The sequence below is a fragment of the Dicentrarchus labrax genome, unplaced genomic scaffold, assembly GCF_905237075.1.
Source record: "Dicentrarchus labrax unplaced genomic scaffold, dlabrax2021, whole genome shotgun sequence".
NCBI lineage: Eukaryota > Metazoa > Chordata > Actinopteri > Moronidae > Dicentrarchus > Dicentrarchus labrax.
In genome coordinates, this window is record NW_026136704.1 from 13,209,257 (window position 1) to 13,453,049 (window position 243,793).

The window sequence follows — 243,793 nt, forward strand, 5'->3', positions numbered from 1 at the left end:
TACATTAGGTAATGTTAGATTAGTTGATGGTTTCAGGGCAATTGTGTCACTGGGGACCAGGTTGTGTTCAAGTACAATTAGCAAACACTGCAACAGGGCAAAGGAGCATAAAAACTCAAGTCCACTGGTCAGCATCCACTTTCATCCGGTGGAGAGGAAGCGGTGGAAAAGTGGATGTCTCATCTCAGCCGCATCAGGAATGTGCATGTCCATGAAAATCTACTCCTCCAACCCCCTTCTACTAACAAAAACACATACACCACTATTATGACAATAATAATTATTCAATAGCAATTATGTTGTTTAATTTGAATCCTTTAATAAACTTTCAGCTTTATTTGTTATTCTCCCCTCCCTTTGAGCAACAAAGGACAAATACAAGCTGGATAAGGTGCTAGTGTGTTCTCAGTGATGTGAGGAGTCTGATTCTGTGATTTTCACAAAAAATGTGGCCCTCTCAAACTTAGGGATGCTCGGCAGATAAATTGTATAGCAATCATGTTGTCAATACACACATATATAATATAATATATAATAATATTCCTATTTTACATATGACTTGATGTGTATCTGCTGCCTTTTTCATTTGCTGGTGCCTGTATCTAAAACTTCCAGACACTGGTAGCACTAATGTTAGTTTCTAGCCCTTTACAAACTATTTTGGAGTAATCCCATACAAATCCTCCTCATTTCAGGCGTAACTTGGCTGCACTGCCTGTTAATGAAAAGCCTGTGCGTACCCAAGTGAGAACTGTCGTTCCAAATTAAATTTCCCAAGGGCAAGGGAACATGTTGTGTCCATGGTGAAGACCAAATATACTACTGGTAAGTTAAAAAAAACAGTTGAGACCATATGAATTACACTTGTCTAACCCCAAAATCCTTTTCCTAATCAGCTGCTTTCTGCCAACATGTCAGTCACCATCTCCACGTTACTACTGTGGCCTTTACTCAATATTTTGTTATTCTGGTAATAAATAGTCGAATACTTTTCCCTTGTGTGTTTCACAGAGTGAGCAGTGTCGTCACATAAACAAACACTACCCAGATGCATATATTTCTGTTGAGAAAAAAGCTCTCTATTCCTTTTTCCTGTCTTGTTTTCTTGTTCGGTCTTGTTGGTATTCCAGATATGACACCAGTGTTTTCTCCACATGCAGTCTTCTTCCAGCACGTCACCTGTCTCTGTGTTCCTGTGACATACTCCTGGCTCAGCCCATCCTAGCAAATGTATTAAAGGCTATTGAATGAATGAATAATTGTATACAGATGTCCAGAACATAACAATATATCCAGTACCGGTCAAAAGTTTGGACACAATTTAAAGGAGAAAGTGTGTCCAAACCTTTGACTGGTAAGTACAGTACCAGTACTAATCCAAATGGGAGGTTTAAAGCCAGTGTACAACCCATCTTCATCAGGGAACTCCTGATAAATACAGAGCACAACACAACAAGGTATGACAACCCGGTTGTGCTTTCCCAGGTATCCCTAGCACCAGGTAAAAAAAAAAACGTCTCTGAAGTTTAAAGTTGAAAGGCCTTCTTGATTTTATTTATTGAAAAAATTTGCAATAAGGCCTATATCTCAGCATTTCCTTCATTTATGTAAAGAAAACTAAATGATGTTGATTGTTAATGACTGTTATTTTTAAAGTTGAAAAACATTTTATAAGGGCATGGTGAAGACCTGAACACAAGCTTTATACGCAGACCCTTCACTGTCTGATAAACAGCCTTGACATGCAGTAGAAAAGGATGCCGTTAAAACAACCTCTCTCTAACCAAGACAGAGAACTGTATAAAAAGTTCCTAAAAATACCAGGAAACATGTGTCTGATCCAATATTCCCAGGAAATAATTGCTCAAAATTCATTCAATTTGCACATTTTTCACAAACTTCCTGCAGTTACTGCTTTTCACTATTTGGGCTAATACGATGTTTATCAGTTGTTTGGTTCTGTTATTTTTGTGCATTGAATATAATATGAAATATCCATAAAATATGTCCCTTAGTCAGGGGTTGTTTACTCAATGATAGAGAAGGGGTCCCTTAAAGAAGGAGGTTGGGAATCACGGCTTTATATGATGGCTACAGCAGGGATTTCATCCAGTTTGGGATGTAAATGTAATATATGTTTTTCTGTCCTAAAACAAGTGGTTTAAAGGGAAAAGAGGAGTTTTTCCACTGTAACACAGCTAGTTTGTGATTGTGAACTAAACCTCCCAAATCTGTGATTGTATGTGTTGGCAAAATACAAGCCAGGCTTTTTGTTTGATATCTACAAAAAAGGAGCAAATTGTGTGAACTCAATAAATGTTATCTGGTATAATTTACTGTAATCCCCAAATTAAACTAAAACCGCAAAGGGTGAGTCACCAGTTCAGTGGTAATTAACATAACAAATTCAGATGTTTTGAAATGTTACAACAAATACGCCCACACTCTTCCCAATCCATGATATGAACATCTGTGGGTCCAACCAACCTACATCTTACCCCTGCACTCAGGCTTCATACTGTAGTAAAATAAGGCCGGTTTTGGCTGGAGTCTGGTGTTCAAGCCAAATTCAAACCATTTATGGAAAGTAATCCATTAGGCTTCTGACACCAAGTGTAAATACCTACAGTCAATACAACAATGAAAAAACTCCCTCTACATATATTTGTGTTCAGTGTTTAGATGGGACTGTGTTGTCAGCTAAACACGTGTCTTTCAGGCAGCAGGTCCTTATAGGGCCTGCATTGGAGACCTAAATAAATTCTGCACACCGCCTTAAAAAACTTTAAGGTGCAAGGTCTTAAGGATGTCCAGTGGATGATGGGTCACCAGCAAAATGAGGATCACATCACGTTTTTCCTATTTAAGGGAAGTCAGTCTATCAAGAAACTGTAGGATTAAATCTCATCTCAAAATAATTACCCTGACAGGTGCTGCATCCTGGGACACAGCACTGTCAAGTAGCTGGTGGGTGTATTTGGAGATGCCTGAGATAAAAACAACTTTGGGGACCTCATTTGTTGGGTATCACTTTTCTCATGTTACTTCACTCATCTCAAAGACACTTGAAGAAGTCTGATTTTGGGTGCTGTGGGTGAGCGATCCACGGGCAGGAAGGCAGATGTTTTATTCAGTAGGTAAGCGATAAGAGGGGGGAAGTGTGATTATGATAGCGATCGGCCATGCATCGATACTCGAGCCTCCGGGCAACGTGACACCGTGCAGCGCATCGATCGGGCCCGGTAACCGGAGCCGCCGCCGCAGTTTGTTTTCAAGCAGAGCCGCGGTCCGGGTGTCAGAGCCGACAGGCCAGGTGGAGGGAGAGAAGAGGGCGAGGAGGATGAGGAGGAGGAGGAGGAGAGGGTATCAGCTCCGTGAAAACACACAAACAAAGCCTTCACTCATCTCTCTTTAAGTGTGAATGACAGTAACTGCAAGGACACATTCAGTGACAGTCAAAACAAGAGGGATCGGGTGTACCGAGCTGCTGCATGTAGACCGGGCCTATTTACAAACAGGCCCTGCTGGAGTGTGCTCTGTAGCATAAAGGAACTTTTTTGTTGTTGTTGTTGAAATTAATCATTTATATAGAGTAACTTATTCGTAAATAATGGTTATTATTAGGCCTGAGTGCGGCCTAAACCAGGATTATAGGCTATGTGTCATGGGTTTAAATCTCTCCAGCACCATCCCACCCAACTAAGACATGTTGGACTAGCCTCCAAACATTATTGGTGTATAAAATATATATTAATTTAAAAACCAAATTTTTAGGAAATCCCTTTTTTTCTTTTAACTTTTAAAACATATTTTCTATAGATTTAATCTCCCTACATTATGACCTTGGTCCTCATCAGCAGAGGGGGTTTGTTCAGCTGCCATTGCACTGTAGATGTTCTAACATTATTCTGAGCTCCATTTGTCTGTGTTGGTGGTGAATACTCAGTCTCTTTGATTGTATAATTTCTTAAGTGTTTGACCTGAAAACTGTCGGCTTAACATTGTTTTAATATGAATGAATATGTTTGTAATGGAGGATGTAAACTCCTTTGATATCATGTGAACCCCCACATTCCCACACATATAGATGGACATGACCTTGGTGTCATAATGCCTTGTTTTGATGTTATATGTTTTCAGTTTTTGATGTTTCTAAAGTATCAGAACTGATTGATAATTTGATTGTGATATTTCTTATGAATATGTCTGAAATGAGTTTCTTGAGGAAAGTTTCTGTATTTTCTGTGACAAATTGCACTGAAATTGCAATTTTCACAGCTGATACTTTAATAGAAAATAAATTTAATTTACATTCTTTTTATTTTATGTTTCATTGTTAATCCTAGGGTGACTATGTTGTAGTTTTACACGTAACACAATTTACTTTGAAGAACTCTTTTCAGCTCAGTGCTGTGTGACATTCATCTGCGATACACTGCGGCCATGTTGCCATCTAGTGGACTAAAAAAGGAATGAACCTACTTTTCCAACACAGATCATGCATTAGCTTGACTGACAAACCACTTTAATTTAATCCTACACCGTGTCCTCAAAAACTGAAACACATTCACTGGATCCTGAAAGCATCATCTAATCTGAAACACATTAAGAAATATTTGATATGACATGCAAGTGATTTGTTTGGGCCCTTTTTTTTAAATTTATCACAGAGATCTGTCTGTCACATAGGCAGACATGCTTTTCATGTAAGTAGCACAATGCTCAGATATTAAAGGTCCAGTGTGTAACATTTAGGAGGATCTATTGGCGGAAAGCTAATATGCATAACTATGTTTTCATTTAATCACCTGAACATAGGAATCGTTGTGTTTTTATTACCTTAGATTGAGCTGTTTTTGTCTACAGACGATGCAGGTTGCCATCCGTGGGGGTTGCCATGTTGAATCACCATTTTTCTACAGTAGCCAACCAAACATTGACTGTAGTTAAGGCCTTTTTGTGTTTTTCACGAGGTTAGCAGCCACAGTTTCTCCTACACACTTCACAGCCCATTCTCAGTCTAATAGACTGTACTTGTATAGTGCCTGTCTAGTCTTCCAACAGAAGCTAACTAACATCCACATTCATACACCGATGCACAGCGCCAGGAGCAATTTGGGGGTTCAGTATCTTGCTCAAGGACACTTAAACATGGAGCGAGAGTAGCCGGGGGTTGAACCCCCAACATGATTAGTGGACGACCCACTAACCTCTTGAGCCACAGCCGCCCCCGATTGCATACTCCAGCAGAGTTCAGATAGTTGATATCTGCAACTTCACAGCTAGATGCCACTAAATCCTACACACTGGTGCTTTAAAATGAAAACATAAGTTTAAGTTCTGAATTCTCCACTTTAACGATAGTATCCTGCGATACTTTGTCAGTGTGTAATGCTCCCACTTTGTCCTATGAGGAGTTCAAGGCCTACATTTCAGGACATGTCACTTGGACTCTCTAAAATCCTACTGCTGCCCTTTGCTAAGCTGGCCTCCAGCCCAGACCTCTTAGTGAACAGTTGTGTCTCGCTCCCTTTTACAGATTTATACCCTCCTCCAGTCACATTCCTCCCCCGCCAAAAAGAGATGGAGAGAGAATTAAAATACTTGATGAACAGTGAACAACATTTATTATCTGTGTCCATTGTGTTTCTTTATAAAAGCACTACCAAATATTGGCTCATCTGGAATAGTTTAAACAGTTACTACTAATCCCCATCTGGCTAACTGTTGCCAACCTCAGGATCCAGACTGACACTTTGTTTCCCTGATTGAAGTTCAGTTGTATAATTTTCTTTATTCGTTGGCTATTCAACCAGCAGTGGAAGCTGAGGCTTTCAGTCGCTGCCTCGGGACTGGATGCTTCAACAAGTCCTGGACTCTCTGATGTAAGATGTAGTAGAAGTGCAATCTGTTTACATAATAGCCTCTCTCTACAAACTCACAGGGACAGAGAGATGCGTAGAGGTGTAATTCAGACCGCTTGACCAAGCATCCACTTTGTCCAAATCTCTGTGCTTCTTCAGCAACTTCCATTTTTCATTTTCTCCATCTCACACAAACATCTCTTATTTTGTTTAAACCTTCACCCCTAAATGCCTATTGTAGCCAATAATTTGCTCCCAGTCTCATGGCGTCCTCCTCGCTGTTGTCCAGCAGGTCTTCTGTCAGACTGCCAGCTGTGGACGGCGTTGACCTACTGACGTCAAGCTGTGGAAATAAAGCTGTGGTAAAGGGGAGGAGGAGCACAGGAGAAACCTAAAATTACAGCATGACTGTTTCTAATTCTTTACGGGCTACTTTCTGGGAACTGGACCAGCTTTTTGAGACTGGGCCAACACAAATCACACAGACACCTCCACACAAGCACAAGCTCACACACAGTCTGGTGTTAATATCTGAAAAACTGCACACTCAGCAATGGAAAGGGGGTCTACTTGATAGTTTGAGCCTCAGGAGACAGCAGAGTTCACTGGGGACACATGGCTAAAAAAAAAAAAAAAAAAAAGCCTACCAGACTAACAGTTGCTCAGAGCAGTTAGCTTGTATGTCTAAGTGTGTAGTGAGACGAAAAGCATATTGGCTTTCTGTGTGTTTACACATGCCATGCAGACGTAATGCATTCCTTTCTCATCTTGTCTTCCACTTCTGTCCCCATTAGGAAGGAGTGCTTTTAGTGTGTGCAATATCTCAGTGTTAAAAAACTGGGCCATGTGAGGCATCTGACTCCTTTCCCCCATCATTGTTAACAGAATTAGAAAGTATTACTTCAGCGTTTAACATAAGTTATATAAAGGATTTCTATAGTTCAGTGCTGTTGCTTCTTGTCCTATTATCTATTTTTTGAATCAGAGCTGTTATTTATTTTCGATATATTTTTAGTCCACAGGAATTACTCATGCAAAGCCCCAGAAAGTCTTTATGGAGTAACCTCAAAAGCCACAGTTACTAACCGAAACCTGAAGTTACCCAGACAGCCAGTAGGAGGTGGAGGGCCAGGGCGGGCCCCTTGCTTGGATGAGATGCTGCCTTCAAGTGCTATTGTAAATGTAAAAAACGAACCACCATAAAAAGAGTAGACAGTATATAAATACTGTTCCTAGAATGGTGAGCAAAGATGGGTGTTAGATCATGTGGCCTCTGTGACGCACAAATAGCATCAAATCATTTACAAAGTGACTATTGCTATAGATGCCATAATAAAAGACAAGTTTCCCAGAAACTGTTATTATCTCATCAAAGCAACCATAGAATTATCAAAGAAATGTCCACACCAAGATTATTGAGTTACTATAGTCTAAGTCAGTAATGTTGGTAGTACCTTAAAATCAAAGGACATCTCGCCTTTCAGGTTGTGATGCCTGAACACAAAAACTCCAATCCAACTATTTTAGTCTTACTTTACTTTAGTTTACATAGAGGGGCTTTATTGTATGACTGTTTCAAAGTCTGCCCTTTATGTGTGCTAAATTTACTTATTATTTACAGTAATAGGATACACATGTGGAACATGTGCCTAAAACACACTCAGAGGAAGAACCACTTGATGAGTAAATGCCTAATCTGGTCCTGATAATCAGGCTATGCTTACTAATGTCTCGACTACAATACAATTCAATTCAAAACCTTTATTTAAGTCGTGAGGTTTCCCTAATTTACATTGATGTCAAGAACAAGAGAAATATGCAAATCACGACGAAATACAAATGAAGAAAAAAAACAACTTGGTGTTTACATCATACTTGGCAGCTGATTATTATTATTATTGTTATTATTATTATTATTATTATTATTATTATTATTATTATCATATATCAGTGGTTACTTAAAAGTAGCAATCCCTCATTGGTAAACTATATTACAAGTATATAGTGGAAGTATTAGCAGCAAAATATACTTTAAGTATCAAGTAGGCTATCAGAGACAACAGTATTCAGAAAGCATGGCCCTTATCAGATCATTATAAATACATTAATTTTATTGTCTACTTTAAACACTGTTTTATAAGACAATCCTACATTTTGTATGAAAACTATTCAGCTGTCAAATAATGGAGTTAAAACATACAGTATGTCTCTGTAAAACATTGTGGAGTGGAAGTAGGTACAGTGCACAAATGTACCCTGTTTGTTACTTTCCACCACAAGCTGTCATATTTCTAATTTCAGCCTTCTACTGCTAGACATCTGAAATAAATCTCACACAGCAAAGTCAAGGAATCCCCACTCGCGTCTCCTAAAGTGGGACTTTTACGAGGCACACGTGAACGCACCGTGGGATTGTAGCCTTCTTTGAAGCTGGCGGGTTGGGCCAGACTCCAATGAATTTACAGAGCTACCGACCGACCGAGGGAGAGGAGAAAAGTCTGGCGCACACACACGGCTGTAATCTCCAGAAACACCGCGGTAAACCGACACAAAAGTGTGAAAAGGAGAAGTTGCGGTCCTGGTGTGGCTTCCGCTTCTTCTCGGCTCCTTCACCTCCTTTTCTAGCTCGTACAAACCAATGTGGGATAGATAGTGATTGGAGTTGACAACCCGCTCCACTACTGTATGTGCTCTCCTCCCTCCTCTCCCGCTCCACACAAACCAGGAAATCGTCGAGGTGTGCTTCTCTATTCCGTTAGTGGCTACCCCGTTTGCGGGTGTAGATGCGTGTTTTTTCGCCGATTTGTCTCGGTTTTTTATTTCACTAGTTTGACTTTTAAAGCCCGGGCACAGCTCTGAAGTCAGCCAAACTTGCCTACGAGGAGAGGAGCTCCACTCTGGCCGAACAATGAGGTGGGTAAAGCGGCTCAAATCCCTTCATCTTCATTGTGTTTCCAGGCTACATTTTGTGTTTCGGCCACTAGTTTCACAAAAGGCGACTGTTAAATCCTGACCCTATAATGTCTCTCTGGAGTCCGTCTGGTAGTTTAATCGCCCTAGCAATTGTTTCCAACATTTAAATCGCATTTCTCACTCAGAAATAACTCGAGCTTCTGCCTGTTTTTTTGGTGTAGTTTCAACTAACAGGGACACAGACATGATGACACCGTGGAGCAGGTTTTTCTGACCTTGGTTAGTGAATAACTTGTTTAAAAAAAATAATAATAATGGTTCAACATATTCGTGTTTAAATGGTCGGACTGAAAGCCCAGTCTTACCTGTTCAAGTATGACTTCATTTTGAGCAAAGTACTCACAAGTGGTGGGTTGTAGAGCAGGTCAGATGACAAAAAAAGAAACATAGTTTTGTATCTGTTTGAAACACTCTGGCTGCAGCAGTGCAGGATTAATGGCCCTAAATCATACCTCATAGGTGAACAACTGTGTGTTTATGAGCTCAGATGTCAGGGTAACTCACAGAGCATGTGAAAGGGATTCAGTGTGTTGCTCAAAGGCACTTCAGCGGGGTTGAATTGTGCTCCATACAGGGGGCTCCTTCAGCTGTACAATGACCACTTGGCCACCCTGCCGCCCCTAATGCATCTGCTGTTTATATCATGTCATGCATTCCACAGCTGCACATTAAACCTATCCCCTGTCTACTATTTTTCTCCCTCTGGGAGTACAGAGGTTTGGACCGGGAACTAAAATTGCTCTGTAGAAAGCTCATGTCGACAAATTCCACATCCTGTCTCAGCCTGTGCAGTTGGCAATTACATGCTTTGAAGCCACCGCTTCTAGCTGGGGCTTCTTCAGGCTGACATCTCACTTATTTTCCTCCACATTTAAACAAGAGTAGCACTTCGCTTAAGTCAAAGAACAACTTCTGTTTGAATACGCTTACATAGAAATTTAATTGTGGACCTGGAGGTACAGCAGTTTACTGTAGTGCGCTGCTGATAACCTGTGTGACTAGTTCTTTATCTCAAACCTATTGCGCTGCCCTTTCTGTAACTATATCTCAGCTCAGCACACGGGTTGGTCCTGCGTTTGTGTTTGTTTTGCACATATTTCTGCATAGTTACTTTGATTAGAGCAGGAACAGGAGGCACTTGAGCCGCCTGAAATCCTGCCACAGTCACAGTAATGCATTAAACATACCCTGTTAATGAGGCCATTAATTAAGTTAATGCAATAATCAGCAAAGATTACTGTGTTACAGCCAGGTCCAGTGTGTAACATTTAGAAGGATCTATTTGCAGAAGTGGAATATAATATTCATAGGTATATTGGTGTGTAATCCCCTGAAAATAAGTTCCTCCTATGGGCTGGGAAGGTGAGGGTGAAGAGAGGGAGTTGCAGTCTGTGACTTAACGGCAAGATGCCACTAAATCCTACACTCCCATCCTTTAACATACTTTACATAATACACATGCAGTTTAATGTGAATTTTATCCAGCCAAGCAAAGCAAATAATGGATCTTAGAAGCAATGGCATCTATTCTTCTGTCTGATATAACCGTAATTATACACGCAGTGTAAGAGTTATTGTCAGACAACACGTACACATCACAGTGACAACACACTGGCCATACATGGTACCCTATAAAATTATTACTCATCGTACAGTAAGATAAGGAAAGTGCTTTATTGTGGAATTGCTTAGCTGCAACCATAAACCACTGTAGCAACTCGACTGCAAAGACACACAATGTAAATATGAAAGTGTCTCTGAGCGGTTGATAGGTGACTTGATGGTTGTAGGTCTTTACTTTATCTGGGTACTGCTCCTGCTGGCCCTCCATTGTAGCCTAAACAGTTCATGTCATGTCACCTTGTATAATAGGTAAAGACTGGAATGCGGCTCCACTCATGTTCATTGTCATTCGTCGCTGTGGTATGTGAATGTTGACACAGAAGTTCAACAATTTGACCCAGTTTAGAGAATGGTTTGGCAATACATCCAAATTTTTAAGTTGCCTTTTGCTTTAGCAGTGAATAGAAACGTCTGAAACTCTTTTGTGAAATGTGGAGAAGATGCACATACGCCTTTTTGAATATTGGAATTGATCATGTTTACAAATGTCTCTCCCTGTTTGCCTCCCACACTTTCAGTCACGGTGAACGATGGCAGTGTTTAGAGCACCGTATCAGCATTTCAGACTTATCTTCTCCTTTGGTTAGGTGGTGCAGGAAGTGCTTCCATCTGCATAATGATTCACTGTTATTGTCAGAGGTGACTCCTGTCTCCCACTATTATGATTCACTGACTGGGTCTCCGTGACTAAAAGACTTGTCCTATCTGACACCAGCAGTATGGCTGCCTCGGGCTCAAGAATTAACACACGCTGACGTGAGCATACACACAGACAGGTGTAATTCGTCTGCTTAACGCGCTGTTTGCAATCTAACGAGTTGCCTGTGCTCAGTTTAGAAGCTCCACATGCCTGGAAGTGATGCCAAACTGGGCTCCTCCGCTTTCCTCCTTACACTCTTGCATGAGCTTATTATTGATCAGCCTTAAAAGCAGCGAAATGGCCTCCCCCTCAGTCTCCTTTGTGTCTCGGCTCCAGGTTTTTTTTCCTTCTCCTTTGGCAGTAAATGGAAAGGAATGCAGCTCTCTTTGCAGTTTTTCTGTCATGTCTTCTTCTTCTATCAGTTTTCAACTTCTTGACCTCATGTCCCAACAGACCAGTAGCAGTTATTTAAGACATTAAGCAATGTTGTTGCGTATATGTCCACATAAGGATAACAAGATGAAACTCATTGGTGTTGCGATAGCAGCGCATTCATGCCGTGGTGTTGTGTAATGTTCATGACATGTCTGAATTGTGATGAAGATTTTTCAGGTCTCCACTTGTTCTCCTAATTCCCCTGCTCAGTCATATTTTTTTCCTTTCTTTTCAAGGGAGATATCGGTGGCCGAGTATAAAGAGACTTCTAGCCTGTGAGCAATTAGTGCTATTCCCTAAAATCCAGTTTAAAATTCAAAATACTAAATACTTTGTGTACCCTGATGTTTTTGGTAGAGCTATATTATATTATGGGCTTTTTAGTGTGAACATAAGCAGTCTTATAAAATTTGTTTTTCAACCAAAGCCCTCACTAATATCCACACTTACCCCACGCCCCAGAAGCAATAACAATTTCAGTTAATTGGGGTGTGCTTGTGGGAATTCTTATCTATAACGGATTAAGAATAATGGCTTTATTTCATGCATCATAAAGAGTCGCATGTTGATACGCACTTCAAAAGAGCGCATCGGCGTACAGTTGGTGTGACAAAATGATCACAAAGCCCACATGCCTCGTCACTCCACACTCTCCATTATTAAAATGGTCTTTCCCTCTGAGTTTGTCTCCCATAACATCCAATCACTGCAACCCCCTCCCCTGAAACAATTTACCCCTCTTGGTCCTCCCACCTCTCATACTCATAAATAGGCCATTATGCTGGCCTGCCTCTTGGATTAGACGCTTTGCTACAGGAGTTGCTCAACATACAAAACCTGCTATTGTCTACTTGGTGACAAATCCAGTTTCCTCAGTGGTTGTGGCCGATGTTTTTATTCTTTAATTGCGCCTCTAGGCTGTTGTGTTCTCTCTGTATGGTATTACATCTTCTGTGATCATCTTATTGTAAACGTAACCTTTACCCTAACTAGCTTGTTGTTCATGTTACCATATGAAGTTGTTCACTGAGCTTGGTGTTTTGAGTCTTTTGTCCCAGTTTCGGAGGAAATTGCTCGCACTGAGTATTATGGACTCTTCTGTCATGGTATATGAAAATGTATATGTATAGATTTTTTGGAAACTAAAATAAGAACCCTTTCATGGATAAAATAACCAAATGGGATGCAGTCTGCTAATGGCTAATTCAGTAAATTAAATGCCTGAAAGTCTTGTTTTTTAATCAAATTGAAATGTTCCATAAATCCAGTATGGCTATAAAGTGGTCCACATTAATTGGTCTAATACAGAGATATTAAAGGGGTACTTACCTTGATCCAAATGTTATGGCCAACAAATTATCTCACGGTATATATTGTCATTACGCCCAACCATAATATCTAATTCAGGTCCTAATGTTAAGGCTATTGCTGATAAAGGTGAAAAACATCAAGTAAATATTTCTTTTTGGCGACTGACCATTGTCCAGATAAACAGTTAATCTGTCAGTCAATCTCAAGATTACTGAACTTGGAGTTATTGGCCTAATAGTCATTCTGAATCGCCATTCTGTTTCTTTTCCTTAATTGTGTTTGCTGATGTCTTCTTTGGAGGAGTTATATTTGTTTGCTTTTGCCCTAACCAATCAGGAGCAACTGGCATATCTCTCCGCTGAGGTCATTTTCTGTCATCAAGGAAGCTGTGGTAGCACTTATCTAAGAAATATGTTGATTTAAGAGTTGTGATATCATTTTTCTAGCGAGCTAAACATTAAGGAATATGACCTCACCTCACATTCTCCGTCCCAGCTAGAAAGCTCTGATGGGATAAACCAGTGGAAATGGCCTCAGTGGGCACAATAGCAGACATCAGTAGCTGAACAAATCAGGGGTGTTTTTTTGTTTGTTGGCGAAACCAGGATACAAACTCTTATTTTACATCTGGCCATCACTGTTGTGGAATCAAGCAGGAAAAACTGCTCCACATAGGCTGAATAAAGACAAACCCTGTGGTCCTTTCGCAGTAACCAAACATAGTGACCTCATCCCAGCTGATGGAGAGCCTGGGCCTAACAGCGTACAGTAGTGAAACCAAAGCTTGTTGTGGGCAGAAATGCTGTAGTGGTATATTGTATGGTCAGCACTGCTAATGGGCGCAATACATAGGGTTCATCAGGGGTCTGCTGCTTAATGGAGCTTAATGGATGCCAGTTAGTATAAAAACTGCCATATGCTGTCAGCCATCTTAAACATTGCTATCCTTCAGGTCCTCGGATCTTAACTTCACTTATCTGGGCTGATAGTGATTGCTGATACACAAAGGCTGTATTAGATAAAACAGTGTTGGACCAAACCCAGCAGATGATTTGGTTGGCAGCAGTTTCCTTGCACTATCATTAGGCACCACTTATAAAACAAACTCTGGGTAGTAAGGAAAGATAATGTGACCCCAGTAGATTTTGACCAGATATGGACTATGGACTATGGTTTATAACTAAACAGAAAAGGACAGGCTGAAGAGGAGAACCTGCTTTGTCCTCTTCAGTTAAAGACTGAACAATTTTCTGCATGGGTGACATTTTTGTGCATGAATAGTGATGCACATAATCTTGTTTACAGAAACGTTCTTTCTGCTGTCCTGGGTGTTGCAAGAAGCTCCCACTCTGTTCTTTCTGACAATTTAGTCCAAGCAGCAATCTGGTCTACTTGAATCGACACATTTAAGTTGGGAACTTTGATGTTGAGGTAGTCCAAAGAGGACTATCCTTTTGTTAAAGAGTCATCTGTTGAGATGGTTAATTCTCAACGCTCAGTCATGGGTGAATATTGGCCTGAATGTTGTTTTACAATGTTACATAGTTTCAGTCAGTGGCCAGTGTATAGATACGTCTATCTATTGTTTTTGCTTGTGTAGTGTAAAGATTTAGAGAGAATCAAGTAACAAGTCTCACTTATTGTCAGCAAAGAAAAAAAATTAAATTAAGTTTAAAAAAAACACAACATAAATGTCAATAATTCCCCATCATACGACTATGACCTGTTGATAATTCCTGCATAAGTGCAGCTTCCACTTGTTCATACAGGCAAGCACAACAGTCTAGCTTTTTAAACATTTTAATCTAATTTTAGGAAAACACTCCACCACATGCATAACGTCTGAGGTAAAAACGTTTACTTTTTTATGCAACCAGAACAGTGGAATCTGCATTTGTATTCATCACAGTCCCTGTAACATCCAACATTATAGAATTATTATAGAATAAGAATTTATACAATATCCCAACATGAAGTATCACAATACAATATTTTTCAATATTTTCTTATACCCCTAATTGTAACTATATTCTCTTCAACCGAGCATTATAACATATTCACAGCAGTGAACATATTATTATTGCTTTGGTCCAGTTCTGCAGTGAGAGGTTGCCTGAACGCTGTGGGAGAAGGATTGGCCTTCCGGTCTGTTTTTGTCTCGTTCCGTTCATCGACTTGTTAAATAATACGTTTTAAGTGTTTCCATAGACATTCCCGACTTCAGTTGAACAACGTCAGCATACACTATGATGCAATTTTTGTCCATTTTTGTTATAACTGACTAACTGGGAAACCATAATGCTCCATACAGTGGTTCTAAATGTCATGGTAGGATCCTCCAGCTCTGGTCTATCATTTGTGTTTGGATGGCAGCAATTCTACATGAGCTTGACTAACCTGGGTAACCGGGCTAAGCCGACTAGCATGCTACAGCTGACAACTACTGGTGTGCAACCAAAACTCTCCAGGTAAAACGCGCTATGTAAAATTTCTGTTCCCTGCATGCGAGTAGTCAACATGAGTAGACTATTTTTTTTTTATTTTTTAAGTATATTTTTTGGGGCTTTTATTGCCTTTATTATAGTGACAGCTGAAGACAGACAGGGAGAGGGGATGACACGCAGCAAAGGGCCGCAGGTAGGATTCAAACCCTGGGCCGCTGCAGTAAGGACTCAGCCTCGGTACATGGGTCGCCAGCTCTACCCACTGAGCTAACCGGGCGCCCATGAGTAGACTATTTTGACAGTGATGGTTTGGATCACAGGAACCGTACTGAACTAAAGAAGTCACATTCCGAACCAGAGATCCCGTCCAGAACGGTTTGGGATGAATACACGTACCGTCACACCCTTAGAAGGTGGGCTTTAACAAGAGGTAATATGTGGAAGGAGTGCAAGCTGGCCAAAAATGGGCAGGTCTAATGAGACTATTGTCCAAATAGCCGCTATCTGCAAGGTGCACTAATGTAAGGTCAAAGTCTACACACTCAGTCTCACTGAGAGGCAGGAAATGTGATTAGGTGTTGCCTTCTTGTTTTTCTCAACTTTCTCTTCTCTCAACTTTGGGCTCAGAGTTGAATTGAAGACATTTCTTCTCTAGTGAAAAAGGAAGAGTGTACAAGTCAGAGCGGCTGAAAAAGAGGGAGGGAGTTTGTTTGTGGATTGCTCCAGAGAAGCAGGCCTGCCTCCTCCTTTGCCCGAGTCGAGGAGGATGTGCTCCAACCTGTAAAAGGAATTGAGCTCGGTGAGGAGGACAGAGGTGAGATGGTTCCAAATATGGGCATTGGTTGTGCCAGTTCTGCCCCCCCACACACACACACACACACACACACACACACACACACTCTGCCTCAGAGGCAGGAAGGAATTCATCTCTGTTCTTGAAGTGGTCACACAACAAAATGAAAGTTCTCGGCCAAACGGCTGTTCAACTTTTCCACGATGCTCGATAAACGATGGCAGGCAAAAGATGAGTCAGCGCTCAAAGAATGCTGAGAGTTTTTAGCTGAAGATGCCTGACTTCATTCAGACAAAATTATTGAGGAGAGTTAGAGTCAGATAGCCTGGATGCCTGTTTTTGTATGGCTGACTCTTGGAAGCAGAAAGCAGTCGCCTGCAGCAAGTGTGTGTCTGTGTGTCTATGCTTTAGCAGCATGCTTGGACCTGTGTGAGAAGAAACAGGCATGAGGAAAAGGACAAAGGAAGACAGAGTTCAGTCAGCAGAGGAATAAGACAAAGGAGGGCTTGTTGACATTTTTCTTTTCCAGCCCTAACATAACCTTAGCCTCAAAGCTTTTTTTTAATTTGGTCTTTACTGTAGTGGATAGGACAACACAGGAAAACAACTTGCTAAAAAGTCTAAAATGTATTTAATTCAAACCTCTGAAAGGCTATTCCAAAATAACTTTTTCCAGAAATGATTTCCTCTTTTAGCTTAAACTTTTTAAACGTGTTGGATATTTCCTTTCTGTTTCTTTAATATATGACAACCTCCAGCAGAATCCTCCACAAAAAAAGATCCATCAAAGGGAAGTTTTAATCTCCAGTCTGGGCGTCGGGCTACATATTAACATTTATGGTACAACTAGGCTCTCACAACTCAACAGGAACTGCACTTATTTGCACCTACTGCTACAGTCATTGATCGTCACTGAATATTGACATGAGAGTTCCATGACATGTAAGTTGTTCAGTGAGGTTGATTTCAGAGTCATGTGGGCCCAGCTTAACATTGCTGACAGCCGTATACATGGCCCAAGGGTCCTTTTGAGGACAGTGTCCTGTCAGATGACAAGACCAGCGTCAACAGGCTATTGTGTGCGGGCTCCCCATGTGCTAGTCAGCATCAGAGGTCAAGTACTTTACCACCATCATGACCTCAGGCCAGTGTGTATAGTGAGGCAGCACAATACTAACAAGCTTTTTATTAGTGATATTTCCTCTAATGATCCACATTTGCTCATTTATCATTAAGTGAAAGATTTTCTTCCTGTGATACATATGTTCAGTCGTACAGTAGGTCATTGAACCTGCGATTATGCAGAAATAAGAGCACGTATTTTAAAGGAAAACGACTCAAAAGCGAATGTTCTGACGCAGCCCTGGTCTCAGAATATTACATTATAAAGTGGAGCATACTAACGCATGCTGTTTTCCCATGTCTCTTTGCAACTAACACTTCCTTTTCACACCTCTGTGTGTAGTTTTTGTGTCTGTGTGGAACATGACTTTCCCACGCGTGTCTCCTGTCAACTATCCAGTTTCACTCTTCACCTATGAATATAAAATATAAACAGGTTTAATTTAATAAAAAAGTCCAGAGGGAAAAAAATCTGCAAATAGGATGGAGTAATTATATATTTTTGGAGTAAACATTCAAAGAGTCAGAAGAATTCAAGGCATTTAATCTGCTGTTTTGTTTTTTTTCACCATGTCAATATTTATCATGTGTGACTCGTCTGAAATATGGTGTCTATTTTTATTAGGCTGTGAGGTGGAGGGAGGAAGTGGTTTGGTTACATACACACAGATGTTATTAAGTGACTTATTGTCATTCCCTGTCTGGTTTAAATGTGACTTTCTGTAGAGAAAGAAGGAAATAAGTAATGAGTCACTGTTCATCTAAGGTGTGACACAGCCACCTTTAGATTTATTAACTCCAGTGTGACACCTGTTCGCAACTTATGTTTCATATTTGGCTGTGAGTTATGTGTGAATCAATTCTCAAAGCTGTGAAAAAACATGTTTTCCGTTGATGAGACATGAAGCTGCATGGATATTATTGTTCGATTGCACTGGCTTGTCAGATGTCGTGCATGAGTCACACACGCAGGTTTCTGCCTTCTCTGCTGTCTGGTTACCATAGAGAAAGACACTTGTTCATGAAGGCAAGAATAACTCAAAAAGCCTGAACATCATTAAAAAATTATAGTTGGCTGTAGTTGTGAGGGCAAAAAAGCCTTTTCATATAGTGGTATTATGAACTCCTGGAGAAGGACAGTGAACCAGGAATGGATGCGGAGATAATGGCATTATTATCTAGACTACACAACTTCATTGTGTCTGGCTCAGGACTGATGTCTGTCTTTCATGTATGCCATTTTGCTTAGTAAGACTATCTCATTTTATCCATTTCACTCTACTTTTATATGTAAATATGAAGTGCAGTGTTATGTAACATACATCCCTGCATTAGTGCCACCCAGAGGCATCTCCAGACAGATCTTGTACTTGTTTTAGTCATTTGATTCAGAGAGAATGGTGAAGGGAAGTAGAGAAGAGTGGCAGAGGAGCGTGGTGGGAGGGTCAGGTAAATGAAGGAGGAGGAGGAGGAGGAGGAGGAATAGACAGCCACTGGGCTTGACTGTACTTGCCAGCACATTTGGGGAAAAGCTCTGAGAGCACAGCCTTATACAGACATTTCCAAGAGAGCATGTGCCCCGACCGTGCACTGCGGTTTCCTGTTAACCCCTTGCTGACCAAGAAACCACTCAGAGATGAGGAACTCTGGCTGTAATAACAATAAATGAAGACAGACAGGGTTCAGTGTTAAGTGTTTATTTCTAAGCATACGTGCAATTTGCACATCATCCTGGTGAAAATTTCCTGTGCTGAAGTCCTCTGTTGTATTAAGCAAGTCCTTTGCTGAAGGTGCCTTAAAGGTTGGTGGCTCAAATCCATGCCAGAGCATCAGCCAGTGACCTATTTGTGCTTAAGAGAAAACCTCTTAAGTCAACTGGTCAATTAGTTAGCTAAACTCCACAGCCAGCTTCAGTGTCCTCACGGTTGGACTGGTGGTCTTCGTCCAAGGAAGGACAGGAATAGATTGTTTATGGCCGCGCCTGTCATGGTTTATTCCAGTACTAAAACACAGTCCAGTCAAACCCCAGCAGTGAGTCTTCTGCAGCCTGCTATACCCAGCGGACCGGGTCAGCACATGGACACACGTGTTGGCATGTTGACAGGTGTTGAGGGTGTGTGCTTGTCCTTGTCTTAATGTGCATGTGCCACACACGCTTTTAGAGTCTCAGTGTCCGTAGTTTTATCAATAATGCAGCCGCTCACTCAGTCTCACTCCTGAGCCCTCGCTTTCTCTGCCATTAAATATGCATCCGTTTCCCAGTCCTATGTCTCTGTCCCCTCCCAGTTCCCATAAGCCCTCCCTGCCCCATACATTGACAAACACGCTTGATGCAGATGAGATCAGAGTGCGCTGCAGTATTTATCTGTCCGACCTGAGGTGGTTTTAACCTGCTACAAGTGAGCGATGGGCATTGAGTGCATACGGGCTTAACATTAACAGTGGCTTCTCTCCCTTGTAAAAATTCCTTAATACGCTGTTGTCAAAATAGTTATGACTTTCTACATGCATCGTTTGTTCTCTTCCATTTAAGTTCAAATATTTAAATTACATATCCAAGATATTATGGTAACAGTCCACAGGGATGTGTGCTGTCACAGATACTTTGAGAGTGAAAATAATCCGTTTTAAAATATATTTGACTGTTTTTTTTATTATTTATTGCACACCCTGAGCATTAGCCGATACAGATATTTGAGAGTTACAAACATAATAGCAAATTATATATCTGCCTCAAAACATAACATAAATAATCATGTTAAGTAAGGACCCCTTCAGGCTGTTTTTTAAAATAATTTTGACAAATTTATGTACTTAAGACATTCTACAGCTGAAAAATAAGCTTGCCATTGCTATTTGGCACACTGTACTAAATTATTTCAAACATATCTGTTATGCTTTTTAAAATTATTATTATGTTCACCTAGCTAAAACTAATACAGTCTAATACACTGGTTCTCAAGCTATGGCATGTGTACCATTGGTGGTACGCAAGCTGCCTCTAGTGGTACATGGAGGAATCTGATATTTATTTAAATATTTTATAAGAAATGTAATGAGTTAATGTAAAAATTTTTAGCAGTTAAGCCAAAATTGGGCGTAAATCAGCCTGACTTCCTTATTTGGCATAGAGACCTCTTTGTTTGGCACATGGCAGCATACAGTATCGGTGTCAGATAATTCAGATTCTGCAAAATCCTGAGGTCCCTTTTATCAACAAGTTTCATCCCAGATCTCACCGCTATCTGTATTTACACATTTTTGCTTATATTAGAAGCTCTTCCTCACTTAGCACTTCTAGTCTGTCCAAACATTGTCCAAGTTTAGATCCTGCCTCATTACAAGCCCCTCGGGTGATGGGTTTTCTGCCTGAAAGTATTTAAGAGGAATGTGCTAAGCTTCACTATTTAAAAAAAATAAAATAAATAAATATATATACTTTTTTGCCAAAATATTAAAATAAAAGTAAAGTTCTGAAAAAATCTCTCTAGCTGCTGTACAGGTTGCCAAAGCATAGAGGAAAGAACGTTACTGTGAAAAACTGGACCAACATTCACCGGGGGGCACACTTATTATAAGACGTGTGCCAAACAACACAATCACAGGAAGGCCTTTTGAAGTTGATATAATACACTTTTCTAAGATTGACAGCAAACTCAAAGCTATCTGGTGTGTTGTGAAATTGTAAACCACTCCCATGTGTTACACAGTTAATGCTAAAAGTTACTCACTGTTTCTACCAGGAGTGCTCAAACACTTAATACTTTAAACTGTATAGGGATATTTGTAGGCCTAGAAATGTGTAGTAGTTCCTGGTTGGAGCAGAGCGAGCATCACAGAATTCTTTGCTCATTACTCTCTCCTTTCTTTTCATGTAGCTTTGATACTGTAGCTGTCAGGAGTGAAGCAAACATATAATTTCCAGTTAACATGGACTGAATTTTAATGTTATCTACACGTGTGTGTGTGTGTGTGTGTGTGTGTGTGTGTGTGTGTGTGTGTGGACATTGATTATTCAGGCTGAGGCCGTCCTTATTAGGCAGTGTTGGCAGCAGGAAGTGGGTTGTGGCTTTGGTGCTGTGTCACAGGAAGTAGCAGATTGTATCAGGGGTGGGACAGATGGAGGGAGAGGTGGAAGAGATGGATTAAGGGACTATAGGGAGAACATAGGGGGCAAATAAGGAGAGGAGGGGGAAGAATCAGCCACCTTTGTTCCTCTGTGTCTGCGCTCCTTTCTATTAACTGTACTCTCTGTTATTTTATACTTCCTCCAATTTGTCCATACCCGTATTGTACGGTCCATATTTGTTGTGGTATAAAATTGCAGTACTCTTTTCTACAATGAACGATTTCTTTATCGGGAGATATCAGTGTCCGAAATGCAAACGCATATGCAAACACATGTACACACACACGCAGCCTCTACTGCTACCTCAACTTGCATATGTGCGGGCATTCTCGAATGTGTTGTAACTTGTGTGTATTCGGCCTGCGTGGAACTATAAATAAATGTTTTGTCACTGAGCTCACACCACATGTTTTCTCTCAAAGTGTGTGGAGGTGGAGGTTGATGCAGAGCAGGTGGAAGATTCCAGAGCCTCGTCTCTTTGGCGACTCTCGGCACAGTTTCCTGTCTTTGTCAGCCTCCATTGTTGTCTCGCCTCCCATCTTGTTTGGCATCGAACTAATGTCTTTTTCTCCTCTCACTCAAATCAACACTTTGCTGCATTCCTTCTCTTAGTCTTTCACTTCTTAGTATCCTCAGCTCTACTGGTAGCACAGATGCTTCACACTTCAATAACACAATCATGATTTTAGCTGCAATGATTTGATGAATTAATCTGCAACCCTTTATGGACTAATCAGTGTTAGTTTCTCCAGTGAGAGGACTTGCTGTTTTATATCATTGTAAATTGAATATCATTGGGTTTTGGACTCTTAGTCAGACAAAACAACATTTGAAGATGTCAACTGTGGGAAATGTGATGGGGAATTTTTCCCATCAATACCAGAATGTATGTACAAATGTGCTGTGTTTAGATGTCTGTCTTTTGTTAATGTTGTGTATGCATGAGATTATGTACAGAGTGTGGCAACAATTTCCCTGGAAAGGACAATAAAGAATATATATATTTATCTATTTTTTTTACTGTTTTCTGACATTTTATAGAGCAATCGATTAATCAAGAACATGGCTTGCCGATAAATCAATAATGAAAATAATCCTTAGCTGTGGCCCTAATTGTGATACCTGATATTCGTGCCAAGAGAGATCCTATTCTTGGATCAATATCAAACTTGCCAGACCACTATTTCAATTTCACAAACTCCACTGTCAGCATGTTACAAATTATACAGTATGACCCATTAGCCGGATGTTTATTTCATAGCACACTTTCAGAAGCACTGTATTGTGACTCTCATCTGTTAAAATTGTTTATTTATAGTGGAGACTACTGAGTGTTTTTGGTCTGTTTGTCCATCCGGTGTCTCCAATTCCTCCTCACCTGCCCTTGTGTTTGCTTCTTCCCTTCCAGCTGCAGTCCACACTACATATAATCATTTCATAGCATTTCAAAGTGGTAAAATGTTTTAGATTATACTAATTGATCTGTAATAAGAAATGGAATTTGTCATTAGATATTGTATTGTATTATGTTGTTTGTTATTTATACTTTATATTTTATACTCACACATAAGTATATAACTTATATTGCAAAATAGAGAAGAAATAAGAGTATTTGTCTACATCTTGTATGTCGATATAGCCATGAAGATCTATTATCTCCATAGACCTTCAGAAACACAAAGTTTGACCACAAAGATCCTTGATCATACCTTTATTTTCTGAGTGTGCATTTCCTACCACAAACCTCAGTGGTTTTATTTCTGTGGTTATGTTTTCGTCTTGCAGTCTTTATTTTCTTCTTGGCTACAGGTAGGAGATGTGTTGTGTTTTGTAGGCTTGGACAAGCAAAGGATGCACCACTGAACATACAAGCTCATACTGTTTTTGCTTGGCTGCCTGTACCATTTTTGAAAGAATAACAAATCAAACTTCAAATTTACTGACTGCATCCTGAGTGAGTGATGTTTTTTGTTTGTTTTGGGACTTGTGGTCTTCATACTATAAAAACTCTCTCTCTGTCTTTCAGTGAGTCGAGTATTTGCCAGGCTCGGGCCACTGTGATGATATATGACGATGGCAATAAGAAGTGGCTGCCGGCGGGCGCTGGAGCCCAGGCCTTCAGCAGAGTCCAGATCTATCACAACCCCACCAACAATGCCTTCAGGATAGTGGGACGCAAGATGCAGACGGACCAGCAGGTACAACTGCCAGCGTCTTTCTCGCTGTGTGTCTGACAAACGTTGTGTGTTTGGGGCTTCTGTGTGAGTTTGCCTCTGGAGGTGCGAGTGCGTGCGTGCGTGCGTGCGTGCGTGCGTGTCATGTGGATGTCAGTGGTCTCCTGTAAGTACCTAATGGTGTATGAGCAAGCAAGTGTGAGACAGACTATCTTTGTATGTGCCCATTTATTCATTAACTATTATCTATCAGACACCACACGAGGGCTGTGCGACAATATTTACTGTATATACTGTGACCATTTTATCAGCAATACTTAAAAAGTTTTATTTATTTATTTATAAATTTTATTACTCTTTAATTGCATTCATTTAGTCAGTTATTTACTTGCACTTATGACAATCTGGACTGTGTACCAGCAAGACATTTAGTGCAAGTATGGTAAGTATTACAGAAAAATGGTTACCTCCTGAACTATAGCACCGGAGCTCGCAGTTTAAGAGAAGATTACTTTACTTTACTACAGTTTGAGTTTATTCCATGAATTCAATGTTAGGACAGTGTGAGGGGATAAGGCGCGCTGTGTTTATTGTTGAAATTTCTCAACTTGACAGGACACTTGTGTTCACTTTGTTTATCTTGTCAGTTTGTTTTTATGCTTTGGGAATGAGAGAACATGTAGAGAACATTTCTGCAAATGGCCGAGAGGAAGCTGGAATACTATACCAAGCTCTCAGACGAGCTTTTGTCTTTTAATTGTTACTGTGAGGATTTCAAGCGTTTGTACATTTGTACCTTTTGCAGCAACCATTTAGACAAAAACTAGTTTCATACAATTCTGCCTCTGTACTCATTTACTACAATGGAAAACAATGCCAGGTTATTGTATTATGAATGTAAGCTTGTGTTTTACTTCTGTTCTATAAATTAGATTGTTATGAAGAAAAATCCTTTTATAAAGTCATTTTCAGAAACGAAAAAAAAAAACCTCATGGATATCAAGATGTATATCCTTTATTGTCAGAAGCTTAAAAATAACAAATATCAAATAACACACTCAGACATAAAGCTGAATTTCTGTGGCACACATAGTGGGCATAGTGAGAGACTGTTCTTCAAACCTGAGAAGGCACCTGCATGTTGGATAAGGAGAACAAAGAGGGTTTCCTTGTCGTTATTGCCAGACTATGACTCACAAGATAAAGGTGGGCAGATTCCAAGTTTAAAACCTGGGTAAACTGAGTTCGGGTGGGTCTATTCTTGACTACGCCCCTGTTCTGTCGGCTGCCTCAGTGTCTCTCTCCTTCTTTAAACATTTAGGACTCTTAAGCTTTCCCCAGAGACAGGTCTTAAATTGGATGATGTTTCCTGTGAGATAGTTAGCCTGATCAACCATTTCCTGTGACAATTTAGGGAGAAGCCTGATACCCAATAAGGACTCTAATTTTGTGTCGGATGGAGACGTGCAACTTGCTTTAGGATGGTGCTTGGTGAGAGCACAGAGGTGCTAATGAGAGAGAATATATATATATATATTTACTGTCATGCCCTCTCCTATTCCTCCTGTTCTCTCTATAGCTGTTTATAGAGTAACTTTATGTTGTTTTCACGCTTGTCTTTTCAGTTCAGCATCCCAAGCCTGATTGTATGATTAAACTGCTTTTAAAAATGAGATTATCTTGATTTTCTATGCGTTTCTGGCCATATTCACAGTCTGCCACACCTACCTTTCTTGTGTTTTGACAGCATTGTGGAGAGTTTAGGAATGCCACCGTCTCCAGTGACAGCTGAACTTGCAACCCTCTCTTTTCAGTGCATGTTGCCCGCTATGATATTCACCCCGACGGGTCTCCTCTCCTCCTCTCTGCTCTGTGGAATCCAGTGGCTGTTAAACAAATAGTGAAATGGTGCGTCAGCACATTCAGGCAGCGCTCAAACCCAGAACATTTTTTCCTCCTGGTTCATTGGCTTCACGCCACCTGCTGGGTGGAATATAAACCAGAATAATCCAACAACAATAAAACAGACACTATAATTTTAAGCATAAGCAGGGATGTGGGTTTGAGGTTGTTTTTGTTTTTCCAGTTTTCTAGTGAGGGATACAGCTCGCAGAGGCTTTTTCTTGATTCTATTACCTGTTTTGGGTATTTATTAAAAACTTCTAAGCAGGTTTGGAATTGGTTTAATATAAAATCAGATCTTTGGAACTGTTGCCATTTTTTCAAATAGAGACAAAAAGCCACCAAATGACCCATCAATGACTGTCCTCACCATCTCTACCAAATAGATCCTGAATTGGAATTGATAATCTGTTCCTATTCCTTCCACAGGTGGTTATAAACTGTCCAATTGTGAGAGGTTTGAAGTATAACCAGGCCACACCCAATTTCCACCAGTGGCGGGATGCCCGGCAGGTGTGGGGGCTCAACTTTGGCAGCAAGGAGGATGCTGCTCTGTTTGCCAATGGCATGGCTCACGCTCTGGAGGTGCTCAACTCCATAGCGGACGCAGGTAAATTAGTTCTCACTAGATTCCCGGTTCCATCAGCATCCGCAGGCTCATTCACGAAAGGCTGTCTACATTCAGATTTGATCATAAATGTGCAAAAGACCTGACTGTCATGTCTGGGATCTTCTCCAGTGCTGGCAGCTCTCTGTCCAGACTACATGAAAAGCCCAGTTTCTCTGAGCTTTTAGGCCCCCTCATATTGTACCCTAGTAAGGCTGACAGTTTTTTTCTGATGACTAGTTCTAATGTTTAGTTTCTGTAGGTACATTTCACACACAGGGCTAAGGCTGGCTGCTCTTACGTAGGATTATTTGGCCCTTTACTTATGACGGATTTTCCTGGAAAGTGCATTCAATCTAAGAGCAAACCTGAAAACCTTTTACATGAGATAAACAAATTAGTGCTCTGAGAAAATAAGAACTTGTGATGTATTAGAAAGGCCCATCCTCTTGTGTTTTATCTTATGTGTTCTTAAAAAGTGCTGTGCTGGTTCTGGGTATGGTTTTGCGCAATATGATGCAAGATTGGTTTTTCTTTTGGTTTTCCATTTTTCTTGCATTTTTAAGTTGATTTGAATTTGCTCACTCAAATCACATAGTATCAAGTAACACTAGTTTTCTAAAGTAATATAAACCCCACTCATTCCCTTCTTCACTACTGATGTCTGGTCCATAAGACCTGCTATTGAGTCTTTTGTTTGTGTTTGTTTATATCAGCTGCCTGTTTAGATAAAATCAGATCCCTTGCATATCTCGTGCTGTTGAACCATGAACAAAACTGTAAACACAATCTGTACTTTAAGAGCTCCGGAACAGTGTGGAAAACCTACTGCAATTATAGACCATAAAATGCTAATCCACGGTGTACAGCACCCTCTATCATATCATCATGGCAGTCTACATGATGGTCAGACTTTGGACAATCAGCTACATGGGTTGACAAGGTGTGTACACCAATAAAAGCAACTCAGTCACATAAAAAAAAAAGTCATAAATTGTTCAAGAGCAGTTACACAGCAGTGTCTTATCCCATGTTCTGTAACCGTTTTATTATTTGTATTAATGTTTTCTGTGCTGTGTTTTGGCAGGCTATGCAACACTTCCCCGCCCAGTGTCAAATGGACCTCCTGCGGAAGATCTTGAGCAACAGCGGAGGTACTTTCAGACTTCCTCTTAATCAAACCCATCTTTGCTTTGCTAATTCTAATAAATCGCCAGCCACAATTGTGAAACCCCTTGGATGTTGTCCGAGCCTGATACAGCAAAAAAATAATGAATGTATGAAGCTGATATGATTGACATTTTTTCAGGTTTCTTCTGGGTCTGCAGGCTGGATTTAGCAAAAGAGAATAAGCTAAAAAATAGATTTTCTTTGGAGCAAGTTGCCTATTCTGCGAGGTTTATGTTTATAACGGAACAAACGTATCCTCTGGGTTTAGTTGCATAACAATCAATTGCAAGTCAAGCTGTCTTGGCTTTGTGGTGTCCCTGTTGGCACGGTTTGCACACACGCATATGTAGAGGATTTGATGGTATTAGCCTGACGGTGCTAAACCCTCTGTCAGCCCCTGTAGGTTAAAGGTCAGAAAGACAGCAAGGCGGACACCTCTCGCATCAATCCCACCTTCTTTGCATCTATCGGTTTCTACAGTGAGACCTGTTGTGCACGCCTGCATTGACAAGGCATTAACCGTTTAATCTCATTTAGACTGAAAAGTAATATGTTGCACAGTCGGGAAGGCTTTGTGATTGGCTAGAGGGACTGTCTGTCAAGTTACTAGCTGACCCATTGGCTGCTGACGTACTGTGGCTTAGGGAGCCTTTAAAACCTTTGAAACCCAGCACAGATGCAGGTGGAAATTATTTCCATTAATGCTTTTAGAGCTAATGAATTTACAATTTCCTCCAGTATCAGATGGTTGTAAGAAAAATCTGAAGAAACACAATGGACGTAATCTCCCCTCCCCCTTTCCTGGGGACTCGCCCTAGTCAATCAGTTGTTCTAAAAATCACAGCGACTCTCACTTTGCATGTATGGCGTGTGTGGACCTTTTTTTGAGTGGGTTTATATGTACGTTGTATGTGTCCTGTTCTGTATACAGCTGTTGTGAGTAGCAGATGTTGGGGAAGAGGGGAGGGAGCAATAGTGAACCGAGGCTGCTCGAATTAGGCCACTGTGTCCAGCTGTGGACTTTATAGTGACAGGCTAATCAGGAGCTATGAAATCCCTCTCTCCTTTTAGCAAAGTCTCTATATTGAAAACAAATCCCGGTTAGAACTCTTTACACTTGTGCCCAAATGCCATAATTAGACAGAGTTGCTCAAAAACAATGGATGTTGCATAAATTATCAAATAATCTGCAGACCATTTACACATTAACGGCTGAAAGCTGGCATTACTCATCATGCCCCTTTCCTTTCTTGCTTTCTGCTTTATCTCATGGTTAGCCTGTCTAATCATACCAGCCAGATTAAATATAAACTTTTTCATGTCTGTCCTGTACAGTCAATGATTTATTTTGAGTATGTTTACATATATTCGTTGCTGACAGATGTGTTTGTCTTTGTATGTAGATTGGAGCAGCAGAGGTTGGAACAGCAGGAGCGGGAGCGACAGGAGAGAGAAAGACAGGAGCGGGAGCGACAGGAAAGAGAGAGACTGGAGAGAGAAAGACAAGCTGCTGCAGGTCAGGAAACACCTGGGCAGGTCAACATAACTGCATATAACTACAATACAGTCTAGGCTTGGTAGTTCCTCATATTTCACAGAGTGAACACAGTGATCATCGTTTCTTAAGATCTTCACACGCTGGTAACAGTGATCTACAGGCCCTTTGCATACTGTGTGAGAAGGCTCACAAGATAAAATCTCGATCACAAATCTGTGTCAGATTGTATGATACCATTGAAGCGTGACAGTCTAGTTATTCATTGTGCTGCCATGTAAATAAAAAATATGCAAGCAGAGACGCAGTATCAATAACACCAAAAAACAAGTTCCTCATTTCCAGCTCTATATTATGTTATCTGAGACTCCACTAGCTTTGCATGATTAATTCTTGTAAAACATCCATAAACCTAAAATCATAAATCCATAAAACTAAAACAAGCCATCTCTTTAAGCCCCCCATTTTAATTTAGTTCTAAATTTGTGACACTATCAGAATTTTGACACAGGTTGTCTCTGGGCGCCAAAGTTCTAAATCGGCTTTCTTGCATTATGATTTAGGATCATTGTTTTGGATTTTAGACTAACAAGTTCACTACCTTTCTCCCAAGATTGTCAACTGTCTGGGACGTCACACTGTCATTCGCACATTGTCTTCACTGAACAGTTTGGGAATGGTTACTGATGGTCCCTCTTTGTTTTTTTTTAGTCCCAATTCCTCCAGCTCCACCGTTGGCCCCTGGAGGCCCCGCTCCTCCACCAGTCCCTCCTCCACCCCCTGGCCCTCCTCCTGCTTCTAATATCCCTCCCCCGCCGGGACCACCTCCCTCAGGACCTCCACCGGCTCCACCCCTGCCTGCTGCAGGAGGAGGAGGAGGAGGAGGAGGAGGAGGAGGAGGAGATGGAGGTGGTCTTGGAGGGGGAGGGGGCTTGGCGGCTGCCCTAGCAGGAGCTAAACTCCGTAAAGTATCCAAGGTGAGAAACTGTCCTATAGACGTGGATTTCAGTTACTTTGTAGCTGCATTTAAAGTCGAGGTAGACTTCACTATAGTTGATTTATTATGTGCTTTTCTAATTATGCAAATGGGTTTCAATCTTCCTGCATAGCCATGACACCTGTGTGACCCATCAGTGTTTGTTGAATCATTGTGCCAACACAATGTCTGCTGAACTCTTTTGCATCTTTCTGCTATTTGCTGCCCTCAGCAGGAGGACGGAGCCCCTGCAACTCCCATAGGTAGAGCTGACTCTAACCGCAGCAGCAACTCTTCTATTGGAGGAGGAGGGGGAGGTGGAGGAGGAGGCGGCGGCGGCGGTCTGATGGGTGAAATGAGTGCCATCTTAGCAAGAAGGTGGGTGAAATCACAAATTTCCAGTTGGATAAAATATAAATTGGCCACACTCAACAATTAGGCTTACTCCTCTGCTTTATATGAATTAGCTTTGGTCTTCATTTCTGCTCTTTCTGCTCTATATTGTGCAGCTGTAATAGTTGTGTAAAATGCTCAGTCTGTTTAACTGTAATTGGTATAACTGAAAGTGATTCCTCTTTTAAATCAGGAGAAAAGCGACAGACACTGGAGAGAAGCCACCTGTGAAGACACAAGATAATGTAAGGATCGGCTTCTTGTCACAATCTGTTTAATGCTGCAAAGAATATAAAACAAGTGTCTTTTTAAACGTGGTCGGTTGATGGATAGTTACAAATAAAACGGTTTGAGGATGACTCAGTCTTAACAAAAGGTCTCGTTTTTTCTGTACAGGATGATTCAGAGCCTCAAGGTCAGAGCGGTGAGAACATTTTTGTCTCTAGTGTGCCACCTACATTCATTCTGATATTAATTTTATGTAATACACAAACTGAATGTTATCAATTCATATTTCATATTTATACATTGTCCTTCTCAGACACCATGAGAAGACCTTGGGAGAAATCGTCTATGATAAGGTAAGTCAGGATAGTTATTGCCATGCAGTACATCTGAAGCCCCCCCCAGGTGTTTGGTGTCTCGTGCTTGAACTCACCCTAAGAGTAGTAATCCATCAGTGTGAATGTGGTTGTGTGAACATGTGTGTATCTACGTTTGCCTGTGGAAAAGTGTGCTTTTGTGTGTGAATGTTCCATTTCCATTCTAAGAGGAGGGTGTGTGTGTCTCACTAACAGGAATAACTCCATCACCAAGAGCATGGACTCCACTTCTTCATTGTCCCAAGGTTCCAGGTATACATGCTGTCCCGTTGACTCGTGACCTTAGTTCCCCTTGCTTTCCTTTTCTCTTCAGGTGTGCACAGCATCACTGCTACCTACGTCCTGGGGAAGCTTATTTTACAGTTGATAGCACAATGTAATGGATCAGAGAATGGCATGCCCTCAAGGGACTTGGGTGTACCAGCTGAGTGTGTTACCTCTGAAAACTCTATAATAAGATAGAAGCCTGTTGGTGTGATTCATTTATTATTTTTACACGTCACTTCTGAGCACTGGAGGTTGATGCTGTCCTCTAGTGGTAAACTTTACCACATTCTGACACTCCTTTTTATTTTTAAAGATGTCTTTGGTGGTGTAGCTGGTCTTGTCTCTATATACTGTGGTTAAAGCATATGCTTGCAACTTTTGTGGTTAAAAGGTAGATAAGTTGCAACCAGTACATATGCAAAATCAAGTTATGTTACTTCCTATTGCATCCCTGGGTGTGAGTACATTTCTGTTCCCTATACCTTCATCCCTTGGGTGCTATGGCGATGAGCTCAACTGACAGTCGGTCTGTCAAGGCAGCGCCATGGATCTTCTTGGCTTTTTGTGAAACGTAATCACAAAATATTTGTCTTTTTTTTTCTTGCCTTCTCACAGGGGGAAGCCTGCAGGAAACAGTAACGATGCAGGTGGCATGGATGACTCGGATTTAGAGAAAATGAAACAGGTATTACTCAGCAACATCAATTCTTGATCGAAAGAGCTGAACTTGAATGTGTGATTATATGCACTTAGGTAACTGGGTTACAGTCTGTTTTCTACAGTTAGCTGTTTCTTGTAATTGTCATATATGTAGACAAATAACCCTGGTTACTACCTGGTAAGTGCTAAACCACTGTTACCATGACCGACCGTCTGTCTGTCAATCCACTTTGTGCAGGAGATCCTGGAGGAAGTGCGGAAAGAACTACAAAAAGTCAAGGAGGAAATTATTGGAGGTTAGTTTACTTTTTACTTCCTAAAACTTTACATATTTCTGCAATATTATTGTATTATAGGTACCTAATGTTTGTTTCCTCTGCTCCCCCTCCACAGCCTTCATTCAGGAGCTGCAAAAGAGAAGCACATAGTTCTGCAGAGTGTCAGGTGTAACGGAGGAATGTGATAGATGGAGGTGGTTGAGGCCCACTGGGACCTCTCCTCCACTGCGCCCTCCCATGTAGCCCAGGGATTTCTCTTTTTCTCCTACACATTTTCTCTTTCTTACACAAATACATGTGAGCATACTTGCTTGTGTGTACATCATGCATATACACTTCATGTAAATGGTAACCCAGGGAACCTCCTCATGTCGCCAATCCGCCACTTTTGATGATCACTCACTAACATTGCAGCGGTTATCCCATCTATCCCATCTCTCCCGTGTTCGTTCATCCCGTCCCCTTGTGTCCTCTTTGTGTTCTGTTCATCTGAACCAATTCAGAGCACATAGCTACAGCCCCAGTTGCTCTTCCAATTCGTCATCATGTACACCCATCATAACCCTCTTTTCTGCATAAATCCCGCTACTTGTGTCTTCTCCCTTCTCCTATCAGACGCAACATTTACTGATAGAGCACTCTTCAGTATTCAGGGACAACGTATTGGTCACATTTTTACTGTAATAGCAAAATGCTGGCATGCTGGGATCCTTTTTTTTTCTGTCTTTGTCAGTTGGCAGACAGTTGTTCAACCTCAAACACTGCTACAGATAGTTCAGTTCAGACTTCTGCTAGTAGGTTATTGTCTCTAATGGTAGTTGGAGGTGGAAAAAAACGACCATAAATCGAGGACGGAGACTCCAACTCCCTGACTACTGCAGTGTCTCTCCTACAAGTGGACTTTGAGCTCCCAGCAATGGCCAAGAACTAAAACAGCACAACACAGGCCTTCACTGCTGCAAGATAGAGAAGTTGGAGGAAGAGGAGACAAGCAAAGGGAATCTGATGGACAACCTGAGTGCTGTGAAAGGGGAGTGTGTTGTAGTTTTATGATGTGTGAGAAATTTATTTTCTTTGCATTGCACTTGTTCCAGAGGAAGTGTGTCTGTATGCCACACTGCCTTGACAGACTATTCCCTCTCACTCAAAATGAGATATTTGTTGGCCAGTGCAGTGGTCTTACACTGTGCTTCCGCTAGTTATTTTCTTCCATTCTAGCTATGTTTTCTAACTTTGAAACATGAAAAATGGCCATGATGAGGTCAATTAATTTGGCCACGACCAACTGCCTTGAGAATAAATATATAAATATATATATATATGGAAAATATATATTTGTTTTGAGGGAAAATGTTAGCAAAAATGAAATGGTGTTTCTATTTTAATTGAAATGACTGGTGAATGGGGATTTTGTTTTCCTTTTTTTTTTTTTTCTTTTTCAATGATTGTTTTCTTATGAAATGTTATTTTGGGTTTACTGTTTCTTTTTTCTAATAGAGTCTAGGCTTTTTACACTGAAATATTAAGAAAACAGCTTAGAGACACTGGATTAGAAATGCCTTTATAGTCGAATACAGCTGCTTCTTGAAAAATGCATTACTTTGTCTTGAGTCATCTTTTGCATCCTGTTGTAAGATTTATTTGAATTCAGACTAGTGACATTTTATGAACTATGGGGCTGAAATGCACAAACGTCCTTGCTCTGAAGTCCAAACTGTTTAGTAGAGAGATTTGAAAGAAAAATTAAAAACATGAAAATAAAATGATTTAAGTCTAATAATTATTAAAAATGTCAGCTATGTGGTTCATGACTGAATTCTACCTCCAAGACAAAGATGTGCAGACTGAATATCTTTTTTTATTTTAATGCAGTGGTTTTACTACCTTTGCCTTTTTGCTTGTATGTATTTTCCCCATACTAATCTGTTCTCTAAAAAGGTTAATAGTTGGACTAAAGCTTTAAAATATGCTGTCATGGATTTTTAAAAAAAATGTAACGTTAGTTTACTAATTTGTTACGGAACTGACGTACAGGGGCTAATTATGAGTTGCTTTTTATGGAGAATACGCTACAATCGGAAAAAAACACTGAACAAATTGCATTATTTTGCTCAAATTAGGGGGAGGAAAAAAAAAACCCTTAAAATTGATCGTACCCATCCTTAAACCCAGAGCCAGTGTCCTTCCAGAGCTCCCTAGATGCTTCCGGATTGGGAAGGCTCGGAGCCGTTTCCGCCGCCATTGCGGATTTTGGACAGAAGATCAGCCGCTGCTATCCATCGATGCAGTGCGGAGAGCACACACAGGAGGGGGGATACATCTGACACTTCTACTCACTCCAGATTACGGAAACACGGTTAACAACACTGCATACGACCTTTTTTATCGTGTTTTTTTTGTTTTGTTTCCACTGACTGGCTCCGACCTACACACACAGTGAGGAGGTCGTAGCTAGCGCGGTGCTACTGCCTAGCCAGCTAGCTGTACGGCTAGACGTTCAGGGACTCCGGAGAAGCTCAAGGAAACCACAATGGCTCAAATCCTGCCTATCCGCTTCCAGGAGCACCTGCAGGTATGTGGGCTAACCCCAAACGCCTTATAGACGTCAACACTTGCGTTATTTGTTGATTTTCCCCGGTTAACGGTCGTCTGACAGCCCGCTAGCTCAGCTAACGTTAAACGTCAATACCCGCAGTAAATGAATGACCTCCCCTCCCCCGTTAGCCAGGAGCTAACAGCTAGCTCTTCGGGCTAGTAACTCATTCATTGCACTGATGCTGTTGCCCAGTCGGCTCCACGTTAGTCGACGTTGGCTGTCAACGACGATTAGGTTTAGAAACTAGCTGGCATTAAACACTTCAGCTGACCTTCAGGGACCGGTTCTGTCGTTATATTTGTATTTATATGCTACATTTAGGTTGGCTTACATGCATTACATTAGCTATTAGCTAACCGTGGCGGTGGTGTGTGTGTGTGTGTGTGTGTCGTGAGGGATGATGGAGTCACGTCATCTCGTTGTAGCTATGCAAGATGTTCAGTCGTGGCTAATATCAACGTTTATCGCCAGGATGGCTGTCAGATTTATTGTTGCGTTTTATTTATATATCCCCAAACTCACATTTTGGTTGTTTTGATGAAGCCATAATGTTATTGACTTGTCACACGGCCCCTCTGATGATGTGTCAGGGATGTATTAGAGCTGGCTGGTAGCTGTAAAGCCGTGGTCAGCTGCTGTCTGACTGGACCCCGTGTCACTTTGCGTCATGAATACAATAAGGTTAGGTCACGACAGTGTGTTTTTACAGCTGGAGGGAGACTGTGAGGTTATTCTGCAAGCTAGATGTTTCTAACTGTGAAATGTGTAGCTTCCGACATGAACCTGGACCAGCCATTCAATCAGAAATGACATAATATGTCTCTCATACATCATATTTTAACACCTGGAGATTGAGCAGTCAGTGCAGTCAGATGTAAGCTCAGCTGGTAGGTGTCTGCCTCTGACTGAAAGGGATTATTAGGTGTGCTTAGTGTTCCCACTAAAACCTTAAATTCAAGACTGAACTCCACCAGAGACAGTTTTCATAATACGACAGTGCACCTTGGATGACCTTTTGCCAAGGGACAATACAGACTCATGGTACGCCTAGATAAAACTAATTTAGTCTAATACAACAGTCATGCAATAAATCCTGTCTAATGAAGGTTGTAATGTTCCGTTTTTGTTGAAACTCTTTTAGAGAAGTGTTGATTATCATTTTGGAGGATGTGGTTTGTGGCTGTTGAGCTGTATTGCTTTATACAGAGAGGGATAAGCCTAGTAATTGATTATAAATAGGGCGGACAAAATGAAAGAAACGCTAGTCAGTATAATTCAAAACAATTATTTGTTTTAACTTGGTGTACCTAATACACTGCGAACTGAGTCTACATAAAAATTAAAACAAGCCCAGCATTGACCAATATTGTAGTGTTAAACCCATGCCCACCAGACTAATAATGATAATACATTCGCTTTTGAGGGCCTTTCAATTAACCCAAACACACTTTACACACAGAAAGCCAGACTAGAGAAAGTGGATGTGATTGCCAGGGATTAGTACCAACGTAGCTACTAGTTCCTTTGGCTTCTGTTTTGCCAGGAATTCGAACAAGTTGCCTTTGCATATTTAAAATAAAAAACAAGAAAGTAACAACAACATTAAAAAAAAAAGAAAGTAAAATTATGATTTATTATTATTATTATTAATATTATCATTTATTTATTTTATTAATTTTTTTTTACTTGCCTTAGATTCGTTGATAATATGATGTCCCCTGGTCTGTTGGACTCCTGCATATCTGCTATCTTTACACAAAGTACCACAATGGAAAGAACTGTTCTTCTTGTACTGAATCACCCTTGAAATTTTTTCTAGTAAACAGTGTTGGTCATGGGCTGCTACTAAAACAGGTCATGCATTCATATCTCAGCTCCAGAACCTGGGAATCAACCCAGCCAACATTGGATTCAGCACCCTCACCATGGAGTCCGACAAGTTCATCTGTATAAGAGAGAAAGTGGGTGAGCAGGCGCAGGTTGTCATCATTGATATGGCCGACCCCAACAATCCCATCCGCAGGCCCATCTCTGCAGACAGTGCCATCATGAACCCTGCCAGCAAAGTTATTGCCCTTAAAGGTAAGCTCTATCTAAAATGCACCTCCAGCACAGTTATCACATAGCTGTATGTGCCACATAGAGAGGAGTGTTCTAGGTTTCTGGAAGCACATAGACTGAAAAGTAAACAATTAAGTTTTGGCCGGCCACACACCGTACTATGGTGCTTTTCTAATACTTTGGGTCATTTGTGTAAATTTTGTTTGTGTTGTCAGTCAGTTATGTAGCTGTCACAGTCTGCTTTTCATTTTGATGTTCATATGTAGACCACCCCATTTCTGTTTATCAAAAAAGGTTGAGTAACTAAAGTGTAGTGTAACAAGTTTAAATGTACAGGACATTGATAATTTACGAAAAGTAGCCATAAAACCAGTGGTAGTAAAATGTCATGCTGTCATGAATGCTTTGTCTATTTTGCTTGTTTTTGCTCTTTTTTCATTTCCTACTGCTTTCTTATGTTTGCAGACGGTGAGTTGAATTTTACATATCATGAGTTGTCAAAGTGTAATCCTGTATGCACTGTCTTGAAATGTATGCACAGTACTGATAGTATTTTTAATGAATGCTTGAATTTATACGGAAGCAGGGCTTAGCAAAATTAAGAGGGCAGCTTAAAGGACTGTATCGGGGTTTTTTTTCCTTTGTTTTTGTGTGTGTGTGTTTGTCCCATTTGCTACACTGTACATATATTTATATTACAGCTGACCATTTTCTAAAACATACTGTACTTCAGATGTTTAAATGCAGTTATGCTTTCCATCACCCTCAGTACAGTATGAGCACATAAAGGCTCAAAACCTAACACGCTTCACAAAGGCGATTAATTACAAAGAAGATCCTGCACACATGTGTTTTTGTCTAACTACTGTTGTGTGGTAATCACAGACTGTATGTCCATGGTGGGAATTTGGTTGAATGAATACAGTGACTTTGTGAAAACCTTCCAAAGTTAACTCACAAATTGTAAACCTAAAAGCAATCATAGGCAGTGTGACATGGATATGAAGACGTAAATATCTATCAGAAAACATGGTAGCAGTCTTCCGTGTTTCAGTTCTTGTGTTTTTTTTTGAGCTGTCAGTCACATGCTGAAGGCATCCACATAGCAGAATAGATGTCTCTGCCAGGAATCTGAATTGAGTTAAAAAACTGGATGACTAACAAATCCTGGTATTAACAGAAAATCAGTTGAATACTCTCAAATTTAAGTATTATGTGCCTTGGAAAATGGTTAGTAGTAATGTATAGTACATATGTATGTTGTAAAAGGGCTAAAACATGCTGAAAAAATGATATGGTCCTTTAAACAAGGGGAACATCAAGCAAGCAGTGACATTTAGGCAAGCCTTAAATAAATGGCAGGCCATTAAGCACTGGCTGTCTCGTGGACATGTTCCAATGAAGTAGGTCTTATTCTAGTGCAATGTTATAATTTAATCTATTATTTACATATATATATATATGTTCCATTAAGTTACAGTATGTAGCTTCCACTAAGAGAAACAGAGCGAACAAGCTTGAGAGTGGGCGAGGAAGAGAGTGAAACTGAGCCGAAACTTTATTTGGTTCCTTTTTTATGCAACATAATTGTGTAGTTAAGCACTATCACATATGCAACTAGAGTCGCAGTGACAGGTTTCTGAGAAAGAAGATGATCATGGATTAAACTGGTACACCAGTCTCAAATAAATGTGCTATTGAACACACATGGGCAGTACTGACTGACTGGCCCTAGACACTGTAGAGATGAAATCCAATTGTGGTCCTATTCTTTTGATTACTTGCCTTCTTTCTTCCTGTGTGTTAACTATACTGCTAACTTCATTCTTACCTAGCAAATACTGACATTGCTTACAGGTTTTCTATAATTATGTACAAATTGTCATAGTTCCAGAGTTTTACCCTACATTATATATTGTGATTAGGCCTACTGACCATTCACATTATGTCAGAGACTAGACCTTTCTTATAGCAGCCATTCTGACATGAAATAGTAGGGTAAACACTCAGCCAATTAACTATATTTGTGCTTGAGACTCATTTCTGATTTTCATTTCCCTCTCACTGTATTTTATGTAGGCAGTGTATCTTTCAATGTACTATGCACACAGTATTACCAACGCATTTGGTAGCATCAGATATGTCAGTGCCTTACAATCACAATTGTTAGTTATGGTGTCACTGATAGGCTGTATTAACAGTTAATTAAAGGGTTTATTTTAGTAGAGGCTTGCTTGGGCCTGATTGAATCTAAGATAAGTGTCTTGGGGCCCAGAGAATTGTCAAAGTGTCTTTCCTCCAATGAGTCTCAACTGAGACTGGGTGTGAGTGCATCTGTCCAGCATCTTTCCCATCATCACATCTGTTTGTGTGCTTTGTGGTCTTCTTTTGCTAATCTGCATTCAGACCCAACCTAAATTCCCACATCCCTCATTTTAGGATTAAATTTCGATGTGAATCCCTTAAGAGCTATAACAACATGCCTGGAGTTTCATTTCTCTAGTAGGTGGCGGGGGTGGAGGGCTGGACACAGGCCATAAAACCTCATTCTGACTGCACTGTGCACCATGCTTTTCTTCAGACACTGGTTCTTAATTGATCTGGTTTTGGTTGAAAAAGACCCGTAGTGAATTGAACCATTGTACCTAAACAATGTGGAAAGCCCATATTGATCCAGTTTAGCAGCACAGAAAGCAGAGTAGTCATAGTGTTAGTAGTAGTAGTAGTGGTGGTAGTGATATCTCTGAGTGTCCAGACCTAAAATAGCACTTTGTTAAAAAAAATCACAAGGGGAGTTACAGTTGAGACTATGAAATTGGATCCAGGAAGTCAATTTTGAGTTATAGATCCACAAGTTTAACAACTAATCAGACACCAAAAAACTGCACAACATTTTATGTACGGGATTATGTAAAATAATCGCAGTGACAATAGTTTGCAGAAACAGCTATATATTAAAATACTGTAGTGCTGCAGAGATGCCCTAGCCTACTAATCTTGTTCTCCAGATTTAAGAAAACATGTTTGTTTGATATAGACCCCCTAGAAAATCTATCATAATGATTTTAATAGTTTTTTAGTTGTTTTTTTAGTGAAAATTTAATTTGTAATGCAAAAATGATAATTCCCACATTAATTGTGAATCATATCTGTCAAAATAATCGCAATATGATGTTTTTATCCTATTGTGCAGCCTTACTTTTTTATCGCCCTCCCTCACTGTGTCATTCATATGAATGCATTTTTCGATGCAGTGTTAATGTCAGTCTGAGCACAGTCTAAACAGTTTGAGGTTTTCAATTTAAAAGTCAGTTTTATAGATGACTTCGATTTTTCCGTTCACATTATCACAGGAGATTTGCATATTCATCCTCAACTGAATGGGTTTCTCTAACAGTTAATTGCATCAGACCTAACTGAATGCAGATCCACCACATAAGTGGTTGCCCTTTTGTTGGTCTTGCCTCTTGTTTTGACACTGGTTCTGGCTTTTTGTATGGTCCTTTGGTGTTACTCAAAACAATCCCTGACTACCAACATTTATCCAATAATTGGAGTTTGGTATGCCCAAAGTCTGCTGTGGGTTGTGTGTGGTAGCTTTAGTCGCCAGACCGATTTTGTTAAATCATTGTTTTACTATTATTGTTAGAAAGTATTGGGGAGTCATAACATTGATCTGTGTCCCTGTATATTAACCTTAGCTCTTAATGTTTTCAGCGGCAAAGACCCTGCAGATCTTCAATATTGAGATGAAGAGCAAGATGAAGGCTCACACGATGACAGATGACGTGACCTTCTGGAAGTGGATTTCCCTGAACACTGTTGCCCTGGTCACAGACAACGCAGTCTACCATTGGAGCATGGAAGGTGACTCTCAGCCAATCAAAGTCTTTGACCGTCACTCCAGCCTGGCAGGTTGCCAGATCATCAACTACCGCACTGACGCCAAACAGAAGTGGTTGCTGCTCATTGGCATTTCAGCACAGGTAAATAAAGTGTGTGACTGAAGAGCTGCTTCAACCTGGTTCATTCTGATCATTTTGACAAAATATTGTTAACACATTTACTTAATACTATTATTTGTCTCTGTGTTAGGACAGCAGTGCAACTGTTTAATAATATACTATTTGATCTAACTTGTTTTTTGTGATGAATTACTTAAATGTAGTTTCATCTACTGTAAAGTATAATACAAAAATGCTTCAGTGTTGAGAATATAAGGATATATTTCTTTTAGATATTTGTTAATTTTATGTTATGAAACAACAGACTTCAATGGTCCCAGTGAGGCTGAAAGGTTGGCAGAGGTGTTATACAATCAATAAAACAAAACACAATCTTTATGCAAACGACTATGGGCTTTGCCTTAACTTGTGGGTTTTTCTCCTCTTCAGCAAAACCGTGTGGTTGGAGCCATGCAGCTGTACTCAGTGGACAGGAAGGTGTCTCAGCCCATTGAGGGGCATGCTGCTGGCTTTGCACAGTTCAAGATGGAGGGCAACACTGAAGAGTCAACTCTGTTCTGCTTTGCTGTGCGAGGACAGGCAGGAGGAAAAGTAAGAAAAATCAAGATACACTATTTTTGAAAAGAGTAAAAAAAACTTTCCAGAGACCCTTGTAACCTGACTTTGTCCCCTTTTGTCTCAATGTCTTTTTCCTTTTAGCTGCATATAATTGAAGTGGGGACTCCGCCGACTGGGAACCAACCATTTCCAAAGAAAGCTGTGGATGTTTTCTTTCCTCCAGAAGCCCAGAATGACTTCCCTGTGGCCATGCAGGTACAAAAACAATTTAAGAGAAGACATGTAGAGCCTGGACTGGTCACTTGTTTGTCTTTGTTCTGTAAATAAGATTCCCACCCTCATCTGGTGGGAAACAATACTCTCCACTGTTCTTGCATCATTACCGCCTTTAACATTTTCTTTACAGGGTTATTATCCAAAACAAGAATTGTCTGGACTTAGGGAGGAGCTGGTTAAACATGTTGATGTGTTTAATTTGCACCATTTAAACAAGCCATTCTGAACAGCCCTCAGTATGTTATCATCATTTGATAATTATCTTTTTGCTCATAGTTTACACTTTCTAACCAGATTTCTGTTTCTGTACATCTAGATCAGTTCCAAGCAAGATGTAGTCTTTCTCATCACCAAATATGGCTACATCCACTTGTATGACCTGGAGACTGGAACTTGTATCTACATGAACAGGATCAGTGGGGAGACCATTTTTGTCACTGCCCCCCATGAGCCTACCGCTGGTATCATTGGAGTCAACAGGAAAGGACAGGTACTCTAATTTACACCCTCTGGCCCTCCATCTATCTAATAGAGTGAAATGTAATTTAATGATTAAATGACATCCGGTGTCTCTGGCTAACAATTTTTTGTAGGGTTCACGCAGTGTTGAGTAGAGGTGTTCATAACAATTAATTTTAAAACGTAATCATAAACGTAAATTTAGGCTATTCACCCAGTCTAAAAGTAAGCTGAATGCATCCCCAGCTAGTGGTGGGTGACTGCTTAACATCTTGGATGCAACCGTTTAATTGGTTAAAGCAATTATTTATATTTAAATAACATTCTATTATTAGTAGTAGTACTACTACTATTATTATTAGTAGTAGGATTAGTATTATTAATATTAAATCATTATTTCTGGTGGCGACTAGCAAGGGCAGCTGTGTTTCAGTGAGTAGTTGAATACATTGTGCCCATCCCTAGGCACACTGAATCAGCTGCGCAATAATTGCCCGTGGAATAGCCACTCTCATCATACAGTCTCTCTCTTCTGTCATGTGGGATGTTGTTTGTGCAAAAATCATGTTTTTTGCTGGAGGTTTGAAATTGGGAAAACCACTGATAAACCCAATGAACTAATCGCAATACAAATTAAAATACATTTATAAAATACAAACTGTTTAAAAAGATAAAAATAAAATATCTTCCAAAAAATGAACATATGTACGCACACAGATATAAACCCATAGTGTTTATTTCTATATCTGTGCCTATTTGATACTTGATATGTGTGTATGTATACTAGATTCTTGTCTGTGTTGGGCTGTAACTGCTTTGGTGATTCACTTTCCCTGTGGTATGTCAGCCCTTTTGTATATCAGCATGGGTCCTATGGTGTTGTCGTGTGACCTTGACTGAGGAAATCTCTGAAAATAACGGGGCTGTAGCAGCATCCTCAGTGTCAGGCAGCATGTGACAGTCACAGCAGGAGGGCTAATCTTGGCCGGGCAGACTACACAGTCTAATCCTGTTATTGCTTTTGGCTGTCACCTGCAGGTCTGCCATATACAGCTCAGTGTGTTGCACACAAACCGATGCGCACAAAATCTAGCACCACACGCGATGACATGGAGTAATCCTTCTGTGTAATTTAGGAATGTGACAAGTACAAGTCTTAGGACGTAATTCACTTAAATCTATTTTTGCGTATGGAGGAGTGAACAAAGAACATACCAACATTTCACTGTCATTTGGTGCACTGTTCATACAGGCAAATAATTCATAGTATTTGCATTTACCTGCATGTAGTAGCATGTGTGGTGCCCAACACAGGATGAGTTACTATAAATAACTAATAAAGAATGACTCGTTTTGGATTTTATATCACTCTATATGTTTATTTGCTGTAGTGGTAATAATAGATTTTTTTGAATGGACTGAGGAATAAATTACATAAAAATGCATTTTTTTTACCCCGAGGAACAAATCCCATCCATTAGGTATCTTCTGTTGTGTACAGATAATAAAGCATGCAAATGTGTTCTTCCAGGTGTTGTCAGTGTGTGTGGAGGAAGAAAACATCATTCCCTACATCACCAATGTGCTCCAGAACCCAGACCTGGCTCTCCGCATGGCTGTCCGCAACAACTTAGCCGGTGCTGAGGAGCTGTTTGCCCGCAAGTTCAACACCCTCTTCGCAGCAGGGAATTACTCAGAAGCTGCCAAGGTGGCAGCCAATGCACCCAAGGTACTGCCAGTAGTACACTCAGAGCGGGGTCAAACAATGTGACATTACTCACAGTTCAACTGATACAAGCTCAGACTGTTAAGACTAAGTAGATGTCTGTAGCTTAGTATGACAATAAACACTCAAAACACACAAAACAAGTTTAGATTTGCATACCAAAATAGTTTTAAAGCGATTAGATTAACTTTTTTTGTATTTGCAAAGTTTCTTAAAAGAAGACATTATCAATCTTATGTTCACAACAGTCACTAATAATATTAATATATAATATTCCCACTGTCGCTTAATTACTATGTCTATCCGTCCATCTTTCTTCTCCAGGGTATCCTGCGGACCCCAGACACCATCCGTCGGTTCCAGAGTGTTCCAGCCCAACCAGGCCAGACGTCTCCCTTGCTCCAATACTTTGGCATCTTGCTGGATCAAGGCCAACTCAATAAGTTTGAGTCTCTGGAGCTTTGCAGGCCTGTCCTCCAACAGGGCCGCAAGCAGCTTCTAGAAAAATGGTTGAAAGAGGACAAGGTAAGTTTGTAGTGGACAATCTGTACACATCTTTGTCTTTTAGAGGAATTATTATTATTATTATTATCACCTCATGAATGTCATGAGAAAATTCTATTCTTTAGAAAATAAGGTCAGTTAGTCAGCTGCTCCATTTCTACATATACCACCACACTGCTGGTTTCTGTTAATTTGTTTGTTTTCTGAGCACAGAATCATCTGCATTTTTGGAAGAACTGACTAGCCTAATTCTAGGCAAGAGCACATTTGTAAAATAGTGTAGTGTGTTACTTTCATCCAATGTGACTTATTTCAGATTCAGTAAATTCCTGCTCTTTCAAATCAATCAGTGCTGTGGCTTTGGTATTACACATAAATACCAGTTTGGTCTTTTTGTTTTCTGAAAGGGTTTAAGTGCACATGTGCCGCTTCTCCTATGTCCTTAATTGCTTAGTATTGGACTTCTTCTTCTTCTTCTTAACCCTAGATTGGTTTTCAATGACCCTTTTTATGTGTGTTTACAGCTCGAGTGCTCTGAGGAACTTGGAGACTTGGTGAAGTCTGTAGATCCTACTCTTGCCCTCAGTGTCTACCTCAGAGCCAATGTCCCCAATAAGGTCATTCAGTGCTTTGCAGAGACTGGACAGTTCCAGAAGATTGTCCTCTATGCCAAGAAGGTTTGTGACAATATGTGACTTTGTTAATCCAAGTTTATCTCATATAAGACTATTGTGGTACAGGGACGTGAAATAGAGTGTGATCCTCCAAAAGACTATTGGCATATTTTGCAATGTTGTGTTCCACTTTATGTTTTATATGGTTCCATTATAGCTTTGGCACTCCTTAGACGTATGGCTGTTATGCTTAAAAATCTGTTGTCCCTGTAGGTTGGCTACACTCCAGACTGGATCTTCTTGCTAAGGAATGTAATGCGGATCAGTCCAGAGCAGGGTCTTCAGTTCTCTCAGATGCTTGTTCAGGATGAAGAGCCACTTGCTGACATTACACAGGTAAAAAGAAAACACACCTTTACTCTGTATTCATACCACAAGCAACTACATGTTAGATTAGCACAAATAACACTTGGGTTTTATTGTATTGGGAGGTTTTCAGGGGTTACAGTAGTAGGTTTCAGCAGGTCCACTTTTCCCCATTTGTTGCAGTTGCACCACGTAGGACAGTGGTGTCCTGGTGGAAGAGTGACCTTGTGACCAGTAAATGCTGATTCAGAAGCAGAATTATGCACTGGCTATTGCCTTACACCCAGTGACCAAACAATACATTGAAGGAAGCTGTTAGAACATGATGTTTGTTTTTTAGTTTGACATTTGACACAATTGTTTCTTCCTTTTGTGTTTACAGATTGTTGATGTGTTCATGGAGTACAACCTGATCCAGCAGTGCACATCCTTCCTACTAGATGCTCTGAAGAACAACAGACCCATGGAAGGACCCCTGCAGACACGCCTGCTGGAAATGAATTTGGTCCATGCACCGCAGGTACATAAATAACCTGATCTAGAAATGGAACACCACAGTTTAGTTTGGCTGACAGAAGTCCAAATGCAGATATCATTCTACTCAATTACAAAGTTTTCTGTAGCTTTAATGATTTGCATTTAGCATTTATCCAGATTTTAATATAATTAATCAGGTTTCTGAGTTGTTTTTTTAAATCATCTTTTATCAAACAAATCCTTAAGTTTTCTTTGTTTTTTAAAAAGTGTGTTACTATGTTTCCTTCTGCCAAAGAATGTATTTCCCCTTGCCCCTGTTGCAAAGTTTCCTGTTAACAATGTTAAAATGTCTTTGTGTCATGTCTTGCAGGTTGCTGATGCCATCCTGGGCAATCAGATGTTCACTCACTATGATCGTGCTCATGTGGCTCAGCTGTGTGAGAAGGCTGGTCTCCTGCAGAGGGCGCTGGAGCATTATACTGACCTGTATGACATAAAGCGCGCTGTGGTGCACACACACCTTCTCAACCCAGAGGTACAACATTGAACAACGAACACAAGAAAACAAAAAATAATTAAACTTCTTCTAAATTAAGACTGCAATTTACTACACATTCTTATTTGAACAAAAAACTTTTTTTTATTTATGTATTTTGATTTATTGTTTTGTGATTACAACATTTGAGTTTGCGTTTCTGATTGTTTTGTGTTTGTCTCTGCAGTGGTTGGTGAATTTCTTTGGCTCTTTGTCAGTGGAGGACTCTCTGGAGTGTCTGAGGGCCATGCTGTCTGCAAACATCCGCCAGAACCTGCAGATCTGCGTCCAGGTTGCCTCCAAGTACCATGAGCAGCTCAGTACTCAGTCTCTCACTGAACTTTTTGAGTCGTTCAAGAGCTTCGAGGGTAAGCTGGGAATATGCTGAATGCCAAGCAACCTTGCCTTTCCAGTTCCATTTTCAAAAGATAGTTGTAGGTAGTTAATTTCTTGATTTTGACCCTATTTTCTTGGTCTTTCAGGTTTGTTCTACTTCTTGGGTTCCATTGTGAACTTCAGCCAGGATCCAGAGGTCCACTTCAAATACATTCAGGCCGCCTGCAAGACTGGCCAGATCAAAGAGGTGGAGAGAATCTGCCGGGAGAGTAACTGCTACGACCCTGAACGTGTGAAGAACTTCCTCAAGGTCAGAAGTGGACCAGTGCACAATAAACTTTTCACTAACATAATCAAACCTTTCTGCCACTAATTTATCCAGACCATTATACAACAAAGCAGGCATTTATTAGCCAGTACAATTGTTTTATGTTTTTCTTCACAGGAAGCTAAGCTGACTGACCAGCTGCCTCTGATCATTGTGTGTGACCGGTTTGATTTCGTCCATGATCTGGTCCTGTACCTGTACCGCAACAGCCTGCAGAAATACATTGAGATCTATGTGCAGAAGGTACGCAAAGACTCAAGCTTGAAAAGACTGGACTGCCTCACTCCACTTAAAAACCAATATATGGTTGTGCATTTTTCTTTGAATATGTAGTAACTATATAATTTATTCCAGGTGAACCCAAGCCGTCTGCCAGTGGTCATTGGAGGGTTACTGGATGTGGACTGTGCAGAGGACGTGATTAAGAACTTGATCATGGTTGTTAGAGGGCAGTTCTCCACAGATGAACTCGTGGCTGAAGTGGAGAAGAGAAATCGGTAAGAAGAGAAGAACTAAGCTAACTGCGTAGCAATAGTGGAATCCCTGAGTCAACCCTTCGTAACCTAGTTCTACAGAGTCATTGGTCAGCAGTTCTTTTTCTCTTCAAACCTTGCTAGAATTCTTACTGTGTGTCTTTCTACAGACTGAAGCTGCTGCTGCCTTGGTTGGAGGCTCGTATTCATGAAGGTTGTGAGGAGCCTGCTACCCACAACGCCCTGGCCAAAATCTACATCGACAGTAACAATAACCCTGAGCGCTTTCTGAGGGAGAACCCCTACTACGACAGCCGCGTGGTGGGCAAGTACTGTGAGAAAAGAGACCCCCACCTGGCCTGTGTGGCCTATGAAAGAGGGCAGTGTGACCAGGAACTGATTCATGTGAGTTTGATTGAAGGCAATTAAGTTGTGATCACTATGTTGTAAATTAATAATTGAGTTTTTATTTTTCTCAGTAATAGTTACATTACACCATCGCTTTTTTTGCCAAGCAGCATTATTGTTTTAAGAGGCATATGGATTGTACTAATTCCTATACTCTCTTATGACAAATGCAATAAGTTGCATGCTGTTTTTCTCTCTTTGTTTATTAATGTTTCCGGTTTTAGTTGTTCTGATGTCCATATATTACTGTCATGACATTTCTGAACTGTCGCTGCCTCTCGTGTTAACTGTTTTTGTATATTATGCCTTAGGTGTGCAATGAGAACTCACTGTTCAAGAGTCTGTCGCGCTACCTTGTGCGTCGCAAGAACCCTGAGCTGTGGGCGAGCGTGCTGCTGGAGACCAACAATTACAGAAGACCACTCATCGACCAGGTTCTTTGATACTAAATTATGCTACGTGAAGTAATTAAATTAAATTGTTATTGCAAATAGCTGCTGGTATTACAGTCTTAACTTTCATGTCAACAAAGTTAGAATTCATATTGGATACATACAGCTATTTGCATCTTTGAGTTTCCTTTTGTTTTTTTATTTACCTGTTTTGTTATAAGCTTGTTAAATTGTAACCATGTAACCTTTTTATATTTACTTAAAACATCATGCATCAACTCTGTTGTCCCTCTGTGCTGCAGGTTGTCCAGACAGCCTTGTCCGAGACCCAGGATCCAGAGGAGGTGTCTGTCACAGTCAAGGCCTTCATGACTGCGGACCTTCCCAATGAGCTCATCGAGCTTCTGGAGAAGATTGTCCTGGATAACTCTGTTTTTAGCGAGCACAGGTGAGATTTGATGTAACCAAATGTTTTTAGCTGTAATTCCAAAATATGCATGAAAATAAGACTCTGACTGAGACTTTTTTTTGTTTTTGTTTTTCAGAAACCTCCAGAACCTTCTCATCCTGACAGCCATCAAAGCTGATAGGACACGTGTTATGGAGTACATCAACCGTCTGGACAACTACGATGCCCCAGACATTGCGAACATCGCCATCAGCAATGAGCTATTTGAGGAAGCCTTTGCTATTTTTAGAAAATTTGATGTCAACACCTCTGCTGTGCAGGTCAGTGGAGAACGACTTGACTTTAAAAGCCCCTGATTATAATGGCAACCAGAATTGTGTTATTGAGCTTTATGTAACATCTGAATCTCTTTTTGTGCAGGTTCTAATTGAGCACATCGGTAACCTGGACAGAGCTTATGAGTTTGCTGAGCGCTGCAATGAGCCACCAGTGTGGAGTCAGCTGGCAAAGGCCCAGCTTCAGAAGGGCCTTGTCAAAGAAGCCATTGACTCTTACATCAAGGCTGATGACCCCTCTGCTTATATGGAGGTGGGGCAAGCTGCGGCCCAAAGCGGTAAGATGAACTTTATTAGCTCATTTGGTGCTTAGATCTGAAGAATTTGGATAGATGCTAAATTTAATGTTTTTTGTCATTTGTTTTAGACACTTTAACAGTGTTTTGGTACGTATATGGTAGATTTATGTGCTCATGAAACTGACCAGAGCTGATTGTTATGTGCCAGGAAACTGGGAGGACCTGGTGAAGTTTCTGCAGATGGCCCGTAAGAAGGCCCGCGAGTCATACGTTGAAACAGAGTTGATCTTTGCCCTGGCCAAGACCAACCGCCTGGCTGAGCTTGAAGAGTTCATCAACGGACCGAATAACGCTCATATTCAGCAAGTAGGTCCTGGGAAGCATAAAGCACAAAGTCACATACACAGTTGTTACCACTGAGTTCTCTTTCACCTATTTACAGTTGGTACTTTGCTGATCTCGCTCTTTATTTCTGTCCAATTGTCCTTCAGGTGGGTGACCGTTGCTATGACGACAAAATGTATGAGGCAGCAAAACTGCTTTACAACAACGTCTCCAACTTCGGCCGTCTGGCCTCCACTCTGGTGCACCTGGGAGAGTACCAGGCAGCTGTGGACGGCGCTCGCAAGGCCAACAGCACCCGCACCTGGAAGGAGGTGAGGAATGATGATACTTTCATTTTATATTCTTTACTGAGAAAGAGTGTTTGGAATAATAAAGAGTGAGACGAAGCACTTCAGAGTTGTCTCTACTGCCTCTCTGCATTTCTACAGTCTCAGTTAAGAAAAAATACCGTTGGTAAGTGTACTGTCCACTGGCCTATATCAAACACATTGTTTGATTTTATCCTCTTCTCTCGAAGGTGTGCTTTGCGTGTGTAGATGGGAAAGAGTTCCGCCTTGCCCAGATGTGTGGCCTGCATATTGTCGTACACGCTGATGAATTGGAGGAACTCATCAACTACTACCAGGTAACTGGAACCAGTGTAAATCTTACCTGTTACACTTATTATGAATGCTGAGTAACAACTGAGCAAATATACTATCTGGACTTATAGTGCATATGACAGTCAGGTTTTCAGTTGCCCTTGTCTTGCACTTAGATACTAAATGTCAAAGCTTTACAGGTGGCATTTCATTGTGTTGCACCTTTATGGCAGTAAATCTGATGTCTCCGTAAACATGAGTTTTGTTGACGCTGGTTCAACAGAACCTGCCTTTTCTTGGCTCAAGTGAGATATTCAACCCAACTTCTCTTAATCTCCCATGAAATTAAGTGTTGAAAAATAAGAATTTATGGGTTTGTAGTTTGTATTGTGCTCGTATTAATGGTTTAAAGGGTTATGGTTAGTCATTAAGTCTGTCTGTACCCTTTAGGACCGTGGTTACTTTGAGGAGCTGATCACCATGCTGGAGGCCGCCCTCGGGTTGGAGCGTGCCCACATGGGTATGTTCACTGAGCTGGCTATTCTCTACTCCAAATTCAAACCCCAGAAGATGAGGGAGCACCTGGAGCTCTTCTGGTCCCGTGTCAACATTCCAAAGGTAGGCGAGGGGGGAACAACATCGTCTTCAAACAGATGTATTATCAACTTCACAACATACACATGTAACATCCCCTGATATTATTTCACAGAAGCATGGAAGAACAGTTGTGTCTGTCTTTATGAAGACAGTTAGAGTATAACTTATCATAGGCTGTAAAGAAAGTTCATTGTCTGTTTACCAATTTAAATATGAGCTTATTAACTCAACTGTTTGCTGTGTGTATCAGGTTCTCAGGGCAGCAGAGCAGGCCCACCTCTGGGCAGAGCTGGTGTTCCTTTACGACAAGTACGAGGAGTATGACAACGCCATCATCACCATGATGAACCACCCAGCTGATGCTTGGAAGGAGGGACAGTTCAAAGACATTGTCACCAAGGTAAGAAAAAAAGACTAAAACAACTATACTTGATTAGCGATGCTAGTTGTCATTCTGGTAACAGACCTATTACTGACATCACTGACCTATTACTGTGTTTAGAAATTATTTGTAGGTGTTCAGTTGTGTGTTTTTCATTGTAGGTGGCCAATGTGGAGCTGTACTACAAGGCCATCCACTTTTATCTGGAGTTCAAACCATTGCTACTGAACGACCTGCTCATCGTACTCTCTCCGAGACTGGACCACACACGCGCCGTCAACTTCTTCAGCAAGGTCTTGAGCCATTATTGCTTTCTGTAAACAATTCTTAAAGTTTGGGGTTTAATCACATTTAATTTAATTGTGGATCACTTGTCTAGAGTTAGTGTGTCTGCTTCCCCTTGAAGTTGTCTGTAGTTGATGAATGTGTGGTGGTGACAGTTTAATTGAGAGATTACATGAAAATTGAATTTTTATTTTTATTTCTTTGTTTAGGTGAAACAACTGCCTCTGGTTAAACCCTACCTAAGGTCTGTCCAGAATCACAACAACAAGTCAGTAAATGAGGCACTCAACAACCTCTTCATCATTGAAGAAGACTATGCGGTATGATATTTAAATATTATATATTCTGTATTGTAACAGTATAATATATTAAGATGTCTTTTATGTTAAAGGGGGGAAAAAACACATTTTGGATTTGTTATTTCCAGCACAGTGCACCAAAATAAGTCGCAGTTCAGTTTTAAAATTTTTAACCAGCAGGATAAATGTTTTGCACAAAGTAGCATTTGTATCTTATAATTCCCCCCCCCTCTCTCTCATCTAGGCACTGCGCACTTCCATCGATGCCTATGACAACTTTGACAACATCTCACTGGCCCAGGGCCTGGAGAAACACGAGTTGATTGAGTTCAGGAGGATCGCAGCCTACCTTTTCAAGGGCAACAACCGCTGGAAACAGAGTGTCGAGCTCTGCAAGAAGGACAAGCTCTATAAGGTGCATGGCCATTTAAACAGATAATAACTTTTAAGCGTGTACTCGCAGATGTCGTCACTTTTGCCAAGTCAATGTATTAAACTGTAATTGTGCTTTCCTCTCGCAGGATGCCATGCAGTACGCATCCGAGTCGAAAGACATCGAGCTGGCAGAGGAGCTCCTGGCTTGGTTCCTGAATGAAGACAAGAAGGAGTGTTTTGCAGCCTGCCTATTCACCTGTTACGACCTGCTGCGGCCCGACGTGGTGCTGGAGACCGCCTGGCGACACAACATCATGGACTTCTCCATGCCATACTTCATCCAGGTCATGAGGGAGTATCTCTCTAAGGTGGGTTGGCCAGAGGTAACCAGTGTGTGCGATGTATCACGAGAAGATAGTTGGCTATGTAAAAAGGCTTTTAAAAAGAAAAATAAGCATAATTTAAGCAAATCTAAGGTAGCTACGGTGAAAGAAGGTAATTATACGGTAGATGGGGAAGATGATCTACATGTTGACTATTTTTTTTGTTTACCTGATAGGTGTTGACACTGAAATAGTATTTGTAAACCTGTACCTATCTGTGGAGACTCAATTTCTCAGGTTTACTGTGTCAGACCTCTTTAGATGGGTGTACCACAGAAAGCAACTAAATCTCGGAATACTTTTTTTCCTGATTAGAATCTGGCTCGTCCACCCATCTTACCTACCATACCTTAAAAAGCAGCTAAAGCTAAAATGTGTTTACAAATACTATTCAGCTATAGGCAGTGTCACATGGTTTCCCCCCCCCCCGACAGTATCAAAGATAAGGCCCCCAGTACTGCCTATTCTTTCCTTCATTCATGCTCATCTTCCTATGCTTCTGTCAGTGTCATCACTGGTTTTTCTTTCTCATTTGGGTTTTCATCCATTCAAGCTACTTTTCTGTACAAATGTGTTCCAGAGGAGATTCATAACTGCTGTGTTGCTTGTCATGCCATTTATCTCTGTTACATGGCAAAAAATAAAAAAATAAAAAAAATGGCGACCCACCTATTGCTTTCATAATAGACAGCAGACCTGAGTGAAGCATTTGTAAAATTTGTTGCATTTGATTGCCAAACTTGAAATAACAAGTTGGTGGATTTTAGTACATCAAAATAATTCAGTTTGTCATAAAAGCTGCTAGTTCAACAAAATTGTTTTGGTGGCTGACTACTTCTTGGTGCTTGGCAAACCCCACCAGTTGTTTACCTGAAACAGGATAAAATAAGAAACCATTGATATAACATAATAAGTCTTTGCATTATATAGTAAACATAAAACTTTCTTTAGTAGATCTTATTGAAGTGTTTAAACTTACTGTAGGTCCTATTATTTTGTTTTTTACACTGTTGTAAGCAACAAGGGGAAAATTCACAGCACCAGAGTAATCTCAAGTCTGCATTTGTATCAAAAGTGGCATTTTTACCCGCATCTCTCTCTATCTCAGGATTTTTGTGTTTGTGACAAGTCGTCTGTTTGCTCTTTTCTCTCTGTCAATTTCTATTTTGGGAGACTTCCATTTGGTTTTTTTTCCTCCTTAAGTTGCTTCTCTGAATTTCCTTTCCAGGTTGATGCGATAAAGGAAAAGGTGAAAGTCGAATCCATTTTCTAATCATTCTTTTTGACCCCTCCCCCCTGTCCTGTAGCCTGTAGTTTGGAGGAGTGAAATTAGCAGAAACTGCATGTACCCTCTCCCCCCCATGTCACTCTGCTGCTTCTGATTGTAAACTCCACATCTCCACTAGACCACCTACCAACCCACGAGACTCCAGAGCGGGGCTCTTTACACCCATCCCTCAGGGCTCTGCTAGGTTTGCTGGTGTCAGTGATGGCTCTAGATCAACTTGTTATTGCATTACACAGACACAACACTGAACATAACTCCTCCTTGGAATTATGAAATTCATCAGTAATGATTGCTGATAGGATTTACCTACTGAGAGGTCATGTGAGATCATCAAGCTTTTGTTTTTGTTAAAGTGGTGACATGTTGCTGTCAGGTGCCCAGATTTGCTCAGGCATGTCAATACAGTAACTGAAATACTCTTTAAGGAGCAGAATTACAGTTCAGAACTAGACTAGACTTTTGTTTTTTAAACAGCCGTTAAACAGCGTGAAATATGTAAATACAATAACAGTTTTTTGTCAGTAAGTAAACAGTAAAAACTAAATTCTGAAATGTTTTCACCTATTTTCACTGAAAACAGCTGCCGGCTGCAGCCAACGACAGTATGAACAGTGAGAGTGAACCAAAACACTAGGTTGCATGCCAGAAAACTGAAATGAGCTGAAAGATGTATAAAGCTCCCAGGAGTCCAAGGATAATCTTTGGGCTCTGCAGTTGTCCCCCAACCCCCCACACCCCTCTATTAAATGCGTCCCCACAGCCTTTATCCTCAAACACACTGAGCCGTCCACTTAAGCCAGCATGCCCATCAGCTCTCTTTAGGTGTTGGTGAAGAGCGCCACTCTGGATAACTACCTCACCTACTGTGGTCAGGTCCTTTTCTCACAGACGGTAGATAAATTCTAATGTTAAACTGTCTTATAACACCTCTCAGCTGCAGTCTGCTGCTCCTAGACATCATCCTGACATCACTCAGGAAGCATATGTGTTCACCCTGTAGACATTGTAAAGGAGTTTCAAGGCAAATTTATGATTCTTTACTATATATTTATGTTGAAAGAGGTTAGGGCATATTTACATGTGTATTTTGACCGATGTGCAGTAGCATAGATTGCAGCTAAGTGTAAGACCTAATTTTAGAAATACAAGAGCCAATGAGGCATTATTTTAATGAAGTGACCATTCTTTCAGAGACCCTTCTATTATTTTTCTCCATGTCTGTCGGTATTAATGAATTTATTTCAAGGCAATAGAAGAACACAGGCGATTTTAAAAAAACAAAAACATGAGGTACATTGCTACAGGGGTATTCCTACAATATATGTCTCTCTGAGCAGTCTTTGCTACTTTAAAGTGTGGTCTCTTCAAGCGACAAACAACTTCAGTTTATGAGAGCAAATAATCTCTCATTTGGGTGTGTTCTCTGGGGGAAAGAAATACATGTAAAGCGACAAGCATGCATTTCCCCCTCCCGTGGTAGCATCAGCAGCACTCAGGCCAGGCTAGGAGACATCGTTGTTGGCTGTGCCTGCTTCTGGAAACCTTGAACTGGCTGTACAAAACCATCCCCTCCACCCTCTTTCACACTCCCTCCACTATGCTCTCTGCTTCCCTGTCTTTTTTTCTCATGCACTCTTCAAGAAGAAAATAACTAAACTGCCGCTTCAGCATGTCTCTCAACCCTTCTCTTCTGAAACCTAAAAACAGCCTGTCTTTTCTTGAAACAGCCTGCTTAACCAGATTGACCGACTCTAGTAATAAACCAGACAGTATGTAGAGAACTGAACCCAAAACCACTGAAACAGGAAAGCTATCCTGTTATGTAATTTAGCATTGGCAGTATTTAAGATGTACACTGTCACAGCTGAGATTAATATCTGAACCTTTTTGCTGGCTGCTTAATTCTTTGAATTGTTTTGAGCTCTATCTTTTGTCCTTTCCCCCCCGTTATTGTCTGCCTCTGAGCTGCTTAGCAAATACTGAAGCACCAAAGAAAAAACAGGAAGATTTAGCAAGTTGATTCTCAAGGCTGCTACATGCTTCTCGTAGCTGTTCGCACGCAGGCAGTGACTTAATTAGGGCACGTGTGAGGGCCGCGGGCATGCCCCTGAAAATGCTGACTGGTTTTTGTTTATCAACTAATTGATTATGTTTTTGGACTGTTGGTTGGACAAAACAAGCCTTTTGATGACCTCACTTTGCACGGTGGGAAATTGCGGACATTTTTCACCATTTTCTGACATACCATGTGATTAATCAATTCATTGTGCAAATAATTGGGAGATTTATAGATAATGAAAATAATCGTTATATTCAATATTTGCACTATACTGAAGAAACTAGGTAAACATGTATAACTCAAATAAAGATGTTTATTCCTGTAACCCAAACACTGACTAGAAAAAGCCATAATTTATGAAAGAGCATTTCTACGCCTGTCTCATGAATGTCCAAGAATGAGAGTGATGTTTATGGATGGCACACGCAAGTCTATAGACGAGGTAGCATAAACACAGGCACATGAAGCATGTTTCAGCCTGACGTTCTGCAGTTACTCAATAACTAAATTTGATTACTTTGTTGTGTAAAGCATCTTTTAAAGCCCAGTCTTTTGGAATCAAGTCTTCACCTCTGTTAGGTTCCTAATTACAGCTGGAAAATGTATTATTACCAATCCTGATTGCTACTGAAGGCTAATCAAGTTGTGTCTTGGTCTGCTTCTCTGTTCGCCAACTTAAATGCAAAACAGAACAGAGCGGTTTGATATTCTGCTATGAGATGGAGAAACAAACTAACTGTGAAAAACATGAATGCTTATCTTAGTGAGTCTGTCTATGCTGGTGAAGGGTTGGTTCTCTACATACTCTACATTTCCTACATGTTTAGAGGTAGATGATTTGGGTGGCTGGATGGTGGGACCATTATTGTCCTGTAGCTGTTTGTCTTTGTCTCCTCTCCAAATCCCTAATACTTTACACAAAGAAGTGGATGTCTATCTGATAGACTCTTGTAGCCAAGCTTGATAGAGTAGCCAGTAGCTCTCTAGATGTAGTTACTCCTTTTGCCTTCTAGAGGGCATCCAACACATTAGCAAGGCCTGCCTCCTGCAGCCTGTTTTTTTATTTAAATCTGGACTGTATTCATCTTCGCCTGTCAGGAATGGTCCCATCCGTCAGCCAGTGAAATAACCCAGAGGTCAGTTTTTTACAAACCCGGCGTCTCAGCCCTTGCTCTTCAAGAGCCCCAATCGGGCACAGTGTAACTCAAGTCTGACCCAGTCACTGTTATTGTGTTTTCCACAGGTGGACAAACTCGAAGCCTCTGAGTCTCTGAGGAAACAGGAGGAGCAGGCTACTGAGTCTCAACCCATTGTTTACGGTAAAAAAAAGACCACATACACATGATAATTAGGTTGCAATAATCAAGTCTTCACTAGTTACGAGGACACTTAAAGTAAACGGAATATTTTTCACATTAATGACATTTTCTAACTACTTATTCTGATGTTTGCAGGCACACCCCAGCTCATGCTTACAGCAGGGCCCAATGTGGCCGTGCCTCCTCAGCAGCCCTACGGCTACGGCTACACAGCAGCACCAGGCTACAGCCAACCACCACAGCCCAGCTTCGGCTATGGCATGTGAACACCCAACAACCCCAACCTCCCCCCCCGACCCTCCACCACAACTTGACCCAAACACCTTCCTTCCATCAGCCCTTCTCTCTTTGTGTTCCTCACCAGCTTCCCATGGTCTTCTACTCACAACAGGGGCCACAAGCAAGCAACAGCCCACTCTCATTTTGAGTACTATTTTTTTATTATGTTGTGCTGTTACAAGAGAAAACGTTTAACTGCATTGAAGGACTTTTATTTGTATTGTTTGAAAAGAAATTGGACCATGTTTGTTTGTTTTTCACATTCCATATTTATGAGTACTTATTTAGTTTTTTTTGTGTGTTTTGTTAATGTCGTGTTTTTTTTTATTGGTTTATGGTTTGTGCAGAAGTGGACTTGCTATAGCTCAGCAATGAACCTTTGAAGTAGGTGGAGGAGCATTGGATTTTGCACTCGTGAAGAAATTAATGTAGAGAAGCTCTTACTTTTGATGTACTGAACATGTGAACAGCTTACATTGTCTCGTTTGTCTGTATAATGCATTTCATCATTGTATATTCTGAGGAAAAAAAAGGTTACATATAATATTTGAACATATATTGCCATTTCAATGGCTATAGCTAGCAACACTAAGTGATGATAGTATATTCTGCACAGGCGTGTAGCTTTATGGAGTTTTAAATGCATACGGACGTATGTCACTGTGTGAATGAGGGTGTGTTTGTGTGTGTGTGTGCGAGTGTGACCTGATGGTCTAAATAAGAATTTTAACCCCCTCTCAGCCTGTAGGCTATCCAATCCACCCTCCTAGATGTTAGCTCTCCTTCATTGGCTCCATGTATTTAGGTGACCTCTTGTGCCGTGTACAGTGCTTGTGTGAGACTGTATCTGTGTATGTGCAAGGACGGGACCACGGCAACCAAACCCCAGGGCCCTTAACCCTTAACCGTACCGTGTGTGTGTATTTACTCTGAACCCTCCTCGTGCTGAGGTCCGTGTATGCCAGGTGTTGTGGTGTTTCCCTTGGTCACCATTACTTTTTTTGCGTGTACAGATGTGAACATGACGAATTGAAAACTTTTAGATGGAGACCCCACTCATCTGTCCTCCACCCACCCTCCTGTCCTGTTTCCTCCTTCGCTAATGTTCAAACAAGGAGGCAGAAGAAGACAGGCCGGTGGAACCTTTGGTGTCCTAATGACAGCTTGATTAGATCCATAAACACTCCTGTAGGTTGTGTGTTTAGATGGTTATGATGAAGAAAATTAGGTCTCAGTACATCCAGTTCTTTGTCAAGAATGGTCTGAAATAAGAGCCTGTATTTACCTTGATGTACTTAACTTCCTTACATGCTTTAAGCTGTGTGTGTAAAGTGTCATCCTAACCCTAACATAAGTTGAATTCCTTTCTGTTGTCATGCATATTAGTAATAGAGGGGATCTGTCATTGATAAGTGGAAGAATATGACTCAACTGAAAGGGAAATACTAGCCTAAATAAAAACTAAAAATTGTACCCAGTCTCCTGTGGTGTTAGTATGTGTGAGAGAGGAAGTAGTAATGTCTCAAAAAGACATCCTAAAACACCATCAACTAATAAAACATGTACACACTAATGATTAAATGCTCATAAAACAATAATGAAAGTGCAATAAAAACCTTTATTGGTACGCGTTTATATCAAGTTACATTAATACTTGAAACGTGTTTTTCCTTAAAGGAGTAAGTTGTGGCCATTTGGGATCCAGTCGTGAGTGAATCAGAGTAAGTAGGCCCGGGCCTTCCTTTCCACTTGACCGCAGTATTTTTCAGGGAGCCCCGTGGCCCTGAACATTGGCAAACACGTCAGGTTTATTCAGCATACACACACATTCATAATATGTCATTAACCATTAACATGCCTTGCACTTACTTGAGCTCTTTGAGCTTCTTCTGTTTGATCTCATCGAGGCGCATACGCCTCTGCCGGGCTTCCTCGATCAACCGATCAGCCTCCTCAAAGGTCTGTCTGCGATTAGTTATGGCTGAGAGCTCACAGTCCTTCACCTGGCGTCGGATGGCCTCTGCATGGCGGAACGCTTTATGACGCCGCTGCTCTTCCTCCTCCTTATGTTTGATGATGGCTTCCTGTTGCGCCCTGTGTGGAGAAAGGTAGAAAGGGCAGGGAAAACTAATATTAGTATCATGGTATGGCTGAATAAATGGAAAGAAATGTTAATGTCTCTAATCTTACTTAAAGTAATGTGATTTGATAATGTGAGAATGATGTTAGAAAAGTTTCTTACTTCAGCACTCTTTCAAACTCTGCCTTCTCCCGGCCAGCCTCGATCGACAGGAAGTGCTCTTTGCACTGAACCTGCTCCAAGCGAGCCGCCCTCAGCATCGCTTCCTCCTGCCCTTTCTTTGAGGCCAGCTCTTTTTCTTTTCTCCTCCATTCTCTATTTATACTCTCTTGATTCCTCTGAGCACGGAGCTCATCCTTCCAAATGCAAACACACAAACACACTAAATTTGGACATACTGAATGCTTTAATTCCCATCAATCTGTATGGAAGGTAAGTGATAAGAGAATTACAGGGTGTTAAAGGGTGACATTCAGCAGGTACCATCTTGAAAGGTCCAGTGTGTAACATTTAGGAGGATCTATTGGCAGAAGTGGAATATATTATTCATAGGTAGGTTTTCATTAGTGTATAATCACCTAAAAATAAGAAGCATTTTCTTTACGAGCCATTTTTATCTACAGATCCTGCGGGTCGCCTTCCATGGACTCATGTTGAACAGCCATGTTTCTACAGTAGCCAGAACAGACAAACCAACCACTGGCTCTAGATATGGGCATTTAAGTTTTGCACCAAGTGTAGGTTTTTTCTTCGCACTTGGAAGGGGAGGGTGGAGCAAGGGAGTTGCAATCTGCAAGTACACCACCAGATGCCACTAAATTCTACAGACTGGACCTTTAAGGTGGTGTTCAGCTGGTGGTTTTATTCCTGACCTGCTCTGCCTTGTAGTCTTTTGCTTTTTCCTGCCTAGCCCTCAGCCTGGCAATCTCCAACTCCTTCTCCTTCTTGATTTGTCTCTGCTCTGCTTCATATTCTGCCTCCCGTTCCTGCAGAGGTTATAAAACACTCAGTTATTTAACTGAATTGTGTGGGACTACATACCCAGACCATGGACCGTCTATGGCAGTAAAATGCTTTTTAACAGACCAGTTTGTTTCGGATGTATTCCATATCTCTCATGTCAGCCAGCTTCTCCTCCTCTCTCCTCCGCTCCTTGGCCCGCACGGTCTCTGCATTGATACGCATGACCTCCTCATGCAGACGCTTTTGCTCTTCCTTCTTCTTCTCCAGGGCCTGGAAGAAGACAACCAGTCAGAGAGAATACAGACTCCAATGCATGTGTATGTGGTAGCATATCCCTCTGGGCCATGTGTGTCACCCTGTCAGTGTGTTTGTGTGCATTGTCTCTGCATGGCCGGCACCTTGAGGTCTTCCAGGTTCATTTTCTCCTGGTTCTCTCGTATCTGCTGTCTCTCATACTCTTTCATCTCATCCTGCAGTCTCTCGTTTTCTAGACGTCTCTGGATCTGGTCATAAATGAGCTGCATCCCACTGGAATACAACATGCGACACACACACACAATAATTGTAAAATTGTAAATTGTAAAATGGAAGCCCATTGCCTTTACTGCTCACCGGTTGTGTTATGCAATATTCACAGGAAATGATCTGCTCAAACTTCATCCAAATTGCTGGAAGGACTGGTACTGGTACTAGAGCACGAGCTCTACCAGGTGAGCTAGCAGGGTGCCACAACTCCATGAATGATTTTGAGTGTATTTCCCAGTAAAGCTTCCTTCACCTGATCCTCTGGTGTTTGCGCAGCTCATCAATCTTCTCCACAGTCTCCAAGGCCTTGCGCCGCTCCACCTCCATCATGGCGTCCAGGCGCTTCTCCTCCTCTGACAACTCTACATGGATCTGTTTCTTCTCCTGGATCTGGGCATCTCGTGTGGCTTGACACTGAGCACCTAGAATCAGCTGAGGGGGAAACCACACACACACACACACACACACACACACACACACACACACACACACACACACACACACACACACACACACACACACACAGAAGTATTCATTGATGACATTTATACCCAAAAATCCGCAGTACCACCATCATTTGACGGGTTCACCTTTAGGCACATTTTCAAACTTTCGTCGTCCACCTGTCCACAGCTACTTCTTACCTTGTTGAGCTGTTTTATCTCCTCCTCCTGCTCCATCCTTAATGCGCTGGCCCGCTCCACCAGGTGTTGTGCACGGTCCCGGGCCTCTAGCTCCAGCTCAGTCAGAGCCTGGTTCTCCTTACGCGACAGGTCTGCCTCAAAGATCTGAAGCTTCCTTTCCTCTCTAGCTTTCTGTAGGATTAGCGGTACATTAAAAAAAGAGAGGGAAGGGTTTATTGTTTTATAATAAATCTGCAAGTTAAAGGACCATTTTGATTGGAGTTTGTCAAATTTCATACAATTTCCTCCTCTTTCTTCCTCTGATAGGCCTCCTTCAGGGCCTCCTTCTCCTCCTTGGTGAGAATCCGGGACACTGAGGCGATCCGCTCAAACTCAGCTGATGGTAGAATGATGGACTCTCCTGAAGGATCCTGGATTGGGATCCTGGCATAATGACAGATAGGGATTAGTCCTATGTGCAATATGGGATTCAGTACTGCATTATGAATCAAAAAGGTTGCTTGCACCTTTACAATACTGTGACTTTTTAATTTTATTTCTATGTTATACTATAATTGTGAATTATAGGGGTTGATTATAAAGTTTATATCTAAAATAATGCTTTATATTATTTTTAAACTAAAATTCACAACTTGCATTTCCATCTATTCAAATGTGCATTATGGTTTTTAAATCCACCCAGAGTTTCTGCAGGGTTCAGCAGGTTCAATTTAAGACTTTTTCAAGACCATCATTTATTTAAGACCTATTTTACATCAAAACTGTCACAAAAAAAGTAGAGGCTTTAAGGAAAATATTGATTCTATGTTAGGTTAGTTTTGTTGTTGTAACAGCATGATCAATAAAATGTTATTATCAAAAACACATTTAAAAGTGAGACTGTTGTTAACGGTATTCAAGTAATGTTAATGTTACATTTTTAAGACTGGTCAAAATAATATATATTTAAGACTTTTAAAGGCCTAGAATTCAGATTATTTGATATAAAGCTTTTAAAGGCCCTGCGGACCCCCTGCCACAGACAAACTAACAGTGAGTGTTACCTGAGATTGCGAATCAGGTCTTTGGTGATGATTTGAACAGTCTCTTCGCCTTGGTTCTTCTGGGACTTATTCTTGGTTCGGGAGGCTGAATTTCCACGTTTGTCTAACTGTGATGACACCTGGACGGAGTTAGTTATCAACATCTCACAAACCCACTCAAAGCTTGTGATCTCTCCATCCGTACTTTACACTACACTACTTAGGTACACTGTACTACTATCACACCATAGACCTACACTGATGCTGTAAGCCCAGGGACAATTTCAATGGGATGTGTTTATTATTGTACAGCACAAGGTTTATATAATGAAATGAAAGTTTGCAGTTCCTTCATGCTACACAAAGAAAAAGATCATTAAATTTATACATAGAACAACATAGAAACAAAATAAAATAAAATAAAACAATACAGCTATATGCATACACCAAGGGAATAATTCTGCAGCACATTTGTTTTATTTGTTTCTGGGGGTAAACAGCAGTAACAAGACACAGATGATAGTATGGTTTCATCTTCACATAAAAAGTTAAACATCTGAGACATTAGTGATGCCATTATACATTTAACAAACACTTTATTGTCTAGGGTGGGCTCCTACCACATTCACTCACCGCCTTTGGGCTCCCAAACAGAGTTTCGTCCACCTGAGAGGTGGCGGCCAGCCTGTGGTAGCGGCCGGTGTGAGAGCTGCTCCTTGAAGTCCTGGAGCTGGATCCCGGTCTCTACAGGGATTAACATCACCACATGTGTCAATACAAACAACGACCTGCTGGAGTCAGTAGCTAAGTTAAAATGCCTTTGAGAACCAGGATTTAGCAGGTAGCTAACAGTTACATTAAAAGTGGCCTGGCATTGCTTCTTGTGTCAAACTAAAACTTACCATGGTCTTTGGTTAGTGGTGTCCAAGGCAACGGAGAATTAATTAATAGCCAATAGCTAGGTTAAAAAGATGAGTTCGTTAGTTATTAGTTTAAAACACTGATAACACTACAGCTAAATGTTTTGTTATGTATAAATGTGGCTAGCTAACTCTTAAACTTGACAGATTTGCGACATCCGTCGAGTATGTGGAAATGTTTGTTATCTGTTACCATGGGAACAAACGCGACAGCTAAGCTAGGAGGAGGGGCGAAGCAAAGCAGCAGTATCATGTTCGTGCTAGTGTGACGATTAATTAACGTTTAATGTTAGTTACAACCTTACAACTAATAAAACAGTGTCGGAGGATTGTACCAATATACATTTATATGGGATTATATGTCCAAAATGGAAAACAGCAAAAACTATTTTAACGCTAAATAAACATGAATGATATTTATATGTATCTATTTATTTCACAATTCACTTATTTATCCAGTTTATTTCACAGAAAAAACCCCCTGCGGGGGGGGGGGGTGTGTGTGTGTGTGTGTGTGTGGCTGGGCGGCGCCAGTTCATCCACATGATGCGGAAACATCCTCTACAGCCTGACCTGAGCCGCTCTGCAATGACAACTGAGGCGACTTTATTTTGTGAACAACACGCAAACAGCTGTGAGGTGAACACAGAAACGAGGAGTTGGACATACAGAGGTATCAAAGTGGTTTGCTCCCACTAAAGTCTGTTTATGTACAGTATACACGCCTCACATTGTACTCACTAACTTGGCCTGCTTAAAGTATGGCCGGTTATCAATGTAAGGTTTCAGCTTTACTCGAACTTAACTGAGATGAATGGCCTTTTTATTCATGTTTGCGGTTGTACTTCATGCCTTATTCAGATGTTGCCCACAGTGACTGTGTAATCTCTCTCTTGCAACTTTGCACACATTTTGTACACACTTTCCGTCTCATAGCTCTTTTGCTGTTGAGGATCACCACAGTTCACACACCCCTTCAGGAGCCTCCCCCTGGTCTGCAGTGACTATTGGACTCCCCAGTAATTCATTAACCTCATCAATCAGATGAAAAGAACAGCAAGGTCACTGTTCAAGTAGCTCTTTTTATAAATAGGTGCTTAAAGAAAACTGATCATATACAATGTTTATGTCACTAACTGATTGATAAATGCCTTTTCCAACCCCTGTCGGGCTGGCCTGCAGCACATGGTAACAATCCAGATTAAATCAGTTTCAGGGTAGAGAAGTTGACCATTAACCTCCCCAGCAGATTGCAGACACCTCTCCGCGTGTAAGCAGCTGCTTCTGTACCGTGGATCCTGAAGCAAAGTTCACTGTCACAGGCAGCAGACGTCTGTCAGGCAGCAGGAGCTTGCTACCCTCCTCTGGATTTGTCTTCTGTTCTTCCAGTTCTTGCCTTTTCTGTAGGACTAAATCTGCAACCATGGCTACAGCAAGTTATGGATACTACCGAGGCACCATATTTCTGGCCATGTTTGTCGGCTACACACTGTACTACTTTAACAGGAAGACTTTCTCCTTTGTGATGCCTTCGCTAATGCAAGAAATTGAGCTGGATAAGGATGACCTGGGTATGACACTGTTGATTTTCCTTCGACTTTATGCTTGATTGTTATGTTTTGCCATTAATGCTGTGTATGTCAGCGATATTTAGGACCAGGAAATCTTGCTATATATGTAATCTGCTCTGTGTACATTCCTCTTCTCCTGCCCTCCTTTTGTTCAGGCATGATCACCAGCAGTCAGTCTTTGGCCTACGCTATCAGTAAGTTCATCAGTGGCGTTCTTTCGGACCAGATCAGCGCCCGCTGGCTCTTCTCCATTGGCCTGTGCATGGTGGGAGGCATCAATGTGGTCTTCTCCTGGTCCTCCACTGTCGCTGTCTTCTCTGCCCTGTGGTTTCTCAACGGTCTGGGCCAGGGCCTCGGCTGGCCTCCCTGCGGCAGGGTGCTGCGCAAGGTACTTAAGCCATAGGCCAGTATATCAGTGCTGCAATATACTCATATCTGATTCGAGATGCTTATTTTTCTCTTTTTCTCCCCTGTTATAAAGAACAAAACAAACAGGCACCAAAATACACAGTTTAATTGTCCAGGAACATGTAGTATGAACTGAGTTCAAACATAAACATGTCACTACATTGTTTATAGTGTACTCCAGAAACTACTGCAATATTAGAATCAGGCTGCAGAAAACCTGTCTTGTTCTAATGTTGAATTTTACAAAATGTGCAATTATTAAAGGTTATATTTTTGATTAAGGAAAGAAATTTGTTGTTGTTCCTTGCTCCTTTGTTAAATTGGTAATAGTTCAGTTTTCCTGACCAAATATTTCTTCTATATAGGACCGGAGGGGAATTCTACAGATGCTATTATGATGTTATTACATTTTCTGTCTTCAATGTTACAATATTACATACATTATACCTAATAGGCTTCTTTTTTGACAAATTCAGTGTTATCTTGTCCCCTGACACTTGGCCATTGTTCTATTAGACAATTTACTTTACATTTCTTCCCAGTAGTGAATTAAATGCTGAGATGTAGGTCTGTTGTGTATAATTTGTTTTACCTCTCAACTCCTGTAATAATTTCATGTCATTATCTCCTTTTCTCTACTGCCAGTGGTTTGAGCCCTCTCAGTTCGGGACATGGTGGGCAATTCTCTCCTGCAGCATGAACCTGGCTGGCAGCCTTGGCCCCATTATTGCCACAGTGCTGGCCCAGACTTACAGCTGGAGGACGATACTGTCAGTATCTGGAATGATTTGCGTGGTGTTCTCCTTTGTCTGTCTGCTGCTCATCAAGAATGAGCCGAAGGACGTGGGGCTGCCCAATATAGAGGCCGCAGCCAAGAAGAGCAAAGGCGGTGAGAATTCAGTGACTGAATTAGTTATTTATGTAAACATAAGCAATACTCAGTTAACACAGAACTGTACATTGTCCAGCTGTGTGTGTGTGTGTGTGTGTGTGTGTGTGTGTGTGTGTGTGTTTTCGGTCAGCATGTGCCTCCTGTGTTGTGACTAAAGGTTGCTGGACTGGTGTGAGCTGTGTCTAGCTCACGCACAGGCATTGTGTGGAGAAGAGATGTTTTATGCATTAATCTGATTAGAAGCAGAGATCTCTCCCACCCCTTCCTAGGTTATGTTACACCCACTGTGTCGTGTTAAAGGTAATGTTTCAGCTGCACACAAAAACACCAGATTCGCAAATAATACTCAGTCTTCTGCTTGCTTCCTGTTCAGGATCCTCCAGTGATGAGAGCACCCTGTCAGAGTTCCTGCTGTCACCCTACCTGTGGCTGCTGTCTGTGTCCTACCTGGTGGTGTTTGGGGTGAAGACGGCCTGCACCGACTGGGGCCAGCTGTTTCTCATTCAGGACAAGGGCCAGTCTACACTCATGGGTATGGAAGGGGGACAGAGTCGATACTTTCAAGTTCTGTTGAGAAATATGTTACACGTTAAGTTTCATTAGCTTATTATTTGTAGTGAGTCATTGTATTCTTCTCCATAGGTAGCTCATACATGAGTGCCCTGGAGGTTGGAGGCCTGTTGGGCAGTCTCGCAGCAGGTTTCCTCTCTGACAAGGCTGTGGCCAAAGTGAGTTTACATACAGTAAACATCTGAATGATCTTAGATACTCTTCATCATCGTCATACAGCTTTGATTATACAATATGCAGTGGTACTTTATGGAGGTAGTGCATATTACAGAAGTACAACTTGATATACAACATGATAACCAACCAACACACTGTTCATCTGTGAAAAGGTTGACATCTTCACTGTCACTGTCAATATTTAATTTCACATTCCGAGTTTCAGATGTCTCACAGCCTTAAAGCTTACAACACATTTTCTCTGGTTTTTGGTCTCTTTTTCATGACTGAATGGAATTTGGCAACAATAGAAATTCTGCAAAACCCACCTGTCTTTATTTATTTCCTTTTTTTGTACAGCAAGGTATGAGAATCTATGGCAATCCCCGCCACTTTGTCCTGATCTGCATGATGGTTGGAATGTCTGTGTCCATGTACCTGTTCAGACTCACAGTTACTCCCGACAGCTCAAAGGTATCTGCTCTAACACCGACATCCCCATGAATAAAAAAGATTGACTGATTCTTCAGCACACTGCAGGTCAGACTCCTCATGGCTGTATCTCTTATTTGTACATTCAGGTGTGGATACTCAGCCTGGGTGCTGCTTTTGGTTTCTCCTCTTATGGACCAATAGCATTGTTTGGAGTTATAGCCAATGAGAGTGCCCCATCCAACTACTGTGGGACGTCACATGCCATTGTGGCCCTGATGGCCAACAGTAAGTTGACTGATTTCAGAATTGTGCATTAATTGTGCATCAACTGTATCTTTGTGTTTGTCTTATATTATATTATTGTCTTATACTGGTGTAGCAGGTTGACACTTGATTAACTGAGTGGACTGTATGTGCTACACTTTTTATATTCTCTAAGTGAAGTTTTTGTTCTGCTCAGTTGGTGGCTTCCTGTCTGGACTTCCCTTCAGCACCATTGCCAAGCACCACGGCTGGGAAACGGCATTCTGGGTAGCAGAGGTCACCTGTGGCATCACCACTATTGGATTCTTCTTGCTGCGCAACATCCGAACCAAGATGGGTCACGTGTCCAAGAAGGCAGACTAAAACATCATTGTACCTCATCCTCTGCTCCAAGAGGACAACTGGATACTTTGAGCCCTCATTGTATTGTCATATTTTTCTTACTTGATTTTTTTATACCACAGTATTTTCTCTGTCAGTCTAACAGGAAACTCTGAGAAGTTAAGCACTTTTTCCTAAAAAGCCTGTTTTGAAAGGTCCTTTTCTACATACAATATTTACAGTTTGTAAACACGGCATCAGTAACTCAAGAAGGGAATGAAAATGACTGCACATTGTGTAGGTCATATAAAGAAATGTGCCATAAACACAACTAGAGAAAGGTTTTCTCTCCAAAGGCCGATTAAGTATTTCAACGCTGAGAGCACAAAACTAAACCTGGTTTAGAAACCGGTATATTATATATTATACGATATATATATTATATGATATCTGTGTTAAAAAAACAAGTCTGTAGTGAAATTACAAAACTTACACAATGATCATCTTTTTTGTAGAGAGTGTGTGGTCTTGTGAGAAAAGTCAAAGGCTTGAATAAATGAACTTTGTTGTTTCAGTCACTTGCTCAATGCCCAGTAGACAACAGTTAGAATAGTTAGTAATTCAATAAATATGCAGCCAAAAACAAATGATTTGAAAGGTTCACATACAGTATGTCATTTAATCTTCAAGTATTTACAAAAGATGATGTATTTACAATGTGTTAATTTGATACCAACTGGGGAAAAAGAAACAATGAAATTCAACCAACTGAACTTCTGTCATATGAAGTCTGCGAATCTGTTACGGTCAGAAGTTACAGCACACTCTATATAGTCTTATCTAGTTCAAGATCCTGCTCCAAAGTTGCCAGCTTTCTCTGCGATCTCCAGTGAACTCTTCAGGTTCTGATCAAAGAGTTCACACCTGAAAATCAGACAACAAAACATACACAGTGTCAGAAAACACAAGTAAGTAACTGAATGTGAGGGTGTTAAGACTCTGGACACTTCATATGTACCAAGACAGCATCATCCCGATCCTCTCTATTACCTGATTGGCATCTCCAGAGAATAAAATGGATTCTTGAGGGCAAAATCTGAATAGATCTCATAAATCTTCCTCAATAGCGCGTCAATACCAGATTGACGAGGGTCCGCCAGCACAATGAACTTTATCCCTGAAAGAACGGAGATGGAACAAGCATTGAGAAAGACGTACAATAAGCTAATAAGGCCTGTTGAGGGGTCCTTACATAAGGATGCTACAGAGTGGGTGGATTATTAATGAGCCATTGGGACTGAATATCACCGTCTCTGCTTTCATGTACAGTAGCACTCACTCACACACCACTGACCTGTGAGAGTCTGGAAGCAGTGGAGCTTGAAGACGTCTGTTTCTAGCATCTCAATCCCTGAACTGCCAACTTCAGGGGACAGCTGTGATCCTATAGCAAACAACCTAGAGAAAAACACAGAGAGCAGTTTGATGCCTGAGATGAGGATGAACTGATCCTGATTAGTGACGGTTCACTACAGAGGGTGCCTGCTAAAGCTGAACCTGGCTCCTCTGGATGACAGGTGTAAATGTGAAACATGGATGTGACCATTGATGTATTGATGTGACTTACGAGTGGAACATCGATGCCAGCATGAGCTTCTCATTGGAGCTCAGTCGTGCCCGTCCAAAGCGAATAGACACTGGATAATTTGCGGCATCCTTTAAATATTCAAGGGTGTCCTTTCCGTCTGCGGTGTTTTTGCCAATGACATCCACTCCATTGATGGACAACACCGCATGGCCCACTGGAGAATGACAACACTTAAGTCTCATAAAATACAGTTTAATAGCTCACCTGTAACGTTACAATGTTACATGCTCGCTAGGCCACAGGGAACTACACAAACGAGTGTAAGTTAATTACACTAGCTAGGTTATCGAGCAATGAGCTAACGATATGCGGTACAGCGTTACCTCTGATTCCGTCCCGCTGTCCAAACGATACGACCACCTTCTCATCGTGATGCTTCAGCACCAAGTCTAAAGGATAGCTGAACGTTTTCTCGGCCTCCGCTCTCGGGACATAGTTGTCATATTGGTAAATTAAACCTCCAGCCTTGTTCACCACGTACACACTGAAGATCACCATCTTGGCGACGTCCTGCCCAGCTGACGCAAGTGTCACGTGACACGTAAGCGTCAAAAGACAGGGAAACAAATAGAAATGAGCTCTTTGCTAGTTTGAGTGTCTTTGAATCAGTTTTATCGTCGTATTCATCGCGTAACTACGGGTATAAGCGCGCAGCAGTTTGGTGAGGCAATGACGATGATCAAAATCGATTTAAAAAACAAAAAACACTGAAAAACTCGATTTCCCACAACCCCCTCTTCCATTTCCGCATATACAGGTTGTCTAAGGGGCTCTTGCACGGGTGAACTTCCTTTCGCTCCGACATCTTGACGAGGAAACATGGTGAGGACAGTTATTACACGTTTTATCGAAACAAATGAATAAAAGCCCGTGTTTCTGCAACTCATTTACACTTCTAATTAGTCGGATTGAGTGGTGACGGCAGTGTACTGTCCTACCCCGAGATAAGAGTGTGTGAATTAAGTAAACAGTTGTTACATTTTTACTCCTTTAGCGGCTTGCTAGTCCGCTAGCTAGTTTGCTAATTCCACCATGCTTTCGTGCTACACTTGTCTTTACTGAAAATTAGCCCCACGACGTTGTCGCTCACAACTTCTCTTAAGTGATAAATGTGTATTTTAAATGTACACACGACGTTAACACCAAAAACTTCTACATTGTTCACGTATTGTTAAGATGAGAATAACCAACAATGCTAGTGGTGGGGCTATAGACGCTCGGTGAACACACTGACAAGGCCATCCCATGCCGGCTAGCAGAGTTAACCTCCGGCTGCAAGGCATTTTTGTTCATTACCTTACTAAAGAAACCTTTTTAAACTGAAATACACGGACATTGAAGCACACGCTGACAGGTCGCACACATTTGCCCCTGAGTGTGAGACTGTGTGGAAGATTATAATTTGTTGTCTTCTGTTTTCAGCCTCCCAAGCAAGACAAGAAGAAGGACACTGGGAAGTCCAAAAAGGACAAGGACCCAGTCAACAAGTCTGGAGGCAAAGCCAAGAAGAAGGTATGCAGTGGGTGATATTCATCCAGAATTGACCCTTCACATGTGACGTGGTTACTGAATAATTCTTGACTAGGTCCGCTGTAGAGCTTTCCTCGTCATCTGAACAACGTTTGTCTTTGATTCTGAGCAGAAGTGGTCCAAGGGAAAAGTGAGGGATAAGCTCAACAACCTGGTGCTCTTCGACAAGGCAACCTACGAAAAGTTGTACAAAGAAGTTCCCAACTACAAGCTCATCACCCCTGCAGTTGTGTCTGAGAGGCTGAAGATCCGTGGCTCCCTGGCCAGGAACGCCCTCCAGGAACTGCTCGCTAAAGGTGAATTTTTCACTAGATCGGACAAAATACTGCTTCTAAATCAAATGTAATTAACTTTGAATGCATTAAAATATATTAGGACATGCTCGTGGTGGGTTGTTTCAGTAGGACTTGACTCGAGGCTCCACCCACTTTCTGATTGTGTATATTGTTACATTTTCAGTATACCTACTATTATACGTAACAACTTCAAGATCCTTATTTGTCTTCTGTGTTAACACACGAAGAATGTGATACACCTGCAGTTTAGCCCTTTGTCTTTTTTTTTTTTTTTGCTCAAGTCTCATTCCTGTCTAGGTAGTCAGAATTAGGTTGATTGTTGATCCAGCGTAAAGTTATCTGAGAGGAAATTTAGTAAATTTTACTTTGTTTACAAATGTGTGATCATCTTGAAAATGTGGATCCAGGGAAAAGTCAATTTAAAATTTTAATTTGGAGGGGAGCAGAATGTTTTCTTTGGTCTCTGAATAATTTCACCTGCCAGAATACAAGTGTTTTCCAGAAGGGGTGGAGATGGTTTCAACTCTACAACATGTCTACAATAACATGTTTTGACATAAAGCATATTGTATTATAAAGCTGCATTAAGCTCACCAGTCAGTGTGACCTTGCCTTCATCAAACACTGCCTGTTATTTATAAATGCTCACACACACTAAACGTCCACGCCAACATGTTTTTGTAGCAGTTCCATCATTTGTTTCAAAATGACAGTGATTTGCATGGTTAATATGCAGCGTGATGACCGCTAACATCACTAATCAAAGCTGCAACATTGTTTTTGTCATTTCTTTTTAAATATTCAGTCTCCTCTCCAAAACATCACAGGTACAAATTGATAGATGAAAGCAAGGGGTACAACAACGAATACTATTTCCAAACATTTTAATAATGCAGTACTTTCTTGCATCCCACCGGATGGCAATAGTTTAGGTCTAATCTTATCTAATGGAGGTTTCCATGTCTTTATATATGAAACCTGCCACCTGTATTGGATAATTACTGGTGCTAAAAATTAGTTCTTAAACTGCAACTTAATTTTTGCATTCACTTCTAAACATTGTGGTTATACTGATTTTCTTTATAGATGCCATGGCTACATTGAATGCAGAGCTGTAATGCATATATTGCCAGTGTTTACTTTGTGTCTTATCATAATGACAAATGTCATAGAAGATGGATCCATTAACTCAGTGAAATGATCTGTTGCACCTATCCACTGTCAAGTGAGCTGCAGTGCAGCTATAATAATATTGTTAACATGAGAATATGCTGACAGAACATGGTCTTGTTTTATCTTCCAGGCATGATCAAACTGGTGTCCAAACACAGAGCACAGCTGATTTACACACGTAACACCAAGGGAGGAGACGAGGAGGCAGCAGCAGAGAAAGCATAATCAGGTACAGCAGCAGAACCTGTACACCTGACTTAGATCTTATCTTTGGGTAATTCTTGAGCTGCATCCACTGACCTGCTGCCTTTTTTTGTCTTGCAGGTTCTCCTGTTTGCTTCCTTTTGGTGAGCTGTTTGTAATGAAAGGTGAATAAAAATTGTAAAGACAAACCCTCAGCTGTGTATTTGTTTATTGGTCATGTCAGTGACTGGTTTACATAATTTGTATAACCATGTATGGTATATGTGTTGGTATTATCATAAGTTACAGCCAGAAAAATAAAACAACTCTAGACCTACCCTGCAAAAGATGGAAATGTTTGAAAGTAAAGCAACAAAAATGGCACTAATGATTTTTTATTGCAAATACAGAAGCTGTAATAATATACAATTATTTTAGCAGGTGAAATACATTATACTGAAGTGCTATGAATCTTTGCTAATTAATGGAGCATGCACCAAGCAGGGTGCACTTTATTTTGTTCCTATTCCTTTCACAGATTTCTTTTAGGTCTCTTGTCTCTTCCCATCTGAAAATCTGTATGTTCGGTATAAATAACGGCATTCATGATATGTTTTCTGGAGGGAAAAAAAAAGTTTAACTTCAACATTAACTCCTTAAAATTGAAATTTTACCTCTTTCAAAATTCACAAATATATGAATATACATTGTTTATTTCTGTTATCCTGCTGGACACAAGATGTTTGTGTACATGCATCATTCTGCACAGTGAACCTCAAACATCCAACTGTATGAACAAGAAGAAAAACATTTTCGATTGGGTGTGTACCTCAATATTTTTTATTTTTTTTGGGGGGGGTTGGAATCCATCCACTTTCTTGTCAATGTTGAACATCAACTGCACGGATTGATTTGAGGTATTTTGACTAACATCAGAGACATTGAAAGCTTTCCAGGCATTACTCTGTTCAAAGCAGCTCACTTGAGATGAGAGCCTGTGCTGCTGGCTGCGTTCACACCTCATTTAGTGCGCGTGTTGTGTTCAGTTATTATCAGTGTCCTTGGTAATGATAGTCCTCAGTTCTGCACCTACACCATGTACCTAGTGTTGTCATGCAAGAAATTGAAAGGGACACCCTGACTCTACTGATCTTGTTTTGAGTACAAAATGGATCATTTCTAACTTTGTGCAAAAATCTTAACCATTTGTCTGTTTAAAGCCACAGGCAGTGAAAGGTTATGAGATTTTGATAAGAAATAGCATGGAATAAAGCTGTCTCCACTGTCAGATGTTTGCTCAGGGCATGAAAGACACAGTAGTCTTGTGATGGATGCTGTCAGATGTCCCTTTTTCACTGCACAGCATCACCTCGAGCAGCAACAGCACAACAAACTGCAGGATGCACGCCACTGACAGATGCACCGCCTGTCCACTCCTCCAGCATCTGCCTGTGAGAACAAAAAGACATTTACTACCTGTTTTTCAATGCAGATGACTTCTCACCGACACTTCGCACTAGTGGCTTTTTAACAGACCATTGTGCAATTAAGTATTCTCCATCAGCCTAACTAAATTCTTTTTTAAGTCTGGTTGCTGATTGAAACTCCCTCACCTCACCCGCTCCTTTCATGTGTTTGGTTTGTACGTTCTAGGCTACCATAGAAATCAGGCCAAATGTGTTTTCCCTGATTGGCTAAGTCATGACCCACCTTATTCTACCTCTGAGTGGCTAGTATTTGTTGCCTTCATTGGTATGACCACAAGGAGTCAGATTGGTTAGGATTTGGCTAAAAATGTTTGGGTAAGCCAATCAGAGAAAAAAAATATTGTGTCCCCAACCATCTGTGGATATAAAGGCCCAATATTCAAGTAACAAAAAACATAACAATTTTCTGGTGATGAAAACATAGTTTCTCTATGTGTATTATATTCCATTTCTGGACACTGGACCTTTAAAGGCACTACACACCCACTGGTGTTTTCAGTTATTACATCTGATTAGCCTCCTGCACAGGTTGAAGGTGGGTGGTGATATGCTAAGAATCTTCTGAAGTCACTAGTCTCCATGTAAAGGTCACATTAACCTTCAGTTCAATGCTGCACTCAGCTCAGAAAAAGGATATGGTGGGTAACTGAGCAGAGCAAACACAAACTACACACACCCATACCACCAGTGTATAGTCTGGTTGTGTGCTATTGTACGATGCAAGGTGATCACACTGCAGGATTTATTTTTAATTAAAGGGCTAGATCAAAGGATTGCAGGTTGCAATTAAGTGCATTTGTATTTGGCATACCTGGGAATGAGGACAAGTTGTGAAGTGTGCAGGAGAACCTATGGTGGCTGTGAAACTCATAAAAAAGACCCTATCTAAAGCCAGTGTTCAGTTTGTCCGTTCTGGGCTACCTGAACCAAACTGAAACCACTGAAACATATGCTTAAATGTGTCTCTTGTATGGACTTCAGTCGGTAGGAGGGGAGTGAACATTCATACAATAGATCAGAAATGTAATGTGACTATACCTTCAAGGTGTAATTTGTTTCACCCTAACAGGTGCAACAAAGCTAACAATAGAGTCAAGGAGACATTAATCAAGCTCAGTGCATGCACACCCACACAATCCTAATTAGGTGTAATTAGGCACAACAATTCCAATCACTGTGAGCTACCATGGATGTGCCTTGACATTTGTATTCCATTTCATGACATTCAAAACCATCATGAAACCACTGTGCTCAACCAAACGCAAAAAGAGAGCTGGGGTGCTTCTAATTACAGTCAAAGTCCAGCATGTACATAAAGAGTTTGAACACTAAATTCTGACCGAATGTTTTTTTTTTTTTTTTCAGTTCCTTTTCTTGTGCAGTAGAGAAAACGCAGGTCTTAGTAATAATATTAGTGAGTGCGTGCTGGTTCACTGTCATGTCTTACTGGGACACTTGATGGTTTTGGTTCAGATGTTACTTATTGTTAAAAAATGTTAGAAAGGTTAAACTTATCCCAAAGTCCTGCAAGTACTTAAAGAGTCAGAATTCTCCTTTAATTCAGTTTTTACAGCTTCTGCTTGAGCACAGGGAGGTGAGATGCCGCCAAGGTTATCAAGTAGCTCCAGGACTGTTGCTGCTGCTGTTCATCGACCGGCGTATCAAGCCCCTGGTGACGTACAGTCTTTTTCAAATCTTAAACAGCATAAATATGTACATGTAAATAATAGTTTACCATAATTTAACTCCCTAATTTAATACTTAATAATAGCATGAATCACCTGTATTTTAGTAACATTGAAGGATGACCTTGAGCTATTCATATTTGTTTACCTAAAGTAAAGTTTTCAAAGGTGTATTTTGTGATTGAAATAATTCAAAACCATGACTCAAAACAATTTCAACAACTGCAACCCCCCCTCTATTAATACACTGTTTGCTGCCTGTCTCCTCTGCCACTCTGACTTACTAACTGCCCTCTTCAAGGTCTGCCCCGTCCTGCTGCCTGTCGCCCAGCGGAGCTATCTGAAAGACCAGCTTAACTTCAAGTTGAGAGCCATGACTGAAGTCTCAAATTAGACTGGACTGCATAGAAGCCTTGGGTTAGGCAGTGAAAGTGACTCACTGGTGTGCATGACAAACAACTGCCTCTGTTCATTATGGATGGTTTCTCTCTCTTTCTGTGTGTGTGTGTGTGTGTGTGTGTGTGTGTGTGTGTGTGTGTGTGTGAGTGAGAGAGAGGGAGATTGAACCTCTCCACTGATGGTTAATTCTCCTCCCCCTTCCCTCCTCCACCCCTTTCTCTCTCTCTCTCTCTCTCTCTCTCTCTCTCTCTCTCTCTCTCTCTCTCTCTCTCTCTCTCTCAGATACAACACTGATGATATTCAAATGTCTGCAGGAAGGCTCAAAGAGTCAGAGTGGGGTATGCAGGCGAGTGGGAGCGCCGCCTCGTGGTGATTGGTCAGGGCGCCTCCAGAGCTGGATTTATGGCTCGCAGCTGTTGAGTGGCTGACAGACGTGTGAGGAGCTCAAGCGCTGCTGCTTCTCAAGCTGCTCGTACCAGCCCGAGCTCTACTTTCTGTTACATAGGAAAGAGGACGGCTGTTCCTCAACACACAACGGTGAGTGCTCTGCCTTTTCTTTCAGAAATAATCATGTTGTTTGTCTCATAACTTCCTCTAAAGGTAATTGTTAAGTGTTCTGTTATGGCAACCTCTGACCTACTGTACAGTTTATTCTTTTATTTAATTTTTTTTTTCTTTCTTTCTTTCTTTGTGACTCGTGTTGTGCTGTGATTACTTTGTAGTCCTTATAGAAGCAGTTTGGGATTTGGAAAAAGTGTTTTCTGGTTGCCAGCTGTCGGCAGTTTTACCATACATGGCCAACAATATTGGACTACAAAAATAACTTTATGAAAGAGACCCTCACTGATGTTTTATTTGTTATGAACAATACTCCAGTGTCTTGTTTTCCATTAGTTATACCTATGTCGTGTACGTGTATGTGTGCGTGTGTGTGTGTGTATCCTGTGCTGCTTTTTTAAATTTAGTTCACAATGCTGTGTCCTATTTTTAGAAGTTAAGGCATCACAGCAGAGTGGAGACTTGACGCCGGACACTCACTACACAGACAGACAGAAACTACAGCCCTGTGCTCAGCTTTTCGATCACTCCTCTGAGTGTTCCTCTGTGAACGTCCTCCAGCCAAACAATTTGAGCTTTCCTAACTCGCTGAAACTTTTGGTAAATGGTCAGGTCGAGCCTGGCTCAGAAGGATTCCTGGATTCTCAATTACAGCCAGACCCTGTGGATTTTAGGCAAGCAGCGGGCCTGTCCAGCCTGGCCCTCGCTCTCATCCAGAGGTCAGAGAGACAGAGAGACAGAGCCAGGCAGGGAGCATCACTTGTTTAAGGTTAATTGAGAGGGTGCCCTAGGATAAATAGCCCTGCTAACTGTGCTGCACCAAGTGTTTTTCATCTTTGGGACTGAATTAAAGGTCTGCAATGCCTTTGAATCCTGTATTTAGTTGACTCTCCCGTGGTGTATGATCCGTATTTGTAAAGTTTTGGATTGAGAATTAGATTTCTATCACCAGGAAGCTTAAAAAAATAGTCTGTAAGGTCATACTGTGTTTCCGACCATAGAGTCCCATAAATTAAGCATTCCTGGCACTTGAGCAGTGAGACTGTTCGGGGAGTGTTTATTTGGGTTGCTATGGAAGGATCAGTCTGTGGCTGAAAGGCCGGTGGTAACACTGAAACTGGAAGACGCCTTTAAAGATCCACCCTCAAAGCTGCTTCCTCCTCTGGCTGCTGCCAGAGTAAGGAGGCCTCTTAATGCCTTCATTTAACGTAATTAGACTGGGTTAGATCAATTTCATTAACATCATAATGAACAAATCCAGAGCTCTTTCATCCTCATTTGCCCAAAGTGAAGATTGGGCAGATCAACATGCTAACACACAAATGATCTGTGGCTGTTAATAGGTATAGTTTGGGGATATTGGAATCGGTCAATTTAACAGACACTGATTAATCGTAATCCTTTTTTGAGCCTCAATGGAAAAATTTCCCTGATAAAAACACCTAAAAATAAAACCCAAAGGAATCTAGACTAGCTGAGCAACGACATGTTGTAGCACATACCTTCCAGCAAAAAGCTGCTGAGATTCAATTTGTCATTATGACTTATTCTCACAATTATGATTAATAAATAGAAATGAGGTGAGATACGAGCAAAAAAAACAAGCATTTCACATCATTTACTCCTTATCAACCTTGGCGCTCCTCTCCCTTTGGAAATAGCACAAAGTCATTTTTTCCTCTTTTTTCAGCCAACATTCATTTGTTTGGTTGTGAAATAAGGGCCATTCATCACAGCTGGACTTGCAGGCCATGTGACAGGTCCTGCAGAGAGGCAGCTTTGGTCATAGAAATACTCTCAGCCTTTTATGCCAACACATCTCCTCCCTGTGTTTACTGCAAACAGCAAGAAACGAGCCATGGAGACTATAGGCCTTTATTATCGTCTCTCTGAAAACATCTCCTCCTGCACCTCAGAGAGCTCAGACCCCAGCAGCAAGCGTGTGTGCTTTTATTCATCACCCCTTGCTGTGAGGGCGGAATGATATTTACTTCATTATTTACAGAAACACAACTTATTTGAGTTAATACATATAGTATATCATGGTATGCAGTCTGGCAGCCCATTGCTGCTTGTATCATCATCGCCACATGGGAGTCGCAGCGGGAGGATGTGCCCAGCCAAACATCTGTTAATGTCAAAGAAGAATTACTTTTTGGTTTGAAAAGTAGCTCCTTTTAACATGATGGAAAACGCCTTTACTGCGGCAGTAAGACGCAACATCTGTCCTATATGTAAATCAGCCTTGCTGAGTCTGAGCTCTGTCAGCTTCAGAAAACACTTCTGAGTCAACTTAAATGCGTCTTTTTTCAGATAACCTTTCCTATTAAGTTGATCGAAAGTATTGATGCTGATTCAGAGCAGTTTGTTGCTTGCAGTCTGTCGTTGTTTCTGCCCGTTTTGGGTGTTTTATTGACTCATAATAATCTACAAACGACAGCATTTTCTTCAGGCCTTGTCCTCAGTGAAAGCAGTTTTCTCTGCAGCCTCGATCTGGTTATTAATTCAAATTATTCAATAGAGAGTGGCACCACTCCTCTCTCTGCAGTCCTTGGCTCCACTATGATCAAACACACACTTCCTGTGTTGCTGTGAAATCTGTCCCTGAGGGTTCCCTGTTGTCACTGTGTCAGATGGTCCAAATGTGCTGACTGGGGGGCTCGCAGTCCTGCACTTGGAGTGCCGTCTGCCCTCGCGTGAACTGAATATAGAAGACTACTGTACTTTGTAATATGCTGACATTCATCTCCTTGGTTTTTTGTCACTGATAGCGTGACTGCTGCTGTGTAGCCATAAAGTTCCGCCTGGGCTCTGTAATAAGTGGAATTTTCCTTTTTGAAAAACTGCTGGAAATACCATCAAGTTTTCCATTGGCGCAGTGAGCCAGATATCCACTTGGTCTGTGCACGCACTCTGGGCTCATGAATGATGTATTGTATGACCAAAGCATTGTGTGCATACATAGGTGCAATTAGGCAGTGTGTATGTATACAACCAAACTTAAAGCTTGAAAAAAATATTCAAACCGAACACAGTGACTTCAGATATTACAGGATGTGTCAAAGCTGTTTGTCATAGATGGAAATCAACCTCACAACTTAATTCAGAAAGTAAACGCATAGGAAAGATATGTTTTATCACAATATTATATTTATTCAAGATATTGATATTTCATTGTCTGTATTCTTTTTCAAAACCTCCATTAAAACCTACCTTCATGTTGGTTTTGAAAATGGCAACAAATGTATGAACTGGTTCTCCTACAAAGACCTGGAAAAAAAAAATTAAGAAAAATATAGGATATGTATTTTCCACAGTATTTAACTTTCTATATAAAAAGTAAGCTAAATGGAAAGAAAAAGTTGGTCTCCTGAATTGGCAACTAGTGTGTGGAGGAAATAAAACCGCAATAAGCACATATGTAACTCCACACTATGATTGCAGACATACTTAAAACTGCTATATTCAATGTTTTTATATTAACAAAGAGTGAAAGAGGTTGCACAGAATTGTAACCCATCTTTGCAGTTCCCCTCAGCTCTGTGGAGATTTATTGCAACTTTCAGACAATACCTTTGGTTTAAGGGCTAGCAACATAACACTTTTGGTTCACTTTTCTTTTTTTGGCATGAAATACTCTAAAAACTGACTGTACACTATCTGGTCAGTACCAAAGAGGAAACAGTCACTGTTGGCTAGCTGGTGAACACAGTGGAGTATTTAGCAGCTGAAGAGTCAGATAGTTCCTTCAAGAGTTGGTAGAGACCAAAAAGTTAAGAGAGAGTGAATAGTGGACTTCCATTTGTTAGGTAGACACACAACTCAAAATAATGATGCTTTGTTTTGACCAATATTACATATAGTTGCTCTCCATGCCCTGTTTTCCCTGACAATCTACCACTGACTCTGTCTGACTGTGGCATGCCATGCCAAAATAAAGTCTGTGTGTGTTTATTTTCCTTCTTAACACCTGTTTCTGTTGCCTGTGTACCTGTCTCAAGCCAGCAGATGGTGCGGGAGCAGTATGTCACCACCACCCAGGGCAGCAGCGCGCCCAGGCCGGTGCCCGACCATGTCTACAAGATTGGCATCTATGGCTGGAGGAAGCGCTGCCTCTACCTGTTCGTCTTGCTGCTCATCATCATCCTGGTGGTCAACTTCGCCCTCACCATCTGGATCCTCAGGGTGATGTGGTTCAACACGGTACGCATGACTCACCATGACAGTTTGTATATTCAGCTGGGATAGTTTTCACTCCTTCTCTTTCCCCCTTTCTCCCTTCCATGTGTTTCTTTATGTCATTATGCCAATGATCAGTGTCACTTCCTGGTATTATTTTTAGGTTTTGATTCTAACCCTTTGACTCTGCTTATTATGACTGGCAGTAGAAGCAGTAGCATCATCCATCATTAACTGATACTTGGCTGTCCAAACAGGATAGTTAATGTGTTTGTTATTTCATGGAGTCTTGTCAACTTTTTTGTCGCAAGTCCAGATGGCAACTGTGGATTTATGCAGAAGCAAAGCAGGAGATTCAACAAACCTTCACACACACCCACACACACCCACCCACCCACACACACACACACACACACACACACACACACACACACACACACACACACACACACACACACACACACACACTTGGATAAACACACACTGCTGTGCCAGCACAGCTAAAGCAACTGGCTGGTTTATTCTCAGTTGGCCCTAAATCCTACAGGGAACACTGATATGTGTGTTTCAAACTTGGAACCCTATGCAGTGTTCGGATGATAAAATCTAAATTCTCTTACCTCCTAACCTGCCATATTGTGGATTCTTACCTTGCAGATAAAGCCATTTAGTTGATATACAGTTAATTATTCAGCTTTTCTTGCTTTTATTGCCTGCCTTGCTGTATCTTTATTTGAGTACGTGTGCCTTGATTTTGGTTGTAGGAAGGGATGGGACTCCTTCAAGTACACTCAGATGGGGTCAAGCTGGAGGAGGGCGAGTCAGAGTTTCTTTTCCCCGTCTATGCTCAGGAGATCCACTCCAGAGAAGTAAGATAATCAGGAACACACACTTTTCTTGCTCCTCTTCCCACATTCTTCCTCCCTCTGCTATCCCTCTTTTCTCCCCCATGTACTTTCTGCTTTTCTCCGTCTTCTGTCTTCTTCAAAGTTTATTTTTTCAAACTACTGTTTGCTCAATTAAGTCACCTGACAGCCCGGCCATTATTTCATCTCATTGTTTACCAGACTTGATTGTAAGTTGGATCTGTGCAAGACTAAACGGGCTGTTATCATCTAAATCTAATTCCTGGCAGACACTCAGGCTGTTTTTATCCAGTTGTAGTGAGTGAGCTGCATATTTCTGACTGTACTTTCTTTGGGAGATGTGTCAGAACAAACTGGATTTGGCAGTCCTACACCGTGCACGTGATGGTGCAGTGAGCTCCCCATTAACCTCAGGGATATTTGTGGTGGAAAGTAGTTTATGGCCCGCCTGCTAGCAGCAGATGGGAACACTTTTGCTGCAGTTGTTTACATGTTATGGCTTTTCTTGCTCATAGAAGCAATTTTTTTTAGCATTCTTTCTTCTTTATGGGCCTCATTTAAAAGGCAATGTATTCCTCATTTATGGACATTTCTTATTTCCCTTTCTCTAATGTCTTCTATGGATTTCTAATGAGATTCGGGATTTAGTGAGCCACCGTCTCGCCTTCGACATGAAAGTTTCTTAGAACACTTTTATAAACAAGGTTTCCTGACAGCTGCAGAGGAACAGTGGTGATATATTGCAGCCTCATTTAAACAGAAACAGAGTGTTTCAGTAATGTTTCACTTAATTACCTGGTGTCACATCATCTGCTAATATTTGTGTAGAAAATCTGTACTGCTTTCTAGTAGAGTCATTTATAAAGGGTGTATATGCTGTAACTAATAGTTTCATTACAATTAATTTACTAATGCTTCATAGGTCAGCCATTAATAAGAAAGATAACCTTTGGGTTTTCAGGTTGTAATGAGTCAAGTCTGCAGTTGTAAATATTAATGTCTGTCCATTGAAGGGTACTGGCTAACAAAAAAGGCTAAATGTGTCGTGCCACTGGATTGATTGATTATACCTAAACATTTATTGACCATTATTAAAGCCATAATTTCAACTTTTAATTGTATTATGAAGGGTTGCTTACTTCTCATTATAATGTACCCATGCTAGCAGCTCTGTGAGTTGCTTTGAGCTAAATGCTAATAATCAGCGTGCAAACATGCTCAAAAGGTCATGCTAACAGGCTGATGTATAGCACTTACCTTTACATCAGCATAGACCTTTTTCACAGCAGCCATTGTGACATGAATAGGGTAAACACAGGTGTTACCAATAATACTAATTAAGGCTCAGTTCCATTTAGTGTAGCAGTGTAGCCTTTCCAGAGAGCCAACGTGCACAGTAGTAGCGCCCGGACTCTGTTTGACCGGAAAGGAACAGACAGTCAAAATGGCTGCTGTGAAAAGGGTCTATTAGCACTAAAGCACAGCTGAGGCTGAGGTGAATGTCATTAGTTCTGCAAGCATTTGGTCATAAACCAGCTTGACCTAATGATGGTGCTGGATGAAAAATCAGGATATCGCTTTAGTTTATTACTGTGCATCGTGAACTTTCATAGCAATCCCTCCAACACTTGAGGTTTCAGTAAGAAACACAAATGTCGACCTCATAAGGCTGAAAGCTGGCGCTAGAGGAATAAGTCAGAGGATCATGAAAGTACCCATCGATTAGCTGTTGAGATATTTCAGTCTGGACCAAAGTGGTGAACCCTTTAAAAAATGGGCAAAAAACAGTTGAATAGTTGAATAATATGTGTTTGTTCAATTTATGTACATTTGAATGTAAAAAATACTCTTTCACTAGATGAACGTAATATGATTTTGAAAAGATGATTTATTTTTTTTTTTTTTTACATTTCTATGGTGCAAATGTGTATCAGTACTATACACAGCATGGTAAAATAGCTTTTTTCCCCCCCAGGACTCTTCACTTCTAGTGCAATCATCGGAAAATGTTTCCCTTAATGCCCGCAATGAAAATGGTGATGTCACAGGGCGGATATCTGTGGGTAAGAGCCTGAAAGAGAACACATGTACACACAGAGAGACACATATAGCACTCACACATAACAAAGTATCCCATTGATGTATGAGGGCAATAGTAAAGTCATTCACGCGATTGTCCTGCAGCAATTTCTCATCAAACATTAACAGTGACAAGAACCCATCTTTTCATTTATAATCTCTTAGATTTCCATTTAAAATCCATTAAATGCAACATTCCTCTCTCTACCATTGCCTCTGGATCGTTCTGTATTACACGGAGGGCCCGAGGCCTGTGGAGGATCATATTTGTGCTTCTCTTACTGCTCACCAATGGCTGCGTTGGGGTATTTTGTCATAATTAAAAGGCCAACAAATGACCCAACTAATTGCCATGTTCCACAGTGCCGTTATGTGTCCTTGATCATTAAGCCATAAAAAGCATAGTATGCATCCTCTCGGCCCTCTGTGAATAAAAATGAAGTGCTTGTTAGAGAAGATTACATGCCGGTTCACAGCTGTAGGTGCTGAAGTGGATTAAATATCTCACTGGCTGATCTACCAGCTTTAGATTTGCCTCTCACAGAGCTGTGAGCATTGATGTAGTGAAGGGTAAAGTAAAATGACCTCAGATATGTTACCTTTGTCTGAGCAGTAATCGGGTTACTCATTTACCTCCTGGATTTACACATATTTAACATTTAACTCCACATTTCTTTTAATAGATTACATGTCTTTAGCCACTTCTTCACTACATGTGAACAGGTTGATTTTTACCCAGTAAAGCATGAATATGTCACATTATATACTCTTACAGGAAGAGAAAGATTTGATTCTGATGATTGGAATATTTCCATGTAATACTGCCAAGGCCCTTCAGGTATTCTTTCTGTTGTTGTTTTTGTCGTCGCAGGTCCAAAAGAAGCTCAGGGACACGCTCGAAATCTGCTCATTAACTCCCACAATGACAACATGCTGTTCACTGCAGATGGCGACCAGGCTGTGATTGGACCAGACAAACTACGAGTCACAGGTATACCAGCGTCTGCCACCTGCTGTTTCCTTGGAAATATTGCATACCTCTCAGCGAAAATGTTTTTCAGATTTGGAAAAAGATAATATTGACAACAGATGTGAACTCAACAGGAGCAATTTGGTTTGATGGCAGATATCTGTGCAACAATCCAGCAACCAAGGACAAAGACGAATGCAGTCATTTTCATAATTATTCATGTCATACAGCTGAGTGCATGGACATCTCTCAAGTAAACCTACATATAAATAAATGTCAAGGAGCTCAGTTATCTCAACCTGAGCATGCATTAAAGCCATGTAGGTGAGATCCATCGCATTAAGTTTTTTCATCTATAGTTTTGAGCCAACAAAAAGAGATCTAACACCTGAGTACCCCGCAGTGTCATATCACACAACAAAGGGTTGAAGGGTAAAGTATTACAGGCTATTATCAGGCTGAACCATCCCCCATTATCTTTTCTGTCTCTCAGTGTCCATTGTGTGTATTGATGGTGGTGTGGGTCACTGACCACACACACTATGGTGGCTGATTAATGGTGAAGGGAGTGTCAGCTGATGGCTTCATTATGCCCAGGGTCATTTTGAGCCTCAGAGAGCAGCACGCAGCAGCAGAGGAGCCTGTTATCGAAAGCCTCAAAACAAAGCTTCTGTACCCACTGTGAGTCGAGTGGTTACACCCACCACGGTTGGATCCACATTCCTGCACAGTTTTGTTTGGCTTTTTGGATCCAGTTTTACCTCTAATCTATCTCTTCTCTAGCATTGCCTGTTTTACAAAGTGAGCAGACACTTTAAAAACAAGCTGTAAACACTGATGCAATGCACACTTTTAAAAAGGAGGTAGTTTGGCATTCTAGCATGCTGACATGTTCTAATCAGCACAAAAATATACTTAAGTTATCCCACAGACCTTTTTCACAGCAGCCATTTTGACATGAAATAGTAGGGTAAACACCAGTGTTATGAATGATACTAATTAAGGTTCCATATTGTTTAGTGTAGCACAATAGCAGCACCCTGACTCAGTTTGACCTGGATGACACAGAACCCTAATTAGTGTCATTGATAATACATATGTTTACCCTACTATTTCATGTCAGAATGGCTGCCGTGAGAAAGGTCTACAGTTATTTAGATATTTTACTAAAAGCCAAAAGTGTAAATTCGCTAGTGGGGCTAGGAGTAAATTCATTGGTTCATCAAAGTCGGTGTTCATCCTCTGGGGACCATGAATGTCTACAAAAAGTGAAAATACATGTAATAATTGTTGGGATATTTAAGTCTGGACCAACAGACCAGCATCCCTGGAGCCATACTGCCTGCTGGCACGCCTACAAATTAAATACTGCAGACTCCAATTAGATGCTTATGGGAATAGTAATAGTAGTAACAAACATTTTTTTAGCCCTCGTTTCAGTCTGTTTCAAGTGATGATTCTGAGATCACAGAAACCCTGTATTTCAGTAATGGACCGATCAGCACAGCTCTTACGGGTGTTATAAAATGTTTTGCACATAGTACACGTGTGTGCATCAGGTCCTCAGACTGCAGTGGATTTTGTAACAAGATTCAACCTCAAATGGTGAATGTGTCCATCTCTTTCTCCATCAGGTCCTGAAGGAGCGCTGTTCCAGCATTCAGTGGAGGTGCCCCTGCTGAGATCTGAACCTTTCAAAGACTTAAGGTGAGCATTGTGGTCATCTTGTATGGGTCATATTATTGGATAAACACGTGAGAACTGACTCCTACAAGTCATGTAGAAGTGTCAGGTTGTCATGTTGTTTGGGGCATGTCCTTGCAGTGACCAAATTTGCATGACATCCACTACAAAATCTTAACGTTTTATGACACAGTGCACAATTTCACCTGCTTCAACATTAGTTTGTCATTACTGCATACTATGTAAAATGAAACTGAAGATGATCAGATTTGTAAAAACAATGGCAAGTTTTTTAATAAAAAGACATTTGGTGCTTCTGTAATGCTGAGCTGTTTTGCTTTAGGTTGGAGTCTCCTACTCGGTCTCTCAGCATGGACGCGCCAAAAGGAGTTCATATAAAAGCGCTGGCTGGCAACATTGAAGTTGCTTCCAACATGGATGTTATTCTGTGGTCTAGTACAGGACTGGTAAGAAAAACACTGTTCACTGAAGTCTGCTACATCTCAACTTCAGGTCTGTTTTTTTTCCCTTTGATGACCAAGTGAATATACAGTATTGCTTTTCAGCAACTTGCTGCTTCACGCTTCTATAATCTCTCACAGTCATACCTTGGAGCTTTTCATCTAAAAGAGCCTCACTCAGTGCAGTCTGACAGTAGCTCTGCTTTTTCCATTCACTGCACCTCACTGGACGTTTTTGTCCAAAATAGCTTACAGACTGCCATAAGAGATCTCATTAAACCAGTTTTAATTTTTAGTTCTACATTTCTGTTTTATTTAGTTGTAAAATGTGACATATATCCATTGCTTGTGGTTGTAAAGATGAGATACGGACAATGAGGACTGACATTATACTAGACTGTACTGAGATCTGTATTTGTGAACACAAGGAGTTGTCTTAAAAAAAAACCCCACTAAGATAAACTGTAATGAGGTCATTGCCTTTTGAACTTCAAAAACTTTTATTTGGGCTCTGTAGGTCTGCTGTGGTTGTAGTGGTTTGCGGTTTCCATGTTACTGTTTAGAGTGAGTTTTGGTGATTCATTCTGCCTGAATCAAAGCTGGGTAACTGCTGTGGTGTAACTAACTGGCTGAACTACATAAAACATTCCTATCACAGGCACTATTATTATTATTATTATATGTATTTATATGACATTGTAGTTGCAGACAACAACATTCCCTCATCTCTCTTTTCTTGCTAGAGGGTAGAAAACTGGGTGTTAATCTGCAGTGAACTTGTCCTAGATGATATAAAAGTTATATGAATGCTTACAACCACTGATTTTCAGTGTCTTCTCTGCCACAGGAATGTGGACCTTGTATCACATTCTATTTATTATATCTTCCTTATGGACCAGAACGTATACCCCTATCTCCCACCACACTTAGTGCTATGATATTCGTATTCACTCGCTTGAAGTGGAAAGAATGAAGCAGAGTGATATTTCCTTGTTGATTCAATGCAACTCTGTTGTTCTCCTTGTATCGTCCTTGCTCTCCATGCTGTCTGCGGTGCAGCTGGTGCTGGATGCTGAGACAGTGCGCATGCCGAGCCTGCCCCTGAGCAAAGAAGGGGTTTCTGGAAATGCTCAGGGTCTCTATGAGGTCTGTGTCTGTCCCAGCGGCAAGCTCTTTCTCTCCAAGGCTGGGCGCACCTCCACTTGCGGTGAGAACCAGGACTGCTAGAAAGACTCTGACAAGGTAATCGATTTTCCATCTCTCAGTAGATGAATCTTCTGGGAGGCAACAAGCACAACTGTTTATATCTGAGTTTTTTTTATCTTTATACCACAGTGGATCTATGATGATCTCAGTGCTAAAATCCCACTGGCACACAGAGGCTTGTAAAAATACAAATGCCTGCTGGCGTACATGTTGGAGACGTCATGAAATGCATCCTTTTAGTTGCATTTATGACCTTCTAACAGTTCATCTGAAACAAAGTGGCCCTCAGTTCCAAATGTATCTGCATCAGAGCTTTGTGGAGAATTTTTTTACACACACAGTATCATGGCTGGGCAATGAGGAGCTGGTAACAGCTTACATCCTATGCAATATTATCTTGTGGTGCAATAAATGAAAGGGACACATATCAAGGGCCTGGAGTAATAATAATAATCAAAAAATCTCTCAAATGGCGACAGATTGATAATTGAAGTATTTATTTAGGTTTACTTATGCCCTCCTGGCTCCAAGCCCTTGGTATGTAGTTTTTTTTTTGTCTTGGTGTGTAGCATGTTTTTATTCAATTGGCGGGGGAAATTTTAAGAAATGCTGGTGTATATTTTGACATTGTCATAGTCACTTCAGAGATGGATTTGATAATTTGAGATACAGCACTAGGCAACATACTTGTGTCTTGTTTTGTTTCAACTGCTTTTTCGGGTTTAGATTAAAATACCATGTCCTTATACCATTAAAATGTTACTAGTATGGTATCATGTGTGTATTATGTTTTTTTCATTTTATAAGATTATGCATGTTTAGCCTGTGTTACTTTGCATAAGCATGTAATTTTGAATTTGCTATAAGACAGTTTTTCTTGCAGGTAAGCTACAGCCAAAACATTATATTTGACCGCAGCAACAATGAAACAAAAATAAAACAAGTCTAATAAAGGCACTGTAGTTTTGGGTGGTCTTTGTGGGAAAATAATGGGATTATTTTTTCAGTTTTGCTCTGCTTTTTGGGTCAAATATGTCTTGACTTTCTTTTCTTTTCACACATTATGCATGACAGGTAATGAACAGCATTTGCCTCTGTTGTAACATGAAGGTTCCAAGTTCATAATGTCAAAAACGGAAATATTTTGTGACGGTTACATTGAGTTTAGCATTCATTTATCTGCAAGACTGTTGCTGCTGTTCTCACGGTGTTGTTATCATTGTCAGTGCTGATATGTAGATCATTTGCAGTTCTCACCATGTTTTGGCATCTTTTGATAAAGTGTGTAATGTGTATTTATTAATTTTGTATGTTGAATAAACTTTGTGCTATTCTTCTATGATGTGTCTCTCAGAGCTATTCATACTGGTCTTATGTTTTTGTGTTCTGCTGTGCGCTGAAGATGTAATGTGGAGATGGATACAGTTTGATCATGTCTTCACCATGTTCACTGGCTCTCTAATGCACCCTAGTGGAAAAGCTCTGCAGTACCACCAGGATATACAAAACAGACTGATCATGAGCACACACTAATGACTTACACCAGGCCAAGAGGTCCCAATGTGTATTTGTTGCAGAGCAGATTTGTGGCGTTTGTGCACACCCCCACATGATGATCCAATATTTTCTCAAATCCAATGTCTGATTAAGATTGTTCAGACTTCAATGAAAAAATATGAGAAAATAAGATTTTCTTTTAAAATGTATGAATTAACCTCTAAAAACAACTTACTTCCACAACCAGACTCTCTGTCCGCTGAGACAATTCCATGACAATACCAATAATGACTATATTATATTTATATATTTCTCTACTTAGGAGAACAAATGGGTTGTTATGCTTATAAACTTAAGACAGCACATGAAATTTTAAAAAGCCAAAAAAAGTTTAAATGATAGACTCATAACTTTTATTATATAATAATTTTTAAATGTGCCTTCTTTTATAAACCTACAAAAAAAAGGACACAGTTTATTTAAGGGGAATTTATTAGGCCTTCATATGGCACAATGTACATCAACATGTATGATACACAAGGTTCTCCAGTTTATTCAAGGAGACATCCTCGGTTGAGTCACCTCAAGCTTGAGGTGTAATAAGACAACAGATATCAAGAAGCACATTTTAAATTAGGTTTCAAATTGACATTTACAATATGTGGTCAATATGTGTGTGTAGTCATTTATATCAACAGTAAAATGAAGCCAATAATACAGTAAAAACACACAAGCACCACAGTTTGGTGCTGTTCTATGTTCCTTAAACCAGAAAAGTTAAAATTACCAAAAATGTATGAACATGGTTTAATGCTGGCAAAAGTTAACATGTTAAGTGTTGTGCCCAAATTATAGCATATATATGGCTCTTTATTTTATCATACTGTCCTACTGAGTATTCCCAAACAGGTCATCACTGTAAAAAGAAACTACTTCTGGATGACTTGTTTAAGCAAAAGCTGAGCTGTAGTAATCACTGCCCTGTCCAAAACTTTAGTTATCAAAGCAGACCTGTTCTCTTTAGGGCCCAGGAGTACACATGTTTTATATGAACAGGTAATGACGCAAAACAGTCACCAGATGTTATGCATAGAGCTCAACAAACATTAAACATAACTTTGACAAAACAAAACACACCTCAGAGGAAAACAATTTCTTAGGTAACATAAAAGGTTTTCTATTCACAGTTGGATTCTCCCAAGTTGCTGGGGTGACACAAGCGCTCTATAAGTGCAAGTGCGAGTATATGAGTTTCAAAAAAGTGCTTTGTCCATAAACAAGTGACTGGCTATGTTACAGAAAGATTTACAACTTTTACAGAAATGATATGAAATCAACCATAAAAATACAAAAAAGAAAATGTACAAAGATGATTGTAATTTCCTTGACTTGCTGAGATCTTGCAAATAGGACTTGCATGACAGTAATTGCAGTATTAGACATTTAGAGTTGATCTATTTCTTCATTATAAGCGCATCCTTTCAGTACACTCAACTGGTTTTCTGTAGCAAGAAAATATATATATTTATATTTTTTTATAAAATATAAAGTAAAAAAAGCAGCATATTTTTAAATCCAACTCAGAGCAAATATATTCAATGTGGGGACTTTGGTAAACAAAACGTATTGCTTAGGCATTTGTATGTACAGCATATGCAATGTTTTTTTTCACATATTACAGCAAATCTATATTGAGACAGCCTAATAGGTTATTGGAGCCATACATTTATTTACTGTGCATGGGCCACAGCACCCACATCACAGGTAGAAACTGCATATGTACCTTAAGCTGCCAGCTGGATACTTCAGTTTTACTCAAAGTGATTTACATGATCTGTATTGTACACAGCAACGGATGTCCTTCATTCCACACAGGATTTATGCATACTGTAGTTTCATTGTTATTTTTAACAACAGTATTATATTTTTTGCTGCACAAAGGTTTCAAGCTTTATGATAATTCGTGCGGTACATTCCATCACTCTCATTGCCACCTCAGATGTGTATCTGTCATTGGGAATCTGTGGAAATGGCAGGAGATCAGGATAGCGAGTTCTCAGGCTGTCTACACCATATCCTTCCAGGATCTGAACATCATTGGCAAGGCCAGTTAACTGGGGGTTGTACTCCTCAACTTTTTGAGCCAGAGCAGTTGGTTTCACATCTTTGTCTGACTTTCCTCTGACTGCATAGTCAGCAGCTATCAGTGCAAGCTTTGTGGCCAGGTAGCATTTGAAACAAACCCACTCATTGGCATTTTTATGAAGATCATTCCGAGCAGCAGAGTAGTTCGCTCTTGCTTGTCTCAGCCACCTACGGGCTTCCACAGGGTTTCCAACTGTCTTGAAAGTAGGGGGCACAAAGAAACGGTGAGAGTGTGACGAACCGGCATAGCTTGTATGATGTTCCCTGAACTGTTGCCTTTCTGATTTGTGATTTGTTGCTTCTTGGTTCCATGATGAATAAAATCTTTGAAATGAGAACTTCTCTGACTGGAAGCGGGATGATGAGGAGTAGGATCTCCTGGAAGCTCTGTCTGTATTTTGCTGATCAGCCAAAGACTGTTTTTCCATCCTGCTGATCTCGTTCTGTAAGTGCTTAAAGACTTCTGTGGCAACGTCCAGATTCTCTGCATTTTTGTCTGGATGCCACTTGAGATACAGTCTGCGGATTATCTTCTTTCTCTCTGTCTCTGGAAGCTTCCAAGCTTGTTCAACTACTAAGGTCACTTCTTTCAGAATTTCAGGCAATGCATGAAGCTTGATCTTTTTTGGAGACTGCTTTTGAGGGGGAGGTCTGAGATTTTCCTTACCAGGAAAGATCGGAGGGATCATTCGTAGACCAGAGGAACGACTGTTTGGGCTTGTAGGAGTTGATGGGGCACCAGTGTCTCGAACATGGGTACTTTCATCTTGTCTTGAGAATTTGTACAAGTCGAGGGAACTGACTATTTTGTACTCACTGTAACCAATGTCAATCTGGAAGCATTTTCCAAGGAAACTTGTGTTTTCCTCCTCTTCTCTTTCTACTTCTTGAACAATGATGGCATATGTGTAAGTCGGCTGGTAGGACCCATACATGTCTCCACCCTCAGAGTCTACAAGGTAACCCACATATTCTCCTGGATAAAATACATTCATGGGATCCATGAGGAGTGTGTGATGTATCTCAGCTGGTATGGGGGTTCCAGGGAGGGGTAGCTCAAGTTTTGAAGGCTCTGTTGAGTCATACTTAACCCCTAAGTTGTCCAGCTTCTCTGTGATTCTGTAGATGTCATTACAGCCCAGCATGGCAATCAGATAGGATGTGTCAGAAATCAAATTGTCTGTAGCAGACTTCAATGTCATTGCCAGTGCTAAGAGAAAATTAATGTCTTTGCTGTCTGAATGTTGGATGTAGAGGTGAATTACAGCTGTCCCATACCTCTTGAGGAAGGCAAGTGTTTCACTGCGACTGTGTGGGAGAGGGCTACATCCTTTCACTCTTAATGTTGTCTGGAGTTTCTCAAAACAAGAAACTTTCAATCCTTCACAAAGAGCTTTGCAGAGACGTATGGCTTTCTCCTCATTCACAAGGTATGCATTGTCATTCTCATGTTTCATTATTCTGATCAGTCCTGTGATGAACTGTTCTGATGACAGCAACAGCTGGAGGCGACCTTGAAGTGAGCAAAGAGCTCCAAACTGGCACATTTTTGGAGAATCCTCATCAAGTTGCTCTTCAAGAATGCTACTCAACAGTCTAGGCCTTAATTTCTGTGGAAGTAGCATGATCAGCTTTGTGTGGAAGGAGTGATCTTTGCCCAAATAGCACTGGCTCATGTCTACAAGCATCTGAACTCCAACATTACCCTGAATTCTGCTCTTGTAGTGTGGGGCATCATCAAACACCAAACTACTGGATTTTGCCAATCTGCCATCATGACTTGGCAGATAAAATGTCAAATCTCTGAGACTCTCGAGATCTTTGCGAATTTCCACTGGATCATTATGGAGAGACTTGAACAATCCTGAAACAACCCTTTTTACAGTTCTCATTTCATTTGGGTCAAGCTGTTTGCCCTCTGAACTTCTGTAAATTCGCCACAGCACTTCAACATATTGTTTGGTTGACACAACGTCTTCTGTGCCAAGAAGTTTGAACAGTTGATGAAAGGTACCAAGTTCCAAAGGTAATTTGTACAAGTAGGGTTTGAAGTCAGATTCATTGTCCAAATTAATGACAACCTCTTCAGGTTTCAGCAATTTCCAGCCATCTTCAACCATGACAAAAGTAACCCCACGGAGATTGTAACGGAAATCTCTTTTGTCTGCATTGAGGAACTCGTAGGTGGACCTCAGAACTTTGTTCCTGGTTTTCACCATTTCATCATCTGGATTGGATATGTTGCAGATGTTCTTGCAGTTGCTTATGACTTTCTCCAATGGTGGATCTAAGTTGACGCCTAACACGTTCAGCACTTCGTCAAGTTGTTCCTGTCCAGTGAGAGTGCTCCCCTCCTGGTCCTTTATGCTTGATGGTGTAGCTTTCTCGGGTAGAATTGGGCAAGATGTCCAAAGCAAGTGAATAATATCTGTTTGCTTGAATTTTGGATTTACCTGAGACCCACTGAAGCGAATCAGAGGAAGTGTGCCACTCATCTCTTGGTACTGCGAATGAAGCTTAATAAGTTCTTTGGGGGCTCTCTCAGGACACAGGAATGGTATCATTGAAAGTTCTTTGAGAAAAGTACCCTGGAACAGGTCCGTCCTCTCTCTGAAAATGTGGTTCAAGAGAACATCCACAATGGTTTGCACTTTTTCTTTGGTCCAGCTCTCTGTTTGGGCTTTGATGCTGACCTCTTTTGAAAACTGAAGAACTTGCTGCTGTGACACTTCATGCTTGAGACCAATATTTCTAAGAAAGGTTATCCAAGAGGTGAGCAACAATGTCCCATTTTTGGGTTTTGACACTTGCTCAACTTTCTTAAAAAAGTCACTTGGTATGAATGACTTTGCAGGTAGCATAACCTCAAACACCTTCACTGTCTCATCATAGAAAAACTTGGTTGGCCTGAGTCTGTTTGAATAGTCATAGATGAACAATAGTCCCTCCAGTTTCTCATAGAGTTGATCCTTCATCTCGCATGATTCTTCCATTGACAAAAGTCTCTCCTTCAAGTAGACAATGTGTTCAACTTTGGCATCATAGGAAAGACTCTCAAACTTTGGCAGGAGATGCTGAAGGTAGATTTCTAAGTCATCAATTGGCATGCAGCCAAGGAAGGTGTACAGTTCTTTCAGCTGTGGACTGTCAGCAAGAAAGGCAAAGGAGGTTGTCTGAGTCCACTTGTCGATGTCTGCCATGGGAAGGCTTTTTGCAAGGACATAGTTTGCCCCATAGTTTGCAATGCTGATGTATCTCCCACTAACTGATTTAAAACATGGGAGGAGTTTTAGGCTCTGTGCGTCCTCTTGTGTGAGGTTAGCTAGGTTGCAGTTGAAATACAACAGAAGAGCCTCAAAGTCCTTGTCAGTCAGGTTTGCTGCTTTAAATGCAGATGTCTGAATCATGTACTCTACAGCTTTTAGAACACTTGATGGATTTTCAATGTTAGCTGTGTGTTGTGCCATAAGAGTCATGATGGGATTCTCTTTGACACAGATTTTGTTCACTGCAAGCTGAATGCACCCTGCCTTCATTAGGGTGTGAAAGACTTTGTCATTTTGGCCATGTGGAAATATGGCTATGTTCATCAAACTCAGAGGTAAAAGCACATCATGCTCAGGGACAACTATCTTTTCTCTTGCCATGAATTTGATTCCAGGTAACAAAGCCCAGTCTTTCAGAATGTCAAGGACTGTGTCAAAACTGGGTTTGATATCCATCTGATCCTCCTTAACAGCAATATTTTCGCTGATGAAGTTCCACACATTCTTCAGCCAAGATTCACTTGCAAAGGTGTCCCTCCACTTTACAGGGATCCTTGTTCGATACTCTCTTGGAAGAACAGACCCCAGTAGGTCAGCAAAGCAGCTAATGTCAAAGATCTTCACAGCTCCTTCTTTCAAAAGGATGTTGCTGTACCTGATGTACAATGTATTCATGAACATTTCTTTCCTTGATGAGATTAGCTCATGGTGTGGTGTCAGGAACTTTGGTCTCTTGGAATCAAACACCTGTAGCATATTATCCATTGTTATCAACAGAGGCAAACCCTCAATTTTCACCTCATCATCTTCTATATCTTTGAAGCAGTAGTCGACTAGAAGCTTCAAGTTATGAATTAGCTTGTAGTTTGACTGTTGGAGGCGACAGGGGAGTTTTCCAACATGGCAAGATCCATCAGGTGATGAGAAAGTGTGAAGAAAGTTTCGGACATCTGCTGGTGTCACATAACTGACTGGTATCCCTGCATCTTCCAAACACAAGTAGAGATTTGCTGTCTCGTCGCAGCTGTGAACCAGGTTGAAACCAATATCCAGAAGCAAGGTTTTCAGCCTGTAGACATTTTCTGCCACAGACTTCCTTGAGGTGATGTTGTACTCTATGTTTTTCAAGTGCTGAAGCTCATCTTGTAGCAGATTATCAAAAAAAGGTCTGCCTTTGTTTGCAGTGGATGTATTCACCCATGAAATGTAAATGACAGAGTGCATGTCAGAGTTGTCAGTGTGTGCTGCTCTGACTACAGGAAGAAGACGCTTTAGGTCAGCATGGATACAGTTGTACACTGCTTTAACCAGGCAGTACCAATCTGGCTGTATATCAAGTCTGTTGACTGGGAAGAAGAACAGATATTTCCGCAGTGTATCTTTAACAACATGAAGCGGTGTTCCTTGAAGTACAGTCAGGGTGGGATCAGGACCTGGGAAATATCGACGCTTAAGCTGAATCAGCAGTTCCACACAGGCAGGGGAAATGAGTGATGTCATCAAGTTGTTATTCCAGTCACTCCTTACCCCCACTCCATTGTCATCTCTCCATAGGTTTCTTCTCGCAGAGTCTAGGGCAAAATGCCCATTGACATGAAAAGGTAAGCCAGTCTCGAGTGAAAGGGGCAAAAAGCAGAAGGCTCTGTGAGGCTTTTTGTAGTTGTGGCTTACACATGCAGCTACTCCTCCACGTGGAAATAGAGTTATGTCCTCATTTTTGTGAGCTGAGACCACACTTTTTGAGACATTTTCAATGTTAGGGAAGCCAGATCGATTGCAGATCATCCATGAAGTCAAATTTCCATCAGTGTCCTCTATGTCCATTGCGTAGGTTATCTGTTGGACTGGGATAGCAGCAAGCTGCTTCTTTTTGGTCACACTATCAATGACTGAGGCATGAAACTGTTTGCGTTTTAGCCGATCACCATCTGTGATTTTGGCTGTCACAGAATAGAGAACCTTAAGTTGTGCAGATGTACAATCAATTTCACAGATTGATATTTTCTCCATGTGGTTGAGGAACATCAAAAGCTCTGCACCATCAGTTTTTAGCTTATCCAGAAGGTTTTGCACCATTCTGTCTGATGCAGGGACAGAGCTGATCTCTGATGTTTTTGCCATCTCAGTAGAGCGGATGGGGAATCTGAACATTGTGCTGCGTTCTAACTTAAAATGAGCTCCCAAGTAAAGATTTAGAACATCTGAAAACTGAGATCTGAAGTCAGAGTCCAAGTCTCTAAACATTCTTCCAGGACTCACAGATGTAGCCCCAGGTGCATACTGTGCATGTGGGTCAAAGATGCAAAGAATGTCATTGTTTGAGATGAAGGACGGGCAGTCAGTTATGTGATAAACAGAGTTGAATCCTATGCCATACTGACCAGTTTTGCCTGGATTGGCCTCTTTTGTTCCTCTTCCGAGGTTCTGAATACCTCTGACATCATCCTCTGTGAAAGGCTGGTTGTTATATACACAGAGGGCAGGGCCTTGCATTGGGATCCATTTATCATCAAATATTCTGTCTGTGGGGTGTGTTCTTGAATCAAAAACAAAGTAAATTTCAGTGGCTTTGGCATCATCTGCATTTTGAAGCAGCTCTTTTAGCATTTCTTTTTCTGATGGATAAGCATTGAGAATGCTTTTAATTCTGCTTGTTAGTTTTTCTTTCTGTCCAAACTCACTCCCAAGTGTACTGAAGCACACATTGGAGGCATACCTTTCCAAGGCTTTGTGACGTTTTGGGACTGCTCCTAATTTTACAGCAACCTCTCTTGGAATATCCCCATGACAGTATTTCACAGAAGAGTCTCTGACTTTGATCCAAGGGCAGTCATTGTAGCATAGTGATTTTGATGGCTGCAGTGTCAGATGGGAGTCAGGTAACAGAATCCCACCAAAATTTGCTTGGCAGTATTCTTGGTTCTTGTCCCTTATCAAGCTCCATATTCCTTCACTAATAATTCTACGACACAACTGGAAGTTCTCCTCCGTGAGTGCCCTTCGCCCACATTCTTGCTTCACAGTTTCAAGGACTGCTGAGAAATCCTCGACTGTGAAGCTTGGCTGTACTCCAACATTTTCAAAGAGCTCACGACAGCTGTTCCTATATTTGTTAGGGAGCTGATAAAGATGTGGAGCTGCATCAAAATTCAGGTGGAATGCAACTTTGGAGGGATTGACATATGTGTTCTCCACCAGGATGGAATTGAATGCTTTCAATTCCTCAGTTATTTGTCCTTTTGCGTTCTCATCCTGTAGCATTTCCTCATGAAGAAACTTGTAACATGCATTTGTTATGTTTTCCTGATACAGCGTGACACCATCAAATGATTGAGACAGTTTCTTGAGTTGACTGATGACCAATCCAACAGAGGGCTTCCTTATTAGACCCAGACAGTCTTTAACAGCCAAGGACATTGCACCACAACCTTTGAAAGATGGAGAATTCTCATTCAAGATTGGCTTCATCAGACACACTGTGTCCTGATGTTCAGTTGTGAAGAGTTCTTTAGCAGAGAACATTGTTGTTGGAGAAACATTGTTCCCATGCCATGGCAGTGAGAAGCCTGCAGGTCTTGTCAGGAATGGAAGGAACTTGATGTCCTGTAGTTTTTCTAAGAGCTCAGCTGCTCCTGGATCTCTCATCTTCAGTTTCTCGTCAATGAGACTGAGTAGTATACTGCTACGAAAGCATGCAGCTGTGTGATCAATTTCATTAAGATCAATAACAGATTGAGCACGTTCAATCATGTCTTCCCACGACAAATCATCTTTAACCATACCCAACTGCACTAGCTTCACTAAACACACAGGGTTTAGGTAGTCTTTAGAAGTTCCTTCAGGAAATCTTCCGTCATCAGTGTTGTAGAGCTTAGCAACTCTTCCTTCTGGGTGAATGAGTCTGGAAGGTAAAACCAGTTCCTTATTGGGGCTAGAGCAAGGGATACAAGGAGTAACCGTCAGAATGGATGCAAAATCTTCAAGTTTCTCATTCAAGACATAATGCATCAGTGGATCTCGAAGGTCTTTGTCAATATCTTGGATGTGAGGAAAAAAGACATCTGAAAAAAACTGCTTCTCTGTCAGGGTGTTTTCCATTAACTTCCCTTTACATCCAGCATCATCAAATCCGTCCTTCACCCAGTCAGGCAGCTCAACAGCACAGAGGTTTTGTGAACCACTCTTCTTGAGGTATTTCAAGAATATCTTGAAAGCAGCAGGGCCAATGTCTGGCCTACAGAGTAAGGCATCATCAAGGAATCTGACGTACTTGATTGACACCCAGGTCTTGCCATCTGAGAAAACCTTTGCATGGTCACTGTCACCTCCTTTGGCTATTTCTTGGTAGACACCCTGGCTGATCAGTGTGAAGTCATCATGCACCTGACTTGGATCTGGCCATGCAGCATAATAGCTGTAGTTAAGTAGTTCTCCAATTTCAGCCATTGAACGTAGCATTGTGAGTGCTGCTAAATAGGCCTGGACAATGACATGTCTCATGAACACAGAGTTCCACCGTCCTTTGGTGTCTGTCTTCCAGATCTCTTTGCGGTTGGAAGTCACAGCAAAGCAGCCATTAATATGGACTGGTAAGCCTGTTTTTATTCTGAGAGGTAAGTAACAAAACACCTCTCCGATTGATGTGGCATTTGTTTTCACTGTCCATTTGCGATTCTCTTCCTCTGACAGCAGAACAGCCACTCCTCCACAGGGCACTAGTCCAAGTCTTTTTCCGCTATCACTGAGGGAAAACTTGAGTGCCTCAGTTACATCCATGCATGAGCAAATGAGCCAGTTTGTGACCTCGACTGCCTTTTGGGGCATTTCATCTGTGAGTCTTCTTGTCTGAACACCTTTAGCAGCCATCTCAAAGTACTGGTTAGGATCCTCCTCTGAACCTCTGAACAGTGGTGAGTGGAGGTCAACAATGCGTTTGAACACGTTATGAAACTCCTCCACCAAAACACGGATGATGCAACCAGACTTGGGAACATCAGCAGGTACTCTGTTGGTGCTTGCTACTTTCTTCATAACTTTGGCTGCAGATTTTAAGATACTTAGGGGTCCATATGAGGCTTTGGATGACCACACACTTTTGTTGATGGTGACAACATCTTGTGCTCCTGCTGGATTTGGTTCCTCATATTTCAGGTATTTCAAGACCATACTTCCAACATGCTGAGTAAATAGAATGAACCGATGGCCACATATGCTGAACTCATCAACGAGGGAATAGATGTCTGTGGTGTTGTAGTACAGACTACTGATTTCACTTACTGAGGCTTCCTGCTCTGTTCTGAATGGGAGTCTGAACAGTGTACCATTGTATTTGTATGGGGAGTCCTGAGCTAGAGGAAGCTGGCAACTGAATACATTAATGAAAGGTTTGAACTGGTTGGGAAATTTTCTCAACCTTTTCTGTTGTTTGCTCCAGTTGATTTTGATCCCTGGATTAGACCTGTCTCTGATGTGTTTACTGATATGATTGATGTTTGGATCAAACATGATCATGAACTCTCTGCTCATTATGATGGGGATATCAGTGATGTGATAAACTGAGTTGAAGCCCAAGCCAAACTTGCCAACTTTGTCTGCTTCACATCTCTTCACTGATCCACCTAACCTTGTGATGTTCAGAAAGTCTGTGTCTGTGAATACAGAGTTGTTGAAAGACCACAAGGAGGGCCCATGACAAACAATCATGCCAGGGTCAAGCAGATTCTCTCGAATGTCAGTGTTTTTTCTCATGTCAATGAGGAAACTGCACTCTGTTGCACTTGCATCATCAGCATTCTGGAGAAGCTCTTTAAAAATGTCAGCTACTGATGGATATTCCTCCAAGATGTTCTTTATTCTCACTGTTAGAGGTTCTCGTTGGCCTGACTGTTCAAACCCAAGGTTCTCTGGGTTTATCAACCTTGTACTCAAACATGGCACCTTCATCCACTCTGCGGTTTTCATTGGGATGTCATCATGGATTAATATAATAGGCTCTGATGCATCTTCAAGTAAGTCATTCAAATCCTCAACCTTGATGTCACAGTAGGTGCATTCGTGAATGGGCTTCATTGCTAATTTGCTTGGGTCCTTGTAACACAGAATTGGCACATGCATGTTAGTGTCTACAGGTATCTGACTGTTGTACAGCCATCTCAGGATGTTGATCAAGAGGAGGATATCATATTTGCTTTCCTCCTTGGAAATCTCTCCTTCACACCTTTGTCGGATGGTGCTGATGACTTCAAACACATGGCTTGGGACAACCTCTTCAACTGAACCACAAAATTTGAAAAGCTTGTGAAACTTCCTAATTGTCTTTGGCAGGGAATACAGATAAGGCTGCAAGTCTAGATCAGGGATAGGTTTTAGGACCGTCTGGCCAGGGGATGAGAATGTCTTCCCTGTCCACACCCAATCAAAAGGCAGTGATTTCATTGCTTCTCTAGCATCCTCAAGATGAGCCTGCATGAAACCATAAATCTCAAACAAGATTTGCTGGAATTGGTACCAATCTTCAGTGGTGAATGCTTGAGATTTATGCCAGTCATTCACTGCTTTCAGGTGCTGTAACACTTGATCCACCTGTGGCTCTACAGTTAGTTTCAGTGCCTTCTTCATACCTGCAGATGTGTGTTCAACCAGTGCAACTGCAGATCCTACAAGCACTGCATGGGATATGTCACACATCTCAGACAAAGAGCTGATATTGAGAGTATCTCCAACCCAAGCAAGGGATTTAGGATAAGTTAGAGGTCTATCTTTGCAGACAGGTACCCATTTCAGTTTTAGCAACAATGTCTGCGCTTCAGCTGATTTTACCAGCTTGGTTTGTCTGTTAAGGATTTGCAGAAGTGTTTTTGCCTTTTTGATTATTAAGTCCCACTCAGGTTCTTTGCTGCTTTGTAATTCTTCTATCTTCTTTGCCACTTTGAGTGCATCTTTTTCACTGAGCTGTACTTCATTTCTTAGTCCCAGCTGTCTGAGTGAATGAAGAATATCAGGCGAAGATGTGAATGTACTTGTGGGAAACCTGGTTTTCTCTTCTGTGTAGAACAGATTCTGTAGAATCTCCAGGTCAGGATCAAAAAGATCTGAGGCTTTGACTGACTTTCCACAAGGCAACTGAATAAATTTAAGAGCACAAAGCCATCCAATTACAGATGAGTTTTCATTCTTGAGAAATGCCAGATGTTTAAGGGCCCAAAGCATGATTTGAGTTATCTCGTCTGTTGTGTAGAACCCTCTCTCAATATCCTGAATGATTATCTTCAAACATTCTGTTGTTTTCACTTGTTCTACATTTAGCATCTTGATGAGGCGGATTGATTCCTCGTCACAGCAACCCACAAGATTAACAGATAATTTCACATCTGGTGGATACTTGGCTCTGTGATGTAACGCTCTAGCTCCTCTCAGTGATGTAAATGCTGAGGTACCTTCAGTGCAGGTTCCAACTTTCTCAAAGATGGAAAGCTCAAGCATGGTATGTTTTTCCCTCTCTGTGATGTCAGACAGTCCTGCAAGAAACTTTCTCAGTGCAATTTTCTCTTTGACTGAGAAAGAAGACACTTGGCTGGACAATCGTTGTGTTGACAATCTATCCATAATTTGCAGAAGCATACCAGGAGAGGAAGCATGGATATAATTCTTTAGCAGAGGGTGCTGCAAACATGAATCCATCTTTTTTATCACTACTCCTCCAAGCTTTTCCATGATGTCAAGAAGGTTTTCAGAAAGCGGTGTCTCTTCCTCACGCACAAGAATTATGGGGGATGGAGTTTTGAGACGTAGAAGCTTAACTGTGTCCATGTTTTCCTCAAGTGGCACAAGTGGGATCAAAGGCATGTCTTCAAAGGTACTTAGTTCATCAGGAAAATGTATGTAGAGATGCTTCCATATCATCTTCAGCCAGGAAATTGTAGGATGCTTCAACTCTCTGTTTCCAGGCTCCCATTGGACAATGAAGTCTCTAGTTGGCCAGGCTGTTGATAGGATATCCTTGATGAGTCGAGCTGATCGTTCAGGGTTCAGCACTTGTAGCTGAGTGCAGGGTCTTCCTGTTGAAATAACAGAGGAAAATGTAATTAATCTCAGTTCTTATTATAGAAGTTGCTGTCAAAGCTGACAAAGTTAGGTTTGTTATTATTAAACAATGCAGCAGTCTGAGGATGAAAGCAGTCAGAGTATGAAAGATTTCTTTTTCTTACACTTTGTCACAATTTTGCTTAACTCATTGAGTTATGGCATGGTGCAATAGGCTTTTTCTCAGGACAGATGTCAAGTCAGAAACAGTTTCTCAGAATTCAGCATAAAACCATCCTACTTTGGGCTGTCACTGGTATTCAATTTGAAAGAAAAACATTTTATCTGTTTTGTAAATAACTGTCAAAATTGTCTTAACAATCCAACATAATCAGTTTCTAAATACATTAAACAGCAACACTGGAGAACAGCTTCACTTTTAAATTATTTTGTTGAAAAATATCAGAATCAGAATCAGAAATACTTTAATAATCCCAGGGGGAAATTATTTTTGTTACAAACTCCATAATTAGTATATGCATACTCAACATTTATGACTTAAAGCAATATTGCACAAGCCATACATACACACACAAACACACGCACACACAGTTCGTTAAATTTGTAGTAGAATCCTGTCAATCTTGAACCCATTCTTATCATTTAGTCATTGCCATTTAGTGTAGGGGAAACCACTGAAAAACACTAGTAACTAGTAAAACAATGCAAGGCAGAAAGTGCACCATGGAACACTACAGGTTACCTGTATAAATAAGTTCGAATGATGAGTGAATGTTTTTTACTTACAGACAGAAACAGTTGTTGTTTAGTTTACTTCTCATATCTGTGAGAGTTGTTACCATGGTGCTCATTTACAGTCATGCATTAATTAAGGTTAATAGTAAAAAGGTTAAAAACTTAACACACTTTAAAATACCTACCTGAGCAACCCCAAAGATATTGTTGCACTGTAATTAAAGTGACACATTTTGAGAGTTCTGGGATGAATTTTAGATTTACTTTCTCTGTCTTATTTGAATTAAAAAAACATTTTAAGATCTATACACATAGGCATTTTCACAGTAGAAATGTTGACTTGTCCTACTCAGTAAAACACACAGAAGTAACTAATAACAATAATAATGGCTATGTTCAAATTCTTTTAGCATCAGCATATAATGAGTAATTGTTCCACCCTGTCCCAACCTAATGCACAGTTTGGAAAAATAGTTTTTGCTGAGAGTGAAAAAGAGAGTGAGACAGGGTTGGAGAGGGGGAGGTCAGGTGATGTCGGAGGATCTGAGTAACTACAAAGTGGTGCTGCAACATCATCAACGAGTGGGGCCAGAATGTGCAGCAATGTAACGATATCTAACGGATGTAAGGATGCTACTGAAAGTTCAGCTACTGTATAGACACTGTATAAATAAATGTACAAAATGAATACTGTAGAATTCAACATCCAAATTAAAATAAATAGGAATCCACATTGTTAAATTACCATACTATCTGTGTCTTTCATATTGGGTTTAGAGGACAAATCTGTTACTCAGCATATTTCCTCTGCCTGGCTCACTGCCGCCTTCTTGTCATAATCATGGTTGAGTATGGCAGTGAGTGCACTCAGGATCTGATCTCATGGATCCAGTGGAATGTGTGGCACAAAAACAACTCTTCTATGAATCAGCATGCCCACTCTCTCTTTCCCTTTCTGTTCTCCTAAATTATCTATCAGCAGCACCAGATTTAATGCTCCTGCTGGCACCACAAGGGAGTAAGGTGACGCAGCATTACTACAACATGGCTGAACCCACATAACCCACAGTCATCACAGGGCAAGATTTTTTGAGTTTCAGTTTTAGATTGTACATTTTATACTTCACTATACTTTGTGCAGTGCTTTACTGTCAGATCCTGTTAAGATTACAAATAAATTGGTTTTAAAGTAATTTACATAATAAAAGTATCCTGGTCACTGTTTGGAACCAAGAATGTTTATACATACATGTATGTGGAAGAGATTACATGTATATTAAATATCTTACATTACCTCTGCTTTTGGCGGCTTTTTTCAGACAGTCCATTACTGAAGGTTTAATGCTCTCCAATATGAACCGACCCTCAAGTCCTGGATACAGCGACCTTAGGACAAATCAAAAGAAAAAAAGCAGTGAGGAATTTTACACATATAATTCTACATGTACATGTGTTTTAATGTTTCATTTACATATGCAAGGCTTGATAGTCATCGATCTATTCATTTTAATCCAAATAAACCAGTAAAATAAAAGAACAATGCAATATAGCTGAGCAAAAATAATATATCTAGATGAAGTTTGTGTAAAAGACAAATACATTCCTCTAAATACTGAGAGATACACTGAGGGCCAAAATGTGTTTGTAATTGTTTTGTTTTTTTTTTAAAAAGGCAGAAGCAATCCCACAATCAGCCACAACCTGTCTTAATATGGCAAACTCAACCTCCAGTCTGGTTAGATCTGGCCCAAAATACAAAATATTTCAATAAATAACTGCTCTGCCAATGAAAAAAACTGTTAATTTCAGGAAAACATATTATTTTGTACTGATTCCACCTATTACAATAATTTTTAAGTCAAAAATAAACCTACATTAAGGGGAAACTAAAGGTGACTTACACAAGAATTGCAACAGTTTGACACTATTTCACTTAATCTATACCTGGGGTATTCTTCAGAGGCAATGTAAATGGCATCCTTTTCACTGACAGAAGACGAAAACACTGTAAAAGTGTCATCTTGCAGTGGCAGGAGCTCCAGTCCAATCAGGTCACTGTAATTGACGTCACTAAGCACAAACTCCAGCAGCTGCAGCTTCTCCTGTGAGGGACCTTTGTGTTTGTACTTTCTGATCACCTGCCGCAACAAAGATGGCATCACCTTCTTCACTTCAGTGGATTCAGTCATGTAGGCAGTCAAGACAAAGTCCACGGCAACAGGCACCTTTGCCACCTGCATTCCTGAGCTTTGGAGGTAGTTGATCACAGTCTCTGAAATGTCCTTGTCCGTGTCCAGTTCTGAGAACACAGCCTGGTCCACCTGGATCCAGCTCTCACTGAGGGAATAGATGACTTCCTGCTGCAGCAAGTCATGAAAGAGCGGCTGGAGGATGGGTTTCCAGCGGGACTTGACCTGCTTGGGGTCTGGCCAGGCCTCGTAGGTCCCTGCAGGGGACAATGGAAAGTCTTGGTCCTTTTTTGTCTGTACCCTTTTGATAGCCTCAGTGATGAGCATGAAGTAAGCCTTAGGGATGACGGTGATTATAAGCAGCTCATTCCACAAGGCTGCCGGATCCCTCCACTGGTCCACTTCCCGCCACTTGATACTCCTACGGTTGTCTGTGAGGCCGAAGAAGCCACTGACATGAACTGGAAGCCCTGTCTCGCTCTCCTCCCCGGGGGGAAGGGGAAGGAAGCAAAAAGCTCGCCCTGAGAAACCAGATGTGGCACCTTTTTCTTCTTTGTTATTTAGAGTAAGAGGCAGAGCAATGCCAATGGTGGGCATGAATTTCAAATCATCTGCCAGAGAGTCCAACTCAACACACATTCCTCTGCCCCCAACTCCATTACAAACCAGCCACGTCATCCTCTGAGTCTCTTTAGCTGTTTCATCCTGAGTCTCAATGTTGACCTGGTAAGTGACGCATGTGATGGTGGAACTGGGAACGCCGTTGCTGTAACTGTCTATAGCCTGACCCAGTGTCTTCACTGCATTCGGTCTTTCTAACTTATCATCAGTATTCTCTGTTGCTGTAACCTGAAACAACATGCGTTCTGTACCATCAGACTCACGCACATGCAAGGAGATCTTCTGAACACTCTTGAGGAAGAGGAGCACTGTGTCTGCATCCGCTTTGAAAGACTCAAAGAGCTCCAAAACCTTTTCTTTGTTGTATATGTTGCCACTGAGCTGGGAGGGTATCAGACGAAGCGGGAAGCGGAACAATGTTCCAGGAAAGCTGCCATCCTTAATGGTTTTCTCCGAGCTCCCAAACATCCCAATGTAGGGAGCAAACTGGTCAGCCAGTTCCGTGATCTCCTTAATGTCCGTCTTCAAGTTCCAACACTGTCCAGACTCATGCACTCCAAACAGGGTCTGATGAGGGTCCAGCATGGCAATCTGGTCTCCACTGAATATACTGGGAACATCTAAACATTGAGAAGGAAAACATAAAAACTAAACATTAAAACTTAAACATGTTAATTCTATAGTGTAATAAATAGAGGTGTTTTAATTTAGAGCTTCAATGATTATCATTGTCAAGTCAGTTCCAGATTTTACAATTTTAGTTTTTACTGCTTTTTGGGTGTTATATCATTGTAAACTAAATATCTTTGGGTTTTGGACTGTCATCATCTTGGACTTCCTTTATTTGACAGGTCAACTCAAGGCAGACAGGAAAGGGGGAGAGACGACATGCAGCAAAGGGCCACAGGTCGGACTCGAACCCATGGCCGATGCAGCAAGCACTCAGCCTGCCCCTAGTAGCTGGGTGCTCTTTTTGATTCTGATGTACAGTTCAAATGAGTAATTTACAGTTCTTAGTTTCTGAAAACCACATGAGGAAAAAGGCTATACTGTAAGTAGGCATTCAATAACAGGAATCAGAATTTCAAGACAGTCCTCACCTGTAACATGGTACACAGAATTGAAGCCAATCCCAAATCGCCCAACTTTCAAAGGGTCTTCTCGCTTCCTGCTCCTCGCAATTTCCTGAATCCCATTCCAGTCTTCCACAGTGAACACGGCATCGTTATAGACATACAATGCCGTACCTGCAATGCAGTGAGTTAAAACCACGTCAGTATGAAAGTAAAGACAATCTAAAAATACATATATGGTAAAGGTACAGTGCAATAATGTATAATTTCAATAATCCCTGTATTTGTGTTTTCCCCGTTCACAGGGAGGTCAAAGCAGAGGATCAGCTACAGAACAGCTTAATGATTCTTAAGCAGGACAGATTCTTGCCAACACAAGGACTTGAACCTATGCCCTCCAGTTAAAGTTAGAGAGTATCACTAACCACGGGCATATCCTGGGGTGCTTAATTGTTTACTGTATCTGCTTACCTTGATGCTGAGCCATGTCAGGTGACCACAGCGACTCCACCCCATACTCTGTCTCATCGTACATGAACTTGACTTCTGTGGCTCCAGCATCCTCAGCATTTTGAATCAACTCCTTCAAAATAGAACAAATACATACATTTATGAAAGCAGGGCCTTTATTGTGGTTTAAAGAAATGTAATGTGCATGCTGTCGCATGCTCTTATCCAAAAAGCCTTAGGGTAAAATGAGCACATTATTAGAGTGGATGGCCCCTGTGGGACCCTGGCAGTGTTGCTACTATGTATGGTAATATAGCTGGTGCCAGCAAGTAAAGCCAAAATAAAACTATGCCCTTTGTTTTTGTGCAAGCTTGACATATTTTATCACTCCAAATCCCATGACATCTGTGTTACTGACTGTAGCCTTTGTCTGGGAGAAATATCAACCACAACAGCCTGTTAGGCAATAGTACCAAGAATAAAAACTATATAATTTTTCAATGTTTTAGGAGATTTTATGGAGCCAACATCCACATAAAATGATGCTAAATGTATGTAATGTAAAATAATAACGTAACATGACACTTACTTTCAGAATCTGTCCACCTTCAGGGTATCTCCTCAGAATATCTTTCAGAAAATCGACTAGTGGTGGTGTAGTCTGTCCAAACCTCCCTGTAAAAGCCAAACTGGGTAAGTCTTACTGTTGTAAGAATTTGTTATTCTGCAGAGATATGGTGCTTTCAGTCCTACCTCCTCCTTTAAGGCCTCTTCCCTCCAGCGTGACAGATACTTCTGGGATTCCAACAGGCACCAAGGTCCTGATCTGCACACTGTCATCCAGCTAGGAAGGTAGGATGTGGAGACAACACATAATTTAACATACAACAAAAATGTGTTTTATTGAGGAAAACAATGAATTTGAATGGTTTAGTCTGTTATATAGAGAAACTGATGTCTTGTGGAAATGTGCAGAAATTTGCAAATCAAGTATTAATACAACAAGACAACATTCAATACAACACTCTCCGATTAATCAAATTAATTGCTTCCAGAGAGTATAACTAACTGCTCTGTAATGTGTCAGTACAAAACATTTTATTGTGAAATGAAATTGTGAATGATGAAAAAAATACGTCTGTCATAAACTCTATTTTATTTCATGAAACAGTTTGAAAGCAAACTACAAAGTGCCATTTTTATGACAACTATTAACAGACTTCATTAAGGTTAATGTATCATCAGACTCTCACTCCAGCTCTTTTGGGCTGTATTATTACACACATTAGTGTGATAGACAGTCTTTTCCTGGTGCAATTTTCAGAATCAATGCAGCAGGGAGCCAGAGTTGGTACCAGGCCTGATACTGCTGCTCCTGCTGTTTGAGGCTTTTCAAGGTGACACTGTGACCCACTGTTCTCAGCAGTCTTTGCTATCTGGCAAACTGAGCTCTGCATAAGCATAACTCTCAGTCATCATCCTCATCAGGGTCACTGCACCGTTCAATAATCATTTGTACAGTTTAGGGTGATGGGATTTAAGTCTTTAATATCATATTAATACTTAATATGGGAAACAATCACACTTCCTTCACTATGAGGATTGTGTGGGTTAGTATAACCGAATATTTAAATGTATATATGTTGTACATTTTCCTCTCCTAACAAGGATGTATATGTACCAGTATAATAGTTTTAAGTGTTTTTCCTCATTTGGTTTCTGGGCTGAAGGTTTTATTTCATTAAAGAGCACCCATAGACAGGCATTTATAATGACAAATGCTTTCGAAACTCACAGAGAACAAGCTAAACTTGCCTTTCAGTTTCTCCTAAAGCCACTCCTAAGCTAAGTACAGTGTCTGGCAGAGAGCTCCCACCAGCAGACTGCTGCACATTTTAATTGCATCAGGCAGAATACAAATGGAACTTGTAATCTAGACTGTTATCTGGAGGGTACAATGGAAAATTATTTTTTCTTTTCGACAAAACAGTTCACATTATATGATACTCGGAACTAAGAATTAAGACTTAATTATTCCTTGTATTTAATTATTTTTATTTACTCTTGAATTGTAGGACCTGACCTTGTGTGTGTATGTGGCATTAGTTTGTAGGTGTGGCTTGTGGCTAATTTCTGCGTATGAGATCAGGGGGGGCTTCCGAGCACTGACCACCACCTGGTGCTTTCCATCAGCTGATCCCCAGGGCAGGGGATCAGCTCCAGTCATGCTGGACCATACCCTGCCCCAACCATCACACACTACCAGACAGAACACTGTAGAAGTAACTAATTAATCAAATTAACACGACTGACACATCTGTTCAATCCAATATCAGAGTTGTTATAGCACAGAAGATAATTAGCAATCCTAAAACTGTGTAAGATATATACAACTGTATAATGTATCTATAAAACTACATCCTTTCAGGGTAGAAGAGATAATATTGAGAATTACTCTGTAGAGGTACAATTGCTTTTGTTTAATACAGCATCTGTATGTGAAATATATAGTTTTATATGCTAAGGATGCAGTAAGTAAATTATTGCATTTTGTTCAATACACTGTGAGGATGAGCTGCCTCGTCATGATGCCCACAGGATGAGTCAGATTATTTGACTGCAGTCACCCGAGCTGATAATGTGTTCAGGACCACTGCATTACTCTGTAGGACTCCAACACAAGGCTACACATAAGATAAGATAAGATAAGATGGGATAAATGTGTTTAAATCAGTCATAGACTCAATTATAAAACAAAAAGGATTCAATTAATTGTTCACAGCAGCAAACAAATTAAACCTGCGGGGGGAATTTGGCTCACAAGTTCTCAACAATGAAGGCACTGTTAATAGTTTAGGTCAGTTTCTCATCATTTGTTCTGCAGCTTTGGCACAGGGTCAGTAAAACAGATCTGTTTTCTGCTGCTGGCAATTATGTACCATCAAAGAAAGAAACCTCAGTTATTCCTTTTATGTTTCTGTAATGTTGTTGGTAAAATGTGACAGAACCACAGAACAGCAAACAAGCTAAATAAGCTGAAAAACACGCACTCTGATAATTTTTGTGACTGGAAAGAGTTCAGCAAAGCCTCCCAGTACATAAGGAAGCAATGAACTAGCAACCCAAAAATGAGAAACATTTCAAACATTAGCCGCACACACATGCCGTGTATGAACACAATGAATGGATAATCATTTTGCTAGCCCAATTGGGTATGCCATTCCTTCCTCTAAAAAGTACAAAATACACATTTTGGTATGTTACTATGTATATTCACTTTACTTTTATAAGAAAAAAAAAACATACCACTCTCCCATTGTGAGTCAGCCGTTGCTCTTTGATAGGCAGGTTTGTCTCCTCGTAGAGCAACTGTTTGACATCTTGAACAGATGTGACGGGAGAGACCTGATAGGACCTCAGGCCAAAGTACTCATGACGAACTGTCACCCATGGCAACCTAAAACATACACATTTTAAGATTTTAAATATGTCTTCTTTTTTGGCTTTATTTGATTGTGACAGTGGAGACACAGACAGAAAACAAAGAGAAAGACGAGTATGAAATGCAACAAAGTTCCCCTAGCCATAACAGTGGATGCTGTAGTTTATATGGTATGTGTCACATACTAGACTACCAGAATGCCCAAATGATTAAACACTTTTGCTCATAGAAAGTTTACAATCCCACGGATGGAGTTATCTGAGCATGTACAATATGAACACAACACTACACAGTCACTGTAGAGATAAGGAGGTGTATAATTTGATCTTGACTTTAAAGGACAGGAGAGTCTTGCTTACAGTCATTATTGATTGAAGTTTAGGTTAGGAAGAAACACGAGATGACCTCACCATCATCTGTTAATGGTCCATTAGTGCCATTTAGACATCTGTGCTCTAGATTTTGATTTAAAGATCAGTATACCTTCATATACAGCCTGCAGCCTTACTGCACTGATGGGTGATATGCTATCCTCAAAAAAGTAAAATCTTTAAACATGTTGATTGACTCCATCCTCAAGAGAACTGTGCTGTTTCCATCCATATGCCTTCTACCTCTGTTGTTTTGGTGCCTCCATGACCATTATGCTAATACGCCTATGCTATTTAAAGAAAGAAACATGGAGTGTTTTACTTATGTAAGACAAACATAAATTAGCCTGTCAACACGTTAAGAGCAATAAAGCAAACGATTCTTGCTTGTTCAGCAGCAGGGCACTGGATCCTTGCAGCCACACTGGTGCACTCACTGGAGCTGGAGTGGGTGTGGCATCCAGCACAGGATGGCTGAAAAGACCCTCAGCCCATACTAAACGACACTGAACAGTGGGACCTTATTATGTAAGATACACACTCATGGCAGCAGTGAGCCTAGAAAGTGTTGTTATTCCTTCCATCTCTTTTGTTTGTCAGTCAGTTGTGAAGGACCAGAACATAACAGCCGGTGCAGTGTGCTGCAGGGAGGGCCCCTATCAGCTGCTAACATTCAATATGCTGCTAATGTTGCCAGGAATATATTTTACAGCACGCATTAAACTTACCACGGGTCGGGACAGTTGGCCATCTCGTTGCTGCTCGGTGTCCCGGCACACACACACTCATTGGACTATCTTCTGCACTGAGCGCAGGAATACACCCGCAAAACGGCTGTGACAAAACAAGAAACCCGTTATTTAACGTTACCTCAAAACACCTGCCCTGCTCTACGTAACAGTGTGATATACAAACACCCGCCACAACAAGACTCATAAAGTCAATGTGTTGCTGTGGTTGTAGCTAAGAGGCTTTCTTTGAACCGTGTATGGTCGCTGCCGGGTCATTTGTTTTTAGCCTCTTTAGGATCGTTATCCCGACAACTCACTTGAATGTGCCCGCTGCGCGCCGCTAACGGTCCTCTGGCAGTACATTTCACCGCGGGCAGTGTTCCTGGAGACAATAACAACAACAATAGCAAGTGACATGGTCAGTTCCCTCCATCAACATACTGACTCCTTCAAAGGCGATGTTCTAATAATATGAATTACACTGCGTGTGCGAGCGAGGTCTCTGGAAACGAAGCGAGAGGTTTCACTCCCGGTTACTTCCGCGTCGTCTTAAATCCCGTCAGGTAGTTGGACGCAACGCTCGAGGCTAACTTACCTCTTGCCTTTACCTGGGTGTCACTACAGGTGTATTATATAATTACTTAATATATATTTTCGTATTTCATAAGCCTCTGCTACCTCTATAACACTAATACACACTGGTGACAAACAATTGTGCTCTGCACATGCGTAGTAGCTTACTTATGTTCTCACTCTTAATTCATTATGATTCTTTTATAGTATTAACTGTTGCCTACTTTAGCAAACTAATTATATTTGAACTCTTCTATATTACTGTAAATGTGTGCAGTCTACATGGTGTGAGAGTTTATGTTCAGTTAGCTTACAGTCTGCAGAGACTATGAAGAATGAGAGAGATCTCACTCTGTGCTACTATACTCGGCGCAGTGTCCCCAAAGTAAAACTATTGATATTTTGCATTGACAGTGATCAGAGAGTGACTGGCTCTCTGAAAAGGTCAGGTTGATTGATAGAATTTTAAGCTGCATTAATTGATTTTTTTTTTTTTTTTTTTTTTGCCATTTGAGAGCAGAAGAGGATGAAAGATACAGTATGTCGAATAACTACTGACAAAAGTTGGTATGACTGACTGGTCTATATCCACTGAGCAACCTTATATTACAACTGCCTATATTCACCCTCCTTTTAACTCTTGAGGGAAATATGACACTTGATTACTTTAATATTAGCTTAATACATATTTAGAAGTTGTTCTGATTGGCCTCCGGTTGCTGCTTTATTGCTCATTTAATTTTAGAAGCATAATATATCACATTTTTTTAAAAAAGCCATTACAAAATGGAAATTGTAGACTAAAAATGAACTGTGTCATTGGATTATATCAGGTAGACACATAGTAAAAAGAGTTTTAAAAGTAGAATTTTAAATACTTTTAAAAGTCAGTCATTCAAATTCCATTTTTAATAGATCAATTAGGCTATTATTATTACCTAAATCATAATTCCTAATAAATCCTTTAAAAGGGGTTTTATTGGCAAATGTAATGATCTATTCTAAATTGTTTTTTACTATTATTATTATTTATATTATTAATCTATTATCTCTGATAACTCGTCAAGGTGCCCAGTTTTATTTGACTGTAAACAGGTTAACTCAACAGGATCAGCCTGCACATATATAACCAGTACCACAAGGCACTGGCATGCATAGACATCCTTGTTCTGTGTAGGTAGCACTGTAGGTCGCTGTGTGATGGTAGTGACATGTACTTCTAAAACCTCTAGCAGCTGCATTACATTGATTAGCCTGAGTGGTTTATGCCGCTGAATTCTGGGACTTGTAGTCAGGACACCACAGCGATCAGACGCCAGCAGCAGCACCCTGCAGTCAAAGATGCGCACATCAACTTTGTAGACGAGAATCAATAGCTGAGGCTCGGGCCTATCCCCATAAAGCTGACCAGTCACATTTTGTCAAGGCCCAGGGTCTGCCAGGTTAAAAACGTTTACACTGCATTAGACAATACAGGCTCTTGAGAAATGTCACTGTCCATTTCCCAAATGGAAATAAATGGATGCTCGGATGCTGACCGTCCAGAGGCTGCTCTGAAGTCTCATATCTGATGCACAGACCATTCAAACTCTGATATCTTGAATCGTTCAGTGCGGTACCATGTTGTTTTTCTTTGACAAAACCAGCAGGATTACGTAGAAAAGTGACATCATCACCTCAAAGTCAAGGACTCCCAGCACCTTAACATATAAACTGCTCCCAGTGGCATCACGCTGGGTTTCCTGGAGACACGAACCCAATCAACAGAACAGCACCCTTTACAGAAATAACTCTATAGCAGTCCTCTAGAGCACACTATAAAACCTGGCATATATAAAAGCATATCAAACTTACCAGAGCACTGCGATTTCAGCCGCCCAGGGCTATATTAGAGATTCCTCTTAAACTTATTTATATTCAATTAATAGAAAAAATCTGCATTGTTTTATAATCTTAAAATATCCTTATGGCAAAAATACATTCCCCACTGCCCTATCGCCCCAGTAGCCTACATCTGAATGCCGCATTGGAGTGAGAGAGGGATACTCACATTAGGGAACCAGCTTGCTGGCAGCAGCATCAGTGCAGCATCTCTGTCCGCTCCTCTGCACCGCAGCGCAGGGCTTTACTTCCTTTAAATGACTGCATACATTGGATGCTACCCGACGGGAACACTTAGGAGAGGATAGTTTGAATGTAATACGCCTTTAGATGAGATATCTAACAGTCGTGAACACCTCTGGACAGTTTCATACTGCAGCTTTTAACGCACAGGTCTCTTAAAGCGACAGCTGCTGTATAAAGCTCCGATGGGACACAGCACACCAGCAAATATGGGCTGGGCGAATAGAGCATCATAGACTAGAGCAGAATAGATTCAATAGAATAGATTCTAATTCACTTTAATTCAAATGAATTTAAATTAAATTAAATTGAGGTGTGAATACAAATATGATTGAACTTTAGAATATAATACAGGAAATACAGTATAACTTTTACAGTAGAACAGTAAGTAGTAGTAGTAGTACAGTAGAATGAATAGAGTAGAAAAGAATAGAATAACATAATATACAGTCTATGAACAGAATAGAAAATAATATATTCATAGTCCTAAATAACTTCCTTGTTCACTCATTCACTACCTCCCTAATAGACAATCAGTACTGATTTAATAATTGACTAATCTAATTAATGACAAATTATTATTATCACTGACAGTCAGTGAGTCACACAATGTTCATTTTCTATCAAATGTAAAGCAGTGCATTGTGGGATTGGTAGCAGAAAGTAGTGTGCATGTCAGGGACATTATTGTTTTTGTTCCTTTATGGACATTTTGAGGGAACTACATGGTGGATAAATTGACGTACTAAGAATTAGGAGACTCATATAAGATGGCAGCATAGTGCAGTATACAGGAAATAGGGAGTGATTTCAGACACATCCTTTGAATAGCATAGAATCATTGACTGTGCAGTCCATTAATTAAACCAAATAGAGCCAGACTGTATAGTATGATTACATTATATTCCATTCATTGACCACAAAGTCTATGATTAGGTTCTAACCCAATGACTCTATTCAAATAAAATAGAATAGAATCAGACACTGTACAGCCGATGAATATAATAGAATAAATAAAATAGGAGTCTACTAACAGAACATAATCAATATGGAGTGCAAGAAATGTGATATAAATAGACTAGAATAGGCTGTAGAAGATAACGTCTATACATTTCTAGATGACGAAACTGCTCAATAGACAATTCATAGCAGACAACAGTAAACACAACACCAGACGTTCACCAACCAAAGTGATCAACTAATAAACCATGACACCAAGCTCCCAGCAGATGGAGACAACAGCTAGGTTTGAATCTCCTGCTGTCTGAGGGAGAAGACTGTAGTACATAGTGTCACAGTGAGGTGCAGGTCATCAGTCTACAGATTTGACCTCAGAACAGTGGAAACAAATACATACAGTATAAACATTAACAGCAGAAATTTGACTAATGTATTTTTACTACAGTGAAACTATTGTTCAATGATTTTGTTTAAAATAGAACAAACTCATAAAGGTGAGGAAAGAACTATGACACATACTTTTAACTGTAAGTAATAATAATAACTGATTTCTTGCATGCTGCATTAGATACATAAAGCAATTTTAATATTAATATTCCACAGTAAGCAAGTAAGTAACAGCTAATTGTATTTGCAAAGTAGACACTGATTTCCTGGAATTGATATACTACATGTCCAGACATGTACAGTAATTGGCCACTTTTGCTGCAATGCTGAACTTTTGTCCTCTGTGTCTTTGCCTTGGTACTGATATACACCAGTGTGCACACAGCAGGCATTATTGCCAGAGGTGGATATGATCATGTATGTTTTGTGTCAACATGGCCTTTGTCAAATCAGTTGAAGCTGCAGCTAAAAAAACCCTTTTTTTATATATATATTTGGATTTGTCAGATAATAAATTGTTTGTGGAAAGAGTTTTCATTATGTCAACTCTCTATTAACAATATAGTAAGTTTAAAAATGTTTTTTACATTTAGTTTAAAAGGTACAAAGACCAATTTGCAAAAAGTTCATCTTTACTGGATTCTTCCCTATTAATACCTTTTAGAAGTGGGATTCAATTAACTTCCAATGCATATATAAAGTCTAATATGATGATTAGTGGTCATGAATGAAGTATTTATTGTCCAGCGTACCCCCACCACTTCACACAGAATCAGCACTTTGACATTGAACCCGGTCATCCCCTAGCAGACGGGTTAACAAGTCAGCCGAGGTTCAGCCAATCGTGGAGCAGCACACTGACGTCATGACATCTGCAGCTCATAGAGATGAAAGCTTCCCCAGATAATTTCATGTCCACAACCTCCAAGTAGACAGGCAGCTAAAGATAACACAGCAGTATTATATCGGTGGTGGAAGAAGTACTCAGATATTTAACTTAAGTAAAAGTAGCACTACTACAGTGTAGAAATACTTACAAGTAAAAATTCTGCATTCAGTTAAAGTATTAGCCTCAAAATATAGCTAACTTCCCAAAAGTAAAAGTACTCATTATGCAATGGCCCATTACAGAATGATATTTATTATATTATTGGATTATAATCATTGATGCATTATTGTGTAGGCTTGCATCACTTTAATGTTTCAGCTGTTAAATGTAGGTCTAATTTTAATGTATTTACTGCTGGGCAACTTGTAATCAATAATGTCTTATATTAACTTATGATAATAAATAATCATTTATTTGTTGATTATATTTTGTATAATTTATCTGAATCTGAAAAGTAACTAAACTTTGCAGACTGTAGTGGACTAAAAAAATAGGCTACAATCTTTCCTTTCCTTCTGAACTGTAGTGGAGTTTAAATATACAGTAGCAGAAAATGGAAATACTACTACACAATTGTACTTAAGAACAGTGTGAATGTAGTTAGTTAGTTTCCACCAAGTGCATTACATGTATTAATGAATCAAAAACCAAATGTGCTGCTCCATAATAGTTGTTTATAAAGTGTGTTACTTGCAGTCACTAAGTGGGGACCACAGGGACACTGTAGGACCATTAAGGTCCACGGACCACAGTTTGGGAACTGTTTGGCTGGTGCTCAAAACTAAGAACACAGACCATAGACAGACTATAAAACACCAAACCCATCAAATAAACCACAGACCCAACACACACACACACAGACTGAAGAGAGAGCGACTCTACTCCTCTTGTTTTCCAACCAAACTACTGCACCGACCCTCGTAACAACCCTCTGAATGGAGACGCTGTTATTGATCACACAGTCAGCGCTGTGGGACTGCCTCTCTGTGGGACCGGGTCTTTGATGTTGTGCAGGCTGATCACAGATCAGATACACGCGCTTCAGATCCATAAAGCCACCCCCTCCCTCTCTCTCCCTCCCTCTCTCCCTCTCTCTCTCTCTCTCTCTCTCTCTCCCTCTCTCTCTCTCTCCCTCCCTCTCCGCCTTTGATCTGAGCGCTCAGTTTGTCCTCGGTGATCCGCCGCTGCTGTGTTGAGCTGGGCCGGGGCAGCAGCGCTGACATGGTGAGCAGACCGGTGCGGGAAACACACCACCACACCTCTCACCGGTCTGCTTTCGACTTTTAACAACCAACACTTTGATCAACAACAGGCTCCTTTTTAGCAGGTAAGAAGAGCTTTTTTTTTTTTTTTTTTTTTTAAATTAGTTATGGACATTCACATAATGCGCTTACAAGCCTTTGGTTAATATCAGAACACAAGGCATAACAACAAACCTCTTGTCCTTAAATGCATATTAAACTTATTATTCTAGCGACACAGTGCAGTGAACGGACGATAATGTCGCTTTACAGTCACGAGTTGGTTGATACAGGCGCTTTACACCTATTATACGGATATTATATTGGTTTTTAGTTGAGGATGTTGTCGACATGGTGATAGTATTATGATACTTTTTATGTAATGGTCCTATAACAACTGTACAGTGTAGTTCTGGACGCTGTCAGCGGACTGTCGCTGCGGCTGATGGGACTTTAATCAACCAGCGTCAATTAACTGTGTTACACTGTGCACGTGCGTGTGGTTGATTAGCGCCTCTCAGCCTGTACCTGCTTTATTATACATTACATAGGCGTTTAACCCCTTAACATCCACTTCCCCCCTTTTATTACCCTGTAACTGTTGTTGCTCTAAGGTTGGAGATGTGAGCTTGTTCCTCACTGTCTGACATATATATTGTGTATAATAATTCACAATTATAGCTGTATTGATGTTTACAAGTTAAATATTAAAACCAAAGACTGTCAGTTTTATTGTTTTACTTGAGGAAATTTAACCCAGCCAAATATTATTTTCTTGACAAATCATTATTTTATGGAGCGAAAACGATAAAATAACACACTTACATACTCTGTTTTGTTGTTTTTTTCAGCTGCAGGCAAGTGGCTGATCAAAATGGTCTGGATGCTTCAACGCACCTTCACACTTCTACTGGCTCTGCATGTCATACATTCAACTCTGGTACGTGTTTCACCAATTTTTTTAAACTTTGAACACAAGCAAGTGAGAGAATGTAGTGTTCCTGATTTGCTCACTACTTTTTATTAACCCAGGATTTATTATTATTGTGTGTATTTCTTGTCGGTTGTAGTCTTGTAAACATTTACAAGGGGAGCATACTGAGTGAATAAGAACATTTTCTTCTCCATTTAATTATATTCTACTCTGTTTTATTTGAGTGCTAAAGTCCATTCTTGACTGAGGGTCAAGTGAGTGTTTTAATAAAAAAAATCTTTACTTGAGGTCCACTTACTAGCTTTCTCTGAAGCTTTCCACAGCATTTCACACCTTCTCCATGACAACTGAGCAAACCCCTACTTTAAGTAACTAAAGTTAACTGCGGAGGCTACAAAACTCTTCGTTTTTGCACAAACTGCACACATGAACTTGAACTGCACTGCATGCCAGTGTTGAACAGGTACCTGCTCACACAGTGGCATCTTTAAAACACTTACTGGTAACACTGACAATGCCGAGTATCATTTTACCTTTATCCACTGCACTGTGCTGATTGTATTTGCTATTTGTGTCCTAGTTTCTGGTTTTGGTGAGCCCTGTATTGTTCCTTTTGACTTGATTTTGAACTTGATTCTGGGGCTGCAACTATGCAGTTTTCCCACAGGGCTCATTAAAGTTTCATCTAATCTCAACCCAACAGTATCAGACTTGTTTTCAAGAAGAGTCCAAGGCGGGGGTTGATCCCCTTAAACTATTATAAAAGATTATGATGCATAGCTCCGGATTCGCTCTGCTTTCTCTGTTATGGATGAAAGTGGTGATGAAATGCAGGAATCTCTAACTTTCACCAAATGACTGTCCCTCTCAGATTCCTGTGAGGGCCGAGGAGACCAGAGAATGCAGAGAACAGGAGTACAAGGACCGGTTTGGGAACTGTAAACCCTGCAAGCAGTGTGATGCGGGACAGGAGCTGTCAAAGGTTGGGACAAAGTTGTTTTGGACCCATTCTGGATTTTTTTTTTATCACCTTACCTGAATTAACTTTAGTTTTAATAGAGAAGTCTGATGTTCTGCGTTGACTCAGGAGCATTTTCCACCGAGCTGCTAAAAGGAAAAAGTATTGTCACTTGTTTATTTAGGAAAAGGAAAGTGTAGTAACACAAGGGATTCATAACAGGTCAGTTGAATCAACTTCCTTAAGCTGAAAAAAAAGTTGGATGGATTATTCCTGTGGTGAAAAAAAAAACTGTTGAGTTCATGACAAGAATGGACATCACTGTTTAGAAAAGTGTATCTTATCCAGAGAACCAACGTTATTTATTACTTCCTCTCTTTCATGCAGAGAACAGCCAAGCCGATATTAGCTTTTGTAGAACACCGACCCTTCTTTAATCAGTCACACCCATACTTTTGACCTTCTGCAGCTGAATGGCTTCCATTGTTTTTCCCCATTGCACCCTGTCCAACTTATTGTCTTCACTGTTTGAAGCAAACCATGCCTAAGCTTGCTGCTCTCTCGACTGGGAATACAGTTTTTTCCACCACCTTAGCCACAGGTTTTGTGTGCTTTGTACAAACAGGCCTCTATAGTGTCAGCAAAGGCTTTCTTCTCTGGCAGCAGTTATGTACCTACCTTTGCAAGTGTAGGCATTGATGTAAAGGTGAGTGAAGTATAATCACTGAATCATTTTGTGGCAAACAAACATAAGAAACTATTTTACTTTCTTGTTTTAATAATTTAATAGTAAATAATGGTACACTGCAAAACCTTTACATCTTAAAAAGTATGTTTTTGTATCATATGCTGCTTTGCTAAATATTATTACATAAAATGACTAGATTATTCTACCTGTGCAGTTCAGTTATATTGGATTGGCACATTTCCCCCTTTTTTTTAAAGCACAATCTGTAAAAAACAAAAAAAAACAAACAAAAAAAACAAATAAATAAAGTAATTACAACCCATCAAGTTGGACCCTGTTGTTATGATATAAGTGAGAGGTCCTTTAATACTTTTACTGTAATACACAGACTGGCAAACACTATAACACCCCATTTATATCGACGGTGATCAACTAAATATTGGAAACACTTTACAGTATAATGCAGTACAGATTAACAGGCCCCTGGAACGACCATGAAGTTGAATCAAAACAGATTCAAACAAAAACTGAACATTATAACCTTGAATGTAGGATTTATTGCAGGGCTGTTGTTTTAGACTAGCTGGGTAATATATGAGAATATACATGTTATTTATATAGGCAAAAGATACTGATGGGTCTAAGAATATAAAATCGGACTCGAAGTTAGGATAGTTTTGTCCTCACAACTTAATTTCAGTTTATGGCAGCCTTAAGTAAACAATATTCTGCAATAGAAAGACTGGTAAACAGACTCTAGGTGGGTTTACACTCCACTACATCTTTGAGTACTGGTGAAAAAAACTCTGTATCACCCTTGACATCTGTTGCACACATGCATTTAAGCCTGGTTGCCTTTAATCTCAGTGCACACAGACATGCACTCTGTGGTTGGTAATACGCTTCAGTAGTCCTCGTGTTCCTCTGCCAGCTCAACAGGCATGAATGCTGCTAGCCACCCTGGGGTCCTGGTTAATAATTGGCTGCCTCATTCTTTCTCTGAAGGTAGCGGGATGTCGGCTCACAGTGGAGACCTAGGCCTGCACTCAGAGAAACTTTCCCAGAGACACAACTTCTGATCTGAGCACTGTGTAACCAAGACGGTCTGTCCATATTCTGAAAGCAGGACGGACTGTTCGGAGGGAAGCAGACTTTTGGAGTCACTCTGTGCAGCTGCCATAGAGATCCCAGAGGAATGTGCCCCAGTTTGCTCTGGAAGTTTGCCTCTGGAAGCCGCTCTTAGGCGGACTGACAAACATCAATTAGCCCCTTCACACTAACTGTAGCTAAAAGAACCACCCACACAGAGGGGCCGTCCATTAAAAGCACTTATTCTCTTTCAGACATATTTCATTCTAGGTTTCATTCATAGGAAGTTGCATAGTCTCTTGTGTGGTGTCAGGCATGAAGGAGAAGGGGTGAATTGCTTTCCAGTGCATGCTGGACAACTGCCAGTGGCAAAAAAGGCAAGAACACAACTTTGATGTGTCAACATCTTGTAGTATGTAGCAAGAGTATAACATTTCCTTCGGCCACACTCCCAGGGCAAAGGACTTCTGCAAAGGCTAAAGAGAGAGACAGAGGTGCAAGGAGTGTATAAGCAGCAGAAGGCTCACATTAGCATTAGCTGAATTGTGAGGTATTAAAAGAGACAGGGAAACTAAAGGAGTGTATTTTGTCCCACACAGAACACCGCTTTAACTAACATGCATTGTTTTCAGCGTTGTTTCATTACCAGATCAGATGACTGGCCACCCCCTGTGTGATTCCCTCCTAATCTCAGAAATATCTCTGCGTCTGAACATGCTTCAGGTTCCAGCCAGCTCTCCCCTCTCTCGCCGCTCCTCTCCCCTCCACACTGCTGTTATGCTTGGCAGTCTCAACCAAACTAGATCAGGAGATAGGACAGGGAAATGGGATGTTAAGCATTTGCTTTTTTTGGATGGCTTTGACGTGAAATCACCTTAAAGTACAAATGCTTTGTTTTGTCTCATGCATTTGAATATTAGACACATAATCCAAGATTGAACCTGCAGAGCAACATACAAATATTGTCCCTCAATTGCTAGCAGATGTATTAGTGAGTATATTTGCCTCCTTTCATGTGTATGTGTGTTTTGAGTTATTTTGCCATTATTATTGTATTGTGTTTAACAGACTGAATATGTATTATGTTGATATTGGGGGCTGTTTTATGATAGTAATGTGTTGGGAAAGGCTCATGCATTGCTCTCCTATTCATATAATAATAACTTCAGCACTGACAGATAACCACAGAGTACAGTCTTTCTTTCGAGAAAAAATCAGGGTGTCAGCTCAGTTGAGCTTTGTTAGCAGGGATAAAAGAAGAAAGAGATAATTCCTTGATGATCTGTGCTGCCTGGAGCAGAGGGGCAGAAGTTGGCTGCATTCTCCTTTTGTTTCAGTGCTCTGACCTGCTCGTGTCTACGTGGCATCAGCCCCCATCCTGCCATGTGGTGCCCCACAGGCAGAGCCTGTGCCAGTGCTGAGCTTAACGGGCATGAATTGTCCCCGGGCCCCTTCCTTCATGTGGAAGTGGGTCACAGAACCACTGTGAGGTACCCTGCAGTGGCTGGGCCTACAGTGCTTTCTTAAGGACCAGTTTTAGGGTTCAGTGCTGTGGTAGTTTTCCAGCCTCCCCTGGCTCAGTCTGAGCTTCATTCCCCTCAGACAGCCAAGATCATGGCTCGCAACAGTGGGTGGCTGAGTCTTCTTTATTCTGCCTTTCCCCTCTTTATCACTCATCAGCCACCCCCTCTCTGTTTCTCACTCTCTCTATGTCTTTCCCTACTTCTCCCCCCCCCACCACCTACACTGTTCCCTGCCCTGCCCTGCCCTGCTTGAGAGCAAGACCTTATATGGAGAGTTCATAACAACAGCTGCAATACTCCAGCCCTCACTGGACCACCTCAGGCCAGGCCTGGCCCAAGGGTTCAATGTCAGCCTCACATGTGTTTGGCTGGAAGGCCTGAAATCCTCATCTTCTGTCCCAACTCTGCGGTGCCATCACACGATCACATCCTTGCCTCTAACCGCCCGTTTCATTTCTCGCCAGCCTGCTTCCCCAAACCCAACCCCCATATCAGACTCTTGTGCCCACATTCCAGCAGGTCTACATGCCCGGGCAGTGAAATGGGACACGGGCGAGGAGAGAAGAGAAGAGAGAAGCCCTGTTTGAAGCTGGCCTTCACTTTAATGATATATGAGCACTCTCCCACTCCCCCTGTCTATGCCTTTGGCTTTGGATTGCAGTGTGGCAACACTGGACAACAGGGGGCAGCTGCTACGGAGCTGATAATGAATTATCAATGTATGATGTCATCCCTGCAGGGTCTTTTCACTCAGTGCGGTATACAGTAATATCAGCTGTCATCTAAATGTCATTGAGGTCAAATAATTTTTAGGGAGTTTGTAAAGAGACAAAACAAGACTAACACTGCCAGATGGAAATGAGCAGCCAGAGTAATGCACGTGTGGCTAATTTAGTGTTTGGGTTCCTCTCACCAGAAATATTACCTTGATTGTTGACTTGATTGTTCCTATATTGCCAGTTGTTGTACAGAATAATGTTAAATCTGAAAAAGAGTTAATCTGCCTCTGAAATAGATAACATAACTCTTATAACCAAACAATATACACACTTTATCTCCTGTCTGTGTTATATATATTCTGTCTATCTACTTTATGTCCTTCTTAAAAATACAAAAATGTCTTTAATAATCTACATTTTGCTTGGTTCAGGTGAACAGATCCTCAAAAGGTGGTTCAGCATTAGATCAGTCACACAGTAGTAGGAAGCTGTGCTTTTTAAGTGCACTTCCAATTGTTGAACACAAAAAGAGTATTCATCTTATTTTCTCCATATACCTCTCCATAATCCTTGCCCCCTTCCTGAAGCGTTTCCTTTGCTTGCTGGCCTCTCAATCAACGGGACACTCACTGAGTCTGCTTGGAGAGGGAGTCACACAAAAACGCAGCAATAAACTTGCAATAATACAACAGTGGGTGTCCCTCAGGGCCTTTATTATTCAAATGCCTGGCCTTTCTGGGTCTTGCAGCGGAAGGCAGCTCATTCATACTGAGAGAGTCAGGGAGATTATTGCCAGTGTAAGATGGACTCTCAAAAGAGGCAGACCATTGTTCTCCTCTGATCCCGCGAGCCAAGATCATTCTTTAATTCCAGACCCCCGGTAGTCCACATTCAAACCCTCTTTTCACCAGCTGCACATCTCCCCAAACCACCGACCCCACCTCTTACCCGGTGTATTTCTCTCGTTAATCCCCCCAGGAATGTGGCTTTGGTTATGGAGAGGATGCCCGGTGCGTGCCCTGCCGGAGCAGTCGCTTCAAGGAGGACCGGAGCCTACAGAAGTGCAAGCCTTGCCTGGACTGTGGACTCATCAACCGCTTCCAGAAGGGCAACTGTTCCACCACCAGCAACGCCGTGTGTGGCGACTGTCTGCCGGGGTGAGAGGACAGACACCAACACAGCTTTAATATGTAACACTATGAACTGAATTTGTGCATGTTTGCTGCTCATATGTTCTTGAAAGCTCTGAAGGTTAAAACATGTAATTTTGTGTCTTCACCAGATATTACAGGAAGACAAAATTAAGTGGTTTCCAAGACATGGAGTGTATACCTTGTGGGGACCCTCCGCCTCCTTATGAGCCTCACTGTAAGCACCTTTCCTTTCTTTTACCTCTTCTAACAGTTGGCCTCACATCAGTGGGACATTTCGTTAAATCTTCCCATGAATACAGGCTATTCATCCATGCCCACAATAGGTGATGTTTTAAGATGAAACAACAGGGATACAATAGTTTAAAAGCAAACATCACCAGCTACAGCACACTATTGAACTCCTAGCCAAATCCTACTAGAACCAAAACTCAGGCTGCAGTGCCACAACAAAGCCTGCACACATACAACATGCCAGCACAAGGTCCTTAGAGTAACCAGAACCACAGCCTTTAAAGGGTGGAGCGAGCCATAGTTCATTCACTAAGTCTCACTGAGCCGAGCAGCTATGCTATATGTGCAAATAAATACTTGGATTTACAAGCCGAGCAGTTGAAAAGCTGAAATTGATACCCGCTAACATAATGCTGGATTTACTAACACTGGATTATATTAGCTCAGAACACGTCACTCATATTCAGCACTCAATTTAGATTACATGAGCAAACTTCCCTGAACAAAACCTCCATTGAGAAATTCTAGACAAAATGACACTTCAAAAAAACAATTGACTGCACTGTTCTAAGTGGTTTTGTTTCAGCACCAAGGTAAACGCGACAGGGAGTGTGCCAGTTAAAGCAGCGCAATTTATTACCTTTTGTACAGATGCATTATGCAAGAAGAAGACAGGAGGTGTGTTACAGTATGTTCACAGAGCCGGGCTCACATTCCAGTAGGATACAGATCCAATTAACTTCTGTCTTCCGGCCATTATAAGTAGTTAAGTACAACCTTATGATTTCAGGTTTCCACATAAAACCAACAGGCGAGTGAACTTATACCTTTGGTAATTGAGTGTGACTTCCTGATGGCAGAGGAGGCTGCAGCTGTTTTGGAGGAGACTTTTGGCAGCATGAGCATCAGAGCAGTCCTAGCCAGGGTTAGCACGCCCATGTTAAATAAATGGAGACAGCTCTGGGATATCGGACAGCTAAAAAAAAAAAAAAAAAAACTTGTTCGCTCTTTGCTCACAAATGTAAAGAATCAAGATTTCATCAGACCATCCACTGTTTGTTTGGTTTTTAATTTAGGGTCTTTCTCTGTCTAGATTTTGAGAATATATTGTTGCAAACAGTGTTACTGTTTGTGTAATGAACGCCGGCCTTGGGACAACTGGCCTCCCTCTGTCTGCTCATTTGTCCATTTGTGCAGCTTCCCGTTTTGATACTGGAGGAGGCCAGCGAAACAAAATGGCCATTGTGTCTGAGAACATAGCTGGTAGTTAGCTCCTACAGGGACTCTCAGTGGAGCATTTCCAAATGTTTGAAAGTCTTGCTCCCTCCCTCCAGTATTATCTTGAGGAGGGTGGTGAAAACTTAAAGGGCAGATCATTCTAATAGGCCACACTGGCCCGGGGCAACGGTGCAGCTGTGCAGGGGAGGCAGTCGCCGTCTGGGGTGGACTGTAAATCTCAAACCACCCCCTCCTTTCTTCTCCTCCCTTTCCCCCAGTGGCTTTTTGGAGCCGAGTAAAAACGAGATTGTGTTTTATGGATTCCTTCAGCCTCTTTAATGTGTTTCATCTGCTGGAGTTTTTCACTGTCACGGTAGATCTCAGAGACTGGACCAATCTAACACACAGAGGTTGCAGACAGATACATGCGCACACTCAAACAAGTAGAAAGAATCCTACCTGCTGTTTGTAGCTTATCCCAGTATTGCAATCTATTACTTTTCCAACCGGATCTACACTAAATCAGATAGGAAGTTTATCTTTCTTGTTCAAATGCAGCATAGAACATCTTTAATATTTTAAAGCAGGATATTTCTGTTTTCACAAATTAAATATTTTCAAGAAATGGTGCAAATTCTGGCCTCCATATGCTACTGAAAGGTTTTTAAATAGAACAGAGCTTGTGATGGAGACTGGCCAAAAACTGTCCCTCTTGATAACCCCAACGCTCCATCTTGTAACGTAATGCAAACATATTCTGCATTCTCTCCTACGGCGTGCTCACTGACTTCAAAGGATCACACAATCAATTCTCACCACTGATGGCACAAAACATACCAGACTAGCAAGGTACAGGAAACATGCCTCACTAGAGTTGCCTGCCAGCAATACAAACCCGAACTTCAACAGTCAAAAGTCTGTTAACAAAAGCCACTCAAATGTCAGCAGCTGTAACGATCAGGTTATTCTCACTGCTTTTTTAATAAAGTTATCATGCAATTATTAAACCACAACAGTAAAGCATAATGATGTTTGGTGTTGCCACATTACAAGAGGAGACGATTGTAAAATGTTTTGCCACAAATGCAACACCCTGGGTGTTATGAATCATTCCAGCATGATTATATAGTTTATTTAAAAAATAATGCAAAATGGTGTTTTAATATGTTGTCTGTTGTACCTGCTAGTTTTTGTGTAGAATATATTTGCATCTCGAGAAGATTCTCTAGAGCAGACGCTGTTGAACTAGTTGAAGAAACTGAATAATTTATGATAAAAAATGTAAGGGAATAACAGATTTTAAGATGCACATCTCCTTGAACTAAACTCAAACATTTTATATTCTGTCTGAAATGGATCCACTTATCAAGTTTTTTTTTTGAACTATATATATATATATGTGAATATAAAATACTGTTCACAGCTCTAAACTATATACACCAAAAAATGTAAAATGTTCTCTTTTTTGTTATTCAGAGTTTTGTGTAAAACCGTGCGTAGTTCTCCTAAAGAGCCTCTTAAAAGAGTTTGTACAGACAAAAGTCAACGATCCTTCTGAGGTGTAAAGAAGTGCTGCTTTTATTTGGAGTATGTGGCTTTCCATAAAGTCAACAGGCGGGGAGTCTATGAAAGGCTGTGGTTTATTGGTCTGGTTTGTGTGGAGATAATATCAGCAGGTGAGGTTTCTTCAATGGGCTAGTGTTTATCTGTGTTTGCTGCAGCTGCTGGGCCTCTGATAACAGGCTGCCTTTGTGTCGTGGGGCAGATGATGCTCACCTTGGATGAGTTGAGTTTGACCTTGACAATGAAGACCGAATGTAAACACAATGGTCAGATGTTACATCTATGGACCACCAATACAATACAGACTCAAAAACACACTCTTTGTGTATCTGTAGATTATTATGGTAATCCCTGTTAAGGAAACTCATTAAGTCTTAAACTTCAATATAAAACAAGGTGGTGTGACACCTGGTCACTGTGAGAAAGAACACACCATTGTTAGTAATAATTATGTTTAATATACTCTTTGTTGTTAATACTGAGAGAATGCCTCTGTCGCTCTACTGTGATTTAATGTCCCTTTATGTCTCAACAGGTGATACTTTTTCAGTGTGATCAGTAGGATTAAATACAAAGAAAAACTTATCATCTTAATTGTACACAGAGGCCTTTAATACAAATACCTTTATATAAACTTAATCATTTAGACTTGCAGTGATTTTAGATCTGTCTGGATATTGGCAGTCAAAACTGTTTTTAATATTTGGCACAGGAATGTGGCAGTATCTTAAATGATAAGTAATACGTTTTTGTATGCACTTTTCAGTGCTTTATATCAAAACACTCCTTTATTGTGCCCTCTGGGTCAAACAACGTTTTGCAACACTGCTTTGAAATTTCCTTTTTTTTCCCTTAGAAGGAATGTTAAAATACCCTTATCCCCTATCTGGCTGAATAAAAAAAAAACTGCCCAAAGCTAAAGTAATGTTTACATTGCATAACAAAGAGCTCTTGGATGTGAAAAGGTTGAAACCAGTTCCCTTTATGATTAATGTACTGTAAAGCAAACAGCAAGGCTAACTGAAAAAGATTTTGTCAAACAAAAAGTCATTCGTTATATTTGCCATATTCATCAACAACCTCTCTCACAGTCAATTTAGTTGTTAACTGCTCTATGTTTCACAGTATTATACCTGCATATTTGTCATGTTTGCTCTGCAGTAGCCCACACCCTCTTTATCATACATACATTGATCAGGAAAATTATATTTGATTACTGATAATGATCAGAGACAATTATGTTAAGCTACATGTATTTAGCCTCAGAGAGAAATGTCAGTCAACTTGAGAATTCAGGCGTGCTACTGTTTCTCCTCCAACTCCCTCTTAAAGCTACACACCAGAGACTGAGGTTGACATACGGCTCACATGCTGATGTAACACTGCTCCCTGATGAGCCACTCGTTCTCTGTATACAGTTTCTGTGTGACAAGCAGCTGCAGAGGATCAGTATGTGCTGCTGCAGATACTGCTGGTTTAAATTGTTCATAACCCAATCACTCCGAGTACATCAGAAAGCTAAATGATTTGTTAACGTTATGATTCAGTCTCAACCTGTAGTCAGAAAGAAAGACTTGTTGCTTAGCCGTACAATCCTAGAAAAGTTGTTTTCATTTGAAATTACACGTCACCTATTAAAGACTGAGTGATGTCTCCTCGACAGGAATGTGAGGGATTTATTTGAGTGGTATTTTCCCCCTCAGGGTATGTATCAATGGGTTATTGTGATTTTATTAGTGTTAAAGGGCCAATTGTAAATAAGAGCTAAATTCACACACAGAACTTAAGAGTATAAGACTCAATCATTAAAAATTTGCATTTTGTGTTTGACTCCTCATTATACTTGAAAATGCAGGCCCTTTTCTAACTGTTTTACATATATTACCAATGAAAACAAGCCTTAAATCTTCACTATAATCAACATTTGTATATTAACAATGGATTAAATGCCTTTGTGTAATGTAAAAGTAAACAGAAAAGTATAACCTGATACATTTTAGCGTATTTCAGCTCAGTGTTTTGTTTTTTACGCTGGTTGGCGGTTTTCAGCAAAAAATCTCTGATAAACAAACATGTTCGCCATAACAACCTAATAAGGTGATAATATATTAAAGTTATGTTTATAGCTTGTTTAACTTTCCAAGTGGATAAAAAAGAAAGTTTGAGAGTGATTTAAAGTTCCAGTTGTGTTTTGAATTTTGCTACTCTTTCATTTGCATTTGGATCCCTTGTCCCTTTATCTCTGATGAGTGCTTGAAAGGATAATTACATGTAGCTGAAGCCAGTTCTTTTTCAAACAAGAGTGCCAGTATATCTCTCTTACATTGGGATATCTACCGTTAAGCCGTATTAAACCCTGATGTTCTGTATTTGTGGGAACTTGTATAATGAGCAGCATTCTTGAGGCCTAAAGTGTTTATATAAGTGTGTTAAGGGTCCTGAAACAGTGACATCACGTTTCCCCTCGGGCAGGAGGAGAACAGTTAAACAGCAGCTTACTTGTGAAATCAGTGTATGTGCTCACCACACGCACACAATGACACACAATGATACACAAAGTGTAAAAAACACTCCTGGTGTCTGCCCAATCCGTTCTTCTCTCTCCATCAGCCTACACACTCATATCCGACCTGTTTCAAAAGGCTGACCAGCATGTCTGCTTCTTGATTTCAGGGCTGTGTGACTAGCATGTGAGGGAGCCCTGGGGGGAGAAATGTCTGTAAATCATCTTCTGTGGGGAACGAGACAGAGGTAGATAAAGAGAGAATCCACCACAGGCGTTTTCTCTTTGAACTCCTCTGCTTATTTCATTAGACTTTAGCAAAGAGATGACTGGCTCAAGGCTAGAAGGGATAATTTGTCTCACATTACCCGATTCTGTTTGGCTGAGGAGTGTCGGGTAATATGAAGTAACTTCTCCTCGCCATGCGTTATCCCCGGCCTTTTCAACAACTGTTACTCATCAGAGATCAGTTGTTGTGTCTTAAACTCTGAATTTAGGTTGTTTAGTCATCTCCTACCTTCTTTGCAGGCAGCGGGCGTGTGAACCTGGTGCCGCTGCCGTCGGTGGTGACCAGCCCGAGGGACATGGCCCTGGCCGCAGTGATCTGTAGCGCTCTGGCCACCGTGCTGCTGGCCCTGCTCGTCCTGTGTGTCATCTACTGCAAGAGACAGCTGCTGGAGAAGAAGCCCAGTGGTGAGTCTGCAGTCTGAAATTTTTATTTTCAGAATCAGGACAGGTGTGTTTGATAGATACCAAGAAAGAGGTGTCGTTAGTGGCTTCTTTTAAACAATTTACTAATGATTGGTGATTGGTAAAATGTATACAGTCTTCAATGCAGAAGCATGAATTTAGGTTCTCATTTTGACGCTAGGAAGACTTTTTTTTATGCCCCACTGACGCTGCTGTCTATGGAGGCAGTGTATCTTGCACAAGCCAGGTTTGTATGTGGTTCTGTGCAGCCAGCATTGAACTTTGAACCCCCTGTCCCCAAGAGCTGACACTTCAATGCACATCCAGTGAATCCCTAGAACAATTTGTTCTCTAGTTAAGATTTCCATACTTTACCATGTACTCCAAAATGTATTCAGTTATCAAACAGGCCACTTAAAGAAGATATACATGGTGATATACATGGTTGCTTGTGTGCAACTCTATTTCTAAGTGCACTGCCGGGCCTACAATACTGAACTCTTAATGCATCAATGTTGTGCAAGATATATGTATGTTAAAATATGAGTGGCACTTACAGAGCCCTTAATAAGTTAAATAAAGAGTACATTCAGCTGGATGAGCATGATTTCATCGCTCTTTTGTTAACTACGCAAACAGAGTGCCAGTTCATCTGTCAGTTGTGATCTCCAGTGTTAAGCCTTATTAAACCCTGATGTTGCATATTTGTGGGAACTTGTATAATGAGCAGCATTCTTGAGGCCAAAAGTGTGTGAGTATGTGAAACTTCCCGAGGGGAAGAATTAATGACATCACGTTTCCCTGGTAAGCTCACCTGAAACAAAGAGTCTCGTAGAAGTTATCAAGGCGTTACCACTTCTGACCTTTCTCACTGTAATGGTGTAAAGGGAACTTACGAATGAAATATTTTGCCAGTAGCTTCACTCAGTCCAAACATGCACCCCACCCTTCATCCAAGTCGCTACAAAACGCTAACACAGTTGTTTTTTAAATTATACAAAGGAATTTTAATCGGCCTCATGGACCCGAGGGTTGAGACGCATTTCCCAACACATAAGAGAGTTCAGTCAGGTAAACACCACAACCAGAGCTGTGAGGATTTCGCCTGACAGCAGCAATTACTATTCTGTTATTATTCTTAATAGGAAATGAGCATTTTTTCAAAAACAAATGCATCACACATCAGTTATAATTTATAAGCCATTAATAGAGCCAGAGTTTGCATTACTAAGTTGTGAAAAGAGTCTTTGGCTGTTGTTTATCCCTTTTGTTTAGTAATGTAAGTGAAGTCCCAGCAGAACTATGCCGTGGTTGTTAAATGGATACCAGTGGTTGACTGTCTCCCACATGTGTCCTCAGCGGCCTCTCTCAGGTCCCAGGATTGTCCCTACGGTGGCGCAGAGCTATCCTGCCTGGACCCTCGCTGGCTCCATGACTTTCCCCAGAGACCCTGTTGCCAGTGTCACCTGGGCCCCGGACACACCTGTGGTAGGTTGTGCTTCAGACCACAGACATTTCACACTACAGCTGTGTTCTGGCATCAAACCACCAATAACTATAAGTCAAATATTGTATTCTAACAGTACACTGTAGCGTGGCCTAACTTTGCCTTTAGACCAGGAGCTAATGGCAGGTGGGTGAACTTCCATTTGTTTAAAGTTGAATATGTGTGTGTGACGCTCAGGTCCCGTCCACCTGATCCCATCTCTGTGCTGTGATGATAGCTGCAGTCTGGGCCGCAGCCAGGACAACAGTCCCTTCCCATCCCAGATGAGCCTCAGTGACGGGTGAGGAAACTGTGTGCTGATGACGATGAACAAGCACAAAAATGTGACTATATTTTTCGTCCTTTTTAAAGAGTAGTGGGTGGTAGGATAGGATGGATATAAAGCTCACCACCACTGACTCAGGTTGAACAGCTGCAGTTGAACTCCATATTATATGTACATTACTACTGAAATGTCAACACCATGACTACAAACATTGTTCATCCCAGAGGGGAATTAATATAAAACCCTGCAATGAGCAAAGTACTCTGAACTGTACTCTGCGCTGAACCTTTACAGCTGGCTAAGTTAAACTAAACTCAGCATCAATCAACTACTAAAATAAAATTCAAATTATATACTAGGGATGTCCCGATCAAGTTTTACTTTTAACACAGTGCGCAGTGCACACTTCAAGTACATTAAAGTAATTAAAATCAATCCAATGTATATGCTTGCACAGGCAGCCCTACCCACTGCCCCTGCTCTCTCTCACACACACTCTCTCACTCTCACTCTCACACACACACACACACACACTCTCTCACTCTCTCACTCTCTCACACACACACACACACACACACACACACACACACACACACACACACACACACACACACACACACACACACACACACACACACACACACACACACACACACACACACACACACACACACACACACACAGCGGAGGAAACAGCAGAGATAGTTGACGGTGGCTGCATCGTGCATGAGAGCTTCGTGAGTAAAAACAGCTGTGTGACAGCTGACCTTAAACAAAAGATCAGATCAATAAAACTCAACAAAGCAGATACCGATGAGTTTGAAAATGGCTTGATCAGTACCAATACCATTGAGATCAGATCCGGACATCCCTATTATATACGCAACTGCAAGCCCTCACAACTGTAGCTCCACTGGCTGCAGCTGCATTAAACATTATACTGTATACAATAAAACACTTGAAGAATGGAACGTACTTGTGTCAGAATAAAATGAAGATAAAAGAACCTCACATACCACATCACCTTAGACTCTTTGAAGTGCTGAGAACAGAGAGATCTGAAAAGGAAAACACCACAGGGTGTGGCTGTGAACAGAAATTCACTATGATAATAAACACAGCATTCTTTATTCCGCTCCCCAGAAACACAAACCAGAATGAGGAAGGCACCCCGATGCAGCTGGGAGGACGTCCGGAGTCTGTCTGTAAAGAGGCTGCTGGCATGAGAGAGAGTTTAGAGCCTGCAGAGTGTTTGGGGCTGCCTCAGTGCAATGCCGAGCCTGCAGGGAGACTGGAGGTGGAGGAAGAAGAGGAGGATGAAGAGGAAGGGTGCAGGCCAAGGGAGAATTCAGCTGAGAGGACCAGGCAGAGCTACAGTGACACTGTGACGGATGCACTTCTTCCCAAACAGCACTCATCGAGTCAGGAAGGTGAATTGATAAATATGATTTCTTTTTTTAAACATATTTCTACCCTCTGGCGCTCTCTGGATATTAATCAGCTTTTTCTCATCAATAGTTTGCTAGGTGTGTTAAGACACTCCCTTGGCTTTTATAATTAGTTGCCTCAAAGCAAACTGCCAAATGATTCTCTGATTTCTTACAGTGTCAAACAAAGGCCGCATTTCAACTCAAACTACACAGAACGTTTAGTCCATGAACTATTATTCAAGGAACTAAAAGGTTCCTTCCACCACGGTCTAAAGACCTGCAACGATTAGTAAAATGAGTCTGCTGATGTATGAAAAAGCTGTTTTTACACGTCATTTTAAACTATGCAACAAAGATGATACTTGTCTTCAGTCCAAGTCATATGCTTTTCTTCTCTAACTCCACGTCGAAGCGCAACGGACAAAAAAACTAACGAATTTGCGGCTGTGGATTTAAAAAAAAGAAAGGTGGCTGAATAAAATGCTGCAAGTATTTGACCAATCAGAAATGTTCAGTGGTGCAAGCCCCACCCCCAAAGTTCCTGTACTTTCGGAAAGTACTACCCCTCCGAGCCAGGACTTTTTGGGGGGTAAAATAATGTCCCTGGAAGTTAACGTAGTCCCTGGTCTCTGCAGTGGAAACACACTGAGTTTCTCCAAAGGTTCCTGGTCCCTGGGGAAAGTTCCTGCAGTGGAAACCCCGCTAAAGAGGAAAGTATGTGAGAGCAAAACTGCAGAGAATCTCTGAGGGTTGTTTCAAATTTCCCCGTATTCTACTAATTCCTACAGACATGAGAGAACAATCTGAGAGAACAATGCTGCATGTAATTTTCCAACCAATTTTGCAACCATTGTTTTAGAACACTTGTGCTTCTCGTGGGACTAATCTCTCTGTGTGTGTGTGTGTGTGTGTGTGTGTGTGTGTGTGTGTGTGTGTGTGTGTGTGTGTGTGTGTGTGTGTGTGTGTGTGTGTGTGTGTGTGTGTGTGTGTGTGTGTGTGCGCGTGTGTCCATGAAGAGCAACTGGTAAAAGAAACAAGAGATACCACGACTTCTTTGATGTGGACTATCCTGTTTTAAGTCTGCCCCTGGCTCGCTCTGGGTAGATATGTTACTAATCACTACGTGTCTGTGTTCCTCTTCCTGCTCTCTTTCCAGGATGACATGGATTTCTTTGGCTTGTGTTCCACCCTTGAACCACCCTGGACTCAACAACAGCCGCGGCCAGATCCCGTATCAGATTACTCACTAGTCCCCCCCCCCACCCCCCACTGCACCACACACACATACACACACCCACACCCACAAGCAGCAACCACTCTCAAGTGTGGTCACACCGCCTCTTTGAAATGTCTTTGAAATGGACCTCAGAGCCCCTTGTTAAAGGGTCCAAACAGAATATGTACATACACACAAACAAAAGCACTGCTGAGGAAGAGCGAAGCATGAGGGCAAAGGCGTACACACACACACACACACGCACACACGCACACACGCACACAATGTGAACTTGCTGGCCCAGAAGGTGAAATCGAATGAAGTTCAACCATTGAGGAGTACTGACTTGATACTACGGAGCAAAGTGAATCAAAGTGAGCCTCTGCTCTGCCTTGAGAATGTCTTGCATCTTCTCATGTAGGAGGACATAAACTGTACCACTGACCTAGCAGCTGGTGTTATGAAGCTTTTGTGTGTAAAAAAAGTAACAGTTGTAAAATTTGTGGTGTGAAGAAAAGTGTCAAAAGTGATTATGTTGCACATTGAAGACAATCTTGATAGTACGGAACAAGTTAAGACAAGGAATGTTTAAGTGAGTGTTATGTGTTGTAGATACTGTAAAATATTAAATAGGACAATATTTTTGTAACATAGACATGACTGACTATATGTTTGCTTTTCTTTCCCCAGTTATAGTGTTGATGGTTGTGAATGGTCACTCCCACATATTGTTTTTGTAAATAAACCACTTGAACAAGTTTACATACTGATTGACTGAATTACATATTTGTTGAATTCAGTGAATCAAGTGATTTAGTTTATTTAGCTCCATAGAGCCTCTAGTTGGTTTGAGCTCCAAATACTCTGAACCCCTTACCACAATGCAACTCTAGAGTTCAACAATTAGTCAATCAACAGAAAATTAATTACCAACTACTTTGATAACCTAATCTCCTAATCTCTCAGTTTTGGACTGTAGGTAGGTAATTTTCTACATTTTGTAGACGTCAAACTATGATATGACTTTTAATGTAGATTAAGTTTATTCTGAAAAAATATTTAAAGATGAATTATAATTAAATTAATCATCAATTTTAGCCCTACGACTGCACAACATGCCTCCTGAACACCCATGATTTTCAAACAGAGGCGTTTCTCTTATTTAGTCAACCTTCATAGGCATAAATGGGGTGGACAGAATAATAGAAACACCTGTAAGTAGATCTGATATTTCCTTTAAGGGTAATGAATCCCTTTACCAACTTTGTTTCTACATTCAACTGAAGTGCAGCCACAGAGTCTCTGCCGATATAATTTGCCTCAGGTTCACCTGGAAATACATCAGAGGTTAAAAACATCTGAAATGACAATGTAGTCATGTCGGAGACATTTCATATCCAGACAACCGTTACAACTGCTGTGTTGCAGCGTCTTGTGTGGCTAGAGCCACCCAGGTCGCTCAGTCCCTCTCTGATGGCGTGTTCACACCTACAATAACCATGTGAAGCTGCTACTTGCCGTCTGCCTCGGGTCTCATATCTGAGCTAGGCAAGCAAGGACATTGTTACAGGGAGCAGCTGCTCGCATCTGTTGAAACATAGTCTGTCCAGCAGATTGTATATTCTGGAGCGTCTGTGTTAATGTGACCAAACTACAATAGGCCCTGCTTTGGCACAGAGTGAAGCATAAAGTAATTAAATTTTAAAAATAATAAATACTAACTTTCCATAACAATACAACTGACTTATATTTTTACACTATGCTATAACGGCTAAGACAATCCAGATGAGGAATGACCACAACTTTCCAACTTCTGACTGAAAATTCATAACAGAAACTGCTGAATTTTTCTTTTTGACCTCTACCGCACCCAACTCTTCACCTCCTCCTTCCCCCTCAAAACTGACAGACAAAACAGATGGAGCGGTATTAATTTAAAGCCTAAACAATGACCACATGACAGGAAGAGCAGATTAAGTATTCTTCCTCACAATGATTTGATCAGGAAAAAACAATGTTCTGCTGGTATGTGAGCTGAAAATTGATATTTAACGGGGGTATTACTGGTTGTGGAATTAATGAGAATAAAAGCAAATTAAATGATGAAAACCACAAAAATATAATTTTAGTGAAATTTATGTTGCTATATTAGTGCATGAGTACAGTTCTGACATAATATGAACAAAACACATGTACAAAGTAAAAACTATGTTATTAAACAGACAGTGTGTGGCCTGGAACAAGTTACTGTTGAATCTGTTGAAATACCATTCATGGTGACAAAAGGGAGTCCATAGTATTGGTAAAGTGTGAATGGGACACAAATGACCATAATCTGTAAGAGTTTTCAGGTTTTAGTAGCATATCTTTAATTCTTACAATATTACCTTATATTAACAGCAGAATTAGCCAAATATATCAAATAAGTCAATGTGACTTTAAGAAAGAGCAGCAATATATAAAATGCTAACAGTTCATTTACAGGCAGAGTAAAGATGCCTAGTAAGATGAGTGTGCACCCTTTCTGCCATGTCTCACACCTCTTGGCTCAGCATTAGTGCTCTGTTTGCCTCGTAAGGGTTCGAGTCCGTTTCCACGCCGCCAGAGGCATCTTTCAGCTTTCAGAGTCCATGATAAAGGTCTCAAAGTTCGGGTTGAGCTCAGACACCAGCGCATCCACAAAGTCCTCAATGGTGGGCCGTCTCTGCAGCATCCCTGTCACAAAAACACAGAGCAGAAGGTTTTAGGGTGTGTGTGTGTGTGTGTGTGTGTGTGTGTCCAATGCACATCTGTCTCTGCGTGTTGGCGGGACACTGGTATGAACTGTTTTCTATTTTCCATCACTCCGTATTACCTCATTCTGAGAGCAGGGCAGCTTTTTTGGAGCGCTGAAGATGAAGTCACTGCAGTGGTTTTTACAAAACAGAGCACTCTGAGATAAAAAGGGCCATTTAAAAAAAAAATCCTTTGAAGCAAGTGCTATTTCTATCCCAAATTAAGCCAAAATCCAATTAAGCTCATGGATACAGGCTGCTGCTCCTGAGACTGTTGCCCTAATTCCAGTTCCTGCAGTGTTATTATCACTAGAATTATGTAATTTAAGGATCGGTTTATTTTTACCATTTGGATTTTATAATTTCTTTTGTATAGTGAATGCAATGTGGCGTTCTAATTACTGTATTTTAAAGTGAAGGAATAAGAAAATGTTCCACATTTCACTTTTTGGACCATAAAACTTAATTTCTCTAATCCAATCCTTTCTGAACTGCACACTCACACAATCTCCATATACAGATTATTGGAAGTGTAAACAGGCACAGAAACTTAGAAAACTCAGTTAAAAGGGCCTCAGATGTTGATATGATCCAACTTATTGCATGTAAGTTAGATAAGTATGGGCGGCTGTGGCTCAGAGGCAGAGCGGGTCGTTCCTTAATCGGAAGGTTGTCGAAGTATCCTTGAGCAAGATACTGAACCCCAAATTGCTCCCGATGCTGTGCATCGGAGTGTGAATGAGTTAGTTTCTGTTTGATGGACTTTGCCATCACTGAGTGAATGTGTGTGAAAGGGTGAATGTGGCACGTAGTGTAAAAGCGCTTTGAGTGGTCGGAAGACTAGAAAAGCGCTATACAAGTACAGGTCCATTTACCATTTACCATGTAGTAAAAAGTTCCCAACATCTTCTATTTCTGCCTTTAACAAAAGGTATACTGTACAGTTTATACTGATACTGAGCTCACACACTCACACACACTCTTGTTACACCAGACTGTGACTAGTGCTGTAGAGCAAATATGACTGCGCAGCCGGCAAGCAAGCCCTGGGAATGTCTGTCTGTGTTTTGAGAGCCTGTCTGCCAGCTCATGCGTGGAGGACTCCCTTGCTCGCTTTACAATTCAGCTGCACACCCGCTTTGAAGTCAGTTCATTTCCCCTTGTGTAGCTGCCAATGTAAATAGGCGCTCTCCCCCTCCCCCTCTTTCCTGCATGGGTCACCTCCAATGCACACACACTCATACACACACACACACACACACATACACACACACACACACACGAACACAAGCATGTCTGCACAGGCACGCATGAATGGACACGCAAAGAGTTTCACACAGCGATCCTGAACGCATGGACACACAGCGAGATACGGACAGTCAAACACACACACACACACACACACACACACACACACACACACACACACACACACAAACACACAAACACACACTGGGGAGTCTATGTTGCTGCCATCCTCAAACTGGCTCAGCAGGTACAAACTGAGTGCCGATTTGGCCTGGCCTGCCTTGCATGAGAGCACCAGAGAAGGGATTATCATCTCCTCTTACCCACCAGTCGCACCCTGCCCCTCGGCAACAAGATGATACCAACATACAGGGGGTCCCTAACGCAGCACAACCGCAAGGCCCCTGGATCCCTGGGAAGAAGGCAGCCACATGAAAGCGATAATTTCTAAACATGAATGATAACCCTAATTAAAGGGCTTCAGGATGTTGTTGCCCTGACCACAGTTGACATCTATGGCAGTTGATGGCCCCTTTAAAGTGGAGACCATAATGCCATGAACCGCTCCAGCTGCATTAATAGGTGTTGTTAAAGATATTGAGGCCAGCTTATCAAGTTGCACTTAAATTCATCTCCAGAGAGCTGGCACGGCAAGGAAATACAATTTGTGGAGCTGTAATAGAAAAGTGCTAACCTATTGGAATTTCAACCCTGAATTTCACTCCAAGATAATGTCAATGTGTCGGAGTGAAAGAAGACATGTTCAACTCAATATTCTGGCACAAAACGTCTCAATCCATTCATTTTCATTTCATTCATATCCATTTAATGATGCCAGCAGCTCTGAGAAGCTTATACTCACAAAGATGCACACAATGACAAAGCTAACATACTAGGGTGTTTTTTTATTCTAATAACTAGCTAATAGACCGGAAGAAACTTTGGGGTAAAATGTCTTAAATGCTAGTATAAGATGTAATTATGTATTAATTAGAGTGCAACAGGATTTTGTGTCCCTTTCACTCAACATGACACCATGACTATCTTGCAAACTAGAGGTCAGACGTCAGTCAGAACAGGATCCTTGAAGTCACCCCCTCAGTCTCCGCACAAGAAACAAGCACACAGGCATACACATGTTCTGACATGACACTTGTTTACTTGGTTGATTTTTACAGTGTGCGAGCAGATAGCTGTGGGCTCAGCTACCACTCTGAACTCTCCGTAAACTGTCTGCAGCGTCACCAGCACTTTCTCTAATAGATGTAATTTCCTGACTGTGTATCCACAAGGGGATCTGATGTCTGGAGCCGAGCCTGCCACAGGTTAGTGTGTTAAACAAGCGAAGTTAACATGACAAGAGTGATGAGCGAGGAGGAGGAGGAGGAGGAGGAGGAGGGGGAGAGAAAGGGAGAGATGGAAAGGGAGGTGTGATCATGAAAGAGGTTAGTCAGGTAAACAATAGCACCCTCGCCGCCTTCTCATCACCGACAGCTTGGGGTGTCAGCACCCGGGTCTCACACGGCGACCAACGGTAGATGAAGGGGAGGTACGACAATAAACAGTGAGGAGTGAGTCTTTTCTCAACCCAGATCCCTGGGAGAGTTTGAGAGGAATGCACAGATAACCTCAGAGTCATAACAACACTGCGGAGGAGTATCTGATCCGAGAAGCTGCTTTTATAGATACACACAAGGAGGAGGAGCAGACTCAGACAAAAGAGACAAGCCGGGTACAAACAGCACACTGAAAAAAAAAAGCACTAAAGCTAAAATGGTTGCCTTTGAATTCATTGCACAACATATTATGGACTGCATAACGAGCTTTTTTCATTTGCATTCAAAGGGTTGGCTCACCCAAATACTTACTTACCCCCAGCAGAATGAATTCATTGGAATTAGTTTTATTTGCTCAGGTTTAGAGATTTCTGCCTCCACCCCGACACAATGGAGGTGATAAGAGGTGTATTTGTGGTTCTCGGAGCTTTGAAAACATTCATAAAATAATTTAACAGCAACATGTTTTTCCCCCACGCACTGGATAATCCACTGACCTCGCTGGAACCACCACAAAAGTAGTTCCAGTCACTTTACAACGACAGTACCTCCGCAGCACAGATACAGTACGAGTCTCTCTGCACACTTGACAGCGTTACAGTGGGCAGAACTATACGCTCATTCTTGGCGACGCACCGAGGAAAACCAGAGCCAAACTAAACATAGGCTGTGCTTTGTGTCCATTGTTTGGAAAGCCTTAGGACAGAGGCTTTGCCATGTGAGTCATCTCGTATTTAAGAGTTTCCATTTCCATTCATAATGGCACTGACACAGCCATTGAGGAACAAGGCTTCTACCCATTACACTCATCGCAGCACCTGGAACGTCAGCCAACTTGGCCAACATCTATTTGGGTAAAACGTCAGGTGTTAAAAGACACATAACGGAGTAACAAACAGAGTAGTTAAAATAAAACAGTGTATCTTTCTTAACCACTACGCCGTCAGACAAATTGCTGATCAAGAATGCACTTTTTAAGCCAAATCCTGAACAGCCTCACTGGAGCTATTGGCAGTTGAGTACCTTTGCTCAAGGGTACTTCAGGAGTACTTGTGGGGGAAGGAAAGTGCACTACTCATTCTCTATCCCTGCCCAATTTTTCCAAGCTGGTGTGGGAACGTTCAAATTACAGACCCCTTTCTTTAGCTCTACGTCCACTTCCTCCTCTAGTCTGAAATAGTTATTCTCTCAATACGGATCAGAGGGATTCTTTCCATTGAGAAATGGAAACTTGTTTTATATTGACCGTGTACTTAAACCTAGCCCTTGGCTTTTCCACTAAAGCCACCTGCTCTAATCACAAAATGACTAAACATGTAAATCCTTTTTCTACAATTGTACTTACACTCAGAGTTAAAATAAAATCTTTGAAGTAAACAGAGCTTTATCTCTCACAGGAGAACATACACAGCTTGCAGAGAATCATTTATTTAGTTAAAGGGTGGTGGGCGATGGGTATCAGCCAAATGAAGACCTACGTTGCTGGCTAACAGCTCTGGGCCTTGCTAATGACAGCTCTGGGGACAAGAATTCAGCAGAAACATTTTAAAATTGCTGCCGAGCCTGCAGCTACTGCTGAATTTATCAAACATCTGAGTCACCGCCTAGAAAGGCTTTTTCTATCACAGATAAAGAAATTGGGATAACATTTTCTGATGACCTACATTCTTCTAAGAACAGATAAATAAAATAGTAGTCCCATTTTAGGGGGGAAATTGTCTATTGTCTAAGTATGGGTTTAATCCTAAACCTCTGGAGTTGTACAACTTTTATACAAAAACCTATACATGGTTTTGCAGTGTAGCAAGCAGCTTTATTTTTACCCGTTTTCTGCTGTTTTCTGCTATTACAGCGTTCATCATCCCTGTAGGAAAGTGTCTTAAGGCTTAGCTGAAACTGGCTGTTTTATAAGCGCTATTGATCCCAGTCCCATGGGCTTGGCTGTGTTCTGTTCTTTCATGATTTAATTAGTTGCTTTATAGGCCAATTACACCCACTTGCAACTCGGAGGGAGCAGCAGCGTGCCACATTTGTACATTTTGTAACTTGAGCCTCAACCTCACTGCCTCTGTAGCGTCCTGTTCTGTGTATGTGTATGAAATAATATTCATACACCACTACTACTACTACTACTACTACTACTACTACACAGAGCTCTAAGTCACTGAAGGGGTTATGATCACACATTTCAAAACACATTTCTGGCTGCTCCAGTAGCCATTGAGCCGCTGCTCATAACCATTCGAAACATGTCAAGGTGTGAAAAGCAGTTACCTCTGTCAAACCTGGAGGCAAACCTTTGGCTCACTGCCTCTGTAATTATACCTTTGAAGTTCAGGAAGCTTTTTCTACAAACAGCACTTTAGGACAGGCCCAGAAAGCAAGCAAGACATGGGTGATGACAAACATTGCACTGGGAGGCTCTTTGTTGAGTAAGTGCCTTCACAAAAGAAAAAGGAAAAAAACTACGAAGAAAACACTGCAGTGCTGTTGAGGATGAAACCCTCAAAAACACAGTAAACCAACCTGTTAATGTAAGACACACCCAAACCTGCAGAATCTGAATTAATCTCTATTAATGTGTCCACAGTTTGAGAAGTACGTACCTGTGATCCAACGGTAATTTAGAAATATTATGCAAACAGACGATTTTTAGCCACGCAAGCTGTGCAATTTCTGTTGGTTGGTCCGCCACTTTAGTTCAGACTGAAATATCTCAGCAACTCTCATACAGATAGATCTAAAGCTGGAGACAGTGCCTTTCACGTTTTTCTTGGCCACCATAGTTTCTCCTACACAGTTCACAGTCACTTCTCATTCCCAGGTTGTCAGATACAGACGCGAGCAGTGTTCAGTTAGATGCAATCTGCAAATTCACCGCTAGATGCCACTAAATCCTACACACTGGTCCTGTAATTATTATCACTGCTAGCACCTGTGTTAACCCTACTATTTCATGTCAAAATGACCCACCAGAGGATAAATCTAACTGACTTTGAAACTCTGACGTTTCCTTTAGCGCTAATAAGCAAACCATGGCACGCTAACATGATAAACTAACTGAACATGGTAAACTTTATACCTGCTAAACATCAGCTTGTTAGCATGCTGATCTTAGCTGCCATGACTGTAGACTCTTTGTCTTATTAATGTATTTCCATGTGAGAACCTCAAGACACACTTAAAACTTTCAGCATTGCAACAGTCACATTTATTTAAAATCATCAATTTGGTTAGATTTTCCTCCTCCACTACGACAAATTGCCATCTATGTCTGTAGTGATGAAAGTATTCCTTCAAATGTTTCTGGACTTTTATGACTTTGTCTTCACGGCGCTGTGGTCATCAAAAGGAAACTACTATCAGTAAATCAAACATAAGACGTTTCTCTCTGTACCTGTGCTGTATGGAGCACTAAAAAGATCATTTTCATCACAAATCATGTCTGTTTTATAAGCACAGGCTATAATTTATGTATATTGCAGCTTTACATCTTAGCTGTGAGGTCGGTCCAATCCTCCCCTCCTGCTCAGACAGAACTATACATCATTGTCACAGAAGTGCTGTGGGACCGTACAGACCACCGTGCTCTTGGGGTTTATTAGCGACTATGCGATCAGTCATAAGAACTATTCAGTCAAGCTGCCTCCGGACAAAGAACTAACAGGGTCCTGGGACTCGGCTACCGAGTCCAAGTAGATCCATTTTCTGTGCTCGGCAGTCGGGGCTATGGGAATAGTCTGGGCCATGAAAGCCCTCTCTGTAGCAGGAGCCGAGGTTCAGTTCAGTCAGTCGATCACCTTTCACTCCCTCCTTCCCTTTCTCTCCCCTCTTAGCCTCACTTTTTCTCTGACTCTGGCTCGCTCAGTCCTGATGCTGCTGCGCTGGATTTAATGCCCGGGTTTACATTTCAACACCGTCTTTCCTGGGAAGCATCCAGTAGTGGGCAGGGAGCCACGAAGATAAAGACTGGCCTCTGATTAGCCTTGCTGGGCCTGCTCCGGTTCCCCTTGTGCCCTTGTGCCCCCTCTACCACCTCGCCGAAGGGGGTAGCAGGGAAATGTTACACACCTCCATTTACAAGGGTCTTTGTTTGAAAGGATTATGTGTAATGGGCTGGATCTGGAATCTGTGTCCTTCCTCCTGTCTTCTGGTCTCTTCTGGCCTGAATACTGCTTTAGACATAAAAGGGCTCTTCTTATTCTCTTCAAAATCCTTTTCCATTCCCCAATAGGAATTCAAGATGGTTGCTATGAACCTCTCAAACCCATATTGGTGAGAAGCTAAATGTTTCTGCACATGCACTGATGTGGTTTTATAACTCTGACTACAGCTTTCATGATGGGATGGTAAATTATGAGGACATATGTAGTAATCAAAATGGCGAGTCCTTCAAAATGGGTGGAAGTTTTTGAGCACTTCTCCAGACATGGAATAGATTTTAGGATGATAAAAAAAAAAGTGAAATGATCATCATAAATGCAGGTGCACAGAGTGAAACTGGACTGAAAACTGTATTATGGGAAACTGTCAAAAATGTGAGCCTTGAACTGACATCTCGGCCATTTCAAGGCTCTTTTAAATTGACCTCCATTTTATGTTTAAAAGTAAATTATTTTGGCTGAGCATAATTTCCACAGCAGATACTTTTACAGTCTTGAGGCTCGTAATATGACTTATGGCTACGAAAGACAGCCAGAGGGATCAATATGACCCTGATAACTATCCTGCACACAGGGCCTTGGCCTATAATTAGAGTAGCATTCACTTCAAAGAGAGCCATAAAAGCAAATATTATCAGTTCAACAACAGTTAATTGGTCAGTAGATTTAATAACAAGGATCTGATCTGTTCACGGGTGTAATTTCAGAGGCTGGGCGCAGCCCTGGTTGGAGCTGTCAGAGGGACAATCTGATGGAGGAGGGAGGAGGTGACCCTGAGGGAGACATTTACAGTACACTCCCAAATGTCACCTGATATTACTAATCCCTCTCTTCTGTTGTCCTGTCCAGACATGCCACAGTGACTGCTCAACGAGGAGACGAGGAAGTGATGGGAGGACGGAGGGAAGAGGGCTACAGGAGGAACTACGGCTTCAGCTAAAATGACCTAACCAGATTAACTACAGTTTGATGGTTACACATTTAAGAGAAAAACCACGCCACTAGGATGATGAAAAATGTATCTGATCTGAAGTCTGTCTTTCCCTCCTTTTGCATTTTGTCTGTGCTCAAAAAAAAAAGCAGCATAATGTCATTTAGTGAAGATGTTTTTTAAAGCAGATCAAATAACAAAAGGGTTGGAGCGCATGAATAGTGTATGCTTGCCAGAGGGAGCTGACTCGACAATTTATACGACAGCAGCCTACCACAGTGGGACTGGCTGTGTCTCTGGGTTTACAGAGCTCTTGTAAACAAAGATAAGAAACCTTGGGAGGTGTGATAAACTGGTAAATATGTGCCATTGTGGGAGGTGAGGCACAGACTGGGCCAAACCACAGCAGCAGCAGCAGCAGCTGTGACGGCTTGATACAACTACAACCTGACTAATAGACTCACAGCTGTTTCGGTCTGATGACAAACATGCAAGTTAGGACTAAATTTCCAGGTGATACAATACAATTCTTTACCAGTGATGTTAAAGGGATGTAATGGTCGTCAAGAAACCTCTTATTAAAGCTGCAGTAGGTAACTTAGGTAAAAATCACAATGTCCTGACAGTAGATTTATATTTGGCTCGTTCTAGTGCTCTTAATGGCATCAATCCCTAAGTAGAAGGCAGTATACTAAATACTTTAAATTTATTTATCTACTTATATATGTATGTATTATGTAACGTTATGTCTTCTTCTTCTGTAATCTTCTTTTAACAATTTGATCACAAAAAAAAGAAACCATGACAAACGTTTTATGTCAAAACAAATTCAACATAATGATAACAGTAATCATACACAGCCTATTTGACTGGTGCTATTGGAAGCTAATGGACTGACACCTTAATTCTTAAACTTAAGGAAACCCGGTGATGAACTGCTGTTCACAGCTGTTAACCTGCGGTACAAAACAGCTAAATCTGGATGTGGTTACCTTCCACCATCAGCATGGGCTCCTTGGCTCCTCCATGGGCCAGCATCTCCCGGCGGTAACGCTCACCCATGTCCCTGACAAAAAGAAAGACAAACACAGAAGAGAAAGAGATAAGGTTACAGACACCTGTATTCTCTCCCCTCAGACCCTCCACCACTGCCGCTGCCACTCGGAGCCCAGGGCCAAGTCTCCTAAGCTGCCTGTCCACAACAGACAGGTGACAGGAAACAGAGATCTGACAACTACAGGTGGAACTAAAACAATCTTAGAAGGAAAAGGGGAAAAAAAAAGGACAGACGGAGATGGTGAAAGGAAAAGAAAGGAGAGGCAGAGGGAAAACGCTGCAGGGCTCGACTCGATGGAGATATGGTGGAGGCTTCGTTTTTCAAAACAAAGCCTTTGTGTGTTTTTTTCCAGGGGCAAACACTTGTGATAAGGGAAGGTCTGGTAATGGTCACCCTGGTGGGTGTCTGTGAATTACAGCAGACACCTGCCAAGTCGGCGTGAGTTTCATATTAATGTCATGTTCAATGTCAGGTGGCAGAGGCTTAAACAGTATCCAGGGAAGACGGGCTGTCAGGAGGCATCAGTCTCAGCGCTCTAAACACAGAACAGGTTTATAGCGTGCCTTTACATCATTTGTGTAACTCTCTCACCATGAATACAAGGTTACAAGTTACTAAACAGAGAGTCAAGACTGGTTTAATCAAAACATATCTCACCAAACTGAAGGACAGGAGCAGAATGAAGTGATTAATTACTTTTCTAAACTATAAAGTCAAACCTCATGACCTTGTGGTTCAAGTGTTTGACACTTTCATTCTTTTGACTTGAAATACAATTTTCATTTTCATCACTGCCATTAAAATCTATTCTAACATGGCAAGTTTTTTAAATTAAATCCATAACGATAAATCTAAAAATCATCAGCAATGCTGTCATCACATGTTAATAATGTGAGATGTTTTTCCCTCAGAGATTAAAATGCTTTTTAAGTTACTGATTAGGTTAATCGTGTGCTAAATTACAACCTAGGATCAAAAGGTATTATGAAAAAATGCAATTTGCCAGAATAAGCAGGGAATGGCTATATAAAACTACTGTTAAGCTGTTGCATTATCTGTTTCCCCCTGAAAATCTTATAATTATAATATTCCTACAGATATGTAGTACAACTACTTACCATGTGCACACGGAAACAAATTTCCCTTATTATTATTATTATTATTGTTGTTGTTTTTAAAATGTTTTGCCTTTTTATTTGACAGAGATCAAGATAAGATTGGTCAAGACTGACAGGAAAGAGTGAGAGAGGAGTTGACATGCAGCAAAGGGCCACAGGTTGGACTCGAACCCCTGGCTGCTGCAGCAACAACAACTCAGCCTTCATACACGGGGCACCAGCTCTACCAGGATGCCCTGTCCTCAGTTTAATGTGACTTTTCTCTATCTAAATCAACTAATGGGGAAAAAAAGTTTGAACATTTGACAGAGTAGCAACTTGGAACTTAAACTAATACACATACAAATGTATAGAGTATTACTCCATTATCAGTGCGTACAAGGAAAAAGCATAAAATAATTAAATTCAGCACCAGTTCTCTCTCATACAAAAGTGGATAAGCAAATGCTCAATTTCAAGTTTGTCTTATGTAAATAGTTGAGGACATTAGCCCTGTCTTTGGAGGACCCAATTTCCCTGCACGTTCAGTTTGACAGTTTGTTATTGAATGTGTAACCCTGAGCGGCTGTCTCACCTGCTTAAAGGATCCTGAACGAAGCACTGTTTCCACACCATGGAGGCCACGGCACGGGACATGAGGTAAGAGTAGTACTTGGCCCCATAGCCAATCAGGTGGCTGAACCTCAGCTGCCATGCCTATAGAGGAAATGAGAGAGTGAAACAAATCAAGATGTCAACAACAGGTTCAAGAAATCTAATTAAAGTTAAAAAAAAAAGCCTTGTTCCTGGAAAATTAGTCTTATTTCTTGTCTAAAAAGAAAACTAATCTTGTCAAGCATGTTTGGAAAAGTAATCTTGTTTTAAGATAATATCTATACCTTTTCCTTAATAAGATATGACAGCTAATATTAAGCTAGATTTAACCAGTAAGTTGGTTGGCATAATATCCTAGGGGAGGAACAAAACTATTTTCCATATTTTAAAAGTAAGACCACTTGCGTAACTTCTCAATTTCAGAGAAAGTAGTCTTGTCCCAGTGTTGTAAATGAAACAGCGGTTTAGTTTTTCATTGTTCTAATAAAAAATGCTAAAAATAAAAATGCTTCTGGTGCCTTCATTTAAGACAGAGTCGCTTAGTTTTATTATGCTGATTTTTTGTTCTAATTATTAGATCAAAGCACAAATCAGAGCACAAATTCTTAAATTCAGCTCAAAAAAGGGACCAAAATATATTTTTTTTCCCTAAGAAGGTTTATCTGAGTTTTAATATAATAAGCACAGTTGCTTACATTTTTGCGGCCCATTATAGTCTTTCAGTAGTTAGAGCTTTATGCTAGTTTTAAGAATTCTAGCCAAGCACAATTGGCTTACACCACTGGCTCAATACAAGAAAATTTAATTATATTTAAGGATATTTGGCTTGTTTCTAGAAGGGCTGTTTTTCTACTTTACCAGACTAGATGTAACAGATCAAACAGAAAAGATAGCAGAATTCTGGCTCCCAAATAAAGAAATTACACAAAGTGACCATGCAATTATCTACTGACACTACGTATTAATTTGGACAAAATGAAAAATGTCTTGGGTTTTGTTGAATACAGTCTGTGTGTGTGTGTGTGTGGTGAGGGAGCAGTGTGGCAGAGGGCGGACGTCACAGCCTTAAAAGGCTTAAATGTTTCTGCTCGTAAAACCTGTTGAGAGAAGCCGTTTTATGGCCATGGGTAACTATTCCAGTAAATGGCACGAAAATGAGGCTGAAAACTCAAACTTCAATTCATAAATCTTCTTCATTAAAATACAAAAACAACAAAACAAAAAGCACTTAATTTGTAAGTGTCAACCTTCTGTCAGTTTTAGTTTCAATGCTGCAACTACACTGATGTGGATATTAATGAAAATAAATATTAATCTTGTCATCTGTTGTCTTATTGGTGTCATTATATTAGTGGCTTGAATACACCTTTCCTCCAACAAAAAACATTAAATCACAACCTGCCAGCTCCTTCTTTAAAGGACAAAACATGGAAATTCCTAAATGGTAGAAAGCCCCCTTCTTCTCTCCTCTGTTCTCCCCGTAGTTGCCTGAGGGGGGCCCCTCTCCATATCTATAAAGACGAGCTCTTTTATGATCTCTGCAAATGGTGACTCTGGGGGAATTCAGCTGGCAAACACTCAAACATTCAGCCAGTTAGAAAAGACAGCAGCTGCCATACTTAACAAAACCATAACAGACTGCAGACGCCACCCTCCACATAAAAAAAATTAAAATAACTTTACACTCCGAAATGAATGAAATGAAATAATTATCCAAATCAAAAGGATGCTGACAACCTATGCAGTGCTTTTATTCACAGTAAGCACAGAGCTTCAGTACCAATGCCAGAGAAAATCCTGGTACGTTTATTGTCCTTAGTGATTAAAGTGACTTTCATCTCTGCAGCCCAAAACTAAACATTTAATGATGAGAATGTAGGTACTTACTGTAGGTAATCCTCTATTTAAACTGATTTTTGGGCCACTTGACGGCAGTAGAAACAAGCTGTGAACTTAATACTGATATATATATATTAGATCAGGTTCAACTTTACTGTCATTGCACAAGTACAGGTACTAGGCAACGAAATGCAGCATCACTTTATTTACAAATCCAGTGGATATGAAGAAACATTAGCATTAATTCTGAGTCTTGTTTGTGGTCACCTGATGAATGTAACTTCAATATTTACTCTGCATTTATAAATATAACCTTTATTTAATGAAATATCTGGATCTTTAGCTGCTAAAGGCTCCACTATGCCCTCCAGCTAGTCGCTAGCTTTGTCTGTCTTCTGTTTCGTGCTGCGCAAAATAGCTGATGTGAGCGATGAGAGTGAACCAAAACAGTAAAGTTGTGGGCCGTAAAAACCAAAACAATGACTTAAAAAGACACTAAAAAGTTCCACAGAGTTTAGGGGGACAATAGAGTTGAGTGATAATACTGCGTTGGTTTGACACCCCCTTACACTATACATAGTCATGTGATCTATTGTTTATATAAAAATATTGACTATAGCAGCTTTAATCTGTTAAGCCTCATTGAGACTTTTTATATATATATATATATATACAAAATGGGGGGCTGCTCATCTTCACCATGGCGGGGAGAGAGCCCTGTGGTCTGATCTGGTCCGGGTGATCCAACAGCGTTAAAAATGCTTAAGCTCCAAAGTGTCAACTTGACGAGATTCTTCTGGGCTGCAGTAACTTTAATAAGAGTAAATAGCACTCCTGAGAGGAGTTCTGGCTCAGGAAAGCACAGGCAAGCTGAAGTTGCCAAGCTTGCTTTGTCAGCTGAACGCAGCAGTGATACAGTGCTTTGGGTCATGTAAGTTAGAAGTCTGTTTTAGCTGTTTGGAGTCAATTCATATGAAGGGAAAAGGTTGGGACACTCTTGACAAAACCTATTCTGATGCATAAAAACAAAATTAATTGATATATTATAAAAAAAGTTAACCAGGAACAGCTGTTTCTTGCTTTTTTTTGTTTGTTATTTTAATCCTATGTGAAAGCCAGCCTTTCATTTGAAGACTCTTTGAATGCTTTAAATTTCTCATATTGTGGAAACAAATAAGCAGCTATTGAAGAACTGTTTGGTCTGCTGTCTGAGTCTTTCCTCCTCTTTGTTTCCAATCGCTCTGCCACACATCAAATGATTAATGTCAGCTTTTGTGAGAGAGCGCAAGTGGGTGACAAGTCGGCCAGATATCCTTTTGATCCTTACACACAAAGGAGACAAAGTCAGCAGAGGCTTTTTTACTCTGTTCCTCTTGTGAGATAAAAGACACTTTTTTGTTCTTTCTAAACTCAACTTGTGGTGTTCATTCAATAGTTTTTAAAGGAGGATGTGGATTACGTGTGCTCGAGTTTGCATTAAAAACACTGCTCATTAGACAGAGGAGCAACCACTTGGTCCAAAACATTCAGGCCAAGAATCGCAGATTACAGAAATGTCAACACAGCGAGCAGAACCCCTCGCTTTCTGCCATTTATTTCCAAATATTATCTTCGCTCAAGGGTGAGCATGTGGTCCGTGTTACTCACAGCTGATCCTCTCTCTCAGCGCGCAGCGGGAAATGATAGCTCTGCTCTATAAACTATACACATGTCAGTATCACCCTAATGTTTATAATCTGTGGCTCTCCGTAACCTATTAGCCACTCAAATGTCCACTTTACTGTGGAAACTTTTCCATGAGGACGGGTGAAGAGACGGAGACGCAGAGGGCGAATTTTAAAAAGAAACAAGTCTAAGTCTGTCATTGAAGGATCTAAACAAATCTGTTTTCACTTGCTCTGATCCAATGATGATCCAATTCAAGAAACTTCAGCACTGCAATCATCCTCAGTTTCTGCGGAGTTCAAATGAGGAAAACGATCCTGCTGTGGTTAGCTGCGCACACGGAGGCGAAAGTGTCTGCTAGAGCTTTCAGTGTGGTTTGAATCGTTGAAGGGGAGCGACTGCGACAGTGGGAAACTATATAACATAAACCACAATCTCTGGAGAGGGAGCTACAAAGCAGGGCGCAAGCAGAAGAGGAGTGGGAGGACTCCAGTGGGGAGAAAACGCTGGCCGGGACACTGACGTTTTGGGAGAATATACGGCAGTTCTTTAATCTCTATTCCTGATGGCACCCCACATAATTATAGCCCAGAGTAAAAGCTCTATGAAGGCCATTCCCAGCTAAATTATGACTATGTTTTTGATTCCCGTCTCCCTCCTGGGCTCATCCCCTCGCCCACAGCTGCAAAAGTGGGGGAAATAGGGAGCTTTTTTCATTAAAGGACCGGGAAGAAGAGTTTCAAATATTTCCCCCAGGGAGAGCTCATTCAAAGTATACCTCTGCTTTGTTATTTTAGCAGGGCTTCAAAAAAGGCTTTAATCCCTTAAACACTGCTGTGCCTGGGTAAAAGATATAAAACTAGAAAGAAAGAGAGGAAGGAGAGAGAGAGAGAGGGAGAAAGAAAGGGAAAAGAGTGTCAAAGGACTCCTCAGTTTGCGTTGTCTCTGTGCTATGATCAACTGAACAGTGAGAGGAGACACTTTAGTGACCCAAAATCAACCTCAAAGACTGTCATGAATCTAACGATACTGTATTAAAGATACAAGCTACTAAAAAGAAAATAAGCCAAACACAGGATCTTAAATAGCACAAAGGGAGTCGGGGGTGTACCGTATTGGGCGTATAAGGCAAGCCGTAGAATTTCTGCTGCATGTCCTTCAGGATGTCTGTGGTGGAGCAGTTCTGAGGTTTGCCGTGGTATATCTGGTCCAAGACAGCATAGAAAATCTGCCCAGGAAAAATAAAACACACATAGTTTCTACTGAATCAATCCTGTAGATGCAAATTTAATGTTTAAAGCAAATAAACACAGTCTGGACATATCCACAGAAACAGAGACAAACAAATGATGAACAATAGATTATTCTTCAGATCATTTTTAATGGGTCACTCTTTAGTTTAAAGTTTTCATTTAGGATGTGTAATCCCACATATAAGCACAAAACCAGCAGCCTTCGGTTAAAAAAGTGGTAATATGGATAAATCATTTAACCCAGTGGTTCCCAACCTGGGGGTCAGGGCCCCCACTAGGGGTCGCCAAAGCTTCACAGTGGGTCACAAGGCCTTCTTGATTTTAAGGGTGGTCAGAAAACTTAAAAAATATACACAGTGGAACTATATCTCAGTATTTTGTTCATTTCTGTGAAGAAAACTACATGAAATTGTTATTTTGTAATGTTGAGATTATTATTGAAGATCTAAACTTTGAAAACCACAAGCTATATTCACAGAGAAGAAAATAATTTGTCACAAAAGAAGCCTAAGTATGTATGATTGTTAAAAAATATTTTTAAAATAATAAAATAATAATAATAATAATAATAATAATAATAATAATACTACAGACAGAATTGCATAAAATTTTTCCAAAAATATCAGTAAAACTCATCTTTGATGCAATATTGACAGGAAATAATCTTCTCAAAATATGTCCAAATTTACACAAACCTTCTGCAGTTATTGCACAATTTGGGTTTTCTGCAATGAATAGAAAATAAAATATCCATAAAAAATGAAATGTGAGAGGTTGGTCACTGTACCTGCAGTTGTGTGTCTGCGGCGCCGCACACCTTCTTCGACTCACACAGGCGAGCCACCATAGTCTCGGGCAGAGGCTGAGTAGACAATGACAGACATCTCACATCATACAAAATGGACAGAAAAGGTTGGCATGATAACAGCTGATGTGACACAATCTTATAAGAATACATTACTAAAATTACAATGTATTGGAAAATATCTCCCAAAAACCACTGAACAATGTTTATTTGTGCAAGTTGGGTCTTCATATTGGTCTTTATTCTGAGGGTTTAGATGTACCTGTCCAGTTTCATAATGGCGTGCAAACTGGCTGATGACTCTATAGTCAGTGGCAAAGTACTCCATGAGGATGGAGGGGACTTCAGCAAAGTCAGTCGCACATCTGGTTCCTAGAGGAGAGATGTCAGAGCTTAGATATAAGAAGAAAAAATGTAAACACAGGAAGGTAGGGCTTTGTTCATTTGTCCAGTACAGGTCGATGCACATACCTACACGACATGTCGCTCACTCTGTAGCTCACCATTCCTGCTAACAGTGCTTCTCATGATGACGCATGTGATTTGCGGTGCAATGAGAAAATCAGATGTATGTATATCCCAAAAAAAAAAAAAAAAAAAAAAACAGACCAGAATTGGCCTTTTACCTGACACACAACTTCAACGTTCTGTAAAGACCGTACGCCCCCTTGACCATCCACAGATGTTTAAATCAAGTACAACATTTGATATGAAAAATAGTAAAGATAGCATTAAGTTACTGGTAATGCGGTGATGTCGTGTGCTTCAGCATGTCTAAACAGGTGTAAACATGGTGTCCACTAGAGAAGCAGCCTCAAGTTGAGTTAATGGATACTGTTATTAGTGTAAAATAAATACGTTGGGCCTCTTGAATTACTGGAGAAGATATCCATCAACTTTATCTGTCAAGTGAAACAGTATCAAATGGCAGCTTTGGTAGCCAAGGATAATCTAAAGTTCTCCTCGGGGCTTACACTTAATCGGATTTACCCTCTATTTTCAATTCGCCACACTGTAATGAATAACCTACAGCTCTACCGAATCTAACAACATAATTCTAGCTTGTGACATTTGGGAACTGCATAGCCATCACTTTAAGATACAGAGCTCAGTAAATGTCAAACATCGATCACCTCACATAACCTTTGAGGATTGTTATTATTTAATGCTAAATCCTTCGCCAGTTTAAGAGTGTGAGTAACAGCTACTGAATGATACAATGTGTACAATCCTGGCTCCATTATGTCATTGTGGCTTTTGGTGATTTGTAATTTCTCGGTAAATCTGCTCACACCTCGCCTCACCTGTCACATGCTGGTAGCGAGTGCGCCCTAGCATAGAGTGCATGGCGTGTCCCATCTCGTGGAAGAGGTTCTCCATCATGCCCGGAGTGAGCAGGGTGGGGGCGCTCTTGGTGGGGTGGGGCAGACTCAGCATCAGCACCACAACTGGAAGCTGGTACTGACCCGTTTCCTGGCACCAGCGGCCGCCACGGATGGTGAAGTGACAGTCCTGGGGGGAGGAGGAGGTGGTGAAACCAAAGGTGGGAGGGGAAGGTGAGATCGATAGAAGAATTTCAACTGACTGAAAGTACCAAATATTATATTTCTTTTTACATACATCCATTTAGATGACTTAACCAACAATATCTGTTGATGTATTCAGTTATATTTTTTACTTGTCTGATAACCTTTCACCACATTTAGTCAGTTTCACGGTTCCATATCTCAGTACATCAGTAACAAAGTAAGTGGACTTCTATTCTGTTTGATGTTGTTATGCCAAAAAAGAATATTTGATCTGAAAACTGAACTGAGAATAAGTGATAAGTGTGCAGATAGAAAGGAGATGAGCAAAGAAACAAAAATCCAAAAAACAAGATCATCTTAAAATACGGACAAGAGCCTTATTTTCAGAGGAACAGCTGTAAAAACTACTATATGTAGATGAGTGCCTGTATACACACCTGATGAGGTTTATCTTGCCGGTGGAAAAAGTCACAGTAGATGTATCCCAATAATCCCTCTGTCTCATGTACAACAGCCTGGGGACACACACACAGACATAAACACACATTAAAACACACTAACAGTGTTTAAAGTTGGAACGTAGCACATTAAACAGATTTCAACCAAAAACATACACCAGTCATATTACATCATTGACACACTACCACACATTTTGCCCTATTAATGATATTTACCAGTTTGCGGACATCCTCGCTCCAGACCTCTCCAGCAGCGGGGTGTTCGGACATGAGGGACACGCCGTACAGCTGAGAGAAGAGATTGTTCAAACCCTCCATACAGGCGCCGAGGGACAAATACGGACTGTACAGACTGGGCTCTATGTTGTACCTGCCATAAGAAAAATATAAACCAGAACAAATAAATTACTGACTGCGGCTACAGGTAATGAAGAGTGTGCTTTGTCCCTCAGAGTAAGTTGTCCAATCTCCAACCTAAATAATAATAATAATGTTAAAAGCCTTGCATGAAGATTTAGTGGATGGAGGAGAGCGTCAGACAATTGAAAACAAAACCAGATAGAGCCTAAATGTCCCAAAAAGCCCCTCTTAATACAGAACTAATGCACACATAGTTAACTTTGAGGCACGACAATGACCACCCTATTTAAACTGCATTATTTCTGTAAATGTTGTGTAGTGGGCCAGTGAGCAGTTTAGCATTGCCTAAAAATCCCCCGACCATGATCAATTGGTCGGACAAAGACACAATACTGCCAGAGCTCCGGGCGAGGGGAGGGTCGATGCTGTCCCAGGGCCACCCATGCTTGAAATGGATGCATTCATGCCACCAAGCCAAAAACGCTTGTTTAGCTTGAACACCACATCTAGTGTATTATCAGTGATGAATAACAGACTACTGCTGAGCACAGCTCTGTTTAACACACACACACACACACACACACACACACACACACACACACACACACACACACACACACACACACACACACACACACACACACACACACACACACACACACACACACACACACTTCAATATGGTTTGAACACTTTCCAGTTTAAACAGTTACTGATGGAAAAGCAGAGATAAAGACAAAATGATTGAGTGAGTGATTGAAGAAAAAGCATGACATAGTGAGTAATGTGTTTGTGAGGGAGATTAACAGCTTTGGGGTCTATGTGTGTGTGTGCTTATGAGTGTAAACTGGAACAGAAGCGGTTCTTGGGAAACCGCTCTTTAATGCAATCAGACTGCATCCTAAACTTCTTTAGGGATCTCCTGCCAACTAGCAGAGCCCAAAACCACTAACACACACCAGAGACTTGAGGCAGCATGAGAGAGAGGAAGACAAGCTAGCAGACGTACTCCTCCTCAGAAGCTCTGGGAACAGTCACCGACACATGGTAACACACAATCTGGTGGCCGCTTAAATCCAAAGGACACATGAGGGATCTATAATGCCTGCAATAAAGATTTACTTAAAACTTCTCCAGAAAGTTTGGCCCGTCATGTTATTAGTCTCTGGCGAGTGCTGGGAAGGGAGAGTGCAGTTCATTAAGAACAGGTATCTGTAAAATTGGACTAATAGCAGCTAAACTTAGAATATGGCAGCTTGAATTTTGAAAGTTGCTGAAGGACAAAGATGATGAGATTGAAATGAGAGACGAGTAAAGGGACGCCCTGGTGGCCTCAAGGTGGAGGCGCAGACCATGTACTGCAACCCTGTTTGTGTTCGGCTGGGGATCTCTGTTGCATGTTGTTTCCCATTGCTCTCTACTATCTCTTCTCTATTGCTATCCCAAAAAAGTGGTTCAATAACAAGATCAAAGCAGCTTTAAATTATTACAACATAAAAGCAGCTGTTGGTAACGGCTGCAACTAATGATTTCTTATTGAATAATCTGTTTTGATTAAATGTTTAGTCAGTAAGATGCCAGGAAAGTGTCAAATCACAATTTTCCAAACGTCAGCTTTCTTTTTTTTTCTCCAGAGTCAGTCAAAGATCTTCCATTTACAGAGTTGTAATACAGAGAAGAGCAGCATGACTCCCTTTTAAGAAGCTGTAAATATCTAACGTCTGGCATTTTTCAACAATTGAGAGATTATTCAAATTAGGAAGGAAAAAAGCAAAATCTCATCGATCCCAGCCACATGGAGCAAGAACACCATCACGTCACAGCCTGAGAAAAAGATAAGAAAAATTGTGCAGTTCTTTATGTTTAGGAGCAACAATTTTGCCACAATAATGGAGCCACGTGTCAAATGTTTAAGGAGGAGAACTCAAAGGCCTAAAACACACCACATAAAATGCCACTGCAATAAACAAACACAAAGAGAAAACCAACAGGCTGACGCAAGAGGAGTCAGTCATACCAGATTGTATTGTCCTGAATTAGAAAGGACACTTAGACAACTCCCATGCTTCTCCCCTTCACACCTTATGACACCTGAAAATGAGCTGGGACCCAGCAACAATGTACACCTCGGTGGAATATGAAATTACAAACATCTAAAACCATCTCAAAGATACTGATCAAGATGACTTTATCAAATGACAGCGGACTGAAAAACGGCCAGCTACTCACCTTTCAGCACGTAAGACACCACTGAGGAACGGATGATCCCAGGGCATGAGCTCCTATAAAATCACACCGACAGTTTATTTACATGTCAAGTCAGTTTTATTTATATAGCCCAATATCTCAAATTAAAACTCGCCTCAAGGGGCTTTACAGTCTGTACACCCCCTCTCCTCAGACTGAGTGATATGAAACAAATTACACTAAAACAGATAGTTGTAAGCAATTAATACTGATTACACACTGATTGAGGGAAATGTGTAATATTTTTAAACTAACAGCAGGCACTGTAAAGTTGTGTAGTCGGGCAAAATATCCTCGTATGTAAAAAAATATGTTGTAAACAAAAGAAATTGCTCACAGAATTACGAGGGTTGAGTTTCTTCTTCATGTTTCTCATCATCGTAAAGTCTTTGGCTGTTCTGTGAGATCAAAACAAAAAAACATAACAACATGTTATGTGATGAGCTAATTGTCTTGAGGCATTCATTCCAGTCTTTACCCACCTATCTGTACTTAGACTCGACAGGGGGGGCAGAGCCTATCTCAGCATGCATTTGGCTGAAAGCAGGGAAACACCCTGGACAGGCTGCCAGGCTCACATTCATATCTCTGGGTATTTTAGAGTCTCTGGTCCACCTGACTTGTGTATTTCTGGACTGTCTCAGGAATCCAGAGCACAGAGAATATTAAGTGTATAAAAACAAGCAGAAAATGCAAACAACAAACAGCCTGTTGACTTCTGAGTGTGAATTAACTGTGGAAACGTGACAAGAACTAATCAAATCAGCTGTAAGAGTAATTAAATCTGTGGGTCACTCATTTCAGGAGATATGAACCTTTAGGCATCATGCTGTGTTAAATGTCCCACTAACTTATGGTTAACTATAAAGGGAAGCACTGAACCTTTAACGACAGTCATGATAATAACCGTCAACGTAGATTGCCCAAGAGAATATTGGATTGGTACATATTTTTTTACATCTTCAATAAAAGCTTTTAAAAGGTGACTGTACCTGTCTGACAGCCTGTCTGTTAACAACTGAAGAAAGCTCATCACCGTCTCTGCAAAGAGTAATAAAATTAATAAAGTTGCATCATGTAAAACTATGAAGCGAGACTAGCTGCCGAAGGCACAGAAAAAGCAGCTTAGAAAATCATTTCTGTAGCTTGTATTAAACCTCTAAAATGAGAATTATCTGGTGCATATTAAACCATTATTGTGAAGTAAATACTGAAATATTAATTCAATTAATCTTCCATCAAACAAACAGTTAGAAATACAGCTACAGCACTGACTAATGATAACAATGTTGATACTTAAGCAAAGAGACATATGAACCTGGGGTTTTGGCCATTGTTCCCTTTAGGGCTCTGTGTCCGTAGGACTCGTAGCCCACCAGTTTGGCCAGTTTGTATCTGCATTTCAGCAGCTCTTCCAGACACTCCATCAGATCTGCATTCGGGTAGAGGTAAATCCTGTAGGCAATTTCTCTCACCTACAAGTGAAAGGACAGACGCAACCTATCTATCAACCTAACATTTGAAAAACATTTGCCGCAGCGGCCATGCGTTTAAATATGACCTGTGGCCCTCTGCTGCTTGTCATTAACCCTCTCTCGCCCTTTCCTGTACATCAATTCTAAGCAATAAAGGCAAAAAGCCCCCAAAAATATATTTAAAAACATAAATAAATAAAAAGCAACATATCAACAAAAGTTGTAAAACAAGAAAAATCAATGAAAGATCAGATGGAGACTAAAATGAAAAACTAAAACTTACTTTACCCTTATCTGTATTGTCAGATTGTTATGTTTGATACATAAATGTAAACTGTCCTTTTCTAAGTGGCTTAGCTTACACTGTGGTATCATACTGCTCTCTGCTTTAATTCCTGAGAGAAGACTAATAATTACCTTTCCATTGCCATTATGATATTAACGTTATTGTTATAGAAAATGTTATTTACTTATAAGTGTATAACATAAAAGGGCTAAAAGTAACAGAAATATCAAAATCTTTACATTCAAGTTTTAATTTAATTTTGAGAGAAAAGATTTGCAAAAGAGGCTGGAGACAATATTTCAATAACAAAAATTCTCTCTAAAACACTTTTTCAGTGTTATGAAAGAAAATCTGAAAACTGATCAGACAGAATAGGTTACTATAATCTTCAACCTGCTCTTACATCCAGCCCTATGATCTGTCACATGGCAATGGCACCACCTGCTGAGCAAATAGGAGAAATGTTCCAGTGACTCAGACCAAATAAAGTACATACCAAGTCATTAGGAGAATCTGCATGTAATCCCCCAACTTGGACAAAGCTTCCTTCACTCGCAAAGTGCAGGTGTAGATGTTCAGGAATCGCAGACCTCGCAATTCTGTTGGGCAGGTGAGAGCCGACCAGAAACTCATTGTTGAGATCCAACAGCTTCACATGAAGTGCAACTGCCTCTTTCCTCTGCAGAGAGAACAGCAGCATGTTCAGTAAATACCGTACAGGGGAGAGGTCTTAATGTATTATTGATAACTCGTCTGTTTACATTCATGTTTCACAGGCAACCACACATCACAACCATCTCACCAGTTTCTCATCCAGATGAATTCCACTGATTTCAAAGTCAAACATGAACAACTCTGCCACTCGTCTGGAAAGGCAGAAATACATCAATAATTTACCATCATTGGACAAGATATTATTAATTATTGATATAATCAATACAATTATGTAATATATCCACAGCAGTCTCAACATCTACTTTAGATACAAGGAGCCTACAGTAGAGCCTACATATACTAAATTACCTCGTATCAGGGTCCAGCTGAGCAGCAATGTCCGGGTTGTCCAGTAGTTTTTTTAGGCTTTGGCATAGCTCAACATTAGTGTTCAGTCTGAAATACACAAACAGCAAACCTGAACATCTATCTACTCAAGACTGCTCTCAACTGAGCATTATCTTACTGTTGTAAGCAGCACAATGAAAACATGTTTTCTTTTTGATCATAAGCTCCATGTGTGTTTGTAAAGGTAAGATCAATATACATTTCCTCTTACTTCTCCACAACTGTGCCAATTTCTATGCAGGTCTTCTCCGCAGCCTCACGAAACGCCGGATCTGGATGTGCTACTTTTATAAAGTCTGCCTGTTATAGGAAGAAAAAGTTGCAGTTTACTCTCTACAGAGAACAGAAGAAGCGTAAAATGAACAATACATCAAATTAGATTAGATTAGATTAAATTTTATTGTCATTGCACAAAGTACTAGACAACGAAATGCAGGTAAGCAAATTCAAAGCAGTAAAGTGCAGAGTAATGTGCAGGGATATACTAAAAAAAATAACAATATAGATATATATATGAATATACTAGCAGGACATATACATGAGTCTGCGGTCACAGTACAATTTCAGTGTTAGATGATTTGGTCAGAAGTGTACAGACACTGTAATCCTGTTGTCACAGACATCCAATTATAGCACCCTTGGAACACGTGGACCAGCTTTACCTGCAGACACATGCAGAAACCTTACCTAAAATACAAACTACATTTCAGAGAGCATATTTGTGTTTAGCATCTCAGTCTGGTATGGTACCCTGACCGTAGCTATGGTCATTAGAAGAGCTGGGGAAATTGTTGATCATCAACAAAAACATTAAATGCTCTGCATAAAAACTGCAGTTAAATTAGTCTACTGTTAAACATCCCCTCCACCTTCTGAGTTAATGTCTTCAATATAGAGCAACTCTGGTGAATAAGAAGATATGTAATAGAGCCTTTGTATGAAATCAATATAATGAACATACAACATTAAAATATCTCCATACTGAAAGATTTCATTATTTCTTTGCTCATATATAACTGATGACTGTGTGATAAAACTTGTATGCCCTGCTGGGGCAATAAGTAAGTAATAAGTTCTGTCCAATTCTATTTTATCCTATTCCAGTCATCTAACCCTGATGCTGCCCACCAACAGAACTACCTGGAAGCTTATTCTGCATAATAACTTGCTGAATATCACCTGGGTAGCGGTCAGGTATCCCATGAAATAACGATAGCTCGATTACATTAATGAAATACAAGGTTTTAGTACATCCTGGGTGTTGAACTCACCAGATCAGCCACTTTGCACAAACCATCTGAGAGGTGGTCAAAAGACTGGACTGTCTCAACCCCTGGAGGACCAGAACAAGCGTTTTCCAGCAGGCGCTCTGTGTCTTTGAGAGCTGTCTTTGTGGCAACCTGGAAGCCTGCAGGACAGCTCAGCTCTGGTACTCCAAACAAACCCTGTAAACAGAGGTCACACACACACACACACACACAACACAGGCTTTATACCACGAACTAGTGATATTTCTGTGCATTAATACAGCAGTGTTGTGAGTTAACTTAGACAGAGACACATTTAAGACTAATACAAACCACGTTTTTCTCGAACACGTTCAGCCTCTGAGCTTTGGCATTGAAAGCAGCTCCAACCGGAGACCAAGTCGTGACATGTCTCCGAGCAGGTGTCCAGAAGTTTCTGTGCTTCACAAAGGAAAGCAACCTTTTACAGGCAGACATTTCGACCTAAAGCTGTTGTTGTTGTTGTTGTTGTTGTATGCACTGGTGATGTCTACTGAAGCTTGTAGTGTTGACAGTGGCTGACAGAGGACATGCTAAACTTTAGCTTCAATGTTAGCCTGTTTGGAAAAAGTCGGAAAATCTAAATAACTAATGTAAATAACGTTAATATATTAAAAACGTTTCTCTTCGGGGTAACAGGATGTATCTATGAGGAAGGGTACCTGTCTATCTAACACCCTCCACTGCTCACATGTTAGCTCGCTATCTAAGCTGATTAAATGACAGCAGCAGGTGGTAGTTTCGTGAAACAATAAGAACATTTAAATACATAAATACGTATCATTATAGCGATAATAATATATGGCACTGTGTATATTATTCGAAAATGTGCTTCATTTTTACAATGTTGCCTTAAAACAATAATTAAAACCTTTTTTAATGAAATCTGTCGAAAGTGCGGCACGCTACCGAAAACAAGTTACGTGATGTCGTCACCCAGACACAACGGAAGCCCCTTCACAATAAAAGCAGGTTAATGTCGTGTACCAAAATTGAATACAGTAAAACTCATCTGTACCTGAATAGTTACATGTTGTATATTTAAGTATACAACATATGTGGATAACAACTGAGCAAATAATACCGAGATATCATAAATAAAGGTAACAAGGGAAGCAAATAGTTAATTGTTAGTCTAGAAGATGAGAAATGATTTATCAAGAAATAAATGGTTTTGTATTGCAGCAATATTGTTTTATTTTAATGGGTGTCTGGCAATGAAACATTCAGAGATTACTAATTCATTTATTACTGTCCAGGTAAATGGACTTGGTAAATGGTCTTAAAAAAGGAGAATTGGAAATAAAGTAGTTATCCGCTGTGTAAGCACATCTCCCAAACAGTGAACTATTCTTTTGAATCTCGATATAAAATCATGGAAACAGAAGCACAATATTTTAGGAACTGAACTTGGACTATGTCAAAATATTAGTTCTGTGCAAGCCAGGATGAAGTCCCGTTCATAAATCATGTAAATCGATTGTATTTCTTACAGTCTGTTACATTTATACCGGCAATAATTATACTGAGCAAGACAATCTAATTATGCTATAATCCAAGTTACTTTTTAGTAGATTGTGGTTTTACGACGGAGCAGCATTTAGTCCACACTAAGCTTTTGTGAGTGATGGTTCGAATACATAAGAACCCTGATGCTCACAGGAGCCTAGTATGGAGAATTATAGATGAGCTCAGAGACCTACTGTATAGACATAAGGATTTGTCTATAGATTAAAATAAAAACAATCACAGAACAGACCTTGAAATGATGTCTTTATTAATAGGAGGAATAACTCAATTCATTGCACTCCACAACCACATTGCGTTAATAGTTTTCCTGTGAAATCTGTTATTAAAGGTGTAGTACGAAAAACATTAAGCAAAATTTCATAAAGCGACTGTATTTAGAAACCTCCCCATAAACAAAACTAAACCATGTGACTGGCAAAATGTTTTACGTCAACTCTGAAAAAGAATTTAATACTGAAAGTAGGTAACACAGGACAACAATAAAAAGTCTTCCCAATATGAGAAATCACAGTATTTTGCAATAAGTACTTTTGGTTACTTGTACTTGGCAAAAACGTACCAATTTGTGACATATGGCAAGACAATACAGTTAAATGTAAAAAAAAAAAAAAAAAAAAAAAAAGAGAGAAAGGAAAATAAAAAAAAAAGCTCAAATTTAAATAAACGTTTTGCTACTGACTGATCGCCAAAGCTATCAGACACTGTCATTCTTAATCATATATTTACATCTATTCACTAAAATACAACACAAAACTAATTATAGAAAATGAAATGGTATGGGGAAAAGAATTCATATTCGTCCATTTGGCTCATATCAACTCAGAATACAGTCAAGCAAGTGTGTGGATTTACAAAGGAGTGCTGTAGTCAAAAGTCTGAACATGGATTCGTTTTGTCCCAGTGAGTGTGCTTGGACATCTGCTGACCTGGAATTGTTTCTTGTCCTTACCTTAGCTCAAAAAACAACTGCATGTCTGAGACTACAGTAAACTTAGTTGACCCCTGAGTTTCTAATGCAAAACTAGTGTATGAAATACCTCATTACAGTGTATCTTAGTGCAAGCCAGCAATATGCTTGATTAAACAGAGGTATATTAGATAGCACCCAAGCTGACAAGATTCCCCAGAATGGTTACTCTGCTGGCCAAATCACAACAAGCAGTATGGGAGGTGGTGTTTTGCTCTGTATCCTTGCGAAAAACCAGCAGTTCAAATGCTTGAATTTGTATTACATCTATAAACATGTTTTTCATAGAAAATATAAATATCCCTGAATGAAACAGATTCACAGCATTTTCTCTCGAGGACTCCAGTGCTACTACCATAACGTGGCCATCAAGTGTCTTTAACGTCTCCAGTTAATGTCAATCTCTGTAGTTCCAGCCGCAAACGTCCTTTATTCGCTGTCGTGATAAGTAACTGTCCGTTTCCCCCGATTACGGGTGTTCACTCGCGTCTTGCGCTGCGATTGGCTGTACGACTCACCACTGTTCTCCTCATTCTCCTCCTCTGAGGCAGACTGGCGGCGGCGCTGCCTTAGCTGGCGGCTGGCAGTCCTTTCACCAATCCCAGACCGTCTATGACTTCTCCTCTTTGGACTGCTGTGGGACCCTGAGCTGGAGTTATCGGAGGCCGAAGCTGACTGCTCGCTTTCTGAGTCAGAACTATGATTGCTGCTGCTGTAGCTTTCCTTCCGTTTGTGTTTTGGCCGCCTCGAGTTCTTCTTCCCGCTCCTTGAACGACCAACATCTTCCTCCTCCTCCTCCTCCTCCTCTTCGCTGGAATCAGATTGGGAAGAGGTGACTTCCTTGTTGCGGTTACCATCTGTTTGTTTGGATTCCCTTTTGGGACGCTTTGAGGAGTCCGACCGGCTGTTCTTACTGTTCTTGGACACTGGCTCCTTTTGTGCACCCTCCTTCGCATCTTCAGAGTCTGAGGTGTAAATACGCTTTCTCTTGGAAGACAGCTGATTCCTGGCTTCATTGGGGGAGTTTCTGTCAGACTCTCTCTTATTATTCCTGTCTTCCCTGGACGCTGTGGCTGTTTTGTTACCATTCCTTTGTTTACCCTGGCTCGCCGAGGCAGAGTCTTCCTCAGAGAGAGAGTTGTCACTGATGTATTTCTTTTTTGGTAGGGCTCGGAGGCTCAGCCGTCTTTTTGAAGTGTTGCCTGAACTGTCCGACTCTTCGTCTGATGAGCCAGTGGAGCGTTTCCTCCTCGACTTCCTCTTGGGTTTGTATTCCTGCTCAGAACTCTCTGAAGCCGAGGTGTCGCCATGAGGCCGTTTCGATTTATTCTTGTTTCTCGTTGGCCTCTTTGACTTGGTTTCAACCTCAAATTCCTCACTGGAGTGATTGCTTTCCATATCAGGTTCTTCATCTTTTTTCAGTTTTTTCTTGCGTGGGCTGGATCTCTTTGGAGAATCATTGAGTTTCTCCGATTCTGCACCATCCAGTTTATTAGTTGAGGCAGATTTTTGTTTATCTTGGCTTTTTGATGGTGAAACTTTACTCTTTTTCTTAGAGTCCTTGTGGATGGCTTCCTCCACATTTCTTCCATTTTGGTGCGGGTGTTTCTGAGACACCTGGTCTCTGTCCTCTTCATCTGAGCTTACACGAGGTTTGTGTCTTGTGGTCCTGCGTTCAGTGTCCTCTACCTCTTCCTCCTCTTCCTCCTCCTCACTTGTGATCCTCTTTTTCCTGGCTGGAGTGGTTGCGGTGCTTCTAGAGGGTTTCTTAGACACAACCTCCTGTTCCTCCTCCTCCTCCTCCTCTTCCTCCGCTTCTCCAGAGCTCTCCTCTGCAGCTTCCTCTTGCTCAGAGTTGCTGTCAGGCTTGTGATGTTTTGCACTGTGTCCATTCACATGGGACAAAGTATCTGCAGGAGAAAAAAAAAAATCCCCCCGATTAGCGAAACTTTCATCACAATTCCAACTAGAAATCAAAAACTGAACTGACTGATGAGGACATTTCTCACCATTTCCCTTGGTCTTAGCAGCTTGTCTTGATGTCCTCCATTTGCTGGACCTCGTGTCTCCATTCTGCTGATTCTGGGAGGAGGATGAAGCATCACTCTCATTGCCATCCTCCTCGTCCTTGGATTCACCACCTGATACCTTTTTTTTCCGAGAAGCTAGAAAGAGAAACAAGGGTTGAATTGAGCAAAAATCTATCCTGTAAGCTGCCTGAAACATAAAAATGCAAATAGGTTTTACAGGTATTTGAAGGAAGTAAAAAGCACTCTTTAAAAAAGCTGCATCTGAGAGCAATGTAACTGAATATTCTGCGAGTATCCTGCTCTTGACCTTAAATGTGATGGTTAAAATGTAGGACTGAATGCTAAAAGTACTAACGAGAGCATCTGCCTACCCCTTGTTGAAGGCTCTTCGTCAGTATCTGAGCTGCTCTGGATCACAGCGGTGCGCTTGCTGGCCCGGACTGGGTGGCGGAGGCGGCTGCTGCTCCTTCTTGGCTTCTCCTCCTCTTCCTCCTCCTCGTAGTCTTCATCTGACGCTTCGAGGAGTTTGATCTTATTCACAGCCGCCCTCGCCGTCTTTCTCTTGAGTGACCTGCGAACCGTCACTTCCTCTTCCTCTTCCCTGTCGGAGCCCTGGGATGTGGCTCTGTCAGAGTTGCGGCGGTGGCGTCTCTCCCTGCGAGACGACCTGCTACTGTGACCGTTCACCTCTGCTCTGCCCTCTGAAAAGGAGCGGTGCAGAAAGGATGTTTAACATTTTGGTTGGTGGGTTTTGTGTTAATCGCTGGGTGTGAGTCGCAGTTGTCAGTACTGTTTACCTGTGCGCTTCCTCTCTGTGCCAGCACTGTTCCTGGTAAGCCTTGTGCTCCTGCTGTTTTTACTCCTGCTGGGGTAGCGACGACTGGAAGACTGGGAGGACATCTCTCCATCCTCACCATCTTCACCCTCGCTGTCAAATTCCTCCTCTTCTTCATCCTCCTCCTCCTCACTGTCACTCTCAGCAACTGGCAACAAAAACCAATGTGTCACTTTTTTCAACTATAATCAGCATGTTTTTTTTTCTGATTACAACACTAACGAGCGATGATATTTAAAAACTGGATTTCGCTCCTCACCTTTTTTCCTCTGCTTGGCACATTTGCTTCTGGTGACTCTTGCTTTCTGTCTGAGTTGATGGTGTCTTGAGGAACCTGGGCGTTTCTCCTCCTCTGACTCACTCAGCTCACTCTCACTATCAGACTCTGAAATAAGAAATTAAACAAGTATTTGCATTACATTCATTTGGTTGACACCTTTTTCCCCAAAGCGCTTTATAATAAGTGCATTAAAACTTCTGTCATCCAGAATTAGAAATGCAAAACCCTCCCATATAAACTGCTCAAAACGGGTTGAGAAGAACTACACTGAAACTCTCTTTTTAATAAGTGAGCGTGTGCTGTCGAGGTGCAGAGTGGAAAGGTGTTTTTTTTTTTTAGCCTGCAGTGAAAAATAAACCGTGACTCTGCTGTCGTGACTTCCGTGGGGAGTTCATTCCACCACTGCAGGGACAGAATAGAGAAGAACACGTCAAGATTTAAATTGACGCCTACAGTGACATTTCAGCCTCTATTTACCACACCATCACAAACTGATGTCAAATACAACACTTTGTCTATACATGTGAGCTACACTATCAGACTTATTGTTAAGTATATTATGTTGTGTAAGTTAAATCTTGAACAATGCTCGAAAAATTTTTACTGAACAGTATCAAACAAAGGGAAGTAAACATAGTGTGAAAAACAGTTTTCAACAAGTTTTAACTTTGCACCTTCACACCTTAGCTTTGAGCTTCCAAACTACTCCCATAATAGTTCTAAGAAAGTCTACATAGTCAGTATGCAATGGGACTGCTGGTAGCAAAGCCATGAAAAGACTACTGCTATAGAACCTACTAAGAGATCTTTGTACCTGGAGTTGATGAAGCAGCTTTGGAGTCGTCCTCCGAGGAGCTGTGACCTGAGCTGCTGCTTTGACTCCTCCTGGCTCTCTCAGGAACTGACACTTTGGCTGAGGTAGATTTGGTCACGGACGTCGGCTCCACTTTTTCCTGAGTTTTTACAGCAGCCCTCTTATGACTTGAGAGAACAAGAATTTCGTCATGAACATGAACAAGTAATGTTCTGACTCTTTTCACCATCAGATGATTGTCAAGCATTTGTTTTGTACTGGTTCGTTCTCAAATAAGATAAAAATAACAGTACCAAACAAGTTGTGTTAGTAACAGTATTTTAGGCCCCGTTAGATACTATGCCCACTCTAGCATGAATCTTGTTCCTCCCATTTTTGAGCAGATGAGCTAAAGAAAACTCTAACAGACCTTGTTGTGGCGGAGGGCTGATCCTGCTGCTGCATTTTCTTGCGGAACCTCTGACTGCGGCGGAGCCTGTCACTGCTCTTGACGGCAGTTTTGTACTCCGATATGATTGTTCTGATTTGCTCTTCGAAGAAGGCAGAGAGCCGCAAGGTCATACTGTATATCTAGAAAGGGACAGGAAATGTGAGTCGGATAACCTAAAACATTACCTCTAAAGTCAAAATGTACATACAACAACCTGATAACAGTCACAGCAGTTAATCTGACATTTCTTCCACAAACTTCAGTTCCCCCCTACCTTGGAGCGTTTATTGGGCGTGTAGGCTTTAGCATTGGCAAATATTAGCCGGGTGTCTTTGCACAGCTCTATAGGGTTTTCATAGCGGTCTTCCCCCAGGGTCTTTTTCACTGAGCCAAAGTCCATTGGTGTATCAATGATGCCATGATAATCCTGGACACGCACACACAAGACATGATTCAGACTTTTCCAACAGACATCTCTTCCAAAACACTGGAATACACATCTCAAAATATGACATGCTGACGTTATTTTATTAACCGCATGCCCTTGGTATGTTGTGTCAACTTACCGGATAGTTTTGAGGATCCACAGGCTGTCTGAATGGTTCTGAGTCCTCACACTCGAATATGTAGTTGAGCAGATTCTTGCACTGTTCCTTCCAGGCGTCTCTGTCTGGTACCACCTCTACAGAGCGCTGCAAATATCAAGGAGAAAGAGAGGAAATCCTCATGACACGTGACACATGCTGCTACTGAATCTCATAATCAACCTGCTACCAAATACCCATCCCTATTTTCCCTTCGAAAATAATCACGAGTGACAGTACTGATGAACCAAATGCACAACCAATACTTCTTTATTTCGGTTGTCTTGTTTTTAAACAAAGTCCTTCATATGTAACCTTGTTTGTTATCTATTCTATGTATCTATTTACCTGACGCAGTCTGTGTCCAGAGGATGTTCCTGGTGCTTCTGTATCCTCTTCCTGTAGGCAGAAATCAAATTTGGATAACTTGAATCTGATCATATACCAAATGACAATTGCGGAATTAGGTGCCCGCAACTAAAGCTGGAAAACACCCTTTCTAACAATCAATTGTAACTGCTGATGGGCAGTTTAAGTTTCCTTTACCGATTCTCTTAATTATCCACTCTACTGTTTGCACTGCAGAAATGATGTGTCAGTCCAACTAATTTGTAATGCAAGTAATCTGACAGCAGGACATGAACAGATATCATAACTAATGACTTTAGCTAGACCTACCTCATCATCATCATCCATTTCTTCAACAGCATTGTAAATCTCCATGAGATCTGTGCAGCTTGGATTACTTGGAAAGAAAGGAAAATGTGTCACTTAGTGTGCAACACAAATGATTTCAGTGATATTGAGTCTGTAATTTGGGTAAAAGAAACTAGACAACAGACGAGGAAACCTACTTGACAAATTTCTGGAGGACATTTGTGATGATTTTTGCAGAGTGGGCAATCTTGCTCCTCGGCTCATTGAAAGTGCGGGCGTTATGTGCAATATATCTGGCATCCCAAATTAATGCTGAGAGGCGCCTGTGGACCACCAGAGGTGAGTAAATACACAGCGTCTTCACAAACGGTACAAAACATCAGTTATTTGGATTTCAACAGTTGAAGACATTTCAAGGACAGAGCTGAGTCAACAGTCAGGAGCGCAAATACTTCCACGGTTTGATCTGCTCAGTGGGACTGACCTGTAGAATCTGTTCAGGAGTCGCAGTCTGATGGTGCCCAGGTCAGTTGGATAGGCGATCACAGTGCAGTAGGTGGGATACTGGATTAAGTCCACTGGACCAGAGAAGGGAGCTACAATCTCTGTAGCAGAAACACAGCAAACAACAGGTTAGTATACATAACTGGGAAAAAAATTATTTCATAGTTAAAGGAACCTATAGATACACTGATGTGAGTGGGGATGAGACATATGAAAGAGTGTGTAAGAGTGAGAGCAAACAAAAGAGTTTGTTGTTGAGTCTGTTTATGTGTACGCACCAACGTTGATGAGCTGGTCGATGCCGGCGATGATGCGTTCACACTCATCATCCCTGCTCCTCTCCCCCCACTCCCCTTGCAGAGGCTTGTACATCAGCTCGCTCATCTCATCTGCTGTTACAGGGATACCACCTCCCTCTGTCTCTGGCTGCTGGGCTGCACAGCAGAGACACACTTGTTCAATATGCATTGAAACCCCATTAACCCTCCTTCGCAAAAAGACCACAGTACTGTGTTTATGTGTGGATGTGACAGCAATAAGCTAGTCTTAACGTCTCAATTACCATCATCGGGAATAGGTTCCACATCCCAGGGACTCAGTTTCTCTGTTTCCCCATTGTCCCATCTGGTGAAAACACAAACGAGTGCCAAAGTCAGCTATCACACTTCAGTTAAACTAGTTAAACCAGTTAAACCAGTATTGGACATAACACTGTCATGCCTCTTAATAACCACTTGGGGACAGACAGACTAGTTGGATATATTATAGACCGTAAAAGTATCTAAATATAAAAAAAAACATTAAGATTTAACACCAACCTCAAATACAGATTTTGGAAAGAAAGTATTAGCTTGGATTTCTATTAACTCCTAGTTGCCAAGGTGGCAGTGTCAAGAGGCCGACAAACCAAAAGTCACAAATTTCACATCACTCACTGCTGTCTAGCAAGTGTCACAGCTTTGCTTCAATAAGTGACAGTATCACCAGCAGCATGTCCTAGAAACTAGCTAATATTTGGTATTGGTGCCACAATCACAGTATTTCCACGTCCCCTCTAATAACATGTATTGTTTCTCACCTGACTTTGAAGCACTGGAAGAGACTGTCAGGGTATTCTGGCTGGTAGGGCTCCTGACAGACGATGGTCCCAAACCACCAGGCATCGTCTATCACTGAGCGGAACCTGTCGTCTGCACGGCAGAAGATGTTACCAGATTTAGGAGAAGGAGGAACAGTCACGGTATCTATTTAATGTTAGAGGCAACACTGAGGAATCATTGGAAACAGGATGTATTCACCTTTGTTCCATGTAGATATATGTATTTACATGGAGGATGAATATCTCTAACAAGGTGCACAAACTTACTTGGCTGCCAGTTTCTACGGAGAGCTTCGTCATAACTTTGCCTCAACACAAGGAAATCTATCACATCTGGCATGTCGTGATACCTGTCGCGATAGGAGAAATCAGCCTTGCTTTATTGGGGAAGCACAATAAATATCAAAGACTTTGTCTGTGTGAAACTGAACCCTGAATTACACACATCCACTTCATAAAACAAAACTACGGTTTCAGAAGTTCAGCCAGCATGTCAAAATCAAAAGCAGATTGTTATCCTCAAAATTTTGTAATCAGAGAGCTCATTATCCTAATCATAATAGCAAACCAACATGTAGGCATTATTATTTCCATATAATAAATACCTAATTTTGGAATCATAATCTTCATACACATACAATGAATCAGTCAAATACCACCTTTCTTTACTTATGGGGGTTAGAAATGCAACAATATCTAATGTGTTTCTTAAAAAGGGAGCCAGTTAATGAAACTGAGCTGCTTACTTGACAGAAAACGACTTGTCTGTGATTTTGCCAGTGCCGTGGTCAATAAGAGTCAGCTTCAGACAGCAAAGTGTTGGAGGGCAGACTTCATATTTGATCCCAGTGATCTTCACAAACTCTTGGTCCTAGGAAATATACAGCAGGATTTCAATTTTATTAGCATTTTGATTAACAAATCTAAAAACAAAAAAAACCAACAACAAACAAAAAAACACATCTACAATAAAAAATGCCTGCATTTAAATTACAAAATATAAAACAGGAATTTGGGATCCTAGATTTCTCCTCATCTCCTTGATTATCAGTGTTTGTTTGTGTCAGTGAAGATTTTGTAGGTTATGTTCAACTTATTATTATCTTCTGTATAAATATGTCTTATTCTTACCCGCAGCTCCATTTTCTTCCAGGGCTGTTTGTCTAAGTTGATGGGATACAGTTCAGTTCGGCTCACGGCCTCCACATAGGCCTCGTGCCCCTGCCGAAAGTAGATCACCTGACACACACAGAGAGAGTAGGAGCTTAGAAACTAACTTTAGCTGTATATTTAAGAACAATCCACACGGTCAGTATTTCTAAATCAATTATTTACCAACCTTTCCAATTTCGCAGCCAGCACAACGTGTAAAAATTGTCTGAACATCAGAACATTTCTTATGGTTCATTTCTAATAATCTTTTGGATTATGTATCAATTTCTAATTCTGTTTCTCTGTTCTGCTTTTCTTGACGAAGAAATTAGTTTAATCTTGTTGCCATAATGATCATAATTTCAATTTTTTCAACAAACCAACAAAAGAAAGTTTTCTCATGGTCCTGGAAGCCTCTCCTAATGCCCAATGTACATACCTCATCGCCCATTTGAGGAACAAAAGGAGACTTCCTGGGAATGACATCAGTGATCCATGGTGAGGGTCTGAACTCATTGGAGACTTCTCTGTTGATGGATGGTCTGGCCTTGGGACGCTGATTGGAGCACCAAGTTGTAAACGTTTAAAATACATGTTAACCAGTTATAAAATATATGTTAAAAACTATTCAAAATCAATATGTTTCCTCAATGACAGAATCTAAAGTCTGGACAATAATGAATCAGTTAATATTCCTCAGGATTAGCATCTCAATAGTGCAGTAGGATATACTGTATGCACTGTGGTTACCCACTCACCCTGGGTGACTTGTTCTTTGCTTTCTTGGCCTTCTCTTTGCTTTTCTTCCCAGGCTTTTCCTCCTCGTCACTCTGCTGCTGCTGCTTCTCCTCCTCTTCATCATTCTCTTCCTCCTCTTCTTCCGAGGTGCTGAGTCTGCGCTGCACTCGTTTGCGTGATGACAAGGGGGTGGAGGGCTGCAGGTTGATGCCAGCGTCTGCCGTCCAGTCCGAGTACTCGCTGGATGTGTGGCTGTCCAATCAGAAGCAGTTATAATTTCAATTTTAAGTTTCATATATGAAAGCAGGCGATACAAAAACTTAATCAAATAACTTGTTTTAACCTGCTTGGGGTACCAGATGGGTGGGGATTGCCACCTAAGACAAAGGAGTAACAATGTTTTAACATGAAAGTCAATACTTTTCTGTCTGTATCATACTTTTTGTGATTCAGGTAAACCCTTTTATCTGGTACTCTAAACAAGTTAAAAACAAATTCTAAGAATGAGTCTCCAATAGCATGTGAATCATGTCTATTTAACTTTATACCTTGAGCTGTCACTATTCCACTCTTCCTCATCATTGGAGGAATCCAGTTCACTGCCATCCAATTCATTGTCCTGAACGGATTAAAAAATAAAAACAAAAAATTACTAAAAAATACCCCCAAATGACCTCAGATGCATGTAAAGCGTAAGTTTTACCAACGTCACAGGAGAGAGGAGAATGCTATACCTCAGAGTGTACCTCGGAGCTTGCAGTCTCCTCTCCCTCTTCACACGACAAGTCCATGAATTCCAGCGTGTCACTGTGGCCGTGTGCTCGCTTCGCAGTGTGAGGTTCATCATCTGAATCATCCTGAAGGGACAGATGGGAATGACTCAACACCAGTACCAAGATTTGTACAGAAATTGTTGTGAACAAAGAAAATAATTAAATACAGACAAATGCTGACAATTATTTAAATCTATGACTAAAATCAAATGAACACAATCCTACAGAGAGCATGGTGAACACACTTTGATACCATCCAACACAATAGCTCTAATGAATATACTGTTACATGCAAATTGCAGACAGACTGAAGTACAGGACATATTGTTCAATGACTATTCGCAAAATAGGAGGTACACAAACTATTTTTTAAAATTGCTATTTATGACTTCCTACATTAGTGAAGGAAAAAGAGACCTACTCGACAGCTGCTGTACATAATGCGTCTCTTCTTTGTGCTGTACAGAGCCACCTCCTCATCTCCTTTGGCTGTGCGACTGTCCTCCTGGTCCCTGAAAAACAATTTACATAATGTTTCAAATTTAAACAGCAGCAAAACTTTGAGCAGAAGAAATTCGGTAGATTTTCATTGTTGTGCAGACTCCAATTGCCATCTTTTGTGAAAGAATTTTTCCGGTGTCATACAGTAATGTTTGAAACATTTTTATCATGAAAATTGTATAAAGAAATTAATAAAAAAATTTCCCCACGCTGTACCAAATTTGCACTAAACTGTAACTCTAAGCCGGGATAGGAACCGAACTATGACTTCAGCATACTGTTACACCCCTCTAGTAAAATCTCATGTATGTAAAACACACACGCTGTGTTGTTTGATGGGTGTGTTTAGCCATAAGCACCTGTCACTTTTCTGTTGATGTCAATCAATCAATCTTTTATGCTTACAATCTAAAAATAAAAACATTGGACCTTCACTCTGTTGAGGTCTGAAGAAAATCAGGCTAATGTATCAGTTTTCTTTTCATTAAACAAAAGGCTTTGACTGAAATTTGACTGACTTTCTGACTATGAACTAAAGCAAATTATCAAGATTTACCTTTCTATGCAATGTGTAAAATGTTGAATTCTTTGGGTTATTATCTTAATATTGATCTAAACTAAAATGGGAAAAGGATCAATTTCCATTTCGGTCATACAGAAATATTACATTATAAAAATAATCAATTATGCTTCATGTAAACAGTGTCACCGTCAAAACATAATCCAATATAAAGCACAACAAAGAGCAGACACTTCCAGTCATCCACGCCGTGTCTTCAGCTGTTGATGGTTAAATCAACATTCAGATCTCAGGTCTCTACCTGTAGCTGCTGGTTGCCAGTTCAGGAACCACCACCCTGCGTCTCCAGGCCTGCAGGTCTCTCTCGGTGGCCATCTGACTGCGAGGAGCATTCTGGTGCATCTGCCGGACACCCTCCACCTGTCCGCTGCGGCGCAGACCCACATTAGGGGGTGACTGCACGTCTGCTCGATCATTCACAGATACTGGAACGAAGGTAGAAAACATGAACCTTCAGTAAATGATTGAGTGGTATTTTCAGGACATTGTGTGAAACTCTAAAAATCCCACAGCTACCCTCCATCAGCTCACTGGATCAATATGTCATCCAATAAAACGCTGGTGGTATATTGATACCTCTACGTGGTGTGCTTGGTGCTGGTGCCAAGGCCGGGCCCTGTGCCTCAGCTTGCCCTTCAGGTACTGCTCCAAGCCCCGGCCGTGCCTCTGTCCCTGGCTGGTTCTGCTGATCCTGTTGCTGCTGGAGATTTCGGATGGCCTCGTCCAGAAGGCTGCTGCGTCTTACTGCAACCTCCTCATGCTCTGCAGTCTGCTGGCTGATCACCTGCTCCACCACCTCGCCATCACCTGAAGATGTCACCAAACAGGCAGACAAAGAACATGAGTGGGACGGTAGCTGGTTAAACACTTAGACTGGGATGGTTAGAAAAAGGTTAAGCTTGTCAAGAGATTATAGCCAGAAAGCTATGGTTCAGATGTTCTTAAATCTAGTTGTCTGATAAAGCAGTGAACGTGGATTTGGGATTTACATATCAAAAAGTAAATTTTCCTCTGTAAACTTTATCAGTTCCAATCTTACTGGTGGCTACGTATCCGAGCTGAGGAACCAGGTGTTCTGCAGCAATGTTCTCCCTCCCCGGAACAAGACGCTGGTACCTACAAATCAAGTAAAGAAACTCTTAATTTTAAAATATTGCATAAGTTCTGACACAGCAGAGCAAGTCAAACCAACACTGACATTGCTATAAATGTTACATAACAATTTGATGTAACAGGGGCAATATGGCTGTAAAGTAACAGAAAATCAACAGAAGATCAAAATCAAATAATTTACATGTACATCTAAACTCTGAGGTCATGACTGACGACATGGCTGTTTAACTGAAAGAAAGTCATATCTACCTTGGCGGATGGGGGTTTCCATCTACGTCTACCAAGAAGGGCGGGGGCATGAGATGGGGTGCCTGCTGCGTCTGTTCGTCCAACACAAAGCCGTTGGTGTCCCGGATCAGCGGCCGGTAGTCTGTGTGGAAGAACACCTGGTCTGGAAGCTGTGTGGAGACCAGGAAAAAGAGGCAATATAAGATATAAGATATAGCTTCACCCTGCTGCTTTTGTATGAGCATGTGATGTGGGATTATTCAGACATATATTTTTGGTGGTGGTTTGATGGCCAATGTTATATTTTCATACTATACAGTGGGCTTTGATGGTGTTAAAATTCAAGGGCTGTAACATTTTCTCAGCCTGTAAAATGCAACGCATTAATGTGGTTTTCACGAAGCAAAACTGATTCATTGTTTGCGTGAAGATTTTAATGTGCATGTGAGATTCATCCTTGCCTTCTCATATGGCTTGGAACTGCCGAAGCCAAAGATGAGCAGATGGCCATGGGAGTCTGTGCAGGCGAAACGCTGGCCATCCGGGGTGAATTTGCAGTCGAAAACGGCTCCATGACCCTGGCCCTCAATCTGTGTGAGAGACACAAAATCACCCCAGGTACAGAAACTTGTTAGTGAGCAAAAATTTCAATACCTGTTCACAATGTGTCCTTGCATGATTTTTTCCTTTCATGTACAAGTAGATTTTTAAAAAAATCACTTTCTTTCCTCCTCTTGTGCAGAGAGAACAAAAAAAATAGACAATAATTAGGCAGTCAGACTGAACAGAATGCAAATAGATGGAAGATGAGGAAAAAGACTAAAAGAAGAAGCAGATAAAGGAGAAATGACAGACGATTACACAATGAAAAACTGACACCTGAAGTAAACTGATGTTTGAGCCACACAGATAAATACGTACTAAACTAAGTCTGTTTTGTTACCTCTTTACCATCATGTAAACATCATGTTCTGATAGTGCTGTGAGTGTCAGTGTACCATGTTGAAGTAGTGCTGTGTGTTTGTCCCTCGCAGCAGATCCCATATAAAGACATTCCCATCATGGCCGGCAGACAGGATGATCCTTGGGTCAAAAGGGTGCGGCTCCAGGACAAACACCTCAGCCTCATGGCCCTGAAAAAAGATGTTCGGGTTAATCTCTGGTTTTAAAATTTGCTATGAGGAGCAAATTGTTCACAATGTGCACAATTACTTTAAGGATATGTAGCAGCTGTCCTGTGTAGGAGTTCCACACTTTGAGGAGATGGTTGTTAACAGCCGTGATGACTGTATTATCATGGCGATCCCACGCTACCATGGTGACTTTGGGTTTGAAGTAGCTTTCTTCTTCGCTCATTGGTTCGGCACTGAGAGAGAAAAAATAAATAAGAAAATATAAACACTACATGTTGCAAAATACGCTGTCTAATAGTGATACCACCGGTAAATTACTTAACACAAATGACAACAGAGTAGCTGGTTTCTTATATTTGATGCTGTATTTCTAGAATTAAGCTTATGTTTTGCACAAACTATCCCTTTTGTTTCCTGTTGCAATATACATGTTGCTACCTGTTTCCCTTCAACAGCAGTATTCTTCTCTTTCACTTTGCTGAATAAGATAAACAACTTGGTATCTTCACTTATGCCCAAAAACAACAACAGCAGCACTCTTCCCATTTTGTTCCATTAAGAAAGCCGAGCAGAGGAGATTGAAAAGCTGAATCTCTCTCACACACACACACACAGACACACACACACAGACACACACACTCTGTAAAGCTAACACTCAAATTTAATACACATATTTAATACAAATGTACTGACGGTGAAATAACGCAGCTATAAACATTTTAATTACTTTAGTCATTTAATGTAAAAGGCAGTGACAATGTGAAAATGCCTTTGGCAGATGAGCGGATTATACAAACTGCCAGTGATGCTCCTTTATAGTTCCTCTCAGATAAACACTATTTATTCTTGCTTTGCCCCCTAAAAAAGTTAAAAGGTAGCTGAAAATATGGGCAGACTTAAATTTCTGTGATGTATTTTCTTGGCACATACACAGTCTGTATGAATGACAGTGAAATAAGACCTGGATTTCAATCCAAGTCCAAATTGTCAAGAAGAAAGGTTTTGCTATAATGCTCAACGTAGAGAACCCAAAAGCAGCCACTATGTGATTTTATTAAACAAGCATGACTGTCCAATGGTAAACAGGGATTGTAAACTTAGGTTAACTAGCAGCCTTATACAGCAAAAAGAAGAAATGTCCAATTCAGATTAAATATACTGCGGTTAGTCTCAGCAGCATGGTCAATGGAGGTAAACACTCTCTATTCTTAGAAAAAACATAAATTGAGCCAGGGTAGTAGTTCATTCTAATAACACATTTAAAAGTAAATTTTAAACAACTGCACACAGCAAAATTAATAAAGAAATGCATTTTATTTATTTAAATTTGTCCACATCCTTGAGATGAGCAGGCAAAAGTTTTCAGAAATCATTATCTGGAAACAATAATATCGCATCTTTTGGTCTTAAGCTGAAAATTATGAAAAGGTCTTCACGACCTGGTAGCACAGCCCTCTCACCTGCTTATGAAGCAGCCATCAAAACAATCTGACAACTGAACAAATAAAATATTCTGATACATCAGCTGACGTCAGCACATGGTTTACTTCTACATGCTCTGACAGCTGCTTGATGCGGCCTAGAGAGCAAATGATTGCGCTTAATTTAGAAAATCTTTCAGATATCCTGTTGCTTACATCCATGTGTCACAATTTCTTCTTGAGAGAGACACAAATACTGACGTCACTGATCAAAGACCTCTACACAAAGAAAGATTTCAGTCATCACTAAATCCACACTGGTGTAACAACAGCAAAGTGCTCCTTACCCTGGAAGAGTGGCAGACATGTTGAGCAAGATGCATCTCCACTGCTGTCGCTGATGGAGCTTCCAGATCCGCGCTGTTCCATCTCGACTTCCGCTCACAAACCTGAGACAGGAACAAACACCTTGCACCATCACTGTATGCACTGTTACATTTAATTCATTGTAGCTACTATGAAAAAAAAAGTGAGTAAGTGCAAAGAATTTACTATACCTTTCACCTGAGTGGCAAAATTGGATGCTATCAACTTTGTCCTAAACAGAGAACAGAAATATGGAGAGTGATCATCACATGAAGCTGAAGGTTAAAGTCAATATATTCTCTGTATAAGCTACACATCACTTGTGCTTTTGAGAGTGTTCTCACCGTGTGCTCATGGAGCTCTGATATCTTTTCTGGAGTCCCACTTCCAACGTAATATATCCTGATGACATCATCAGTACTTCCTGTTGCTAAGAACATCCCACCTGGAAAAATAAAAGTTTAAAAGTGTTTAACCTACAAGTCAGAAAAATGATCTTTTATATCTGTCATATGCTAGCTCAATGATCATTATGAGAACAGTGACGTAGCACACATGCAGGTTTGTTAATGTTCAATATACAAGTCTACCTAAAATGACTCATTACCTGGACTGAATGAGGAGCAGACCGTCTGAACTCCTGGCCTCGGCCGCTCTGTAAATTTGTGCGGCCGATCACTTGAAGGATAGTAGAGAAAATGTTACTGATTCCATACAAAACACAACAAGTCACACACAGAAAAAATTAAAACAGGATTTATTGGTAGTAGGGGGTCTTAAAAGGTCCAGTGTGTAGGATTTAGTGGCATCTAGTTGCAGATTGCTCCTTCACTTTACCTAACCGGCATTTCAACTTCAGGATGACAGACATGACGGCAGTCAGGTCAGATGACGAGCCGACATTCCTTTGTCAGATAAGGTTCATCCACATATTTTCATTTATTTATACCTTTTCTCTTTTATGAACAAGGTATTTGACTTCATAAACAACTAGGTGCTTGTAAGTTCAGTTTATCAAAGTAAAGCAGCAACTGTCAACCCAGTTTGTCTGGTCTTCCACCCCTTGTTGATTTCCATAAGACGAGCCTCATTTACATAGCAGCCTTCAGCTTAGCATGTTCAACTGTTTGTTAATAGTCTCGTCAGTTACACTCATACACAAACAAAACTATGTTTTGTTCAAATATCAGCAATGTGAAGGTCTCCTTTAAGACCGTGTTCTCAATTGTTTGCTCATTTAAGAGGTTTTTTTTAATTACATTTCCTCATAATTGCCAACATGAAACACACTGAACATTAATAAATACTATTAAAAAAAAAATTTGAATTACAGCTGAATGTTTGTGATTGTGACCATTTCAAACACATTCAAATGGTTATTTAAAGCAGCACTCACCTAAAGTTGATGTTGTTGACGTCCCACTGCCAGAAGCAGACGGTAGCATCAGTTCCAGTGGACAGCATGTAACGTTTTGAGCCCTTGGCAAAAGGTGAAAACTGAAAACACAAGACATTCACAGATCACGCACCTGAATTACTAAATTATATTAAAATCAACACATAAATATTAACCCTGATCTTCAGCATGCAAGAGAACAAAGTGAGTTTTTATTCTCTAGTGTACACTAAAAATCTTTCCATTTCCATCCAAGCAGCATCATGTTCAAATCGCAAAAAATGTTTTTACACTTAGTAGAAGCAAGTTGTCATGGTGATAAAGAGAAGATGCAATGAAGGTTGATGGAAACAGATTTTTGGAATAAAACACTTATTTACGTAATCTTTTTGGCCAGTTGCTAGAGTAGAAACTAGAGTTTAAGAGAAGGATTGCAAACTTCAACGAAAGCATAACTAGTAAGGATCTACATCCTAGAACTAGTGAAGCACTGCCTAATGAGGTGGAGTACAATAAAGGTATCTCACAATGACATTATAGAGAACCACATAGCCGAAAATACTCAAAATATAAAAAGGTATACTGCTCCTTTGCTTTGATAGAAGTAATATATGTACAATTGCTTGATACAGTGTGGGGGTGACACTTTTTTTTATAGATTTTATATTTTATATTTGTCTTTTAAAACAGAGGGTGGCCTCATTACTAAAACGCCTGTAGATTATCATGACAGATCCCCGTACCTGTAGGGAGGTAATGGATCCACTGTGTCCCTGCAGCACAGCCACAGGGGCACAGGTACGAAGGCACCATACACGGATGGTCTTGTCACAGCTTCCTGCGGCGATTAGTGTGTTCTCGTAATTAACCGCCAAGTCTGTGATCTCTGCAGAGTGTCCTCGCAACGTCGAATGAAGCCTTCCATCAAACGAAGACCAAATCTTCACCAAACAGTCATCCGAGCCCTGAGAAAGAAAAATAATAACCTCTACTTCAGTATTCATTGGAAGAAAAGTCCGGGGCACAAAGTTAAGGTGACATAAGCATCCTGGGTCTGATCAAAACTGCACAGTCACAGTCAACGTGTGCAGTATTAAATGTTCAGTGTGATAAAAACAGCAAAAGCAAAATAAAAAGCATACTAAATACAGGTTCATTTTTGAGCAGGGAGACATGTAGACAAGTTCCATCTTACTGTGAAGATCCTGAGACCGGTGCGATCAAAAGCGATACAGTACACTGCAGACAGATGCCCCAGGATCCGCCTATGCAGCCGCATGCGCTCATAGTTGCTGACAGGATTGATGGAGCTGAAGCGTTGCGCTCCCGTCAGCTCTCTCCCTCCAAGGACCTTCACTGTTGATGATAAGATGCCAATCATCAGAATATAGTGATGCAATTACAGGGCGGCAGTGGCACTGGGATCAACACAAATACAGTGGGCGTGAGATATATTCACTCTATTGTGGGCAGGAGTGGAGGGGCATTATCATCACGGGATGAAGATCAGTATATGAAAATACAAGAGGCTGTTATTTTTTGGGCTTAACCAAAGCATGTGAATGCATTGTCTTCCAATAAACCATATGCCTCTAGACACAGCACCAAATAAAGTTGAGTTTGTCCCTCTCACTAACTTGATTTATCTCTCTTTTTATACCCGTGTCAGTTACATAAATTTGATTTAAACATCCACAGCATGGGAGGAAAATGCCATCCCCAACTCAAATGTAATCTGTAAACAATAACAATATCACTGCTGCTCTGAAGTCTGATGCATCTGGTTTTTATCTGTTGCTGTGGGAAACGACAAAATATCAGAGAAACAAGAAGACCAAGGTTTTTATCTGCTTTAAGTTCTCACTGCCCAAAAGATTTAATGAGGTCTGCTTGTAGTGCATGTCTTCAGAAAAAAGTGTCTCTCTAAACAGTTGATTAACCTCTTCATAGCATTTTCTTCAAATGAACAAAAAACAAGGATGTTTTTAAATACGACTACTCATTTTTGTGGGGGCAAATCCTCAATAATCTTGCTGAAGTATTGGAAAAATACTAATAAGTCTGTGCAAATCTCTAGATAAAAAGATTAGTTATGAGCAGTGTAATTGTCATGCTAACAACCACTAAGACTGCGACCAAACAGACTGCATCAAGGCGACCAATCTGGCAAAGTCATGGCAGAGCACCAAAATGATATTTGTCAACAATAGCCTGACAAAATGCCATTTACTAACATTTGGACAGTCAGTGAAAAGAGGAATACACAGTGACTCATCAGCCCTTTAGGACTGAGTGAAGATTTGAATTCTTCAGACTTTTCAAAGTGCCCATTACCCAAACTCAATAACTTGTCAGCACACACATAACAAGCATGGTTAGTTGGAAAACACTGCCAGGCGATGCCATGCCAAGTACGTGTACCAATTCTAGACACATCCATTTGTCCGTATGATTTTTAAAAACACGTAACAAGAGTAATACTGAGTGAGGCCAGACCTACCTAGGTGTGGAGGTTTCTTGCAGTTCAAAGGCCTCTCTGGTGGTCTGCCCCGGTGAAGGGCTGCATATGACGAAGCTTGAAACCGCACACTGTCGCAGTCTGAAAAACAAAACAAAAAGTTCACAGAATGACTCGGCTGTAGGAAAAGGAGAATATCAGCTCTGGCGAGTGAACAAACCAAGTAAGTATTCAAACCTTAATATTATTAAAAACTCAGTATTTATCAATGTTAAGAGTAGCTGTATCATTTCCACGACATTGTCCCAATTTCCTCCCACAGAAATACTTAGAGGTACCTTTTGCAGTCCTGAGCATTGACTGCTTTCCAGACCCCAGGAGAGAGTGAACACCTGGGACACATGATGGCACCTCTTTGTCAAGAATTGGTCCAATCTGCTTACATATCCGTAGCAAATGGTCTGGTGCAATATGTCTGTTGGCTGCAACCTGTCAGGGCAAACAGAGCGAGAGTAGGGACATGCCACTGAATACGGATCACAACTCTGATAATACAACAGTTGTTAGGTGACAGATTCTTGCTTATAATTTACAATTGTATATAAATAGGCATTGTATGTTCATTGTTGCTTTATACATTTATATACACAGCTCTTTAGTTCACCTACTTGTAGCTACATTACAATTAAATGTGTTTGCTAACCCAGCTTTGTTGTCCTTGTTTTTAGCTGCATGTCTATTTCTATCAATCTTCCTGTAAACTGGAACTGTGTAAGATTCAGTGCAATAAAAACCCAAAGCCAATATTCATGTGTTACACATACTTGGCCAATAAAGCTATATCTGATGACTTATATAATATCTGATTTTTTTTTTTAGGATTCTGTCTGCACGATTTAAGTTAAAACTGAAACAGCTTGTTTTGATTTCAAGAACACTCCTAATAAAGAAGTCAGTAAAAGCCGATTTCAAACATGAAAACTAGCATCCACATTTAATGTTGAATACTATTTGATCTATACAGACGTTAAAAGGATCTATATTTATGACACAGTGTGGTCTTTTATATTATAATAACACACGTTATTAAAGACTTTTCTAGGAGCTGCAGCTTTCCCTAAACTGCTTTGTCAAGAATAAATGTCTGACAGGGTCGTTGGTGGTTTCATGTGCTTCTCAACTCCAAGCCCGAGGGGCGTGGCTTCTTATGCAAAACTTTTCCCTTTTATGGACCAATCACAGCGCAGGTCACATGCAAAATAACGCAGAGACAGCAGATCTCGGCCTCTGATTGGCCAGCGGAGCCGTTTCGACGTAGCAAGACGCCGAACAACCCACCCTATCTGCAGTACAACAGTCGGGGCTAAATATTATTAAACCCCCTCTATCCAAATACCGTGTTCTGAGCGGCCATAACCTCAGTTCACTTTGAAAAATTAACAAAGTGGGAAGGAGTTGTGACCTTGTCAATCATCCCAACTCAAGGAAATACATCAGTAGCTGAGCATGAGAAAGAACAAAGACCGTAAACAAGAACAGAGCGTGCACACACAGCGAGTCCCCCCCCTGTCACAAGACAATAACAATACCGACAATGAACTTAACAACAGTCAAATCTCACCACATCTTCATATGTCCTCGGGTGCTCGTCCCCAAGCCAGTCCAATCTCCCCGGTAAGAGCTGTCGAAAAACAAGAGTTTGGTTTATTAAAACAAAAAAAAAAAAAAAAAAAAAAAAAAAAAGCACATAAAAACACCAGCAGGTACACATTTAAAAAAAGAAAACAGCCGAGTGATGTCAAACGAGTGAGACGTACAGAGGTATTAAAAAGTCGACCGAGTGAGACAAGTTTTATGTCCAGACTCAGTCAACAGCGACGGGTAGCAGCTAGCTCTGAACAAGCAGCAGATACACACCTGATATTCCTCTAGTTCACTCGCAAGGACCTGCAGTGGATTAAAAAGGGGGGCGATTCAGATTAGATTGCCTCTGGTATTAACTCCATTATCAACTAGCTAGTCAACTATTTGGAAATACAACACACTGTGCCAGTCAAGGCACGCCAGCTCACCTCAGCCGCTCTCCGACATGGACCCGTTGTTAGAAAACGAGAAATCAAGTAATAGAGCTCTGCAATTGAACAGGGAGCACATTAAAACGTGAGAAAAGCAAACGGGATATCAATTAGCACGAGTGAAATCGCTCTAAATTAGGCTATCAATTGGGTTTACTTCTGCTGCTTACCCGACTCAAGGAGCGAAATGTTCCGATTTTTGGCCATTGAATCGGCCGTGATTTAGAGAGGTGAAACAAATTTTAGGCTAACTTTATGACTACAGAGAATATGATATATTTATTTAATTTCGGTTACACAGCTCTGACCCCCTCCACGGTTGCTCCCGCTTTCTATTCAGCCTGTTTGCAGTCGCCATTGGAAGGATGAGGCCTCAGCGATACGACTTACTTCCGCCACAGCGGAGTAACACAGGAAAAAGGGGGTGGGGAGGAGCACTTTCAACAAAAGACTAAAGTGAGCGTTAGCCTGTGGGATAGCAACACTTGCACTATTTGAGAGTCACCGCCGGTATTTATACGACTCCAAACCACACACGTGTAAAAGAGAAAAGCATTGTAAATATATATTTTGAAGCCCATAGGCCGTGGTAAGCAAAGGGCCGCCCCCCTCTTTACTGACCAAGGTCGTGAGTCCTACGCATGACGTCATAAGTTATGGTTGCCAATTTGCTTTACCAATTTCATGATTGATCAATTTGTTTTTGTTTTTTTGTTGGTTTTTTTCATGAGATTTTGTTAAAAAAATTACCGAACCAGGCCGCTAGTGGGTGAAAATGCAGTCAGTGAGTTCATTTCTTCGTAATTTAAATATATTTATGTTTTGAAAGTAATGAAAAGGAAAATTATATTAAATTTTTTGTACAGTATATATATATATGTATATATACACATATGTATATATATTTTCATTTTGGTTGTTTTCTACTTTATTTTGTTCCCTGACATGAACAGGGTTGTGTGTATATATACTGTACATGTACATATAATAATAAAAAATCAATTTGAAAAAGTAAATTTCTTTGTAGTACTCTGAGGTGAGTTTATGTTTCCCAAGTACTAGTTTTTGGTAGATTTTATCTTGGTATTCATTACTTACTGGATAGTTATGACAGTGGTTCCAAGCTGGAGTGGTAGAAGAAGTAGAAGTTGATATACCATAGTCTAAAAAAACAAAATAAAAGTTATGAATTCAAAATGTTACTTTATATATTATATATATAGTTCATCAATGTGGACATCATTTTAGATGCTTTGGATAGTACTGCATATTATCATATATATTTTATGTAAAAAGTAATTAGGACATATAGATGTCAAATAACATGTAGTGGGTAAAAAGTACAATATTTATTATAGTATAGTAATGGAGTACAGGGGCACTGCCAAGGATTTTGGGCCCCATGAAAATACACATTTGGCCCCATCACCAAAGGCCACACCAATCCTGCACAACTGCTGTAACCACACCTCCAAAACCAAGTCATCCCATTCAAAGCATTTAATTACTGTTAATTACTCTTTACAGGTTTGCAATTCTCTTGAAATCCAATACCTACTGCTTGATATTTACTGACAGTGAGCTGTGCAAATATATCATTGTGCAGACATACATGCAACATGTTGCATAAATGTAATTCATAATTTTTACCTTTATAAGAAATCTGCTAAAGACCATCTTTTAGAGTTTAAACTTAATTTCAATGGTAAAAATCTTCAATGGAAAATTCTATTACATAATAATACTTTAATATACATTAACTTGTTCAATTAAAATAAACATTATCATTTGTAGAATTATATAACAAACAAAAGATAAAAAGATTTAAAAAAATAAACTGTAAATGTGGAATAACATATTTCAGTCTGTATCAGAGCCATGGAGACATACCTTGGTCATGTGACATAAAGTTATTACTTTAACATTGGCTCTTAAAACTGTCCAGCATCCAGTACGGACTATATGCTGTGTTTGTTTCATACAATTAATTATGTGAACAAATAATTAGTGATTGAATTTGTTTAGTTGAAAATGGTTAAGTCATTTTATAATAAATATAAATAATAATAATAAAAAAGAAATTCCCACACACCGCCTGTAATTATGCCAACTGTCATCTCATTTAACACAATGCTGCTCTGCTCTTTCTTCAGTCGGGAATAGGGCTGGCTCATGGGTCGGGTATGGGGAGACAAGACTGCTGAGCCTGAAGCTGTATCTGTTGGCAGGGACAGCTTATTTGATATGAATAGCTTGCTAAAAGTTGGCCTGCATTGATTTAATGTTTGTTAAAGGAGAAGCAAGATGTAAACAGTCAGTAAAGAAAAGGAGCCTATTTCACTATGGACTAAGCTGAAGAGATCAAAACTCCTGTAACACTTGTGGTATATAGAACAACTATATTATTAGTTATTAATGAGTTATGAAATAAAAATTACCAATCTGTATGATAAATTGTCGAGGAAGAATTTAACAGTCTCACTGCCTGAGAAAAGAAACTGTCTTTAAGTCTGGTGGCACGGCAGCAGAAGCTTCAGTACCTCTTCCCAGATGGCAGCAGGGTGAACAGGCTGTGGCTGGGTATTATCTTCTGGTATCCTTTGGGCTCTGCACAGGCACCTCATGTCACTGATATCATTGATGCTGGAGAGCTGAGTATCAGCCAGATGATCTTCTGGGTGGTTTTAATCACCTGCTGCAGAGTCCTCCTGTCCTGCGCCCATCCAATGCTAGTTTGGGATGTTTCTAGTCAGGATACTTTCTATCGCTCCTCTGTAGAAGTCAACAAAAACTTGACACAGGAATTTCGCTTTCTTAAGTTTCCTCAAGAAGTATAATTTGTGTGCTTTGTTAACCAGGGTGGAGATGTAAGAGGACCATGACAGGTTCTCTGTGATGTTCATTCCCAGGAACCTAAAACTATTCACCTGCTCTACCACAGCTCCACTGATGTAAACAGGGGAGTGTGTCTCTGCTTCTTTTTTCCACTTAAGGACAAAATCAGCTGGTTCCTGCATTATTTCCCAATCATTTAGAGGGACCTTGTGTCAAAGTCTGGTTTGGATTATCATTTTAAGTTTAAACTGTGGTGCTATTTCCTAAATAAACCAGGCAACATTATAATATAGTGTTGAGTATGTGTGAGTGCTGATTTGTTGTTCCTGGATCTCTGTGGAAAATATAGAGAAGCTATCATCTATAGTGTGCCGTGTGCACTACATTTGATGGAAACTATTATTTTCCTGGGGCTTCCAAACAGGTTAATGTGATCATGGGGCCAGGACAACCCAAGGGGCCCAAAGATACATTTAATAAAGCCGGAAAATGATTACCCAAAATGAAGTTTGAGTGTAGATGTTTTTCACCTTAGGAACATTTATCTGATTCTAAACTCAAAGTTCACTTCAGTCGCTGAGATAAAAGAGATAGCTGAAAGCTCTCATAACTCACCAACAGCTCCCGTCCACACAAAGGGCCCTAACCTGAACTCAGGGATCACAAGGCTGGGATATTGTTTATAGCCAATAATACAAATTAAATATACACTAGTTCATATGGTTACAAGAGGATCTGACTTTATAGCCATAATATTTTAAACAAATCACATTTTCTACTGGCTAAATCTAATTCCAGATTTTTAAAGGACAAGTTAAAGGAAGAGGCCCCGATTTTAAACAAAATGGTACACTCAACATACAAGATCGGAACCTGTATTACCCACAAAGCAAAGCAACTACCACAGGGCACCAAACCCCAAGTGGCCCCAAATCCCCCAGCTCGACTGTGGCAAGACCTTCATTATTCCAGCAGATATAATACTTACATGATGCATATTCGTAAATTAATACATTTGAAATGTATTTAATCAAATTACCATGCAAAATCTGGGTTGAGATATCATACCAGCACAATTTACAGTGGAAGGTTGTTGAAGGCCCAGCAGCTCGTCTTTGTATGGGGGTCCAAGCACAATAATCTGTTGTTATTGATCCTGAACAAGGTTTTACATATGGCAAACACTTTCCCCAAATTCCATGGTATGGTTATATCAATTTAAAAATAGGTTTTACATACAATATTTTGTATATTGCCTGATAAAACTATGTGACAATATGCATTACAGCTTATTTTGGACATTGTTAGTTAACCCTTGTAAATCATGTGCTACTATTGAAACATTAAACCACCCATTATTTTGAATTACACATAAAAATAAATGTTATTTTGAATTCTTATGCAAAATGTTTCATAGACTTTATGTTCTATGAAAGCAAAAGTATGTTTGGGTTTTCTGATGTACTTCACTAGCAAAAATTAAACATTTGAAGAGTCAGAACTGTTGTTTCTTGTGTACAATAGTGGTGTCAGTCATATTTAGTAAGCTCAGAGCTATGAAATATTAAACCATCCATCTTTGCTTACAGCCTTTCTGTACTCTCAGGTGTGCATTAACTACAGGTTATATGCTTCTTTTTAAAATGCAAACATTTTAAGTTATCTTTTCAGTATCAGGTCACAATCAGTTAAAAAAAAAATGTATATCCCTAATCTGAAATCCATGCTTTTGACTCAATGTTCACAGGATGAAAAACAATACATAACTGATGAGAAACAATTGATCACTTAAGAGAAATTCCCACTTTAATTGGCATTTTATACCATTAATAACAAAGAACATTTTTTTTCTTTTTTTTTTCCTTTTTTTTAAAAAAAAGGAGGAAACTGTACATTGGTAGAGAAATCCCAAAACCACAATGGATATAGCCACAAATGTGTGGCACATCCATTTCACTGAAGTGAAAATAGCATGACAAGTACAATTAACTCCATAATGCATTGTGTGAGCACAGCTGAGAGTATGGGTCAATTTAATAGTCCTCAAATGTACCATCACTGACTGCATTAACAAAAAAGATCAACCCAACCAATTCCAGTACTAGTGAACATGATTAAAGTAAATGATGCAAACGAGACTTACTTAGCACAGAACACAACTCTCAAACTTTCAACATCCTATTCCCTATCAAACACATAGTATTATGATGTATTAAGTTTCAAAACAGTACAGGTTACAAAATGCTTCAAGGTGCCTCGGGAATGTCTCAGGTAAACTCAACGCCGTTGAAGCTGAACAAAAAAATTCCTGATATAGGCACGACTGCACGTTTATGCAGAAAACTACAACCTAAAAAAGGCAAAATAAAAAGCCAGAGAGAAACAAAAACAAACAGATAACCCAATACAATGACTGAAACTTTCCCTTCACAGAAGCCATGAAAAATGGAATTTGTAGTATTTTTTTAAAATGCATGTATGCAATCACGTCCCTAAAAACATTGCTGTCTTATGAAAATAGTAGATAAAAATAATCTCTGCATTGTACAAGAAAGGAGGTACAGGGAGCGGTGGCAGGTGAGTTTCGGGGTGTCACGACTACTCTGCTGCTTTCTCCTCCTCCTCCTCTTCCTCTTCTTCAGCTTCGTCCTCCTTTTCGTCTGCGTCATCTGCTGCTGCAGCCGGCTGGAGAAGGGAGAAAACATGAATTAGCATTTTGGTTAGGGCTGCTCGATTATGGAAAAAAAAAATCATAATCACGATTATTTGGGTCAAAATTGAAATCACGATTATTCAAACGATTATTTTTTTTAAACTTCAGAAACATGCTGCATTTAGTGGACATTTGTCGAAAACACTTTGCAAGGAAGTCCTCAGTTACACTTTCCTTTCCCCATAAACATTTGTATGTCTCCGCGTTACCTGTTCAAACGAAAACAACGTGACAGGAGAAGACTGCAACTAGTGTCGCGATAACCGGCGCAAGTATAAATAGTTATGGCGCTCCTGTGACTCCTGTTGTCGCGCGACAGGTCGGGAACGGCGAGTATACCGAGCTCATGACTCATGTGCAGTGCATGCTATGGGGGAGGGACGGAAATACGCATGCGCGAAATACGCAGACTGTCCCAGACTATCCTGTCCCAGACTGTCCTTGGGACTCTCCCAATTCAGGGATGCAGCCCCTGAATTGGGACACAGCTTTTTTCTACGTTCAACGTTTAACAACAGAAAATGAAAAAAAATAGTTTCCCCCCGATTTTATTAGTTTTGAGATCGTTTGGCCCCAAAATTGTAATCGTGATAAAATTTCGATTAATTGAGCAGACTTAATTTCGGTTCTCCTTTAATGTCGCTACAGTGCGAACAAAAAGCACAATTCACATGGCAGGAGTCATGAGGTGAGAACTTGTAATACCTCTTCAGCTTTGGCCTCTCCATTTTCTGCGGGAGCTTCTTCCTTCTCCTCCTCCTCCTCCTCTTCTTCCTCCTTTTCTTCTTTCTTCTTCTTCTCCTCTGGTTTGGCCTTTACTACCTCTTTCGCCTTTTTGTTCTTGGGAGGTGCCTGTCAAAAACAAACCAAACAGCATGAAATGCACCGTTAAATATGTATAAACGGGGATAAAACAGTGCAAGGTTAAATGCTCTTGTGCACTGGTAAGAGTTTTCCTTTTACCTTTTTCTTTTCTGGCTGTGGTTTTGGCTCTGTCTCTTTCTGTAACACAGACACACACACAAAGAATACAATTATTATTATGGCAACAGAATATGCACAGTAATAGTAGAATATGCACTGGTTTTATTGAAATTTATTCTTAGCTTTTGTAGAACTTACTTGTGACAACCTCTGAGACTTTCTCCTTGGCTGTAAGAACACAAATAATAATAAAAAAAAAGGTGTTAATTTAGTCAATTGACAAGATTGATACACATAATACAGAATCAACCCCCCCCGGAAAAAAAAACCTGACAAACATGCCAGATTTTTAACAAGAAGTTTGTTTTGTTCTGCGTATGATACCATGTGATGTAAGAAACAGGGAATATAGGGGGAAATATCTATTTAAATACTGCATCACACTTCTAAAAATACAAATTATAACCAGACTGAGGGTTAAGTCAAAAGCTTTCTCCTTGTAAGGGAAAATTTAATTATAGCACATGTGAAATTAATTAGCTGAAGAAATAATAATAAAATCATTTGCAAATTACCAAGATGAAACTGAGACTGAAAGTGGAACCCCTTCCTTTACACTCATTTCCCTACGCAACAGGCACTCAGTTGTGAAAGGTAAACAGATCTAATATGCCTGGAATCACATTTGATGAGTAATGCTGCATAAATGTACTTTATAGGTCATGTTGGGGGCAAAGGTGAAACACTGCATTGTGGGATTTGTAGTTTACATATAGTGTTTATGCTATGGACCCAAAATTGTTGTCTTGAGAATATCTGAGGGCACCACATACAGTAGTAGTGTTTTATTAGAATTACAGGACTCAAATTAAAATGGGCAAAGTAGCAAATAAAGGACCAATTTTGGCTGCATATTAAACAGCGCCCACTAGAGGCCGTGCAGCCCCCCCCCATACTCAATAATCTGAGGTTTGGATAATAACCTGCACATTAAGACCAGCTGATTAACTCAGCCATCCTTATAGCCTCCCACTTGCAGGATATAGACTGAGCTGCACTAAACTATGTAGAAAGCCACCCGTCCCAACCAAGACCCTTTCTCTTTTGTCCTGACAGAAAGTAGAACAAAATGTTCATTTGGGTGTGTGGATTCCATTTGGGTCAGCCTGGGTGTCAAGACTTGAATACTAACCTCCACACTTGCATCTGCATCGCCGGTAGACTGAGAGAGAGAGACAGAGTGAGGGAAAATAAATTAATAAACCAGGAACAACAACCATTCATGAGTGAGCTAAAGTGGGTGTGTAATGCAAAGGGGGGATGGGCACCTCTCCCTCCCCTCAAGTCACAAAGAAATTATGCAACCTTAAAGTGGGGAGGGGAGCCCAACACGTTTCTAAATTGACTTTTAAAAAAAAAAGGGTTCAACGAGTTCTGTTTTATTCCCGCCAAGCACTGTAATGCGTCGCTCATGAGACAGAAATGTTTTTGTTTGCAGGCATGGAGCTGGAGCTACTTTAAGGAGAGGGAAGTGTCGCTCCACCTCCACACGCGCTTCCACACATCAATACAGGCAATCTGCTTTGTGAGCCAACGTGACTAACGCAGTTATTCAATAAAACTTCTCCGACGTGATTGCACGAGAAGGAGAGGAGGGGGAAAAAACCGACCAGATGTGTCGCTGTCTTATCGAGGATATCTCAAGCTGCCATGACGCTCCTAAAGAAAAGACTGCACACCTCAAGGGTGCTTTAAAGTACGCGCAGACAGAGGTCAAAATCTCGACAATGCGGGCAGAAAATGCGCATAAAAACAACACGACATACCCCCAAAGTGCACACAGCTGCCTGTACAATACCGCGATAAGTTGAAGCAAACAGAGGCAATAACGCAATAAGAGATTTACTCGAAATGGCAACCTGTTCATCGACGGTGGTTACACCTCTTTGTTTGATCTCAGCACGCAGCGAAAGGCAAACTATCATTAAAACCACAGCCAGGTTGCTTACCAGGTTGAGTGGTCGCAGACGAGACCGTGCAAACATGCGATAACTTGCTCGATGAAAATGCATGTTTCAGTGTACTAAGTAAAAAGGCGCCACTTCCCTGTATGAACAGGGCTGGACACAGGCAGACCTGAGCACAGCAAAGGTGGACTTGATGCATGCACATGGACGCGCTTGTAGCAAGTATTAACAACGTTACATTGCAGCTCATGCGGGGTGAAAAGAAACATTGTAGCGAAACACAAAACACAACCTATACATTTTTTTTTTTTTTTTAAACTAAAGAAATGTACTGTATGTATCACATTCCACACAATGTACACATTGACTTACTTTCTTCCTTCCCATTGTTGCTTAGGTTGTACGGCAGAGATTTTTTAAGGTAGATATAAAAAGAGAATAACACAGCCTTTTACAGTTGAGGAAAACTGTCCCTACACCTCAGCCTACACCTCCAGAACAGTCTGTAACTTAACATAAACGTCCGACCAGTACTAGAACTAGCTCAAACCGGATTGGATCTTCCTCTCGGTATATTTTATTCCTTATCCTACCAACCCACCAGGAAGGGCTATCCCCCGCCCCTGGCTTCCAGTGATTGGCTTTGACGTCGAGGCAACACATTTTTGAACCATAACATCTTACCTGTGTGGGCAGGATTGTATGCCAATCAGTAAACCCCAGCCAAAACTCTCACTTTTTTAATCACGGGGCTGTTCCCAGGGTCCGTGCAAGATGTGGGAAATGTATGGCAGCCATGTAAATATGACGAGGAGTTAAATAGGATACGTATGTGCATAAACATTACATGCGAGGAAGCACGTAAAGTCTTTAAAATGTTTCATTTCCCCAATGTGTTTTGTTGTTAAAGTTTCCATATATACTGACATTATGAAAACCTTTTTTTTTTATGAAAAAGAAAACACCACAAAAATCCCACATTTCACCACATTTGACTGCAGTTCTTATGAAAAACATTGTGCCAAATGAGCTCATTTGTGTTGTGTTTTTTGTGCCAGTGTCACCCATATGGCCTAATCATTGTGTTACAGCGCTGTGTATCCCAGCAGCTCCACAGCTGCAACAAGGAGGCAGACTGGAGGAGGAACAAACATGGCGACCGGCTATGCGTGGTTTCTTGTGCTGGGGTCGGTGTTTCTGTGTAATCTCATGAAAACACTCCTGCCGTCCATATCCTCTTTCGTAAGTAGGGACTATGACTTAAATATGGGAGGAAAAGTGTTTGCTTTGAAGGTGTATGCTGTAGTGTAATCCATGTAGCGTCCACAGGCATCACACCATTGATGACTAGCTTAGCTTACAGTTAGTTAATGGATGATGCTATAAGCTAAGCTAGGTAGCTTGAAACAACGTAGCTGTTACAGTCAGAGGAGGGTGGGGTTTTTCCCCCCCGAGATCCCGGTATACTGCACATAAGGAGGGAAACATTTTAATGCTGCGCCATTATTGTTTAGATAAAAATGTTGACGTTGTCTAACAGCTTAGCATTACTGCTAAAGATAGCTTACCAAAATGACAATCTATAGTCTAAAACTCACTCACAGGTGATACCACAGTTATTGTTTGAACACTTGTGTGACTGAGCCTCTATATCCAGAAACAATAAACTACATCATAGTTGAACTCTATCTTCTCTCAGTAATAGTATTTTTCCTTCTTTCAAGCTCTCAAAGATGGTGCAGAAAGATGCTGAGCAGGAGAGTGAGATGAGGGCTGAAATCCAGGAGATGAAGAAGGAGCAGTCCTCCATTAGCATGATGGATGAGTTTGCTAGATATGCCAGGTTGGAGCGCAAAATCAACAAGATGACAGACAAGCTGAAAACACACGGTGAGAGACGGAGGCAATGATTGTGACTGACACAGGTAGAATAGCAGGATGTGACAGAAGCCCCAAAATGTCCTATACAATAGCAAACAGACCTCATGGACATCTAGTAACAACATACAGCAGCGCTATAGATTATGACCTCTAAATACCAATCAACACAGTCTCAACAAAAAATGACCACAAGCTCTAAAAAGGGAGCGTTAATTGGAAGGATGTTTTTTTGTTTTGATGTTGTTTACTCCATAGGTTCATAGATTCTTCTATGTCACTTTTACTTTAAAAGGCACATCCAGTACTGTGACTTCCACACCTGTGTGTGTCTTCAACAGCAGCTTGACACATTAAAACCACCAACCACAGGAAGTGGTAGCAAGATTTGGATTACATATTTACTGAGTATGAACAGCTGCTGCCTGTCCTTTACCCTCCGCCTCAGGATTATCTTGTGCACAGACAGGAAGTGGCTAAACAGAATTTCAGTACGATACACATGTACAGCAGAGCAAAGGCTGTTTCAGATTGTTTCCGTGGTGATATTTCATTTCTCTGGATGCTCATTAGCCGTTTAAATCTCCCATGACCAAGCTATACGTTCCATTTTGTACTCTGTAAGACTTTAAAATATTTACAAACCAATGTAGCTTTTGAAATTGAGTCTTATTTGGCCCCCGAGATTGGGACAATAAAAAAACAATCTCACCTATATCAATTTAACTGTTCAAATTCAGAAAATGTGACGTGGCACTGCTACAAGCTCTAGGCAAAGAATAGAATAGAATGCCTTTATTGTCACTGTACACATGTACAATGAGATTAAATAGCCAACTCCAATGGCAGTGCCAAAAACAGTACAATTATCAAAGTATATACAATATAAACACAGGACATGAAGAGATAATACAAAAGGGAGGTAGGGTGTGCAGTCCTGAGGAGTGTGTACATTTCCAAATATATACAATATAAACACAGGACATGAAGTAATAATTACAACAGAGGGAGGTAGGGTGTGCAGGCCTGAGGAGTGTGTACATTCGCAAATAAATACGGTGCTATATACAGTCAGTGTAAGATATATATATATATATATGGACATTATATATTATATATATAGCCCATTTATGGTGTGTAATATTGCACATTGAATGGTATTGCAAAGTAACTATCAGTGTCTAATAGTGACTGTTGAGAGTCCGGGGGTTGGGGTGGTTAGAACTAAGAGCATTGCATGTGAGAGTTCAGGGTGGTTATTGCTTTTGGGAAGAAGATGTTCTGGTCCTAAGGCACCTGTAGCGCCTCCCTGAGGGCAACAGTTCAAATAGGTCAAAGCCAGGGTGGGAGCTGTCTTTGGTGATGGTTTTTGCTCTGTTGAGGCAGCGGGAGGTGTAAATGTCCATCAGGGAGGGGAGAGGGCAGCCAATGATTTTCTGTGCTGCCTTTACAACTCTCTGGAGCCTCTCCCTGTCTGCAACGGTGCAGCTGCCTACCTACCATACTGTGATACAGTACGTCAGCAGGCTCTCGATGGATGAGCAGTAGAAGGTCAGCAGCAGGTTGGGGTTTAGTTTGTACTTCCTGAGGACTCTCAGGAAGTGTTGCCGCTGCTGAGCCTTCTTGCAGACTGCTGTGATGTTCTCTGTCCAGGAGATGTCGGTGGAGATGAGGACGCCGAGAAACCTGAGGGTGTGGACCCTCTCCACACACCCGCTGGTGCTGTGCTTCCTGAAGTTGACAATAATCTTGCTGGTTTTCTTGGTGTTCAGAGCTAGGTTATTCTCTGAACACGAGGCTGCCAACTTCAGGACCTCCTCTCTGTAGGCTGCCTCATCACCCTTAGAGATGAGTCCGACCACTGTAGTGTCGTCTGCAAACTTGACGATGAGATTGTCATTGTAGGCCGGACTGCAGTCGTGGGTGTAGAGGCAGTACAGGAGGGGGCTCAGCGCACAGCCCTGTGGGGAGCCGATGCTCAGCGTGCAGGTGGAGGAGAGGTGGTGGCCGAGTCTCGCAGTCTGGGGTCGGTTAGTTAGAAAGTCCTTTATCCAGGCACATGTGAGAGGGGGAAGGCCGAGAGTGTCCAGTTTGGTGATGAGTCTGTCCGGGATTATGGTGTTGAAGGCTGAACTGTAATCCACAAAGAGCATCTGAACGTAGCTCTGCTGCTGCTCCAGGTGGTTCAGCGCCGAGTGGAGAGCTACGGAAATGGTGTCCTCTGTGGATCTGTTCGCACGATATGCAAACTTGTGAGGGTCGAAGTCTGGGGGGAGATAGTCCTTGATGTGCTGAAGGACCAGTCTCTTGAAGCACTTAATGATTACCGGAGTAAGGGCCACCGGACGGTAATCATTCAGGCTGGTGATGGTAGACTTCTTCGGCAGGATGGCTGCCTGGGCCAGGGAGAGGTTGAAGATCCTGCTGAAGGTGGGGGCAAGCAGAAAGGGGCACGCTCTGAGCACCTTGCCAGGTACTCCGTCTGGGCCGGCAGCTTTCTTGGGGTTCACTGCCAGGAGCACCCGTCTGACATCGTGCTCCTGCACAGTGAGTGAAGTGGTGCAGGATCCAGGTAGGGGTGGGGGCAGGGCTGGGGCAGACGAGTGTTGTTGCTGAGGTGTTTCAAAGCAAGCAAAGAAGCAGCTTAGCTCCTCTGCCAGTGGCCACTCAGGTCTTCGTTAGATGCATCACAGCCTCTGAAGTTTGTGATGTTTTTTATGCCCCGCCACACCTCCCGTGTGTTGTTGCTGGACAGATGGGACTCTGCGCGCAACCTGTGGGCCGCCTTAGCTCTTTTTATTCCTCTTTTCAGAGCTGCTCGAGCTCGAGAAGACAGGTACACGCTAGGGGTGGGCGATATGGGCAAAAAATAATATCTCAATATTTTTTGGGATTTTGGCGATAACGATAATCAGTCGATATCCTTTAAAATGTGATTAGAATTGTCTGAGCTGGACTTGTGTCCACCAAACGCGTTTACAGCGCTGACAGAGCTCAAAAACTCATTTTCCGAGCGCCCAGCGGTGTTAAAAGTTGAACAGATTTCAACTTGAAGCGCTCTGAGCTCTGCGCTAAAAAAAAAACGTCTCCGCTGACATCTTTTTACCGCTGAAGGCGCTTGGCGCTCTGAACGCTGAAGCCCATAGGACCCACGTCTCGGCACTAAATTACTGAAGTACCGGTAGCTTCAGGGACTGGAGGTGCTTGCATTTTCTCTCTACCATCGCAACGCGCTGCTAAACTGTTGCAAGGAGGATGCTAGCTAGAGGTCACGTGATCACGTCATGTGATCACGTAGGCCCACTAGTGGTGTGACTGAATCCTGCCATGCTGTATAGAGCGCTGCTGCACCGTGTATTAATGGATGTTAGGAGTTTCCGCAGGCGTTTCATTGTTTTTGTCGAAGTAATTTAAATACTCGATAATGGAAATTTGCACATCGTCAAAACAACAATGACGATATTATCACAAACGATATATATCGCCCACCTCTAGTACACGCATGCTTACACACAGAAAATCAACTCTAGTAAGTAAGTAGGTTGCCAACTAACCCTAACCCTTTCTTGGTAGATTTATTGACTTTTTAGACCCTTTTAGTGACTTAATTTCTAAAAAGGAACTAGCAACAAATTTATGGACTTCTCAGACAATCAGGGAGAAGGGCCAAAAATATATTTTAATGTTACATTGTAATTAATTCCTTTGCATGCTGCTCAGAGTTATCGCAGCACCGGGGTCTCTACCTCTCCTCTTGGCTTATGTGCAGGCAATCAGTAGGTGTGGCATGTGGAACCTGTTTGACCTTCTCTCTCACTCTTTCTCTCCGGATCTCTGGATCAAGGTGTTTTCTATAGCTTATGTGTAAATAGTTTGAGTTTGTAAATATTTAAATAGTTTGTTTGATCTTCTCCCTTCATTTGTAGGGAATATCCAATGTGCCTTTAGGGAGTTTGTGATTATTTGGCTAAACAATAATAATGTTAAATGTGGGTGTATGTCAGTTTCCATCACCGTATACCTATCAGAGGTTTGCATTTTCACTGCAGTTTGCAGTTATGCATTTATTGAAACTGTTAGAAATAAGCAAGAAACAACAACTCAACCAATGACTAAAAGAACAATGAAAATTGGTGATTTCACTTTGTTATTCAGATGTAAGGGAACAGCTAGCAGAACTTCCACAGTGAGTTAACACAACAAAGTGAACAAACAATATTCATTATGTAGGATGGAAAAAAGGAACTTCAATTTGAGACAATGTTTGAGGACAAAATAGTTTGAGCCCTGAACCAATCACAATAGTGGTTTTACTGTACATATTAGTCTCAAACAGCTGACTCATAGTCTTTGCCATTGTGTTGACAAAGAAAGTTATTTTATGAAGTTTTACTCAAAGCAAATTTAGATTTAGTAGTTTCTGAGACTGTTTTCGCCCAATACCTTACAAAGAACACACTGTTGTGATAATTCATGTTACCCTGTTGACTGGTTGAAACATGATCAGGGAATGTACAAAAGTAGGTACATAGCCTGGTTTCAGACTCAAATAATGAAGTAAAACAAAATGGCTGTTCAGTCTGATTGACAGACTAAAAGGCACTAGGGTAGTATTAATCAAGGCTGCACCACCACAAAAGCCTCTATTGATTATATTGAGTCTAACAGTTGTGTGTTTCCTTAATTTTGCAGTGAAATCCAGAACAGCACAACAAGCCAAAATGAAATGGGTTGTAAACATTGTGTTTTATATACTGCAGGTAAGTGGAAATTGTAAATAGAAGTACAAATGCATTGAGTTGTAGATTCTAATGTACCTCTGAGACCCACACAGAGAGCTAATTCAGAACAAAAAATTTAAGCATGGACCATCTATTACATATAAAACCTCCAGTTAATGCTATTTAGGCTGACACATTTAGAAATACAATATAAAAGTTCATATTGGTACCATGATAAGCTAATAATATATTATAATTTACCTATTATGTATAATATACTATTATTTATTACGTATTGTATACCTACATATGTCTCTTATCTGTCAGGCTGCTGTGATGATCTCTTTGATATGGAAGTATTACTCTGATCCAGTGACGGTGGTCCCCAGCAAATGGATTGCCCCTGTGGAGCGTCTTGTGGCCTTCCCAACAGGAGTGGCAGGTAATCAGTTTTTTATATTTTATAGAATATAATTTACAAACAATACATGCAGACTCACGTATAACAATATAGCACATACGTACAGGATATCGTTTTTCTGTAATACAACAGAAATTGTGTATACAACAACAATAAAGCCGCATTCCTTTTTTGTACTGATTCACACTTAATGCTGATGTATGAATAAATTACAGTGTGCTGTACTATCACTCTCTTTAAACTGTTCATTCATCCACTGACCGAGTTGTTCTTTCCTTTCAGGTGGAGTGGGAATCACATGCTGGTTGGTGGTTTGCAACAAAGTAGTTACACTGGGTCTCCATGCTGTCAGCTAGAGGCTCCAGTTCAATATACCGGTTCAATACACTGGTTTTCTAACCTATTGCTCAACTTATTGCTCAAGCCACAGTTTTTTTTTGTCTTTTTTGTATCAGCTCCTTCAGGGCAACATGTAAAAAATGCAGAGCATTTTGTTTGTCTCATGTTGCAATGTAATATTTTGGTGATTAATTTTGTTATTTCCTGGTAATTCTAAGTTAATTTTAAGTTAATTGTAAAGATGTTTTGACTGTATATTATTTAAAAACGATGTGGTGGTGTTGAAATGCCTTTTTAAGAAAAGACAATAAAAGAAAAGCTTTTATTTCTTGTAATGTTATAAATAACAAAAACGAGTCAGGTATTTTTTTTTATGTTAAATGGATTAGATTAATTAGACTGTGTAGGTCTTGGGTCGAAAAATCATTTATTCAGAGAGATACTCAAGTACAGTTAAAATTTCCTCATCCAGTTTTCCTGTCTATGGCAGCTATAAAATATAGATGTATAGACATTTTTGCCCTCGGCCATGTTTGTTCTGTACTTGGATGGAAGGGCTCCTCTGCAGCCTACTCTTTCTCCCTTCACTCACACTGAGGACTGTCCTCTCTGCCTCTTCTGGATTTCCCAGCTGGTAGATGAAGTTCCTTAATCCCACTGTGGAGGCTCTCCACCCTCATCGTGCTCTGGGTGCTTTCACAGGGAGTCAAGTCCACAGTGCTGTAGGCAGGTCTTCCACTGTGCAGGTTCTCAGTAGATTGTGAGAAGGTGTAGTTACGTATGATTTTCGAGAGCCTGTGTCCTTTTCTCTTAGGTTCAGTGGCATTCAGAGACTTTTCTAAAATGTAGGACACCTCGCTTTCATGTTCCTCTGTTTCCTGCTCTTCCTCTGACACCTGTGGGGCCTCTGTTGCCTTATTATCTTCAGCACAGTCTCCCTCAGTTTGATCTTCTAAGCTCTCTTCTGAAAGGCTGTTCTGCTCACTGGTGTCTGAAAATAAATAAAGTGCTTTTTTGAAAAAGTACTGAATGACCAAATAGCAAAACATGTCTATTTTTCATTGCTCAGACCCCATTTTAAGTTTGCTCTGAATGTTTGTGGTGTTTGTTGTCTTGTAGAGAGTTGTAGGTGGATTGGTATCACTATGGTAGTTTTTGTTTCACCAACTGTGTATGTGTCATTGCCATTGTTAGTTATACTATCATTATACTGTATATGTGACATTTATTAAGTGCTCACCTGCACATGTCTCAGTATCCTCTTGGTGATTCTCTTCTAATGTCACATTTACCAAAACATCTGTCTCTGGATTTTCTATTTCCAAACACGTCTGCACAGGGTTATTACAACACTGAAATGATATACAGGCTTTATGTGAGCAGCATCTTATTATCAATTATTTGTATTATAACACAAATTCATAAATGACAAAAAATTGAGATCTGAAAGGTAAGGAACCATCTTGAAATATCCTACTGTCTCAGCTACATTCAGAATAAATCAACATTTAAACTAGTAAATGTAGGCAAATGAGTAAAATGGGGGTGTAAAACCCCTGAAAAGACAATACACAATATCTGAATCATATACCAAGTTCACAGAGCTCTCGTGCTCCTCCAGCCTCTCTTCACTCTCAGTATATTCCAACTCCAAAAGACTCACAGCCTCATCGGGGAGGAGGATTAATCCATCGGTTTGAACCGTCTTGCTTTGTCTGCCTGTTAACCACAAAAGACTGTTGGATGAAAGCCACTAAGTGACAACAAATGAGATATGGCCAAACTGAGTTAGAGTAGCTTGTAGTGTTTGAATACCTTTTTTGGTAAATCCTTTTAGGAATCTGTGGGAGTAAATATTGTGTATTTCCAGTTCTTTCTCTCTATCCTGTATAGGGGAAACAAAGTATCTACTGCATACATAACCAGTTATCACATATGTCTCTTACACAAGCAAATAATGTGACCGTTACTTTAGAATGTCATTATAATTTTAAGATGAAATAAAATCTATGAATGTAAAATGTTTACATGTAACTTCATAGTGTTTAGTTATTGGTGCCTACCAAGCAGGAAGTACACCATCAAGTCTTCAGTATCAGTGGTTTACTAATCTGTGGAAAGTATTGATCCACAAATCTTCAGTCTGAACCCAACGTTTTTATTATGGGATTCAAAACCCTGCTGCTTGTAGATTAGTAAAGTATAATGTGGAAGACACCGCTACCATCACTTAAGACAGAAGCATGTACAATAAACAATATTGTGTATTAACACTGACTGTAGGATATGTGTAATGCTGTGAAGAATATTGCCTGGGAAACAGCTCATTTCAACTTACTCGAAGGCACCTGTTAAGCTGATATATTTGCTCTTGCAGATAGCTGGATAGCTTTATCGCCTCATTGAACTTTCTTTTTTCAGTCACTATTTGGCGACTGAATGAGACTTGGCACAACTCAAGATTTCTCTCCAAGTCCTAGAATAAAGCGTTAAAGAGAAAGCGAACAAAGGCATAAAATCAGAAGTTTCCATTCCTATTTATATCCCCAGTATATTAGGATGTACAGGATGTCACACTGGCTTTCCCTCACTAACTCTGAACAGCATCACCCACCACTATCCCACCCTCTTGCTCCTCCATACCAGTATCCTCTTGTCCTTGTCCTCTAGCTCTGCAGTGGCCCTGGTCAGCCTGAGGGTGAGCTCCTCCCTCTCCAGCAGGCTGTAATCCTGGCTGAGAAGCTGTAGGTGCTGGAGACTGGCCTTGGTACTCAGTAACTTGTTTTCCGTGGCTTGGAGCTGCCTTGCCAGACTGTCACGGCAGGCGCGGGTCTCACGGAGCAACTCCTGCAGGACTCGGGCCTCATTGTTATGCTTGGTGAGGATCTGGGAGCAGGCGTGATGTCAAAATAAAGAGAGGAATGATTAGAAGAGTGCTGGGAAATTACACAGGAATTAATTAGAGAAACATTAGGAAAAAGAAAGAAAATTCTGATTTTCAGCCTGTAGAGATAAACCAATGAACTTGAAAGGAAATGTAATAATACATGGCAGTAGATCTAAGTATCATCCAAAAGCCATGTTTCTGTGCCACTGTTTGCAATCTGAGCAGCGAGCACAGGCAGCACTAAAGGGACAAAACCAACTAACCAACCTGAGAGAGGCTGCCCTCTGAGTCTTGAAAGTGCTGCAGTGCCACCGTGTGGCGATGCTGGACCCTCTTCAGCAGCTTGTTCTCAGTCCTGGCCTCGCTCAGCTGCTGCTGCAGGTCCCCCACCTGGCTCTGCAGCTCCCTGATGCAGCTCAAGTTGGCAGACTTGATCCTTGGCCTTGAAACCTGCAGGGGTTTGATTGGAGGCAACTTCACTACTTGGCGTCCTGCAGCGTAGTTTGTCTTCTGCCTGTGGGGGCCTTTTTTACCTGAAGAAAAGAAAAAAGTATTTACTTGTGATAGTGTGAATTACACCCAATATAGTTTTATTATATATACATACCACCCAACTGCACAGGTATTAAATCATATAAAATAAAATACCCTTTTTGCTTCTGGATGGCTTTGATCCTTGACTCTTGACTGATGACTTGGCCTCTGGGGTCTTGTCTGTAAGCGGGTCAGCTTGGTCTTCATAGTCAGAAGAGCAGTGTGAGGTATTTGGGCCACTGCGCGGTCTGGGGGTAGTCGACCACCTGGAGGTGTCAGTGCTGCAGCTCACAGCATCGCCGTCACCCTCCTTCTTATGAGCAAAGGTCTGCTGCATCAGGCTCTGCTGCCTCACACACATCACTTCTTCTCCACTATGAAAAAAGAGCAACAATTTAAGGAAAACATATCTGATAATACAAACTTACACAAAATGATTATTAAACTGCTTTCCCAGTAAAAATAACATACAAAAGGGCCTGTATGTAGAATCCCTGTTTAGAGTTTCCTCTTTAGTCCCCATAATCTTTGACCGATTTGCATTAAATCTAATTTCCTCCCCCATTAGTTAAGGGAAGACACATTTTAAGAATATAAGAACCAATATAAGAGCATCATACCTTTCCTGCTCCTGAGTGGAGCCGTCACTCCTGTTGAACTCTACCGACAGTACAGGTTATCAATATTTGGTAGTTAATGCTAATTTCTTAATTTTCTAAAGCAACGGTTGCTAGGGGCCTTTTTGGAAAGGCACTTCCGCGGTTGTCATGGTAACCAGCAGACGTAACGTGAAGCGGGAACACTTTTATTGTAGATAAGATGAGAAATAAGATATATAAAATTATGTTCGAAAAACAATAAAAATAGTATACAGTAAGGCATTCTTTCAAATTGTATTTTCAGTGTCCACAGTGCATTTTGAACGAGGGAGCTCATTTTTACACAATTCAAAGTGAATTGTTTGCAGTTTTGGAAAAAATAAATTAGAAATAAGGTTTTATATTTTGATTTCTTTTCACGGGAAGCAGCACATTGTCCCCAATTTCACAACAACCTCTCCTGAATTACCACAATTTCCCACTCTGTTAAGGACCCCTAACAGGCCCGAGGTCCTGCGTTAGGAAACCAAAGCCTTACAGCCTATAGTGCTGGTCAGGGCTATTTCTGTCCATATATGCACTCAGCAAAGAGCTGGAGACTAACTTCACTGTCCCCTGCGCCGACAGACAGCTGAAGTTGCCAATCAGTCGGTGTGGTGCTGCGCCCCTAGGGGCCAACCCGCCAATCCCGCACTAATGGAGCCTGGAGACAAAAATAGCCTCAGCAGTACGTCTGTGTGTGTGTGTGTGTGTGTGTGTGTGTGTGTGTGTGATCTGCGTCCTGGGTGAGCTCTAATAATAGGGGAGGTTGCCTGCTCCTTTAAGAGCCTACTTGTTGCATAGTCTACAAAATATATTGTAACAAAATGGTTATCAAAGTATTCCTCGCCTCTTCATCGGGATCCACTGCGGTAAGCTTCCAGCCTGTGCGACTCATTACTCATTAGAGTGAACTTTGGTGGTTGTACTCCTTAAACCGAGCAGGACTTGGACGCACACTCACTCAAGAGCGTTAAACTTCGAAATTAATGTCACTTGCTTTTCATTTTGCACACCTAAAGCCCATTGGCGTGGTTATGACTTGATTCGTGCTGAGATTGAAGCTTGAGCTAGCGGTGCTTCAGGACTTTAATTATCTCCCAGGTCGATGTGATTCACATGCAGAGCTTTCTAGAACAGGGGCTCCCAAAGCTGGTCATGTCACGGACCCCGACATACAGACGGTTTTAGACCACATAACCGGTTTTGGGAGAGGCATTGCCCCTAAGAAACGGCCTTTCTTTGTAGTGTTTTTATACTATATCTTAAAGTAAATGTCTGTACACTATGTGGGTTGATAGCCAGAGCAGGGAGGGTGGATTTATCCTTCAGGTCTACTTTTGGCAAAGCTAAATAAGCAGTTTGAACCAGTCCATGGGGTGGCATGGTGGCCCAGTTTGTCAGCAGTGTTGTCTTGCAATGAAACCTGGGTTTTATCCCCTCAGTGGACTTGTTTGCATGTTTGCCTGTTTCCCAGATTGTGAGTCTTCCACCCAGTGTATCCTGGGGTAGGTCCCATACTGTGTTTAAGTTTACTTTTACACTATTTATACACTTTAAAAAAAAAAAAAATATTTTCATTTTTTGGGTGTTTAAATTGGGCCTGAAACTCACAGTTGATTTCATTACCGTTCGTTTTTTAATCAGTAGCTAAACTGTTTTCATTATAATTTGTAATAAAATAGTAAAAAATCTTAATATCCCAGAGACCAAAATGACATCTTCATATTGCATTTTCTGTCAAACTAATAAAAAAATATTCAATCTGTAACAATGAACAAAAGCAAAAAACAAAACAGTATCATACTGTGCTTGCATTGGAAACACTAGAACAAACAAACATGTTTGACATGCTTGAAGTAACTTGAACATCTGATCGATTACCAGAATTGTTGGAGATTTATCGTTGAAGCCCTAGTTTATACATTTAGTTGCAAGGACTGGAGACCAACAAAGGAAGGGAGTGTCATGTACCAGATTTTAAATTTAAATGGTCCCGAAAGAAGCACCAGAATGCTGCATTTTTCAGCTTCAACGTTATCTAATTATTATTCCAGATCAAGAAGAAGCAACAAGATGTGGTCGGCTTCCTGGAAGCTCTTAAAGTGGACTACACCCAGCTGGACATTGCCTGCAATGAGGACAACCGCATGTGGATGAGGCAGAACGTCCCCACGGAGAAGAAGCCCACCAACGGCATCCCCCTGCCCCCCCAGATCTTCAACGAAGAGAGCTACTGTGGGGTAAGTATACAAAAACACTTTCAAAGACTCAAAATTTGTGAACCTCTCCAGTATAGTACTCAGTTTACACTTTAACTTATATGCCATTAGTGCAACGTGCAGACCTGTGCACGTGATGAGTAAGTAGGAACAGAAGATGTAGTGAATTGTTAAAGAATGTTTTACTTTCATGCAGGACTACGACACGTTCTTCGATGCCAAGGAGGACAACTCGGTGTATGAGTTCCTGGGGCTGCCCCCTCCCCCTGGGTCAAAGGTTAGAACTATTTTCTGTTTTCTACTCTGGAAAAAAACTCAAAACAAAATAATCTAATTTCTTTTACCCATTCTTTTTCAGACTGTAAATGTGCTGTATTGGGACAGCATCAACAGTGTTTTAACCAAAGAGCAAATACATTGTATATGTTTAAACATATAAATCATATTCTGGAGGATAGCTTGTTTGTAGTGAATGATATGTGACATTATGATACATTGTTGGTTTGATGATTTAATGATAAATCACGAGACAGGAGCAATACCAATATGTCAAGATTCAAATTGGTTATCAGCATAATGGTCTTTTTAAAGTAACATAGCAGAGGGCAGATTCAAGATTCAAGAGGTTTATTGTCATATGCTCAGTAAGAAACACAGTGGTTTATACGTACAATGAAAATCTTACTTTGGCCGACTCCCTTTACACAACACACAAATAGAAGAATAGAATAAAGTTAAAATATAAAATTAAAATATAACAAAAATATAACATATTTTACGTCCTATGTTCCTTGTGTCAGTATCAAGGCTCAATGACATGGTGGCTGCATGTGAACACTTTAAAACTGAGGATGCACCATCCTGTTTAAAATTGGTGCGGCACTCAAAAGTGTGGCAGCCTAAATACATATTTCCCTAAATACAGTATGCATTGTTTTGCACAGATTATACCCTACCTCAGAAATAAAAAGTAATTATTTAATTTGATAAAAAAAAATATAAAAGAATATATGTATTGTAGCATTTTGTCTGAGAAAAAATTTGTTCAGAAAAATCGAGATAAAATCCATTCTCAGTGTATGTGCACTGGTGGGTTTCATGTTTCTATATCACACATGAATAAGTTGCATACTGGATCAAATTAAACAACCATTCCAGTGTTTAAGCTTCTGTACACTAGAATATATGAGGCTATTTCATGGAGTCAGTCATTGTGCTGTAATGTAATATAATACACAAGAAAATTGGACTCACTTTCACTTCTGTGGTGAGTAATATCACCTGACACCTGACCTGGACCAGACTGACATAAAACAAAATTCAGTTATGTCTTTATTCTTACTATTTAACATGGACATTGATACTAATAATGGACTTTATTACAAGAAAACCATTTTGATTGGACAGTATTCAGAGTGATTGTCACTTCAAAAAGACATACTGGCTGGTGATCCAAACAGTTGTTTTGGATGCTGAGTGATACTCTCATGTTAAACCTGATCATTTCATTGACACAGGAAGCCGAGAAGGCACAGATTGTGGAAAACGGGACCCATGCTGAAGAAACTATTGCAGATGAGAACGTTGATGAGTCAACAGTAATGCCGTCTTTACTTTCATTTTCCCATCATGTTTTGTTTCCTTCCACTGTGTCTGACCTCATCCTTTTCATCTAGAGCAACTAAACAATTTCCCTTCTGCCCACACCTGTCGACTTGATCAGACTCTTAATTTCCTCTTGACTGCTCTGTCCCAGTCATCACACCGACTAATCTTTTTGTGTTTTGCATGGGTGAGACATTTAACACAATATACTGACTCCTCATTATAACTCTGTGACATTGCATCACTGTGTTCAGACTGCCACCGAGTTGTGAGGCATCATGTTCCTACAATCCTCTCTGTAATTAGTTCTTACAAGGTGAAGTGTGTTTGGTTTCTATTGTGAATTTTTAATTTGATTTCACTGACATATCAAAGAAATGTATCTAACAGGTTATACACCATATTTATGGAAAATAACAAGCATTAACAAAAAAGTTAACGGATAACTTTCTGTTTCATTATTATGGTTTTCTTCAGGGCATTCTTTTAAAAAGCATTTTGTGTCTTTTGTTTTTCATGATTCCAGTGACTTTCTAACAATTATCCTCCCAAAAGAAAATCCCAGCTGGTCCTTGTCAACACAGTGCCGATTACACACTTTAGCCCAGATCTGAAGATACCCAAGAACATACATCCTTTCTATATTCAGCCATTTTTAAAATGGTGTGATATATTTGTTATGTTATTTGTCATAAGCAGGAATTTACTCCACTTACACACTACAATCATTACATTACAGGATATCGACATAGCATTGACATAAAGTAGTGTAGTTTATTGGATTTTGTTCTTTTGCAAGAGGTTAGCTACAGTCAAAATAGAATAGTTCTTCCTATCCCCCAGGTCAGGGTGTAATGCAGTGCTGCGTGAAGAAAAACAAGTTCATTTTGGCTGCATTTTGTTTCCAGCAGCAGCTCAGTTGCCTCTGTTCTTTTTCTACTCATCTTTAAATACTTTGGACCGGACTGATTAAAGGAATAGTTCCACATTTTGTGAACTACGCTTACGCTCTGGCGAATTAAAAAATCTGCACCACTGTCTTCTTCCACTGTATGCTAAATATAAAGCTACAGCCAGCAGGCAGTTAGCTTAGCTTAGCACAAAGACTGGAAACGGGTAGAAACAGCTAGCCTGGCCCTGTCTAAAGATAGCAAAATCTGTCTACCAGCACCTCTAAAGTTCTCTAATACACGTTATATCTTTTTTGTTTAATCTGTACTAGACTTATACAAAATGACAAATTGTTATTTATACATTTCACAGATATATTGTTTTAATTAGTGACCATTAAAGATGCTGGTGGGTGGCTGTTTCCAGTCTTTGTGGTAAGAAAAGCTAAGCTAAGCTAATTGGTATTAGTATCAACTTTCTTATTTAACTTTCAGAATTCACATAAGTGTATATTCCAAAATATAAAACTATTCCTTTCAGGCCAGGACTGATTCTCTTCTGTGACAAAGAAGCTGTCTTCAGGTCTTGATGCTTCATTCCAAACTTTTGATTTCCAACAACATCCAGTCCCCACCTCTTAACTGTCACTACTTCCTCCCTTGACCACTTTATTTCCAGGATTGACTAACGCCTTTTAAGTGTTTCAACCTCTCCGACTGATGAGCTGATAATCTTAGTGCCGTTGAAGCAGTGCTTTAATTCCATTAATATTCTTTTTGCTCATTTGCTTTCCTTGACCACCAGTTGTTGTTTTCACCTCATAAAAAGGAGGTTCCAGTGGAGGAGCGCAATGGGAATGCACACGGAGAGGAGGAGGAAGAAGGTGAGGGTGGCGAGGAGGAGGAGGAGGAGGTAGCAGAGGGAGAGATTGCAGATGATGAAGCGACGGAAGGAGAAACGGCAGGAGACGAGGCGCCCGCAGAGGAGGAGGAGGCGGTGGAAGAAACAGACGAGGTCACAGAAGACACAGTAATTGCCACTTAACTAGAGTCCACCCTCCTGTAGTGTTGCCTCTCCCTCCATCCCTTGAATGTTTTGAACCGAGTGTCTTCCTCCATCATTCCTGGAATGCTCTGTTTTTCTTCGACTTTTCCTTTAACGTCGTCCTTTTTCTTCCACTTTTAAGGGTTTGCCTCTCTCCTTTTTAAGTTCCTGTCGTCCTCGTACTGCATCTCCCCGTCAAGTCTCTCTGTGGATCCAGTTATTTATTAACCAAAAATGAGTAACATTCCTGTTCACTGTTCCTAGTCACCGTTTATCCAGCACCATTGGACATTTAACCTCTTTACTGCTGTATTTCTTCAACTTTGTATGTTTTTTTATTTACCTTCATGTGTCTTTGTATTTTGCTAATGTCACTGTTATCCACCCCGCATTTCACTGCATATTAACTGTCCTGGTCAAGGTGTGTCCGTAGGGTCCCACAAACACCCCACTCTGTTCAATAAGCCTGAACTGTGGATGTTTCAGTCTGTGTGTGTGTGTCTGTGTGTGTGTCTGTGTTTGTCTCACATCTCTAATACTATCCTATCTCTTCTGTTAGCGGGCCCGTGCAGAGGAGGAAGAAGAACAGGTACGTTTTTCCTACATTCATCAGCAACATACTTAACTAAAGTTAACGGTTAAAGGAACTGTGTGTTTCAGTGATTTCTTTCTCCTCTCTTAAGCAGGAAGAAGCTGATGAGGACAGGGTAAGAAAATAAATACACTGTGTGTTCTTGATGCTAAATCTGAAGAGTGTTATTAATAAAAAAACAACCCGCAGCAACAATAGCAATTAATGCCAGCTGTGCATTGTGCCAACTTTACTAGCAGCGAGAGCCTGCACTTAGTAGATCTCATACATGTTTCAATTTCATGAATCCCTGCTAATACAGGACACAATATTAGGTACCTATCATGGCATGCATGTAAAATAAATAAGTGGATGTTCATTAACTCTTTCCTTTCCTGTCAGTAGAATCAGTGCTCTGACCAATCTTCACCAGTTTCCAGCCATGTCTGCTTGCCAGTGATCTCTCTAAAATAATGATTACTAACATGAGCAGAACCTGTAGGGTTTCTATTAACGGTTTGTTTTATTTCTTACCTGAAAGTTGGATTAATAATCATGTAACAAAGTCTTTTCTCAAGGTGCTGTTTGATAGTGCAAAGTAGAAGTTAGGCTGATTGTCATTGTTCACCCCTGGTTTTTGGTCAAAAACAACTTCTATTGGTGAGGGGTTTGTCTTTAAACAAGATTCAAGTGGTTCAGCCAGTGAAGATGTGTTCACTTTTTAAATGAGCCTCTAAAATCTAATATCTTTCATTCAGTCCCTGTTTGCCAGACTCTTGTGGTGGGAATGCATGTTGTGAACATGAAACTAATTTAACAGCATCACAGAAAAAATATATAAAACGAGACATTGTTGCCAAGGACCGTTGATTGTCAACATTTTCCCACTGTTCTGCATCATAGATGATAAAATGTGTTTGGAAATGCTACACACCACTTTTAACTGAAGAGTTTGACATGTGGCTTTTACTGTCACACATTAATATGGTAATGTGGGGTTTATTAAGTTCTTACTGTCATACACCAATTTTGAGATTGGTTACACACAGTAATTGACATACATGTCACAGACAGTAACTAAATAGCTGCGTTTAAACCACCTGACTCAGTTCACATCACTTAGCTGCATCAGTTTCAGAGGTCCTTCTTGTTCCTCATGCACGTATCATACGGCATTTGACCTCTTCTTTGCCCTTCTGTTTGTCCATCTCTTGGTTTGCTCCCTCCAGGAGGAAGAGGATTTGCAGTCAGAGGTAACTGTGCGTCGGTGATCGTCTCTTTCTACGGTTCCTCCGTATAGTCATCAAGAGTGTGGGTTTGATGGTGCAGAGATCAGGGAAGGCTGCTGTAGTTGGGGCTGGATGGGGTCTTGGTCTGCTGTTCCCACTTCACCTTTCTCTTCTTCTCTGTCTGTTCTCATCATCACTCTGCTCCATTTTGTTTTCCTCTCTTTCTGCTAACATCCTCTTCCTCATTTCTTCCCAGTTCTGTAGCTGCTTCCTGACAACCTCAACTATCCCCCATATTTTCCATTTTAAATGAAAAGACTTTTCTATAGCGCATGCCTGTGGTGCTCTTTTGCTCCCCACACAGCCTGCTGACCTGCTATCTTTTATTCCTTCTAGGAGGAAGAAGAGCTACGACAGCTTGAGGTAGATTCATGTGATGTTTTTTTTTTACCTGCCTCTAGCCTTCCTCAGTTCGTCTTTTTTTTTTTTCTAATAATTTCAGTCATTTTCTTGCTTCCGTCGCCACCTCAAGCATTCCTTTAGTTTTCTCTTTCACTAGTTCTTAGTAGACTTTGTTCGACCAATGGTCTTCCATGGTCCAGGGGACAAATCACATAGCTAAATAACAAGCAAGGCATCTCTACACAGAGAGTAAAGAGTAAGAATAAATGCAAGATTAAGGACAACACTGCCATATCAAGATGTTTTGCTCAAGTGTATATTATCTCCACTTGCTAATATAAGAATATTTTGTAGAGAAGTTATAATGTAAAGTCACGTTACTTACATTAGTTTGATACTGCATTATATGGCATTTGCAGTCAATTTGTTGTTGTTCCAAAGAGTTACCCTCTTTTGCATCCCTGTTTGCATTCACACAAGCTCAAAAAGAAATGACCATGCACTCACATACATAGATGTAATGTCCTCTGGGGCAGGAGAAACATGTCTCTTGACCACTCACTTTTATAGTTTTAGTTTGATCTTCCCACTAAAATCTCTCTACACAGTGCTGCCACACTCACCAACTGTCATAATCCAAGTGGTGAATATCTTTGTCCATCAGGACACATACAGGAAGACCCTGGACCTCATTGTGACACTTCTGAAACCAAACCTATGCACTTGCTCATACACAGTTTCTCACACTGTACACTAAGCCATGAGGACAGGGTTGCAAGTGGTTAAGATTCATTCCATGATCAGCTCAGCAACTTTTCTCACAGCATTGCTTAACTCAGGGTTCCCAGAAAATTCAGACTTAACCAGACCCCAGATCGGTATTTGCCTGCTTTAGAGTGCAACACAGTGAAGCTGTAAGTTAAAACTAATAAGTGCATCTGAAAAAAATGTCCCTGTGCTAAGTGCTGTGTGAAAAGGGCTCTGCTTCTCTGAGACATTCCAGCCTCTGCCTGATCTTCTTTCTTGTATCCTTCACTGCTTTGCTTCGCTTTGCTTTGCCTTCTGTCCTCTTTGCCTTCGCATCTGTTTTGTCGTTGTGCCACCTCTATTGCAGGAAGAGGACGAACTCAGCAGTGAGGTAGTTTATGTGGTTTGTGGTGTCTTGTAATTTTCTTTCTTTCTTTCTTTCTTTCTCTCTTTCTTTCTCTCTTTCTTTCTCTCTCTTCTCTCTCTCTCTCTCTCTCTCTCTCTCTCTCTCTCTCTCTCTCTCTCTCTCTCTCTCTCTCTCTCTCTCTCTCTCTCTCTCTCTCTTTGTCTGTGTGCTGCATGGACTTCTTTTCCATGAAGATGCCTGATGGTGTGAAGCATGATAAAAATGACAATATTTGACTTAAACTGTAGGTGGATTTAGTGTGGTAACAGTCCATATACGGACCACGTATACAGAATTATGTCAGTCTTCTTTTTGACATTCACATACTTAACACCACATGATTTCACCTTCTATAGGATGAAGAAGAGGCTGAAGTACAAGAGGTATATTTGGATTGTAGAGTCTTTGTCTATGTTTTGCATGGTGTGAAACATTGGGATTTTTTATGCATGTTCAGATTGCATACAAAGAATGTATGTACAGGTTTATGCTAACGTTTCTACTGTCTCTCCCAGTTGGCAGCCGTGTGTTATGCACAATGTGGGAATGTGACTCAGCTCTGAGTTTTTCTGTTGAGCACTTCCTGCAAGATGGCACCACATGTTACATTTGTTCGTTCAGTGTTGCAGTGAGCATTTTAATTCAGTCTGCCAGGTCGTTTTTTACTTTTTTGCTCTGATGGCTTAAGAACAGGTGGAAAGTTGTGTTGTGTTGTTGAACTGTGTGCACATGAGCATAACTTGGACATGTTTTCAGTTTGGTTATGTTTTGCACGGAGAGGGGACACACTGACTTGACAGGTGGACATGTCTTTTTCTTCTTCTTTTTTTTTTTTAAGAAGTCGTGTTTTTTCTTTTTACCGAGAGCACTCTGAAACAAAGTGGATGTGACAAGTTCTGAAGAGGACGGATGAGATGGAGCACTTCTGGTTATTGTGCAATGCTAGGAGGAAAAAAACCAAAACACATACAAATATACGTGTTACATCAGATGACCCAATGGATTATGAACTGCTGCCTAATTTGATCCCAGGTTGTGTAGCTCTGTTTGTGTGATAGGGTTTGCTACTTACTATCTTAAGCTGTACGACAGAATGGAATCAGGTGGTTATTACATCTAATTATAGATAATGATGTCAACTCCCTTTGTCCCTTTGGTGAGTGCGTTGTTTACTTCAAGAGGGGAGTCATCAAACAGTTCTCAGGCTCTGTAGCTTGAATGATTACACTTCAACAAAACCTGATAGTGACTTGTAGTTTCAGATTATTTTTTTTTTATGTGGTGCACCGTCTTAAGCACCGGTCTTGTCTCACTTAGGTCACCTAAGGATAATTAGTCCTTAGTCTTCTAGCTCCTCTCGTCCCTGCTGTCACTTCTCGCGGTTTGCTTCTTTTCCATTTTTAACCCGCCCTCAACACATCCACTAACATGTGAAGTCCTCTCACCTTCCTGCCGTTTGGACCGTGGCCTCACACAACACCCTTCTTTCTCTTTCTTTTTTAACGTGTCAAAGGAAGAAGAGGAAGACGTGGAAGAAACACAGGTAGTATTACAGGAACGAGTGAAATTCATGTTGTTACCCCTGAGCTGCTGCCTGTGCTTGACATGCCTGCAGAAAATCTTGCCTCACTCTTATTAAGAGGACTGATCTGTGTGGGGAAACAAATACACACTAATAAAACACCAGGATAATTCAGATTTAGTGATCACTAATTTTATTGGAGTCAGGAGTCTTGGTGGAGTATCTCTTGGATTTTTTGTACCATCTGTCAGAGGAATCACCCTTGTTTTTATTTACGCAACAAACTAAGCCGATCTAACTGTCATTTTTTTCCTTAAATCTAATAAGCTTAAATACCCCTCTTGTCCAATAACTGAATTATTACATTTTTACACAAACCATCTGAAATATTTAAAATATGCTATAATAACATACTGAAAACACGCAGAATTTTCTTCTACCTCTGTCATCTTTCATTGCATTCCTTGTAAATATTTTGTAATAATACATTATAATTTCTTTTAACAGGAGGAAGAGGCTGAGTAGTTAAAGCCAGGCGACGTCAATGATGTTGACTCACTGCTATCCAGGTAAAACAGTTCTCCATTGCTTTGTTTCAGTGCTATCGCTTCACCACTGGAGGGCAGTAAAACATTATGTGAATTGGTAAACATTACATGAATAGGTCCCCCTTAGCTTTTATATTTGGCATTTATGTAACCAGAGTATTAAAAAAGATAAACATGTATTCAGAACAGCGTTTTGCTTTTGAGAACCTCTTTGACCCTGCTATCAAATCAAAGGCTACTGAATAATAACAGGCAATTGCTCAACCTCACTGCTTTATCTACAGTGAGTACTGCGTCTATGAAGCAGCGTTATAGTATTAACTGCAATGTAATTTTCTTGCCTTTACATATGAGATTCATAAATCTCACACTGTCCTTGCTTCACCTTGGTGCTGTCTTTCGTGTTTCATTGACGTGCACTTTGAGGTGTTTAGTCAGAGGAAACAAAATAATGCAGCAGCCCATTTACAAGGTACTGCCACTGCTGTCTCCATCTGCAGACAGCTTCAGTGAGCACACAGAGTGCCTGGGGATCATCTGGAGCCATAACAAAAACACCCCTCATTCCCTTTTTTTCCCTTTTTTTTTTTTTTTTTTCTCCGAGGCAGTGGCAATGATGATGATGGTGATGATGATAATAATAATCCTAATCTTCAAAGCCTGTCTTTTAGTCCTTCTCTGCATGTCAGGCAGCTATGTGACCCACTGCAGAAAGAGCCACAGAGCAGACTTTGAAGGAATGCTTGTCTCCCTCCTCTCTTAGCTATCTCCCAACCCCTGCGAGCCCCTGTCACGCCTTGTTAGAGGAAACTGCTAAGTGAGCTTCAGATGTGCCTCCGGAGGAGTGGGCACGCTGGGTGGCACAGGCGTAACGGTGGTGGTTGCTGCCTCAGCCACCGCAGACAACTGGGGGATTGTGTGACCTTGTTTTTTTGTTTAATTTGTTTCTTCTTTTTTTTTTCTGTTTGCCTTGTTTCAGCCTGAAGGAGCCTCCTGTTCTGTATCTCCCTGACCCCTGATGCTTGACCCCCTCTGCCCCGTCAGACAGCCTCTTCACCCCTCCCCAAGGCTGCACTGGACCCCACTGGAAACTTTGTTCATGTGCTTGAAGGTGCCACCCAAACTGAAGAGTCAACCCCTTTCCCTTTTGACTGCAATGTTGACTTAATTTTTATATTTTGCGAGTAGAGACATACTGTAATGAAAATGTGCAGAGTAGCCTAGTGGTGTCTGTTTGTTTTTAATGAGTAGCTTTTGTAAAATGCAAAACAGTTATATTGTTAAACTCAAACATATTTCTCATGTTTTACTTTTAGAAATTCTAGTTTCCTAACACAAAGAGCCACTGACCTTTTCAAAAAATATTACCTTGGAGAACCTTCGCTTGTGGCCTCTACATCAGATTCAAAGGTTCATAACTCACTCTTTTATCACTGTAGTTTTACCAGTGTTCTGACTTTATGACTCCTTCTATTAACTGAATGTATAAGTGCAAACTAAGACTTCTAATGGCTACATGAGAAAGGAAATACGCACATACTGCAAGATTGCAAACTACTCCACCACTACTACAATTACTCCTGCCAATACTGCTGTCTAATCAATGCACTTTGTTGAATGAAGAGTGAAACATGTGACTAAGACTTGGATGCAATGGAAAATGCAATAAAGTAAACTGGTAAAAATAATCCTCAGTGTTTCCATTTTGTTTTATTTTAAACTCTTTTGTTGGCATATTTATAGATCAGTGGACCATTGTGCAGTCGGAGCAGCGCAGGGACAAACAGGAAAATTAAACAAATACCCTGTCCCAAGAGATCCTGGGAAAAGGTAAAGGGCAACATAGACCATAATCATTAGAGACGGCATTTACTGTAAGCACTTTGCAATACATTGTAGGTTGTTAACATGATAAATATATAGTGGGCTGTTGGTTACACAGGACCACTCACATTTACCAAGAATAAGAACCATTTAGACCATTTAGTCTTTGTTAAAATTGGGAGTTAAATAACTTAAAAGAAATAAGGTGTTACATTCACATTTACTGGCCTTGACCAAATCTGTGTTCCCCTTTTCCAAAAAAAACATTTATTCACGTTCAAGGTTCAATACTTTATTCCAACATAGCTGATATGAATCTACTTTGGTGAGCTCACATCAGGACAATACCTACAGTCTGAGAAATAGAATAAAAAACATGTAGTAAAACATAAAATTACAATAGTCAATCAAGTCAATTTGAAATAATGAATAAATGCAAATAACATTTCCATGTGCATGTTGTCGCAATAATTATCTAACGTTACTTACGGTGGAAAACAAATTTTAAATTAAAGGGTAGGGGTGCCCTAGTAGCTCACCTGGTAGAGCTTGCACCCCATGTACAGAGGATGAGTCCTTAATGAGTGGCCCAGGTTCGATTTCAGCCTGTGGCCCTTTGCTGCATGTCATCTCCCTCCCTTTCTCCCCACTTTCCTGTCTCTCTACAGCTGCTCCTATCAGATAAAAGTCCAAAAAATAACCTTAAAAAAGGGTAGGGGGGGTTACAACAGTATTCTCCCCTGTCATTCAACACTGTGGGGACATTGACTAAATATAAGTTTTAATAATTTCATTATTATTCTTATGGGGCCAAACGCCAACACCAATATAACAGCTGACCCCAAACTTTTGAGCGTTAATGTAAATGTCTGCATTTTATGGCAATCCAACAGACAGACTAACATTACTATCCAGGGCCACACTTCTTGTATGGCTAAAAATTATCAAAGCATACATCATACTATACATCTGCCATATTTATCACACGACATCATCCAATGTGCCCAAAACCATTCTTTTGAATAGGGTGGAAGTCTATTTGTAAAGCCTCTGGGAACTGGGGAATTACAAGGGGCTTTGTCTGTAGTCTGAGTCACTCTGTATATTTACATCTGATTGTAGCACAGGGTAAAGTCCCCACTGAGTTTGGTAATATTTAACGGGACAGTTTTGGGTGACACGGTTGAGGACCAAGCATGAGGAAGAAGCAGCATTGCTGACATGTATCCAGTGTGTGGGACACTTGCCACTGATCGAGAGACACCAGACTGAGGTGAGTCAAGGAAACACAGTGCTAGAGGATTTTTATTGTTCACTTAACTTGGACTTTGTTTATTCCAGAGATGCTGCTTGCAGCAGTGTGTGAAAGAAATGGTTGAGAGACAGGTGCAGTCCTGCAAGTTACTTTTTTTTTTATCTCTGTGTCTCTAAATAAGTACTCTGACCTGAATTATATTTAACTGAAACTGTTGCACTTTGACTAAAATGCAGTCTGTTGTAAAATGATCAAAGAGTTCCTTCATGGAGTTTCTTTATAGTGCAATGATCATAGATGAAATATAGAGTAAAAGATCAAAAAGATGATCATGTTGCATATAAACATTTATTCAAGTTGTATTACATTTACTGTATCTCGCTTTGTCTCTTCAGGTCGTTAGACTTAATTACATACATTATATTTATTGTCAGTAATTCCTGAATTTAATGTTGTTTGAAATGACAGGAATGCACTAGGTTGAGTTGAGTGCAAAATTGATAAAATAAGAATGAATTTAAATGTAACTAAATAAGCTTTATAAATTTTTTTCTGCCATGTTTTTTTGTCTTTTCAAAAAAGAAAGTTTACCAGCAGGTAATTTTATTACCAGGTAAACTTAAAAGATTAGATTGCAAAGGTTCTGTTGTCTTTTATACAAGGTGTAGAATATGGATATGTTATATATGTATGTTTAATTTTTTAACTGCTAGCAGCTCTGTGAGGCTATTATAATGGTGCTTTCAGCTAAATGCTAACATCAGCATGCTAACATGTTCACAATGACAGTGCTGACATGCTGATGTTTTTAGCGGGTACCTTTCATGGTAGCATGCAAACATTTGCTAATTAGTGCTAACTACAATAATAAAGTATTTGATACATTTAAAGTTTGACTTGAAGATGAAGTAAAGATCACTAAAGTGATTATAATATTCTCATGATTTTCTGTAGCAAATGTCACAGCAATCTATCCAATTATTATTATTATTATTATTATTATTATTATTGTAAAATTAAAAATACACCAGTGTCTCTAGAGGAATGATCAGTAACATTCATCCTCTGGACAACATGGATGTGTACCACATTTAATGGCTATCTGTCCAGTGATTGTTGAGATCTTTCAGTCTGGACCAAAGTGGTGGACTAACAGACACTGGCATCCCTAAAGCAATGTTGTTAGCATGGCTAAATACTTTTATGATCATCAATTCAATTTCTTTTTAAATTTCAGGTCCATTCGGCATTGAACAATGGATTAATTGGATTGACTGATAAAACATGGACCTCTTTTCTCTGTTTGTTTTCCTGCTTTCATGCAGGATTCAAGGTGAGACTTCAGCTCAAAACAAACCCCTTGGTTGATTAGAAATGTGTCACAGTCCAGTAATGCGCTTGTATTAACGGCCACAGTCAGTGCAGTGGTGTGCTTAATAGTAGCACCCTTCACATTAAACCCACAGACAATCTAATTAGAGGGACTAATGATCTATCTGCACTTTATAATTAATTTTCTTCAAAATGGCTGCCTATCTAGTTAACAGTAAGATGTAGCCTTGTGGTCAGGGGACTTCCGAGTCACTGGTTCATGGTCCCAATAGGAGCATGCACAAATTATGCTCATTAGTCTGCCATTCTCTGATTGCAATGAAAAGAAATAGCTGTATAGGCTGGCCTAGATATTTCTCAGGCCTAATTTCCTCAACAGATGCATAATTTATGGTTCAGCATGCTGGCTGCAGAAGGTAATGCAGTTAGCTCACCACAAACAAGTTATACATCACCCTGAGTGCTGTGGTGTAAACCTCTTATTTCATTTTTCACAGTTTGCTATTAATATTAATTCCTTTTCTCCTTCATTTGTCAGTGATAGAAAGCTACAAAGACACACTGGAATTCAACTGTGCACTGTTGTGCCTCCGTGTGTATGTGTCTGGATGATGTTTATAGAGTAACTGTACAGTGTTATGAATGCTCCCTCTTATAGTCTCTTCTTCTGTTTTAGTCCTCATGTAATCCTTCAGATTTGCAGGTTACTGTTAAAATGTTTACCCTGCAGAATGATGCTGTGGCCTGTTGTTGACAGCTACAGATTAATTTACACTCTCCTTTTTCTGTCAGTATTTCTTCCCTAAATCCTATTTGCCCTCATTCACGCATCCACCCAAATCACGAATCTCCATCTGGACAGCCACAGTAAGAAACAGATTGAGGGAGTTGTTGTTGTCATTCTCTTTCTTTGTCTCTTTATCCCTCTAAGGCTGACTTCATTTCTTTCTTTCTGTCTTTCTTCATTTTCTTTTCATTTCTTCACCCTCTCCCTGTCTTGAGTGTTCTGGCAAATGTGTGACACACACTGGGTCCTTTGTAAAGCATTTCATGATCAACATATAAAACAAAAAAACAATGCTTCTAACTTCCTTAGTTTTGAGGAATGAATGCACGCTTGTTGCATACATTAATCTGGATTGAGATCATATTAGAAGGGGTCAGTTTGCAAAAAAAGTCAAATGTTTTTATTTTATTTTTTTACTGCTAAATTTGCAGACATGTGCTAATGTCACACGAGAGAACTGTAGCATGAGATTGTTCTTAAACTGTACATCTTTATGTTTGCTTGTGCAATTTCAGTGATTATATGATATGGTAAACAGTAAAACAATGTAACACTGTGGTGGTTTGGGTTTTGTGTTTGCATAACTGACTTCTTAATTCTGATTGGCCTAACATTCATTTGTAATTTTACAAATTACATGACATGACATGAGAGTGGTGTCCATCGTTTCATCTAACTCTGAACAATATAGTGCATTTTCCAAATGTTGAACAGTATCTTTCTGTAGCAGCAATCTAAGTGGTGCCCTGGCGATTTGATTTGTATTAATTTATTTTAAAACTGTTTCAGCCTCTGTTGAAGAACTTGTTTTATGTCTGTGTCTCTTTGGACTTTTAGCAGTTGGAGCTCAGATGAAGGTGTCACCTCAAACGCTTACCGTCCTGCGAGGAGAGGAGGCCCGGTTTACCTGCAGCACCTCCAACAATCATTGGACCGTTATGGTGTGGCTGCTGGACGGTACAGCGGTTCTCACAATCTCCAAAACTATTGGTGTCCTGCCCTCCGTCAACCCTAATGTGACGGCCGAGGAAGTCTCACTGGGACGCAGCTGGGTATTTATACTGAAGAACATTGAGAGGCACAACCAGGGACTAGTGACCTGTGACCTCATGGGCATTGATAGGACAACAGCAAGCCTGTTTGTACAAGGTCTGTGTGTTCATATGTAGTTGTATGTTTGTGTGTGAATGACTCAGAGGAGGTACTTTGTTGGTGTGTTTGCGTGTATGAGTGTATGTCTGTATGTTACCTTCATTCATTGTAGCAAGAAGGCAGCAAAAAACTGTTTATTTCTGCTGCAGAGAATTTCAAAGGCTTTTTGTGTAGCTAGCTCCTCTCAGGGAGTCTCATTTCCTTGCAAAACAGAGTCTGTGCACACACATACTTACACACCCACACACATACACCCACACTAACACACACACACACACACACACACACACACACACACACACACTCACAAAGCAGCAGAAAAAAACAAGCAGATGGCAAGCCTCAATTGCAACTATTGCAGCGTGAGAGAGTGCAGAAACACACTGAATTTAACCTTGACGAGGCAGAAAGCAGCATTTTAAAAAAAGAGGTAAATGAAGGGACTAAGCAAAAGTTGTGTAGCTGCTTTGATTCTGCCCACCCACACACTGCCGCCTCTACTCACAAAAAAACACAAGAAAAGAACACAGAGTCAGAGACAAAGAAATGTTGTATTGTGCCTCAACATCCAAGGTGCTCATCCTAACTAATTGCCTTTGTTTTAATGTGTTTGAAGTGGGGATTCAAGAATAAAAGTTTTTTAGTTTGCTGTAAAAGCAGCTCAACTAGTGCCTGAGTGATCCATCACGTGTATATCATGGGTGGGAAATCTTTTGGGACCATGTGGTGGACTACAGTTGCCCAGGCATGTTTGTCTCTGTGACAGTGTTGATGACAGTGTGGGTGGTGTTGGGGATAAGAATTGATTGGCCCTCAGATATAAATACCAGGTGGAAAGCGGTGGTCTCCATGCCAGTCATGCTTGTAGGATTTACAGCCATTCTCCTCTCCTCTCCTCTCCTCTCCTCTCCTCTCCTCTCCTCTCCTCTATTCATTTAGTGTATACTTTTATGCAGATGCTGTGCCAAAGGGGGTATGTTGTGTGATGAATGGGTGGCACAGAATATTGTAACTGTACTGAGTTGGGAATTGATAAGAATCAGTAGTTCTCAGCAGTTCTGATGGTGTTGTTATCTCAAGCTGATGAGCACTGCAGCGAGGACCAGCATTTTAACAAGCGGGACTTCCCTGATAGTAATAACCAGCAAAAAAAAAGGTCTAAACGAGCAGTGTTTATGCACTTTTGGCCATATCATCACAATTCCACACAAATTAGTGACTATACAAAAATCATTAGGAGTTGAGGGGAGGTCAGAAAAGTGTTATGCAATTTTACTCTTTTTGGGAAAGCAGAGAAGGGTATTTGATTTGATTTTTTTTACTCAATTAAAAAGAAGGATCGAAAGAAGCGACCCTGCCTAGTTCAGTACCGTAATGAGCAGATAACCAAAAATCAAACTAGATGACAGCTTACTACGTAAATGCTTTAAGATTTGCTTGGCTCTGTGCTTCTCTTGACCTTATCATTTAGCTTATTTGCATCTACAGTCTGTGCAAACTGAACTGAGAGCTCAGCTAAAAAAAAATCTGTGTGGAAACATCCCCTCTGAAAAAAAGCGAGAGGAAACAAAACCAATGACCCATCGCCTCCAATATATTATGGAGAGAGCCTCCATTGCTGCCAGTGCCACAAATCCCTACTGACATATGCAGCCATTAACAGTAGTATATGGTGAATCAGGCCCTCCGGTCTCGATGCAGGGGATCACTATGGCCTGACACAGCCTTTGAATTAATTGTGCATCTTGGCACGCCCAGTTAACAGTCAGCAACTCTGCCTGTGATTTGTGTACTGCAGCTCCAAATATACTGTTGGAATAGAGCCACAAATCTACAGCGGGCTCGTTGACTCTGCATGCTATCATCCACACTCCCTGCTTTAATTGTCCAATATGGAGATGATGTAAATATGACCATACACTCCTGCATGCTCTCGCTGCTCCTTCTTAGCTAATTTCTCTTACTCACTATTTCATAAATACAACACATACACATGAACCTTGCACTTGAGCAAATCAATACAGTTGCATGCGCTGATGAATACGAACAAGATCTGCAGTGAAGGCTTGAGCTGTAGAAAAGGAGAAATCTTTGGCATAAATCAAAGAGGAGTCAACATTCCTGTAATGATTGGCCTGTAGAGGCACAGGGCCATGCTCATTCACACCCACACATAGAGTACATGTGTTACTGTTCATGTAACACCAATCCTACACACAGAGGCGTACGAGGGTTTAAATGCTGCCCTAAAAGCAGCAATTTCCCCTCTGAGGACCCCTGCTGAATTAGAGTTAACTGAGGGCTCCCCGCCTCACACAGCCTGCCACAGCAGCCCAAAGTCTTCAGAGTTCCACCACAGTGATTAACAAACCTTATGAAACCTTATTTCAGGGATCACTTAGATTGGAGCTTTGGGAGGGAGCGCTGATGTCATTTCTTTCTCTGTTCAGATGTATCAATCAGCCATGATCGCTGAGAGCCCTTCATCAGTCAGCTCAAATGAGGCTCCTGGTTCCTCGCCAACCTTTAGTTGCTAGTGCTGAGATTCTCTAAAAGCAACTGGAATCCACTATCAGAACTGGTCGCTTTTAGAATTGGATGGTACGATGTTTATGACACAAAATCGGGTATCAAATAAAAGCCCCTGGAGAAAAGGGACAGCCAATAACGTGTACAAAACATCTGAGGATTTGAACCTAAATCAACACAGACATGTCATTCGCTTAGACAAAGCACTGAAGGTTCTGTAATTATCTTTCTGTCTATAGCAATTGTCTGTTGCATCCACCGACTTTCATTCTGCCAGACAATAGACTTCACATATGAGATACTGTATCTCCCAGGGCCTTAAGTGGCTTATTTGGCTGGCAGGGAAGGAGATGAAGGGGAAAAGAGGAGAAGCGTTCGTCAGGCAATTGAGACTTTGAGACACGCGATCAATCACCCGGGACGAATGAAATCCGTCTTTTGTAAGTGAGCATGCCAACTGGAGAGGTGATGCTCATCTTTGGGTAAAGATACTGTGCATACAACTACATGAATTTCAAAGAAGACTGTTGATTAAATTAATAGATTCATACCCAGTTTTGTTGGTATTCATAAACTTACGCACCCTTGTGCATATACAGAATTATACAGAATTACATATACATGCATACAGGCACATAAATAAATATAAAAAGCATTTTCTTCTTATTGCAGAAAAGGGCAGTGTGGAAGTCTTTGGGGACGACAAGTTGGTTTTTAAGGGCCAGTCGGTCCAGTTTGAATGCCAAGCAGCCGGATGGTACCCCCAACCCACTTTGCAATGGCGGGTGTATGACAAAAAGGTAAATGTATACATTGTCATAATGATTCTCTTTATATTAAGGCATCTTATATCGGAAAACACTCATCAAGATCAAAACTCACTGTTGCAAAAACTGACTTATTGTGAAAATTTCCACCTGTTTATCAGCTGTAACCCTAATACAGTACACAGCACTGCATTTGGTTCATAGCATTACAGGAGGCAAAAACTTTCTGTTTTCATTATTTTTTTCCCAATTTCTAAAACATTTTGAACATTTTAATTCAAACCTATTCTATTCCCAAGTACCCTTGCAAGCACATGCCTGCAGGGCCAGAGAAATTTTTACTTTGTGGCTCTACAAAGACTCTACAAGACCTGTCAGTTTTTCGTGGTGAGGAGTGTACCGCTTTTAGAGAGGATGAGAGAAGCTGATTTGACTGTTGCAGTCGGACCTAATACATTCATCCTTCTTTGGCCCATTTTATACCCACTTTCATGAAAACAGCCATACTCTGTATGTACAGAGGGAATCAACTGGTAAAATCAAAGTCTAAGGATTCTAAAGACATGTTGCTGTTATTGGTATTTTCAAGTGTGGCACTAAGTACGATAAACCAAATGGCTTTATCGCACTAGTGTACTATACTGCACTCAGAGTGGATACATCTGTCATCTTCAAAAAGCTCAGCTTCTCCAAAGAGATAAACTCTTCATCGCAACAAAAATGCTTAATTAGAAAACCATTTAAAAACAAACACAATCAAAGGGACATGAGGAAAAATTAGTTTCACATTTGTTTTTGGTTCGGCTCTTCCTTTAAATACTGTTCTGTTCTGTAAGTATATACCGAATAACTCCCGTCAAGTCAGGTCGTAAACATCCCAATTAGTAAGCAGAATTTAAATGATACTAATTGTCTCTCTCTCTGGGGATTGGCGTGGAGGTGAGCCAGGGTGAATACAACATCAGTAGTGAAGAGTCAGGGAAGAGCCTCTTCACTGTGACCAGCAACCTCAGCGTGACAGCAGCTAAGAGCACTTCTGTGGATTGTCTGGCCTCTGTGTCTGCCCTCGCCACACCACTGAAAAGCACAGTCCATCTGAGAGTGGGTGAGAAAACACAGTCATGTTTTACACTAATTGGATATGCATACGTACATGCACCCAAACGCACAGAGAGAGTTAACTGTTAATCCTCTCTGTGTTCTGTCCCACTTTAGTTATCTGTCTCTACGTTTCTGTGTCTTTCTCTCTTTTTTAATCCGTCTGTCTTTGTGTGTTTCATTTAGTTCTCTCCACTTTTTCTGTCCCGTTCTCTTTTGGGAAACCTGTGAATCATCACTGAGCATTACTATTGAAGAGGAGAGACAGGAGCTGCCAGATCAACACTGCACGAGTTTGTATCACAGCCACTGTGAAGCAAGCTCATGCAGTGGAGCTGAGGTTGCAAACCTCTCTAAGGCCCATACCTTCAAAATACAAACACTGCTTTATTATCTTAACAATGTTCCTCTTGTAGTTTTAGGTGTAACATTTTCTTGAAATCCGCTCAGGCAGCTTCCCTCAGCAAACACACTCATGCCTACTACTGCAAATTATAACAGGAAATTAAACACAGCTTTCTTTACACTATGTCTGCAAATCTGTAATTGAATTGCGAAGTAACAAGACTGCTTCAGCATTTCTTTACCAAAACACTGATGTGACCTTCTCTCCTCAGTTGCAGAGGTGGTGCAGGAAGAGGATGACTGCACAGTCCCGCTGGCGGTAACTGCCTCCCTCTCTGCTCTTCTGCTACTCCTCCTGCTCTGCATCTGCACTGTCCTCTGGTACAGACAAAGGAGACAAGCAAGTAGGCACTTTTCTCTTACTTAAATTGCTCTAGGTGAAAAAAATGTCACCTCCCCCTACACTTTTCCAGAAAGTGTGATTAAAGTGTAATGAAGAAGATAGGCGGTTACATGCTGTGACTCGGCACAGCCCCATGCTGGCCTTCACCAAGGGCACGCAATATTTTTTCTGACAAAGGCGGAACATTAGTTGTCAGCAGAAAGCTTTTCTTCTCAGGAAACAGCAGCAGTACAAAGGTTAGAGAAATTGTATCTGTATGAGTGCAGGGTTGGAGGTTTAAATCCTGGAATAACTGGGACAATTCGAACAGGAGGGAGTAATGAATATTAATCTTCTCTGTGAAAAACAGAGCAGAGGTTAAGACATTTCACCAGTTAAACAGTATGAATAAAGACACTTACACTGCAATTACAGTAAATCTAATGAGTAGTTTTTAAATTCCAAGTGACAATAAGTGGCATGTTTTCTCTGCTACGACCGACATATCTGTCCTGTGCTCTTCTTTGAGAAAAGACATAAATAAATAAAAATCAGAACCCAAAAGAGATAAATTTACATTGTATATTTTTTGGTTTCATGATTGCAGGAAACTATTGACATCAATAGACTATCTGTTTTCATGCAGCCAATAAAATTAGTTTTTTGTTTTTTGAACCATATTTGCCATAATGTCAGTGTTCTATCATAGGCAGACAGTCACACTAACTAACAGCAAGACAGCAGCCTGTTATATAACACAAGAGCCATAGACAGACCATATTAGCCTTCCGGCCAATGTCTCCTTTTTATCTAACTTATAAACATAGACATGTTGTGTCTTGAGCAACCAAACCATCATCCACTGTGGACAACTGCATTGCTAACTTCCATCTGCAAGTTATGTCGCAAATTAGTCAGTCACATAGCTTAAAACCATGCCTGCAAATGTCATTTTTGTCTGTTTAGATGCTGGTGTGGTTGTAAACCTGCCAATTGTTTTCATCAGAAGTGCTTGTCGGACGGTTGAATAGTTAAACCCCGTCCTCCCACAACTTTCTAGATTAGAAAAGGCTGTGTTCGACCATTTCTGTATCTTTTCAGAACATTTACACCTTTTCTTTTTCTTCGGTGTTGAGAAAGCAAGGTTTTAACTTCTCTCTCTAGCTCTCTTTTATGTCTCTTTAAACAACTATTTCCTTCACTTCTGATATGAACAATTATGGACAAAACTATGAGAGAGAGAGATTTTATCTGAAAATATTTAAATGGGGTGCCTCCCGCTCCCCTGCCGGGGCTCAGCCTGCCGGCTCTGCTGTCAATCGACCAGGCACATGCCCTCTCGGAAAAAAAGGAACATTTCTAATACACAACTACGTTTTTTTCTCCCCTTAAAAAATGAAAATCCCCAAAAACCTATTTGACATTAAAAAGGACTGGCTACACATGATTTCCGTTGTACTACATAGTCAGTAACATACAATACCACAGTTGTAAGATCCATTACTCAGTGCAACATTGTAAGCATTCCACGGGTACCAGAAAAAGGACTTTTCACAGTGAACAGTAATTTCACTTTTGTTTCTAATTTCTATTTTTTATTTGTTGTTGTTGTTGTCTGGTTTGAACTCTGTGTTATTGTGCTTTCCCATAGTGTCTTCTATTAAATCTCGGCCAAGCACCAGTAATTCCACTTTAATACAACTGGTGATCTTTCAACTACTGGTGTATGATTTAATAAAGGTGTTACAGGATGTTGCAGAAAAATAGGCAATTATAGTGAGTTTCTCTTGGATAAATAAAGGGACCATATCCTGATCCTGGGTTTATATCTAAACCCTGCCAGTTGCACCGGAGGAACGGTCTGATAAAGGCTTTTGAGATGTGCAGATGAGCCGTTGTTTGGTGGGAATGTGGCGATCTTGGACAGGCTATCAACCTGTTTGCTTAAAGGATTACAGCTGTTGATACACTGGCAGGAATTTTACCTTGGGGAACAGGTTGTGACTAATACCTGGTTCCTGCCTGTCAGTGTGTTTGACTGAACATGTAAGATTTTGAACACTGCTTATCTTATATCTGTATATGAAGCTACAGCCATCAATCAATAAGCTGGGCCCAGAATAAGGACCAAGTAAAACAAAAATCTGCTTACTGGCACTTCTTACTCAATAATTAACAGAATAAATGTTGTATGTAATTTGTTTTTGTATGGATTAAACAAACAAGTCAGTCAAATTTTAGATATATAGAGCACAAAATCACAATTTTCCTCAGGGGGCTTTACAATCTGCACGACAATCAACACCCTCTATTCTTAGACCTTGATTTGGGTAAGAAAAAACTCCCTTTAACAGGGAAAAAGCTGGAAGAAACCTCAAGAAGAGCTATAGATCCCTCTCCCAGGACGGACAGACATGCAGAAGACATCGAGTGTGCAGAACAAACAAAAAAATCCCATTACATACAAATTTTGATGACACAGTTTCTGATATACAAACGTTATAAAATAAATGTGAAAAATTGTGGATCCAGGAAGACGTTGACCAGCTTCAGATGTTACCGAGTGACATCCCCTCCACCATGATGACATCAGGTCAAGATATATATGTTAATTATAGAGCTTTACAGCTGTTGGGAGACAGTTTTTGTTACCTTTGGATACAGCCAGGCGACCTGCTGAACTATTCCTTTAAGAGAAATATGTTATTTTTTCTTAAAGGCTAAAGGTGACTATGGCCGTACCAACTTTCCTGGCTCAGGAAATTCTACAAAGCTCATTAATAAAGGTTTAAAGCCACCCAACAGTGAGACAGTTTTACTGCAACTCTTTTAGACCTCGTAATCTGATCCAGAATATTTGTGATGTGGCCGGACTACTTGTCACCTCTCCAAACTGAGAGGTCGATTCCTTGGGAAGTTGTGGAAGTAAAATGGTGTGGTGTTATAAAAGTCCGGCCAGGAAAGCCGAGATGTTTCTGGAGTGCCATCTCCGATGGGACATGTTGTTCTATTGCACAAGGAGGCGGAAGAGGCCTGTTTTTGTGTGATAACAAAAAGTAGCCCTGAGTCACACATTTAGAAGTCAGTCTAATCCCTGTGACTGATTCTGGGCCATTGCAAATCATGGCTATGGTTTAGAGCTAAGGGATTATCATAAAGCAGGTGTGACCTCTCTCCTCCGGCTGCTGATTTTGTACCTGAAACGTCTGATACCTCCTTCACCATTGTCCTTGATTCAGTCTTACGGCTTTAATGGAACATCCCTGAGCAAGTTAAAGTAACTTCATGAGGATGTTTCACATGTTAGAGGAAGTGGCATGCTTCCAAGTCACTAAGCTCTTCTTTGAGTAATCCACCTCAATGGGGAGTAATGTATGCTTCGTAATTATTGGGAAAAAAAACAAGGGATCCAATATAGTCACCCTCAAAGACTTTGGCCAGCATGACAGCGGGGATTTAAAATATAATGACAAAGGCAATTTCTCTCCCTGTAAAAGGAACAGTTTATATCTCTCCTGAGGCAAGCGCCATCTGCACCATTGTTATATTGTTGTGTTTTTGCCTTGGCCAGGAGGACCTTTGGCAAAGACAACCATGAAGCCGTGTTACAAAACTCATTAACACTCAGCTCCAGCTTTCACTGTTGCATTGCAAACTGGCTGGAGGCTATGATATTAGTGCAGAACCCAAAACTAATAAACATCAGGACATTTCATTTTTACAGCTTTCATATTGCTGTAGATGCAGTGAGTGAGCACAATGGTTCTGTGGTCAATGCAGTGAGAATAATAAAGTTAGTGGCTGATAGTTCATAATAGCTCTCTAAACTTAATGCCTCATTTTTTTTACCTTTCAGAAACGAGCCCACAGGAGGCAAGGAGGTAAGATTTAGGAGCTCTTTTTCTAGACTTCTTTTGCTTTATGGGGCTATTTCAAACAAACCTTGGGTTTTCTTTAGTTTTTAAACTAACAAAAAGAACTTGATCAACTGTGGAGTCTTGAATGAAAGGGACTGACTTGAGGAGAAAGTAGCTGCAAATAATCTGTGAAAGAAGCAGCGACGTAGAGTCCTGGCTTTATGGAGCTCCATTTATTCTTTACATAAGCTGATGTGAAGACTCAGCACAAATCTCAGTTAATACGTGAAACTTATTTCTGAGAATGAATGAATGGGCTTTTATTGTTCCACATTATAAAAGAAAATTGAAGACATTAATTTGAAATTTCATGCATTAAATAGTCATTGCATTTTGTAACAACTTAATTAAGATTTGGATTGTCATTAGCTTATTTAAGAAGCAGATATATTACGTGTTATATTTGTCAGCATTTTCCATGCAGCCGAAATATAGTTTATAGCTTTTCCATTGAGCACATTGAAGTGGGAGTTGGGTCTAATAAAAGTTGGGTCTAATAAAATGCAGTGAAAAATGATGATGATGATCATTTTTTATCTGTCAAAGCACTTTATGATGAAAACAATGCAGAGGCCTGTGATATACTGCAGCTCTGTGAGAAAAGAAAATTGTCTGTTCACAACAGCATAGCCTCTGACAAAGTGGCTCCGCCGTATCTCAGCTAAAGGTTATCTTTTCCATTGGACCATTCATTTGGGCATTTGCAGGTTTGGCCAATCAGTGAGCGGGAGAGGCTCGGTTGCTGAGGAGACAGGGGGGAAGGTCAACCTGGGATACTCTAGTGAGGGCCCCACAGGTGAGAGAGTGACATATAGTTCACCATGATAATTGCAAACCCCAACCACAGCTGTTTCATCACAATAACCCCACTGACAGTAGAAACTCTGAGGGTACAGATAAATATTTTTGTTTGATCCCACAAACTGAAGTTAGTATAAGTTATATTATTACTGCTGCACAGGTAAGTCATATTTTTACACCAAGTGACCACAGTATTTCTGTTATCCCTGATAGAGATCAGTCAAGTAACAGATTACTTAATATCGCTTCAGTCACCTTAAAGAACCTTTCCAGTATGTTTGCATGTGTTACTGCTCCTTAACTACTAATTATATATACTCACTTTTCAAAGCATGCTACACATGTTTGCATGTGTTTTTCCTGCAGTCCCAAGAATATATTGGTTTGATTGATGAAAATCAATCAGTTGACTCGTGATTGCTTGGTAATGAACCTTTATTGCGGACTGATTCTCCACAACAATAATGTTACTCTGATAAAAATAAACAAAGGCTTGATGTTCACTGTGATGGATTACACAATTTAAACAAGATTAAAGAGTTTGCCAATCAATACTCATATTGTATTAAAGTGAAAGGAAGCCAATGGATGTCTGGGATAGTAGACAAAAATCAATTAGAAATCCTAAAAGCCTGTAGCAGCATGGTTTGCAGAATGGTTACCTGTAATGTAAAGTATACATGATTTGTAGTAAATTAAATTAAACACTGGTATGCTCCTTTAACATGTTGCTTTATCACTTACAGTATATTGCCACAGTAATTAGTAAGATAATACAGAGCATGTAAAATCTTTAGCAGGGTGAGGTACTTGCAAATGGCTTCACCTTTTTAATTAAATAGCAACATCATAGGCAGTTGAGCAGCCACAAAGCACATAATATGCAGTCTTTTTTTGTTTGTTTTATTCTGTTTTTCAGACAGAAATAAAAGATGGATTTAAACTCAGGATGCTGTGTAAACATCTTAGACCCCCAAGCCACTAAATCATCACCTAATTCCTATTTTGCTGAGGTCTGCTTTAAGTCCAAATTGGTCTGTAGCTGGTCAGAGGGGCTGCAAGGTTAGATCAGGCTAAATTGCTGTTTTTCACCCTGCAGATGCAGTTTCCAATGAGGTAATCATGGAAACTGGTAGCCAGATGGACTCTGTCAGCTTTTACAAGGTAAGATAGAGAAAGAGAAGAAGGGAGGGCTGGGAGACAGAGTGAGAAAGAGAGAGAGAGAAATAGATCAGCTGGAGCTGAATAATGCAGCCATTCATTCTGCAGCTGGAGTTTCTGCCACCTCCTCCCATGTTGATGAGAACAAGAGGGAACTGCTATACTGTTGTGCCTCTGCTGGCCTCCCATCAGACAGCTTAACGCATCCATTACAGCATAAAGCTTTTTTGGTGATATTGGGTAAATGCACAATTGTAGAGCCTGTTATAGCTCCACAAACTACCATTAGCACTATCTTTAGCTTACAGGGCACTTCTAAGTGGCTCCATCATCATCATTGTTGTGTATCATCTGCAGGTGTACACACAGGTGTGGACTAAACTGAGACCTGGCTGAGACACAAACTGAGAAGGATATACAATTAAAAAGAAACTAAATCAGGGATCTCAAACTGCAAACCATCCTAGTTATAATTTTTAGATGTTGTTGTCAAGTTTTTTAGGTGTTGTTTTGATGTTGAAATATCCTTCAGCAAGACTCCCAGCCATTGGGGATGCACAAGCCAGTGCTTTCCTGATTGCCGGTCCCAAGCCTGGTTAAATGGGGAGGGTTGCATCAGGATGGGCATCCGGCGTAAAAAGCCTATGCCAAATCAAGTATGCAGATAATTAGATCTATAGATCATATGCTGTATGGGCCCCTATGGGGAGCAAGCTGGAAGGAAAGTACAAAAACCAACATTTTTTAAGTGTATTTTGTTTGGTGCAAAATAATGGCAAAGGTCAAAGATTCCTGCAAGTGCAAACTGTTGATAATAATAGATAAGATGAGAGCAAGTTTTGGGCCTTCATTTGTTGTTTGGCTGCAAACAACAAAGATGATGTTTGCATTTTTTAAGTATGATGTAATGGGAATATTGTCAGAATATTGTTCTTTCTTGTAGCACTTGAATGTTGCAGTGGCCCTCCTATGAGATGACAATACCAGCAGTGGCCCCAAGCCAATTTGAGTTTGAGACCCTTTTGTAAACATTGTCATTGCCCTCTAGTCAGCGTCCATCTGGTGGTTGTGACTCAGGGGGTTCTCTCAGCCCGGCCTGCATCAACTAATTGATTGTTATATTGATTCTGGATAACACACTGTTTTGACATCTTGTGCAATATCCTGGTGTCTAATAATGAATAGAGGGTGGGGACAACTACACACTTATGGAGTGGTTTATTTAGCCTTATTTCCCAATTACATCTGATGTTGACCAGCTCACACTTGAGGTGCTTTGAGTTTGTTAATAGGATTATTTTTTATCAGGAGGTATACTAAAGGTGGAGGGCACTTTGGGGCCTTTAAGGCAATAGCTGTCGTCCGGTCGTTCTTTGATACCCATCCTGGTGATTGTACACTCGACATGTTGTTTCCAGGAAATGTTTCAGGACAGGAAGCTCAGTTTGTAGCTGTTTCTTGTGAATGTTGTCCATCTACAATGCTGCAGATTGTCACTGAAACCTAAATCTGATGGTGTGCCCCAGGTCCCTGATGTTGTGTCCTCTAGCAGCCTGTCTCTACACAATGAGAGCCAAGCCCGGGTGTGTCTATCAGAGGAAAGCTCCAAGAACGTCAGAAGAATTACCACAGTTTGAATATGTTTGATGGTATTTGATATAACAAATAGGTTAATGAAACACTATTGTACAGTACATAATATACAGGTGGCCCTCACTAGTATAATGTATTACACTTTTGTAAAGCTAATGTTATGTGATCTTGAGCTGAGTGTGTACAGCACAATTAAAAAAAATATTATGATACATCTACCTTTAACATTTGCTGTATCCTTAACATATGTCATCTGTTTTTTTCCCACACAAAACATATTGTTTTTTAAATTCTTAATAAATTGAATAAGTTGAAATTGAATTTGCATTCCTTTATCTTATTGGCATTTGTGCAGGCTATAGTAATTTGGACCAAAACAACATAGAGCCTACAGTGTCTTATAGACAGATATGAGCATTTAAAGACAAAATCCAGTTTATTAGAAACCTGGGTTCATATTTTTGCACCTTTGCCTCTCTTTCATTGGCTAGGGTCACATATTACCTGCTAAGATAATTGCTGAGATCTGTGATGGCAGCAAACAGTCAGGCAATCAGACAAGACTTAAACAGGCCTGCAGATGATCTAAGCCACTTTATTTGGAGGTAAAAGTGAATGTGAGTGCACCTAAAGTGTTTTTTTCATTATTGCACAGGCTCAGCAATTAACTTAACTTTGAGTTTAATGCCATAATTACAAATAGAAACAATTGGCCTAAACTATAAAAAATACAATCAAGTTGCATTAAACCAGAATGATCCTTTAACGTATTATTTAAACGGTGTGCTAGCTGTTTTAACTCTCCAGTTATTGACTACACTCATCTTCTCAATAATTGCCTGCCGATCCTATCACCAGGCAATCTTCACTGAGCTGTTGCGCGTTGGTTAAAATCCATACTTTTACTAGTTGCTTTGCTTTGATACTACTGTCTGCTGAAGCTTGACGTGGCTTTCCTCGGTATACTGACAATTTGTGTGCTGAAGTAGATGGCGGTAGATTATTTTTCCTATTACTTGTTACTGTACTGTCTTCCCAAGGTCCCTCACAGACTGAACTTGATCAAAAAATAATGATCACTTGATCCAAAAAGAGTTTCTCCCTCAACAATACCTCATAATACAGTACATCACAACCCAGATCCCAGTTCCATTATTTAGGCCTAATCTTGTTTTCATGGAAGCCATTATACAATATATGCATCATTGTCATTTTCACATGTCGTAGCATCTCAAACTCAATTAATTTCCCAGTTATGGAAAGAAAATGGTTATAAAATGCAGTATCATTGGTAAAGGCTGAAGTGTAAATTAACACTATGTGACTGGTGCTGGAATGACAACAATATGGTGGTGAGGCTCTCTGCAGTAATGCACGGAATAATAGATTTATCTCTGAGTGAAGTGGGTGACATAACATTTGCATCTTATAATAGTAAAGGATGGAGGGGAGAGGAGTGGTGCAGATGGAGGTATATGAATCCTCCAGACGCTCTATAGTTTCACCAGCACTGCTGTTATTAAAGGAGTTGATTTGCATTAAAAAAATGACATGCCTTTTGTCGGTGTCCGGGACTAAGGTTTCCTATTGATGCATTATTCTTTGACACTTCAGAGACCGTTTTAAAAGTGAATGTAAATTAAATAATTAGGTCATTATCATTGTTTGATGGTGCCACATAGACCTAAAAATATGTTCCAAAGGTGCAAAAAAACAAGCTTTCCTGGATGGTGCTGTGACTCTTTTAGTGTTTATGCATCATTTTTCACCTCCCACAACGGCACAGGCCTTTAAGGAAATGGCAAAGCATGCAATCACCAGCATATGTTTTGTTGAATGGGAAATACTCTTTCATTTCACTGAAAGCCAATGCACATTCTGATTGGAGCTTTTACTTTTAGGCTTGATTTATCCCTGCTGGCAAACTTAATTAGCTGAATATGACTCCAAGCCCATAAGGGAATAGCATGGTGGCTAAATCCAAACGCGACTCAATTGTAAAGGTTGTGTAGTTTCATATACTAAAGAATTAAATATGAAGGAGAGATTCTTTTATCCTTGTCAACAGGGGCAGTCTGGATCAACATGGACTGAGACCATGATGGTGGACAGGGCACTAAAGGAGCACACAAACATTAATCTGTTTTATGTCTTCATATAATATTTGTTGAGCCATTTTACTCAAAACAACTAATGTGAAACTTAGAAGGCTTGGTACTTTGGGAACCATGAGGATATATGGCATTATTTATTTAATCCATCTAATATAGTCTTTGAGATATTTCAGTCTGGAACTAAGTGGTGGACCGACAGACACCATAGACCCACGCTGCAGACGAGTCTGAAACCTGATGTGCCAAACAATGCTTTTGTGATCCATAAAACTCCACACTGGTGCCACAGTTCATAGGGATTTAACACTGAATACTCATCACACCAGCCTTCAAATGTGAAGCTCTGTTTTGTTCTGACATTGTGTTGAATGCAGTTCAATCTTGGCCTTTGCAGCATTTTTCAGAAAAGAGGAGAGGAGAAATAGAAGAAGAATACACACAAAAAGTTGACAGTTCACAGAAATCTCTACTTGAATTGTCGGTGATGTAGTGACAGCATGCATGCTTGCATTATTGAAAATAGCATGCTGACATAGTTTCCTGCTATTCTCTATCACCAGATGGCTGACACAGATCTTCATTTTGGAAATCACATCTCGCCAGTGAATGTGAGGAAAGTGTTTGTCCTCTCTCTCTCCCGCTACGCTTTCGTCGTCGCTGCCGTCTGTTTTCTCGCACCAAACGCCTGGCATTGAAGCGGCAGGCTATTAAATAAATTAGGTTTCCTCCAGTGGGCCTGACAAAGACAGGCGCAAAATGAGAGGCCTATTACATGACCTGCTTTAGTGTTTTGTTTTCCAGCTTAACCTTACCCTTCCCTGGGGCTTACTTAGGGCACTCCATGGGTGTCAGTTACGCTCCACAAAATGGTGTGCTCATATCTTTCAGAGGCATCTAAAGCTCAGAGAGCCAGCCAGGGCTAGTAAATGTCTGCCTTTCCAACAGTGGGGCCATAATGAAGGCCCTCAATCATAACCGTAGCCCTCTTCTGGAGTCCCTGTCACTCAGTCGCTGTCTGTTCTGCCCCTCCTGCCTGTCATAAGCTGATCTCCTCCTCACGTCATGGTGTGATGCTGCACTTGCATTGCACATGCTCACTCTCCAGTGCAACTCTGGTTCTCAGGCTCTTACGTCAACGTGCAAACTTCTTCAGTCTGCAAGGGACCAGCTGTCAGTACAGCAGGTATCTCCTTCCTCCCTGTATGCATCACAGAAAATTACAGAGTGGAACATAACCATCAGGGACAGCGAGAGAGGAGTGTGCTGCCAGGGTGCAGCTCCCCAGCAACCTCAACAGTTTTCTGTTGGCAATTAGCAAGAAGCTATTGCTTTTGCTTTTTTGGTGTATGGATAAATAAATGGAAACTTTGGCTAATGGCTCTCTGGAGTAAAGCACGATGTCTCCAGTGGCTTGTTATATTGTGCTTTCCACTTCCTGTTCGTCAAGGTCCATTAGCGGTCCAGTCACTGAGCTGCTATAGGAAGAGAAAACGCTAAGGACATTAAAACCCACACAATTACAAATATCCTAGTGCAAGAGTAGCATGCCCTCCTCTTTATGTTTCAGTCTCTGTCAGGCACTATTAAAGCACAAGGCTGTCAAAATTATTATTGGGAACAAATGCCATAAAAAGACCAAGACCAACAATGACATTCTCTTTTAATATTTTCCGACCTCCATTAACTGTTGCTCATAGCTCTAAACACATTGGTTCCCATTGAAGACGTAAATGTTTAAAAGTTCTATATGTAACTCTCAGGAAAACTGCCATTAACAGTGACGTCAGTGGCCGTTAAGAGATCTGCATTGTCCTATTGCTCGTGCTCTGTACACAGTACAAATGCACGAGTGAGCATCATCCCGGGTGAAAGCCAAAAGTGACATACAATAGACTGCATGCAGGAACATAAATTACAATCATGTATAGAAAAACATTACTATCTGCAATGTTCCTATATTTGATTTGGTTTTATTTGATTTTATTTCATTGTACTAACTAGCTTGCCGTTTAAACATTCCATCAGCCAATACCACAAAGCAATTAATGCCAGACCCATACTGCGCAGTAAGCCACAGCCGGCCAGGCCAACCCTAGTTTAGGTTAGGCTCCATAGCTGCTGCCCTGCCTTGCATCTCTTTATTTCCGGCCAAAAATCGACACTTTTGTTGTTTCATGGATCACATTAGTCTATTCTATTCACTCATTCTGTCTCTGTTTTGCCAGCAATAACATTAATGAACAAGCTAGGGTAAGCCAGCCAACAACTAGTATCTAAAGAATGTCAAATTAGCAAATGTTGTTGTGCAATGTACAATGACAATAAAGACATTATAATCTAAGATTCCCTATAACAACTTTCCTGAAACAGCTGGGAACTGTAGTTTCTTGCAAATGTTATGCAAACATGATTAAATAGAGCATTTTGAGAACTATTTTGAATTGGTGATTGTCACACATTTAGTGGTCTAGTGAGTATTTAGAATTAGACATTAAACTGCCCATGTTCATTGTAATTAAAGCACCCTGTACAACAATGTGGATATCTGATGTATTTTAATTGTTGTATATACTGAACAATGGTGCTCTATGGCACAGAGGCTCTGGCTACAAAGTTGTTTTTATTAGTTTTCATAGGATTTGTTGACAGTAAGACAAATATGGAATAACACCAGACTCTTTTAAACAAGTGCATGACAGAAACTCGAATGTATGATATGTGAGGACAAGCCAGGCTTACTTTGCTCGTTTATAGATTAAGACTTCACCTCAAGTGAGCCAACATTAGGGTGGCGACTCAGTCATCTCTTATCATTGACTTTTGAATAGATAGGGCCGCAAGGACTCTGCTACCTCCTCCAACATGAATATGATAATGGCACATAAACCCTGAGAACACTTCACCATCCGCTTTATAAATATGTATTCAAGCACAACAGACTGCAGTGACACGTAAAAGCTCCACTGCTTCAGGATGCCGCTGCATTGATTGACTTGAATTAAATGGGCCCTCTTGGCACTGGTCAGGGCAAATTAAGTCGTTCATGCTTTGTTTAGGCTCTCGAGGGCCAGCCCTGGTAGAGAACCACTGATGAATAACTTAACACGTCCTCTCATTATTGAAAGCTAATGCTTTCAAGAGCATCGAGGCACAGGGCTCCTACTAAATTAATGGCCTTCAAAAGTAACTCTGTGCCACTGTATTATGTGTCTAGGGCCATTACCAACAATTGAGGCTAAAATCCTTGACACAACCTTGTTAGCATAGTGTACTGTTTATTAGCTGTTTAATGCAACTCAGCAAGTGATTTCGGAGGCTTATCACCACAGTGCACAGTTAAGAGCTATTCAGTGGTCAGTATTTAAAGAGAGAAAAATAGATAATTATAGAGTTACTTGTCTTTTATGCGGGCTCCCTGTGGCTGATTAACTGGCCAAGGTGGGCAGTGGAGTTCTTTTAGGTGAGAAACTGTCAAAATCTTGCCAAAAATCTTTTAAAACATGATACAGAAGGGCTGCCTGAACAAATATAAGAATCACTGGCTATGAAGTGATGATACATTCTCCTAAAATGTTTCAAAGTGGCTTGAATTTGAAAATGATTCACTCCATTTTTA

General features: G+C 40.6%; 16 protein-coding genes across 85 annotated transcripts; 9 read left to right on the forward strand and 7 right to left on the reverse strand.

Annotated features, from left to right (window-relative positions):
* The first annotated feature begins 8,297 nt into the window (after positions 1-8,297).
* vaspb (vasodilator stimulated phosphoprotein b) lies at positions 8,298-33,621 on the forward strand. Of its 6 annotated transcripts, XM_051398234.1 has the most exons (15): positions 8,298-8,777; positions 8,999-9,056; positions 23,361-23,532; positions 25,840-26,020; positions 27,105-27,171; positions 28,591-28,703; positions 29,394-29,659; positions 29,891-30,036; positions 30,245-30,296; positions 30,448-30,475; positions 30,593-30,632; positions 30,849-30,905; positions 31,536-31,605; positions 31,819-31,876; positions 31,974-33,621. In XM_051398234.1, exons 3-15 carry the CDS (start codon positions 23,395-23,397, stop codon positions 32,006-32,008), a joined length of 1,251 nt encoding a protein of 416 aa, XP_051254194.1. In that variant the 5' UTR covers positions 8,298-8,777; positions 8,999-9,056; positions 23,361-23,394; the 3' UTR covers positions 32,009-33,621. The 6 variants fall into 6 exon arrangements, with proteins under 6 accessions (XP_051254194.1, XP_051254193.1, XP_051254192.1 ...); XM_051398233.1 differs by lacking the exon at positions 8,999-9,056 and having other exon boundaries at positions 30,448-30,466; XM_051398232.1 differs by lacking the exon at positions 8,999-9,056 and having other exon boundaries at positions 29,894-30,036.
* Positions 33,622-33,957: 336 nt separating this feature from the next.
* On the forward strand, positions 33,958-58,580 carry LOC127362469 (clathrin heavy chain 1). Of its 3 annotated transcripts, XM_051398203.1 has the most exons (33): positions 33,959-34,430; positions 36,329-36,536; positions 40,233-40,501; positions 40,910-41,071; positions 41,180-41,293; positions 41,631-41,804; positions 43,305-43,502; positions 43,824-44,024; positions 44,528-44,680; positions 44,891-45,013; positions 45,366-45,503; positions 45,831-45,995; positions 46,183-46,363; positions 46,478-46,641; positions 46,777-46,902; positions 47,014-47,156; positions 47,303-47,537; positions 47,852-47,974; positions 48,235-48,380; positions 48,478-48,661; positions 48,762-48,954; positions 49,124-49,281; positions 49,407-49,571; positions 49,778-49,885; positions 50,292-50,459; positions 50,689-50,838; positions 50,982-51,113; positions 51,315-51,425; positions 51,649-51,819; positions 51,926-52,147; positions 53,391-53,411; positions 56,753-56,828; positions 56,964-58,580. In XM_051398203.1, exons 1-33 carry the CDS (start codon positions 34,389-34,391, stop codon positions 57,092-57,094), a joined length of 5,055 nt encoding a protein of 1,684 aa, XP_051254163.1. In that variant the 5' UTR covers positions 33,959-34,388; the 3' UTR covers positions 57,095-58,580. The 3 variants fall into 3 exon arrangements, with proteins under 3 accessions (XP_051254165.1, XP_051254163.1, XP_051254164.1); XM_051398205.1 differs by lacking the exons at positions 56,753-56,828; positions 56,964-58,580 and adding an exon at positions 56,608-56,746 and having other exon boundaries at positions 33,958-34,430; XM_051398204.1 differs by lacking the exon at positions 53,391-53,411 and having other exon boundaries at positions 33,961-34,430.
* Positions 58,581-58,705: 125 nt separating this feature from the next.
* Positions 58,706-63,458, reverse strand: cfap45 (cilia and flagella associated protein 45). Of its 2 annotated transcripts, none has more exons than XM_051398230.1 (12): positions 63,244-63,458; positions 62,975-63,085; positions 62,363-62,469; positions 61,598-61,742; positions 61,320-61,490; positions 60,929-61,107; positions 60,549-60,678; positions 60,274-60,420; positions 60,060-60,173; positions 59,350-59,543; positions 58,977-59,201; positions 58,706-58,890 (listed from the first exon to the last, which is right to left on the reverse strand). In XM_051398230.1, the coding sequence occupies exons 1-12, from the start codon at positions 63,244-63,246 to the stop codon at positions 58,824-58,826; spliced, it is 1,593 nt and encodes a 530-aa protein (XP_051254190.1). In that variant the 5' UTR covers positions 63,247-63,458; the 3' UTR covers positions 58,706-58,823. The 2 variants fall into 2 exon arrangements, with proteins under 2 accessions (XP_051254190.1, XP_051254188.1); XM_051398228.1 differs by having other exon boundaries at positions 62,363-62,481.
* A 333-nt stretch (positions 63,459-63,791) lies between these two features.
* Positions 63,792-68,452, forward strand: slc37a4a (solute carrier family 37 member 4a). 3 transcript variants are annotated; one of them, XM_051398240.1, is made up of 9 exons: positions 63,792-63,934; positions 64,669-64,832; positions 64,988-65,220; positions 65,886-66,129; positions 66,506-66,664; positions 66,775-66,860; positions 67,219-67,332; positions 67,440-67,578; positions 67,754-68,452. In XM_051398240.1, exons 2-9 carry the CDS (start codon positions 64,685-64,687, stop codon positions 67,918-67,920), a joined length of 1,290 nt encoding a protein of 429 aa, XP_051254200.1. In that variant the 5' UTR covers positions 63,792-63,934; positions 64,669-64,684; the 3' UTR covers positions 67,921-68,452. The 3 variants fall into 3 exon arrangements, with proteins under 3 accessions (XP_051254200.1, XP_051254198.1, XP_051254197.1); XM_051398238.1 differs by having other exon boundaries at positions 63,799-63,934; positions 64,651-64,832; XM_051398237.1 differs by lacking the exon at positions 63,792-63,934 and having other exon boundaries at positions 63,952-64,832.
* Positions 68,453-68,528: 76 nt separating this feature from the next.
* On the reverse strand, positions 68,529-70,179 carry trappc4 (trafficking protein particle complex subunit 4). The gene is made up of 5 exons (XM_051398244.1): positions 69,850-70,179; positions 69,506-69,680; positions 69,233-69,336; positions 68,929-69,055; positions 68,529-68,802 (listed from the first exon to the last, which is right to left on the reverse strand). The coding sequence occupies exons 1-5, from the start codon at positions 70,022-70,024 to the stop codon at positions 68,724-68,726; spliced, it is 660 nt and encodes a 219-aa protein (XP_051254204.1). The 5' UTR covers positions 70,025-70,179; the 3' UTR covers positions 68,529-68,723.
* Positions 70,180-70,267: 88 nt separating this feature from the next.
* rps25 (ribosomal protein S25) lies at positions 70,268-72,917 on the forward strand. Its single transcript, XM_051398249.1, has 5 exons — positions 70,268-70,348; positions 70,949-71,038; positions 71,169-71,352; positions 72,656-72,754; positions 72,850-72,917. Exons 1-4 carry the CDS (start codon positions 70,346-70,348, stop codon positions 72,748-72,750), a joined length of 372 nt encoding a protein of 123 aa, XP_051254209.1. The 5' UTR covers positions 70,268-70,345; the 3' UTR covers positions 72,751-72,754; positions 72,850-72,917.
* A 3,711-nt stretch (positions 72,918-76,628) lies between these two features.
* sgcg (sarcoglycan, gamma) lies at positions 76,629-89,620 on the forward strand. 2 transcript variants are annotated; one of them, XM_051398446.1, is made up of 8 exons: positions 76,629-76,816; positions 80,843-81,040; positions 81,781-81,885; positions 83,858-83,945; positions 84,833-84,952; positions 86,566-86,638; positions 86,958-87,081; positions 88,135-89,620. In XM_051398446.1, exons 2-8 carry the CDS (start codon positions 80,846-80,848, stop codon positions 88,300-88,302), a joined length of 873 nt encoding a protein of 290 aa, XP_051254406.1. In that variant the 5' UTR covers positions 76,629-76,816; positions 80,843-80,845; the 3' UTR covers positions 88,303-89,620. The 2 variants fall into 2 exon arrangements, with proteins under 2 accessions (XP_051254406.1, XP_051254405.1); XM_051398445.1 differs by having other exon boundaries at positions 76,630-76,816; positions 80,839-81,040.
* Positions 89,621-90,252: 632 nt separating this feature from the next.
* Positions 90,253-115,703, reverse strand: sacs (sacsin molecular chaperone). 4 transcript variants are annotated; one of them, XM_051397653.1, is made up of 12 exons: positions 115,468-115,703; positions 113,162-113,226; positions 112,842-112,947; positions 111,607-111,757; positions 109,054-109,144; positions 108,890-108,975; positions 108,322-108,433; positions 107,878-108,024; positions 105,912-107,397; positions 105,262-105,353; positions 104,153-104,179; positions 90,253-103,246 (listed from the first exon to the last, which is right to left on the reverse strand). In XM_051397653.1, exons 3-12 carry the CDS (start codon positions 112,862-112,864, stop codon positions 91,698-91,700), a joined length of 13,764 nt encoding a protein of 4,587 aa, XP_051253613.1. In that variant the 5' UTR covers positions 112,865-112,947; positions 113,162-113,226; positions 115,468-115,703; the 3' UTR covers positions 90,253-91,697. The 4 variants fall into 4 exon arrangements, with proteins under 4 accessions (XP_051253613.1, XP_051253615.1, XP_051253614.1 ...); XM_051397655.1 differs by lacking the exon at positions 115,468-115,703 and adding an exon at positions 115,272-115,290; XM_051397654.1 differs by lacking the exon at positions 115,468-115,703 and adding an exon at positions 113,440-113,681.
* A 2,922-nt stretch (positions 115,704-118,625) lies between these two features.
* On the forward strand, positions 118,626-137,468 carry tnfrsf19 (tumor necrosis factor receptor superfamily, member 19). The gene is made up of 10 exons (XM_051397135.1): positions 118,626-119,104; positions 119,870-119,958; positions 120,824-120,934; positions 125,908-126,086; positions 126,212-126,297; positions 132,127-132,291; positions 133,648-133,776; positions 133,973-134,075; positions 135,204-135,490; positions 136,647-137,468. Exons 2-10 carry the CDS (start codon positions 119,893-119,895, stop codon positions 136,649-136,651), a joined length of 1,131 nt encoding a protein of 376 aa, XP_051253095.1. The 5' UTR covers positions 118,626-119,104; positions 119,870-119,892; the 3' UTR covers positions 136,652-137,468.
* Positions 137,469-138,826: 1,358 nt separating this feature from the next.
* On the reverse strand, positions 138,827-165,137 carry LOC127361943 (mitochondrial intermediate peptidase). Its single transcript, XM_051397134.1, has 19 exons — positions 164,707-165,137; positions 164,398-164,571; positions 163,338-163,426; positions 163,088-163,174; positions 162,867-162,930; positions 162,561-162,743; positions 161,622-161,778; positions 161,296-161,344; positions 160,641-160,701; positions 160,286-160,338; positions 157,913-158,066; positions 157,676-157,753; positions 157,014-157,221; positions 155,972-156,081; positions 155,692-155,766; positions 154,763-154,879; positions 150,128-150,249; positions 148,371-148,444; positions 138,827-139,421 (listed from the first exon to the last, which is right to left on the reverse strand). Exons 1-19 carry the CDS (start codon positions 164,848-164,850, stop codon positions 139,321-139,323), a joined length of 2,100 nt encoding a protein of 699 aa, XP_051253094.1. The 5' UTR covers positions 164,851-165,137; the 3' UTR covers positions 138,827-139,320.
* Positions 165,138-166,168: 1,031 nt separating this feature from the next.
* On the reverse strand, positions 166,169-188,548 carry brwd1 (bromodomain and WD repeat domain containing 1). Of its 5 annotated transcripts, none has more exons than XM_051397334.1 (44): positions 188,247-188,520; positions 188,074-188,132; positions 187,919-187,948; positions 187,623-187,682; positions 186,340-186,490; positions 186,044-186,142; positions 184,739-184,899; positions 184,287-184,508; positions 183,544-183,644; positions 182,755-182,825; positions 182,492-182,592; positions 182,339-182,379; positions 182,129-182,230; positions 180,440-180,593; positions 180,226-180,360; positions 179,689-179,817; positions 179,249-179,397; positions 178,926-179,002; positions 178,463-178,693; positions 178,128-178,311; positions 177,227-177,317; positions 176,779-176,889; positions 176,581-176,651; positions 176,053-176,284; positions 175,734-175,850; positions 175,274-175,381; positions 174,889-175,013; positions 174,410-174,492; positions 174,122-174,287; positions 173,606-173,667; positions 173,322-173,477; positions 173,024-173,144; positions 172,737-172,862; positions 172,561-172,627; positions 172,231-172,281; positions 171,865-171,990; positions 171,573-171,725; positions 171,278-171,438; positions 170,869-171,035; positions 170,034-170,159; positions 169,737-169,922; positions 169,311-169,640; positions 168,919-169,074; positions 166,169-168,819 (listed from the first exon to the last, which is right to left on the reverse strand). In XM_051397334.1, the coding sequence occupies exons 1-44, from the start codon at positions 188,281-188,283 to the stop codon at positions 167,339-167,341; spliced, it is 6,867 nt and encodes a 2,288-aa protein (XP_051253294.1). In that variant the 5' UTR covers positions 188,284-188,520; the 3' UTR covers positions 166,169-167,338. The 5 variants fall into 5 exon arrangements, 4 of the variants coding, with proteins under 4 accessions (XP_051253294.1, XP_051253296.1, XP_051253293.1 ...); XM_051397336.1 differs by having other exon boundaries at positions 174,122-174,233; positions 188,247-188,519; XM_051397333.1 differs by having other exon boundaries at positions 176,767-176,889; positions 188,247-188,519.
* A 4,147-nt stretch (positions 188,549-192,695) lies between these two features.
* Positions 192,696-197,069, reverse strand: si:ch73-281n10.2 (Non-histone chromosomal protein HMG-14A-like). 2 transcript variants are annotated; one of them, XM_051397053.1, is made up of 6 exons: positions 196,888-197,069; positions 195,741-195,770; positions 194,747-194,776; positions 194,588-194,626; positions 194,330-194,476; positions 192,696-193,596 (listed from the first exon to the last, which is right to left on the reverse strand). In XM_051397053.1, the coding sequence occupies exons 1-6, from the start codon at positions 196,900-196,902 to the stop codon at positions 193,510-193,512; spliced, it is 348 nt and encodes a 115-aa protein (XP_051253013.1). In that variant the 5' UTR covers positions 196,903-197,069; the 3' UTR covers positions 192,696-193,509. The 2 variants fall into 2 exon arrangements, with proteins under 2 accessions (XP_051253013.1, XP_051253012.1); XM_051397052.1 differs by lacking the exon at positions 196,888-197,069 and adding an exon at positions 196,558-196,608.
* Positions 197,070-197,347: 278 nt separating this feature from the next.
* get1 (guided entry of tail-anchored proteins factor 1) lies at positions 197,348-204,920 on the forward strand. The gene is made up of 6 exons (XM_051397051.1): positions 197,348-197,376; positions 197,607-197,757; positions 198,240-198,405; positions 203,086-203,153; positions 203,442-203,556; positions 203,818-204,920. Exons 1-6 carry the CDS (start codon positions 197,363-197,365, stop codon positions 203,889-203,891), a joined length of 588 nt encoding a protein of 195 aa, XP_051253011.1. The 5' UTR covers positions 197,348-197,362; the 3' UTR covers positions 203,892-204,920.
* On the reverse strand, positions 204,283-208,467 carry LOC127362001 (lebercilin-like protein). The gene is made up of 9 exons (XM_051397246.1): positions 208,433-208,467; positions 207,410-207,669; positions 207,029-207,294; positions 206,518-206,760; positions 206,213-206,350; positions 205,690-205,759; positions 205,466-205,593; positions 205,115-205,205; positions 204,283-204,865 (listed from the first exon to the last, which is right to left on the reverse strand). The coding sequence occupies exons 1-9, from the start codon at positions 208,465-208,467 to the stop codon at positions 204,459-204,461; spliced, it is 1,638 nt and encodes a 545-aa protein (XP_051253206.1). The 3' UTR covers positions 204,283-204,458.
* A 174-nt stretch (positions 208,468-208,641) lies between these two features.
* Positions 208,642-220,808, forward strand: sh3bgr (SH3 domain binding glutamate-rich protein). 50 transcript variants are annotated; one of them, XM_051396996.1, is made up of 13 exons: positions 208,642-208,805; positions 209,991-210,176; positions 210,352-210,432; positions 211,673-211,753; positions 213,480-213,680; positions 214,255-214,284; positions 214,379-214,402; positions 215,496-215,519; positions 215,892-215,918; positions 217,407-217,433; positions 218,564-218,593; positions 219,080-219,141; positions 220,100-220,808. In XM_051396996.1, exons 1-12 carry the CDS (start codon positions 208,761-208,763, stop codon positions 219,095-219,097), a joined length of 774 nt encoding a protein of 257 aa, XP_051252956.1. In that variant the 5' UTR covers positions 208,642-208,760; the 3' UTR covers positions 219,098-219,141; positions 220,100-220,808. The 50 variants fall into 50 exon arrangements, with proteins under 50 accessions (XP_051252956.1, XP_051252957.1, XP_051252958.1 ...); XM_051396997.1 differs by having other exon boundaries at positions 214,382-214,402; XM_051396998.1 differs by having other exon boundaries at positions 208,643-208,805; positions 213,480-213,665.
* Positions 220,809-222,089: 1,281 nt separating this feature from the next.
* Positions 222,090-238,384, forward strand: igsf5b (immunoglobulin superfamily, member 5b). 2 transcript variants are annotated; one of them, XM_051396994.1, is made up of 10 exons: positions 222,090-222,217; positions 223,437-223,532; positions 225,156-225,467; positions 228,672-228,799; positions 229,706-229,871; positions 230,482-230,613; positions 234,448-234,472; positions 235,216-235,304; positions 236,409-236,473; positions 237,997-238,384. In XM_051396994.1, the coding sequence occupies exons 2-10, from the start codon at positions 223,484-223,486 to the stop codon at positions 238,105-238,107; spliced, it is 1,077 nt and encodes a 358-aa protein (XP_051252954.1). In that variant the 5' UTR covers positions 222,090-222,217; positions 223,437-223,483; the 3' UTR covers positions 238,108-238,384. The 2 variants fall into 2 exon arrangements, with proteins under 2 accessions (XP_051252954.1, XP_051252955.1); XM_051396995.1 differs by lacking the exon at positions 236,409-236,473.
* Positions 238,385-243,793: the final 5,409 nt, after the last annotated feature.

What these genes read in the sequence shown, in the direction of transcription:
- vaspb (XM_051398231.1), top strand. An exon ending in AACTCCGTAAAGTATCCAAG is followed by an intron (nt 29,660 to 29,890) that starts GTGAGAAACTGT and finishes TGCTGCCCTCAG; the next exon opens with CAGGAGGACGGAGCCCCTGC. An exon ending in CAAGGAGGAAATTATTGGAG is followed by an intron (nt 31,877 to 31,973) that starts GTTAGTTTACTT and finishes CCCCCTCCACAG; the next exon opens with CCTTCATTCAGGAGCTGCAA.
- LOC127362469 (XM_051398203.1), top strand. Translation starts at nt 34,389, where the DNA reads ATGGCTCAAATCCTGCCTATCCGCTTCCAGGAGCACCTGCAG. An exon ending in GAGGACAGGCAGGAGGAAAA is followed by an intron (nt 41,072 to 41,179) that starts GTAAGAAAAATC and finishes TTTTCCTTTTAG; the next exon opens with CTGCATATAATTGAAGTGGG. An exon ending in AGAAGGACAAGCTCTATAAG is followed by an intron (nt 51,820 to 51,925) that starts GTGCATGGCCAT and finishes TTCCTCTCGCAG; the next exon opens with GATGCCATGCAGTACGCATC.
- cfap45 (XM_051398228.1), bottom strand. An exon ending in GAGTTTGAAAGAGTGCTGAA is followed by an intron (nt 59,202 to 59,349) that starts GTAAGAAACTTT and finishes TTCTCCACACAG; the next exon opens with GGCGCAACAGGAAGCCATCA. An exon ending in AAGAAGCTCAAAGAGCTCAA is followed by an intron (nt 58,891 to 58,976) that starts GTAAGTGCAAGG and finishes GCCAATGTTCAG; the next exon opens with GGCCACGGGGCTCCCTGAAA.
- slc37a4a (XM_051398240.1), top strand. Translation starts at nt 64,685, where the DNA reads ATGGCTACAGCAAGTTATGGATACTACCGAGGCACCATATTTCTGGCC. An exon ending in GGGCCAGTCTACACTCATGG is followed by an intron (nt 66,665 to 66,774) that starts GTATGGAAGGGG and finishes TCTTCTCCATAG; the next exon opens with GTAGCTCATACATGAGTGCC. An exon ending in TGTGGCCCTGATGGCCAACA is followed by an intron (nt 67,579 to 67,753) that starts GTAAGTTGACTG and finishes TGTTCTGCTCAG; the next exon opens with TTGGTGGCTTCCTGTCTGGA.
- trappc4 (XM_051398244.1), bottom strand. Translation starts at nt 70,024, where the DNA reads ATGGTGATCTTCAGTGTGTACGTGGTGAACAAGGCTGGAGGTTTAATT. An exon ending in ACAGCGGGACGGAATCAGAG is followed by an intron (nt 69,681 to 69,849) that starts GTAACGCTGTAC and finishes GTCATTCTCCAG; the next exon opens with TGGGCCATGCGGTGTTGTCC. An exon ending in CTGGCATCGATGTTCCACTC is followed by an intron (nt 69,337 to 69,505) that starts GTAAGTCACATC and finishes GTTTTTCTCTAG; the next exon opens with GTTGTTTGCTATAGGATCAC.
- rps25 (XM_051398249.1), top strand. An exon ending in GAGGCAAAGCCAAGAAGAAG is followed by an intron (nt 71,039 to 71,168) that starts GTATGCAGTGGG and finishes GATTCTGAGCAG; the next exon opens with AAGTGGTCCAAGGGAAAAGT. An exon ending in CCAGGAACTGCTCGCTAAAG is followed by an intron (nt 71,353 to 72,655) that starts GTGAATTTTTCA and finishes TTTATCTTCCAG; the next exon opens with GCATGATCAAACTGGTGTCC.
- sgcg (XM_051398446.1), top strand. Translation starts at nt 80,846, where the DNA reads ATGGTGCGGGAGCAGTATGTCACCACCACCCAGGGCAGCAGCGCGCCC. An exon ending in GGGTGATGTGGTTCAACACG is followed by an intron (nt 81,041 to 81,780) that starts GTACGCATGACT and finishes TTTTGGTTGTAG; the next exon opens with GAAGGGATGGGACTCCTTCA. An exon ending in TGTGGTCTAGTACAGGACTG is followed by an intron (nt 87,082 to 88,134) that starts GTAAGAAAAACA and finishes TCTGCGGTGCAG; the next exon opens with CTGGTGCTGGATGCTGAGAC.
- sacs (XM_051397653.1), bottom strand. Translation starts at nt 112,864, where the DNA reads ATGGCCAACTGTCCCGACCCGTG. An exon ending in TGACTCACAATGGGAGAGTG is followed by an intron (nt 109,145 to 111,606) that starts GTATGTTTTTTT and finishes CTACCTTCCTAG; the next exon opens with CTGGATGACAGTGTGCAGAT. An exon ending in AAGGTGGACAGATTCTGAAA is followed by an intron (nt 108,434 to 108,889) that starts GTAAGTGTCATG and finishes TCTATTTTGAAG; the next exon opens with GAGTTGATTCAAAATGCTGA.
- tnfrsf19 (XM_051397135.1), top strand. Translation starts at nt 119,893, where the DNA reads ATGGTCTGGATGCTTCAACGCACCTTCACACTTCTACTGGCTCTGCAT. An exon ending in ATGTCATACATTCAACTCTG is followed by an intron (nt 119,959 to 120,823) that starts GTACGTGTTTCA and finishes TGTCCCTCTCAG; the next exon opens with ATTCCTGTGAGGGCCGAGGA. An exon ending in CGGGACAGGAGCTGTCAAAG is followed by an intron (nt 120,935 to 125,907) that starts GTTGGGACAAAG and finishes TAATCCCCCCAG; the next exon opens with GAATGTGGCTTTGGTTATGG.
- LOC127361943 (XM_051397134.1), bottom strand. Translation starts at nt 164,850, where the DNA reads ATGTCTGCCTGTAAAAGGTTGCTTTCCTTTGTGAAGCACAGAAACTTC. An exon ending in ACAGACAGGCTGTCAGACAG is followed by an intron (nt 160,702 to 161,295) that starts GTACAGTCACCT and finishes TTGATCTCACAG; the next exon opens with AACAGCCAAAGACTTTACGA. An exon ending in AACTCAACCCTCGTAATTCT is followed by an intron (nt 160,339 to 160,640) that starts GTGAGCAATTTC and finishes GTGATTTTATAG; the next exon opens with GAGCTCATGCCCTGGGATCA.
- brwd1 (XM_051397333.1), bottom strand. Translation starts at nt 188,283, where the DNA reads ATGGCCAAAAATCGGAACATTTCGCTCCTTGAGTCGG. An exon ending in CAGAGCTCCATGAGCACACG is followed by an intron (nt 182,380 to 182,491) that starts GTGAGAACACTC and finishes TTCTCTGTTTAG; the next exon opens with GACAAAGTTGATAGCATCCA. An exon ending in CTGGACACAGACTGCGTCAG is followed by an intron (nt 171,991 to 172,230) that starts GTAAATAGATAC and finishes TGATATTTGCAG; the next exon opens with CGCTCTGTAGAGGTGGTACC.
- si:ch73-281n10.2 (XM_051397052.1), bottom strand. Translation starts at nt 196,593, where the DNA reads ATGTTTGCACGGTCTCGTCTGCGACCACTCAACCTG. An exon ending in AGTCTCAGAGGTTGTCACAA is followed by an intron (nt 194,627 to 194,746) that starts GTAAGTTCTACA and finishes TCTGTGTTACAG; the next exon opens with AAAGAGACAGAGCCAAAACC. An exon ending in GAGAGGCCAAAGCTGAAGAG is followed by an intron (nt 193,597 to 194,329) that starts GTATTACAAGTT and finishes TCCCTTCTCCAG; the next exon opens with CCGGCTGCAGCAGCAGATGA.
- get1 (XM_051397051.1), top strand. An exon ending in AGACAAGCTGAAAACACACG is followed by an intron (nt 198,406 to 203,085) that starts GTGAGAGACGGA and finishes TTAATTTTGCAG; the next exon opens with TGAAATCCAGAACAGCACAA. An exon ending in CTTCCCAACAGGAGTGGCAG is followed by an intron (nt 203,557 to 203,817) that starts GTAATCAGTTTT and finishes CTTTCCTTTCAG; the next exon opens with GTGGAGTGGGAATCACATGC.
- LOC127362001 (XM_051397246.1), bottom strand. Translation starts at nt 208,467, where the DNA reads ATGGACAGAAATAGCCCTGACCAGCACTATAGGCT. An exon ending in CAGAGGGCAGCCTCTCTCAG is followed by an intron (nt 206,761 to 207,028) that starts GTTGGTTAGTTG and finishes GCCTGCTCCCAG; the next exon opens with ATCCTCACCAAGCATAACAA. An exon ending in ACGAGAGCTCTGTGAACTTG is followed by an intron (nt 205,206 to 205,465) that starts GTATATGATTCA and finishes AACCCTGTGCAG; the next exon opens with ACGTGTTTGGAAATAGAAAA.
- sh3bgr (XM_051396996.1), top strand. Translation starts at nt 208,761, where the DNA reads ATGGTTATCAAAGTATTCCTCGCCTCTTCATCGGGATCCACTGCG. An exon ending in AGAACGTTGATGAGTCAACA is followed by an intron (nt 211,754 to 213,479) that starts GTAATGCCGTCT and finishes CCTCATAAAAAG; the next exon opens with GAGGTTCCAGTGGAGGAGCG. An exon ending in AAGAAGCTGATGAGGACAGG is followed by an intron (nt 214,403 to 215,495) that starts GTAAGAAAATAA and finishes TGCTCCCTCCAG; the next exon opens with GAGGAAGAGGATTTGCAGTC.
- igsf5b (XM_051396994.1), top strand. Translation starts at nt 223,484, where the DNA reads ATGGACCTCTTTTCTCTGTTTGTTTTCCTGCTTTCATGCAGGATTCAA. An exon ending in CAGACAAAGGAGACAAGCAA is followed by an intron (nt 230,614 to 234,447) that starts GTAGGCACTTTT and finishes TTTACCTTTCAG; the next exon opens with AAACGAGCCCACAGGAGGCA. An exon ending in ACTCTGTCAGCTTTTACAAG is followed by an intron (nt 236,474 to 237,996) that starts GTAAGATAGAGA and finishes GGTGTGCCCCAG; the next exon opens with GTCCCTGATGTTGTGTCCTC.